Here is a 230,955-nt window from a genome sequence, read left to right on the forward strand (position 1 = left end):
TGCATTTTAACAGACTGAAAGTACTTAGGCTGTCTTTGATGTAAATGGTGCTACATCATTTCACAGTATTCTATAAAATGAATGCAGCTGCTGTTCCTTTCTAGATGTTTGTGTGGTTCATATTAATTTTTCCTGCCTTTATTTGGATTGTTTTATTTCTTAGTTGTACATATGAGACTTATTTGTCTGGAATAAGTAATCAAATAAACTTGCTTTGATAAATAGGTGGTGATTGAGTAATGTTATTTGGGAGCAACTCAAAAGTGCCAGAAGTCTTTCCTTATTTTTCAAATTGATAGCCAATTTGGTCATTTTCATTCAGACTCTTTTTGGTAGATAGTGTTATCCTTTCCCACTTAATACAAAAGCAAAGCTCAGAATCAATTTGCCTCACACAGAATCACCTATTAAACATTTAGCAGCAAGCAGTAACAGTTTGTACAATCTGCTCTGAATTCAAAGAAGTTTCAGCTTTCTGCCCTTTGGGGTGCTCTGACCACACTTTCATGAAAAGGTCACTTGAGCCATCTGTATCAAATAATGGAGGCAAAATTCTGTCATTCTTGTGGTCAGCATCAGGCAACCAGAGTCCTCTGTGCTAATAACTGAACAGAGGTGTGTGTAGCAATCAAACCTTAAATACTATACAGACAAGCATAGGTTACAGGGTACATTCTTGTAAGAACACAATGGCTAGTCACAGCTAGTCTACATCCTGGTACTGGATTCACAAATTTGAGCTTCAAGGTTACTAGCAAGCCACATATGTCACCAATGGGAACACAGTGGATACTTATTAAGCTACAATCTCCTGTATTGACTGAAGTACAGACAACAGGACTTCTAGTAGTCACTTGTGAAGTGAGGGTTTCCCAATTAAATTTCTGGTCAATCATCCCTGGACTGATTTTCTGATTGAAGCCACTTCCTATTCCTAGGATACAACTTATACAAATAGAATTGTCACACTGCTGAAATGTTTTAAAGTAAATTAACAAAACGGGTTACTTTGTTCAAATGTGTTACAGAATTAAGAACAAAATAGATTATATTGCTTTTAAAGCTCATATTCTTGAAACTATCAAACTTTATGATCCAACCAAACTGTTTTACGGAAGAGTCTTTAAAAACGACACACTGCCAAGTCCTTTCTTGCCAATCTTTGTTGACATATTTTACTTTTCTGAGCTGCATAGAGCCTCCCATGGTACCCTGGCTGGAGTGACTCACTCTATCTTCACAACACGTTACCTGTACCTTTTTAACATTTAAATTATTTTAATTTGTATAACTTTCAGTTTATCTGTTTCCCCTGAGAAGCCTATAGGTTTCAAAGTAGTGACATTCATCCAAGATTTCTTATGTAGTGAGTGTCCAGAAAATGTTGAAGAGGGAAACATGAGTCCTTGTTTCCTTGGGGTCTTTGATTTGTTTTATTTTCTTTTGTTTATAATTCAAATAGAATTGATTATCTTAAAGAGAGACCAATAAACTAAGGTTCAAGAAGGCAAACAAAACTTAGTGAAGATCCTAAAGATACCCTTTCCAAACTTTTCAACAGTAATCCTGCATAAGAAGTGCATCTTATACTGTTAAGTTAGCACATATATACATACTTGAATATGTGTATAGAAAGATGTATTATATATATGCACACATACAGTTAAAAGAAGTTCACAAAAACAATGTCTCCTTACTATGTGTGACACAGGTATTTTATTTTGTTTCAATATTTTAGATGGCAGTTGTGATTTCACAATCAGTCTTGAGTTGTTACTTACACTTTGAATTACACTGCATTAAAAGCTCTCTTCCTCAAAGTTCTTCTCAAACCTGCATCATCTTTCTTTTCTCTGTTCTGTAATGCAAATATTCTTAGCAAATAGTTCAGGAAAGGATAGTAGGATGAAAGATGAGAAAGAAGTAGATCAAGTACAGATATTCCCTTTTCCCAAGAAAAGATTCTGACCCAAAAAACATAACACTTTTGCATCAATCAATACAGCAAGAGTGTAAAAGTCAAAACACAGCAAAAAGCACAAATTGGGACCTTTGGATAGAATTTAATATTGGTCAGTTGACTTCAGCTGGCCAACAGATGGCATCAACTTTCAGAAAGGGGCCTGGGATTAAACAGAAGAATGACAGGGATAGCTTATTAACCAAGATTTATTCAATTGAGAGGCAGAAATCACTCATACAGAGAATTCTATTGTACACAGCTCTCTTAAGGCTCAATATGGCCAAGAAATGCAAGGATACAAGAGAAGTTCTAAGCCATAAGTATAAAAGTGTTTCACATTCACTGAGCATTTTCTAACGTGCCCTTTAAAACATCATGGAACTTAATCTTTATGATGACCCTATGAGGTAGCACTATTATTCGTATTTTACAAATGAGGAAATTGAGGCTTAGGGAGATTACATAACCAGCTCCAAATTGCATAACCATTAAGTGGCAGATTCCGGAAGTATGATTCAAAGTCCAAATGTTTAACCATATCTCTCAGTTAGGAAAGGACTTAGAGATATCCATCAAATCTCCACCACCCCATATCATCCCATGAGGTATGGACTTTCCAGGGTATGCTGGCCAGTTGCAACGATGGTCATTTGTTCCAAGATGAAGGGGGCACTGCAGAGAGCTTCATTCTATCCTGGTTCTGTCACTTAGATCTATGGAACTTTAACTGATGCTTAAACACCCTATGCTTATTTTCTCCCATCTTAAAACATTTGCCCTTTAAACCTTTAGGTAGCTGTCATGAAAATATCCCCCAAGACCAGCAGGACTCCAAATAGAGGAGACAGGTAATCTCTTAGGATTCCTTAGCCATCAGACCAGAAAGAAAGAGATCCAGAAGGAATATCACCAAGAAAAAATAAAATAAATACCTGATATGCTTAGGCACAGTGAGAAGATAACACTGCTGTCACAGAGCTTGAGAAAAATCAAGTAAATTTCTTAAATGGCACATTTTCATTTTAGAGAACTCCAAAAACCAAATAAAAAAAGATATGGGACAACAGTACATTACATGGCTCAGCTGTGAATTCACATAGTCTTACTAAATGTAGGTAGAGAATACTGAACTAGCCAAAAAATTTCTATTGAAAAGGATGTGAGAGTGAGGAAGACAGGACTTAAGAGGGTAAAATCCTCATCTTCAATAGCAATAAGTAGAAAATATCTAAAACTGACAAATCTAGTATAGTATAAGCACGTTATTTAGAAATATGTAACTAGGAGAAGGAAAGTCTTAAAATGTTGAAGATAGCTGCCTCTAGAGAAAAGAAATAAAAAATGAGGAAGAGGTAGAAAGGAGATGACCTTTTAAAAAAATAAAATGTGTAGAACGTTTTACTTTGAAACTAGTCTATCCACTATCTAACCAGCATGGGGTAGGTGAATGATGCTTTGAAGCAGCTAGACCTAGAGAGCTACTTCCTGTGGGACTCTGAGCAAGTTGCTCAGCCTCTTTGAGTTCTAGGTAACTCATCTGTAAAGTGGGACTATTGATATTTATTTCACAGGAGAAGCACAAGGAAGTGCAGTCAGACTTCCTGGCTGTATTCCAACTTGCCACTCGTTGACCAAGAGGACTCATAGAAGTTACTTACTTCTGTGCCTGTTTTCTCTTCTTAAAAAAAAAAAATGGTGATTATAATAACAGAACCTACATCAAAGAGTTGCTAGATGGATTGAAAGAGAGGTGATCCAAAATTTCTCAGCACATACTGCAGTTTAATAAATTGCTAAGGAATTATAGGTTACATGAAATTACTATATGTCATGCTCTATGCATGGCAATGACCCACAATGGACAAACCTCCTAAAAAAATACCCCACAAGAGTCAGGGAAGAAAGCCAATGTCTGTCTCCCCAGATAGACTGAAATAATAGATTCCCCACCTCCCAGGCAATGGTGTGGAGATACATGACCCTTGCCCTGCCTCCAAGTCCTTCTCAAAACATAATTCTCAGAACAGTTGTTTTATTTGGAGAAATGTGTAGGAATTATTAAATTCTTTTTTTTTAAGAGCCAAACTGGATTTATAGCACAAAAAGCCTGGAGTGGGGATTAAAAAAAAAAAAAAGTCACTTCTTACTTGGGATGTAGCTCAATGGTAGAATATATGCAAGGCCTTGGGTTCAATCTCCAGGACCAAAAAAGGAAAAAAAGAAAACGAAGTCACTCTAGTATTATGGAGTGCATAGGCTAGGATGGAGAAGAAACTCTGGGGAGGAGGTTTCTATAAGAGTTGGGTTAACAAAGGTGCCTAACATTGGGCAGATGCTACAAAAACTGAAAAGGAATGAATGGACCATTTGGAAGCAAAATTACCTGTGCAGTAAATTAATTTTAGAAAGAGGGATAGAAGGCAGAGTGAAGAATGGTTCCTAGGTTTGTGATCTGTAGACTAGGTAGATGAAAGAAGTGGGTTGTTAAGAGGAAGGTGGGAATCTAAAGTATCATACACTCACATCTTCTCCCCTCATTCATATGTATAGTGGACATTTTCTAAATGTTTTGCAAATTTTTAAGCAAAACACATCTACGTTCAGTATCCTCTTCCAATCGGATGAACATGTCAAGGCCTTCCTACATCAGTTGGAATGTGGGCTGTCATTCTGTGTGAGAAACAAAGACTAGGATTATTAGGACAAGGTTGGGGTTGGATGAAGTCTGTTTACTTGGTACTGGGAATTAAACCTAGTGACCCCCTACCATTTAGCTATATTCTTAACCCTTTTTAAATTGTTTATTTTGAGACAGGGTCTCCAGGCAGGCCTCCAACTTGGACTCCTCCTGCCTTGGCTTTCAGAGTAGCTGGGTTTACAGGCATATACCACGGTGCCAAAAGCAGAGAAAATTTAATTTTATAATCATGTACAAGATTAAGTTCCAGAAATAATTTAAGTTTAGAATTATGATGAAGACTTTGTTAAACGAGCTCATTTAATAAATACTGAGTACTTACTGTGTGTCAGATTTCTATTTTCCTGTCCTCACTTGTTGACCAAGAGGATTCATAGAAGTTACTTACTTCTGTGCCTGTTTTCTCTTCTTAAAAAAAATGGTGATTATAATAACAGAACCTACATCAAAGAGTTGCTAGATGGATTGAAAGAGAGGTGATCAATAAATTGCTGAGGAATTATATGTTACATGAAATACTATATGTCATGCTCTATGCATGGCGATGACCCACAATGGACAACCCTTCTCCTAAAAAAATACCCCACAAGAGTCAGGGAAGAAAGCCTCATTAAGGGGGGGGGGAGACAGACAATAAACGTGTATGATTTCAAGTAGTTAGAAGTATCAGAAAAAATAAAGAACGAGGGGATAGAGAGAAATGGGAAAGGTCAGGAGGTGGGCAGGATCCCTAAGCTATCCGAGGTTTTAAAGAAAGATCTCTTTAAAGAAAGATCCCTTTGACAGGTGATATATGAGCAGAAAGCTACAGTAAGGTAGAGGGCTATGCTGGTTTCCCATCCCGAGACATGGGTGAGAAGCAGCACGTAGAAGACAGGTTAACTCTGGGATGTCCACTAGATGTGTAAATGGAGCTGTTGAGGAGGCAGGGAGACCCTGGAGTTTAGAGAGAAGTTCGAGCTGGAATTTGGGAATTGCCAGGATCCCACTTCGACTTACTTTGATCAGAGCTCACCATTTTTCAGTGCTAGGGGATGGGAGTATGGAGATGACAGAGCTATAACGAACAGAGGTCCTCAGATCTTGTTCTACTCTGGGCACTTCGGCAAGCACTGAGAGGGTAGTGAGTTGGGATGCCGAGAGGGGAACATTCCAGAAGAGGCTACTGCAGCCCAAGAAGCCGGGGCCAGGAGGGGGCGGAAGTATTAAATTCTTATAAAGTTTCACTGAACTGTTCTTCTGTCCACTCAAAGATTACAACAGGTGAAGCCAAAATCAGAAAGTTTAATCAAGTCTGTCTTTGCCAGCCCAGGATTCACAGATGCCTTGGCCTAACAGATGCCCCACCAGGGTGTGACAGACACCCGACAGTGTAAACAGACATACTGATTTCATAGTCAAGTAGATCTGTAAAATGTCACACAAGGGAAGAGGACCACAGGAATAATCTAAAGCCACACCCACACAAGATGCACCTGTACCTCACTCCTCCCACCTCTCCTGGGCAAGACTAGCTAACCCATCCCAAGTCACTTCCTGCTAAGCTTCATAGCAGTTCAAAGAACTTCTAAGTGCAGGTTCTTTCCAAATAGATTGGTTTCTTGAAACTCACAAGAAGTCAAACACCAAAAAAGAGGGGATTTCTGAAAGCCACCCACTTGGATGGCAACTGGTACTTTCAAATATTAAGAAAAGAGAAAAAAAATCGACCTTGATTAGGCAGTATCTAATCTCCGTAAGCACAGGAAGTGAAGGCGATCATGTCTGATTTGCAGGAGGCCCTGAGGTTGCATGAAGCATCACTCCCCAGCAAGGCCCACTCACAGCCTGCAGAGACCGCCTGTTTTGCCTGCCTTCCAACTGAGCAACCCAGAGGGAAAGCACCATCAAATTCCCTATGAGCTCTGCAACCAATGAGCTGCATCAAAGTCACCAGGTGAGGGGAGGGGGAGAAGGAGGGAAGAAGTGAAGGAAGGATAAGATGGTTTGACAAGGTTCTATTGTTGGGGCCAGCAGTATGCGGTAGCCATAGATGTTTATCAAGTCCCTAACATCCATCAGGTATTGAGCTGGGAACCATAACCCAGACAGGAATCAAACACTCCCAACTCTGAAAGACTCTTGGACTGGTAGGAAATTGGCTAGCAAACATTGAGGTTATGCTGCACCATTGAGAGCACAGCAGAGGGACCCCTTAATTCTACCTTGGTCAGGAATGGTGCTGGGTATAATTAATAACCGTGGAACTGAATATTGGAGGACTGTTAGGAATTTAGGGGAGATGGAAGAACGGAAAGCAGTACAGAGAAAACATTCATTCAAAGCATGGAGACACTGGATTATTACAGTAGATCTGTGTGGAGTCTGAATGCACTTTGGAGAAAGGTGAAAGAGGATGAAAATGAGGCCAAGTCCTGCTTCCCATAGACCTTAGAAGGATCTCTAGGGGCAGGGAAGCGGTGAGGAGGCTCCTGAGAGAGGAAACCAAGGCAGCCTGAAGGAACATGTGCAGAGTTTTAGGAAGCAGAAAGATGGCATCTGCTGACAAAATGGATTAGGGACAAAGTGGAGGGCAGAGTATACCTTCCTTGGGTTGGAAGGTAGACTGTACCATCCTTCATCATCTCTGAGAACACCAGGGGAGTTTGGAAGAAGAGGGTCCTGACTTCAGATTCAGTGGTGTTGAATCAGAACAGCCTCAAGCCCACTCCACTGGGTGAGGGACAGTAGAACCTGTCCAGTGGTGATCTGGAGCCGGGAGAGCCTTTGTTGGAAGTCCAGGTTTCACAGTGAGGCAGTATCTTTACTGATGGTTGTTAGGGGTTGTTGGGGTTCCCAGCCCCAAGAGATGGGTTCTCAGGCAGGAGGGACATTCCCACGTCTCCACCACGCAGTACCCTAGCACAGAGGGCCAGTTATCTGATTAGTCCCTGGGGAGAAGGAACTGAGCATGTGCAGGCCCAGGGGTCTCTCTCATTAGATCCTAAAACCTTTTTTTAGCCACAGACTCAGTGGTCTTGTTGCATGAGATGGTCTACAAAGCAAGATTGCTTGGAGCAGACCCAAAGCACCACAGTCTCCAATCAGTTGTACTGTAATAAAGTAAATGTTTGAATGTACTATGACTCTAAAGATGCTGGAATATACAAGGAAAAATAAAACTCTTCACAACCAGAAAAAAAAAATGTTTTAATGTCTGTCTGGCAGTTCCTATGAATTCACATGAGAGAAGAGAGTGTAAATGTATCTTGAAATTCACCAACAAAAGTAATTTATGGTTTATCTGTATTCCCAGAAGGTGACGAGGCCTGTGGCTCTTCCTTTCCCCAGATGTTTCTGCAGGATGGAAACACAGACACTAGACATAGTCCCTGGGTAGGGGCTATGAAAGCTGCAAGAAAAGAGAGATTTGCCCCTGGCCCTGGGAAAGAGGAAATAGCAGCAGGTTCTTGAGGACTGGGATCTGTGTCCTGCTCTATATCATCTCACTGGGGAGGCGACAAGTCCTCAAAGAGGGCAGTTGATTGGCATAGTTAGGAAGGCTAGACCCCAGGGCCAGGAATATTCACCTTGCCCCAAATTCCTTTGCTGTAAAGCACAAGACCATTGGACTGATGGAACCATACACACAGAGCAGGGAACATCCAGCAGTTATTAATGAGAACCAAAGACTTTGCCTAGCAGGGCCTGCAGGAGAAGCTGACCTTGACACACACCTGGATGGGACAGGGAGGGGGTTAACTATTACTGCGATCATTTTCCTGCCAGGTCAGTAGAATAGGGGCTCAATGTCTGGTTGAAGTTGATTTAAAATAGGCCAAAAAAATATGTTATTTCCTTCACATCAAAGATTGAAGAATAAGATTCAGTGCTACACAGTTATAGAACGTAGAAGTGTTGAGAGTAGTGAAGGCAGAAAATCAGAGGGAGTGAAGCTAAGGAGTGAGGGCAAAACCTGAGCAATCTCAGATTTAGGGGTAAGTGAAGACATAGCTGAAGTCAGCAGAACAGGAGAGCTGAAGAGGAGTTAGCGCTACATGCTGTGGAGAGGGCTGGGGGTACAGCGTCCAATGGTAGAGTGCTGGACTAGCAAGTGTAGGGCTCTGGGTTGATCCTCAGTATGAAAGAAAAACTGCAACAGAGGTCACCTTAGAGAAAGATGGAGAGGCAGTCACATGACCTGGCATTTAGGAGGTCACTGATGACCTTAGCAGAGCTGTTCTGTGGAGGTGGAAGTGAATGTAGGGAATAAAGGTCACATTTTTTAAGAAGAGTAACAGGAGGGAGAATGGGAGACCAGAGGTCACAGATCAAGGTGGAGGGAAGGTTTGTTTTTAACTTGGGAGATTTCTGGACATGTTTTAAGGTTGAAGAAAGAACCAATGAAATGATGGTGGATATTTTATAGAGCTAGAGCCAAAAGATAGGAACATTTGCACATGTTGAGAAACTAGCCCTAAAGAGGAGGAGGAATAGGGAAAGGAGGAGAGAAGCTGGAGTAAGCAGTTTCCAAATGGCCCCAATGATCCCTGCTTCCTGGTATTCCTGCCCTTGTGTTAGTCCCATTAAGTGGAAGACAGACTTATTGACTCACTTCTTACAAACAGAATACTATACAAGTATGTCACTTCCGTTATTAGGTTATAAAAAGAGTGTGGTTTCTAGCCTGGGCACTTGTTCTCTTTTGGCTCACTCACCCTGGGGAAAGTCAGCTGCCATGTTCTAAAGCAGCCCCAGGTAAAGGCCCACATGAGTGATCTTAGAAAAGATGACTGCAGCTTCAGCCAGTAGCTTGATTGCAACTTGTGAGAGATGCTAAAGGAGAGGCACCCAATTAAACCACACCAAGAGTGTGGCCAGGCCTGTGGTAGGAAGATAATGAATGTTTGTTGTGCTGAGCCACAAATTTGGAGGGGAAATTCATTACGCAGCAATAGACAATAAGTAGACAAATTTGCATGCAGGAAAGGCAAACATTTGAGGTTGCACAGGTCCAAAAGCCTGCTACTTTCTGTGCTGAGAACAAGTTGAGAAGAGGAACGAACATTTAATATGGCCACAAGGGAAGATGGGAAAGAAAGGCGACTAATGACGCATCAAAGAATGGACCCAATTAAGACCGAGGACAACTTTTAAGGGCCCAACTGAAACTGGTAACAAAAAAATTTGAAACCACTGAAATAGGCAGTTGAGGGATTTTTGTCCAACTACCTGATTCAGGATTAGGAGCTTAAAGATGATAGGTTAGAAAGCCAAAGATCCTGGCAAGCGAGGGAGTGCGGTTAGGTCATGGATGGATGGGCAGGTAACAGCAGGCTCAGTAAAGCTGATGGGTTGATGTGATGGGCTCAAGAGTGAGAGGAACCAACCAAAAAGGAGCAGCCCTGGGTGACCAGACAGGTTGGGGTGTGCCCATGGGTACAGGATGTTAAAATGGGGTGCCCGTGTTAGTCAGCTTCCCGTCATGATAATGAAACACCTGAAATGTTCCCAGCAGAGATAAAGAGAAGAGACTTATTTGGGCTTACAGTTTGGGGGATTCCAAAGCATGATCCTTGGTCCTGTTGCTTTGGTCCTCTAGCAAGGCAGCATGTCGTGATAAGAGTGCGTGACAGAGCAGAGTCACTCACCTCATGACCAGTAAGCGGAAGTGAGCAGGGGACCAGCATCCTACAATCCCCTTGAAGGGCATGCTCAATGACCTCAGGCCCTTTCACGAGGTCCCGCCTCTCCAAAATTCCACCATTTCCCACTAGCAACACCCTGGGGACCAAGCCTTTAACACGTGGGCCTTTGGAGGACATTCAGGTCTCAACTAGAGCAATTCTCTTCACCAATCCCTCCAGTTGGAGCTCCGTCTTCCCATCACCATAAACATGCTTCAGCCACAAAGGATTCCTTTGGTTGTCTTCTCGTCACATCTGCCTGGTTGCCCTCCCTTCCACCTTCACTCCTGTCTGCCCTTCCATCTTTCCCCAATGCACTTTTCAATTCTCAAGCCTGAGCTCATGGTCTGCTTCCTTGGAGAGTCCTCACAAATGTCCCCTGACTGAATAACTATCTGTCCATTCCAAAGCTGGGTGTGCACCTGTTACAGGCTCGTATTTACCATACGTTATCATTAAGAAAACAGGGTCCTATGTTTTATTCACTGGAAGGTACATCCTTGGAGGGTAGAAGGCCTAGCCCAGCATTTTAGGTAGCTGATGTTTCCAACAGAGTGGCTGATTTGCTGTCAGTGCCCAGGGCCGAACCAGCTAAAGTAGTGAAATAATAAGGCTAAGATCCAAAGTTAGGTGACCAGACAAGTACATGAAGAATTCCAAAACAAAAAATTCAGTGGGAAGTACAAATTAAAACTACTTTAAGATTTCATCTCACTCTAGTCAGAATGGAAATTATCAAAAAATAGAAGCAATAATAAATGTTGGCAAGGCTGTGGGGGAAAAAGGTACAATCATACATTGCTGGTGGGACTGCAAATTAGTGCAACAATTATGGATAACAGTCTGGAGACTTCTCAGAAAACTTGGAATGGAACCACCATTAGACCCAGCTATCCTACTCCTTGGTTTATACCCAAAGGACTTAGAATCAGCATACTATGATGCAGCCACATGGATGTTTACAGCAGCTCGATTCACAAAAGCCAAACTATGGAACCAAACTAGACGCCCTTCAACACATGAATGGATAAAAACAATGTGGTATACATACACAATAAAATATTATTCAGCTTTAGAGAAGAATGAAATTATGGTATTTGCTGGTAAATGGATGGAGCTTAATAACATCATGCTAAGTGAAATAAGCCAAACCCCAAAAAATAAAGACCAAACATTTTCTCTGATATGTGGATGCTAATTCCCAATAAGGGAATGGGAGCTAGGGAAGAATAGATGTACTTTGGGTTAGACAGAGGGGAGTGAAGGGAGGGGAGGGAGTATAGGGGTAGAAAGACAGTAGAATTGATTGGACATTATTACCCTATGTGCATATATGATTATACGACCAGTGTGATTCTACATCATGTACAACTAGAAGAGTGATTAGTTGTATTCCATTTATGTATGATGTGTCAAAATGCATTCTACTGTCATGTATAACTAATTAGAACAAATAAAGAAAATTCAGTGGGGGGCGGGGGATATAGCTCAGTTGGTCAAGTGCTCACCTTGCATGCTCAGGCCCTAGGTTCAATACTTAGGACCACACACACACACACACACACAAAAAAAATTAGTGGGTGAGCACTTTGTCCATTCTGCATGGGTCAACCCACACAGTAACCATGCAAGGTAGATCTTCCTTAGCTTGGAAAACTAAGCCTGTAAGTGTCTACTTGGCCATGATGTGTGTCTGTATTCCTCCCAAGGTCTCATCCAGTCTCAAGACTCGATTCCATGAATATGCTGATGACTCCTATATTTCATCTCCAGCCCAGACGGTACCTTTACTGAACTCTAGAGACAACCCCACCTGCCTTTGAAGGGTCTTTAACAGACCCCTCAGACTTCACAAAGCAACAATAAACTCCTGATTCCAACCCAAAGCCTGTTACTCCCACCATAGTCTCAGTCCTGGTAAATGGAGACTCCATTCTACCAGTTAGGACTAAACTTTGATCCCTCTCTTCCACACTCACACTCGGCACTTCCTGCCAGCTCCACCATCAAGGGGTGTCTAAATTTAATCTCTTACTTCTGTGATTCCAGCTCCCGGGGAGGACCACCCATACCTCTCACCTGTTGTTGCAATGAGCTCCTTACTCGGCGGACCGCTTCCTCTCCTGCCCCCTTCAGTCTATTCTTTTTTTTTTCTTTTTTTTTTTATTGGTTGTTCACAACATTACAAAGCTCTTGACATATCATATTTCATACATTAGATTGAAGTGGGTTATGAACTCCCAATTTTACCCCAAATGCAGATTGCAGAATCACGTCGGTTACACATCCACAATTTTACATAATGCCCAATTAGTAATTGTTGTATTCTGCTACCTTTCCTATCCCCTACTATCCCCCCTCCCCTCCCCTCCCATCTTCTCTCTCTACCCCATCTACTGTAATTCATTTCTCTCCTTGTTTATTTTCCCATTCCCCTCACAACCTCTTATATGTAATTTTGTATAGCAATGAGGGTCTCCCTTCATTTCCATGCAGTTTCCCTTTTCTCTCCCTTTCCCTCCCATCTCATGTCTCTGTTTAATGTTAATCTTTTCTTCCTGCTCTTCCTCCCTGCTCTGTTCTTAGTTGCTCTCATTATATCAAAGAAGACATTTGGTATTTGTTTTTTAGGGATTGACTAGCTTCACTAAGCATAATCTGCTCTAGTGCCATCCATTTCTCTGCAAATTCTATGATTTTGTCATTTTTATTGCTGCATAGTACTCCATTGTGTATAGATGCCACATTTTTTTTATCCATTCATTTATTGAAGGGCATCTGGGTTGGTTCCACAGTCTAGCTATTGTGAATTGTGCTGCTATGAACATCGATGTGGCAGCATCCCTGTAGCATGCTCTTTTAAGGTCTTCAGGGAATAGTCCCAGAAGGGCAATAGCAGGGTCAAATGGTGGTTCCATTCCCAGCTTTCCCAGGAATCTCCAAACTGCTTTCCAAATTGGCCGCACCAATTTGCAGTCCCACCAGCAATGTACAAGAGTACCCTTTTCTCCACATCCTCGCCAGCACTTGTTGTTGTTTGACTTCATAGTGGCTGCCAATCTTACTGGAGTGAGATGGTATCTTAGGGTGGTTTTGATTTGCATTTCTCTGACTGCTAGAGATGGTGAACATTTTTTCATGTACTTGTTGATTGATTGTATGTCCTCCTCTGAGAAGTGTCTGTTCAGGTCCTTGGCCCATTTGTTGATTGGGTTATTTGTTATCTTATTGTCTAATTTTTTGAGTTCTTTGTATACTCTGGATATTAGGGCTCTATCTGAAGTGTGAGGAGTAAAAATTTGTTCCCAGGATGTAGGCTCCCTATTTACCTCTCTTATTGTTTCTCTTGCTGAGAAAAAACTTTTTAGTTTAAGTAAGTCCCATTTGTTGATTCTTGTTGTTAACTCTTGTGCTATGGGTGTCCTATTAAGGAATTTGGAGCCCGACCCCACAATATGTAGATAGGAGCCAACTTTTTCTTCTATCAGACGCAGAGTCTCTGATTTGATATCAAGCTCCTTGATCCATTTTGAGTTAACTTTTGTGCATGGCGAGAGAAAGGGATTCAGTTTCATTTTGTTGCATATGAATTTCCAGTTTTCCCAACACCATTTGTTGAAGATGCTATCCTTCCTCCATTGCATGCTTTTAGCCCCTTTATCAAATATAAGATAGTTGTAACTTTGTGGATTGGTCTCTGTGTCCTCTATTCTATACCATTGGTCCACCCGCCTGTTTTGGTAACAGTATCATGCTGTTTTTGTCACTATTGCTCTGTAATATAGTTTGAAATCTGGTATCGCTATACCGCCTGATTCACACTTCCTGCTTAGAATTGCTTTTGCTATTCTGGGTCTTTTATTTTTCCATATGAATTTCATGATTGCTTTATCTATTTCTACAAGAAATGCCATTGGGATTTTGATTGGCATTGCATTACTTCAGTCTATTCTTGACATGGCAGCCGAGATTCTTTGCAAATAGAAATCCTGTCATTTCACTCTTGTACTTAAAAGCATCCAGTAATGTCCCAGCTCAGAATAAAAGCATAAATCCTCACAATGGCTCACAGGCCCTGCACAACCCAGTCCCCCATCAGCCACTGCTCTGACTTCTAAATAGCTGTAGTGGACATCGTTCACCTATCACACAGCTCATCCATTTAGAATGTACATTGTGTAGTTCTTAACATATTCCCAGAGCTTTGCAGCCACAATCTCAGTAAATTGTGGCACATTGTCATCATTTCAGGAAAAAAAAAATGTATTCCAAAGTCAGTAGTCCCCAACTCCACCCACTCACCCAGCCCAAAGCAACCTACTTTCTGTCTCTACAGATTTGTCTGTTCTGGATATTTCACATAAACCTCTCTGACGGTATCTTCTGCTCCTAAAACCTGCTTCTTTGCACCTGTCCTCTGCCTCCCTCAGAGCCCCGAACACCTGTCCCACATTCTCCACTAGGGCCTGGGCTCTTGCCCCAAACCCACTTTCCCCAGATCTCTGAGTGGCCACACCATCTCCTTTGTGTTTTGGCTTAAATGTGCCATCTTCTGCGGAAAGCTTTCCGGGACCTCCACCCCAAACACCACCCCCCACCCTCCCCTTCCTCTTCCCCACACACCCTACTTAATTTGAAAAAGTATAATAAGTATATAGGCATATTGTTAGGCAGCACGAATCACAGTGTGTGATATGTTTCTCTTCTAATTTCAGTGGCCCCTTGCCTCTCATGAACTATCAGCTCCAGAGACAGAGGTTTGTTCACTTATTCTCTGTTGCTCCCTCCATGTCTCAAATAGAACCCAAAATATACTCTATAAATATTGTCAAATGAATGGCAGAAATAGGATTTGATCACATGTCTGTCAGGCTTCCAAACCATGCCCTTTATTACCATGCTTTCAGATCTTAGAGGATGAGAAAGATAAACAGGAGGTAAACATACAGAAGGTCCAAAGCCTCGGGTCGGTGACTTGGGTGCTGAGGGACCTGGCCCAGATCTTCCCTGCAGGTTGGGGATGCTCATGGCCTCAGCTGCTGGGCACGGTGGCAGCTGGAGCTCACACTGCCCTGGCTCCAGGACTTGTCCTAGGCTGAGAGCTGCCTCTCCCCACGCCAGTGCCCCATTCCAGGGCCACCTGCTTCCAAAGATCCTTGCAGGGGTCGTGGAAGCCATTCCTGCGCTCCCATTTCCAAGGGTCATCCTGACTCCAGAGCTCCTCGTGACACTGGCAGAAGCCTTGGTTGTGATGGCATCCCATCACATCATAAATGTATAGGTCTATTACTAGGTGGCACCAATCACCACGGGTCATTTATTTCTTCTCTGATCCCCCGTGTCCCCAGCACCACTCATGGAGTGCCAGCTTCAGGGGCAGGGGTTTAACCTCTCTGACTCGCCATTGTCCGCCCCGTGCCTTGAACAGAACAGAAAGAAGCCGTGGAGCCTGCTCCCCAAGGGCGTGTGCTCCCTGGAGAGCTCAGCCTGTGACTGTGGGAGCAACTTCTTCCAGGGCCTTCCAGGGAGGTCAATGGATCTCTGGGAAACAGGACAGAGAAGAAACAAGCCCGGCCTCTGGAAATCCACACGGACAATTAGATCATGGACCACCCACCGCTCATCGTGTCTCCTCACAGAATAACCTGGGAAGGAAGAGAATGGGGCATGCAGGGACCACAATCACCCCCATGCCCCAGGATCATTCCCTCCCGAAACCAGCTCTGTTTCTTGTCCAAGAGACCCGCCATGGGCTGTCTGTCTATGCTGTGACCTCACCCTGCTGAGTCAGACGCACAGCGACTCGTGAGTCATCAGAGCCTCAATCAAAATTTCCTCTGCACGGCACACCCCACCCCACACCCAGGACAGTGGTTATCTCCACTCCCCCTTCGGGAGCACAGGGAGGGGTGGGGGTGGGGGAGGACTGAGAAGAGGGAAATGAGCAAATCAAGAAATGACAGCCCCAAGGGGGCAGTAGTATCCCTACTTGAAGTCTAGAGAGGAACGGGCAAGACTATTAAGATCACAGTTGCCTGTCATTCTTTCAGTTGAGTAAGAAATTAGAAGGTGGTACCCTCCCTTGCTTGGGGACAGTTGGACAGCAGGTGTCGTTTGTCATTTGTAATAATAAAAGCGGATGCTCATGTAGGGAGACCGTGTGCCAAGCTCCATTCTGAGCCTTTGACATATATTTACTAATTTAATTCTCATAACAATACTAGGAGGCAGATACCATTATTATCACGGCCATTCTGCAGATGAGAAGACTAAGGCACAGAAGGCTAAAGAACAGGTATGAGACTTTACCCTGAAGAGAAGTAGTTTTGCAGGGTAACACCCTGCCCGTGTGTGCAATCCAGGGCTAAAGGCAGTGCCTGGGTCGCTTGGGGTCCCCTGCCCCTTGGCCCTTCTGCCACCCGGCCATCTCCCCATCAGGAGTGAGGAGAGGCCCACAAGGAGTGGGTGTTGCAGAGAGCATGGGTTAAGAGCACCACAGGGGCTTCTCTCCAAGCCCCTCTTCTTCCTGCCCGGGGTCCAGGGCTGTGCGTCTCCCCTGGCTCTGTTTCGTGGTCTCTGCTCTCTCTTTGGTTCATTCATTCTTTCCAGAGTTTTTACTTTCTTTCCATTTGTCACCAGGGAAGGCCTGCTGGGGCGGAAACAACGCACAGGAGCTGAAGAACAATGGGCGCGAGGTGCCCAGGAAGCCCTGAGTGCGGTGGCTGTCTTGTGGTTCCTGAGCTTCCTCCAGGCGAGATTTGATCTGCAGTGACGCCCAGCAGTTCATCACTTCCTACCTCGGCAGAAGCGCCAATGAAAGGCCCTTCTCTCCTAGGCCAGCTGGTCCCCGTGCTGACCAGAGCCAGGTCTCTGTAGACTCTGGTTATTTCCCTGCCCTTTCAGGGAGTTCTGTGCCTTACACCTGGGAGCCCCTGCCCTACCCACCCACACACACAGGAATCTAACCACTTGGGCTTCCCTGGGCATCTCTGGGTGCTGTTGCTCTTATTCTTCCTGATTTCCCCTCTGCCGTGGTTTGGGCATGGTTTGAGCCCCCCGTGAGTTCATGGGTTCAGTGTGGCGGTGTTAAGAGATGGTGGGACCTGTAAGAGATGGGACCTGGTAGGAGGTAATTAGGTCACTGAGGACACAGCTTCTGGAAGGGATCGATGTGATTTTCTTGGGACTCTGGCTAGTTTTCATGAGAGGGTTGTTGTAAAAGAGTGAGCCTGACCTGTGAAGTGCTCTCTGGCTTCTTGTCCTGCCATGATGCCATCTGCCATGCAGTGATGCAGCTGGCAGAGGCAGGAGGGTTGCTAGGGCCAGTAACATGTTTTTAGTCTCCCAAACTGTGAGCTAAATTATTTACAAAATATCCAGTCTTGGGCATTCTGTTATAGTATTGAAAAACAGACTAATACACCCTCCTTGACCAGAAAGCAAGATCATTCCTTTAGGTTAGATTTTGGAGATTGGAAAAGACCAGATTTAATTAAAAAAAAAAAAAAAAAAAATATATATATATATATATATATATATATATATATATATATTTCTTTTCTTTCTTTTTTTTTCATTATCTGCCCCTAAGGAGTCTTATTTGAAATGATTTTCCTAATCACCTGTTATGCTCGAATTCGGGACCCCTAAAAGACCACCAGAGACCAAGATCGATGTAAACAGCAAAGAGGTGTTTATTGCGAGCTAGCTCGGTCCTCCTCGCACACACACAGCAATTGGTGATGCTGAGAGGCCTGAGCCCAGGGTTTGCAGCAGTTTTACACATTCTTTGGAGAAGGCAGGGACCCCCACATACATCATAGCATCTCTTAGCAAATCATCACACACCGCAGGAAAATCAAATAACAACTCTAAAACATGATTAGCACATTCACTGGCGGGAACAAGTTGGGTAGGGGTGATTGGTTAGTACAAGAGGGGGATTCATTTGAACTGATTGGTTTAAGCCAAGAGGGGTGTTCATGCTGAACTACATGGTTTCCCAACATGTTATCCACCACCATAAACTACTGGGAGGGTCCTCTGGCATCCCAGGTATTTCCCTGTCTCATGCTGATTGGTGGCTGCTAGGGGGTTGCTATGGATCCCCACCTAGCCTGACTGAGTCAGGGACACTTGGCGCAGCAGATCTCTCCTGTTATTTGTAGATAAACCACTTAGCAGGGTGGGAATGTGCCTAGGAGTGCAAGGACAAAGGTCATGTCCCTTCCTTGGACAGGCTTTGCTCTGAGGTAGAGGCTGGTTTTTCACACCCCTTTCTGCATGGCATCACTATATGTCAACATTATCTGGATATCAGCACATCTGTGATATCTAAGTTTTACACACACACACACTAAGGAAATTATTTTCACCCCTTTGATGCAATATCACCCACTGAGAATATATGAGCTTCACTCTTCTCCCTTCGGGGTGGTGATTCCTGACACTTTGCCCCCAACACTGATTCTTGCTCAAGGTTATATGTCAGTCCCACTCACCTCTTATATTAGAACCTTGAGCCTGGAGCTATTTTCTTCCTAGGTAATTATCCAAGAGAAACAAATCCATATGACTAATGAAAGAATGTTATAAGAATGTTACAGTTTTCATAGCAACTTTATTCCTAATAGCCCCAAGCCAGAAATATCCTAAATGATCAGCAAGAGAGTAGATAAATAAATGGGGACATATTCAAAAAATTAATATTACCCTCAACAAAAAGGAAATAGCTACTGCCACCCATAACAACAGAGATAAATGGCAAAAACATAATCTGAGTGAAATAAAACAGATATAAGTCATATATATCAGTGATTCCATGTCTACAAAGTTCAAGAACAAGCAGAACTAGTTCATGGTAAGAGTCAGAATAGTACATACCTCAAAGAAAACTTAGAGGGAAATTTTTCTTCTCCATCTTGATTTGAGTGGTTGTTACATGGTTGTATAATCATGTTAAAACATGAGCTTATGTAAGAATTCTGTACACTCTACACTTAAAATCTATGTGTCTCACTATATAAATTATACCTTAAAAACGTAAACAGGTCCTTGACAGCTCCTTTTTAAAAACTCCAGCTGATTTCAGAGTGCCATACAGAAATGTATTTGTGATGTGGGGCCAGGACCCTGAATCTTATCCAAATTCACAGGCAATTCCAATGAAGTTATCCTGAAACTCCATCCAAAAACACATGGGCCAAGAGAGGGAGTTTCAACAGAATCTATTCACTTCCCCATTAGCTTCCTGGTCTGTGTTGCCATTACATAAACCTAAAATATTTGAAGTGAACCAAACAATGTTGCAAAATCTGTGAGGGACACAACGGAATTAGACCCCAGTGTACTACAAGCTTAAATCCAAGCAACGAGCCCCTAGGAATAAAAGTTGTGATGTCAGAAGCAAGAAACAGGAGAAGAAAAGGGTCTTTAGACTATTGGCTTTTTTTTTTAATTTTAATATTTATTTTTTAGTTTTTTTGGTGGACACAACATCTTTTTTTGTATGTGGTGCTGAGGATCGATCCCGGGCCGCACGCATGCCAGGCGAGCGCGCTACCACTTGAGCCACATCCCCAGCCCCGACTATTGGCTTTTTAATTGCTGAAACTGAGTGTTCTGACTCCAACCCACCCAATCAAGCACACATGATTTTTCCCTGTGCTGACCATGTAGTGGTGTCAGAGAATCACAGGCTCCAAATATGAGCTCCTCCTTGGATGTGCTATGTGACTTTGGGTAAGTTACATAACAACTCTGATAACCAGTTTCTCCTCCATATAATGGGAATAGCAGAACTTAACTTGCAGGGTAGTTATCAAGATTAAAAGAGAAAAGGTAATTAATGATCTTGGACAATGTCTAGGAAAGAAAGAAAATCTTTCCCCTCTACCCTCCTAAGTTCTATAAATTGGAATGACAGATCAACAAGAGGAAAACAAACAGAAGTCTATTGACCTGAGCATCCTGACTTCACAGGGAAGCAGTCACCCTGGGTAACTCAAGGGGGTGGTTACAACCTGGGTCCACATTGGAGTCTTAACAAAAGAAGTGACAAGAGGAATGAAAAGGACTTTGAACTCTTGGAGCAGCAAAGTGTGGAAAGTAAAATACTTGGGGCCCTGAGGAATGTGAGGGTTGGAGGGTGAGGCTTGTTTTTGACTCCCTCCAGTGTCCTCCTGGGCTGACCAGGGTCTAGTTGTCTCTGGTGATTAACTTCTGTGCTTCCTAGGAGAGAGGGGAGGAGCTCCTTCCCAAATCTGTGTCCTGTTACTAGGCAAATAGTGGGACTTGGACAGCTTTTTTTTGCATCTGCTTCTTCTCAGTTGTCTTCGGCTCAAAATAATCCTTACCCCATAAAATCCTTGGGCATATTTTGGGGTCACATTCTATGCTGCCCTTCATATGACTCGCACTCAGAAAGAGCTGGTGAAGGGTGGCTTTTGCCAGTCTTTCTGAAACTCTGAGTTTCTCTTTATACCAGCTTCAGCTCACATTCACAACATTAGGTCTTTAATGAAGCACCCTATTGTGCCAAACCTGTAGTGGGGGCCGAGGCTAGAGGACTGAAGGAGATGTAGACATTCACAGTGGACGGGGTGAGTAGAACAAACTGGGAGGTCAAAGATGGAGACAGAGTGTCAATTCCTCCAGTTTCAGGGGTACTAGGAAAGGCTTTCCAGGAATCTCCTGAGCTGAGTTTACCAGGATAAACAGAAGTTGCCAGAAAGACAAGTTACAAAGACAAAAAGACCTGGGCTGAGATCTACTGAGCAGACTTCTTGGGTTCTCTTTCACAGAGTGCATTCATTCAAAAGCAGCATCTTTAGCAGTGAGAGGTTGTCTGTGTGCCCGGCACTGGACCTGAGACTGTGAAGACCACGAGGATGATGGGCAGTCCTTTCTGTCAAGGGACTCCTCATCTGAATCAGGTCCTCCCTGAAGCACCAGGGTAGTAGAAAGCAAGAGATGGCAATTACACATTTATTTAGTCCCTGTCCTATGTTGCTAGTCCTCATAGGGGGAGGGATAAAGTTTTGGGTGCCTTTATTCTTTGTCTTTGGACCTGGTAACAATATCTGACCAAGAAGAAAACCAACTGGCAGTATTGACTAACCAAGTCTGACCACCATGGTCCCCCTCCATCAAGAGCATTCAAGAGGTTCTGACAAAAATCATGATAGATCCTAGGTGGGTTGGTAACAGCTGTCCCAGTCAAGTTCCAAAAGTCATCATATCACTTTGTCTTAAGTCTAATCTTTTTGAGAAAACTTGCAATGCTCCAATAAATTGGGTATCTTCTCTGGGACTGGGAGAGGTGGCCCATGCCCAGTAGCATGCTAATACATGTTGAGCCTAAGGGAGATATAGAAGGGCTTAAGCAGCCAGGGAAGGTGGAGAGTGAGGAGGTTGAGGGTGGGCCAGAACAAAGGAGCATGGAGAGGGTCTTCTAATGAGGTCAACTTCCTACTTAATGGACGTGCTCATGGACACAAGTGGGGAGACCCAATCAGACAAACCCTAAGCAGGGAATTCAATATGAAAACTAAAACAGATACATGGACAGAGGAGGCATCAATCAATAATAGTGAGGAGAACGTGGGCAGCGGAGGAGATAAGGAGAGGAGGAAATTCAGACATCATAAAAAGAATAAGCCAGCCAGGCGTGATGGCACAGGCCTATAATCCCAGCAGCTCTGGAGGCTGAAGCAAGAGGATTGTGAGTTCAAAACCAGCTTCAGCAAGAGCAAGGCACTGAGCAACTCAGTGAGACCCTGTCTCTAAATAAAATGCAAAAAACTAGGGCTGAGGATGTGGCTCAGTGGTTGAGTGCCCCTGAGTTTAATCCCCAATTAAAAAGAAGAAGAAGAAGAAGGAGAAGGAGAAGGAGAAGGAAAAGGAGAAGGAGAAGGAGAAGGAGAAGGAGAAGGAGAAGAAGGAGAAGAAGATTCCCCCACTGGACTCCCAGTTCTTCTGGGTCCCTTCATTTTGAACAAGTCTATCTCTGTCACTTTTGCAATAAACCCGCGGCTTGCTATCTCTGTCTTGTTCTTCAATTCTTTGCTAAACAGAGACAATGAATCCAGCACCTCTAGATGGTAACAAGCCTGTGCTGGAAACTCCTGATTTGTAGTGTTGGCTGATTCCTCAGCATAATGATTGAATGTGAAGTTGGGAGAGATGTTCTCAACCAGCTTTCACCAGAGGAAAGGAAAGTACTCATCACGCTCTACTTGGACCCTGAAAGATAACTTGCCAGAAAGGTCTGCAAATGCTACCTCATTGATAAATAAAACCATTTTCTTTTTTAATTTGTTCTTTTTAGTTATACATAACAGTAAAATGTATTTTGACATATTATACATACATGGAGTATAACTTCCCATTCTTGTGGTTGTACATGATGCAGAGTTACACTGATCGTGTATTCATTATATATGAACATAGGAAAGTTACGTCTCTGATTCATTTTACTGTCTTTCCTATTCCTATCCCCTATTCCTTCCCCCATTCCCCTCTGTCCAATCTGGTGAACCTCCACTCCTCCCTCCCTGCCCCCACCTATTGTGAGTCAGTATCCCCAAATCAGAGAGAACATTCAGCCTTTGTTTTGGGGGTGATTGGCTTATTTCACTTAACACGATAGTCTCCAGTTCCATCCATTTATTGGCAAATGTCATAATTTCATTCTTCTTTATGGCTGAGTAATAGTCCATTGTGTATATGTACCACATTTTCTTTATCCATTCATGTGTTGAAGGGTACCTAGGCTGGTTCCATAACTTGGTTACTGTGAATTGAGCTGCTATGAACATTGATGTGGCCCCATCACTATAGTATGCTGATTTTAAGTCCTTTGGGTATATACTAGGAGTGGGATAGCTGGGTCAAATGGTGGTTCCACCCCACCATTTGTTAAACAGGAAATGTTTAGCAAACATTTGAGGAATCTCCATACTGCTTTCCAAAGTGGTTGCACCAATTTGCAGTCCCATGGCAATGTATGACTGAACATTTCCCCCACATCCTTGCCAACACTAATTAATATCACAATTTTCTTAAAGACCAACTAGCTTTGTTTGAAACACATTTGGCAACCTGCCTTCAGAGCTAAGTCCAGGCCTCAGGGACCAGGTTCTATTCTTTAGATCAGGTCACCTTCCACACCAGGTCTCATCCTTTCTTTGACTGCTCCGCTCCTACCCATCCTGCCATTCTCAGCTGGAGCCACTTCCACCCTTCTTGGGTCAGGTCCCCTCATCATGTGCTCTCAAACCCCCACCCATCACAGTGACCTTCATCAGAGTGTGATGATTTAATGCCTGTGTGATTACAAACCCCCTATGGGCAGGGCAGTAATCCCTCTCTAGCACATGATGAAAATCTAGGATATCCTTCCCAGATAACAAAGTGCTCAATGTGAAGAAGTGACTAAACCAAAAGAGCACCAGAACAGGCAAGAGCCCAGGACCAACTATCAGTATCATCCATGAAGCTCTGCCTCTTCTACTTCAGGCAGACGGGACAACTGGTTGACCTCTGCCCCAAGTTTCAAAATTCATGGTTTGAGTACCAGTTTAGCCACAGGTTATCATTCAGTGGAGGAGGAAATTGCCCAGCTCTGATGAGAAGGCCCTCTAGCTATGAACCTCCAGTAGCTTTACATGGTGCATATTAACTAGATAAGATATATAATGAAATAGCGGCAAGGATGCTATCTTTAGTGGGAAAAAAAATGCACTTCTTCCTCAGGGCACATGGTTCAGAAGACAGCACTGGGGCAGAATCTCAGCCTTTACCAACGTTTCAGTGAGGCTTCTTTACAGAGCACAAACTGGAGAAGTGTTCGCGGCAGTTCTGCTGGCTCCTCCACCTTAGGAGCCAGCCTCGCCAAAATCTAGGGGCAGAGAGTTTCAGGCAGAAGCAAATAGCAGTGCAAAGTCTCTTAAGCAGGACTGAGCTCAGGCTTTCTCTGAGAAAGAGGAGGCCAGGATGGGGGGAACACAATGAAGGCAGGAAGAAGTGAGAGGGCAAGGGCTAAGTAAAGATATTTTATTTTATTCTGTTTTGTTTGCTGAATTGAATGGAAGCCATAAAATCAGATTAAACAAGTTTTGTTTTGTTTTCATTATATACTGATAATGAATGCATAATTGATCTCAAGGGAATTTAATAAAGTCATCCTCTATTTATATATAGGATTTGGGGGACCAAATTCTTTTCTAGAGCATGCAGGACCTGAACTTAATTGTATTATGGACTCTCCTTCCCCAATCTTTCCCTCTAGGTAAAATCAGGCTATAATAGTCATCACAGATGCCCTCACAAAGGTAGACACTTATTGTTATACCTACCTCCCTTCTCTTCTTTTGGAATGGTTCCTTTCCCTATTCCAAAAATGTGGTTTGAAATGGAAGCTGCCATATTCCTATAGACCTGGTCCTTGACCACAGACAGTACTGAGATGAAAACTTGACTCTAGATAGACCAGTCAGAAGATTTCCTCAGGATTTAAAAATATGAACCAGAGAAGCCTTAATAACTCCTTTCTGGTGCATTAACATGTTCAACATTTTTCTTTTGGAGGTGAGCACTTATTATAACACTGGGCTTGTGTATACGGGATGCAATGGTAAGAGAAAGAAAGAACACAGTCGCTGCTTTCACGAAGCTTAAAATCCAGTGAGGACAGATGTGAGCCAAAAGACAATGCAAATAAATGTAAAATGACAATAAGAACAGGTGCAACACAAGAGAGACTAGGGAATGCTTTGAGAACCCACAATGGGGGAATTAGCCTAGTGACGTAGGTCAAGGAGGGCTTCCCCAAGGAAGCAATGACTGAGCTGAGATCTAGGCATTGGGAATGGCACAGGAGAAGACCAAGTGGCAGGAGAGGGCAGGGTAAGTATTGGGAGAAAGAGGATCAATGTGACTGGATAAAGGGAGGAGGGTCGAGTGGGCTGGCACAAGACATGGATGGAGGTGTAGGAATGTCTGTTAGGAATTATATTTGGTCTCTAGTTCCATGTATGAATGGCTTCAATGAGATAGAAGTTTATAATTTCTCACCTAAGAGTTGTCTAGAAATAGTAAAATGTCACCTTTATCCTGAAGGTAAAATGGCTCCTTCTACCATTCTCAGCCATTTTAGTGGTAGTTTCCACCTTCAAGTTATCCTCATAGTCTCAAGATGATCATCATAGTACTAGTTATCACGTCCACATCCCAGGCAGATGCAAGGAGGCACAACGACAAAGATGAAAAATGTTCAGCTGAGTCCGCCATTTTGTAAAGGACTTTCCCCAGAAGCTCACCTTAATTTCCATTGCTTACCTCTCATGTCCATCCATGGCTGCAAGGGAAGCTGGGAAATGTAATCTCTTCAGCTGAGCTCTTTGCCACTTCTAACAACATGGGGGTTTGGGTACCAATAAATGGGAAAGGTTTAAATACCTTTGAAATACCCCAAGATAGATACCAGGTAGCCTTTTGGATACATAGGCCTAGAACTTGGAGAAATGTCCATGTTGGAGAATAAATTTGGGAAACCTCAAAGTAGAAGCAATGATTGAAGCTGGAGGCATGAGTGCGAACTCTGAGGCAGGGAGGAGAAGGGCCTAAGATGGAGCAGCAGGAGCTTTCACACTTGATGGCCAGGCATGGACAGGGCTGAGCCTGCCAAGGAGACAGAGAAGGAGAGGAATCCAATCGAGGAGATGCAAGGCTTGGGTACTGCCACCGAGGGGAGAGACTCTCTTTGCAGGGAGAGAAGGAACAGAGTTAGCCAGACAGATTGCAGAATGGGGAGCACTGAAGGGGCAGGTGGAATTCCCTGGTCCCTCATCCCCAGTACCCTGTCCTTCCTGTAACTGGGTTATTGAACCTTCTCTCTATCATATGAGCCTTCCAATAAATCCTCTCTTTTCTTTGATTCATCAAGTCTGCCTCTTTCAGTTTTACTAATATAGTCAACCCTCTGTACCCACATGGATCCATGGATGGATCCAACCACCACGAGTGCAAAATATTGGAGGAAATATTTGGTCCATAGCAAACACAAACAGACTTTCTCTTGTCATTCCTTAAACATTGCAAAGATTTACATAGTATTTACATTGTATTAGGATTATGAGAGGATGTGCATATTATCTGTAACTTCTGTGCCTTTTATGTAAGGAACTTCAGCATCCAGATTTTGGTATCTGAGGAGGTCCTGAAACCAAACCTCAATGGATACTGCATAGGCAAATTCAGTCTAGAGGAATGTGGAAAGTAACTCCCTCCATTGTGCCTTGTGAGAAGAGGAAGCAGCCTACTGATTATAGATAAACCTCAGTGGGGTTTTTTGCCCTTTTTTTTTCATTTGTTTCTTTCTAAAATTAATTAATTTGTTTTAATCTGTTATATATGATAGCAGAATGCATTTCAGTTCACAGTACATATATAGAGCATAATTTTTCATGTCTCTGGTTTTATACAAAGTAGAGTCACACCATTCGTGTCTTCATACATGTATCTAAGGCATTGATGTCCATCTATTCCACTATCTTTCCTACCTCCATGTCCCTGCCCTTCTTCTCCCGCCCCTTTGTTCTATCCAAAGTTCCTCCATTCTTCCCATATTCCCCTTGCCCATTATGGATCAGCATCCACTTATCAGAGAAAACATTTAGCCTTGGTCTTTTTGGGATTGGCTTACTTCGCTTAGCATGATATTCTCCAACTCCATTCATTTACCTGCAAATGCCATGGTTTTATTCTCTTTTAATGCTGAGTAATATTCCATTATACATATATACCACAGTTTTTTAATCTATTCATCTATTGAAGGACATCTACGTTGGTTCTACAATTTAGCTATTGTGAATTGAGCTGCTATAAACATTGATGTGGCTGTATCATTGTAGTATGCTGTTTTTAAGTCCTTTGGGTATGGGAGTAGAATAGCTGGGTCAAATGATGGTTCCATTCCAAGTTTTCTAAGGAATCTCCATACTGCTTTCCAGATTGGTTGTACCAATTTGCAGTCCCACTAGCAATGTAAGAGTGTGACTTTTCTCAGTTCTTTTTGGTCCTTTTGATGGACCTACTCTTGAGTAAGTTCTAAATGAAAACTCTCAAGGTTGGACCTTGTGTCTTCCCATTGTGTGGCTCTTAACAACAGGCTCCAGTTGTGTGAATGAATAAATATTTATGACATAAGAATCACCATGCCTGCTCCTTGACCCAGCTCATGAAGCTACTGGTTGTCAGGGTTGGGTTTCTTCAGTGTTCACCTCTCTCCCTTCTTTTCACCCTTTACTCAATCACTCTCTCAATGACCCCCAAGCCAAAAGCACCACATCAAGTCTTCTCTAGTCCCTGTGATATGGAGACCCAATGGCAACAGAAAAACAAACAAGGATAAAATCTCACTGCTATCTGCTTTGTTTCTGACCACAATATGTGCCTAAAGGGCAGGGACAGCCTATGTCCCAATGAGAAAAGTTTAGTCATCACATAAATGACATTCCTGAATTTTCAAGGTAATGAATCAACTAACTATCTATATAAAAATTCAACAAGCAGGAGTTGTAAGCTTTCTGTCCACTTTCTTGAGAGGAATCAAGTCTGGCTAAGTGGAAGAAGAAGTTTTAAATAGTATGGAAAGGACGATAAAAGTATTGTCCATTTTTTTGTTGGAGAGATGGGGGATAGTTGGGGCAGAGCGAGCTAACTGATAAACCATATCCAATTTCTGTACAACTCTGAGTTTCATAGGAACCAGTACAAACAAGGATGTAAAACACACACACCCTTGGATTTTTGGTACTCAAGGGACTCCCAGAACCAATACTCTGCAGATACTGAGAAATGACTATATTTTCAATCATCTCTAGATTATTTGCAATACTTTTTTTTTAAAGAGAGAGTGAGAGAGGAGAGAGAGAGAGAGAATTTTTTTAATATTTATTTTTTAGTTCTCGGCAGACACAACATCTTTGTTGGTATGTGGTGCTGAGGATCGAACCCGGGCCGCACGCATGCCAGGCGAGCGCGCTACCTCTTGAGCCACATCCCCAGCCCATATTTGCAATACTTAATACAATATAAATGCTATCTCTGTACTTGTTGTACTATATTGTTAAGGGAATGATGACAAGAAAATACATGTGTACATGGTTAATACAGATGCAATTTTTTCCAAATATTTTTGATCTGCAGTGGGTTGAATCCATGGATATTGAACACACAGATAAGGAGGACTTAGCATATCCAGTTGTGTGTATGTGTACGTGAGCACATGTGTATGTAGCCTCGAAACAATTAACTCCACCAATGTTGTACATAAACATGGAAATTAATTCTCTCTGTCCTCATCTGAGTCACCACAGAAAGTCTTGGAGACAAGCATTTTACCTCTAGCCAGTCTCAGCAGTTAATGCATTATTCTGGCTAACTATAATGAAATAGAAAAAATAAGCATTGGATTTGAGAAGGGTGACATCCAGTACTTCTCAAACTGAAACATTTTTATTCTAGGAAGAATTAGTTGTAAACAGATGTTCCACGTGGCTCATCGGCTCCAGGTGTGATCAAGCTGGTGGGTAATCATCCGTGAGAGATTTTATAGTCTTGAGAAATCGTAACACCGTGTTCCATGCTTGGGTGAACTGTCTGCACACCTGACCAATTTAAAGTCTTCACTTGCAAAGTTGATGGCATTAAAGTCTTTTTATCTCCCCCCCTTAAGGGATATGAAGTTGCTATTTGCTCTAAATCAGTCTCTGAATGAAACAAAACTCAGCTGCTCTGAATAAATCTCTGACTCCTTGAGTCAACTAGAGTCATTTTCATTGATGTCATTAGTAATTGGAAGGGGAAAAAAAAAACCTTCCAATAGATGACTTTTGAGAGCCTAAGCCACTTCTGATAGAAAATTAAGAGCCTGATGATTCATAACAAGCCTTCTAGGCAAGGAAAAAAGTACCTCGTAGTATATGACTAGGTGGTCTCTTACTTGTCCCACTTGGGAGGGGCATGGACTGGGCCCCTAACCCAGAATGTCTCCCTCCATCCCACCCTGCCAGTTAGGACAATCAAAACTGTTGCTCCTGCTCCCCTATTTAAATGGACTTATGGAGGGCAAGAGGTGGAGGAGGAGAGGCTTCCTTAGGTTGGCAATCCCGTTTAGATGTCCCACTAAACATTAACTCAGAGCCTCAATCTGTTCTTTTCTCCTGGGTCCTTCCAACTTCATTGTTGGGACAGAGATTTGAAAATTATCTCAAAGGCAGGATGGGGGGCAGTATTGCGTCAGGCATAGACGCTGGGTGGAGATGGATTCGGTTACATGGGCATGAAGTTCTCAGTGCCCAGCTCCCACCTCCGAAAAATGGGGCTAATAAAGGCACCCACTAGAGGCTGAGGAGATAGCTCAGTAGTAGAGCACTTTCCTAGCATACCCAGGGCACTGGGCTCAATCTCTAGTACTGCAAAACAACAATCATCAACAACAATAATGGCACCCACTTTATGCACTTAAAATATTCCCTATGATGGAAATCTTTCTCCAGTCTTCTCCTCTTCTGTTTTCTGATCCAGTGAGAATGAGCTTGTAAGTGCTTTAAAAATCTCTCCTATCTCTGTATCTAAAATGTGGTTGTCTCCTGGATGACCCCTCCCCCAGCATGATCCTCCCTTCTTCACCCACATGCCAGGTTTTACTTTTAGGTGATATTTTTTTTCAGTCCTTGACTGACATCTCCCCCCAAGTCTGGGGTAAGGGTCTATATAAATATTTCTACCACACCCTACATTTCTTTTATCCAGCTCCTATCATGTTGAGTTTCAGGTGCCAGATTAGACCATACATCCAGAGGACAGGTTTTGTAGGGACAAATGAGGCCAGGCACTGAAGATAGCAGGAAACAGTTTTATTTGGCTGCAGCCATGTTCAGAGGGCACAGCTTTTGCTGTAATCAATTGATCCCCTGAACCCCGAGTTCAGGGAGTTTCAGAATTTTATACCCAGCATGTAAGGGGAGGGGCTCAGAAGTTCACAGTCCGCAGAAGTTCACATAAAAGCAGCTTTTTCTTTCAGTGTTCTGGTAAGTTAACTCTTCAAGGAGAACATCTGAGAAAGGGAGGGCTTCTTCTCCCCTTTCTTTTCTCCCTCTGCTAGCTGTTACCACGGAGCCCAATTGGTAACTTCTCTTATCTTAGAAATGTAGACATCTCTATGACGCTCCAGCTCAACCAGAGGCCTTGTTTACACATTTCTACAAACTACTATGCTGGATATATATTTGTGAACAACAAGTAAGGGAGTGTCTAGCACCTGGGGTGCCAATTTCTTCCAGGCTAGCGGCAAGTAAAATAGGGCAACACAAAAATAGGAAGTTTAACTACATTGAACTCTTTTGTAGAGACTTTGCTAAGAGTCCTAAAATCAGCCATGGGGAAGATTTCTGGAGAAGCCCAGTTAAGATGTTTTTGTGGAGGAGGGGTCGCCACTACACAGGCGCCGTGTCTATCTTGTCCAAGGACCAAGCATACATTTTGATAAGTATTGTCGAATTAAGGAATGAATCAGTGGATATATAGAAGGATGCAAGTTAGGCATAAGCTTATTGGTTCCAACTTGTAGAAACTTACAGCCATTTCAGTACAGAGGGTATGAGAACAGAATTACCCACAGAAGGGATTTTTTTTTTCCTTCAAACATAGATTTAGACATGAGTATATCAATATGTAAAGCAATGAAGTGTAACTGATGTGATTCTGCAAGCTGTATACGGGGTAAAATGGGAGTTCATAACCCGCTTGAATCAAAATGTGAAATATGATATATCAAGAACTATGTAATGTTTTGAACAACCAACATTAAAAAAAATAAATTAAAAAAAAACATAGATTTAGGGTTCAGGTGTTATTTACTTGTCTTTTAAGAATTGATGGCGTTTAATGTCAACAGCTCAAAGACTACTTGTTTCATTTAGCTTTATCTCCACAGATGTAATAGTACTGTAGCAGGAAGTTTCTTTTTAGTATTTCTTTTTTAATTTTAGCAGAGGACAAACAGGAAGGAAAAACAGGAATTGAATCCCCTAGCATGTAGTCATGTGTTTCTGTTTCTCAGAGCTTTGGTTACAGTGAAGAGGTAAAATGACATTTAGATATGAAGCCAGTGACTTCGTATCTCAGTCCCTGGTGAAATAGGGTATTTCCATTTGGTATTCACTGCTCTAAATATGCCAATAGTGTGTCGTCATTCTGCTAAAGAGAGCTCCAACCCAAAGGAATTTCCCTGGGAGCCCTGGTTCAGCCATCTCCCTGGCCTGCTGGGGGTGTTTGTCTGGTTTTTGCCTTATTCTGAATGTGGATCAACACCATTACTCATACTCTTCAGGACACTTTCCCCGGCACAAGGGGAGGTAGACATGGTATCTATCCAGAGGGAGCAGGGGGTACCCAAGGGCATACAGACAAATCCCACTCAACAGCACAGTTAGGGTGGAAAACCAGACCATGTTCATGGAGTAGATGACTAGGCAGACCAAGGGTGAAGGAGAGAACGGAAGAGGTAACCAAGCAGAGACACTCTTTGGGCAAGTTAGCAGTGAAAGGAAAGTAGCAGATGAGACAGAAGAGTGTTGGCAAAGCAGGATGGAGGGAATACATTCATAGGAAGGAGCCAGTGGGGAAGACAGGCTGAGATATATGGTGGTGGTGGTAGGAGGGAAGTGTTCTTGCAGTGAGTGCAGCAGGAGACGGGAGGAAAATAAGGTCAAGATAGAGAAATCAGCTTTAGGTGGAAAGAAACTTCTCTTCCTCCAGGACAAAAGAGATTTCCAGGGAGAGGAGAGACGTGTAGCAAGCTCCTACTGGACACGGGCAATCCTGGGACAAAATGACCATGCTGTGACTTACAGAAAGTTTGAGCTGCCTTGTTTAAGCTCAGGTTTCATCATCTGCAAAACACTGTTATTGGTACTCCTCTTGCAGGTGACGCATATTTATGGTACCAACGTAGGGCTTGTGGCTGCTGCATAAATGATAATAACGATGATGATGATGATGATGATGATGATGACGACGACGACTCAGGAAAGCAGGAGGCAAGAGAAATAGGGAGAGAATGATTTAAAAGCTTGGGGGTGGGGCTGGGTGGTACTCTGTGGTAGAGCACTTGCTTACCTAGCACATGGGAGGCACTGGGTTGGATCCTCAGCACCACATAAAAATAAATAAATAAAATAAAGGCATGCTGTCCATCCACAACTACAAAAAATAAAAATAAAAAAATTTAAAGGCTTGGTGGAAGTGAGCCACCATGGGATTATGACTGAGATAATCAGGAGGCGCCTAGCAGAAAGGCCACGAGGTAGAAAAGGACCCACTAAGGTCAGAGGGCAGGAATTTGGGGCAGTGCATTGGTAACTCTAAGACCTTGGTAGGCCCCAGCAGCCTGGAGCGGGGATCCTAGCAGTCTGGAAGTGGGACCCCCATTTCCACCGACATTGCATGGGCATTCACACAGTCGAGGGAGATGGCTGATGGCTTTAGTTTTAGAGAAGCTGGTTTGTGGGTGGGTGGGCTCCACCAAGCAACACTCCAGGGTCTGAGATTCTAAGATTCCCTGTTTCTCACCAATCGGTGCCAGTCTGGTTTTCATTTTTGTTTTAGTTAGAGCCGTGGCCCTTCCAGCCTTGCAGTGTGTAGGGTGGGATGGGGGAGAGGGTGTCACTAATCAAGGAAGAGCCAGATACATGACAAACAATGGTTTGTAAGGAAGACCCAACTGCAATTCCTTTGAGCAGTCATCTTATGCTGTTTGCTGATATTTCATCTGAAAGCCTGAGTTGTCGGTTGACATACAGCAAAAGAGTGAGCTAGAACAGGCTTTCCCAGCCTCCGCGCTTAGACATTGGAGGCCTTATAATTTTTTCCTGTAAGGATCTGTCCTGTGGAGTGTGGAGGGTTTAGCTACACCCCTGACCTCTACCTACCAGATGCCAGCAGCAGCCCTTATTGCCTTCATCTAGTTGTGACTATCAAAAATGTGAACCTGATTCTTTGCTCGGTTTTCTTCCCTTACCTGAGCTTACCCTCCAAGAATACCATGTTGGATAACACCACAAATCAATAGCCAGCTCAATGGGAGTTTCTCTTGTCAACAACTGCTTGAGATACTGTCCCTCTTTCTTTTTCTCACAAGTCTTTTAGATGAAACCATACCACTTTCTGAGACTATGTAAAAGAAACCATCTCATCTTAATTTCCCAGGCTATATGGAAAATGAAATTGTTCTATCTATTAAAATAGCCTTTCTTCAAATTCTTGTGACTTACTAAAAATGACCATTAACATTTTCAGTTGGTTCCATTTTGGTTTTGGTCAGAGTTTCTTCTGAACTCAGTTTCACTGAGAACTTTGGTGACATTTATCCTTCACTTCCTTTTTTTTTCTGATGCCTTCTGGACTGAGGCTAAGGGATATGTCAGCCTTATGGGTACAATAGCTTCTCTTGTAGGATAGGATCAGTTGAGACCCAGTGGTTCCATTAATGGCCATAAGTCATACTTTCTTTTCCAGAGCACTCTGATATTAACTCTCATTGATGTTATCTGGCAGGTCCTGTTGTGGGCAGACAGAAACAAGGCCCCCGAGGCCAGCCAACAGCCAATGAGGTCCTTTCCTCCTCCCCAAAAGGCTTAGAGGAGGAATGACATCACTTACATATAAACCATGAGGATGATAATTATAATAATAATAATTCGAGTGTGTACCATGTTCCTACACTATTCTGCACACTTCACAAACATTAACTCACTAAGAACAGGGCCAAGTGTGATGTGGAATGACAGATCACAAGCAGTGTCATCTGAGGTCCTATGAACCACGGCTGTTAGGGGAACCACTAGGAAACCTTTAGGGAGCACAGGGCATTCAAATGGGGGCCCTTGGGATTGCTATGCTTTATATGTGCAGAGAGATTCTGAGTGATAGCACGTGTACTTACTTCTCAGTAGCTCTCATGGGTTTCAGGACATTGTACCCTGACACATGGCATTTTGGCATATTGAATAATTTAAGTGGAAAGAATTTGGGGGAAATGGCAGAAGCAGACAGGCCATAAGACCCTCATCGTGGGGTATCCTCCCTACATCCAGAGGAGTGGAGCATCCCTGTCTCTGGAGACACAGGGAAAAATTTGAACAAACTCCCTCAGTCTATAACTACTGGATTATATTCCCTTTATCCAATTACATTTCTCTAGGACTGTCCATTCTTCATCAAGCCTGGCATAAAATGTAACTGTTTCCTCAGGTGTTCATTTCCTTATAAAGGCTTCTGTGTCTGGTAAAACTTACATTAAATGAATCTGTGCCATCTCATTCATCTGTCTTTTGCTGTATAGGTGTCTACCATGAACGTAGAAATGGGTGAGAAGATAGCTTTCCTTTCCTGCAATCCCTTATATTCTCCCACAATAGTTGAGACTACTTATAATTTAAAAAATGCAGCTACCATAGACGGTTAAAACAAGAATGAGAAGATCATGCTAAGCAAAATAAGCCAATCCCAATAAACCAAAGGCTGAATGTTTTCTCTGACATTAATTCACGATAAGGAGGAGAGGGGTGGGAACTAGGGAAGAATAGGGTGACTTTGGATTAGGTAGAGGGGAGTGAAGGGAGGGGAGAGGGTATGGAGGTAAGAAGAATAACAGAATGAATCAGACATTATTACCCTAGGTATGTATATGACTACACGACTGGCGTGATTTTACATCACGTATAACCAGAAGAATGAGAAATTAGACTCCGTTTATGTATGATGGGTCAAAGTGAACTCTACTGTCATGTATAACTAATTAGAACAAATTTTAAGAAAACACATAGAAGAAGGGAGAGGTATAGGACAGAACCTAAACCAGGAATATTTTTTAGAATTGAGCTAAAATCTAAGTGTCCCAGCAACTTAGGTGTAATGAGTTTGGAAACTTCACTTTCCCTAAGAACAAAAAATCAGACACATGCGTTTGCTTTAAACTCTAAGAAAATTCTCAGGGTGTATCTTTCTCCAAAGGGATGATGAACAGCAGTACAATGGCTTCTTTGCTCTACCGCTGTGCTTTCCTGCAAGACAATTTGGGCCTGCATGCAGGTACCTCTGTAGACCACAGCAACGCACCAAAAATGTGACACTCCCTCATAGCACGCACACAGGGCTGGCAGCGGTAGAGCAAAGAAGCAATGTACTTTTTATTTTTAATTTTGAGACAGGATCTTACTAAGCTGTGCAGGCTGGCCTCAAAATTGTGATCCTCCTGTCTCAGCCTCCCAAATAGCTCCCAATAGTTAAAATTATTTTCCACAGGTACAGAAAGGTCTTTCATGTGTCTGTTTCTTACACTGAAATTATCATCTGTGGTGGCATTGCTGTGAGAAGCTGAGATGCCACCATCTAATAATGCACTTTCAGGTGCTCTGATTGATCATTACCAAGACTTTAAAGCCATGCTTTTTGAACTCCGAAGTGCACTTATATGACCTGGGGACTCTAATTTAGCTAATGTGGGGGGTGGGGGCTGAGCTTCTGCATTGTTCACAAGCTTGAGAGGCTAAGACTTCGAGCATTGGTTCTCTAACCAGAGCATGCATCTGACTTATGAGGAGGCCTTGTGATATCATGGATGGTCGGGCTCCGCCTCTGGAGTTCTTCATAGAGTCCTGCTTCATATAGTTGGGGCTCAAGAGTTCACATCTAAGAAGATCCCAGGTGACACTCTTGCTGCCAACCACCCTACCCTACCCACCAACCACATTTTAAGAACTACTGGCTTAGAACATCCCTCAAGAATATATGTAAGTGGTCCCCCGTGTTCTTTGCATGAAAGTTGCAGGGTGGGGAGCAGGAAATTCATGACAAAATCACCAAGAGGTGTCTTCTGAAGAAGTATTTTGTGAACTTAAATAAAAAGAGATCCATATGCATTAGATAATGAAGATAAGCATAGCTAACTTAAAAAATATAGTTGTAGATGAAGAGCATGCTTTTATTTTGTTTATTTCTCTGCAGTGCTAAGGATTGAACCCAGTGCCTCACAGGTGCTAGGCAAGTGCTCTGCCACTGAGCTACAGCCTCAATTCCATAGCTGACATTTTTGATACTTTCTCCATGCCCTGAACTGCAAATTTAACACACATTATCTTATCTGACATCTGGCCTGGGCAGCAGAGTTTGTGTTTGAAGTGTAGCTAAGGAGCCAGCCCTGTGTGCGTGCCATGAGGGAGTGTCACATTTTTGGTGCACTGCTGTGGTCTACAGAGGTACCTGCATGCAAGGCCAAATTGTCTTGCAGGAAACACCTTTAGATCTGGACAAGTAGTCGCCAGAGGCCAGAGTTCTGCTTCACAGAGCCTGTAGGAAACATCTGAAAGAATGTGAGGGCAGGTGTTAACTTTATCTGTCTCAACCGCAAAAAGTACCTGAATATAGAACAGAATTTATCAGCCCTGGTGCATTTCAGAAGCACCTGGATGCCTGAGACCTATCCACAGGGGGTGTGATTAATATGGTCTGGGGAGACACACAGGCATAGGCATTTTTAAAAGCTCACCAGATTGGGTTGAGAAATTCTAGCATGTTTGATTTGGGGCAAGATGAATCTGGGGGAAAGAATTTTTTTTTTTTTTTTAACAATACAAAACACCTATTCCCAGATTGGATCTCTCCAAATTAGTTCCCTGCTATTCTTTATGGTAGTGTTTTCAAATGTCCGTATGAATCAGAATCACGTGGAAGTCTGGTTAAAGCAGATCAATGGGCCCACCCCTAGAGTGTCTAAGCCAGCATCAGGGGTGGCCTGAGAATTTGCATTTCTAATGAATTCCCACTCAGACATCTCTGGCCCCTGGTGGTAGTTGCTTTGCCATTAACATCTGAACTGCAATGTAGAGAAGGAAGCCTGTGTTTCATATTTTTTACTTTGTATTACCTCCCCACTCCCCCACCCCGTGGAGGAAAAAAAAAAACTGAAAACATTAATAATGCAATAATAACCACAAAACAACTTTTTTCCAGTACAGTAGATACATATGTATACATATTTCCTTTCAGAAATTATAATAGTTATATGAAGAACATCTTTGGCACCTAGAAAAATATTTATACAATATTCAAGTATACAATAAATTATTTTTTTTATTATGTTGAGGTCGTCACTCTGCTTGGGACCTCATTTTGCTCTTAAACTTAACCTCTGACCTACTGTTGTCCTAAAGCCAGGAAAATACTACAGAAAAGCTCCGTGGAAACAGTTCTCGGAAAAGCTGCAGATGGTGATCACCTAAGATAGGCCAAGATAACCACATATCTGAAATTCCAGATGGCCCCCACCTAGGTGGGGTGACCAGTTTCTAAACTAGAAGCCCTCCAATTTGGCACGTACCCCCCTTGCGACATCCTCACGATTTAAACCAATCAATTTTAAGTGCATCAACCCCTTGAACTAACCAATAATACTTTCCAGATTCTTTCCCGCCACTTGATACACTAATCATGTTTTAGAGTTGTTATTTGATTTTCCCGCGGTGTGTGATGATTTGCTAAGAGATGCTATGATGTATGTGGGGGACCCTGCCTTCTCCAAAGAATGTATAAAACTGCTGCAAGTCAGAGAAATGCAAATCAAAAACACCCTAAGATACCATCTCACTCCAGTAAGATTGGCAGCCATTATGAAGTCAAACAACAACAAGTGCTGGCGAGGATGTGGGGAAAAGGGTACACTTGTACATTGCTGGTGGGACTGCAAATTGGTGAGGCCAATTTGGAAAGCAGTTTGGAGATTCCTGGGAAAGCTGGGAATGGAACCACCATTTGACCCAGCTATTGCCCTTCTCGGACTATTCCCTGAAGACCTTAAAAGAGTGTACTACAGGGATACTGCCACATCGATGTTCATAGCAGCACAATTCACAATAGCTAGACTGTGGAACCAACCCAGATGCCCTTCAATAGATGAATGGATAAAAAAATATGGCATTTATACACCATGGAATATTACACAGCACTAAAAAATGACAAAATCATGGAATTTGCAGGGAAATGGATGGCACTAGAGCAGATTATGCTAAGTGAAGCTAGCCAATACCTAAAAAACAAATGCCAAATGTCTTCTTTGATATAATGAGAGCAACTAAGAACAGAGCAGGGAGGAAGAGCAGGAGGAAAAGACTAACATTAAACAGAGACATGAGATGGGAGGGAAAGGGAGAGAAAAGGGAAATTGCATGGAAATGGAAGGAGACCCTCATTGTTATACAAAATTACATATAAGAGGATGTGAGGGGAAAGAGAAAAAAAACATGGGAGAGAAATGAATTACAGTAGATGGGGTAGAGAGAGAAGATGGGAGGGGAGGGGAGGGGCGATAGTAGAGGATAGGAAAGGCAGCAGAATACAACAGACACTAGTATGGCAATATGTAAAAACGTGGATGTGTAACTGATGTGATTCTGCAATCTGTATATGGGGGAAAAAATGGGAGTTCATAACCCACTTGAATCAAATGTATGAAATATGATATGTCAAGAGTTTTGTAATGTTTTGAACAATCAATAAAAAAATAAATAAATAAAAATTTAAGAAAAGAAAAAAAAAACTGCTGCAAACCCTGAGCTCAGGGCCTCTCAGCGTCACCTGTTGCTGTGTGTGCTCGAGGAGGACCGAGCTAGCTCGCAATAAACACCTCTTTGCTGTTTGCATCGATCTTGGTCTCTGGTGGTCTTTTGGGGGTCCTGAATTCGAGCATAACAGAGGATTGAACTTAGGGGTTCTTTACCACTTTATTTGTTTATGTATTACCAGGAATTGAACCCAGAGGCACTCAACCACTGAGCCATATCCCAGGTCCTTTTTATTTTTCACTTTGAGACAGGGTCTCGTTAAGTTGCCCAGACTCATCTCCAACTTGTGATTGATCCTCCTGCTGCATCAGCCCCCTGAGTTCTTAGGATTATAGGCACATACCACCATGCCTGACTTATACAATAAACTTTGCTTTGAGCAAAAAAATAAATAAAATAAAATAGAACAACTAAGGAGTTCTTTTGATAATATTAAATATTATGTAATTAAAATAGCTTTTAGAAAACTAGACCTATTAAAATCAACTTAAAGAGGCTATAGTCCTGTTAAAATACTATTGAGGTTAAATTCTAGAGGCATTATTTGGGTCAAGTCTCTGAAGTGTTGAAAGTATAGTATCTCGGGCAGGGATGTGGCTCAAGTGGTAGCGCGCTCGCCTGGCATGCGTGCAGCCCAGGCTCGATCCTCAGCACCACATACAAACAAAGATGTTGTGTCCGCCGGGAACTAAAAAATTAAAATTAAAAAATTCTCTCTCTCTCTAAAAAAAAAAATATTCTTCTACAAGTGTCCCCTATTCTTTAAAAAAAAGAAAAGAAAAAAGAAAGTATAGTATCTCTATCAAGCTACATAGCTTGGCCCATAAGTGTTTTCTGTTTATGAAATCAGAACAGTGATTGAGAAATACAAAAGATTCTTGGTGTTTATACCCCTTTTCCCAAGTGGGTTAAACAAAGTTTAAGAGTGGCATGTACTCAGAATTTGCACATGAGAAACAAAAGTTAGAAAACCAGCCCACACTACCTATCAGATGATGGCACAGCCATGGGATGTAGTTGTGCAGTGTGTGGACTAAAGAGTCATATGTTAAAAGGAAGACAGTAAAGAATTAAAATAACAACAACTGCCAGGCATGGTGGCACACACCAGTAATCCCAGCAACTCTAGAGCCTGAGGCAGGAGGATTGTAAATTCGAGGCCACTCTCAGCAATTTCTCAAGGCCCTGAGCAACTTCGTGAGACCCTGTCTCAAAATGAAAATTAAAAAGGGCTGGGGATGTGGCTTAGGGTGTTCAATCCCCAATACCAAACGCAACAATTAGGCCACTACGGTAAAACACACAAAGAAAACATTCACACAGGGCTGTAAAGGTTCGGCGAAACGTTGGAGGAAGAGACCACCAAGAGACTGACTCATGCAATTGCAGAAGCCCAGTGCGCTGGGGCTCCGGGCTCACTCAAGGAGGGAGAGCAGCCCAGAGCCCCAGGCAGGGGTTGAGCAGTGCTTAAGTACACTTTTTTGGGGACGGCGGGGACTTTGCATACATCAGAACAAATCATCATGAGGCGTGGGAAAATTGAACAACAATTCTTAAACTTGATTAGTACATTCATTGGCGGGAACAGGTCGGGCGGGGGTGATTGGTCACTCCTAAGCAGGGTACACATTTAAACTGATTGGTTTGGGCCTTGAATGCCTACGTGCCAAACTGTACTGGGTCCAGAGGGTCAGGGGGAATATTTACTGGGCAGTTCCGGGTATTGTCCTTACAGCTACAGGAATTCCAAGTTTTGGGTGTAGCAGAGGAACTTAACAATACCTGGTCCTTCACTTTTTAACTCAGGCCTTGCAGCTTAGAAACTTTACAATGCCCAGTCTTTTACACTTTAACTTCAATTTCTTTTACTCTTACAGGGCGAGGCAAATAAAAATTACTAAACGCTGCTGTAACCATTTTGATTAGTGAGCTTGAAATTAATCTCAGGAATTGCTCCTTAAAAAGAAGTTGTTACAGACAGTCCTTACAGGCTGGGAACTCCAGTGAAAAGTCTTTGATTGGTGTTCCCAGGAAAGAAATCTGTCCTCACACTCAAAAGTGTGAACACCTGGGTCATTTCTGCCCCTGGGCATTGGCCACAGGATCCTTGAGCCACCTTCTCTTCTCTCCAAAATACAGCCCTGCTCCCCCAGCACCCTGAGGCACATTCAGCAGGGTCCGTCCACACAGCCCTAGAGCCCCCCTCCTGGAGGGAAAGGTACCCACAGGAAGAGGGCAGTATTCTCAGTCCCAGCTGCCCTCCTGACAATGCCCAGACCAGGAGCCCTGTCCCAGGGATTGATCTGGACTGGAATCTAGGCAGCATTTTTATTTTTAATTGAAGTGAAATACATAACCTTAAAAAGTGCATAAATCATGTGCGTATCCCAGTGAATTATCACAAAATGCATATTTTAAAAATATTTGTATAACTATCATTGAGGTAAACACATTCACACCTGCTCTGCAACGGCTCTATCCCAGGCAAATTGACTCTAGTTTTGGGCAACCTGAAGAAAATACATGGGGCCGTAGAGAGCTCCAATATGCTTAATTCAATGGATGGTCAATTCACACAGCAGATGTTATGCTCGAATTCGGGACCCCCAAAAGACCACCAGAGACCAAGATCAATGTAAACAGCAAAGAGGTGTTTATTGCGAGCTAGCTCGGTCCTCCGCACACACACACAGCAACTGGTGACGCTGAGAGGCCTGAGCTCAGAGTTTGCAACAGCTTTATACATTCTTTGGAGAAGGCAGGGACCCCCACATACATCATAGCATCTCTTAGCAAATCATCACACACTGCAGGAAAATCAAATAACAACTCTAAAACATGATTAGCACATTCACTGGCGGGAACAAGTTGGGTAGGGGTGATTGGTCAGTACAAAAGGGGTATTCATTTGAATTGATTGGTTTAAGCCAAGAGGGATGTACGTGCTGAACTACATGGTTTCTCAACACGTTATCCACCACCATAAACTACTGGGAGGGTCCTCTGGCATCCCAGGTATTTCTCTGTCTCATGCTGATTGGTGGCTGCTAGGGGGTTGCTATGGATCCCCATCTAGCCTGACTGAGTCAGGGACACCTGGCGCAGCAGATCTCTCCTGTTATTTGTAGAAAAACCACTTAGCAGGGTGGGAATGTGCTTAGGAGTGCTCTGTGGGTCTTTTCAAGGACAAAGGTCATGTCCCTTCCTTGGACAGGCTTTGCTCTGAGGTAGAGGCTGGTTTTTCACAGAAAGTCCAGGTCAGTTTATACGCTAACCTGAAACAAAGACAGTAGTGTGCCAAGCATACCACAGGCTACATAAGATACACTGCTATTCCTGACCTACAGAAAACATCTCAGTCACTGATTCCCAGGTATCCAGGTAAGGGAACCTGACCAACTCCATTTTCCTTATGTTTCACCCCTTCAGGCTTCCTCCCTGTACAATCTACGTGACAGATGTCTTCTGCAAAGGTCCTTTGGTGAGGAGGGCACAGCCCTGCACCCATAATCCACAACAACAAGATCTCCTTGTGACACCATGGGTAACCTGTGAATGGCCCCACTGGGTACACATTTTCTGGCCAGGCCCTACAGATGGGACACAGATCTTCAAGGGCACTTTTGTAACAACAATAGGTGGAACAAGAGCAAATCACTAATACACAAGCTGCCCCCCACTCAAGATAAGCAAGGCCCACCTCCATGAGGCAGTCAGGGTCGCCCGCCATTCTTGTAGGGGCCTCCTGTTAAACACTCTACTTACTGAGTTTCAAGGGGTAGGGTTTGCAGCACCTGGCTTACATTATGGTTTCATTGGGGGTCAACCATGTTTCATGTTTGCAACCAAGTCCAGTTAGAGATTGTTGCTGGATCAGTTCACCATGCAGGCTATTTGCAACACTCAGCCACAGCTGAGTGCATACCCCACATGCACATGGATCGGCAACAGTGGCATATGTATTGACCAGCTGACCAGCACATTGGCCCACACACACCTAGGGGCAAAAAGATGAGGCAGTTACAGGTCTAACAAAGGCAAGTCCCATCCATCTGGGAGATGCGTGCCAGGTTTGAATCTCAGGGAAAGCACAGTTACTGCCTGAGGTGGTTTCCCTGAGCAGTGGTACCACACTCATTCATCTTGGGCCAGTCTCTCAGCAGGCTCTGTGTGTACCGCACCAGGGAACTCAAAATTTGTTAAAAGGAAATTACAAAAGTGCCCTTGAAGATCTGTGTCCCATCTGTAGGACCTGGCCAGGAAATGTGTACCCAGGGGGGCCATTCACAGGTTACCCATGGTGTCCCAAGTCTCCCCCATGGACTAATAGAATCACCCATTGGGGGTGTACTTTATTGTCCAGATCCATGTTCAAGCTACAGCTTCTCCTGATTGAATCCAGTGAGAGTGGGCTGCCTGGGAATTAAGTATAATTCCTGCTGCCCAGGCTTAAGTATAATGTCCTTTGTTGTATTGGGACTGCTGTGCAGTGCAGCAAAGTCTCCACAGGAGCTGGTCCCCCTCATTGGGGACACTCATTCAGAGTTCACACGACTGTCCTCAGATGCGGTGCCCGCCCCTTCATAGAAGTTGGGCTGACGAAGTCCTAAGTCCTTGCTTAAGCAGGCCACTCTCTCTATCATGCCTGCAGCCTGTGGGTGATATGGGACGTGCATCTTCCATTGAACCTGTCATGGAGTTGCTCATCACCGCACATCCTGACCTGTGGAATGCGTGCCTTGATCACTCTCTATTGTGATGGGCCTGACTGTACAAGGACATCAACCTTGTCAGGGCACAATTTGTCATGTGTTGATTTGTTGGCCATTGGGCCAGGCAAACAACAGGCCCTGGCCATATCAAAACACTGTCAAGGTGAACATGGCCCCCTCCGTCCTCTGTAAAGGGCTGAGGTAGCTGACCTGCCATCGTGTCCAGGGGAGGCATCCACACATCACCTGACCATCTGTGGCTCCAAGGCAGTGAGGATGAAGACACTCTGGAGTGCAAATCACACATGCATGGCAGGCACCCACCAGGACATGCCACATTGAAGGCAGACCCCACTGTTTTGACTATAATCCACATAGTTATCACATCTGCATGGTGTCCACCAAGCCACCAGGATGGTAGGAGACACCTGTTCCAGCTATTGCACCCTAACCAAAGCATCTGCTTCATCATTCTCTGTTCAGCGGGGCATGGCCAGTAACATGCCCTATAGTAACATCTTTTCCATGGTTTATGGCCCAAAATTCTTGCCACATGGCTTGACCCCACAGAGGCCAATGCCCTGCCATTCCACTTATCTACCTACCATGTGGTAATTCACAAGGTTAATCCCTTAAAGACAGCCCAGTTGTCCATGCAGATGGTCAAGGGCTCTGGCTCATGTAGCACTACCATCCTCGTGGTACATAACTCTTTGTCCACTGGTTCCTTATTTACATAGCTGCTCTGTCCCATCCCAGCTTTGGACAAGGGACTAATGGACAAAGCACTCCCTTGTTCCAAATACACCCCCGACTTTGCTAGGGTAGGTACCTGTTCTTAGGGCAATTGCCTAATCCTGCACCCATACCACCACAGGATGATTGATGCACACCAAGATTTCAGCGGTGCCTTCAATGGCCTCCTAGGCCATTAGAGTTACATACACAGCTGCAAACTGCTTCTCTATTGGATATTGAGGGCTTTTGCACCCTTCTAGGACTGTGATCAGAAACCTCTGCAGCCGCTTTATGCCGCTGCCAAAAGCCCCAGCCAAAACCCTTCTTGGGTTACATGCACATCTAATTCACAAGGTTGTGCAGGGTCAATAACATGTAGCATATGGGGTCTCTTGGCGCCTGAGATCTCTTGACAGTCCTGGGGTCTGTTGGCCCCTTTAAATTCCTCCATGGCATTGACTGTTTTGCCATTTCTGCTGTAAGAAGGGATGCTTATCTCACTATTTTAAAAGCACTACACATAATGTTATCCACCCCTAAATCTCCCAGGCATAACAACAAAGTGACCAGGGGTTCTCCTGGCCTCTGTCTAAATGGCTTTCCCAAGTCCACCAACTCCACTTGAACTAGTGGAACATGGTGAACTCCAGTCCTGGGCCAGCCCTACCAGCTGCCCTGCGAGAGCCAGCGGCTACTGTCGTTGCATTTTCTGAAGGACCATTTGTTGGGCTTGCAGGTGTCGATTCCCTTCCTCCTCCTCTTCTGACTCCATCAGCACTACAGTGAGACACAGGGTGCTTTCAAGGTACAGAGATCCTCCTCTAGTAACGTTCCAAGGCCTCTTCCTTATCTTGCAACTCCCTCACCTTAGCAGTCTCTCATAAAGCAGCATCAGTTTCTGCTCTAGGGGCTGTAAGAAACACCCACCCACAGTCCCAGGAGCCACACAGGTACCACACTTTGCTTTTCTTTTTTCTTTTCTTTTCTTTTTTTAAAAAATATTTTTGGTTGTAGATGGACACAATACCTTTACTTTATTTCTTTCTTATTTTATGTGGTGCTGAGTAACGAACCCAGTGCCTCACACATGCTATGCAAGCGCTGTACCACTGAGCTATGACCCCAGCACTGCACTATGTTTTTCTAAACCTTCTCCCACTTGGCACAACACCTTTTCCAAATTCATGGGCTTACCACCAACCCCTGCCCATTCCTGGGGAGGAGCCCAGGTGCCTGGGAGGCTCGCAATCTTATAGTATATACTCATGATTGGCAACTCCTCCATACCATACCAGGCTGCTGTGAATCCTGCCCCGTATGCCAACTGTTCTGCAATCTCTATCCCAGGCAGGTTGACTCAAAATTTGGGCAACCTGAAGAAAATATGTGGGGCCATAGGGAGATCCAACATGTCTTTATTCAGTCCCAGTCAATTCGTATTCTAAATTGAAAGAAAGCCTGCCTCATGCACATATCACAGGTTACGTGAGAGTGTGCATGCACTGCTTATTCCTGACCTACAAAAAACGTCTTAGTCATTGCTTCCCAGACATCATGGGTAAGGGAACCTGACCGACTCCATTTTCCTTACACACACACACACACACACACACACACACACACACACACACACACACAAAATGCCAGCAACCAAGAAACCTTCTTTTGACTTCTCTATGTCTACCCATTCCTTCTTCTCCACAGGTAATCTGTGTTCTGGGTTCTAGTACCTTAGGGTTTATGATTTTCCTGATTTGATATCTCGTGTTTTGATGAAAATCTTTTATGTCAGGTTTCTTTCACTGAATATGGTATTAGTGAGATTCAGCTATGTTGGCTGAATCTCCAGCATTGTAGCCATAGTTTGCCAATTTTCAATATTGTTCATTACATGGATATATCACAATTTATTTATTTATTGTTTTATTTTGTGGTGCTGATGATTGAGTCCAGGGAAGCATGCCAAGCATACCCTCCACCACTGAGCAACTTCCCAGCTCCTATTTCTCTATTCTGTTAATGGACATTTGAGTTATTTCCAGTTGAGTAATTACAAATGACACAAACATTTTTTGTGATGTCTTTTGGTGCACATGAGCATACATTCCTCTTGAGTATGAAATCTAGGAGTAGAATTACTGAATTTCAGGGTAGATGTTGGTTCAACTTTAATAGATGCTGCCAACTGCTTTCTGAAGCAACGTTGGTAAACTCTAGTTGTTCCACAACCTCATAGGAGAGCAGTATTTGCAAAAAGCTCCCTAAGACATTCTAATGTTGAGAACCACCAGTGCCACGATATGTCATACACTTTGAAAATGGTGCAAATTCTCACATGTGGCTGGAGTTCTGGATAGATGGGGCATACAGTGTGATGTTTTCACAACCATTAGCCCTGCATCTTCCCCCCCACACTGGACTTTTTCTATTAATTGACAAAGGCATTTATTTCTCCTATATTTAAAAAAAAAACAAAACTCTTTCAATCCTTCTTCCCCTTCCAGTTGGACCACAATTTCTCTCTTCTACTTTACAGTCAATGGCCTTCAAAGAATTGTTTCAAATTCTTCCATTTGTCTTCTTTTTTTCATTCTCCAGCCTTTCTATTGAGATTGCACCCTTACCACTTCACTAGCACACCTCTTCACGTGGTCAACGATGACTTTGACTTTGCTGAAGATGACAGTGAAGTTTCAGCCCTCCTCTTCCTTGCTCTATCTATCAGCACTGGACATAGTAACCCTCTCTTTGATTTGTCTTCCTGGCCTGGCTTCCAGGACTCCACAGTGTCCTTATTCTCCTCCTATCTCACTGCCTGGCCCTCTGGTCTTTTTTAATGTTCTCCTCTGCTCCCCAACCATAAACACTAGACTACTCCAGGACTCAGCCTTGGACCTCTCTTTTCCATCTACTATCATTTCTTCAAAAATATCATCTCTACCCTTTAAATACTGTCTGCTCATTGAAGACTTCCTGAGACTTATCTCCAGCCCTGACCTCTCCTCTGAGTTCCCAACGCATTCATCTGAAGACTTGTGGCCTTTCCACTGGGATGTCTACCAGGGATTTAGAATGTAAATTGCCATCACTGGATTCCTAATCTTTCCCCAAACCTGGACCCCTGAACTCTTCCTTTTCAGTTCATAGCGACACCCTTTTTCTGGTTGCTCAGGTGAAAAACCTTGATGTTCTATTTGACTTCTTTCTTTTTCTCATAATCTGCAACCAATTCATTAGCACATCTTTTTCTACTCTGTTTCCCAATATGTCCACAATCTCACCACTCCTCACCGTCTCAATCACTACTACCCTGGTTTTACATACTTTCTTGGCTTCCCAGGATTACTGCAGTATTCTCCCAACTGGTCTTGCCCTTGTCCTTCACAGTTTATTCTCAACACAGCAGCCAGAGTGATTCTATTAAAATGCACATCAGATCCTGTCATTCCTCTGCTGAAATCCTACAGTTGCTTCCCCTCTGCCCAAAATGAATCCAAGTCCTAACAAAAGACCTCCATGGTTCTGTTACCTCTGTTGACCGATGACGAGTCCTTGCTTCCCCAGTGTTGAAGTATAACACCAGAGAAGCACAGGTCAGAGTAGAAATTAGAAGTTTATTAAAGGACAGCAGAAAAGACTTCTCCCGGAGGAAGAAGGGGACCCAAGAGGTGGAATCCATGGAAGTGCGGTTGTTTCCCCTTTTTATAGTTCTTTCAGTGATGGAATGTAGGTGGGAAGGCCCGAGGGGTGGGACACAGGTGGGCCAAAGAAGTAATCTGGGCAGGAAGGACTTCATTAACACTTCTTTGGGATGGACTTTGGGCCTAGGGCTTTTCTTGGGACTTCATTAACATTTCAAGAGTTGCTCAACTTTTCCAGAAATTCATTCTCAACATGGCCTCCATTTTAGGTTTCACTCGATATTAGACCTGATTTACCTAACTACACTGACAACCTAATTTTAAATCTGGCTTCAGTTCCACACCCACCCACCTAGATTCTTTTGTCCTCACCTTCTTCAACTCTTCCCATGTTCATCCTGTTCTTGATTTAGTCACATTGGCCTATGTATTGATCCCTAAGTTTGTCAGGCATGCTCCTGCCTCTGGGCTTTTCATTTGTAGTCTGAATGCTACTCCCTAGTATCCAAGCCCCTTCTTCTCCCCATTCTTTATTTAAATGCCATCTTGGGGCGGGGAGAGGGGTTGTGGGGGGAGGCATTGGGGTTGAGACTCAGCAGTAGATCGCTCACCTATTACGTGCAAGGCCCCGGGTTCAATCCTCAGCACTTCATAAAAATAAATAAATAAAATAAATGTATTGTGTCCAACTACAACCAAAAAATATATTTTTTTAAAAAAAATTCCATCTTCTCTGATGACAGAGTGGCCTTCCCTGACCACTCTTTACTGTACCTTTATTTTCTCTTTAGCACTTTTCACCACCTAAATTCACACACACACACACACACACACACACACAAACATACACACTTCTGTACACACAATTGTTGTTGTTATTTATCTTGTTTATTGCTGTTTCCCCAGTGAAATGAACAGGGCATGAAAGCAAGGCTTTTTTTTGCAGTTGATTCCATTTTCTCCAGCACCTGAAGCAGTACTTGCTTATAATACAAGTTCAGGAAATGTTGGTTTATTGAATGAATTAGTCTTTCCTCACAAATTAAAAACAAAACAAACATCCTTGGAGAAAAGAAATCCTAGGGAAAATCCCCAAGAGCTCTTTGGACTGAGAGAAACACAATTTATCTGAAGAGGGAAATAGTTCTGGTTTTCCCCTTCATTTCTGAAAGTTCCATTTAACAAAGACCAGCCATGCCTGGGTCCAGTAATCCCTTCCTAATCCTTAATGCATCTTCATGAGAACACAGAAGAGGATGGCAAATAGAAACCTGGGAGAAAGGGTAAGGAAAGGGGAAAGAGAAGAAAAGACAAATGAAGGTCAAGAGTTCCTTAGAACAGTTATCAGCAGGAACCGGACTTGCCCTGGGTCTTTCCTGCCTCAGTTAGGTTCTGAAGCAGTTTTTCCACCTGTCTCTGTTCTCTGGTCCCTCCCAGCTTCATAATTTCTCATATTAAAAAATCCTTCTACCTGGTCGCTTATTTTAGGTTGTATCATAGCATCCCCACCAAAAATTTCCATCAGCCAATAACATGTCTCAAGAAAGAATACGCTATTTCCAGCTAGTGTAAATACCATGTTTCCCATCAAAAGTGGGAGAAGGTGGAGGGAGTACTGAGTACCACAGTGTCTGATAGTGAAGGGACAGTTTCTTTTCTTCATTTATATGCAGTAGTGACAATGGAATGACCAATCAGTTCTCTGGCCAGGACCAACTGGCAAGGCAGATGAGGCCGTCACTCATCTGGTGGTTTGAAGGTCACCAAAGACTCTGTGTCACCACTCACCAGCCCAATATTTGCTATGCTCCAATCAAGACTGCTCTTCCATGGGAATTTCCTAGAAATCGCCCACCAAAGCCCCAGATGTCCTTGTGGAAGGTAAAAAGTCTAATCCAAAATAGTTATTTCCACTTGCCAAGGTGAAGGTTCAGATGGTGGCCTACAAAATATGTGTCTGAATATTTAAATTTATAATCAAGCCAACAAACTTATAAAATACATTCTCCTCCCATGACAACCACCTGGAAGTCTGGGTTCAAATTGAGAATTCTCAAATTCCTTAGGCTTCTTTGCTAGAAATGGTGGCACCTGGAGAGCCATTTCCTGCCCACATCCAGCCTCCCTTCTCCTCTAACCTTGGTTCCCCCTGATCCACACACACCGTAGGGGCCTCCTGCACATGTATGTGGACACCCAGTCAACACCTCCAAAATGTACAGCTGCCTCTTTACCACCCTGGACTTCCAGGTGTACACACCAGGAACAGCGTCTGCCCTTAAGAGGACTGACATGGTGAACACTCCTCTAAGGAGCACTGGAGCTATTTGGGTCTCAGGATCCCAGAATATAATTATAAAGAATAGTATAAGCTCAAGATGAGGAGGGGGGGCACATTCCTTGGCCCTGAAGACCCCTCACTACACGGAGAAAGGCATGGCAAGAACAGAGACCTCTGAAGTTCAAGGCTCAGGCAAAGTTACCTCTGGGCTGGGCCTAGGGGCAGAGCTTGCCAGTTCTAGGGCATGAAACAGAGAGCAGAGAGGTATCAGAAGGGGAGAAGGAAGAAATGTGTGGACAGCATAGGATCATGACCCGGGGGAAGGGGCTCACAGCAGAAAGTCCCTAAGGAGATACACAAGAGTGGGTGAAAGGAAAGTTAGGAAAACAGGATTGGGAAAGGAGGTGAGTGAAAGTGAAAAGGTACTGAAAATAACCCTACTTGATAGCTAGATAGCTAATATCTCTCTCTCTCTCTCTCTCTCTCTCTCTCTCTCTCTCTCTGTGTGTGTGTGTGTGTGTGTGTGTGTGTGTGTGTCTGCACATATCTATCTAGATATTTCCCACTGCCCCCAGTGCTGGGGATTGAACCCAGGGCCTTGCATATGCTAGGCAGACACTCTACCACTGAGCTATATTCCCAAACTTTTTAAATTTAATTTTTAAACAGAATCTCACTAAGTTGCCCAGGCTGGTCTTAGAACTTGCAATCCTCCTATCTCAGCCTTCTGAGTAGCTAGGATTACAGGCATGCACCACTATGCCAAGCTTCCTTACGTGTTTTATTGCACAGGTATGATGCTATATTTTCAATTGAACAATTAATTCCTACTTACCAGTTTATGGTATATTTTGTCATCATTATTATATCTTTGAGTGGTAAAAGGTCACTCTTGTTTTATTTATGTATTTACTTTCTTCCATTTCCATTCCCCCATCTCACCCCCTCCCCATCTCCATGGGCAACAATTGTAACATATTATTATATATATAATTAGGAGCCATTATGATTGCCCTCCCTTCACTTCTAGATAGAGTAGCCCTGTCTGAACCAAGAGACCACTCCTGTGCATAGACCTATTATTTTTCTTTAAAGTGGTCATATGTTTACTATATTCAGTATAGGATATACTGGCTGGCTCTATCCTAGTCCTCACAGGAAGACTAGAACCACTTTTAAACTTCAAAAAGGCCCTCCCTATTAACCTTAGAATAGACTTTTGCAAAGATTACTCTGTCACTTCCTTTGGATCCCATACAAAGAAAGGGCCAAAATCTCATTAGAAATTATTTTATTCTATATGTAAGTTTCTGCCACATTTTGTTATATTGTCTTGAAGCTTATTTCATTCTATCATCATATTTTATCTACTAAAAATAGAGTTTGGGCCTGGCGCAGTGATGCATGCCTATAATCCCAGGGGCTCAGGAGACTAAAACAGGAGGACTGCGAGTTCGAAGCCAGCCTCAGCAAAGGCGAGGCGCTAAGCAACTCAGTGAGACCCTGTCTCTAAATAAAATACAAAATAGGGCTGGGAATGTTGTTCAGTGGTTGAGTGAGTTCACTCCCCAGTACCCCAAAAAACTATAATAATAATAGAGTTTGGCATAAATATTATGTGGTTGATGGAATAATATGTCCATACAATTTTTTTTTCTCAGACAACAGTCTTAAATTTCTGGCCACCACATGCATTGTAATTTTGATTTTCATATCTTCTCCTTCATATTGCAGTTATCTTTTAATCATTTCCTGATAATAAATCATTATATTTGTAATTTCAGTTACCTTTAAACACCAGAAAATGGGGAGAATTATACTAACTCTATGTTGAAGTAATTGACTCCTGTAGCCATCTGGATTCTGGCTGTTTGGTAAGGCTGTGTGTGTATGTGTTTAAAAAAATAATTTACATAGCTAAATTATCCTAAGGTCAATTTAAAATAAATTTTTAGCATCAATCCTGTTTTTTTTTCCTTCAGTAACACATTTAAATCCTAATGTAAAATGTGCTTTGGAAGTAATATAAGACTTTATTTTTGAAAATTTGATTAATATTGCAAGAAAACAAATAACCTCAAGAAAACAAATACTAAGGGATCTATGAGATACTTAGAAAAATTGCCCAACAATTTCTTCCTGGTTCATTTATTTTGGTTTTCCAGACAGGTGAGCTTACAATAAATGGTTTAGGAACTTGGAAGAGGGTGGTGTCAGCAGAGGGAAGTTTATCATTAAAAATTTTCTAGTGGTGATATTTTTATGATCTCGTAGTTGGAAGTTATTTTAAAAGGTGGGATATTATAAGTAAGAATTCAATCCATGGTTATAAAAACCGCCTGAAGACCAGCTCTTAGAGAAGATGGGCTCTGAGAATAGTGAGCGGAAAGAGACCACTAATTGGTCCAGGGAGACACTCTTCCATCCCGAGTCAGGGCTGCTGTTGCCATTGAAGTCACCTCACCACCAATCTAAAGGACGAGTTCTTAGGGAGCTAATGGATTGTCACTAAGGGAGGGTTAAGACCATTGGATTCTGGCCATTTTTACCAGGTTAGGACTTAAATACTTAGTCAGTTGGTGCTCAAATAATTAGGACCTGTCAAAAAATGCAGGAATACACGGAAATTTTTAAAGTGAAAAAGCACTGACATTGCTTCTGCCCTTAATAGCCTTGGAAGCTTTCTCTGAACTTGGAGCCAGGAGCCCTCGGTTTTGCAGATAACTGTAATCTACTCTCATTTAGCCCCTGTTTTGTGTGTCCAATCTTTCCCATTCAGGGCTGTGGTGAGTTCACACTGCATCTTTGTGCAGATGAGAGAAAGGTCTTTCAGACAGGTATTCATCCAAGGCACCTGGCCTACAGCACAGGTCCTTGGACACTTGTCCAAACAAAGTCTGCTTTCCTTCCCCATCAGTTTCCAAATAAGCATTAACTCCCTCATTCTTTAAAAACCATCTTCCAGGACACCACATGGACTTCCATCGACTACCCTAGAGCTCAGTTCCCCTTCCCACTCTTCAATGAGATCACCAGTGGTTCCAGGTGGCTACACCCTAGGAATGGTTTTTGTTCCTCGTATGGTGTGCCCACAGAAGAAACCCTGACCCTGCTGATCACTCTCTCCTTCAAATGGTGTTCCCCTGGCCTCTGTGACACTAGATACTCCTGGATCCTTCCTCCCACTCTCTTGCCTCTCTTCTCAGTTTCTTTGGCTAGGGCTTCCTCCTTGAAACCAAGTTTAATGCGAGCTTTCCTCAAATCTCAGTCCTGACTTTCCTCTTTCTTATTCTGGACTTTTCCATTGATCTCAAATGCTCTCCACACAGCCAGGGAAAATGGATTCTTCCATCCTTGCATCTATTCCAGGAGAGAATGGTTCGAGAGCACCTGCCCTGGTCATCTCTCCTTTCCTGGCTTACCACTCTTCTCCAAAGACCAAGTAAATGAGCCTGATGGGGGACATTGGGGGAGGCTGCACAGCTCTAGGGAGCCAAACTGGCCCACACGTGTGGACCAGACCAGACCCTGCCTCTGTTGAGGGGGCCTTCAACTGGGCTTGGGAGATTCAATTCAGAGAGGGAGGTATTTAAAAATCCAGGGGTGGCTGCAGACTCCCAGCTCCTTTCCAATTTCACTTTATCAGCAATGAAGTTGATATTTCGATCCCTATATTTCTCATTTTGTTTAAACTTAGTGGAGGGTAGATGGTTTGTATCTCTACCACCACCCTCAAAAACCCCTGGGGTTGTGGCTCAGCAGTAGAGTGCTCACCTAGCACATGCTAGGTGCTGGTTTGATCCTCAGCACCACATAAACATAAATAAATAAAATAAAGGTATTGTGTCCAACAACATCATATATATATATCTCCACCCATGGCCCACAAAACAGGCACAAGGACAGGGCTTAGGGACTCAAGATCTGCCAAGAAAAATATGTTTCAGGTACAGCTGGGGCAGGAGGTCCCTGCACTTTAATAAGCACAGGACTTCCAGGTGTCAACTTCTTTAGCATAGAGCATTTTTTCTTTTCTTTTTAAATTTGTTCTAATTAGTTATACACAACAGTAGAATGCATTTTGACCCATTGTATACAAATGGAGCACTTCTTCCTCTGGATGAACATGGTGTAGAGTCACACCAATAGTGTCATCATACATGTATATAGGGTAATAACGTCCATCTCATTCCACCATCCTTCCCAATTCCACACCCCCTATACTCCCTTCACTCCCCTCTGCACAATCCAAAGTTCCTTCATTCTTCCCCAGCCCACCCCCATTATGGATTAGTATCCACTTATCAGAGAAAACATTCAGCCTTTGGTTTTCTAGGTTTGGCTTAGTTCACTTAGCATGATATTCCCCAGCTCCATCCATTTACATGCAAATGCCATAATTTCATTTTTCTTTAAGCCTGAGTAATATTCTATTGTTTATATGTACCAAGTTTTCTTCATCCATTCATCTGTTGAATGGCATCTAGGTTGGTTCCATAGTTTAGCTATTGAACTAAAGCTGCTATAAACATTGATGTGCCTGCATCACTGTAGTATGCTGTTTTTAAGTCCTTTAAGTATAAACCCAGGAATGGGATAATTGGGTCTAATGGTGATTCCATTCCAAATTTTCTGAGGAATCTCCATACTGTTTTCCATTAGCATAGAACATTTTAATAAGACTGATGTCACAGGAGCGTGGCAAACCCACGCCTTTGCAACCTCAGTGTACTCAGGCCATACAGACTTTTGCAACTGATAAATCTAAGCAGGTACACCCAATATGGTGATACCCTTAAAACAGAATTTCTGTGAACAAGTTCTTTAAGTATTCGTGGTTGGGATCATTTTTTTTTTACTGTTCCCACCATGTTTCTCAGGCAGGAAAAGGTCAAAGGAAACTACACTTCATGTGGGTTAGAATGGTGGTTTTTCAAATCCTAACATGTATTATAATCACCTAGTGAGCCTATTAAAATATCTTGGGCTCCTACTTCTAAGTCAGTAGGTCTGGGTTAAAGCCTATGAATTTGAATTTCTAACAAGTCACCAGGTGATGCTGATGCTGTTGGTTTGAGGACCGTTTGAGAAAACTGGGTAAGAGTATACTAGCACGTGAGGTTCTAGCCTTAGGTGCATTAAGTCAACTGCCTCAAATTCTCTTCTTTATGCCATGATGAACTGTTTTAGGGCCAAGGAGAGACCCATGGTGGAATCAACCCCTGACTCCATATGACTTACTTACAGAGTCCTAGAGTCATGCTCAATCTCGACCACATAGATGCAAGTCCTCTCCTAGATTTGTTACTCAAATCAGGCCAAGGTTTTGATCAGAGACTCTTGATTTGGAGGCTCAGTCACAGAGGGTGGTAGATTTCTTTTTTTTTCTTTTTAGAGAGAGAGAGAGATTTTTTAATATTTATTTATTTAGTTAGTGAGTTTTCAGCAGACACAACATCTTTGTTGGTATGTGGTGCTGAGGATCAAACCCGGGCCGCATGCATGCCAGGCGAGCGCGCTACCGCTTGAGCCACATCCCCAGCCCAGTGGTAGATTTTTATCAGTGAACAGAAAGAGGAATAGGGACCCTCTCCCCCCTTTTGTGGTACTGGGAATTAAACCCAGAGCCTTGTGCATGCTAAGCAAGCACTCTACCAACTGAGCTATATCCCAAGCCAGAGACCTTTATTTTTATAGGTGGCAGGTCACCTTTTGGGACACAATGAAACTATTAGTAAAATTAAAGACTAAGAAGGATAAGAAAAGGCCTGTGCCAGGAATGTGCTGTCTCTAGGAATCAAGAGGAGCTGGATTGGTTTAGAAACTTTGAACTTGAAGATAGAATAAGAGCAAATAAAGATAGAAAGATAAATAAAGGAGCTGGGTGGGGATTGATAATGGGGGAAGGGAGGACAGCAAGGGAAACTTGGGTTCGGCCAGAGACACGTGCTGGTTGTTTGCAGCCAGTGTCTGTTCTGGTTGGCTAGCAGTGGGCCTTACCACCACTGCTGTGGGGAGAGAAGGGTTTCCTTGGGAGGAAGGTTTTGCTGTTATTGCTGTTGTTTTGTTGTGCTTCTTTCAGTGGTTGGGATCAAACCCAAGGTCTCATACATACTAGGAAAGTTCTCTACCACTGAGCTATACCTCTAGCTCCAGGAGAAAGCTTTTGATCCTGGAGGTCAAGCTAGGCCCATGTGAAAGGACTCGGCAGAAGAGAAGGGAGATGTGCTTGGAGCTGACCACTCTCAAAGAAGGTACTAGAAACTCATTTGTTGTCGTTATTACTAGATCAGAAAGGCTGAGTGAAGTCCAAAGGGCTCTAATAGAGGGAGGAGGAATTTCAGAGAAGAGACCGGAGTAATCTACACACCCTCTCCCCATGCAACCAAGGAGTGTATTTCCAGGAAGCTCTTGAGAAGTGCCCTCTTAAAAGGTCAGACAATAGGTTTAATTGGGGGGAATCACCCTTTAAAGACCATGACAGTTACACCAGGTAGTCACACAATCTCGACCTAATTTGAGGCAGGATGTCTGGAAAGATGAGCATGGAACAATTCTAGTATTACCAGTGAGTTTCTAGATGGCTCCATGATTACAGGTCAGAACACAGGCATGGCAGATGCCTTGAAGAAACATACCTGGCAAACTTGTGGAGGGGATATTTCAGGGAAGGCAAAGCTTTGAAATGGGCTACAGGTGACCAGGCAGGACAGTGATAGAATCCAGGCCTGGTTCAATATTAGCCCAATATGACAACATCATGCAGAAAAGAAAAAGGAATATAAAATTTCTTTCACCAGCCATGTGTTTTGTCAGGCTCAAAATTTTATTTCATGGTGTTCACTGTGGTGGACCCCACAAGATAGATTCTAAGGTGTTTATCAGAAAAGCAATCATCTTGGCTAGAAAGGGAAATAAAAAGAAAAACACTACTAGTTACAATTAACAGTGTGGATTGACATGGGATGAAGAAGGAAATGATAAACTCAAGAAGCAAGGTAAGCCAGGCACAGTGGCACTCGCCTGTAATCCCAGTAGCTCAGGAGGCTGAGCCAGAAGAATTGCTGTTCCAAAGCCAGCCTCAGCAAAAGTGAGGCCCTAAGCAACTCAGTGGGACCCTACCTCTAAATGAAATACAAAATAGGGCTGGGGAATGTGGCTCAGTGGTTGAGTGCACCTGAGTTCAATTCCCAGTGCCTAAAAATAAAAAAGAAGTAAGGTAAAATGTTAGAAACTTGGTTGAGTTTCCAGAAAAGAGAAGTGGAACAACAGGGGCAAATAGATGATCAGAAGCAGGTTCCACTTCCCTGATAAACACAGGACATTAAGGAAAACTCTAATGCCAAGGCAGAGAAAGGCATTGCCCCGTGGATGGGCACATGAAAAAGGTGTTGGTCCTCAAGAGGCTCCAGGGAAGAGCCTTAGAACCACCACCAAGACAAAGAGGTACTCGGGGGTCTTCCATGTGCCAGATAGTGTTCTAGGCACTGGGAATACAGCCATGAACAAACCAGAGGACTCTTCCCTAATGGAACATTATTCATTCTCCAGATTAAAGAACTGAGATAAATGCTTCAGGAGACAGATGTCACCAGCCTAAGAAATTCTAGGCAAAATATGATGTTTGCAGAGACCCAAAAGAGGCAATAAATGTTCAGAGATTTTTGCAAGTCACAACTTTGGCAGCTTGAAATCTTCCACCATGGGAATTGGCAAATGGTACAAATCATGACTAAAGGGAGCCAATTTACCAGCATACCAACTGCAATGGTGGTTCACAAGAGGAGGTGGGGATGTGTCCTTGACTTGACAGGGATATAGGGTGCTATGGTTTTGACTATGCCCCCGCAATTTTCAGGTGTTGAAAACTTAACCCCCAAAGTTATATGTTACTGGTACTTGAGAGATGGGACATTTAGGGGATAATTGGGTCATGAGGATTCTGCCCTCATGATTGAATTAACCCATTCATGGATTAATGGATGGATGAGTTATTACTGGAATGGTTTTGTTATAAAGGTGAGCTCCTCTGGCAAGCTTGTTCTGTCTCACCAAGTAATTCCCTGTGCCACCTTGCGACTCTGCCGAGTGTTCCCCCCCAGCAAGAAGGCCCTTATCAAAAGCAGCCCCTCAACTTTGGGATTTGCCAGCTGAAGAACTGTAAGATATAAATTTCTCTTTATAAATTGTACAGTCTGTGCTATTCAGTTATATAGCAATAGAAAACAGACTAAGAAATGGAAATTAAATGATTTTAAATATACAGAATAGAAAAGCAGGGAGTCTTCAGTAAGATCTGGAACACCATTGAAAATTTCTCACTTTTGCAAGAGAATAGGAGGATTTCAATTTCCAGGTGTGATATGGTAAACTTAGGCAATAATTAACCTCTTAATGAAAGACTTCTTCCAACACAGTATAAAGTTCATAGGTCAAGAACTGTGGAAAACCAACACAGATGATATCTATAAGATGTTTTCTTTTCTTTTCTTTCTTTCTTTCTTTCTTTCTTTCTTTCTTTCTTTCTTTCTTTTTTCTTTCTTTCTTTCTTTCTTTCTTTCTTTCTTTCTTTCTTTCTTTCTTTCTTTCTTTCTTTCTTTCTTTATTTATTTTTGTCTCCCCTCCTTCCTTCAGATACTGTGGGGCTTCTGCTAGGGTCATTAGCTGGTGCCAGCACAATATGTAACTTCTGAGATTTTGAGGACTTTATTTTGATTGGTAAATTGGATATTCATGTGATTTTTGTCTGTACACCAACTAACCTTCTGCCCACTCCTTAAGGGTCTTTGTGTGGGCTGGGGATGTGGCTCAAGCAGTAGCAGGCTCACCTGGCATGCACAGGGTGCTGGGTTCGATCCTCAGCACGAAATAAAATAAAATAAAGATGTTGTGTCCATCGAAAACTGAAGAATAAATATTTTTTAAAAAGAGTCTTTTTGTGAGGCAGATTGCCTCCTTTTATGGAAGCAAAAAATGTCACTCATTTTCCCAACTTCCCTTGCAGCCATGTGATCATGAGGCAGCCATGTGACCAAGGCTCAGCCAGTGAGATGCACCCACTGTGAGGAGTCAGTGATGGGCAGATAAGGCCCAAGGAGAACCTTTCATGATGGTGAGTCCACAGCTCGGGTCCCAACAGCAGTGTCTTCTCCAGCCTAATTTATAGGTCACACCACTCAAAGCCAGGGGTTCCAGTCTTCCCTGTAATTTCCCTCTTACCTAGTGGGCTATGCATAAATTCCTTCTTTGCTTAACTCAGTGGCTTCTGCAGCTCACAGTCTAGAATCAGGACTGACACAACTGGTTTAACTGCTGTGAGGAGCAGCAGATTTGCTTAAGCTTTTTAAGTTTCTTGGGTGTGAGGCTGGTGCTGGGATAATTATCCACGTCCTGTTAACCCTTTGGGCTCTAAAAGTAGAATACACAGGAGACTTTGGCTGCAATCACTGAAAGAACCTCACTTTTCCCAGGCACTGAGTGAAGACCCTAGATTGTGATTAATTAGGATGGGAGTTTGTGCAGGAGATAATGGTGTACTATAATGTCTGTGGTCTTTACCGTATAAAAGTAAGGGAATTTTTGGTTTGGGAAGAATTCCTCATTGGATAGGTAATACTGTATTTCACAACATCTAACATAGTACCCATAAGGGGAATAAAAGCTAACTAAACTTTGACAAGGTGATTTTCTTTGCCACCTAAAATGTTTATTTTATACTTAGTCAACAAGATTTTTTAGACTTAGTAGCAACAGATTTTCAATCACATGTTGATCTTCTACATCCATAAAAAGGAAAATATAAGCAAAACAACCTAAAATATTCTTAGAAGCTCTTTATATTAAAAATTCAAACATTCTGAATCATCTTTGCTTTCAAAATTGGAAAATTTTTTTATTGAATATCATTTTTCCTCATTAAGAGAGAGCTCACACAAGTCTATAACTACTCTGAATACAGATTTTTCTACACAAAACCTCAAGTTTGGATGGTATTCCCCAAAAGTATTTAATTTTTTAATGTGTTTTTTTAATACCTTTATTTTGTTTATTTATTTTTATGTGGTGCTGAGATCAAACCCAGTGCCTCACACGTGTGAGGCAAGCACTCTACCGCTGAGCCACAACCCCAGCCCCATTTGTTAAATTTTTTATTTTGAAATCATTTTAGAGGCAGATAAGTTGCAAAAAATAGTAGAGTTCTCTATCAATAGTTCTTTCTCAGGTAGCACTGAACTCAGAAGGGAAGGAGATTTATTCACTGATCCCTTTAAATCACAAATAGCTTCCCTTTATGTTCTTAATCCCTTTTTTAAAAATTGAGATATAATTCACCTACCATAAAATTTGCCCTTTTAAAGCAAAAAATTCAATGGTTTTTAGTGTATAAAGTTAAACAACCATCACTGCTACCTATCTCAGAACATTTCTATCACCCCCCCAAAGAAACCCTGTATCCAGTAGCTGCCACTCCCCCTTCCACTGCTCCTACTCCCCCAGCGCCTGCAACCACTAACTTATTTTCCGTGTCTATGACAAACTCACTTTTTAACTCAGAATGAACTGTATGAATCTCAAATAGTGTCATCCTTTGCATCACCCAGAGCACTGGTGACAAAGCATTTTATAACAGTGTTCTCTGCCTGTAGGGCTTTCTTCCATGTTGCTGATACCCATCGTGCCAGTTTTTATGCACATGCATGGACAATGACAATTCTGTCAGAACTGCAGCTTGGCTGAGGAGACTGGAATATGAATCCCAATTTCAAAAATCTACGTGTTAGAAACAATGGAACACTCTAATGAAAGGTTATTTGTGACATTTCAGTTTTATGGGCATCGTATCATTATCAAACATCATATCGTCATACATTTCTATATCATCTGATCCCATTGCATATCTTCTGATGAGCCAGTGGAATAATACAGTTGAGAAAATGTGAGCTTATGAAATAGAATAGTACTGAGTTTCCATTCCAGGGCACTGCAAACACTGATCATTTAGTTAAAGAATTGTTTGGTTACTATTTCAAGTCATCTTGGAGCAAAGGCTAATCTATCCAGTAGTAGTTGAAGGACGAACTCAAAGGAAGAGTTGATGTGAGGTGGAGGTGAGCTTCATACAGGTAGGAGCAAGGCAGCATCCTTACCTCAAAGATGCTCACTGCCAAGACAGCAGAACCACACCTCTTGCCCTCTCCTCCAACCCCTGCCCATCTTGGTTATTTTCTGGTGGCCCATTTTTCCACCCTTGTACCCTCGGATGAGTGCTGCCAATGCATTCCTTGGTTGATACAGTCCTCTGGCTTCTGATGGGTTTCGTCAATGGGAGGGAGTTCAGAAATGGAAAAAATGAGTAGGTAGGAAATTTATCCCCTGCCCTGCCGTACAGCCCACCTTCACGGGACTAGTGAGGGCCACAGTTTGGGCCCTGGATTCTTTCCTCTGCCTCTTCACTGTCAGGCACTGCCTCCGCCTCATCCACAGTTCTGGTAACAGCTCCCTCCCTTTGTTCCTACTGGAACCTCCCAGTACCTAGTTCCTGGATGCATTTACATCCCTTGTTGGTAGCTTTGACCTTGCCCACACCTCTGCAAATCATCCCTGTGCTAACCTCTCATCAACAATTACAGCTTTAACTGCACCTGTTTCCTGCTAGAATCCACCATCCTTCTGACAGGGGTGACTCACTGACAGCTTGGGTACCTTTCCCTCCTTCTCTGGACCAGTGTACTCTGGAGCAACACCCAGTTCTCCCTCCTACACTATGAACTCCGTTCTGAAATAAGCAGGGAGGTCTGAAATTTGGGGGCTAATAAGTGAAATTCAGGAAAAAAGATTGAAAAGCTCAACTTTGTCTACAGATCAAAGTCATATTCCACACATCCAGTTTACACAATAAAGAAGTTGAGATTTTGATCCCTTAAGGTCAGTATTTATTTTTCAATTGCCTTTGAACTCAGAAGGTAAGGAGATTTATTCACTGCTCCCTTCGAAACACAATAACCACCCTTAGATTTATATCTCCAGTTTTAGACAGCCCTCTTGCCATTTCGCTAGTTGCTCAGATTGAACATACTCATACCAAACTCATAATCTTCCTCTTTCTACTGCCAAACCTGGGGCTATTCCAGTGTTCCATATTTTGTTCCATGGTCCCACTCTCCACCCAGGTACTGATGGCAGAAACCTGAAAGCCATTCTTAACACTGTCTTCTTCACTCTTATATTCACGAATTTTCCAATACTGTAGATCTTGTCTAAGAAGAAGAGATCATTAATCTACTTACTTCTCTCCATTAGCATGGCTAAACCTTGTACCAGTCACCTTCAACGCTTGCCTGGACAATTGTTATAGCTTCAAGACGTATGGCTTCACCTCACTTTTGCCCTGCTCTCTAAATCATTTGTTACTTAGCATCCAAGACTTTTTATGTTCTGAAATCAAATCAGATCATGATATTCTCCTGCATAGAAGCAATTAGGGGTCCTGGTATTCTTAGGACAAATTCCCAATCTCACCATGGTTTAAAAGGTCCTACAAGATCTGACCCCAGCTTGTCCTTTCTACCTTATCAAGAACTAAACTGTAGGGGGCTAGGGATATAGCTCAGTTGGTAGAGAGCTTGCCTAGCATGCACAAGGCCCTGAGTTCAATCCCAACACCACCAAAAACAGAACTAAACTGTTGACACACATGGCATTCCAAATATATTGACCTTCTCTGTGTTCCTTGAAAATGCTTTGATCGGCTCCATCTCAGAACATTGAACATTTGGTTCCATCTGCCCAAAGTGATCCTTCAGGCCCCACAGCTCCAGTCCAGCCTCTTCACTCTGTCTTGTCTTGCCCAGGGCCCAGCCCAGTGTGGCTTCTTCCAATGTGAACATGACTCTATAATATAAAGCACTGCTTTGTTTTAAGTCACCCAGCTTGAGGTACTTTGTTACAGAAGCCCCATGGAAACCAACACATCAACCTTCAAGAATTTATTCCTTTTAGAGGTTGGCCAACTATGATCCATAGGCCAAATACAGCCTGCTATTTGTTTTATATGACCCATGAGCTAAGAATTTTTTTTTTAAGAAGGACATTTACAATCAATTTAATGATAGGGAATACTAACTTTGAATTTCAATTAAGCAAAATGTTATCTCCTAAAAAAAGAATTCCATTCTTCTCATGGGAAGACCTGTATTGTAAAAAAAAAATGGTACTCAATTATTATGGAGTATTTTTAATTCCATTAATTAACAGCGTGCAAAAATTTATTCTTTCTTGGTATATGAATACCTATACCTATATAATGAATGCAATTCTGACTTTTAATCAATGAAGCCTAAAATTTTGTCTATCTGACCTATTATAGGAAAAGTTTGCTGAAGTCTGCTTTAGAAGAATCTCAGCATCACATTCTCTTTTTTTACAAGGGAATTTCTAAGTATTGGTGAAAAGATCTTAATTATGATAAAGAGGCTTAAGTTTTATCTGTTTTCATCTTACTTACACTTTTTCCCCATGTTATTTCTTTTCTAACAGCTTTATTAAGCAAATTGTATGATACAGTGTTCACATTTCACATGATTTACCCCTTTAGAGTATGATGCAATGGTTTTTGTTTTGTTTTTATGGTACTGGGGATCAAACACACACATTCTTCCACTCTACCACCAGTCCTTGTAATTTTTTTTATTTTGAGACAGGGTCTCACTAAGTTGCCCAGGCTGTCCTGGAACTTGGATTTTCCTGTCTTGACCTACCAGTAGCTGGGGTTACAAGCATATGCCACCACACTTACCATGCATTGGTTCTTAATACAGGTTGTTTTGAACTTTGTATTTTTTTATATTGGGAATGTTTGCATATTCATAATGATATCTTGAGGATGGGACCAAAGTCTAAATGTGAAAATTCATTGTTTTATGTGTGTATTCTATACATTGCCTGAAGGTAATTTTATAAAATATTTTTACTGTCCCTCTGTTTTGACATGAGGCCAGGTGTGAAATTTTCACCTGTGGCAACAACCCAATGCTCAAAAGTTTCAGAATTTGGACCGTTTTGGATTTTGGATCTTCTTATTAGGGATGCTCAACCCATCTACTTGGTTTTGCAACCATTACTACAACCAATTTTAGAGGATTTTCAGCATTCCCTAAAGAAATCCTATACTCATGTTACTCATCAGTACCAATCCCTATGTAACCTCCAGTCCTAGGACACCTCTAATCTGCTTTCTGTCTTTGTTAATTTTTCCTACTCTGAACATTTCATATGCATTATCCATGTTACTATTTTGCATTTTGTTTTGTTGATCTTGAAATTTTTAAATATTTTTTTCAACACTTTAAAACAGAATAGAAAGAATTAATATGATAAGTGCAAGCCTTAGGAGCCTTTAACTTCTCTGACATCCATCTTTTCCATCCTAAAAATTTAGCCCACAGATATGGCCTGACTGGCTATGTTTCCCTTTCAGAAATGTTAAATGAATATTTAATATCCTAAGGCCAACAAACTGGTCCCCAGTTCATATAAGTCTTAAACCTCCCAGTTTGGGGCTTTTTGAATTTTGAGATATGACATGTCAGGGATCAGCCCAAATATCTGTTGTAGTTTGTTGGTAAAATAAAATAGGAAGAAGCAGTGGTTAAAAAAAATTATTCATACAAATTACCTCCGAGAAATAAGACATCACATTTGAACATTTAATTTTAACTAACATACTCTTTCAGGATCAAGATGTTTTAAAAACCATCCTTGGACTCACCAACTAATTATTTGCTTTTATTATTGTCAATGGCTCCTCTGACTGGAACCATCAATTCACCTTTCTTTGTCATAGTAATTAGGTATAATGGCTTCTAATGGGCCCTTAGTTTCTTACTCTACCTAATAAAGAATCACAGCATTTAAATCACCTCATCTATTTCTTCCAGTTAGCCATTGCTGCATAACAAACCACCCCAAAGCATACTGGATAAAAAGCAACAGTCCTTTAATGATCTCTTGTAATTTCTGTGGGTCAAGAATGCAGGAAGAGCTGTTGTGGATGTTTCTGGCTTACGATCTCTTAGTAGTTGCAGTCAGCCAGTGGCAGGAAATGGAAGAGAAGCACTGGGAAAGCATGGGATGACTAGGCAACTCCCTTTTCCCAGGTCTACATGGGTTAGTTGTGCTTCCTCACAGCATTGGGGTCTCAGGGTAATAATGCTTCTTACACAGTGGCTCAAGGCTCTAAAGCAGGGTCTAGACAACGAGGGAGAATCTGTACCACCTTTTATAACCTGGCCTCGAAAAATCGCATAGCATCACTTCTACCATGATCTATAGGTCAGTCACTATAGTTTGTCCTAAGTTCAAAGAGAGGAGCCACAGAATTCATCTAATCATGGGAGAACAGTCAAGGAATCTTCAGAAATGTTTTAAAACTGGGCAGATGGTATTCTTTGGTTTGTGTAATAATTACTCCAGTGAGAAATATTATTTACTTCCTTTGTTTTTTCTCTCTCTCATGATCCCCATTAAATGTTTACAAATGGAAGATTTCAGCTCAGAATATTGTTTAGTATTATATGTTCTGTAGCTAGACAATTTTTTGCAATAGGCTCAAATATTTCTGGCTGTTCTGCCTACTTCCTGTTTGGTTGACTGTTATTTCCTGTACTCTGTCAAGGGGCTTTGTCAAAGTTGTAAACTTCCATCATGACCTAAGCACTATGTCTTAGGTCTACCAGTTGTCTTGAGCAACAACAGGCATGAAGTAACAGTTAAATATAATACAGGAAGTGACTATTAAGATTTTATGGAGCACGCCTATAATCCCAGTGGCTTGGGAGGCTGAGACAGAAGGATTGCAAGTTCAAAGACAGCCTCAGCAAATACAAAATAATGCGAGGGATGCAGCTCAGTGGTTGAGTACCCCTGAGTTCAATCCCAAGTACCAAAAAAAAAAAAGAAAGAAAAGAAAAAGAAATTCTATGCCTTAATATTGATAGAATTAAATGGCCAGTTTATAATAACACATAGTGAAAGGGTAAAGTTTCTAAGCTGCAAAGCCTGAGTTAAAATGTAAAGGACTAGGTATTGTAAAGTCTCTGAACTGCACACAGAACCTGAAATTCCTGAGGCAGTTAAGACAATGCCCGGTACTGACCATTTAGTTGTTAAATAACCTGGACCCTGTGCAGTTTGGCACGTAGGCATTCAGGGCCCAAACCAATCAGTTTGAATGTATCCCCTCCTTAGGAATGACCTATCACCCCCGCCCGACCTGTTCCCGCCAATGAATGTGCTAATCATGTTTGAGAATTGTTGTTTGATTTTCCCGCCATGTATGGTGATTTGTTAAAGGAGACTGTGATGTATGTAAAGTCCCTGCCCTCCCCAAAAAAGTGTACTTAAGCACTGCTCAACCCCTGCTCAAGGCTCTTGGCCGCTCTCCCTTCTTGAGTGAGCCTGGAGCCCCAGTGCGCTGGATTGGATCCTCAATAAACCCCTTTTGCTGTTGCATGAGGCGGTCTCTTGGTGGTCTCTTCCTCCAACGTTTGCCTGACCCTTACAGTAGTGGACACCATTTTCCAAGAGTTCAGATCTCAATCAGTTCACCTTCTCATGGTAAACTGCTCTGGGTCATTGGTTGGACCACTGAAAACCCAGTCCCCAAGGTCTTATTTCCAAGTGGCTATAGGTCTGGATAGGAATTTTAGGGATAGTCCTGTTCTGTATCTCTTAAGTTGTTTTGGTATACATATAACAGGAACCTCACCTGGATTGAATCATATAGAAACATTTATTACCATAAAACAAGAAATCTCAGGTGAAATGGTCCCAGCTCAGCAGCTAACTTTGCCCATCAAAAAACTCAGATTCCTTCTAGATCTTTCTGCTCTGAAGTCATCAGCTCTAAGGTCATCACATGATCTTCAAATTGTGTCTACAGTTTACTTGTCACATGCAGACACAACAAAGTCCAATGAATTATTGGTTGTCTCTTTTTATGAGTGAGAAAAAAAAACTATCTTCCTCTGTGCTATTAGAATAAACTATCTGAGACAAGGTTTAAATATCTAAACAGAAATTAATTTTCTCCTAGTTATAGATGCCAGCTGGCATCTGGTGAGGGTCATCTTGTTCCATTTTCATATGGCAGAAGCTAAAAGGGCAACTTTAAGCCTTTTGAAAGTGCTTTAGTCCCATCCACGGAGAGTTCCACCCCCATGCTTAATCACCCTTTAAAGACCCCACCTCTTAACATTATCTTAACATTATTAAAATTAGGTTTCCAATACATGAAGCTTGGGGGACATATTCAAATCATAGAAAAAACCTATTCCAGAAGCTCTACAGTAAATTTCACTTCATGTTACATTGATCAGAACTGTCTCATTTGTCCATTCCCAAGCCAACTTCCAGCTCAAGAATGGGGTTAGCATAATTGACTTAGAGACATAAATGACATATGGCATTTATAGCAGGAAAAATTACTCAAACAAAATCAAGCTTCCGTAAGAAAAGAAAGAATAATAAGATATCTTGTAATACTTAAATTTACTCCAATGTAAAGGGAGAAATCCCTCAATTCTGGAATTCCTACATCACAGAATGTCGCCACAGTCAATACAACTGCCCAAAGAAGAAATCCAGAAGTTCTCTTTACGTTTTTCCCCAAGTACCTATTCCTCAACGCAACCCTCTAAATGTAAGTAATTATATCTTCTCTCCCCTTCATTATTGCAATTATTTTCCCTACTAGTCATCCTGTCTCTAGTCTTGCTCTTCTCCCAATACATGTTCCACGCTGTTGAGAGGGTGAACTTTCTTTAATGGATTATCAGGATGTTCTCCTTAGGGTCAGATCCTGGAAAAAAGGACTGAAGTATCACTATTACTGCTCTCCTTCGTCTAACATGAGTTAATTATATGGACAATAGTGATTTGTGGTTACAAAATGTCAAAGAGTTCTGGTGCAAGAAGCATTCAAGAGACAGATGGGACTTAGAGAGACCCTGTCTCAAAATAAAAATAAAAAGGGCTGGGGATGTGACTCAGTGGTTAAGCGACCCTGGGTTCAATCCCTGGTTCCAAAAAATGTATTCAAAATATACCTTATAATATGTAAGTATAATTTTATCATTTATACTATCACTTTAAACACAGCACTAACTTAAAAATAAATGTGCATATGTTTACCGTGAAAATGAAAATGTTTTGCCTGGAATATCCAAAATTAGGTTTAATATATTCTGAAGCTCAGAGTTTTTGATAGTTTGCTTTGAATATTATTCTTGGATGAAAGTTATGCTTGTCCTCAATTTCAGTTGTTCAATATCTAAATATAAGCCTTTCCTTTTTATGCAATAACAGAAAATCCAACCTTCTGCTCACTGTTTCTTATTTTTCCAATTTTTCTACTTCATGGTCACACAAAATCTTTAACCTGATTAGGACCCACAAACCTTGAAAGAATTCCCAGTTTCCTCACATATCCATTCGCCCGGCAACTTTCTTCCGTAGAGAGCTTAGTGTGAAATCCATGTGGCAACATTGCAAAAATACAAGATAACACATAGAGAAAAAAAGGGGGTCTATCAAATTTTATATAAACATGTATTCATGACTAGAGCTAAGTAAAATAGGCAATAAGTTACATGAGGATATACTCTAAATCATTACTGTTTGGTATTTTTGGCACGGGAGTAGGGGGTGAGGTCACTTTAGTTGACTCATTTTGACTTGCTTTCTCTGCTTTAATATTTTACCAGGATCAAGAAAGAACAGAAGAAATAAATCAAAGCCTACAGATGAAAAAAGTTCTGGAAGGGAACAGATACACCCACACTTAGGCATGCGTGTAGATGATATCTGTATTAGGTAAAAATATAGGTGACTTTTACATGTGTATTTTTAGGATTTAAATTTAAAATAAATAACAATATCAGCAAAAAAATAATTATTCTAAACAATATTAAAGAAGTTGGTAACTAGTTGGCCCAAGTCACTTTCATGATATTTAATCCATGATTTCAGTTCTCACCTTTGTATAATTGCTATTTCACCCTCTGCAGGAATAATCACGACTTTGGGCAGGAGTTAAGCCTATGTCTCTTATTTTCTGTTTTATTTTATTTTTTTGCAGGTTAGGGATCTAACTCAGAGTCTCCCACATGCTAGGCAAGTGCTCTCGCACTGAGCTACATCCCACCCATGCTTCTTTTAAATTCTTTGTTTTTCCTTAGTGGAAAATAATGCTGACACATTATCATTCAGATCAATAATGGTGCGATTCAATGTGTAATAATTTATATTTCATTAGACACCTACTATACCAGGGCACTATAATCACTCTAAGGAATTAAGAGTGGATAAGATATACCCAATGTATTTCCTTTAAAAAGCAAAAGTTTTAAAGCCAAGCCTGGTGGCACACACCTGTAATCCCAGCTATTCAGGAGGCTGCGGCAGAAGGATCACAAGTTCAAGGCCAGCCTGGGCAATTGAGCGAGACTATCTAAAAATAAAAACAAAATTTTTAAAAATGGCTGGGGATGTAGCTCATTGGTAGAGTGTCCCTGGTTCGATCACTAGTACCAGATATGTGGAGAGATAAAAACTTTGAATTTTACTGTTCCTACAGAGGTGTTGAGAATTTTGGGGAAAAGACCATGAGAGTCTTAAAATATATAGTCCTTTTCAATGACACCAAGCCTCATATGTTCTCTTTTTTATAAGTAAGATTACAATGACTATCTTCTGACAAAGGATTAATATCCAGAATATATAAAGAGCACAAAAAACTTTACATGAAAAAAATCAAGTAGCTCAATTAATAAATGATCTAAACAGACACTCCTCAAAAGAAGAAACATAAATGGCCAACAAATATGTGAAAAAATGTTCTACATAATTAGTAATTAGGGAAATGCAAATCAAAACTACACTGATATTTTACCTCACACCAGTCAGAATGGCAATCATCAAGAATGTAAATAATAATAAATGCTGGAGAGGAGGTAAAGAAATAGAAACACTTTTATACTGTTGGTGGGACTATACGACTATGGAAATCAGTTTGGAGGCTCCTCAAAAGAGTAGGCATGGAACCACCATATGACCCAGCTATACCACTTCTCAGTATTTACCCAGAAGAATTAAAGTCATCTTACTACAGTGATACAGGCATACCCATATTGAGCTGATACAGAAGGAATTCCTGTCAAGAAAATGGAACTATAGGGGCTGGAGATGTGGCTCAAGCGGTGGCGTGCTCACCTGGCATGCGTGTGGCCCGGGTTAGATCCTCAGCACCACATACAAATAAAGATGTTGTGTCCGCCAAATACTAAAAAATAAATATTAAAAAAATGGAACTATATAGACTAATCTCAAAAATTCATAAATAATTTGCAGTGTGGCCCCAAAGGCAGATCCTGTCAGCAATTTTATCTTTTCACCCTACCATCCAACATGAGCCTCTATTACAGCTCAATTCACAATAGCCAAACTATGGAACCAGCCTGGGTGTCCATCAACAAATGAATGGATAAAGAAAATGTGGTACATACACATGTGGAATTTTATTCAGCTATAAATAAAAATGAAATTTTAGCATTTGCAGGAAAATGGATAGAACTAGAGACCATTGTGTTAAGTGAAATAAGTCAAACTCAGAAAGAAGGTTAAGGTCTTATGTTTTCTCTAATGTGCGAAGCTACAGAGGAAAAAGGAAAACAAATGTGTGGGTAGATCTCCTAAAAATCAAAGGGAGATCAGTAGAAGGGATGAAGGGGTAAGGAGACAAGGAGAGAGGGGAAATGCTGGGGAGTGATACTGGCCAAATTATATTGTTATATTGTGAGCTTGTACAAATATGTAACAATAAATCCCATCAACCATAATGCACCAATAAAAATGTGGAAAGAAAAGATTACTACTGCTAGTTAGCTAACAAATAATTTTATATTGCTTTTTGTTATAGGTCATATTTTGAAAGGCAATTGTGAAATAGTGGAAACAGATCCAAGAATCTGGAAGTCTGGTTTCAAGTTCCACTCAGTAACTATCCGCATAGACATGGGCAAAGCGCCTAAAATCTTCAGTGCTTGTGTCCACAAGTGTGAAGTGAGAATGTGATTTACAGAGTTCTTTCCAACCTAAACCTTCAGCTATTTTCTTTTGACACGTATTAGAGACATCATATGACTTTAGGTAATAATGACTTTGTTACCACTTCTGAAAATGCTAATTCTAAATCTGAACAAGTAATTATTGGATCTCATGCTTGACTTTGTTACCACTTCTGAAAATGCTAATTCTAAATCTGAACAAGTAATTATTGGATCTCATGCTTGTGTCATACTTCCAAGAAGTGCTGTATATGCAAAACTAGGATATAATTCTATAGGGCCTGCTGATCATAAACATAAAAGAGAGAAGCTGTTTAAGAATGAATATTCTATGACTTCATTTTGAAGCTCTCATGTACTAAGATTTCATTTCTCTGGGAGTTCACTTACCCTACGTTTCAGTTCCTCATAAAGTGGGTGAGTGGGGCAGGTTTCTTTAGAGCTCTTCTTATTTTAGGGACTACCCCTTCCCCCTAGTTTGCTTTAAAAATGGCGGCATGCACACTCACATTGGATGGTAGGGTGAAAAGACAAAATTGTTGACAGGACCTGCCTTTGGGGCCATACTGCAAATTATTTATGAATTTTTGAAGTTAGTCTATAGAGTTCCATTTTCTTGACAGGAATTCCTTCTGTATCAGAGCATTTTGGTTTAGAAACGTGGAACTTGTCTTTGATTCCTGGTTCTCCTAAATCCAATTGGTCATCAAGGCCTGCAATATCTCTGTGATGTTTCTTGAATGTATTCCTTTCACTTTATTTTTACTTCATTTTCAGACTCCATATCCTGGTCTATTTGAGGCTCACATTTGTTTCACTGCAAAAACCTCTTAGTGGAAATTTTGAGTGGTTCTGGTCTCATTTTCCTTGAACAGCCTCCACTACAACTCTCCCTAGTTTAAGAACTTGCCATGTTTTTCTCCATTGACTATGAGATAAACCAAAATACTCCACCTGGCGTTCTGACCCCCTACTACCAAATTATTTTCCTTTATGTCTTATGAATATCCACATTAGTTAATTAATATTAGCTGCTATAACAAATGCAATGACTTAAAAAAAGACAGTAATTCACTTCTTAATCATCTGCATTCCAGGCCAATCTGTGCAGTCACTCAGGTTGCTTCCATCTTGTTTTGCAGCCATAAGCTCTAGGGTATTGTCCTCAACAGTAGAGTTGAATATGGATCAGGGACTGGGAGACAGAGTGCAGTTGAGCAACCATCTGTCAGGCTACAATTAATAAAAGAAAAGAAGAGAAGTGAGCTGGACCTGTCATATGCCCTCCACTTTGCTTGCCCTTGTCTCTCCAGCACTCATTTTTTAAGTTGTTGTAATTAGTTATACATGATGGTAGAATACATTTTGACACTGGAGTATAATTCCTCATTTGTCTGGTTGTACATGATGTAGAGTTACACAGGTTATATAATCATATATGCACATAGGGTAATAATGTTCAATTCATTCTACTATCATTCTTACCCCCATATCCCCTCCTCTCCCTTTACTCCCCTCTGTTTAATCCAAAATATCACTATTCTCCCACCACCCTTATTGTGAATTAGCTTCTGAATAACAGAGAAAACATCCTGTCTTTGGTTCTTTGGGATTAGTTTATTTTGCTTAGCATAATATTCTCCAGTTCCATCCATTTACTGACAAATTCCATACTTTTCTTCTTCCATAAGGCCAAGTAACATTCTATTATATATATATATATATATATATATATATATATATATATATATATATATCACAGTTTCTTTATCCATTCATCTGTTGAAGGGCACCTAGGCTGATTCCATGTTTAGCTATTGTGAATTGAGCTGATATAAACATTGATGTGGCTGCATGCGACAATCATTTTTTATTTCTCTCTTTCCTCTCCTTCTGTCCACTTAAACAAATGGCATCCATCATAAAGTATTACCTCCTTCAGCTAGCATTGCAGACATTTTCAAAGACTATTTCTGTGTGTTCAAGAAAGTGGAAATGGTTCCAAGAGTGTAGACAGACCTGAATTCCCATTCTTTTTTTTTTTTACTTTATTTTATTTAGTTATTTATTTTTATGTGGTGCTGAGGATTGAACCCAGTGCCTCACATATGCGAGGCACTCTATTTGGAGCCACAACCCCAGCCCTGAATTCCCATTCTTTATGAGGTATCCACCTTCCTTCTCTTACTTTTATCCTTTACATCTCTTAAATTCATGGAAGTAAATTTCAGAGATCTCAAACAATATTCATGTAGCAAGTAAGTAAACAGGACAGCAGGAATAGGGGTGGTAAATGGTACAAATCCAGTAGTGATGGTTGAGTCTGGCTACTGCAGTTATTTGTCCTGAGTGGTGGAGGGAACACAACAGCCAGTTGGTAATACTTATAGTACTCCAATTGTTACCAGAGTGTAATTCTGATAAAGCCTTTTTTTTTTTCATATAAGAAACTTGTGGCTTAAATTGATGTAAAATATCTGCATAAAACTGAGTAACAAAGTTAACCCAGATGAAGAATGCATGAAAGAGAGGTAATGTGGCAGTGTTTATCTATAATGCTTTGAGGCAGAGATACAATAAATCTGATGAAAACAATGAATTATTAGTGAAATGTAAGAATAACTATCTATACATGCTGAAATATTTAGGAGACAGTGTCCCAGTGTCTCCAACTAACTTTTAAATATATTTTTTAAAATCAGAGAGGTGAATTTGGTGGACAGAGAGTTGGAAAAATGACTAAGTGGGTGATAAGGTAAGTGTGACAAAATATTAATGGTAGAATGTAGTTGGTAGATACACAGATATTCCCAGCAAAATTCTTTCAATTTGGTTGAATATTTGAAAATGTTTATAATAAAACAGAAAAAGAAAACACTACTAATATCTTTTAGTGCTTTTCATGTATTGGGCACTTTGCATTTGCGGTCTCATTCTTGTTATCACAAGCTTGTGAAGTAAGTATTATTATTATTACTCCAAGTTTATATCTGGAGAGGACAGGTGACTTTCCTACAGTAATGTCCCATAGGTAATAATCTCAGCTGAGCTGAGATTGAAAGCCAGCTCTGTGTATTTGTAAAGCCCTTAGTTATGGGCCACAGGGATAATTCAACAGACTTTTTGTTCTACAACCTCCATTGAATATTATTCAAGACTCTCTTACTGTGCCTGACTATTTATTCAGAAACAACTTGCACAACAGGCTCAGTGGATAAACTACATATTCTGTGTGCATGCACACGTGCGCACACACAGACACACACACACACACACACACACACACACACAAAGAGCCTTTGATCAGACATCAAAGCTGTGCTTGGTTCTCAACCGGTAGTGAAAGATAGATGTCATCTGGTTGGGATATCATGAAGGGTACCATTTCCTCTCTGCTCTGCTGTCCATTTGGACTCATTAATAGGCTATGATTAACCTGGGGCTCCCTGTCACCTTCAACTACTTTCCTTAAACTCATTATTCACTATATTTTCTTTCTTTCTTTCTTTCTTTTTTGAGAGAGAGAGAGAGAGAGAGAGAGAGAGAGAGAGAGATTTTTAAAAATATTTATTTATTTTTTTAAATTATCGGTGGACACAACATCTTTGTTGGTATGTGGTGCTGAGGATTGAACCCGGGCCGCACACATGCCAGGCGAGCGCGCTACCGCTTGAGCCACATCCCCAGCCCAATTCACTATATTTTCTGACCCTCGTCTTTTACTCTTCATTATCCCAATTTCCACTTATGTTTTAAATTTTTCTTCTGTGTTGTGTAGTTATTAGAGTGGCAAAAATTTACTCAATAGTATCATTACAATTCTCAACTACTAATAGAATTTTTTTGCCCTTGTCCAAAAGTGACAGCAATAAAATGTACTGCAATACTGCTGCTATAATTTTTATGGGCTTAAAACATAAATATACTAAACAAATAGCTCTAAATATAAAACTTCTTAAAAGTAAATTGGTCTCTGCTGAGATTATTTAGTATGATAAGTTGAGAGTCATGGCTATAGTCTAGAGCAAAGCTTGTCAAGGTGAATTCTGAAGGATAGAACTCCTAGAGTAGTCAAAGAAAAAAATGTAGTGTTTTAGTCAACTTTTGTTTTGCTGTGACCAAAATAGCTGACAACAACAACTTAGAGGAGGAACAGTTTATGTGGGGCTCACAGTTTCAGAGGTCTCAGTCCATCGACTGCTGACTCCATTGCTCTGGACCCAAGGTAAGGCAGCACATCATGGGGGAACCGCATGCCAGAAGGAATTTGCTCAGCTGGTAGCAGCATAGAAGCAGAGAGAGTGGAGGGTGGGACAGAGGCCCCAAGGAAGATATACTCTTCTATGGCATGCCCCAGTGACCCACCTCCTACAGCCATGCCCATCTGTCTACAGTTACCACTCAGTCTATTCAAACTAGGATGGAATGATTAGGTTACAGTTCTCATAATCTAATCATTTTACTTTTGATTATTCCTGCAGTAACAGGAGGTTTGGGGGAACACCTCATATCCATTCTGTAAATGTAGATTCTAAGCCAGACCCCTACATCTAATTCAGAATTCCTGAAAGAGAGGCCAAGAAATCTGCATTCCCAAATTATCATTTAAGAACAACTGTTTCAAAACCAGATTATTTTGGAAATCTGTGACCACATTGGCTGGCACAATAATTTGGGGGCACCTCTAGCATTTACAGCTGGGATGGTGAGGGATACTAGATGTCCTGCAAGGGATAATTCAGGAGAGTCAAAAACTGCCCCATTCTCAAGATTTTCCCATTTCACTATTTCCATTCATCTAGGTAGAAAGCCTTTTATAATAATACAAGCCTGGAATAACACAACTTTCTTTTATACATAAACATAATATATTTTTGTGTATGGGTTTAATATAGACTGAATTTATCAGGAATGCAAATACTGTATTAAGTAAGGGAAGAAATTTTTTCAAAAAAAATTAAGAAAAAATCACAACTGACAGGTCACCAATACAACACAATAGTATCAGCCTGCAAATACATTACAGTTATTCTATATGTGGATGTAAACATCTGACAACTTCATTATGTCTTTTAATGTAGTCATGCCCAAGCATTTACATATTGAAGGCAATGTTGTCTTTTATAAATTGTTTTCTTTTTATTTCCTCTTTCTCCTCTTCCTCTTCTTCTTCTTCTTCTTCTTCTTTTTTTTAACCAGGAATTAAACCCAGGGGCATTCAATCACTGAGCCACATCTCTAGCCCTTTTTATTTTTTGAGACAGGCTCTCACTAAATTGCATAGGGCCTCACTAAGTTGCTGAGGCTGGCTTTGAACTCCTTGATCTTCTTGCCTCAGCCTCCCAAGCTGCTAGGATTACAGGCATGCACTACCACGCCCAGCTTTATTTCTTCTTGATATTGCTATTAGAGTATTATTTGTATTTATTAGAATATATATATATATATATGTATATATATATATAAACATATATATACATATATATATACACACATATATATGTAAGTTAGGTTACACTTGTGAATTTCACTTTAGGCTAGTAAATAATATTATGCACATGTTACAAAACAAGGGGTACAGAACTAATAAGGTAGAGAACCACTGCTTTTTAAATTATTATTATTATTACTTTTTACTTGTAGATAGGCACAATACCTTTATTTATTTTTATGTGGTGCTGAGAATTGAACCCAGTGCCTCACAGGTACTAGGCAAGAGCTTTAAACTACTGCTTTTGATACTGAGGAAAATTTAAACAAATAAATTTCTCATCTTTTCTTTTTTTTTTTTAGTATTGCAGCAATAAAGAAGTCACAATCCTTAATAAAACTAAAAACCTGGACTAGCAAATTGATGCTTCCTGGGTCTATATTCCCAGAAAAATATGAGAAATTGAGAGTAAGAGAGAAAAAGTAAAATTGCCCCAAGAGACTTTTGTTATTGAAAGAAGACATGCCTGTCATTAAACCTAATAGATGTTACAACAAAGTTTCAGAATAAAATTAAATATGATAATCCCCCCCAAAGCTCAGAAGAGCCATCCAAATGCAAGGTATACAGTATACCAGACACTGTAGATCAGACATGGTGGGACATTAATAAACTAACCAGCCCTAAAGAACAAAGGTATTGATCTCTTGTCAGGTTAAATCTTTCAACCAATATTGAGCATCCCAGCCACTGGGAACAAGAGTTCCCCTGCTTTCAAGGACTTAAGTAGTTTAATTTAGTAGGTGAGTGAGGCACAAGACCAGCTAGCACAATGCAGTGTGTTAAGCAAGATGATAGACAATTTGCTGACTGTTATTTTGCACAGAGAAGGAGCAGTCTACCTAGTCAGGGCAATCTATTAAGGCTTCCTGTAAATTGAGTAAGAATGAACCTAGGGAAGAAGTGTGCTTGTAGGAGATGGAAAAAATGTAGGTAGGGAGCTGCACCTCTAAGGGAGTGGCCCTAGTCTTAAAGATCTTTCCAAACTTTTAAAACATTATCTTAAAGTTCACAAGTCTTTGTACTAGTAGAGCTCAATTAAGTCTTAAATATATGTAAACCATGTCAAAAACAAAGCCAGACACTAGTTAAAATAGTAAAGACAGACTACTCAGTAACAACTATAGGAAAGAGCCCAGTGAAAGCTGAGCTCAACTTTGATTTATGCAGAGGTGACTAGGCATTTTAAATGGAGACTGAGGGAGTAGGGAGGGGGAAAAAGCAGTCAGGAGAGTAGAAATTTACAAATGTGGTTAGAGGAGTTGGTCAATGTGACTGGGCCAACTGGGTTTGTAGGGTCCTCCCCTCCTATATAGACTGGGTTGGGGGGGATGGGGGGGTACTGGGTCCTGTCTTTAGATGTTGGCAGGAACAAACTACTTTCTTCTGGTAGCCTTGGGCTTTCCTGGGAAGTGACTTAAGAGGCCCTAAGTCATTGTCCTAGAGATGTGGTATTGAGCTGTGAGAAACTATTCCAGCATTATTTGTGTCTCTTTGTGGAATGGGTGCAGTGTTGTATGTGTCTCTTAGTGGGATGGGCGCAGTGAAATCATTTGTGCTCAGAATCTGCAGTTGTTATAGGCCAAGGCTGAGGCATGGCTGAGAAGAGACCTTAGAGGAGCCTGACCATTTTGGTCAATGATAGTCTTTGTAACTTATCACCCAGATCAAGATATATAAAGAACATTTCCAGTAACTCAAGAGGCTGGTCTATTGAACAACAGATACTCAATATTCTGATCTATCTTACAGAATAAATGATATCTGGTTTTGAATTGATATAAGTGAACTCATGCAGTATATACTCTTTTGTATAGTTTTTTCACTTTACCTGTACAAAGACACACGTGTGGCAATAATATATTGTTATTGGGGAGAAATCCATTGTAGGAATTTAGCCATTCTATTGTTGATGAATATTTAGATGTTTCCAATTTAGGGACAATATGAATAAAGATGTCTTAAGTAGTCTTGTTCATATTTTGGCAGATATAAGCAATTATTTATATTAAACAAATACCCAAAAGTAGTATGCTGGGTCATAGGTGTGTATTTCAGTTTTAGTAAGTTGTGTCAATTTTCCCAGATTGTTGGTCCAAATGATACAACCACAAACAAATTTAAGAATTCCAGTTTTTCTACATCCTTACCAACACTCTATATTGTCCTTTTGAGTTTAGCCAACTCCCGATGGAATAGTAGCAATATCTCATTGTGGTTTTTATATACATTTCCCTGATAACTAGTAATGCTGAAATACTTTTTTAAATGCTTATTATTTGGCTAGTCCCCCTTGAAAAGTACCAGTTTGTCTTTTGCCTGTTTTAAAAAACTGGATTGTCCACATTTTTCTTACTGATCTATAGACATTCTTTATATATTCTGGATATGAGTGTACCAGTTGGGTCCTCTGGGAAGCAGATAACAGTATGAAGTTAACAGTGTAAGAATTTTATGGGGTAACACCTATGAAAGATAAAAGGTAAAGAAAGAAAGAATAGGCAGGGAAACTGTTAAGATGCAAGTCTGATACCCATGACAAGAAAGTTGGGGGAAAAGGAGAATTGAGTAGAAAGAGCATCAGACTGGAGTGCATCTCTGAGACAATCTTAGCCAGTCCAGTGGGGAGTTCTGACACAAACCTTGCACATAGAGAAGTCCTATGCGGACTGGAGATAGTGAGTCCTTTTGTCCCAGATGTGCTATAAGGAACTGTGTGGCTTTGCCTTGAAAGCTGAGGCAGGTCCTCTCTAGAAGAGATCTGAGCAGAGTACCACATGGATACTTCATAAAGTTCTTTATCAGATATATGTATTGTATTTTTCTCCCACTATGGGACTTGCCTTTTCATTATCTTAGGGGCATTTTTACCTAATTAAGTACAATTTTTCTTTCTTTCTTTCTTTTTTTTTTTTTTTTTGCATAATGTTCAAGAACTCTTTGCCTATCCCAAGGTATGTTTTCTTCTATAAGTTTTATTAGTTTACTTTCACATTTAGATTTATATGGTGTGAAGTTGGGGTCAGATTTCATTATTTTCCATATAGATATCAATTTTTTTCCAGAAATAGTTCTTTAAAATAGACATCTTCTTCCCCCACCCCCTTACTGCAGTGGAGACTGTTGTAAACAAGTGACTATATGTGTGTGGGCCTATTTCTGCAATCTCTAACTCAGCCCATCATTCTATTTGTATAACTTTGTACCAATACCACACAATCTCAATTTCTGTAGTTTTATAACATATTTGGATGTTGGCTTTATTCTTGGCTTTATTCTTCAATATTTCAGGGCTATTTGAGAACATTTGCATTTTTATATATACTTAATAATCACTCCTTGATATTTCATCAATAACACATTGTGATTTCAATTGGAATTCATTAGATCAACAAATCAGTTTGGGAAGAACTGACAATTTAATAATATTAAATCTTTTGATACACAAGCATGGCATGTCTCTGGGAAGGAACATTCTAGGAAAAGACAGAATGACAAGAAAAGACCTGCTTTTATAGGTACGAGGAGCTCTGAAGCAGTTCAGCAAGGGGTAAAGTGCAAAGTGTGGAGTGCAAGAGGAGGCTGAGGAAAGGCAGTGGCCAGATTTTGGGGAGTAGTTTGTAGTTCATGTGAAAGTGAACTGGGCGCAATTGATGGTTTTAAGGCGTAAGAGTGGTATGGCCTGTTAAGCATTCATAAAGATGACTCTAGAAGCAATAAGTCTTAATGATTTTTAAAGGGGACAAAACTGTAGATAGGCACAATAGTTAGGAGCCCATTCCAGTAATTTAGATGAATTATAATGAAGAGTTAACCAAGGGCAGTGGCAGTCAAATGAAGAAGAGAGCTGGGGTGTAGCTCAGTGGTAGAAGGGTACTTATTTGATTGGCAAGATCAACAGGATATAGTGGATATAGTGATTGGATGTTGTGGGGACTGTGAGAAAGAGAGTCAAAGATGGATCCCAAGTTTCTAGCCTGTGTCTGGATATATGGTGGTACAGAGATATTGAGAAGAATATTAAATGTGGGAGAGAAGATGTTATGTAGGTTAAGTATGGGATGCTTGGGATGTCCCACTAGAGGTGGCTAACAGACAACTAGACATATAAGTCTGAAGTCCTGTGAAAGATCCAAGCTAAATATGATCCTGCAATCATTGATAAAATAATGTGAATAGATGGGCTCATCCAGGAGGCTTAACAGATATTATGAATCTTTCCTGAACACTCTCATACTTAAATTTTATTAGATTATCTTCTTTTTAAGGATAGTATGGCCCATTGATATCCCTTGGCTAAAACCATATCAGAAATACTGTTTACTAGTCAACATTATGTGTAGGTCACAAATTTCATATAGGCAATCAGTATAGTTGGATAAACCTTCTAAAGTTCTACTCTCAGACCTTGTCTTCAGTTTTTCCTCTTCCTCAAACCTTCTATTCCCTCTTTATCATTTACTCTCAGGTGGACTTTACTTCACTAAAGAAAAACAAAATGACAACTGATCACCTCATCTATAGCATCAAATCCACCAGGCTTGCTCCATCCACTCTGCCTTCCTTCTTATTATTACTGAGACATCCCTATTCCAGTCTATGACCAACCCCACTGTCTCTGCTCTGAAGTCCTACCTTTCTCCCTCTTCACTTGTATACTTACTCCCTTCTCTCCATCATTAATTTCTCCTTCACCACAGAGTTAGATATGTTAGATATGCCTTACTATCACCCCTCTAAAAAATAAAAATTTTATGCAAGAAATTGCTAGTGTTCACTTATATCCATTTTTGTCTTTTTCTTGGTTGCACAGCTAAATCACATTTCTCAAATTATATTTCTCAGCCCCCCTTTGGAGGTCCTGTGAAAAACAGTCTGTGTTCAGAGGAATGTATTCCACCTTTAGGCCTGGTTCATACAAATCTCTTATTAGTGATCTACTCTTTCCTTTTGCAAGGCAGCTTGAAAGATGCTGGGGTCCCTGAGTCACTCCTGGAAGAAAACCATCTAGTTCACACTGGACTGTGAATTTACGTTAACCTGTTGCGATTGAGGTTCTTAGTGACAGCCCTTAGCATAATACAAATCCACATCCTCCTCCAGCTTTTGCCCCATTTCTCTGTTTCCTTTAACACTCTTGAAAAAGTTGTTTATACTCATCATTTCCATCCATTTTTTTTTTCTCTCAACCTGCTCCAATTCAGCTCTCATCCTCTCCCTTATACTCATGTGGTTCTTATCAAGGTCACTAATGACTTCCATTTTGCCAAATTCAAGGTCATGTTTTATACTCATCTTTTTCAATTTCATCTGAAAGTTCTCTCACCAAAATCTCACTGTATTTGACCTCCTTTTATCATCTCTTCACGAAAACACTAGTCCAAACCTTTACTTCTCTATGTCAGCAGCTTCCTAGCTGCTCTGTCTTTACTCCTGCCTTTAGTGAGCACATACTAACAGTTTAACACATCAACCAGAATAAACATATTGTACCCATACATCAATTACTCACTTAAAAATTTCTGACAGGGTTCCAATGTGCAACTGGAGTAAAATTCAATCCTGTGTACCATGCCCTATAAGGCCCTTCATGATCTGGCCCCTACTTCACTTTTCTATTTCATTCAGAATACTGTAGCCCTACTGCTTTCTTCCAGTCCCTCAGAAAGAGTGGTGCTTGTTGTTTCCCTCCATTGGCATGTTCTTTGCCTGCATCTTCCTGTGGAGGCCTCTTTCTTACTGCTTGGATCTCAGCTCAAGTGTCACCTCTTAAGTACATCTCTCTTCCTGACTTCTTACCCCCACCTCCTTATTTTCTTTATAGTAATAAAGTAACAAAATATTTTAATAATAGTATTTAAATTGGTCTTATTTGCTAATATACTTTATGTCTTTCATGTAGGACACAGCTACAGGAAGGCCATTTTTTTATCATGTTAATCTAGTGTATAGTTCCAACCTAGAAGGGCATCTGGCAAAGTAAATATTTGTTGAAGAAACACATCAAAGACTATAAGCCCTCAAGGAAAAATAACATGTGCCATTCTCCTCTATATAAACTGCAACGACCAGCTATCAGCTATAGAATAATAAACATTTTTTTCCCAGTCTAAACCCTAAAAAAATCTCTAGTAGTTTTAAGCCTTGGCTCTTGGCTCCAAGATGTAACTTCCTATTTTATTTCTTTTGGATAAAGACAATCAACATTATTTTAATGGATTATTATTAAGGATTGAGGTTTTCTTTTTTTGGTCTTTGCCATCTTTTTAGTGGATCAACTATGATGTGCACCACAATATGATTTAATACATATATGATTTATATACACAATATGATTTAATACAATATGATTTAAATGTACATTGTACATTTTTGTGGAGAGCTATTTGGGGAATGGCAAGATTTTATTTTTAATGATTTCTTCCAGGGAGTCCACCGGTTTGAGCCACTCATAAAGCAGGTTAATATTCCCCATTCCTTTCTTCTCCAAATAGTTATTTTTGGCACCACGGGGCCAGAGAAAAGGCGTGGAGACTTGGAATCAGATAACTTTGGGTTTAAACCGTTTTCCCTTTAACCAGCATTCTGAAGTACTTAATTTCTCCAAATCCTTATTAACTCGTTTACAAAATGAAGATATCAACACATACTAGACAAGGAAACAGGTGTTTATTAGCAAATGAAAGAAATAAAGTTATAATGGATCCTTTAATGCACTAAACGCTCGTTTCAGCGCCCCCTTCCTCATGGGTATCTGTCAAATCTCAAGATACAGTGTCCACTCACTGCGTAACGAGGAACTCGCAGTGCAGACCTTTTGAGTTTAAAAGGTTTTAGTACATAAAATACGTAGTTAACCAAGCCCTCAAAATGTAGATATAAAGAAGGAAAATCAGACTGCGGGGGTCCCCTATGCAAATACACGAATTACAAATGAACCTCGCCGACGGCCGCTTCCGCACTTCCCCTCGAGGGCACGCCGGGACGCCCGCGCTCCAACGCGCCCCGGCGCGGGGGTGGAGATTTGCATGTGCGAAATCGGGAAGAGGGGGAACCACCTATCGAAAACCCCGGGCCGTTCTCCACACCCCACCCCCCCAGCCAGGAGGCCGCCCGGCCCGCCTCCAGGTGCTCCCGGGCGACCGACCCTCTCGACGTCACCTCACCCTCCCACCAGCTCCTGAACTTTAAGCCACACTCCGAAGGACAACCCGGAGGAGGGGGATTTCTCGGGAGCCGGCGGCCTTCTCACGCTCAGAGCCGTCACCTCCGAGCTGCCGGAGCTCTTTATCGTCCCCGCACTCCCGCAGACCCCGCGCTCCAGCATCTGCACCGGGACCCAATCCCGCAACAATTCTAGGGGCGCGCGCGCGGGGGCGGGGAGCGCGCGGGGGCGGGGCCGGGGCGGGGAGCGGGCTGCTCAGAGCGGGTGCGCGCGCGCCAGCCTCAAGAACGCTCCGCCCCCCGCCCCCGGGAAAGGCGGTGGGGAGCGCTACGTCAGCCGCGGGAAATTCCCCTCCCTCCGGGCTGCCAGCCTCTTGGCCGGGCAGGCGCTCGGCTCTCGTCCCGCTCCGCCCCCAGCTCCTGTCTCCCGCTGGCTGGACGGGCGACAGTGGTGACCCTGAGCGCGAGAATTCAGGGGGTGGGAAGGTGTGAGCCGCAAGCCCAGGGGAGGGCGGGAAAGAGGAGGAGGCCCGGGGGTGGTCAGGGGGACTGGGGTCCCGACGGCAAAGGTCCCGCGGCCTCCTGACTTGACTGGCGGCTGTCTGGCTGACGGCCTCGGGCCCCGACGTTTGGAGCTGCCGGCCCGACTGCGCGGAGAGCGGAGCCATGGCCTCCGGTGAGTGCGCCCATCGCGGCCGGACGGGGAAGGAGCTCTTCTGCGGGGTGGTGCTGCCCTGGGATTCGGGATCTGTTTTGATGGCACATTCTGGCTTTGAAATCGCCTCATCTGGCAAATTGTCAGAAAAAGTTACCTGCTTGAAGGTTTGCGTGCGAAATCAAAGCCGTGCTGTGTAATCTGATGCTCTTGTAATAGCCGGAACTTTAGAAATTCCCAACAACTTGATTTGGGGATTAGGGAAGTAATTAAATAAGGGAGGACGAAGAGTTCTCGTATTTAAAGGTTGAGTTGTATTGAAATGGTGGTTTTGTATTTTTGGACGAGAATGAGGAAGCTTCAGATCTCGGGCGAACTCTCTCCCTGTTTAGATTAATTTCATCAAGTTCCAAGTTCTTGTGCTGACAGTTGTGTAAAATGTGGCGCTGCCGTAAGTTTCTTAGTGTTATTTTAACAGGTATTAAGTGGAAACAAAGTGGATGACTTTTACTGGGAACTCAAGCGCAGACTTTTCTAATTTACCGAGTAGAGACGTCGAGTTCCAAGTCCCCCTCTTGTTAGCAGCAACGGGGAAAGGATTTTGAAACTGTTTGTGCTTTAAAATAATGGCTAGGCATGAAAACAACGGTATCCCCTAATGTAAATATTTCTTTTCGTCTATAAATGGTTGGATTTGTTGCTTTTCAGGGAAACAAGTTAAGAAACAGCTTGCAGGGAAAGGGAGGAAGAGTTGTATAGATAGCCATGATGTAGGGCTGCCTGTAACTCAAAGCGGGTAAGTCAAGTAGACTAGGTTGGATCATTACCGGGATTTTGGCGGGGTGAGGGTGGGGGTGTTGCAGTTGCACTGCCCCAGCACCGGGTGCAGCGCAAGCAAAGCCAGAAGCCTAAAATGACACCTTAAGGCTGTAGTAGGAGGCTGAATGAAGAGGGTCTTGTTTGTTCTTGACCCGCATGCTTTCTACTGCCTCCTGTAGTGACCCTCGGTAGAAAGCTGATGTCTGGTAGAGAAGAGGAAGTAGAAAGCAAAAAGAACCTCTTTAAAGGGTTGAGCAGAACAATACCATAGCTACTGCTGTACGCTGAAAAGGAAATTGGGGTGTTTCACATGACATTTGATTTCAGTTTGTCTGTGGTTTTCGTGTGAGAAGACAAGTGTAGTTTAAAATATTTCAACTTTCCCTTTACTCACTTAAATGACCCCAGACTTTCAGAGAATCTTGAAAATATCAATTCAATAGATGTTTAGATTAAAAGTACAAGGATGCCATCAAATGTTTAGTTTATTGGTTATCAGGAAAGAGATGGTGTATGAAAGAACTAATGAATGGTGAGCATTTAAAGTAAAAAAGGTCCACTGTTGGCTATTTGACCAGACTGATCTTTCATATATGTAATACTTAAAACTTTTCTAAAATAGAAAAAAAAAACAATCGTTTCTACATAGAGTATTGTAAGACCTACCTGATTTTAAAATGTGATGCAGCTTAAACTTGTTTAATGACGCTATATTTTTGTTATGAGGACTGAGTCTCTAAATTGAAAGGGAAGTGTAAAGAAACTGAAAGTTCAAAGGTTTGGAAGTTGTAGGGTGGTTATCTTTTTTGGTCTTTTCTAAAAAGTTGCATTAAATGGAACTATTTAAAATACAACAAGTTATTTAAATTGTAATTCAGTTATTTGCAACTACTAGGTAAAAAAAAACAAAAAAAATGTTTAAAGAAGTCAGGTTATACTTTTTTTTTAAATCAGTTGTAAAGACCTTAAAGAGAGAAAAAGATTCATTAAATTATAAATTCCCATTCTGATTTGGAACTAATTTAGCTGAAAGAGTGACAGGAAAAAATTTGCTTAATGAGTTTATTATTTACTTTAGATTCTGTTTGTAGTAAGATAGTATTAAAAACCTCAAAAAGTATTTTTATTGATTACCAAGCATTTAAGACTGTTTCTTCATTTCTCACCGGATGTTATATGTAAATAGGTATGTGTAGTTGAAGAGATGATCCCTATAATGTAAAAGTAACATAAGAGCATAATCATCATCAAAATTATATAAATTATATAAATTATAAAAATTATATAAATGCTATGAGTAGCTGGTACTTTATATAATGATTCTAAATGTTGTAATATAAATTGACAGATTAGTTATTTAGGGTTTCATAACTTGGTCATTGTTTTTCATTGCCTCCCCCCTTTAAACAATACTCCTGATTCTAATTTCTTGACACAATTAATTAGAATAGGCAAAGTGAAAAAAATGTGTTCCCAAACCTATCAAAGCTGCATAGTTAAGTAGACATTACCTTTGTATATTTATAATTCTATTCTATTTAATGTAAGTATTTTATGTCTAAATTGGAAACTTTTCAGTAAAAAAAGCAAAATGTTCTCGTGTGGTATGTGACTATGTTTACTAATAATTAGTACTGTCTTTGGTTAAGTTGACTTAAAATTTAGATAATTTCTTTTTATGCACATTTTTCTGTAGTATGACTCTGCTATGTAACAGAATAGGAAGTACACAAAAAATTGTTTTTGTGAACCATAATACTTAACCACCTCTTTGTAGTATGAATTTCAAGAGAAATATTTTTCTCTTGAGTAAGGAGAAAAAAATGGATGTAAGTATATGGCAACTTACTCTTTAATAATAGAACTGGAAGTTAGGAATGGATAGCTAAAGCAAATGACTTTTTTAAGTAAAAGATTGCACACAAACATGAATGTTCTTTTAGAACTGTAACACATGAAAAAGAGATAACAGTGGTATAAAAATTGAAGTGATATATAATAAACATAAGGAGAATGAGTGAATGAAATGAATCATAAGTAGCAACATCTAGGGTATGTCCTATTGTTCTTTAATATAACAAGTCACTCAAATTTCTTTTGTTCCAATTCCCTCCCATTTGTGTTCTCTGTACATGATTGCATTTGTAGGCACATGACCCAAATATTATATAGGATAGATTTACACTAAAAAAATTATTTGTTTACTTGAAATTCATATTTAACTCACCCTCCTGTATTTTTAAGTCTAGAAATCTTAACAGATGATTTGGCCCTGCCATGTATTTTTTTTTTTTTTTTTTTATTTAAATACCTGTATAATCTGGGACAGATTTTAAACATTTCTCTACTTTTTCACCCGGTAGGTGAAAAGTTTTTCTCCCACCTCTATAGCAGTGGAATCTCTATTGCCAAAATCTATAATATCCTTTTTACCTTGTGGTGCATACATCAGTTGACTACTCATTTGAAAATTCCATTACCTGGATTCTTAAGGCCAATTCAATACAATCTGTTGTACTGAAGTAAACTTTGATAGATCTTATTGGAGGAAAAAAGAATAGATCCTATTTTCTTTTTTTCCACCATGAGTAGAGGTGATATTTGGAAAAGTATGCATTCTTAGCCCTTTTTGCTCCTTTGGGTGCCAGGCAAAATGTCATCCAGGAGCTCTATGAGAGAGAGAGGTACTCCAGTCACTTTCTTAACTGTGGTGTTTTGACACATTGGCATTTCCAATATTTGTGTATTGTACTGCAAGAAGTATGTTAAAATATTTATTTTGTAAATGGTTTATTTTTAAAACAAATTAGAGCAGTTGAAGGCTATCCCTTTGTCTTTTTCTCTTGCTTGCATTTTGAATAATCTGTTTTGATCAGGAGAGAAAAGGAGTTACAACTAGTTAGAATTGCTCTGCCTTATTTATCCAGGAAGCAGACCTGAACTTGGGATTGCTGCTTCAGATATATGCATCATTGTTTCTACTTCTTCAAGTTTTAGGGCTATGGTTCTTGAATTAGGAATGTGTTAAACTGGCTTGAAAGGCTCTTTCAGAAACAGCTTTACCCTTGAAGAGTTCTTCCTGTTGGGCTCTGAGATGGGGTCAGGGCATGTCCTATGTTTTGGAAAAGCTACTTAGGTGTTTCTGATGTACATCTCCAGTACAAACTTTGTTCTAAAGATTTTATTGACTCTTATACTTGCTTATACCAAGATGAATTATTTTATTAAACTACTTGCTTATACCAAGATGAATTATTTTATTAAACTAGAATATATTTATTTTAGATTTCAGGTATTTTTTTTTAAATGTGCTGAATCAGTTATTGTAATTTTACCCCTAGCTGCTTTTTATGTTTGTTGTTGCTTAAGTTTGGTATCCTGGAATCTGAGCTGTCACTGTAGCTAATGTCATTCATAATTTTTTTTCTCATTACTCTATATAATTTTGAACTTTATAGTTTTATCACCCGTAAAATGGGATAAGTTCTTTCTTTATGAAGATTAAAGTTAGGATCAAATATATACAAAGTGCTTTAAAATTATATTAAATGTAATTAATATTTTTCACTGTATACTTAATACTGATTCCTAATGCTAGCAATAAGATTTTAATGAGTGTGGAACTGGTTATGTAGCTTGGTGGTAGAGCTCTTGCCGTGCATGTGCAAGGCCCTAGATTCAATCCCCAACACCACTTAAAAAAAAAAAAAAAAAAAAAAAAGATTTTAGTGAATGTGTGTATTTCTGACAATTGGTAATCTATTTTTATCTTTTACTTCAATGTAATTTCTTTTTTTAATAAAAAACTAATACTTTATTGTGTGATTTTTATATAGCACTCTTTTTTTCCTTAGTGCAAATAAATCATAAATATATATTGCAAAAATTTGGGCTATATTTCAGATATTCTGGTCTGCATTAGCATTTTACAATACTGTTCAAAACATAGGGACAATCCTAATTTTACGCAGTATTGGTTAAAGAAAAATACAGTAATCAAATTGTTTAGAACTCATTTTGAAGACATTTCAGTGCTTTTCAAAACTGTAGTGACATTCAGTAATCTTAGTTAAGAGTACTCATTTTTCCCTACAATTCCCTGATTTATATTTTACCTTCTTCTACTCCATATGTGATTACATTTCAGCACTTTTTATCTGTGGGAAGAGTGGCATTTGCAAAACCGTCCTGAGGAAGGAAATAACTGTTGGCATTGTACTGATATATAATATAAATTATTTATAGCTAGGAAGTTTTAAAAATCACAGCCACAGATAAAGAAATCAGCATATGAATGGGTGTGAGGAAGTAGGAAGGTATGGCAGTTCTAGTACCTACAAAGCACTGCTTTTTTCATCATAGCAGAATCTAATGAAGATCTATTAATCATTAATATAGTCTTTTCATGTTTGAGTAACTTGCACAAACAAAATATCTTCAGATTTTAAATCATTCACCCAATAGATATTTACTTAATATTTGTATATAAGGCACTTATGAATAATGTAATTTCTGCCTTCAAGTATCTAAAAGAAATAAAGCAGGTAGCTTTATTTCAAGAACAAATAAAATGAATCCTCCCTGAATTAAAGTTATTTGGAATAATTATTATAAACAAAAGTACTATTTTTATTTACAGGAAGAGGAAATTATTTTCAGCTGGGGAGGTATAGAATATTACAAAAAATTTGGTTACTTGGTTGTTAGTGAAACTTTTTACCAATTAAGAACTTCCGTAATAGAGAAAGTAAACTTCAAGGACTTTTCAGTACACAATATTATATGATAACTAATATTGATGTCATTTTCAGCATTTTAAAAAACTTTTAAAAAGTATTCTATTTAATCTTTTCAACAATTGCTTTTCTGTACTTTTGTCTATAGACTTACTTCATTAACACACTAGAAGGTTTTTTAAAATGTCAATAAATCACTGCTTACTTTGCTCACAATGAGCCTAGAATTTTTATTTATACTCCTCCTCCTCCAAAGAAGTTAACAGCTTACTATCAATGATGTAATTCTGTATCAGTTTCCCACCAAGACACCTTAAAGTAGTGTGCAGGGATTTATTTGACCTTTAGTTCAACCACATAAATTATTTAAGATGTCACTGAAAAATACTGTTGATTTTAACTATTGAGAGGGAAATGTACTTCTTTTAGATATACCTACAAGAATGTATAAAGATAGGAAATATTCAAAATTGTAATGTGATTTTGAAATATACAACGACATAAATTGTGAAATACTCATTTGTATGCATGCCTTGTGGTTTTTCAGTAAAATTGAAAAAAGAGTTATGAACTTGATTGAGTTAGTTTTTCCTGGCCCTTTGTGTTTTGAATAAACAAATAGGTAGTAGCTTCAATACAAGAAGTCTGATTTAAGCTGAATAAAATTGAAGATAACAGTAATAACTTATTCAGTGACCCAAAGTAGAAATGTGGTGTCATCAATACTTCTTTTAAGTTTTCTTTTGATGCCTAATGCCTAGGCACCAAATACTGGCAGTTTTATCTTTTAAATGAACCTGGATTCCTATTATCACTGCCTTATTTTAGACACATACTCATCATTGCCCACATGACAGTAGTCTCCACTTATCCACAGTTTTGGTTTTGATAATTCAGTTACTTGTGGTCAGCCATAGTCCAAAAATAATAAGTGGAAATTTCCAGAAATAAGTATAAGTTTTCAATAACTATTGTTAGAATATATTGTTATATTTTTTATTATTGTTGTTAATCTCTTATTGTGCCTAATTTATAAATTAAACTTTAGCATATATAGGTATGTATGTATAGGACAAACATGGTATATATAAAGTTCAGCACTGTCTATAAAGTTTCAGGAACCCACTGCGGGGTCTTGGAACATATCCCCCATGGATAAGGGGAGAACTGTATTTTAATGGACTCTAAATTGATCACCTTGCTTTTTACTTTCAATCTGTCCAGTGCCACCAGAGTTCTTATTCTCGAATGCTATTCTGATCTTGTGATTTCCCTGCATAAAAATAATGATTCCTCATAACACATAAAATGAAATCTGTATTACTTTGTGTGCTCTGAGTTTTGGTTCTGTAAGAGTAGAAACATACTCTACTTCCATTGGTGATACCTAAATAAACTCTTCTATGGACACACTCTTCTTCCTTCTCCGTAGAATGCTTACCTTTTTTCTTTCCTCCGCTTTTCACCATGTCATATGTATAACAGTAAGAACTTTAACACATGTGATGTCTGATCCTCACAACAACACTATGAGGTAGTGCTGTTACGATTATCATTCCCATTTTACAGAGGAGACTAAGAGATTTTAATAACATTTCCAGGGACTTACTGTTAAAAAATGGCTAGGTGGGATTCAAAAGGCCTCTTCTTATACTTACCTAATAAGACTCACTGTTTTATCTTTTCTGAAATTGCTTGCATTCTAATAGGATAACCTCAGTGAAATGGATTTGTAATTGTGGGAATTTAGAAATCACTAAATGGATTGGGGGAGAGTTTTTTTTTTTTTCTTTTTTGAATGGAAGATGTCTTCATACCCCTGAAATGAAAACACATTGTTAATTACCCCTTTAAGCACAATTGAGTATCTTTATTGAACTTTTATTTCCATGATTTGGATAATAAGAAAGGGTAAAGATACATATGTTTTAAACAGCCTTATTAATGTATAATTAATGTATAACAAATTACACATTCTTAAAGTACACAATTTGGTAAGTTTTGACCTATGTGTACAACCTAAATCATCACCACAATCAAAATAATTAACATGTCCATCATCCCCTAAACTTTACCCCATTTTAGGCAACTAGTGATCTGCTTTCTTTCATTATAGTTTACTTAGTCTAGAGTTAGCTCTAAATGGACTTAAACCATATGTGCTCTTTTGGTCTGGCTTTGTTCACTCAGCATAATTATTTTAAGAGTCATTCATTAAGTATGTGAATCAGTAGCTTATCCTACAGATGCAATTTTGAATAATATTGCTATATAAAACAAATAGATGCAGTTTCTTTTCCTCCATAGTGTCTTATATTGTAGAAAAAGTTTAGATGGGACTGCTTTAAAATTCTTTTGAGCCTGAAGTCTCTTCTGGGGCTTGTTTTAGTATACAATGTGCAAGTCCTTTAACGTTCCAAACTTATTTTGCAAGAATTTAAATTATTTTCATTTTTAGGGAATGATCTTTTCACCTACTTCCAAGAATCCAGTGTTAAGCCAAACAGTTAAATATGTTTACTCTCTTGGGGAGTATAATGTACTGCTGAATACTATCTTCTTCATCATTCTGGGGCATCTTGGGGAAAACCCTTCTGCTTGATCTCATGGGGAAAGTGAATATTTATGAAGTGGTTATTTTAGAACTTGATATTATCATTAGCTGTGGATATTAAGCAATAAAGCATTAATTAATCAGTTGATGTATAACTTGTGTTAATACTACATATGAGCTCAATTTGAATGGGAACAAAAGATGTGTCTTCCAATCAATCTTGGATAATTACATTACAATCTTTTAATGTTGGGAGGGAGAATCTTTGTTTTAGTCTGCTGTTTAAAAAAAAAAAACCCAAATTGTTAGAAATCTATTATAATCCTATTGTAATCTCACTGAACCCTTCCCTTTTAAAATTTTCAGGTGGGTATAATCCATACATAAAGATAATTGAACAACCCAGGCAGAGGGGAATGCGTTTTAGGTACAAATGTGAAGGGCGATCAGCTGGCAGCATTCCAGGAGAGCACAGCACTGAGAACAATCGAACATTCCCATCTATCCAGGTAATAGATCCTTCTGTGTCTTTCTCATTTTTGGTTGATTGATATTTTAGCTATTGCAGTTATATTAAAGGCTCATTTTCTTTAATTACCTCCATAGTCTTTTTCCTTTTTTCCCTTTTAAATTAATCTGTATTAGATGGTAGGGACATTTCTTAATTATAATACAGTCTTCCCTGATGTAGATAATTACAGTTATTTGTATATTAATCTATGTAGAGAGAATCACAGTGCTAAGTGTACATTAGCAGCTTTTGGATTATGATCGCTTTCATGGAACACAAAGCATTTAATGAGGAAAAAGTATTATGTTCATGTAGAGGTGAGAAAAATTACTGTGTAGATGAAACATGAATTTGAGAACTGAATCAGAATTCTTCCTGTAATGTCTTAGTCTAGGGCTTATCAAAAAGGAGAAGAACATTTTTTTTCCTTTTTCCTTATCTTTATTGCCTGCATCTGATACTCTGCATCATTGGCATCATTTAAAATAGTACAATTTTTTAAAAATGGCTTTTTTCATATTAGCATAAGTTTCAAAACTAGTTTTTAATTGACAATGACTTTGATAAATATACCTGTTTATTTTTATTTTTTAGTTGCAGATATACAAATTTATTTATTTATTTAATTTTTAAAAAGATTTTTATCATTCACTATTTAATACTGTCCAAAGTATTAAAAGCAAAATCGTTCTTTAAAACATAGAAAATCAATAATAATGAATTTGACACAGAGAAGAAAATAATTCTGAAAACAGCCCAGTTTCTTATCAGAATACAAATTCCTAAATTCCAATTCCAGCAAGTATCATAAAATAGCTTAAAAATTCTAATGTGGGAAACAATCACCTCTTTGCCATAAAATACAGCTGCAGAAATGATTCTACAGTTCTTCTCATTTAAGACATAATGGGTGGGAAAGAATAAGAAACACAGAACATGGAACAGAGTTCAGCTTTTGCAGCTCATAAAGGACAATTTTGATTCAACCTCCCACAGCTTCGTTTGCAATGCTTTCAAGACATCTTCCATCTGTTTTAGAGACTTTTCTATTTCAACTCGGCTTTATTTGTATGTGGTGTCGAGGATCGAACTCAGTGCCTCACATGTGCTAGGCAAGCGTTCTACCACTGAGCCACAACCCCAGCCCCTGTACCAGTTTATTTTTGTAAATTATATTTCACTTACCTTTTAATTTTTTATCCTTTAAATGCCAATTTAAAAGCTTAATAGCAAGCTGGGCATAGTAGCACATGCTGTAGTCTCAGCTACTTGGGATACTGAGACAGGAGGATCACTTGAATCCTGAAGTTCAAGACCAGTCTGAGCAAAATAGCAGGATCTCATCTCAAAAAACAAAACAAAAAAACCTAATAGCAAAGTGAATTTTGAAAAGTGGTATTTAATTTTTTATCAACAGATAAAACAACAGATTCACTATTTTTGGGGAGGGTAGTACCAAGAATTGAACTCAGGGGCACTCAACCACTGAGCCACATCCCCAGCCCTATTTTGTATTCTATTTAGAGACAAGGTTTCACTGCGTAGCTTAGCTTAGCGCCTAGCTTTTGCTGAGTCTGGCTTTGAATTCGCAATTCTTCTGCCTCAGCCTCCTGAGCTGCTAGGATATCAGGCATGCACCACTGTGCCCAGCTTAATTCACTATTTTATAACTGCACTACTTACAGAGTTTATTCTGTTGAATTTAAAGAGAATTGTTAAATTATAGAATAAGGTAATGCCAACATTTTGTATTGAATTCCAAATTCCTATTTTCATTTATTTAACTAATACATAAAAACATAAAAATTATATATTTGAATGGCATACCATGTAATGTTTGATATATGTATGCACTATATAAACTTTAAATAATGTTAAACATACTTATCTCCTCAAACATTTACCATGTCTTTATGGTGAAATATTCAAACTCCTTTCTTCTAGCTTTTTTTTTTCTTGTTATGTGCTGATGATTGAACCCAGGGCCTTGTGCATGCAAGGCAAGCACTCTACTAACTGCTGAGCTGTATCCCTAGCCCTTTTCTAGCTTTTAAAATATATAGTACGTTATTGTTATATCTAATCACTATACTGTGCAATATTATACCAGAGTTTCTTGCTCCCATCTAACTGTAGCAACTTTCTAATTTTAAGTCACATTTTTGGTACAGTATGGATTTGGTTTATCCAAATCCTTTTATTTAAATGTTAAAGGTAAAACATAGTAAATTTTAAAAATTTTATTTTCTAATCCTTTGAGTCAATTTTTTCTTCTTCATAATTCTATTTATTCATTATGTCTCTAAAATATTTCTATGATCTGTATCCTTACCATTCCAGAAGGTCCTAAACGCTTTCCAGCTTGAGTTCTATCTACTGTAAACCTGTCCTAGAGTCTTGAGTGGTTACCTCTCTTCCACCCAGAAAGGCAACATATACTTCATGGTTTCTGTTTAAATTATATTTAAATTCAGATTTATAGATTTTAATGCCCTCTACCTGGTACGCCACTCAGTCTACTTAACTACCTTGCTCCCTAAGGGTATGCTGTTTTTTTTATTCCCTGCTCATTCGTGCAAATTTGCTAGCTTTGAAAGTAAACATTAGTTTCTCTCCATCTCATAGTGTCCTCCTGCCTCTCCCATGCTTACTCTCCTTTGTACTGGGAATGTTCCAGATTTGAGTGAGATTTCATCTTATTAAACTCAGCTTGATTTACTGCTTATTACACAGGGAACACTTGAGATTTGTTTATATTATTTTATATAACTGATTAACGGTTATTTTGTAAAATTAAATCTTGCATGTTAAGTAAAATTATATTTATGTGCTATTATTTTGAGTGTGGTTTAACTATATATTTTCAAGGGATATTTATGGTATGATAGTACATCTAAGATAAAGGATTTAGTGTTCTAACATTTTAGTTCTTCCTCATGCTCTGTGATAAAAATTAAAGTATAATATTACTTGTTTTAAAAAGAAATAAATAATCAGATGATATGATCAGTTGAAATTAGGGCAGAAAATAATATGTCCAGCAGCTGAGAGGTAAGTTCTTTCCTACTGGTATTCTCTGGAAAGTTTCATCTCTACTGCAGTTTCTGGTCAGTTGAACTTTATTTATTTAGAGCTAATTACATTATATAAATTGAACTGTCAATTTAGTAAATCAGTTCTTAATAAAATATATTTATGAATCATATATTTAATCCCCCCTTTTTCCAGATTATGAACTACTATGGAAAAGGAAAAGTAAGAATTACATTAGTTACAAAAAATGACCCCTATAAACCTCATCCTCATGATTTAGTTGGAAAAGACTGCAGAGATGGCTACTATGAAGCAGAATTTGGTCAAGAACGCAGGCCTTTATTGTAAGTACATAGTCACAAACATCTTTTTTTTTTTAATATATATATTTTTGTAATTGTAGATGGACAGAATGCCTTTATTTTAAAACAGAGTGGCAGGATCAAACCTAGTACCTATGCATGCTAGGCAAGCGCTCTGCCACTGAGCTACAGCCCCAGCTGATAGTCAAAAACATCTTTAGGAATAGGACAAGTATAGAATGTTCTGTTTCCTGTCCATGATCATCTGTTACTTTTTAGCAGAATAAATTAATGTCATACTATTTACTATGTGTATACTTAAATTTTCTTACTATTTGCGTTAGAACTACATTTTCATTCTTCATTAGAACACACAACACATCACATGATGGTTAGCATGAATACTTCTTTTTATCAGTAAAAGTAAAAACAAACTTTATGTTGTGATTTTCTTTCTCAGTTTGAACAATTCCTGAAATTTTTATTCTATTTTTTCATGTAGTTAACTTTTTTAAAAATGCTACATATGAGAAAATAAGTTGGAAAACTAGAATTTCCACCATGCGGCCAGCACAATGGTTTCATTAATGAGGTTCTTGGCATAAAAGTTAGCTAGCAGAGATAGAAATAAAACACACAGACTCAGTTACCTTTTTTCTATTGCGAGGTCCGAGAGGGCTCCCCTCTCTGGTTCCTACCTCTAACCACCCGGCAGGGCAGCAAGGATTACTCAGGGCTAGCAGGAGAGAGAGAGAGAGCACGCCAGGGAGTAGCCTTTTATTGGGGAACAAGAAATTCAGGGGAGAATTCCATCCAATGAAGGTTGAGGGGGGCCGCACTCCAAGGTCAGGGTCAGTGATTGGGCCCCCGGGGTCAGTGGTCAGTCACACCCCCACACGGACGGATTCTCTCATCAGGAGACGGCCGGGAAAGTTCCGACACAGCCAGAACGCCTCAGTCCCAAACCGGGAGTCGCCCAGTCACGTGTGAGAATGGCTCCCCACAAGAATTTATTAAGAAAGTGGCAGATTACAAAATTAACATACAACAAAAGTTCTAAGATAAAAAAATTATGTAATAAGTTCATATGTTGGTGAGGCTACCAGAAGATGAGCCTGTTTAGTAAGTTAGTATAAGTTAATGAAAGCTTTCTGATAGGCAATTTAACAGCTACATAGCAAAAGCCTAAAAACTATGAAAGCACCTTGAGCCAGCAATTCTACTTCTAGAAATTTATTCCCAGGAAACTATTAAGCATTTTCAGACATTTAATGATGTTTACTGTAACTTTGTAATGGCAAAAAGTTGTAAATAAGAAAGGATACAAGTTAAATAAAGTGGTACATTTACTTAGTGTACTTCTGAATAGTCATAAAACTAACATTGCAAATATGTCTGTTGATAAATAAAGAGATTCATAATAAGCTAGATAAATAAAATAGATTTTAAAACAAGATATGTTTTAAAACAAGATATGAAAAATAATCTTATTTTTGTTTAAAAAGTTTATACATATACATGGTAGTGTATATGCTAAGGTATTAATAGTGGTTGTTTTTGGATGGGTAGAATTGTGAGGTTTCTTTTTTCCTAACTTGTTCATTTTTGTAATGAGCATGTATTGCTCTTGGGGGAAAATGAAACTAATGACAACAGAAATATTAGTCAGTTTCCTTATATATTGATAATAACTATTCAGAAAATGCATCTTCTTATTAATAATAACAACACAAAACACAAAATGGTTGGTAATATACACTTTGCAAGAAATAAATCCTGTCTGTATTATTTGACTTCCCAATAGCATTTTGAACCTGACCTCTTCTGTCTGGAAATATTCTCTTTTCTTAATTTCTATGAGAACAAACGTATTTTACTTCCTTCTTTTCTGGCCATTCCTTCTTTCTTATTGTAGCAGTTAAATTTTTGGATTACTTCATTTATCCCAGTAATGACCTTTGTGGTTGCCCGGTCTTTATCCCCAATCCAGGATCCCATTAAGGATTACTCATTATATTTAGGATTATATTTAACATGAGAAACATAACATGTTTCATGAAACACTGGGCAAGAAATCTACAGAGTGATCCCTTCAGGACACATGTGATCTCAGTTTTTTCTATTCTTGGTGATATTAATTGGCATTCTATTGTAAAGAAAGGATCTTTCCTTCTTTCCCTTCCCCATTTAAAAAGTGTCACTGTCAACTTATATTCTTATAATCATGGTATTATAGACCATTAGTGGCATTATTTTGATTTTCAAATTGACCCAGATTTGATCAAAACAAACCTTTCATACTGTCTCCTATATCCTTTCAATATGTCCCCATGTTTCTTCATACACTTCTTCACTTTCTGATACAACTATGTGTTCAAGACTTGAACTTTTCTTGATTCAGACCTTGTATCATCATTTTTTCCCAAGGATCCCTAGTTCTTTTCACTAGGGAATGGTATTTAGTCTGATTGCTCTTAATGTTCTTTTAAATGTCTCAAAAAGACCCCTAATAGAATATGCCACAAACCATGATCTTAACCATGATCACAGTTCTTTTCCCTCAAAATTGTTCTCCTTTCACAGTACCTTGTCTTAGTGGTTTCTATAAAACCCCCAAACATAGACCCCTCACACGTGTGTGAATCATTAAGATACCTCCTAAATAGCTCTTGAATCGATCCATGTCACCTAGTGAACTCCCATGAAAACCATACTACCTCAACAGTTTTAAATTGGAGTTGCTGGGATAGCTTTAACCCTGGTGGTCTTACATCAGCTCTTTTTTTGATCTCCTCCCCTTAGTTTTCCTTCACTTTAGCCAGAGATATCTTTTAAAATACAAATTGAATATTTCCCTGCTTAAGACATTTTAATGGCTTTCTGTGGCTCTTGGAATAGGGAAAACATTCCTTCTGTGGCCTACCAGCCCCCATGGCCCACTTGTTCTAGCCTTCTGTTGGATTGTGCTTCCTCTGCCTGATCTCTATGCTTTCATCACAAAAGCCTTCCTTTAGTTTCTTCTGCTCACAAGGTTCTTCTGTAGGGGCCATTGCATGGAAGTCTCTTTCCTCTCCTCTTCCCTTAGTTCAGTTCTATTCATATTAAGAATAACTTCCTTACAGGGGGCCTGTGTCCACCCTGAATTGGTTGACTCTCCCATCATAGGCTTCCATAAATCATGTATATCTCCTTGTCATGATTTCAGTTTAGCATTTTTTTGTGTGATTATTTAATAGCTATCAGATTATCCAGAGTAGAGGTTAGCAGACTTTTTCTGTAAAAAGCTAGATAGTAAAGATTTTAGGCTTTGCAGGCTCTAGGGTCTGTGTTGCAATTACTGAACTCTGCTGTTTCAGCTTGAAATTCATGAGTACGACTGTTCTGTTATAAACTTAATTTACAAAACCAGGCAGTATGCTGGATATGGCCAGGAGTTATAGTTTGCCAACTCTTGTATGCAACTATAAACTCCATGAAGGGAGGATTGTATGTCCTCATTACTTTCCAGAATTTTTAAGGGATAGTGGGAACTTCAAAACTTGTTGAATGTGAATGAACAAATTAATAATTGATTCATATAATCTTTGTGATCTTTGGTTTCTGCGTATCAGAAATTTCCTTTTCTTATTCTTTTGCCATGCTGGGGATCAGACTCAGGGCCTTACACAAATGTAGAAAGTGCTCTACCACTGAGCTACACCCTCAACCTTCAGAATTTCAAAAATCCTCATTACTTCTAATATTCTTAGCAAACATTATTCAGATGAAACAAAATCATGTAGTATAAAAGTATGAAGAATTCTTAAAGATCTTTTGTCAATGAAAAATTAAGAATCAAACAAAAAATATTTCACAGTAAAGGACTACTTTTGAGGAAGAGGATTGTAATTATAGAATTTTAAGAAAGGATTGAGAATTCATGACTTATGTTTTAGTATTGGAAGTAGAGGAAGAAAATGCCAAAGATATTTTAAATTTTAACAATCAGAAGTCTGAATATGCAGAGCATGAACATGAGACAGTAGAAGCATGGGGAGAGAGAAAAACAAGGCAGCCTCTGGTTGCAAGTGTCATATGAAGTTTGAACAAATGGTAATGTTACTATAATTGAGTTTTGCTTCCTTATTCACACCCACCCAACTTTAATGATGTCATGGTTTTTCCATGCGGGAACAAGTATGACTGAGTGGTGGTGGGGGAGTTCCCCTGACCATCATCTGTACTACACATATGCAAATTAGTAATATTTGTAGCTATTGAGAAGTTTTCCATAAATGACATTTTGAAACTTTTGTTAAATATTGTTGTTAGTATTAAACCTCTTTCTAATAAAATACATTTTAATACTTTTTTTTTTCAATACTTTCTTACAGTAACATCATGTAATATGGCACAAAACATATTCTACTGCTATTGGTTGTGGAAGTAAAAAATCAGATCTCTGGCAGGGCTGCGAAGCCAGCATAAATGAATGGAGCTGATTGTGTTTAAGAGGACTAGTAGGCATTACAGCAAACTGTAGAGTTCTGCATCAATGGGGTCCCCGATGCTCAGCCCCTACCAGTTGTTTCTGTGCCGACTTACATTACCAAACCTCTAAAATATTAAAGAGAATTCAGAATTTCCAATGTTTATATGTAGTTACTTGATTTTAAATGTAGACAACATTCCTACATCTAAAACAAACACACTTGTGGACTTGAGGCTGTGGGCATCTTTTTATACCTTTTCCTTTATATGATCAAATACATAGATTTTACTGATTTGATCATGAATTTGGGAGGCAACATTTTGCTTTTTGGTGTTCCTTTCCCGTTAATCTGTGTCTACTTTGGTAAATTTGACATAGGCATATTGGTAAGGTATAATTATAATATATAAAAATGCTATAATTCTATATGTACATTTTTCTTGTAGCAGTTCTTTTAGAAATATAACACCACTTTTCAAAATTCTCCCACTTTTCGGCTGGGGATGTGGCTCAAGCGGTAGCGCGCTCGCCTGGCATGCGTGCGGCCCGGGTTCGATCCTCAGCACCACATACAAAACAAAGATGTTGTGTCTGCTGATAACTAAAAAATAAATATTAAAAATTCTCTCTCTCTCTCTCCCCATCTCTCACTCTCTCTTTAAAAAAAAAATTCTCCCATTTTTATCATAGCAATTAGAAATACAATTCATGCTTTAATATCTCCAGCCAACAAAATAATGTCTCCTCAGTGTGGGATATATGCTTGGTTTCTATAGTTTTTTTTTTTGTTGTTGTTAACTAGAATGCAGTTTTGAAAGTTTATTCTTTTCCTCCTAGTTTTCAAAATTTGGGTATCCGATGTGTTAAGAAAAAAGAAGTAAAGGAAGCCATTATTTCAAGAATAAGTTCAGGAATCAATCCTTTCAATGGTAAGTATCATTTCAATTATAAGTGGAGAATGTCATTTTTTTTCTGTAAGAAAACTGATTCTCTTTAAATGTGGCCTTCCTTATGCCACTCTTCCAACAGACAGTATACATGTTAGTAGGTAAGGTATTGGAGGTATAGTAGGGTTATAAGATATTGGAGTGCATTTAATTCATAAGCATAGACCACAGCAAAACTTATTCCCAAGCGTAGAAGTAGTAGTACATAAATGGGAAAATCCCACAAGACATTTTCATAGTATATTTGTTTATATTCCTACATATTTACTATTCAGTGGATTTTATTTAGATAGCATTTATTAAGCATTTAAACTTATAGCATTATCCTGTTGTGGCTCCTGGTACTTTTTAGCACTCTATATTGTTTGAATGGGTAAATGGGTTTTGAACTAGATATCGGTTTCTATAATAATGGTATTCTTCCTTCTAACATGTTCTGCAGCTACTTAAATAGGCATGTCAGGAATTGAATGACTATACAATTTATGATAAATAGATATATTTGTCATATTTAAGACATACCTATATTGTTGGTTTGTTTTTCCTGAATGTGTAAAAATAATTTAAAGGAAATAATGATAATTTAAGGAATGTGCTTACAGACAAGTACTATTTTTATGGACCATAGGATGTGCATCTCTTTTGTTGTTGTTTGTTTGTTTTTAATATTTTTTTTAGTTGTACATGGACACAATACCTTTATTTTATTTATTTATTTTTAGGTGTGCCAGGGATCAAACTCGCACATAATAGGCAAGTGCTCTACCACTGAGCCACAGCCCAGCCTGTGCATTTCTTTTTTTCTAGGTCTTAAATTTTCATACTGTTTAGTATAAAGGTGAAAGCAAAATCCCCCTACCTCTCTTTTTGTCTCATTTGCCAGAGAAGGCTACTATTAAGTTTATTGTATATTTTTTTAGAATTTCCTTTATACATGTATAGGCATAAACAGATGTACATTTTTATGTAAAGGGAGTCATTCTGTGCTTCATATTCTACTGCTTTAGTTTTTTCTACACAAGATTATATCTTAAACATCTTGTCAATACTTACAGATCTATTTTTTTTAACAGATTATTCTTTTGTTTGAATGGACTTTATTTGTTTACCTAGTAATTGTAATGAACTTCTAGGTTATTTTCATTTCACTTAGAAACTCCATCAAATAGGCACTTTGAGTTCTTGTGTGAATATTTCCTTAGCATAAAATTTTCAGAACTGGTAAATTTATGGGTCAAGAGTATGCTCACTTAAAGCTTCAATTCAATGTCAAATTAAAAAAACAGATTTTTAAATTAAAGAGGCCATTCAAGTCTAGATGCAGTATAAAACAGGGAGATTGTTAATAGCTGTCATGTATTAAGGCCTTTTTGTATGTCAGGGAATAAATGTCATGAGCTTTATGTACACTGTTTTATTGAATCATTAAAGCAACACTGCTTTATAGAAGAGAAAACTAAAGCTTTGGTCATATAACTGTCCCAAATCATGCAGAAATTTATCTGCTACTTCTGTGGAAGGTTTTCGTTTGTTTGTTGACAGTCCAGAACCAGGCATTATATTAACAACATTTGATAATGCTTAAGGTAATTCCTGTTATATAGTAAGTGCTTTACATATTTTACTTCATCTACTTCTTGTGACAACCTATGAGGTAGGTGTTATTCATCTCTCCTTTGTGTAAACAAGAAAATGGATGCATAGAAAAACTAATTTGCTCCAGGTCATATAAATTATGAGTGGTAAAGGCAAAATTTGAATATAGGTAGCCTGGCTCCAAGATTTATGGTCTAACAAGATTTGGAAAAGGAATAATCCTGCAGTTGGTCTTTCACAGTATTTATGTTTTCTGTTGTTTAGATTGTTTTTTGTTTATGTGGTGCTAGGGATCTAACCCAGGGCATTGCACATGATGGGCAAGTGCTCTACTTCTAAGCTATAGCCCCAGCTACTTTTTGTTTTAACATCCATTCTTTCCTCCAGCCCTTTTGCCACTTCCCTTGTTTAGGAACTCATCATTTCATAATTTGAGTTGTAGCAGTTTTCCCCCAATCAAATCACAGGTCTTTAGAATAATACTATGATATAAATCTTATAATGGCTTCTTATATAGTTTAAAAATTAAATGGCCCCTACATTCAAAGTCACCTACATAAAGCTCTGACATCTTTTCTATCTTCTCGTCAACTGCTTTTCTTCATGAACCCTTAACAATTCCAGAAAAACTATTTGTTTACTCACTTTGACCATCTCAGTCCAGCGTCTCCAGTCTTTTCACTGACATTGTAGGAATGTAAGCTTACATCGTTTTTAATCTTGACAGTTGTTGACAGCCTCTGAACTTGCATTCTCACTTTTATCCTTGATATCCCTCTAAACATCCAAAAGATCCTCCTAAAATCACTATGATCATTTCAGAACTCTTCTAATCATCCTTCAGTGCCACTTCTGCAGTGGTTTTCAACTTGAATATTCACAGGAATAGTACTTTTTAAAAATACAGATTCCATGGAATCATCATTTGACCCAGCTATCCCACTCCTCAGTTTATACACAAAGGACTTAAAAACAGCATACTACAGTGACACAGCCACATCAATGTTTATAGCAGCACAATTCACAAAAGCAGCACAATTCCACAATGTGGAACCAACCTAGATGCCCTTCAGTGGATGAATGAATAAAGAAACTGTGGTATATGTACACAATGGAATATTACTCAGCATTAAAAGAGAATAAAATCATGGCATTTGCAGGTAAATGGATGGAGTTGGAGAATATCATGCTAAGTGAAGTAAGCTAGTTCCAAAAAACCAAAGGCCAAATATTTTCTCTAATATGTAGATGCTGATCCATAATGGGGGTAGCGGGGAGCATAGGAGGAATGGAGGAACTTTATAGATAGGGCAAAGGAGAGGGAGCAGGGCAAAGGGGAAGGAGCAGAAAGGAGGTGGCATGGGGGTAGGAAAGATGGTGGAATGAGATGGACATCATTACCCTAGGTACATGTATGAAGACACAAATGGTATGACTCTACTTTGTGTACACCCAGAGACATGAAAAATTGTGCTGTAAATGTATACTATGAATTAAAATGCATTCTGCTGTCATGTATAACAAATTAGAATAAATAAATAAATTTTAAAAAACAAAATGTAGATTCAAGACCACATTTCTGGGTCTGGTGTGGGTCCTGGGAATCTGCATTTTAAAAGCACATTTAGTTCAATGTTTTCTTCTTTGTGATTCACAGTAAGAAAGAGATTTTATTTCTCTACTTTTATTTCTACAGTTTCATGCAAATTGATCCATGTAGTCTATGCTCTTTCTTGTCTGGTTCTTCTTGCTCAGCATGGTGTTTTTGAAATATATCCAAGTTGGGGCAAAAATCCATAGTTGGTTCCTTTTTATTGCTGAGCATTACTGCATTGCATGGTTATGCCATAGTTTATTTATCCATTCGTATAGATTTGTTTTTAAACTTGTCAGGAGCACCTAGCTACTCATTATGTGCGTGCGTGCGTGCGTGCGTGCGTGTGTGTGTGTGTGTGTGTGTGTGTATTGATTACTCATCTTTGAAACTGAGAGACAGTGAGATCTTGAACTCCAATTTTACAATGCTATAAAACTTGGTTTTGAAGAAGGAAACCTCTTATTGCCTCCTTAATTAAGATGCCAGAAAAGTGTGCTACTATAATACATGTGTTGGCATCACAGCATTTTGACTTTTTATTATACAATTGTGTTCTTATAGACTCAAATGTTAGAGTCTATAAGACTCTAGCTTGAGAATGATGATATTGAGACAAATTTAAATGTTGTGATAATTACTGAGACTGTATGAGTACAAATAAAACAGTATAAAACTGTTTTTATTAGTTATTGCCTATAGTACTAAGGAATTTGGTTAACTGTTTTTTCAAACAGTATTTTACATTTTAATATTTTATAAAATAAGAGTTAAAATATAAAATTTGTAAAATTTAATATATATATTTAAGCATTTAAAAACATAGCTGAATTGTTTATGATTTGTTATAGCTTATGGTATTCTTTGAAAATGCAGTAATTTTTTTTGTTGGAACTTGGTTTCTTTTCAAACATCAATATAAAAAACTGTTCTTACATTTTATTTTGTCATGAGTTTTTATTTTATTTTTTTCAGAACTGCAAAATTTTCCTACCGTAGGGTTTTTTTGTTTTTGAGCAAACTTAATTTACAAATGAAGTATTTTATAGAAACTAGCTATCTTATATCATTTGGTATCTTCTTGGCACTTCATCCCTAAAATGTAGATCTCAATTTTAGTAGATATTACTGTGTGTATGTCATTTTCATGTGGACTGTAAGTAAAATTTTCTAGTAGAGTTTAATTTTTAAAAGCATAAGCTCTGGAGTCAATGGCCTGGGTTCAGATTCCCACCCTACCAAAGTTTTCCTAGCTGTAAAACTTTGGACAAATAATTTTGTCTCTTTAAAATCAGCTCTCATCTGTAAAACTGGGGGAATAATTCCTGGAAGATTTAGAAGATAACTTAAACTAAACCAAATACAGATTTGTTGAATGAATATCTCTTCTCTGTTATGTATAACTTGCATCCATTTTAAAAAAATCAAATTGTTATTAATTTCATTTTGGGGTTCTATTCTAAGTGTCAGCTTACTAGAATAGTTACTTCCTAAAAAGGCTATAATTTATCAAATACTGTTAGATAGTGACTACTTGATAATAATAAAAGGCATTCTTGAGATTGGGTACATTCTGTTTTTGTTAGTACAGATTTGGTTGCTATTCAAGCTTATTGAATATAATGGATGGGGGATTTTAGCTCTGTGTGACTATTCTGCATTTTAAAAAATATGTTTATACTTGTTCAGTCCCTGAGCAACAGCTGCTTGATATTGAAGATTGTGATCTCAATGTGGTGAGACTGTGTTTTCAAGTTTTCCTCCCTGATGAACTTGGTAATTTGACAACTGCTCTTCCTCCTGTTGTCTCTAACCCAATTTATGACAACCGTAAGTGCTTTATTTCCTTGTATTTGTAGTCTTAGCTTGTTTTTTTTTTTAAAGACTAGTTTAATTATTAAAAATTTTTTGGTATTTGGGAAAACAGTATATTCATCATAAGAAAAATTCAAATACTATAAAATACACAAAGAGTAAATCTCCCGCAATTTTATCCTCCAAAGATAATCACTGTCCTCAAACACATATTTTACCAGTTTTTTCTTTATACCAACAAATATACCATCATCAGTCATATACACAATATAGTTTAAAAATATCATCACTGATCTTTCTAAAAACTTAATTTCTTTCGTAGTAATTTATCTTGAACCTCTTTTCCTCTTGGTTACATTATTCTTTCAATAACTGCATATTTCATGACATGCCTATATTGTAATTTTTTATCTTTATTATTTTTATGTGGTGCTGAGGATCGAACCTCACATGTGCGAGGCGTATGCTCTACCACTGAGCTACAGCCCTAGCCCCCTATATTGTAATTTTATTAAATCATTATCCTTTCATGGGACATTTGGGTTTTTCTTTCCTTCTCATAGTTTTCCTTTTGCCCTAACAAATTTAATTGTGATAAGTATCCTTATATGTGAATATCTTGTATAAATATTACTCTGGTGTAAATTTTCAGAAGTAGAATGTTGACAGATGCTAGAACAAAAGATACAGAAATTTATCATTTGAAAAGACTGTGATGCTGCCGTCAAATATTTTAGCTGCACACACAAAATATTTATTTACCAATGTTGTCTTATTATACCTGTTTTGCTTGTAGGTTAGTGAAACCTAGGGCTGTAAACGTAGATAATAGTATCCTTCTCATACAGAGCAGTGAATGTCAGCAAGAACTATTTAGTCATATTGTCCACATAAAAGAAAACATGGAAATTGTATTGCCCTAGGGACATGGATGAGATTTAAGATTAATCTAGCTGGCACAGTGGCACACACCTATAATCTTAGCAACTTAACAAGACTCTCAGCATCCAACAAGACTCTGTCTCAAGATAAAAAATAAAGGGGACTAGGGATATAGCTCAGTGGTAAAAGCACCTATGGGTTCAATGCCCAGTACCAGAAAAAAAAATTAATCTGGTAACAGTATGTAGGATATATTGGAAGAATCAGAATTTAGAAGCAGGGAGATTTATTTAGAGAAAATGTCATTGCCTAGAAATGAGTCATTTGGCTCTAAACCAGATTATTTAAAGCAGCTAAAAAGAAACACAATTCACAATAGCTAGTCTGTGGAACCAACCTAGATGCCCTTCAATAGATGAATAGATAAAAAAAAATGTGGCATTTATACACAATGGAGTATTACTCTGCACTAAAAAATGACAAAGTCATGGAATTTGCAGGGAAATGGATGGCATTAGAGCAGATTATGCTAAGTGAAGCTAGCCAATCCCTAAAAAACAAATGCCAAATGTCTTCTTTGATATAAGGAGAGCAACTAAGAACAGAGTAGGGAGGAAGAGCATTAAACAGGGACGAGAGGTGGGAGGGAAAGGGAGAGAGAAGGGTAATTGCAGGGAAATGGAAGGAGACCCTCATTGTTATACAAAATTACATTCAAGAGGAAGTGAGGGGAAAGGGGAAAAAAACAAGGGGGAGAAATGAATTACAGTAGATGGGGTAGAGAGAGAAGATAGGAGGGGAGGGGAGGGGAGGGGGGATAGTAGAGGATAGGAAAGGCAGCAGAATACAACATACACTAGTATGGCAATATGTAAAACAGTGGACGTGTAACCGATGTGACTCTGCAATCTGTATACAGGGTAAAAATGGGAGTTCATAACCCACTTGAATCAAATGTGTGAAATATGATATGTCAAGAACTATGTAATGTTTTGAACAACCAATAATAAAAATTTTAAAAAAAGGGACAGGTGTGAATGGTTAATGTATTTATTGTCATCTATCTGTACATACAAACTTTTATCTATTTTGTAAATGATTTCCCTCAAATCCTTCCCCTTACAACAGAATAATATGTAATATTAAGGTAGAGACACATTTTTAAAAAATCCTTTATATTTAGGTGCCCCAAATACTGCAGAATTAAGGATTTGTCGTGTAAACAAGAACTGTGGAAGTGTCAGGGGAGGAGATGAAATATTTCTACTTTGTGACAAAGTTCAGAAAGGTATTTACTTATTTTGTTTCATTGAATTCAGAATGTATTTTAAATTAATAGATAAAATTTACTTTGTTTTTTCATTGTTGTTATTCATTTGGTTTCTTATTAATTAGATGACATAGAAGTTCGTTTTGTGTTGAATGATTGGGAAGCAAAGGGTAACTTTTCACAAGCTGATGTACACCGTCAAGTAGCCATTGTTTTCAAGACTCCTCCATATTGTAAAGCTATAACAGAACCAGTAACAGTAAAAATGCAGCTGCGGAGACCCTCTGACCAGGAAGTTAGTGAATCTATGGATTTTAGGTATCTGCCAGATGAAAAAGGTATGATACTTTGGTGTGATATTGCTTTATATATGTCTTAATGTTGATCCTGCTACATGGTAAGATACATTTAGTCATTATATATATTCATAATTTATATGTTTTCTGAACGTTTTCATTTTTTCCTTATGCTCTTTGCATCTCTTTCTTAGGAAGGTTTGATTAATCTGAAATAATTTCAGATCATCTAAACTATTTATCAGCATTTCTGTTTTAGCCAGGCATGATGGTCCCCACCTACAATCCCAGTGACCGGGGAGGCTGAGGCAAGTTTGAACCCAGCCTCAACAATTTAAGTAACTTAGACCCTGTCTCAAGATATAAGAAAAATTGCTGGGGATATGGCTCAGTGGTAAAGTGCCCCTGATTTCAATCCCCTGTACACACACACAAACAAAAAAAAGGACTTGGGATGTAGCTCAGTGGTAAAGAGCCCATGGGTTGAAGCCCCAGTACCAAGACAAACAAATTATTTTTGATTTGGGAGTATCTATTTTTGTTCTTAGTATGCCCTTTTTATAGATGGAAAATTCACCACTTAGAAAGTGTTTGCTATTTTGATCCTTATCAGACCTTTCGTTAGTTGATATTGACTTACAGGTATTATAATGTACTTATTAAATCCAGATGTACATCTAGATGTAACAGATGTAAAATGTACGTCTATTTAAAGCTTTTTGTTTATTAATGGAGAGGAAATATAATTCCTTGATGATTCACCTACTTTCCTGGTTTCTTTTTAATCAGATACTTATGGCAATAAATCAAAGAAACAAAAAACAACTCTACTGTTCCAGAAACTATGGCAGGATTGTGGTAAGAATATTTTGTATGATTCATATTTAAATAGATCTTGTTATTTGCTTTATTCAGTTTTTCAAGTTTTAATTGATAAATTATTTTTCAAATTGCATTTAATAATGGAAAAACTTTATCATAGCAGTGAATTTTCCTGAGAGACCAAGATCTGGTCCGGTAGAGTCAATCGAAGAAGGAAGATTCATCAAAAAAGGTATTTTATCCCCTGTGGAGTATTCCTTGCACAATGTAGTGGAATTCCATTTTTAAGAATAAGCCTTACTTTGATATTTTCCTCTCCTATAAATTTTTTCAAGATTTCAACATTGGATAATTTAGTTCTGCTTCTGTAGATTGTGTTGGAAACTGATTATGTTTGAAAAACTATATTTTGTTTGTACAGTAGTAATTTTCCTAATTATAGTGTGTCATGGAAGAAATGGTTTAGATCTGGCTAGTCACCTTTCTTATAAGTAAAGTTTTATTGGAACATAGCCATGCTCAGTTGATGACTTATCATCTCTGGCTACCTCCCATTCTCCACCCTGCCAGTACTAAACATCAAACCCAGGGCCTCACATATGCCAGGCAAGTGATCTATCACTGAGATAACATCTCCAGCCGCAGTTGCCTTTTCTATTTTTTTTTTTAAACTACAACAGAAATTGGATGATTTTTAGCAGAGGTTATGTAGCTCACAAAGCATAAAATAAAATGCTATCTGGCCCTTTAGAGAAAAAAATTTGACAACTCCTTGGTTTATATAATTCAGCCAATGGTTAATTAGAATTTCTCTTATCTTTTTTTTAATATTTTTTAGTTGTAGTTGGACACAATACCTTTATTTTATTTATTTATTTTTATATGGTGCTGAGGATCAAACCCAGTGCCTTGCACGTGCTAGGTGAGCACTCTACTGCTGAGCCACAACCCCAGCTCCTTCTCTTACATCTTTTTAAAAAAAATTATTTATTTTTATTTATATATAACGGCGGAATGTATCACAATTCTTATTATATATACAGAGCTCAATTTTTCATATTTCTGGTTGTATACATAGTATACTTATATTAGCACCTTTCCTGGTTTAGCATATACAGCATTTATATAATACATAAATAAATACAGAATTTTTTTCTGACTGGGGATTTTGTAATACTTTAGGGTCACACCTTAATGTATCTTACAAGTTATATATAGTTTTCATCCATCCCTAATGAATGCTTTCTCTGTCCCTCCATTTTCTCCTAAAAGTGAGAGTATGAAATGATTTGGCTGTTTAATTCCTGTTAATTGAAATTCCAATATTTATCTTTCACTTTAAAAAAATACATGTATAAGGCCTCAAAAACTGGACTGAAATTATATATCCCAAAATAACTTTAAAATTCATCTTAAATCCATTTATTAAAGTTACATATTATAGAATTCAGTTTTGGACTTGTATAATAATTTTAGTGCTTTGAAAAACATTTTATTTAAAATGTTAAATCAGTTCTCTTGAAATTTGTCTTTAAGAATGTGTTTTTTAAATTTTAATTTTTGGAATAATGATTTTTATAACTTTGTTCATTTTAATTTTGTTAAATACATTTCCCTCCCCAGAATCAAACTTGTTTTCTCATGGTACAGTTTTGTCAGAAATGTCCAGATCTTCAGGAGTTTCTAGTCAAGGAGAATCCTACTATTCCTCATCTGTATCCATCTCCAGTGGATTGTCACATCATGCTTCAGCCATACCTTCAATGGTGCCTCAGCCTCCTTCAAGTTGGTCATCAATGGCCCATCCTACCTCACGTTCAGTCAATACAAATCCACTGAGTAGTTTTTCAACAGGGACACTTTCTGCTAATTCTCAAGGTATCTCATCATTCCTGGACATGTCTGTTGGTGATTTAAATGCTTCTAATGCTTGCATTTATAACAGTACTGATGACATAGGCAGAATGGAAACATCATCCATATCACCAGCTGACTTATATGGTATTTCTGATGCCAACATGCTGCCAAATTGCCCTGTGAATATGATGACAACCAGCAGCGATAGCATGGGGGAGACTGATAATCCAAGACTTGTGAGCATGAATCTTGAAAACCCCTCATGTAATTCAGTGTTAGATCCAAGAGACTTGAGACAGCTCCATCAGATGTCTTCTTCCAGTATGTCAGCAGGCACCAGTTCTAGTACTGTTTTTGTTTCACAATCAAATGCATTTGAGCGATCCGACTTCAGTTGTGCAGATAACAACCTGATAAATCAATCAGGACCATCAAATGGTACTAATCCGAACAATCATAATTTTGTTCAAAGTAGTCAGTATTCAAGCATTGGCACAATGCAAAATGAACAATTGAGTGACTCCTTTGCATATGATTTTTTTTAAGTTTATATTTCTTTTATGACATTATTAATGTATTCTTAAAAGAATTAACTAATATTTGCTTTCAAGCAAATATAAGGTAAAACCTGTAATGACTATGTCATTGGAAAAATATATTCTTGATTATTTTTGATGCCCATGGGTCAAAGTGACCCCTATGGGGTTTTCTGAGACTTCTTGGCATTTCTTAAATTTATATGTACATAAAAACTTCTTTAAAATGTTAAATTGGAGAAGGCAGTTGAAGTAAGCTTTCAAGGTATGGGAGGGTTTCTACCTTTTATAACATTTACATCCATATCTTTAAAGTGACTTTCAATTTTAGTTCTACACCCATACTTTCAAGAGGAAGAAGTTTCCTTGGATCTTGCATTTTTCCTTAGGTATCTTTATTCCTTGTGATCTCAATAACTTCCTGTTTAACAGCTTTATCTATAAATTAATTAAAACTCAAACTCAACATATCCAAACCTGAGTTCTTGATTTTCCCTCCCAGACTTGCTTCTCCTTCAGTCTTCCCCAACTCAGTAAATGGCAATGCCATGCTTCTGGTTGCTCAGGCCAAAACCTTGGAATCATCCTTATCTTCTACTGTTAGCACCCTATTTCTAGCTGTCCTCATTGCTTGCCTGGATTAAAGCTGTAGCCTCCCAAACTTTCCTTACATCCTTGTTCCCCTGTAGTCTGTTGTACATAAAGTATCTAGAGTAATTATTTTTAAAACAAGTCAAATCATATTTGTCTGCTCAAAACCGTCCAGTGGTTTCCCATCTCAGAGAAGGGGTCCTAGTGCTTAAAATTAGCAGACCTATGCACCCTTTCCTAACCCATGTATTACCATTTCCCCCTCTTCATGCAGCTCCAAGCACTCTGACCTTAATTCTCCTCCTCAGAGTACCAGGTACATTCCTGCCTGATATACTTTGTACTTGGTATTACTCTGCCTTAAATGTTCTCTCATTGTCACTCTCTAACTACTGAGCACTTGTTTACTATTTGTTTTCTTTACTAGTACATAAGTTCCAGGAGGAGAGAAATTTTTGTATTTTGTTTACTGTTGAATCTCCAGTTTGTAGAACACTCTGCCTCACATTAAGAACTCTGTAATATTTATTGAACATTTAGTGTATTATTAGAACTTTTGGTTTTTGAAATAGCTTTTTTAATTACTAGATTTTTATAGTTTTTACATCTTGTTTGATGTTACATTGGGTTTTTATTAGAATCACTGAAGTCCAGTGTTAACAATGATATTCCAAATTGCTTAAAAGCAAAATAATTCCAATGGCAAAATGATGACAGAATTTGGCCATTAATCTCAATTGTGATGGAATTACCATGATGCTAAGTAATTAACGTATTAAAGATCTAGTTTATCTTATAGCTAGGACCTACCCTAAATATTGAACATATTCCCATCTGGAAAGAGGGTATCATTTCACTTGTACAAAGTACAACCAAACCTTAAATTTACATAAATTAATTCCATCAAAATAGGGTATGTGTGAATGACATATAAATAAAATTCTCAGTTGACTATTACTGGAAAATTGCCAGAAGAGCAAGATAAGATTAGAGTCAGAATAGTCCAGAAAGCAAAATAAAAAGATTAGAAACCCATAAATACAATTAATATTTCTCAAGTTTTGATTTTAAAAGAAAATATTTGTCATATGATATAAATTCAAAAATCATAAGCACATAATAGTAGAAGTAAAATTTCTTTTCTGTTCAGAATACGAACCCAAGGTATCTCCAGATGGTGATTGTTAAGTGGTGATTTTTTTAAAAAAATACAGTATCTTTTTTTTTGAGAGAGAGAGAGAATTTTAGTATTTATTTTTTAGTTTTTGGCGGACACAACATCTTTGTATGTGGTGCTGAGGATCGAACCCCGGCCGCATGCATACCAGGCGTGCGCACTACCGCTTGAGCCACATCCCTAGCCCAAAATACAGTATCTTAATGTACAGTATTTTAGTGTATTAATTAGCACTGATCGTTTTTTTTTAAAGAGAGTCAGAGAGGAGAGAGAGAGAGAGAGAATTTTTAATATTTATTTTTTTTAGTTCTCAGCGGACACAACATCTTTGTTTGTGGTGCTGAGGATCGAACCCGGGCCGCACGCATGCCAGGCGACGCGCTACCGCTTGAGCCACATCCCCAGCCCCTAGCACTGATCATTTTAAATACTTGACTGTTAGTTCAGTGAGTTTTAACCAAATAAGCATTGAGTTGTTTTGCAGCTTTTTCCATTATAAACTGAATTAGGGTACTGCCTGCCACATCTGTGTTTAGAGTATTCCAATTTTTCATTTTTTCAGGTGCTTTTTACTGATCATAGAATTTGTAATTTAAAATGCATTTGGCTACAAGTTTCTTCTACTAAATGTGTTTGTACTTTGACCTTAGTTTTGCGGAGAAGGTACTCTTCTTATCTAATCTCCATTTGTTACACTGGATCCCTCTTCCTCTCTACTTCCCATCCCATTTCCTGTATCCTCACATCACCATTTAGTTCTTTTCTTTGTATAAACATGGCAGGTGTCTTCTCCAGCCTAAAAATAAGGAACCCAAAAAACAAAATAGCAAAAACCTTTCCTACCACCCCGATATTCCTTCCCTCTTGATTTCAAAAGTGTTTGCCTTTCCATTTCCTCACTTCAGTCTTTCCTTGTGTATCAATTTGTCTTTAGCTCCTACTATTTTCTGTGATATTCTGGGAAATGTGACCAGAGACTAACCTCCTTGTCAAATCTAATGTCTTTTTATCAGTCATTACTCTGCATATCCTTTTTACAACTTACCTATTGACCATTCCTGCTATGGATACTCCTCTGGCATTTCTGTGGTGGACAGAATTTCTCTCTGAGGTCTGTTTTTTCCTTAGAGCCCCATCCCTAGTCTTTAGATGGTGCTGGTTTTTCCTCTGTGTAGTCGTCTTAGTGCCCACAGCTTCAGCTTTCGATAACTGCCTGAATGCCCTTATAAACTGGTGTCTCCTCTTGCATTCTCTGCTTTTCTTAATGGCATTACCATTTACCCAATCACAAAAGCAACATTATTTCTTTTCTCTCTTACACTCATATTTAATTGAGTTCCTTTGAATATGCTATTGATGCAATTGTTTTCAATTGTTAAAATGCTTTTGATTGTACAGAATGTTTACCTTTGTAATAACTTTGTATACACTGATTTTTTTCCTTCATAATAAAATGGAAAAAATTCTAAACCCTTGTTAAAATTTTGTCATTTGACTTTAAAAATATCATATTTTCTTAGTATTTATAGCATTTTCCGTACAGGGAAAGGTAATCTGGTTGCTTGGAAACTTTTGGCATTTTTATGAAATGCTCTAGCTAGATATTCTTGCATTTGTAACTATTCTTTGAAATTAGAATTTGGTAGAATACTAAGAGAGCTGTCTTCCTGGCTTGCAGATGGCTGCCTTCTCTGTTCTCACAAGTGGGGGCCAGGAAGGAGGAAAATAAGAGGAGGAGGTAGGGGAGGAACTGGGTCTCGATCAAAGTCTCTGGGACAGCTTTTTAAAAACTTTTTTAAAAACATTGACTTGAAATTTTTATCCTTTTACCAAAATTTCTCCAAACCCCACTGCTCCTAAGCCCAAGTAACCACTTCTATCCTCTGAGTTTTACCTTTTTCAGATCCCACATGTGAGTGAGATCATGTGTTATTTCCTTTTCTGTGCCTGACACATTCCATCTAATCTAAGTGTCTTCCAGGTTCATCCATGTTGTTATGAATGATAGGATTTCTACCTTTTCTGTGGCTGAATGCTCTTCCATTGTGTAGATGTATCACATTTTCTTTATTCATTGAGGTATACTGGATTCCTTTTACTGGCTGTTGTAAATGCTGCAATGAACACGGTAGTGTATATCTGTTTGAGTGCCTGCTTAGCATGTGAGAGGCTCTGAGTCCAATCACCAGCATTTAAAAAAAAAAAAAAGAAAGAAAAAGAAAAAAGGTAGCCACAAGTTCCACAGTGAGAGAAATAAATGAAAGGGAATGCCAACCAATAAATGTATAGTACAAGTAATGATGGAATTTGAAAATCAGTATTTGGCAATCAGTGTGGTAATTATTGATTCAATTGAAAATCTTCAATGGATGCTAAAACTGATGAGTGAAAATTTGATGATCTCTTTATAAGATACTTAATTACAAAGGGAAAAAAGTAACTATAAAAGTGAAAGTTTGGTGAACAATACCATAATCAATTGATCAAAGCCCAGCCATCAGTAACTGGATATATAAAAACTGTTTGACACCTTAGATAATATAAGAACAACATATCTCTTCTGTGATTTCTTATCAAAAAACATAATGTGAATCTTAAGAGGTAAATTCAAAATAAAACAGTCCACAAAATAACTGGCCTGAAGTCTTCAAAACTGTTGAAATAATGAATGTCAAGGAAAGAGACAGTATGATCACTTGAAAAATACCAGTGTGATAGTAATGCAGTCAACATTTATAGCAGCTCAATTCACAATAGCTACACTGTGGAACCAACCTAGATGCCCTTCAATAGATGAATGGATAAAGAAACTGTGATATATATACATAAAAGAATATTACTCAGCATTAAAAGAGAATAAAATCATGGCATTTGCAGGTAAATGGATGGAGTTGGAGAATATCATGCTAAGTAAGTATAAGCCAATCCCCAAAAACCAAAGGCCAAATGTTCTGATAAGTGGATGGTGATCCATAACAGGAGGGGTCCAGGGAGGGCATGGGAGCAGAAAAGATGGTGGAATGAGATGGACATCACTACCCTAGGTAAACTTATTACTGCACATCACTACCCTAGGTATATTTATTACTGCACATATGGTGTGATGCTACATCATTTACAACCAGAGAAATGAAAAGTTGTGCTACAACTGTGTACAATGAATCAAAATGTAATCTGCTGTCATATATACCTAATTAAAATAAATTAATTTAAAAAAATTTTAAATACTGGTGTGACAAATAGTGGCACTTGAATGGGGTCTTTGGATTAGACAATAGCAATCAGCAGTGTTAACTTCCTGATTTGGGTATTTGTATTGTGGTTAAGTATGTCTTTCTAGGAATTATATATCAATATATTTGAGTTTGAGAGGTGTAACTGGTTTAATGATTCAGGAAAGAAGGCCCTTTGTTCTGTTCTTGCTACTTTCCTGTAAGTTTCATAATAAAATGGGTAGCACCATTTTTAAAAATTCAGACATTTAATCTCACGTGTGTACTTAAAAATCAAAGAATAAAGCAACAAAAGAAAAGATCTGCTAAAGTAAAATTTTTTCTTTTATGAGGTGGAAATTTAGTTTCTGAATTTACTTCACTTAACTTGCAAATGTAACCAGTTATCTTACTTGAAAATTTTTCATTTTACGAATTCTATTTTTTCTTGACTCTTCCAGGTATTAAGAGTTGATGGTTTTCCTAAAATAAATCACAAACTATATATGGGAAAGAGATATCAAGAAGAACAAAGCCCCCTTTAAATGTTATTTAAAAGATTTCTAATTTAAATAAAATTTAAAGAATGAAATCATAACTAATTTTAAAATATTTTATATAGGCCAAGATGGAAACTATAATATTCTCATTACTTCATGTACCCAGTTCTGCCTTAACAGACCTACATTAATTTTTAACAACTTGCCTCAAAATTATATGAACACATGGAGTAAGTATTTACAGCTAATGTTTATTCTGCTTGAAATTTTGCAAATTTAAGAAACGGAAACCTTCTAATTTAAATTCGTTAAGAAGGCTCTTGATTCTTCCAAATTGCCAATCCACTGGATTCAAAACTGAACCAAAAGTAACTAGCAAAAGACTTTTCCCTAAATTTAAATCTTTTTGAAGTCAAATTTCCCCAGAAACTGAGAAACATCCACACAAATGTTTTTTTTTTTTTTTTTTTAATCAAAGTTTATTTCTGTGATCCTTTTCTCATTTTTTTGGCATTGAGAATAGTGAAACAATTTTTTACTATTATTCACATATGAGTAAATACATGGTTTCAAAGTGGTAGTCTTACTTTTTCATGTCAAAACCATTTTCCTGATATCTAAAGTGAATCTTGGTATCAATGAACTGTTTAGTATAGAGATAAGAAACAGTCATACTGTCCAAGTCAAGCTCAAATTGTTGAATCAGGTGATGGAAATTACACTTAAATCTGAAATTTTAATGAGCTTCCTTTCTGAAACTATTAATGAGCCATCCATTTTCTTTAGGTGTTTTAATATTTTTCCTCTGTATCATGTCTGATGATTAACTTATTAACAAATGATGATTATATGGGACTATATGATATATACTTGGGCCATTTTTTGGTAAGTTTCTTGATTTGGTACCTAAATTCCAAAAGTCAGTTCTTAAGGTTACATGAATTTAATTGGTACTCTCAGATGTCTCCTTCATAAAATAGGTGATAGATTAACAGGGTTTAATTATGAAAGACCCTAGGGACTAAGATACTTCAGTTCTAGTGTTGGATATCAAAGTAAAAATTTTAGATAAGTCATTTATTTAACTTTTATTCTTTGGTTTCCATAATTAAAAAATTAGAGGCAATATCCTATCTACCTTATTAAAATGTTTGAAATTGGATAATATATTGAAGAACTGTGAAATAGTATCAGTTTACCTTTAGTAATCTCAATTTTTCAAATTGTTAACCCTGGGATTGTAGTTATTAAAGGCACTTGTTTCTCTTTATTTAAAAGGTCTGTGAAAGTCTCTTACCATGGTGTGCCTCAGTTCCTAAAGTTTCACTTTCCTTCCACAGGGGACATGTACTAATAATTTTAGATTGTCAAAATAGTAATTTGAGGTCATTATGATTTGTCACAAATTACACCCAAAAGTACTTCCATTGATAATAGCTTGCTTGAGGCCTCCCAGGAAAAATATTAATGATGTCATATTTGCATTGATATCTTAGAATATTATAGGATACTATGCTGCATAAATCCAGTAGAACTTTTGTTCAGATAATTTAAAAATTTAGAACATGATTTTAAAGGTGACATGTCTCCTGCAGAAGAAATCTTGCTGAAAGAAATTACAGCTTCTTAAATTAACAGTTTTTCCTGTTTGTGCACCTCTCTGAATGAAAGAATTAGGAAGAAGAATGGTTTCACTGTTCATAGTTTCACTGGGGAGAGTGAGAGAGAGAATGAGAAAAGTCATAAGACATTCTTAGAACAACTGAACACAAAATATACACACAGATCCTGAGATGTTATAACAAATTTAAAAATAGATCAACATGATCCAAATGGTTTCCAAGACACCGTTATGGTGGGTAAACAGCCATTTTTACAGGGTATGTTGCATAGATGTCCACATCATGCCAAGAAAACCCTACTCTTTATCTCCAAATCTGAAAGCTAGTCATCCAGAGCAGGTGGCCAGTCAACGTCTACAGACTAAAAGACAGAAAACAAGTTATTACTACAGATACTACTTTTCTGATAAGCATTTGCCAGTAATAGTTTTAATATAATATAGAAGAAATAACATTTAAAAGAAAGAGCAATTGAATACCAAAGTCTACTCTGGGGATTCTTGGGTCCAACGTCTGTTTCTGAATTAACTGAATAGCAGTATTTGGTTACTTGGCTGGTTTATAATTGTACCTTTTGATGCATAAGACAAAAAATTTAAATTTAAAAATGTTTATGAGTGGGCTGGGGTTGTGGCTCAGCGATAGAGCACTCGCCTAGCACATGCAAGGCCCTGGGTTTGATCCTCAGCACCACATAAAAGTAAATAAATAAACATATTGTGCCCAACTACAACTAAAAAATAAATATTTTTTAAAAAGTTTATGAGTAAAGTAGCAAACAAATTCAAATCCAGGTGGTTACACTAGTTTTCCCTCGAAAAGTCTCAGCAACTTTTATTCTTCTGATCATATTCATTCTGCCACCTTACATTTAATAGAATCATGTGTAGCTGAACTTTGGGGCCACATTCTAAATAAGAAATGCATCATTAGGTGATTTTGTCATCATGCAAATATCAGAGAGTATATTTACTCAGACTAATACAGCTATGATGTCACTAAGTGATACAATCTATGGGACTACCATCATATTTGCTGGCAATCACTACTTAGGTCATTGTACTGCACTCAAGTACTTGTCTATAAACCTATAGCCTTGTTTGTAATTTAGCAACTAGATGTGAAATAAATAAATAGGAAAGATCACCTGGAACTAGGAAAAAATTAAGGATCTTTTTACTTCACCAGAACTTATTTCTTTCAAAATCCAATTCATCTCTATCAGCTTGCCTTCACTTTGCTCTTCTAGAACACCAACTCTGGCGTTATGGTAAGCAAAATATTTTGTCTCCACATAAACAATCACATTCCAGAAGTACAAAATACATCTTAATTACCCTAGAGGACCTATTTTTAAAAAAGGCTTTTTAAAAATCCATTATAACCATGTTTCTTTATTGACAAAGCTTAAAGTCTGAAGTGATTTACTGAAAATTTTTTCATTAATTTTTGAGTCACTTCATATTCCAGATTCTAAAAAATTATTAGAAAAGCCCAAATAACTATTGTGTTTTTCCAAATCTCAAAAAGACATTTTGATAGTGCTTCAGAATATAGCCATAGTTTTTCAAACTGAAAATTAAAGATCACTGATCACAATTGTGTGTGTTGAGGGCAGAGAAGGGTAGGAATGCTGTAGTGTTGAAAAAGCTTCATGGGTGATTCCAATAGGCACTCAGGGCTAAGAAACCTGGAGCTATGGCTCTTGACACTCTTCAGCTGTTCTAAGAACAGTTGGAATTTTCTTTAACAAATGTTGTCTTTCTTAAAATGACAGCCCCTTTAAAGAGGCTCCCTGCAATCCTGAAGGGTGTCTCTGGCTGGTGTGTAGGAGATCTATAGAATTTAATCTGAGAGCACTTGAGAGGATTGCTGTAAGGTAATAATGATCATTTGATTACCATGCCAGGCAATATACCCACTTTAAAAAAAATAACTTTGATTTTATTCTCAAATGCAAAATTCTAACCACTTCCTAGGATTTGGGGGGTGGGGTAGATGGGGTATGGTGGGAAATAAAGAGGGACACTAATCCTAATTAAATTTTCATCAAGGAGCACAACTTGTGGCTCAAGTTCTATTGATGCTCAAATGAAAAAGAAAACGTTTGTGAAGAATTTCCTGAAAAATCCATTCTTGTAATTATTTTAGAATTTAACCTTGTTTCAATTACTATAAGAGTAGAGAATCACCTCATAGGTGTCCCTTATAGAACCACTTTTGAACCACATCACAAGAATCCCTTAGAGAATTGTTTTTTTTTTAAGGGGGGGGGAGAGAGGGAGAGAGAATTTTTTTTAATATTAGTTATTGGCGGACACAACATCTTTGTTTGTATGTGGTGCTGAGGATCGAACCCGGGCCGCTCGCATGCCAGGCGAGTGCGCTACCACTTGAGCCACATCCCCAGCCCAGAGAATTGTTTTTGTTAGTAACCATTGGCTCATCCCATTTTCTATCCCTGTCCTAAATATAGTTTCCAAACACTCTGCCTTAAAGTCTTTATAAATGAAACTGGTATAGGAAATAAATCCTGAGTCCCTAAGGACATTTGAAGGTCACTTATAATTTTATTCTCTCGTTTAAGAGTTTAATCTCATGCCAAATGTAAAGCACAGTTAGTAAATTAACTATATATCACAAGGATCATATATAAGGCCTCATATTTATAAAAATTCATAAGATAGTCCCTTCTCTACTGTGAGGTTTTGCCACTTTCAAATAATTATGAATGTAAGAAGTGCTATTTGGTTTAATGCCAAAAGGCATAACTTTGGCTCAATTCGATTTGCAAATGTGCAAATGTTCCACAATAAAACGGTTTACCTCCACATCCAGCTCAAGAATGTCAGCAGTCACATTCATCAGAGAGCCAATGTTTGGCCTGGTTCTCCCAAAGTCTCCATGTACAAACTCTTTAATGTAGCTGGAGTCTGTTTAAGGAAAAAATGAGGATAGCCATGCAATATCAACTGGTAAGATTTCACAGGCGAAAAGGAAATAATAAAAGTAGAAATGTTGGGGCTGGGGATGTGGCTCAAGCGGTAGCGCGCTCGCCTGGCATGCGTGCGGCCTGGGTTTGATCCTCAGCACCACATACAAACAAAGATGTTGGGTAAATATTAAAAATATTCTCTCTCCCCCCCCCTCTCTCTCTTTAAAAAAAAAAAAAAAAAAGTAGAAATGTTACAAAGGAGAGGTCAGTCCTGGCTCTAACGTTAGATGTGTCTCTTAGGACAGTTGATTCCTACTGGCCTAGCAGCCAACATAAGTACCTGAGACCTGTGTTTACAACAAACTTAGCAGAAGTCATGACTTTCTTTTTTCTTTATAGCTCATCTCAAATTGCCAAGGTTTGAGAATGGATTTTTAAAATTAATTATAATTCAATGCTTTTTAAAAAATATTTTTCGGGGCTGGGGATGTAGCTCAAGCAGTAGTGTGCTCGCCTGGCATGCGCAGGTCCCTGGATTTGATCCTCAGCACTACATAAAAATAAAATAAAGATGTTGTGTCCACTGAAAACTAAAAAATAAATATTAAAAAAATTATCTCTCTTTCTCCCTCTCTCTCTTTAAAAAAATTTTTTTTTCTTTGCCAATATTTTGACTCCCACCTTCCTGGTCCCATTTTTCAATAATGGCAACTGGCATCTGCCCAGACAGTAGGTTCCACAGAATCACACATACAATGACCTCAATGATGGATTTTCTTGTAACATGATCCAGTTATGGCAATATGATAGAAGAGACAGTGAAAATACCTAATCTTGATAAAGATCCTTCATGAGAATTATGGAAGGCCTAGTTGTCTGCTAATATGGTTATTAGCAAAAGATTAAGTTTTGTTTTGTTTTTGTTTTAGAAATGACTTTGTATTTTTCCTTCATAAGTCTTTAAATTTGAAAGGCAATGACAAAATTCTGGAATTTGATCTTGGTAAGATTACATTAACATTCCTCACACAGGACTCTACAGTAGCCTTGAAAATATTTATCTTTGAAAGATACAAGTTTATATCAGTGGGTTCAGTAAAAACCCAGCATCATGCTGAGTTATAGAAAGCAGTATTTAGGGCAAACCATTTAATAGAATTTGAATAGGAAAAACACATTTATTCTTAGAAGATAAATAAATCAATACTATAACATGCTGATATTATGTCCTCATTTTCTCAAAGCTTATTCACTCTTCCTTCACTTGAGTGCTGACTCAAACATAAGACTTGTAATTATCTAGTGATTGCCATTTTCTTTCACTTTCTTCAAAAAATGCTATTTCTGATAGAAATAAGGAGATGACCAAAAAGCCCCAAAATAACCAGTTAAAAGATCGAGAGAGATTATATTCACAGCCAGAAGAACGACATTTAAAGCAAACAAACTAGCTTAGTATACTGAGCAATATATGTACACAGAGTATACACAAAATAAATTTAGTACGTGGATAGCCATATGGTATCTAAAGCTTTGCTAGTCTTTCTTGGCAATGCCTTAAATACACGTATGTGGCTGGTTCTAAAAATGTTTTAATAGGATAAGACATTAGTTTCTCCAAGACATTGCATTTCTCCTTGGTACCCAAAAACTAAAGCCAGAATTAGGTAGTAAGAATTTTTTTTTTTTTTAATCTGTGGTCAGAGGCAAAACTCAGTGATGAAATGTGTGTGTGCTAACTGTGTGAGAAGCTCTGGGTTCAATACCCAGAATCAAAACATAAATAAAATGTAAACACCTGTGATTTCTTTGAAATTCCATCCACAATAGGGAAATGTCCTCCAAACAACAAAGACACAAAGATCTACCCACTGCATCTACATAAATCATCCCTACATCCAAATTGTAAACTTTATAAGATATTTGGAATAGATAACCTATCCTTGATTTGGCCAAGTAAATCCAGATCACTCCTGGAGCAGAGGTGAGGAGGTTGGTAGGAAATGAGAAGCAGAGTAGTTAAAGCAGCAATATAGTCAAAGTGCTATTCGATATATTTGTTATATACATGTTATTACTTTTATACCAGTTAAAAGGTGTTTTATCACTTCATGCTATTGGATCACAAGGCTAGGACCACAAGAGCTCCCTGATACATGTGAATCAGCACCTCAGTTCTGATACAAAAACACATAAGTCAGATTAAGTTATAAAAAAAATGACCTGCCCTGGACTATGGAAATTTAAACTGAATTTCAACCTGTACTATTTATAACAGTCAAACTTTTAGGAGTCTGAAAATGGTGCTAAGTGCCAGCACAGCATTCCTGTCGACAAAGTTTATGTGGCTCAAATAAATGACATGTAATCTGAAATGCTTTGTTTTTGTTTTTTCACAAGACATGCAGAAAAAGAATATTTCTGTTGTTCTGGGCCAGCACCCAAATAAAGATCAATATGTGAAGTGTCACCTGGCATGATGGCACATGCCTGTTGTCCGAGCACTTTGAAGGGAGTCTAAGGCAGAAGGATTGCTTGAGTCCAGGAGTTCAAGACATGCCTGGGAAACATAATGAGATTCTGTCTCTTAAAAAAAAAAAAAAAAAAAGTAAAGTTGCACTACCACTTGTTTAATCATCTGGGACAAATGCTTGAAATGCTAAAAAGACCCCAAAATGGTCATGAATTCATTACTTGAAAAATATGTACAGACAGCAAATGAATCAATCAAAAGTATTTTCCAAGTATTTACCATGTGCTAACCACTATGTAATACACTGTAATTAACTGAAATATAAAACTAACATTGGACTGCTACCTCATAGTTTAAAATATCCTCTTGAGAAACAAATTTAATGGGGGGAAAACCCCTCAAACAAAAAAATAATGAATTTCTTCCCAATGTAATACTTTCCCTAATGCCTCCCAAACCAAGCTAAACCTATTTTCTAGGGCAGCATAAACTCTCATGGGGTTTTGGCTAGATTATTGCAATACACAGGTGAAAGGATACGTTCCAGCTTGAGTCTTCAGATAAAGGCGGAAATGATGTTCATCCACATAGTGTGTCTCCATAGAGTGGATGACACGAGTTCTCAAAGCCAAGGGTCTTCGGTGAAGGACCCGTAGAGGGGTTTTCTGTTCAATCTTTAGGTCCTAAAGGAAGACAACACAATCACAGTGAAGCCTGTCCTAGCAATTCCTTTGTTACCCACAGCTCACCACAGTTGTTTCTTTGGAGGATTCCATCTATCATTGTCAAGAGTAAGAGGTAATCAAAACTGGAAAAAATTATGTCCCTTTTAGGACATATGCAGCATGTGTCATATCCTAGTTCATAATTATTCATTTTCTGGGCCCAACAACCCTCACCATAAAAAAGACTTGGGGACTGGTAGAGCACTAGCCTAGCATGCATGAGGCCCTGGGTTCGATCCCCAGCATCACAACAAAACAAAAAAAGTGGGGTTTGGAAGTAAATGATCCTCCAGATCTCTTCTGCTCTGAAATTTAACAAACTGATAGGACCCTGGAGTTTTATCCTGCCTTTTACTTCAGTAGGGCTCTTCTATAGGACAATGTTGTTACAATAGTTTTCTTTTTCTTTCTTCTTCTTCTTCTTTTTTTTTTTTTTTTTTTGTTGTTGTTACTTTTTCTTTCCTCTCCCCTTCTCTTAATTTTATTTTTACAATTGTTTTCTAACCCAATCAAGCAAGTGAGGATTTCAGGTTGGGGTACAAAATGGTTGGTTGTAGAAGGCTGCAAATCAATGCACCTGTGTGTACGGGCAATGTGCATTCTTTAGGGAGAACCATATACAAATTTTCAGGGTTTTCTGTTTTGTTGGTTTGTTACACAAAAGGCTATAATTTGTAAGAGTTATCATTTAGTGTGACATTTCAATATAGTAATTACAAATAAATATGTACAACAGAACAAGTCCCTTAATATTTATTAGCCCACCTTGAGAAAAACAATATTTATGTCTATTTTTTTAAAAGAGAGAGAGAGAGAGAATTTTTAATATTTATTTTTTAGTTCTCGGCGGACACAACATCTTTGTTTGTATGTGGTGCTGAGGATTGAACCCCGGCTGCACGCATGCCAGACGAGCGCGCTACCGCTTGAGCCACATCCCCAGCTCCATATTTATGTCTATTAACAATTCAGACTTTTTAGAGACATAGGTTTACTTTTCTCATAATTAGTTCAAATTAGAGACTTTCCTTTATGTAAACATACAAATTAAGATGCAGATGTTAATACCATAAAAGGTCAACTAATTCCAAGTTTTAAAAATTTATTTATTTATTCTAATTTATTATACATGACACCAGAATGCATTTCAAAAGCACAATTTTTCATGTCTCTGTTTTTATCTTTTTTTCCAATATATGTTGTACACAAAGTAGAGTCATACCATTTATGTCTTCATACATATACTTAGTGTAATGGTGCCTATCTCATTTCACTATCTTTCCTACTCCCCGCCACCTCCCTTCCCCTTTCTCCCCTTTGCTCTATTTAAAGTTCCTCCATTCTTCCCATGCCTCCTCCCCACCATTCTGGATCAGCATCTATCCACATATCAGAGAAAACATTCTGCCTTTGGGTTTTTGGGATTGGCTTACTTCACTTAGCATGATATTCCCCAATTCCATCCATTTACCTGCAAATGCCATGATTTTATTCTCTTTTAATTTCATAGAAATAGAAAAAGCTGAGTAATATTTCATTGTGTACATATACCACAGTTTCCTTATCCATTCATCTATTGAAGCACATCTAGGTTGGTTCTACAATTAGCTATTGTGAACTGTGCTGCTATAAATATTGATGTGGCTGCATCACATAGTATGCTGTTTTTAAGTCCTTTGGATATAAACTGAGGAATGGGATAGCTGGTTCAAATGGTGGTTCCATTCCAAGTAATCTCCACACCGCTTTCCAGATTGGTTGCACCAATTTGCAGTCCCACCAACAATGTATGAGTGTGCCTTTTTCCCCAAAATCCTTGCCTTTGTTATTCAATAAGTGTATTGTATATCATCTTCTAAGGACTGTCTGTTTAGTTCCTTGGCCAATTTACTGATTGGGTTATTTGGGGGTTTTTTGGTGTTAAGATTTTTGAGTTCTGGGGCTGGGGTTGTGGCTCAGGGGTAGAACGCTCGCCTGGTGCATGTAAGGCCTTGGGTTCGATTCTTAGCACCACATAAAAATAAATAAATAAAAATAAAGGCATTGTGTACAACTAAAAGAAAAAAATATTTTAAAAAAAATTTTTGAGTTCTTTATATATCCTAGAGATTAGTGCTCTGATGTGAGTGTGGTAAAAATTTGCTCCCATTCTGTAGGCTCTCTATTTACCTCACTGATTGTTTCTTTTGCTGAGAAGAAGCTTTTTAGTTTGAATCCATCCCATTTATTGATTCTTGATTTTACTTCTTGAGCTATAGGAGTCTTATTAAGGAAGTCTTATTAAGGAAGCTATAGAAGTCTTATTAAGGGGCCTAATCTGACATGATGGAGATTTGGGCCCACTTTTTCTTCTATTAGGAACAGAGTCTCTGATTTAATTCCTAGGTCCTTGATCCACTTTCATTTTGATGCATATGGATTTCCAGTTTTCCCAGATACATTTGTTGAAGAGGCTATCTTTTTTTTTCCAATATATGTTTTTGGTGTCTTTGTCTAATATGAGATAACTATATTTATGTGGATTTGTCTCTAGTGTCCTCTATCCTGTACCATCAGTCTACAAGTCTATTTTGGTGCCAATACCAAGCTGATTTTGTTACTTTTGCTCTGTAGTATAGTTTAAGGTATGGTATAGCGATGCTATCTGCTTCACTCTTCTTACTAAGGATTGCTTTGGCTATTCTGGGTCTCTTATTTTTCTAGATGAATTTCATGATGCTTTTTCTATTTCTATGAGGAATGTCATTAGGATTTTGATTGGAATTGCATTAAATTTGTATAGTGTTTTTGGTAATGTGATCATTTTGACAATATTAATTCTACCAATCCAAGAACAAGGTGATCTTTCCATCTTCTAAGGTCTTCTTTAATTTCTTTCTTTAGCATTCTACAGTTTTCATTGTAGAGGTCTTTCACCTGTCTCATTAAGTTGATTCCCAAGTATTTCTTCCTTTTGTTTTTTTTTTTTTGAGGCTATTATAAATGGGGGTAGTTTTCCTAGTTTCTCTTTCAGAGGATTTGTCACTGATGTACAGCAATGCCTTTGATTTATGGGTGTTGATTTTATATCCTGCTACTTTGCTAAATTCATTTATTAGTTCTAGAAGTTTTCTGGTGGATTTTTTTTTTGATCCTCTATGAATAGAATCATGTCATCGGCACATAGTGATAGTTTGAGTTCTTCTTTTCCTATCTGTAATCCTTTAATTTCTTTCATCTAATTGCTCTGGCTAGAGTTTCAAGAACTAGGTTAATAGAAGTGGTGAAAGATGGCATCCCTGTCTTGTTCCAGTTTTTAGAGGAAATACTTTCAATTTTTCTCCATTTAGATTGATATTGGGGCTTAGCACCAATAAAGCTTTTACAATGTTGAGGTATGTTCCTGTTATAGCTAGTTTTTCTAATGTTTTAAACATGAAGGGGTGCTGTATTTTGTTGAATGCCTTTTCTGCATCTATAGAGATGATCATATGATTCTTATCTTTAAGTCTATTGATGTGATGAATTATATTTATTGATTTCCATATGTTGATCCAACCTTGCATCCCTGGGATGAACCCCACTTGTTCATGGTGCACTATCTTTTTTGTGTTTCTGTATTCAATTTGCCAGAATTTTATTGAGAGTTTTTGCATCTATGATCATTAGCGATATTGGTCTGAAGTTTTCTTGTTTTGATATGTCTTTGTCTGGTTTTGGAATCAGGGTGATATTGGCCTCATAGAATGAGTTTGAAACAATTTGAGGAATATTGGTATTAGTTCTCCTTTGAAGGTCTATAGAACTCAGCTGTATATCCATCTATCTTGGTCCTGAGCTTAGGCTTCTGATGGAATCTTCCTATTTCATTGCTTGAAATTGATCTGTTTAACTTGTGTATATCATCCTGATTCAGTTTGGCAAATCATATGACTCTAGAAATTTTTCAATGCTTTTGATGTTTTCTATTTTATTGGAGTACAAATTTTCAAAATAATTTCTAATTATCTTCTGTATTTCTGTAGTATCCATCGTGATATTTCCTTTTTCATCATGGATGTTAGTAATTAAGTTTTCTCTCTCCTTCTCTTCGTTAGCATGGCTAACGGTTTATCAATTTTTCTTATTTTTTCAAAGAATCAACTTTTTGTTTTGTCAATTTTTTCAATTATTTTTGTTTCAATTTCATTGATTTCAGCTCTGATTTTAATTATTTCCTGTCTTCTGCTGCTTTTGGTATTGATTTGTTCTTCTTTTTCTAGGGCTTTGAGATGTAATGTTAAGTCATTAATTTGTTGACTTTTTTTTCTTCTAAGGAATGAACTCTAGGCAATGAACTTTCCTCTTAGAACTGCTTACATAGTGTCCCAGATATTTCGATACGTTGTATCTGTGTTCTCATTCACCTCTAAAAATTCTTTAATCTCCTTCTTAACGTCTTCTGCAACCCATTGTTCATTCAGTAGCATATTTAGTGTCCAGGTTTTGGAGTGGATTTTATTTCTTATTTTATCGTTGATTTCTAATTTCATTCCATTATGATCTGACAGAATGCAGGGTAGTATCTCTACTTTTCTATATTTGCTAAGAGTTGCTTTGTGGCATAGCATATGGTATATTTTAGAGAATGATCCATGTGCTGCTGAGAAGTGTATTCACTCGTTGGATGAAATATTCTATATATGTCTGTTAAGTCTAAGTTATTGATAGTTATTGAGTTCTATAATTACTTTGTTCAGCTTTTGTTTGGAAGATCTATCCAGTGGTGAAAGAGGTGTATTAAAGTCACCCAGAATTATTGTGTTATGATATATTTGACTCTTAAACTTGAGAAGAGTTTGTTTGATGAACACAGATGCTCCATTATTTGGAGCATATATATTTATAATTGTTAAGTCTTGTTGATGTATGGTTCCTTAAGCAGTATGAAATGTCCTTATCCCTTTTGATTAACTTTGGCTTGAAGTCTATTGTAAGTGATATGAGGATGGAAACCCCATACTTGTTTTCACAGTCCATGTGAGTGGACTTGTATTTGCTTTCTTATATCATTCTTTTAATTCATAGAACATTTTAATTATGTACATCCTGAACTACTTCTCTGTTTTTTCCCAACCTTTCACCTTCAGTTTGTGGATGTCTTTTCCTATAAGATGAGTCTCTTGAAGGCAGCAAACTGTTGGGTCTTTTTTTTTTTTAATCCAATCTGCCAGTCTATGTCTTTTGATTGGTGAGTTTAAGGCATTACCATTCAAGGTTATTAGTGAGAAATAATTTGTATTCCCGGTCATATTTGTTTATTTTTGGTATTTAACTTGACTTGGTTTCTCCTTTGACTGGTTTTCCCTTCAGTGTAATACTTTCCTTTGCTGATTTTCATTATTATTTTTTATTTTCTCATCATAGAATATTTTGCCAAGGATGTACTCTAGTGCAGGCTTTTTAGTTGTAAATTCTTTTGACTTTTGTTTATCATGGAAGGTTTTTACTTCCTCATCCAATCTAAAGCTTAATTTTTCTGGATATAAGATTCTTGGTTGGTATCCATTTTCTTTCAGAGCTTGGTATATATTGTTGTAGATCTTCTGGTTTTCAGGGTCTGAGTTGAAAAATCTGCAGATATTCTAATTGGTTTCTCCCTGTATGTAATCTGATCCCTTTCTCTTGTGGCTTTTAAAATTTCTCTCCTTATTCTGTATTCTAGGCATTTTCATTGTAATGTGCCTTGGTGTGGATCTGTTGTGATTTTGTACATTTGGTATCCTATAAGCCTCCTGTATTTGATTTTCCAATTCATTCTTCATGTATGGAAAATTTTTCTGATATTGTTTCATTAGACAGACTGTTCATTCCTTTGGTTTTTAACTCTTTGCCTTCCTCTATCCCAATAATTCTTAAATTTGATCTTTTTATGTTATCCCATAATTTTTGAATGTTCTGCTCATGGTTTCTTATCTTCACTGTGTGGTCAACATTCTTTTCAAAATTATATATTTTGTCTTCATTGTCTGAGGTTCTGTCTTCTAATCTGGTGGTGGTTGTTTCTATTGAGTTTTTAATTAGTTTACTGTTTCTTTCATTTCAAAGATTTATTGTTTTTTTTTTTTCAGAACCTCTACCTCCTTATTGGAAGTAATAATCTTTTGCTTCCTTATTTGCTTATGTAGCTCTTTATCAAAATGATCTTTTGTTGCTTGTATTTGCTTTCTTATATCATTCTTTAATTCATAGAACATTTTAATTATGTACATCCTGAACTACTTCTCTGTAATTTCTTCTGTTGTTCTGGCCACGGATTTTAATAATGTAGTATCCTGATTCTTTCTTCCCTTGCTTTTTCATGTTGCTCATGTGTCTTCCCTTCTAGCACTGCAGATCTGAGGCTTTAATTTTTACACTATAGGCTTACAGTGAGTGACCCTGCAGGTTTACAATACTTCTCCTTTAAGGGGGAGAACAATATCAACAGATCCCAAAACAAACAATACACAACCTTAAATCAAATAGCTGCTATTAAGACGTTTGTGGTTTTGTCATAATATACAGAAATGGTGAGTTCAATTATTATCTACAATATAAACAGTAGGTTTGCAAAAGGATCTACAGTTTCTGATGGTGGGCAAACAGAGAACTGGGAGTGAGGTGTAGGATGACATGTTAAAGGGGTAGGAGGTGAGCATATAGTTATTAGATCTTAGAAAGTGTGAAAGAGGTATCTAAAGATGGTTAATAGCAGAAGAGAAAGTGATTTTGGAGAGACAAGTAAGTGGGAAGACAATAGAGAGAGTGCAAAAAACAAATATTAAGAAAAATAAAAATGTAAAAATAGGAGATAAAAGAATATACAACACAAATGTAATATACTATTCAGACATCCCAGTCCTCAGTAGCCTAATTCATGAAAAGTGCTTGGTTTCACAAGTGTTGGGGATGTGAGGACGGGAGAAGAGAGAGCAAGGAAAGAGAGGCTGGGATTGTGGCTCAGCAGTAGAGCGCTCGCCTAGCATAGGTGTGACCTGGGTTCAATTCTCAGCACCACATAAAAATAAAGGCATTGTGTTGTGTCCATCTACAAAAAAAAAAAAAAAAAAATTCTCTCTCTCTCTCTCAAAAACAAACTAAAACAATACTATTAAAAAAAAGAAAAGAGGAAAAAAATCTCAAAGGAAGATACAAGGATTGATTTTGTTGGAGATCAGTATCTTTCCTGCTTCCCTTCTCATCCAATAGCTGGGGTTGTCTGTTGTTTGCTGGTATCTCCACCCTCAGGATGGTGAAGTTTATTAGGGTGGGATGGTCTTGGGAGCGGAGTTCCTGGAGGTGGGGTATTGCACTTACCTAACCCGATGGGAGACTGCACCCCAAGGATCTCCTTTGGTGCCCACTCGTGTGATGTGGGCATCCAGTATTACCTCCTTATATCACCTGTAGACCTCACAATTCCTGGTCTCTCAACTCTATCTCACTCACCCGCTCCCTTTGTACTTCCCAATCAGGAACCTCTCTCTCCAGAGGTCTTGTGGGCTGTTCTCTGGGGACTGCACACTGGCTGCAGAGAGCTGTTTTGTATCAGGCAGTTCAGGACCAGCTGCATATCTGCAAACACTGTGCTGGGATAGTGGCTGCCAGGGAGAGGGAAACTGGAGACTACAGGTACCTTGATATTGCTTTTAAGCCCCAGCAGGTGTTCCAAGCTGGGAGTAGCCCCAACTAAAATGGCAACAAAGGTGTCCCAAGATGGAGGCGGCTGCTTTCAGTGATGGGGTGTCGAGTTGGGTAGTACTGGGTGGTAGCATTGGGCAGCTGTTCAGAAATGCAGTTCTGTGGCATGCAGTGTTGTGGTTGGCGCCTGTCTCCAGACCCTGTGTGGTGTCCCCAGGTGGAGGCTACTGCATATAGGGTACTATGGTAGTGGCTGCAGTGTCCCAAGATAGAGGCGACTATGGGAGCCCCACGTTGATAGACGGGGATCCACATGGGAGTAGCAGCTAGAGGTCCTGCATCTGGGTAGCAGCCAGGTGTCCTGTGTGGGAGCAGTAGCTGGGATTCGCAGGGATGCTGATGCCAGTGGTCCTGCTTGGGCACAGCAGCCACAGGTCCTGCGTGGACAAGTGACTGGGAGTACTGCGCTGACACTGAGGCCTAGAGACCTGCACAGCACAGCAGCTGTGATTCCTTACAGGAGCAGCTGTTGGGGGTCCTCTAATCACTTGCAGAGAAATAGTATTCCCACCACTTGAACCCCAGGTCACAGAGTGACAAAGAATGCAGACTCCCTCTAGCCTGCCATCTTGAATCCCCCTTCCCCCAACTAATTCCAAGTTTTAAAAGCAGATATTTGAGCCAGGCATGGTGGCACATGCCTATAATCCCAGTGGCTTGGGAGGCTGAGACAGGAGTTCAAAGCCAGCCTCAGCAATGGTGAAGCACTAAGAAACTCAGTAAGACCTGTTTCTAAATAAAATACAAAATAGGGATGGGGATGTGGCTCAGTGGTTGAGTCCTCTGAGTTTAATCCTCAGAACCACCCCACTCAAAAAAAGTAAATATTGGAATGAATGAAAATGTAGGTTCAGAAAAACATTCTCTGAGTTATCTTGTTGGAACAACTGCTCCAAATTTACATGATTAGTGTGGGCCTGAAGCCGTGCTAAAAAAAGAAAGGTTCCTGTCTGGCCTCCTCTCTATCAAGTTTTCTACCAAGAAAAAGCAAGCAAGTTCTGACAAAGACCACATTTAAAGGGTGTGAGCGCTTCTATCAGAGCAGTGAGTCAATGGTCCCTCCTAACACTGTGCATTTTAAGATTCTATAATTCTTTACTTTCAAGATTTTCGTTCTGATGAAATATTTCCATAAAGTTTGACTTTTCTCTAGTCAAAAGACGAAACAAGTAAAGGATAAGGCTGAAATGTTAACAAGTCTATAAAGATAGAGCCTCTGCTTCAGAGTACAGAAACATCTAGCCTTTAAATCAGCAACTATCTAATGAGTGCTCTTCTTCTCTACTTCCTTTAACTTTCCAGTCACTCCCAGTACTTTGGCCATGAGCCAGACAATCAAAACAACCAACAGAGCTGGTAGACCCACCACTCTTCCAACATAACATTCATATTAACACATGCTCAAGTGTCTCTTTGGGTCTGTTTTCAGTTGACAAAAGGAAAACACTTCACTTATTCTAATGTTGCACACCATTATCCCATGCTACTGAATTTTCAGAAACACGCACTTTTTTTCTTATAAGTTGCCCTTTAGAAAGGGGACACAGGGCTGGGGTTGTGGCTCAGCAGTAGAGCATTTGCTGAGCACTTGCCAGGCGCTAGGTTCGATCCTCAGCACCACATAAAATAAAGTAAATAATGAAGGTATTGTGTCCAACTACAAGAAAATATTAAAATAAATAAATAAAAGGGAGGAAGGGACACAGGCAGGGGAAATAGCTCAGTGCATTGGATGTAGCTAGAGCACTTGCCTAGCAAGCCCTGGGCTTGATTCCCAGCACTTAAAAAAAATTTAAATAAATAACTCAAAATAAAAAGAAGGGAAAAGTAGTAAATCTGATGTGACTTTTCTCAGAATGAGGAAGCACTTAGTGCTTATTATTTTTATGCCAATAGGAATATGTGAAAATCACAACAATGTTACTAGTCACATCAGTCTACTTGGGTGATAGACGATTAAAATAAAATCTTTCACCACTTAATCTGGACCTATAAAATCACTATCAACATTATTTCTGATTTAGCTACATTGCCCCACACTATGAATCCCCAGGGTCTTGTGCATGCCAGCCCTGAATCTATCTTTTTAAATGAATTTATTTTTCCCACAGCATTCTGAATGACTTGTATACATGTGAAGGAATACAAAAGTTTAGAACTGAGCATGATGGTGCACACCTATAATCCCAGTAACTTGGAAGGCTGAGGCAGGAGTATTAACAAGGTTTTTTGTTTGTTTGTTTTGTTTTGTTTTTGAGTACTGGGGATTGAACAAGGGCACTTGACCATTAAGCCACATCTCCAGCCCTATTTTATTTAGAGACAAGGTCTCATTGAGTTGCTTAGCATCTTACTTTTGCTGAAGATGGCTCTGAACTCACAATCCTCCTGCCTTAGCCTCCTGAGCCCCTGGGATTATAGGCGTGTGCCACCACGGCTGGCTGTATTACAAATTTAAAGCCAGTCTAAGCAACTTAGTGAGACCCTGCCTCAAAAAAGAAAAATGGCTGGGAATATGGCTCAGTGGTTTAAAAAACACACCACCACTGGGTTCAATCCCCCAGTCCCCCTCCCCCCAAAAAAGTTTAGAAATCTGTTTGGCAATCTTAAAAATAAAATATCTGTCTATAGTTAATATAGAACTACTATATTAGTAGTATATTAACTACTAACCTAAAGACCCTAGGTAGCAAGACCAAAAGCCAAAGGGACTTAGATACAGAATTATAGAACCTGAGAATTTGAGTGGCCATTATAGGTGATTCCAGAAGCCTATCCTCTCATTTTATGGATAAGCTTCTCTCAGTAAGTGAATGATACATGTTTTCAATAAAACCACTCACACTACAAACACTACTCTGCATTTCACTTTTTTTTTTTCATAATGTCATGGGTGCTTCTACAAGTCATAGATTCAGATGTACTTTTTTCCCAACATTTTTAGGCATGTATACACACATTTGTATCTTTTTTCCCAACATTTTTAGGCATGTATACACACATTAACTTAAATTAAATGGAAACAAGTTGGTTTTGTTCTTTAATGGCTACATAATATTCCAATTTATCCCACCACTTTCAGTTTTATTATTGCTGATTTTACCACTCTGAAAAAAATCAGTAAACCTCTTCATGCACATATCTTCATGTGCTGGAGTTTCATTTCTATAAAAGATTTGTCAGTAGAAGATGTGCTGGGTAGAAAACCAGTGTATTTTTAGTTTTTACAGTCATTTCCATGTTGCTTTCCAAAAAGGTTGAATACTTTACATTTTCACTAACAATATATACAATATTCTTCTCCTCAACCTACTGTTTCATGCTATTAGTTTAATGAGAATAAAGTGATGTCCTACTGTGACTTCATCCTGGAGACAGAACATCTTTCCAAATGATTCTTGGCATTTGGAGTTGCTCTTTTCTTTAGCTGCTCTTTCCTTCTATTTCCTTCTATTTTTTTTTTCATGATTAAGTTTAAATCCTGTTTATGGTATCTTTTACCATATAATTTATTTCCTGTGTAGTCATATATAGACAAACACACACATTTGTGTGTGCCCAAATCACAATGTACCATATTATCTTATACCTTTTTTCCCCTTAACACTTATCAGGAACATTGTCCTATGCTAATAAATATCTACCACATAATTTTTTATATTTGGAGAGTAATAGAGTAATAGTCCATTATACAAAAAAGCCATAGTATTAAACCAGTCTCCTTTAGCAGGTCATGTATATTGTTACAAACTACTGCCCATTTAAACAATGTCCTGATTTTTTTTGGGGGGGGTGCAGATACTGGGGATTGAACCCACAGGTGCTTTACCACTGGGCTACATCACTAGTCAATTTTATTTTTTATTTTGAGACAGGGTCTCAGTATTTCCCAGGCTGGCCTGAAATTTACAATCCTCTTACTTCAGCTGCCTGAGTTACTGGGATTACAGGAGTGTACAACTGCACCTGGTACTATATACTTCTTTGAGTCCATCTGTGCTCATTCCTTGCATTTGAAAGCCAATTATCTTCACAGGAAGAGATGGGAGAAGGTGGAAAGAAATATAAAAAAGAACAGGGAGACCCTCTATTAGTGACATGCCCTTGAAGTTTTGTGTCAAAATGTATGTGCTTCACATATAGCTATATCCCCAGTCCTCATGTACTTAATCTTAATTATTAGTTCTGCTAGATATTTTTATTTCATGTAATCAAATACAAATAATAGCATTATTGAGCATTTTCTACATGCTAGGTACAATTCTGAGTTTTATATGACTAAATTCATTTAATTATTTAACTAATTTTACAGATGAAGAAATTGAAGCATTAGCTTAAGTAACTTGTCCAAAATCACACTAAGAAATGCAGATCAGGGTTTCACCCAAGAGATCTGTCTTCTGAGCAGGGCTCTTAATCGCTAGCAACAATGTCTATCCAACAGGTTAGATGAAGTGCCAAGTCATTCAGATAGTAAGTGGATTCAAAGCCAGGATTTGAATCCAGGTCTCACAGACCCAAAAGCCCATGCTCTATGACTTTCTGGTTATAAATTAGAAGACAACAGACAGTATATAGACAGTAGAAAAACAAAAGAACAGAACACTTAAACTACCTTTATATCATTCAGGAATTCGATGTCTTTCTTCTGTATTACTTTATTTGTCCATATTAAGGCACTATAGGTCTTAGTCTTTTCTTCTTCACCTTCTTTCATATGTCCTATTGCCTCTCTGAACAAAAACAATAAAAGAAAGTTTGCCTGAATATATATTGTACACCCAAGCCTTGCCCTAAATTCCTCTTTTTAAAAATAGCTTTATTAAGATAGAATTTCTGTAAAATTCCCTTAGATTAATTGTACAAATTCAATGATTTTTAATATCTTTACAGAGTCGTGTGGCTACCACCACCTGCTAATTCTACAATGCAATCATCATCCCCCAAAAGAAATCACATACCCATTAGCAGGCACTTCCTATTCTTCCTCCATCTCAGCCCTAGAAAACCATTAATTGATTTTCTGTCCCATATAGAGTTCCCTATTCTGAACCTTTCATATAAAATGAAATCCTACAATATGTGGTGTTTGGTGACTACCTTCTTTCACTTCAAAGAGCTATCAAGGCAGCTATGCTTCAGCACGTGTCAGTCTTTCAATCCTTTTTACTACTTAATAATATTCCATTATATGACATACAGTAGTCCCCCTTTATCTATGATTTCCCTTTTTCGCAGTTTCAGGTAAATTTTGGGCTGAAAATAATAAATGGAAAAATCCCAGAAATAAACAATTCACATTTTAAATAACATATTACACTATAAAGTTATAATTGTCCATTTTATTATTAGTTGTTATTGTTAATCTCTATTGTGCCTAATGTAGAAATTAAATTTTATTAAAGGTATATCTGTATAGGACAAAAGTATATGTAGAGTTCTGAAACTATCCAATTTCAGACATTCCCTGGGGGTCTTGGACATACCCTCCATGGATAAGGCTAAGAGGAATATACTGTGTCACACAGTTTATCCACAGATATTTGGGTAATTTCTATTTATATGATTTTTAAAAAATGCTACTGTGAACATTCATATACATTGTGTGGATGTATGTTTTCATTCTTCTTGCATATATGATATCTAGTAGTAGAATTGCTGGGTCATGTGGTAACTGTTTAATCTTTTGAGAAACTGTCAAACTATTTTCCAAAGTGGGCACACTTACAATTCCACCAGCAATGTAGGCTATAGTTTTTCTATATTCTTGTCAACACTTGTTTTTTTTTTTTTGTTTTTGTTTTTTTGTTGTTGTTTTTTTAAATAGTCAATCTAGTGAGTGTAAAGTAGGATTTCATTGTGGTTTTGATTTGCATTTCCCTAATGACTAATGATATTGAGTATTTTTTAATTTTTCATTGACTATTCGTATATTCTTCTTGGAGAAAAGTCTACTTAACCATTTCTCCATTTTAAATTAGAGTACATTATATATTCTGGATATAATTCCTTTTTCAGACATATAATTCACAACAAAAACTTCCCTTTTGAAATCATCTCCAGTAAGCCTACCCTTACCTTGAGACAAGCTGCAAGTCACGTACTTGGATTTTGTTAGATGACTTATTAATTTTCTATAGTAGCAGAAAAAGAAAAACAATGAGCAACTCTAGTTCAGTTACAGAGTTACAGAAACATGACGATTTCCATGTCATGAAGTGGTTTACCTGCTGAAGTTCCTTAATTTCTTGTGAAGTGAAATGTACTCTATGAGGATTCACCAGCTCAATTGCAAAGGGCCTTCCTGGCAGCACACACCCGTCATGAAACAGAAACGTGTTGATGGAGTTAACATTTGGGCTAATGCAAGAGGGTTAGGAGGTGTGAAAAACAGGTTGAGCACTAGAGGACTGAAAGTTTAGTGACATGACTATATCTGGGGGAGGGAAAGAATGTGTGAAAAGAAGCAAGGGGCTTTTGAAGAGGTGAGGGCTGCTAAACTCCAGCAGAGGCATTATGTGAAAATGACTGCTTTCCCGAAGGTCCACAAACAAGGCTGTGTTAATCACAAAATAAAATTCAAACAACCACTAATTAAATTGGTTACTCTAGCATAATGTTTTCACATGCAGGAATGCTCAAGTATACCAAGCTGAAATTCACTCTCCCAGCCTAATCCACTAGGGAAATACAAAAGCTATGATTCCATGAGAGAAAAGGACTACAGATCAAAATTTGGGATTAATACTCATCATTTTTCTTGTAATTCAACAAGATAAAATGAAAAAAAAGGGAAAGTCTAAGATAGCAGAATTATTTTTTAAATGAAGATGATCATTTTGAAAACTACTGGTGATTCTGAAGCATTTTTACATGGAATAACTAATAATCAAATTTAGGGGAGAAAAAATCAGGTACCTTCTTTTTAATGCACATAAAAGTCCCTTACAACCTACAGATATGAAATAAGGATGGGCTCTGAAGAAATGATTCCTGTAAAGACATATATAATATAATTTACAAAGGCTGCTCCATAATCCACAAGGCTTCCCCCCTTGGAGAAGCTCTGGGTTCTGCCTACTTTGGTTCTGACTAAGTGACTATGGAAAGCCTGCTGTTTGGGAAGGCTGACCATAGGGAAGTTACTTTTAATCAGGTGATGCTGATGCAATCTTACCATTTCCTAATGTTCTCACATCTACATCTTCTCTTCCAGAGGATGAGAAATTAAAACCTTTGGAAAGCATATCAAGAAAAAAACATCAGAGACATAAAAACCCTGAGACATTCATTTCGAACCTCTAGTAGAAACCCAATTTAAGCTCCTGAACAGTGGTACTAGATAGTTATCATCCCATCTCTAACCCCAATCTCTGTTGAAAATAGTAATGATAATAACAAGCAACACTTATTGAGCACATTTAATATCATTATTAAATGCCAGGCACCGGGGTAAAAATCATGCACACATTATTATATTTAATCTTTATAACTTTATGAAGCAAGCAGTAAATAAATAAAAAGAACACCAAGCTTTAAAAATTCAGGTAATTTCCCCAAGTCACACAATTAAATTGCAGAGCTAGGTCAAAAACCCATGGGAAAGCCAAACACAGAGCACTATTTGAAGGAAGGCCCCACCACCTTCCTGGTGACCAGCTTATGGTAAAACTTCTATCATCTTTTTTTACTTTCCTTAAAATAAATACATTTATTTAAGAATTAAACTCTAAGAGGTGGCAAGGGGAGGTTCAACTCTTTAAAAAATTCATTTTATAATGAAACCTAGGCTGAAACCATGATAAAACTAGCATACATTCTTCGATTAAGTAGATCATTGTAGACTAAAAGCCATAAATACTGGATGGGGAAATGGTGCTTTTTTTTTTTAAGATAGAGAACTGATAAATTATTTAATAAGTTGCTACCAATTTGCTACCAGCACGGTAGCAAATACTACCATTGAGAAGGCATTATTCTAAATGCTTTGTACATGTTAACACTGTCATTATCATCATTTTACTTTGAGGAAGGTGAGACAGAGACATGATACTTAAGGTCCTATCATTCTAAGAATTACAGATCCATTGGCAGGGTTAAGTATGAAACAGGTAATCTGGCACCCATTTCTTAACCACCCAACAATAACTGCATCACCAAAGACATGGCCAGAGGAACTCAGACTTGTACTTAGGGGGACAGAAAGGACCAGTCATCTTTGACCAAGGACTAGGAAAGGTTGGGATGTTTAGTCAAAAAAGTGGTGAAGATGGGCTGGGGATGTGGCTCAAGCGGTAGCACGCTCGCCTGGCATGCGTGCGGCCCGGGTTCGATCCTCCAGCACCACATACCAACAAGGATGTTGTGTCCGCCGAGAACTAAAAAATAAATATTAAAAATTCTCTCTCTCTCTCCTCTCTCACTCTCTCTTTAAAAAAAAAAAAAAAGTGGTGAAGTTTAAGGTCTCTGAACATACAGGTTGAAGGCTAGGAGAACTTTATTCATTTAGTAAACAAATACCTTTAGAGTGCCTACAATGTGCAAGGCCCTGTGCTTGATGCAGAGAGATAAACACAGTCCTAGTTACTATTGGTGGAGGGATATGTACTATAATATGCAAAAGTAAGCATGGGATAGGATATGCACAGGAACATTATTACACTAAGAGCACAATTCTACTACATGTTATGAAAATTTGAATTTATTCCTCAATATTCCAGTCACTTTGGGGAGCACAAGATGAGGAAGAACAAGACTTCTAAGAAGAGTAGATACGGAAAGTAGGAGGGGAAGAAGAACTGTATCCCTTTATTTATTTATTTATTGGTTCTTTTTAGCTATACATAAGATTCATTTTGACATAATTACAAAAGCACGAAATATAATTTGTTCTAATTCAGTACTTAGTAGTTCTCCTTTCCTTCTCCTGCTCCATTCCCTCTACTCTACTGATCTTTCTGCTCTTTATATATATTTTTTAATTTATTGTATGTAGATACACATGATGGTAAGTTCACTGTGGTATATTCATATATGTACATAGGAAATTCAGGTCAGATTCATTCTACTGTCTTTCCCTATCCTATCCTTCCTCCCTTCCCCTTCATTCCACTTTGTTTACTCCATCGACCTTTCTTCTCTTTTTCTTTTATCCTCCCCACCTTAATTTGGATTACCTTCCACATATCAGAGAAAACATTATACCTTTGATTTCTTGGGACTGGCTTATTTCACTTAGCACGATAGTTTCCAGTTCCATCCATTTACCAGTAAATGTCATAAAGTCATTCTTCTTTATGGCTGAGTAATACTCAATTGTGTATATATACCACAATTTATCTATTCATCTGTTAATGGATACCAAATTGGCTCCCTAGCTTGGCTATTGTGAATTGTGCTGCTATAAACACTGATGTGGCTACATCACTATAGTATGCTGATTTTAAGTTCTTAATATATACCGAGGAGTGGGATAGCTGGGTCAGGTCATACATTGGTTCCATTCCTAGTTTTCTGAGGAATCTCCATACTGCTTTCCAGAGTGATTGCATTAATTTGCAGTCTCACCAACAATGTATGAGTGTACTTTTCTCCCACATCCTCACCAACATTTATTGTTACTTGTATTCTTGATAATTGCCATTCTAACTAGAGTGAGATGAAATCTCAGTATAGTTTTTAAAAAAATATTTTTTAAATAATGTTATTGGGGCTGGGGTTATAGCTCAGCGGTAGAGCACCTGCCTCACACACATGAGGCAAGATAGATAAATAAATAGGCAGATAAATAAATAAATAAAGATACTGTGTTCATCTTTAAAAAAAATCTTTAAAAAATAATGCTATTGTATTTTTTATGCCTTTATATTACTTATTTATTTTTATGTGGTGCAGAGGATCGAACCCAGTGCCTCACATGTGCTGAACAAGCACTCTACCACTGGGCCACAACCACAGCCCCTAGTATAGTTTTAATTTGCATTTCTCTAATTGCTAGAAATATTGAACATTTATTCATACATCTGTTGACCACTGTACTTCTTCTTTTGAGACGTTTCTCTTTAGTTCCTTTTCCATTTATTGATCGGGCTGTTTTTTGGTGTTACGTTTTGAGGGGTTTTGGTTTTTATTGGGGGGGTATATCCTGGATATTAATGCTCTGAGGAACAGGTGGCAAACATTTTTTACAATTCGGTAGGCCCTCTCTTCATGCTTGTTTTCTTTGCTGTGAAGAAGCTTTTTAATTTGATGCCATCTCACTTATTGATTTTTAATTTTACTTCTTGTATTTTAGGAGTTTTGTTAAAGATGTCAGTTCCTGAGCTGACATGCTGGATTGTTGGGCCTACATTTTCTTCTAGCAGTTGCAAGTTTTCTGGTCTAACTCTTAAGTCTCTGATCCACTTTGAGCTGACTTCTATGCAGGGTGAGTGATAAGGGTCTAGTTTCATTCTTCTACATATGGATAATCAATATTCCCAGCACCATTTGTTTAAATGGCTATCTTTTCTCCAACATATGATCTTGGCACTTTTGTCAAGTATCAGATAACTGTAATGTATGTGGGTTTGTCTCTATGTCTTCTATTTCATTGATCTTCATGCCTTTTTTGGTGCCAGTACTATGCTGTTTTTGTTACTATAGCTCTGTAGTATCATTTGAGGTCCAATATTGTGATCCCGCCTGCTTGACTTTTTTTACTAAGGATTGCTTTGGCTATTGTGAGTCTCATTTTTCCAAATAAATTTCATAACTGCTTTTTCTAGATCTGTGAACATAAGAATTGCATTGAATCTGTATAGTGCTTTTGGTAGTATGGTCATTTTGACAATATTCATTCTGTCTATCCAAGAACATGGGAGGTCTTTCCATCTTCTAAGGTCTTCTTCAATTTCTTTCTTTAGTGTTCTACAGTTTTCATTGTAGAGGTCCTTCACCTCTTCTGTTAGATTGCTTCATTTTCTTCTTAACGAATTAGAGCTAGAAGGGACAACTGTACCTTATCTAGATCATCTGCCTTCCTTCTCAAAGCACACTCTTCTTAAGATTTTTCAGAGAGAAAAACAGATATCTAGCTGGTTCCTGATAAAAAGGTCTTCTCCTCAGGCTAGGAGCCCCATTCTAAAAAGTTACATTCTAAAAAGTGACATAACTCATTGCCTGCAGTTTTTCCTGACATGTAACATGATTTCCTGTGATTGAAATCTTACTCCTTGTTCTCTTATCTAACCCCAGGGTGAAATCACAGGACTTCATGCTGCCTTTGACCTGACAGACTTGTTGAGACAAGGATAACATAAGCATAACAGGATCTGACTCATTCCACACACTCTGGGTACATTAATATTTAAGAAATTAAAACAATACACTGTCATGAAGTCCTTGTAAAATGGCTACTGTTGATCTATTTTCTCAAGGCCTCAACTTCATCCCAATATACTTTATAGGTTAATATAGAAGCCAGATATTTGCCAATGACAACTCTTGAACAAGCACTGGATATGGAAGCTGTGTTTTAATTTCCTCATATTCCCCAAAAGAAGCTAAGGCTACGGTATGCTGAGGCCAGGGGTTAACTGCATTCATTGAAAAGTAGTTTCATCTGTTTTGAGTTTCCCAGAAAGGAGCAGTGATTTTGAGAAGGAAGAGCCCTGGACATAACAATCCCTGTTCATGGGAAGCCCAGAGCCAAGAGGACCAGACCCGGTAATGATAAATAAAATTTAGAAATCTTTCCCGCCGCTCCCAAGAAATCTATTCATAAATAACAATGTGTTTAAAATAATAATATCATAACACTTACTCTCTGCTTTGAATACTGTCAGCAGATGATCTGAAATTAATTCTTCCACTGAAGATTCCAGCTTCCTTTCTCCATCAATTATCCAAGGAGTTTGTGGTAGATTCCTGGAATATTTATTGTATCTCCCTGCCAAAGAAATATCAGGTAGCCTCAATGGAACAGTGTGATGAACACAATAGGATAAAGAGAAGCAACAACTACTTACTGAGTGCCAATATTCTAGGTACTATGATGCAGAACAAGGCCTAGCCTTTAACTAATTCACTTGTTTTCCATGTATTGGGGAGCCAGCACACAGAAATGAAGATAATTAAAAATATTTAAAGTAACAATAGAATAGATGGCTAAAGACATGATATGAATGGTGTATTAAGTAAGTTTGAAAGGAATGCTCAATATATTTTATAATATGACTGGCTGATTGAACAAGTTATATAATATTATGGTATATACCAAGGATCATTAAGAAAATAAAAATTATTGCTTTTATATGTGACTAATAATACTTTCAAAGTAATAGTCACTGGTGACAACATATTCCAAAGAACTCAAATATAGGAAATTTTGAAATTTTTCTAAGTTAAAACAAAAAACAAAACACCCCAACAGACTATGACTCACTGTTTTATGAATAAAGCTATACTAAGCCGGTAGATTTTACTGCCCTAGGGCAGGCTAAGAGCAATTTCATTTCACCTATTACTATGAAGGAGCTATATCTGACTGACTTTCTCTTTTTCTCTCTTTCTTTCTTCCTTTTTTCACAGTACTGGAGATGTAACCCAGGGGTACTCTAACACTGAGCTACATCTGCAGTCCTTTCTATTTTTTATTTTGAGACAGGATCTCACTAAGTTGCCCAGGTAGGCCTTGAATTTGTGATCCTCCTGCCTTAGCCTCCTGAGTATGTGGGAATATAGGTGTGAATCACTGAAGCAGTTAAAACTGTCTGCTATCTAACTACTCGGGAAAGTCAATATAACAATTATTTTTTCAGGTGAAAGCCAAGTGTTTGGTCATTTCGACATAATAATATCATTTTTTCAAGTTTGCTTTCCATGTTATAAAATATCTTCAGTGCTATAGTCTTTGATCACTTTGGGTCTTCACATCTGTCTATATTTCTACCCACCTATGATGTAAACTACTAAAACCTGGAAAGTTGTCACTTCCATTTGGCATAACATTTGAAATAACAGCTCTCCTAAGGATTTTTTTAAACTATATTCCCTAAGGATCTTTAGGACAGCCTACAGAATCTAAAAAAAAGATTGGGTATTAGTGTTACATATCAAAAGAGTAAACTAACCAGAACATCATAACAACAATAAAAATAAAACAGAAAAGGAGTCAACTGAGTTGTTCAGAAAGGACAACAGTAGGTTGACGGTATACATATATTCTAGACAAAATATTTTACCAGCCACAAAAACAGCACCATGAGCACATTCAATTTCAAGAACAGTGCAAACAGCCTTTGGTGAGTTTGGAGGACAAGGAAACTGCCTGTAAAACAAAACAAATTTTACAGCTACTATTTTCCAGACATGATATTGAATTACAAAACTAAGATGAATCAGCATTGTCTGAGACACAAACAGAACCTGAGGTTCTCAAGGACTATACACCTCTCCCTAACTTTTAGTTTTGAAACAATAAAGTTATTTTAGGCCTCTGGAATAACACTTTTAATTTATGAGAGTGGCACTAAGTTTATGAGAGCTCTGATGCTACCTTTTATGCTCAGGAGGTCTCATTTTCCCAAATGAATTTCACAGCCTTGAGATTTGGGGATGGGGGAATCCATATCTATGAAGTGGAAGCCTCTCCAGGCTCTTCAATCATTTTGCTCTCCCTGTCACTTGCTGCTGGCTTACCTACATGATACTCAGTTCTTTGGGTAAAGCTAATATGCAGTAAGTGGTCCCACTTACGAAGTGCATCCCACCTGTGGGAAATAAGTCCCAACTGTCAGGGAGGGCGCTTGACCACTTTTCCTTTTGCTTTCTTCTCATTCCAAATAAGACCTTGGGAATTAGATTACGTGGGGGGGGGGGGTGTGGTTGACACAGTCCTCTTAGCTAAGAAACTTTAAACCTACTGAGGACAGACAGGAAAAAACAACATATAGCTTTATTCTCTATCCATCATCTAGAAATTTGCAAGTTCAAAACTGGAAACTACCTGTAAATAACTAGATATAGATTTAACCCCAAATGCATGGTTTGGAAATTTCCTGTGTATAAAGTAAAATTTACTCTCTAAAATTTAATAAAAATATTTTTCCATTCTGAGACTCTGTCAGAGATATAAAACCCTCCTTATAATATCATTGCTTGAAATTTATTCAAGTATCTTCTGGAAGAATAACCACAATAATATTTTATTTATAAATATACTGAGAATTATAATGTAAGGTTTATTGTATTTTAGCATATTTTAACAATTTATATTTTAGAAGAAGGCACTGATTTCCAAAGAGCTGGTTGACTTGCCTAAGATTTCAACTGGGGAAACAGAGTGGACTTGATTAAAATCAAGTTTCCTGACTTCCTAGCCAGTGCTATTCCCATTACAAGTAAGAAAATTCCCCAGTCTTCTCCCTCCTCTGGAGATGGGCCAAGCTAGGACATATAGGATTAGTTAAGTAATAGAAATGGCACTGGGCCTGAGGTCCACCCTCTGTTACCCAGTTGAAAACATAAGCAAGTCAATTCCTCTTCGGATCTCAATATCCTCTTCTAAAATATAAAGAAGTTAGACTTGACTCATAATTTAAATATTAGCTTAACAAACATTTACTGAACACCACTACATGCCAGTTACTATATCAGGAACTGGGAATATAAGGATGACTAAAATGCAGTCCTGGTCCCTGAAATACATCCAGTCTTGTCTTGGAGATAATCTGAATTATCTTTAACATTCCCTTTATTCTAAAATTCCATGATACTTCTACTTACTTGCGGAAATCCTCTTCTTTTATCTTATTCAAAGCTTTCATAACTGCCATTCTAGTGAATACCGACTATACGGGGTAAAAGGAAAATTAAAAGACATTTTATTACCTAGACAAAAAAAAAATCAGAGCTGAAACACAGAACACAGTTGGAGAAATTATGTCATTTTACACACATAAAGGGGAAAATACTTACTATTTTCAAGAAAATAAGTAAAACTTAAGCAGTCATAATGTCAGTTCTGAAACTGGTATACCTCTACTCTTTCTCTTCAATTTGATCTATTTCTGCACTACAAGGCAGACCAACAAAACATGTGTTTTTGATGGCATTATCTCACTCCTCTCAAAATATGGCATTCTTCAAATATAAAAATGACAACATTGTAGGAAATGTGCTTGATTTTTCCCCCCAAACCTCAATTCCATTTGTTAATCTCAAGGTATTGAATCAACATGGTAAAGCTCCAGGTGTGCCATGATATAAGAAAAGTAATGAGGGACTGGGGTTGTGGCTCAGTGGTAGAGCACTTGCCTACCATGTGTGAGGCATAGGGTTTGATCCTTAGCACTACATAAAAATAGACAAAGGTATTCTGACCATCTACAACTAAAAAAAAAAAAAAAAAAAATTTAGATTGTTTCCCCCTAAAAAAAGAAAAGTAAGGAGACAATGCTTTAGACTTAGTCTGCATTTCTAATTATTTCCATACACAGTATTTGACAAAAGTTATTAACTTCTTCCCCCAGTTCTAAATAAGCCAATTAGTAGTCAAATCAAGAAGAAAGACCCAGATATCTTTGAAAATAAACATATTCTTTTTAACAACTACTGAACAAAATGGATGTTAGTAAAATTGTAGGAATGCTTAACTATAAAATACCAGATAAGTAATGGGAGTATGAAAGATTGCCCCAACAGCATGTCATGCTATCTTATTCTGGCATAATATGAACTAAAAGAATATGATAACTAATTTGTTCACTGACATGAAAATCAGCTAACATTAGACAACAAAGGAGAGTCTGAATAAAATATCCTTTTTGCGAATGTGGCCTGAAATATCTACAAAGGTTGAGTATCTCTAATCTGAAAATCTAAATTCCAGGTTAGGGATGCCTAACCAGTAAAGTATACACAAATATCCTGAAATTCAAACAATTTCCAAATCTGAAACATTTATGAACTAAGCACTGTTGAATAAGGTACACTCAATCTGTATTAATTTATGACTATCCTAATAAATAAAATAACTTAGCTTGGATTAGATTTTTTTAAAACTAATTTCTGGAAAGTATGTATTAGACAAAAGTTTGGGACACTGCTGATACTTGCCATGGATTTTCCCTGATGGTGCAATTTGGTGGATTAAAAACTGAAAGCTGGTTAATAATAATATCATTGAAATACTGGTTCTAAATTTAAGGAACCAGTGGAACAACCCAGACGCAGGCACAAATATGGATATGTATGTGCAATGACTTCACAGATGAAGGCAAAGGTGCTAAGAATTGAAAAAACTAAATGTAGCAAATGAAAATATTTAAAGATTAATTTTGGCATAAGAGAGTTGCCACATTTCCAGTGCATTTTCATTTTATTGTTACCTTCATATTCAGCTCAAAAGAATCCTTACCTGCTTATTTTTGGCTGGCTTGAAACAGTCTGGGAAAATTTTACCTCTGAAATAAAATTCAAGTGAATATAAAAAGTTAATTAGTTTATTGGAGGTAGATATAAGTCAATTAAATATATTTTACACAACATGATTGCTAAACTCAAGATATCAGAAGTAGACAAAATTAATCTCTTACATGAGCTACCCTGGTTTACCTAGAAACCTTAAGTTAGAAGGCACACTTTTAATGTACTAAAATATGACAAGTTCTGAAATGTTAATTAGAAAGAGAAACATTACTATTTCAATGAAAACCAAAAGCATTAACAATTTTACAAAATTTGACACTGTCGTTTACATGGCAACTTACAGGAAGTGGCAATCCCCAACTGTTTCTGGGTGAGCAAAGACCACACTCACTTCAAACAAGCTCTAAAAATTATAAAGACAGTTTTAAAATGAGCAAAAGGAAACTAACATCTTACAACTTATGACTGGATATAGAAATTAACTCTCAAAGACTGGCTCAAACAAAGTGACAAGGAAAACTAGAAATATTACTACTACTCTCAAACCAGCTTGTTCACAGGGCAGCTGTAAAGGAAACTTTTAGATTGATTTTTGTTGTTTTTCTTTTTTTTTTTTTTTTTAACTTGTAAACCTCAGTCACTAGAGATATTACCAAGAAAGTTTTAAAGTAAAATCAAAACAAATTTGTGTAATTTTTTAGACAAATATAAAAATTAGGTACAAAGATGAATCGGAATTCAATCAGAATTCAGGGAACCAGAAAGAATAACTAAAAGAAACAACTTATTCTGTCAATACTATGATTAGAATTTTTAATAAGGCAAAACACATTTTATTTGCATCTCTAAAAATTCTGTATGAAGTATACATATATATGTATGTGGATATATATATATAGAGAGAGAGTGTGTGTGTATATATATATATATATATACATACATACATATATATGTGTGTGTGTGTTTGTGTGTGTGTGGTGCTGGGGATTGAACCCAAGGCCTTGTGCACGCAAGACAAGCACTCTACCAACGGAGCTATATCCCCAGCCCTTGTATGAAGCATATTTTAAGTGCTCAAATTTCTAATGGATTTGAGATAGATAAATCTTAATTTTTTTGTATTGTTACAAAAGTAACACCTACAAATTATAAAATAATCAAATACAGGATGGTTTTTCACTTCCAATCCACAGAAATAGAACTATTAACAATTTAATATGTTTCTAGACATATTTGTGAATATAAACATATATATGTACATTTTAAAATATTAAACATGCTTTTGGAAAATTGCTTTATTTAATCTTTTTTTCATAAACATTTTTGAATTTTAAGTGTCAGATATTTAAGTTATAGAAAATTAATCTAAAATTTAAAAAATGCTATATTCTTTTACATGCACATCTTGTACATAAAACAGCACAATTTCATATTCTATATACTTTTATCTCCACAGAGAATATATAAAATTTCACATTAAAAAAGATATAAATGTTATACTTTGTTACAATTTGTCTTTTTTACTGAGTTACAATTTCTTGTTTTTTATTTAGTTCTGTGTATTTACTGATTTCTATATGTACTAAGTTCATTGGATTGCTAATAAGCCTATTAGTTACTCTAGAATTACAATAATGAAAGAGCTTTTTTTGCTCCTTATCCAAATTTGCAAAATAAAATTAAAATGAACCACGTTTTCTATTAAAGAAAACTTCACTCAGTCTGACTCTATTAAAACATTATTACATCTTTTGTTTTCTATTTTCTGTTTTCACTGATTCAACATGTAAAAGTATTTGTGCTCCCAAACTGAAATTCGAGGTAAAAATATTTTGCATTCATGACTTCTCTTTATCTCATTTCCTCTTCATACTATTTATGGTTTTATTTTCTGTTCTCTCAGTATTCAGTTTAAAGGACAGTCATATGTGTTCTAACTAATAGAAGCATAAACAGTATATAATTTAGGATTTAAAAAAAAAAACTAGCTTTGTAAGATGGTTTTGTGATTTTATCTGAATATGGGTGTATCTGATATTCCAGGAATTTCCTTCAAGCAAAATGATGATGCAATAAAGCCATACTATTAAAATCTAATTTAAGATGAGCTAGGAATATGTTCTGTTTTCACATCCAGCAACCTATTGGGCTCTTCTCTGAAATTCAATATTCCAGAGATTGAAGCAGTCTTCTCTGAAATTATCAGAAAGGTGACAAAGGGCTCTCAATTCAAAAGCAGCCTCTGTCTCAAAATAAACAGAAGGAACTGAATGCCAACAAAGTGGGATAGATTGAGCCCAAGCTCACTATAGTTGAATCGGTACTGCCTGTATATTTGGAGACAATATTAGCCACAGATTAACCAAAATTAAATAAGTCTAGAGTTGACTCAGTACTTGTCAGTTATTTATATATTGCTTAATATCAGTAAATCTGCCCCCCTCCCATGAAACTATGAATACATCAGAGGAAAAGATTCATTTCTAACCTTTTAAGGTCAATTAAGGTACATATTACTTGTTATACTCATAAGTGTCTTGGATCACAAAGAACTCTTTAGGGAATAAAAACAAAAGAGGCTTTATCTTCAATGTATGACTGTTAGAAATCAACATTTTTAAAAGCTTGGAAATCCTTTACTTAACTATTTAAGCAGAAAATTCCTCTGGCTAATCCAAACCCTGCCACAGAATAAAGTAAAATAAAACCACAAATGAAATTAACAATGCTGATGACCCCGATACCTTTCCATCAATGGGAACACCCAGTTCCTCTGAAAACAGGGGGTATGTTATCCATTTGTAGGCTTCTTTTAGCTGAACTATATCATTTCTTCCCAGTGACAGACTCTGTTTTCTGAGAAATAAAAAATAATTCACTGACATCAAAAACTTCACTTTTTCTGTTAAAGGCAAGTATTTATATAATTATACTTACTATATTACACATTATATAGAAATCTGAGAATAAAGTGAACAAAAATTCCTTACCTCATGCAACTATATTCTAGTGAAATAAAGGAAGCAATTTTTAAAGCTTTATTGACAAAAGTACACTAATCTGTTTTTCTGGGCTGGAATTGCCAGATTCTAGGATTTATACATTCTGGAAAGGTAGAAAAGAGATGATTGTTTACTGCTCATATCCCTGTTTAAAAATACTTGCATCTAGCTAGGCATGGAGATTAACACTTGTGATCCCAGAGACTTGGGAAGTTGAGGCAGAAGGATTCCAATTTCTAGGCCAGCCTCAGCAATTTAGTGAGGCCCTAAGTGACTTAGCGAGACTCTGTCTCAAAATTTAAAAAAGGGACTGGGGATATGACTTAGTGATAAAGTACCCTGTGTTCAATCCTCAGTACTAAAACAAAAACAAAAACAAAAAAACTTGCATCTGTCTTGCTAAAAATGGGACTTAATTTTGGGAAATCAATGTAAAATCTCTCCTATTTTTCTTTGCTGCTGAAAATATTAAATCCTGAAGTATTAATGTTCTGAAATGCTCATCAATGTACTTCCAGATTCTTGTCTGAAAAAAAACTTCACATTCCCCCCAAATTGACTCATGAACCAATACACAGATTTTAGAAAGTCCCTATTATGAGATCTAGATTTAGTCTAAAATTGTGATAGAAAGAAACTGAGGTAAGAGGAAAGAAAAACATGGTGTGGTATTACTAAAACTGCTCTACTCTGTTGAGAACAGGGACAGTACAAACAAACTAACAAGTCCATATAATTCAAATAAGTAAAACTTCAAAACAGCCTGGCTATTTACAGGGCTGTTTTTAACAAAAGAGTTCCTCTGAACCATCCCTTTTAATGACTAATTTTCAGTGATAAAAATTAGATTTATATCCATTGCAATATCCATTGTATTTTAATTCTGTAAGAATAAAAGACATTACTAACTGCAGGTAGAAAACAAAAGTAATTTAGCTAATTGTTAAACTGAATTTATCAGGGTGGGGGAAGAATATAAAGACACCATCGTTCTCTAAAAATACAAATTAAAAAATAATCTATCTACTCATTCTGTATCTAGCAGAGATTCTAACTGGTTACAGAAATGTTTTAATATGCTTTGGGATTATAGTTTAAATACCCAGATAAGCCCTACGACAAATAATCAAATTACTCCTCTACATTCAAGGATTTATTCAAATATGAAGCTTCACAAACTGTTTCTAATTCTTTGTTCATCAAAAACATTCAGGCATTTAAAAGACTATCTTGATACTGTATCAACAGTTTAATGATATATACATAAACTAACATCACAGCTGAAAGTGTATAATTAATGTGTGTGGATACATTTTTAAGAATACAATGTAAAGGATAAAATATGTAACAAAAACACAAGAATGGAAACTATTTAAAAAATTATTTAGATTCCAATTATTTAAAGTGCAAAGGGTTGCAGTAATTTAAGTCAATCCTAAAAATGAGTTAAAACATTATTCATTACATATTTAAGAAAATTGTTTTTTAAATCCTTCACAATACTTTGAAATATATTTAGAGCATCTTAGTCCAGTGGAGAAAATTGTCTCAAATTTTAAAACTTAAAAGGGACTAAGTATGTAGCTCAGTGGTAGAGCCCTAGCCTAGAATGTATGAGACTCTGGGTTCAATCCCCAATATCATTAAAAAACACAAACAAACAAACCCACTCAGTTGGCAATCACATTCCAACTGGAACACAAGACTATTTACTTTGCTTACCAAGCTTAGTGTGAATATTCTTGTTTATTGAAGAAATATTAATGTTTGATTATATAGTACCACCCCAAGAAAGGAGTGTATTATATATTATATTTAGCACTGAATTTCCTCCCCAATATCCAAAAATTCTAAAACTCCAATACATTTGGTCTCTAAGAATTTCAAAAAAAGACTGTACAGGGCTGGGGCTATAGCTCAGTGGTGGAGTGCCTACCTTGCACGTGTGAGGCACTGGGTTTGTTCCTCAGCACCGTATAAAAATAAATAAAGATACTGTGTCTATCTACAACTACAAAAACTTTTTTTAAAAAGGCTGTACATTTATGTTTTCTATGAGTTAGCAGTGTATAAATTCATTCTGGCTTAGCTAGAATTTTACAATTTATCTTTTATGTCCTAGTTTTATAATTTATTTTCTAAGACCAACATAAAAGTTATTATTTTAATTTCCCAAATTACATAAGTGCCTAATACATATAAAATATGTATTTATGTATATACATTCACATTAATATACACATACAAAAAATAAACCTACTTTAATAGATTACTAATAGGCTATGCAAGTAAACTAACTAAATAAGGTTGATAAAATAAAAAATTGCTTCTTTGTGCCAATTTCCGAGAGAGAGAGAGAGAGAGAGAGAGAGAGAGAGAGAGAGAGAGAGAGAGAGAGAGAGACAGTAGCAGTAAAAGTATTTAAGAATTAGATAGCTTGTATTTAAATGGTGGTTAAAAACTCCCTACCTAAATTACTTACCCCATTTCCTGTTTTACCAGCAACCATGCAGCATGCTGTAGGCAATTTAGTCACACCCAGAAAGAAGAGAAAAGGGGAAAAGTTCAGTGAAATTAAGTTCCAATATCATTACTGAAGTGCTTAACTAATTTGCTAATGTAACTTCCCTTGTTAGGAGAGGAGTTGAGTTTAAAAATTTTGCAGTGACCTCAGTCTTGTTTAAAATCAGAAATGGGGTAAGATTTCTTTGCAGTGCTGAGCTGCTGTGGCCTATGAATTCAGGGGTATCCCCCTCCTTTTACATGTTTCTATTTTTCATTAATGAAGTATGAGTGATTTTTAACATGGGTAGATTACATTTTTTCTTAAAATACCTTATTATTTCATGGGAGAAAGCTCAAAGGGACTGAATACATAGTTCCCAAAACACAGAACTGAAGGTTCCAGTTTTTTTGTTTTTGTTTATTCAGTTAAGGAAAACATTTTTAACTCTATCTACTTCATGATATTCACTTATATGTTCAGGAGTTAAATGTAGTAAAGTCTGCAACTCACCAAGAAATACAACAAAAACTAAGATGGATTTATGGGTAGATAAATGGATGGCCAGATATATAATAAAGCAAATATATATATATATATATATATATATATATATATATATAAAAGTAACAATTGTAGAATCCAATTGGCCTTGGGATGTTTGTTAACAATTCTTTAAACTTTTCTATACATTTAAAAATTCTCATAATAAAGTGTTAGGCGAATGTTCTAGGAAGGATTAATAAAAAAACTGTTAAAAATGAAGATAACATTTATAACCACTGAAGTTATAAGGAGCAAATAAAATTCATGTAAAATGCTTTGCATAGTAAATATGTGCCACTGAGATTTCCCAGTTTTCCGTTAGATTCCCACAGCTTTCACTTCAGTAAAAGGTAATGACATGGCCTGCCCACAATGTATGGCATCTTGTGAACAAGTCAATAATATTAATACCATAGTCTCTGCTTTCACAGGTCACAAAAATGGCCAGTCATTAGCATTCACATTTACTTCACGACATGGCAATACACACACACACACACACACACACATACACACACACACACAAATACATATGTACAGCCCCTCTCCTTTTCAATAAACAGGTCTTCCCTCAAATGACTGGAAGAACACCAGACACTTCTAAAGACCTGTGATCATTGAAAATATGAGGTATATTAATACGTTCAGACTTGAGTCAAGGAGAATGAACTAATCACCAGCTAAGTAAGAACTCTTCCCAATGCCTGATTTATTGTTTTTACTCTGCATGCTACCTCAGCCTAATACCATTTAAAGTACTACAAGACCCCTTATTTCCTTCCATTTATTGAACCCCTATTTCAAAGTGTATGGGCATATACAACTCATAGATTACTAGGAATTAGAAAACCTAGTTTTATGCTCCACTTAATTTCTGGAATTCAATTTCCTAATATGTAAAATTATAGAGTTGGACTAAGATTATTAAAATTTAAACTTTTCTGAAGGGGCTGAATGTTATCATTAGTAGACATCAGTTAATATACTGCTTTATAGTAAATGCTATTGATAGGATTGTGAACCAGGCATGGTAGTGCACACCTGTAATCGCAGTGGCTCATGAGATTAAGGCAGGAGGATCAAAAGTTCAAAGCTAGCTTCAGTAATTTAGCAAGACCCTAAGTAACTTAGTAAGACCCTGTCTCTAAATACAAGATTTTTAAAAAGAGTTGGGGATATGGCTCAATGGTTAAGCATCCCTAGGTTCAAGCCCTGGCAAAAAGAGGGGGGAAGGAAGGAAGGAAGAAAGAAAGGAAGGAAGGACTGATAAGATTTTAAGATTTTTAAGATGATGGAAAAAAATAAATGGTCTCCAAAACTGAAATCATGTTGTCTCACACTTCCTCCAGCCTCATACTTTAAGAGATCAATAAACAATTATTCCTTCATCTATTCAGGGATATTAATAATTCCTTGGCAGGAATATTGTGAGAATTCAATGAAATCATGAATAGAAGTTACCAAAGATTCCTATCATGTACTTATTAAATGGTAACTATTATTGTTATTAAAATGAAAACTCATCTCTAATTTGTAAATATAACTCTTTTACCCCTTAAAATATTTATAGAATTAGGTCTCATTCCTTCATATCCCCAAACTGCTATAGATAGTTCTAGAATCTCTCTCATCAATGAAATCTACAGAGAACCATCTGTTTCTTTCTGAAGGTATATCAGATTCCTCTGTTCTTTTTAATAACCTTTTTGTCTCTTCTTTTGAGACAAATTTTGTTCTCTACACTCCCTTTCCAGGTGATGACAAGTGTGCAATGTATCCTGCCATCCTCTGATTATAAAGTAGGGCAGAACTGGAGGTTGCCAAGGGAAACCATATAACCATGTGTAATGTGAAATTAAATCAAACGTCTTTAGTACCTGAGACTTGCTAAAGGGTTTTTCCTTCCTAATCCTCTGCAGGCTCCCTGCTCAAGCACGCCAGCAGGTTGGACAGAACTAATCACACAGCAGGGGCTAGAAGGCTGAATCCCAAAGAAGTCAGTATTGCCCAATTATAGAATTTTTACCACATGCTAAAAATGCCCTGGACATGCTTCTTTTAAGGAAAAAGAAGTACATTTCTCCCTTTCAGGTCACAAAGATAATCTTAATAAATGTTCTATTCCTTAGTCAGTGGGGAAAAAATCCATTCTCTAGAGTAAGCAATTAAATTCTTTCTCCCCAATAGAACCAAATGGCATTAAAGTTATCAAGTTTAATCAAACTGATACCAGAGGCAGTATGTCACTGCCTGAAAATTCAGGAACTACACAATTTAATCCTGGAATCCAACTTTATGCAAGAATTCTAGGTAAGTCCTAAATGGAGCAGTTGAATGACCATCTGCTAAAGTGCTTGTGTGTGCTCTGGTAAAACACACACATATGCGTGTACATGCAACATTCTATGCCCAGGAATGGCACTTGAGTTTAGAGTTCTGTGCTGAGGTTTATCTAGCACCAAACAGAATGGATGACAGTGAGACCAGGGATTGAGGTTGATTTAAGCACAGTTGGCGGGAAGGAAGGACAGATGGGGAAGCATTAAAAAAGGCATGCTGGGGAAATATAATTCAGTAAAGTTGAAGTTTAATATATGAACATGTGTGCAAAATTGAGGGAAAGGTTCAATGATTAGAGATGTAACTGGAACAGTCAGAATGTTTTGAGTATCACACAAGGGCATGAACCCAAAGACAGAAACCATGCCACACGAAGTGCGATATCTGGGCTGGGGATGTAGCTCTACTACTGTAGAATATCTGCCTAATATGTAGGAAGCCCTAAGTTCAATACCCAGCACCATACCACAAAGCAAAGCCACATTTATGTATATATAAAGTCCTGTAGTAGCACAGAGAAAAGTATATTTGATCCTTGAATCTTCTATAATTCATCAAGACACAATAGAGCCATTTTCATACTATTGTTTTTCTTACGTGGTAGTTTAAGAGGAAAATAAAGAATTACTTATACCAAAACATTTTTTATACATGGTAAAATATTGTAGGAGAGTCATGTGTTCCAGAAAAAATGAAGAGGATAAGAAGAGTTCACTTTTCACATTTTTATTACCTATTTGAACCTTATAAACACATCTGAGTCAGTAATTCCTGATAAAGGGAAACCAACACTTGATCAAAAGGTAAATTCTGCCCTTTTATATATAATCTCTTGCAAGGTGGCTTATCTCTTTAGGCCTTGGTTTCTCAACCATAAGATGAAGGGATTCAATATTTAAATATTTGGGGGGTACCTCCTATGTGGCGAAATCTTTACTGAGAATAAAGAGATGAAAGGCCAGTCTCAGACCATGAGCAAACCCATGAACTAAGAGGGAAAATTTATAATAAGCACTAATAATATTAGTAATAACATCCATGAAAATAATTAAAATACAAAGTAGTGGGAGCTATGACAGGGATACAGTTGAGGGAACATGGAAAGGAATCTTAGTTTTTAGTCTTGTAGGGAAAAGAAATGACACTTATTCTGAGCTTTGAAGGATCAATTGCTCAGAATTAACTGGGGAAAATATATTCCAAATAAAAAATTCCTAAAATGCAAAGGTCAGAGAATGCTAGGAAGGTTCTGGGAACTAACTACAAAAAGCTAAGGATGGGGCTGGGGATGTGGCTCAAGCGGTAGTGCGCTTGCCTGCCATGAGTGTGGCCTGGGTTCAATCCTCAGAGCCACATACAAATAAAGATATTGTGTCTGCCAAAAACTAAAAATAAATATTAAAATTCTCTCTCTCTCTCTCAAAAAAATTAATTAAAAAAAAAGCTAAGGATGTGTGACTGGATAATGCAAAGAAAGAAGCAGGAATGCAGATTATAAAAACATCAAACCCATATTAAGAAGTTTAGATTTTATACTTAAGGCATTATGGTGCTTAGGATTTTAATCAATGGAGTGGCACAAACCTATTTTGTCTTCAGGAATGTTCACTCTGGTTGAGAATTTGAGGAGGAGGATGGGAACTAAGGAATGAAGACACTTGATAAATAAAGCAGTGATTCAAGCAAGAAGTAGTACGTTGTGGCAAAGTGGGCACAGTGGCATGTCTGTTATTCCGGTTATCAGAGAAGCTAAGGCTCCAGGATAGATGTCTTCAGGAATGTTCACTCTGGTTGAGAATTTGAGGAGGAGGATGGGAACTAAGGAATGAAGACACTTGATAAAGTAAAGCAGTGATTCAAGCAAGAAGTAGTACGTTGTGGCAAAGTGGGCACAGTGGCATGTCTGTTATTCCGGTTATCAGAGAAGCTAAGGCTCCAGGATAGATGAAACAAAACAGACATGCTTCAGTCTTGACTTTCAGTGTCATAGGATAATGAGTAATAACCTAACAACTGAATTTCAGGTAGCTCTAGAGCTAATCCAACAGTGAGGCAAAAATTTCTCAATTAACATCTATATTTCCCCCTTAAGTCTGATTTTAAAAAACCAGTACCTTCACTGAACATTCATAGTATCCAGACCTTTGTACAATGAAGTCTCAGCCTAGGAGTGCCTCTGAATTGCTGCCTGGGGCACAATATAGATTTCAAGAAATCCAGTGCAACAATCATAGAATGAGGCTGGCCTATAACAACAACTTCCTTGGAGAAACCCCGATTCTTCATGCCTAGGGATACAGAACTCTATGACTTTCATTCAGATTTATCATCAGAAGTCCACTAACTCACACATGCAAAGCACTAGGCCTATCGATAAAAATCAGCCACAAGAATGATCCCAAGAACCAAGTTTATAGGCCAATGTTTCCATACAAGTTGCAGTTATGCTCATAAACACAAACATAATATGTACTTTACAATAAATATGTAAAAACAAAATGCAGTCACATATGTAGGTATATATGCAAATGCATATAAATAATGGTCAGTAGAATATTCTATATTAAAAAGTTTGAAGAACTTTTTAGAAGATGAATCCATGAACCTTCAAATAAATTAAATTGTTATATCTAGATCAGTAGTTCTTCAATAGTTTAGTAAAGGAACTGTTATGTTCTTTAAAAATTTTGATATAAGAATGGGGAGTTATATTCCATGAATGTATAATATGTCAAAATACATTCTATTATCATGTATAACTAAAAAAGAACAAATTTTTTAAAATATTAATTAAAAATTTTTTCAGGACCCCAAATACCTTTTATTTACACCAGTTACAGCTATCAATATTTAACATATTCACAAAATAAAAACAATCAAATTTGAAAATACAACAAAACTTTAAGAAACATCTTTGTTGTTAAATTTTTCTGAGTACATAAAGATGGTAAATCTCACAATCCATTCCATAAGGTTTACATGATCTAATTGCATAATTCAATACTCAAACCAAACATGTATATGTAATGAATATCCTAAGCAAAATATTAACAAGTCAAATTTTAAATTTAATTAAAATGAGACTGAAACAGATTTATTTCAGGAAAACAACAAAAGTTCAACACATGGAAAATTATTAATTTACTTGACTACAAAATAGTTCAAAAGAGAAAATGATTACAAATGTCCATTTCTGATTTAAAATACACACATACGCACAAAACTAGGAATCCAAGCAAATTTCCTTAAACAGTAAAAAGATATCTATTAAAAAGAACTTAACAATATACTCAGAATATATGTGTGTGATGCATATAAAATATAAAATAGAAAAGATAAAATTATCACTACTTACAAATAAGGTAACTGTATATCCAGAAAATTGGCTAACCTTAATAACACAGACTAGTCAGTTATAAGATAAATAGTAAGCACACACACATTCATATTGCTTTCCTACAGGAAATTAAAAAATTGAAAACATATACCTACACACAGAAATAAATATACAAAAATTGAGACCTAAACAAAGAATGGAAGAAACATGGAGAAATTTATTTCTAAATGAAAAGCTCCATAAAAATTAGAAATTATATTTGTTGAATGACCATATACAAAGGTAAACAACGAGTGACAGGCTAGAAGAAATAACACAAAAGATTAACAACCATTATGTCCAAAGAGCTCTTGCTAATTAATTTTAAAAGTCAGATGAAAAGATAAAATTGATAAAAAATCTAATCATTATTAAACAAAGATATAAAACTTCACCCAAAAATCAAACAAATGCAAATTAAAATAAGATAACTTTTGCAGATAGATTAGAATATTTAAGAGTATGATAATTCCCTCTTTGGCAAAAGTATGGGGTTGCAATACACTGTTTTAAACTTGTACCACCTTTTGGGAGGGCAATTTGTGAACATCTATCACAAATTGAAATGCATATTCCATTAAATTCAGCATTTCCAATCATGAGGATTTATTGAACAAAAATATAGATATATTAGCTCTATATACAAAAATGTTCATTGCAAATTTCACTTGTAATAAAAACTGAAGGTGATATAACTACTCATCAATTGGTTACATGAATTAAGAAAACATGATTTAGCTATCATGTGAGTTCTGTTAAGTTCAAACATTGAAGAGTGTCCATCACATGTTGTTTCAAGAAAAAAAGTTTTTAGAACATGTATGACCCATCAAAACCCAAACCATGTGCAGTACACGTTATGTATCTGTTTAATTGTACACCATCAAAAGGCCTAGAACAAGATACAGTAAAATGTTACTCAAGAAAATGAGACCTAAGAAAAAGGTAGAGAAAGAAACTAGTTTTAACTTTATGTTACACTTTTAAGTTATTTGGTTTTGGTTCAATCAGTATGTACTACTTTTATAATCTAAAAAAGAAAAAATTTAATGTAATCTTGTTAATCTTTTCCAGAAATTTAATAATTATTTTATGAACTCATTACCAATCATCTAAGTTATCTTTTGTATAGCAGTAAGTTTCCTAAAATGAATTACATGTCAAATTATCAATTTACTAAACCAGAAATTAAAAATAACACTAGATTATAAAATGTTTAAGTGTTATATAGTATATTTGCTTGTATGATATTAGAATTTTTAAAATTAAATTTTATTTATTTATCTATTTATTTATTTATTTTGGTGCTAGGGATTGAACCCAAGGGCACTCAACAACTGAGCCACATCCCCAGCCCTTTTCATATTTTATTTCTGAGACAGGGTCTTGCTAAGTTGTTTAGAGTCTAAGTTGCTGAGGCTGGCTTTGAACTTGTTATCCTCATACTTCAGCCTCCCAAACCCCTGGGGTTTATTTTATTTTAAAACACATTATATTTCTTTTTTTTGGTACTGGGGATTGAACTGCAGGGCACTTTACCACTGAGATACACCCCCAATTCTTTTTTATATTTTGAGACAGGGTCTCACTAAGTTGCTGAGGGCCTTGTTAAGTAGCTGAGGCTGGCCTGGAACTTCGAAATCCTCCTGCCTCAGCCTCCTGAGCTGCTGGGATTATAGGTGTGAGCCACTGTGTACAGCCAAATATACTGTATTTCTAGGAAACTTGCTTCACTATTACTTGACTCATAGCAATGAGAGAGAATGAGAGAGAGAAAGAGAAAGAGAAATAGTATAGTTTCCATCTTTGAACTGAGAATAAATTTTTATTTTAGAAAAAAAATGTAGGCTTTTTGAGATCTAATATTTCTATGGGGAACTTGTGCTAAAAATATTTCTTGTTTTTTTTTCTCTTCCTCTTTATTCTTCAGTGCCTTGTTTGGATGGAGCCACAACTAGGATATTAACTCTAGATTGTGTCTACAATCCTATAGAAATATGCCAGAGGATTAGAACACCTGTTGCAGGAGAAACCAGACTTTTGCAATAAAAATGTTATTTGTGCTTTTATTTGCATCAAGGAAACCAAATGAAAATCCATTAATTCAGAATATGTAATGTTTCAAGTAAGAATTGAGGGACCTTACCTTTACTTTTTATTATTAATACATATTAATGGAGTTCAATGTGATATTTCCATATATGCATTAGTGTGCATTGATCAAATTCAACCTCCTTTTTTTATCTCCTACCCCAAAAACCCTTTCAAAGAAATTTATCTTTCTTGAGCAAATGTTTCCTTCATAGATAGAATAATCACACAAACCAGACTTTTAGGGGCAATGTTTTAAAGATATACAAAAACAGTTTTAAAGGACTCTCAAGTACATTTAAAAAGACTACATAATTAATATGCTAATTACAAATTTGGTTTTAACTATTCATTAAAAGATATCCCTAAGGATTCTTTCAAGCTACAATTTGAAAGAAGAATATGTTGACCTAGTTTAAAATTACTGCATGTATTTGAAGGCAAAAAAGCGGATGGAAATTAAAAATATCATACATTTTATTTCAACTCAAAGATAACAGTTACCAATTATTTGAATATAAACTTCATTTCCCATAACTGCAGTAGCTTACTTTGTTGTTTGGGTTTTTTTTTTCTTTGTTGTTGTTTTTTGTGTTTGGGGTTTTTCTTTTTTTTTGGGGGGGGGTACTATGGATTGAACCCAGGGGCACTTTACCATTAAGCCACTTCCCCAGCCCTTTTTACTTTTTATTTTGAGACAGGGTCTCACTAAGTTGATTAGGGCCTCACCAAGTTGCTGAGGCTGGCTTTGAACTTGTGATCCTGTCTCAGCCTCCCGAGTGCTGGTATTACAGGTGTGCACCACATACCCAGCTGTAATAGCCAACTTTAGAGGCAGTGTGATGATAGAATGAATGTTTTCTACACTAAAATGCATACCACTCCCACTATATCTTGATCTTATTTTTAAAGAAAGTCCTCCAAATTAGTGAATTTTATTATAATGTGAGAATAGGTTATGTCAAACTACTGATATTTTAGTCTTTCCAAATTTAATAAGGCAATGTACTAAAAACTTCAAACAAAATCTTTCCAATATAAATGATAAATTTTCTAGTCTGTTAAGGTTTAGTGTGCCTTTCTTTCCAGGAACTTGCCTAAATAATATCAGAACCAGGAAGTCATAAACTATCTTGGAAAAGCATGTGATTCCCAAACAGAAAATAACCAAGCTTAAGTTCTGTTTCCTACTTTAGCAGCAAGTGATTTGGGGCAAATTAATTGCCCTCTTGGTACTTGCTTCCTCTTCTATAAAACAGGGAGGATGAGGATTCTTGTTTGATTGAAGGTTATAAATGAAACTGTCTACAAAAATGTTAATTGTTACAGGGACATAGCCACATCAATGTTAACAGCAGCACAATTCACAATAGCTAAACTATGCACCTTCAATAGGTGAATGGATTAAAAAACGTGGCATATGTATATGTGTGTGGGTGTGTGTGTGTGTGTGTGTGTACACACACACACAATGGAATATTACTCAACAATAAAAGAGAATAAAATCATGGCATTTTCAGGTTAATGGATGGAGTTAGAGAAGATAATACTAAGTGTGCTCTGTATGTGTAATAAGAATTGTAATGCATTTTGCTGTTGTATATAAATTTAAAAAAAGAATCAAGGTGAAATAAAGACATCTTCAGATAGAAAAATATGTTAATTGTTTTTATAATACAGGTCTCCTGACTAATAATTCAAAATTAAATCAAGCTGCTTCTTGAAGCACATTAAATTTTAACAAGGGGATTTCCCTAAGGTTTGTCCCTAACCAAACCTTCAGTTCTAGTTTTAGTCTAAAACTTTAGGGAAGATGATATTTATTAAATTTTGACATGAGTCTGAGAATGGAACAGCATCTGCAGTGGGCTAGTTTCCAGCTATGAATGCTTGTTAGCAGGTGCACAAGACATAAAGGCAAATGACAAAAGCAAGTCTAACCACACCCTCAACAACAAAATACAATAAGACATTAAGAAAGGTAGAAACGTAGGGGCCATGAACCTTAAATTTGGTCTAGTTAACATCTACCCATATCTTAATTGGAAACCTTGATGTAATATTTTGAAGGGAAAAAAAGGAAGGGAAGGGAGGGAAGGAAGAGAAAGAAAATGAGAGAAAGTGAGAGAGAGAAGGAAGAAGAAAAAGAAAGAAAGAAAAAACCCCACAGATTCCTAAGAATAATTTGGTGAAGACCTGTCTAAAGGCAAGGTCTAAAGACAGAACTCTGGTGTGTGGAAATTTTAAGTACATTTCTGGAGAATGGAAATATGATGAGCTATTCATACATCACTACTAATTCTGTACAATATGATATAAAAGTGGAAAAGTGACCCTTTTTTGGGCTCAAAAAAAGTAAGGTAAAATAACTAAACAAAAATTTCAAAAGGCCTAGACTCATAGGATGTCAAAAGTGATTAAATTAAATAATTAGTAGTAAAATATTTTTATATCTTTCTCTTCCATCCAGCACTCCTCCATTACATAACCTTAAAAGTTGTAAATATTCTAAGGGTCATGACTGGTGTAAATTCCATCAACTCCCAAAAAGAATACAAACTCTAAATAAATTTTTCACATTTTCTCTTCATATTGCTAAAATAGTTAATTTCTAATATAAAAACTAGAGTCATCTCCTGTAAATAGAGAATAGAATAGTGCTTGCCAGAGTTGAGGAAGATAGAGGGAAGAGGAGATGGAAAGAGTGGTCAGTGGGTAGTAAGTTATAGTTAGGAAGAATAAATTTTAATGTTCCATTGCACAAAAGGATGAATAACAGTAATATATATTTCAAAACAGCTAGGAGGATTTAAAATATTTTTACCAGAAAAAAATGATAAAAGTTTGAGGTGATATATATGCTAACTACACTGATTTGCTCATTACACATGTATACATGTAATCAAAACATCACATTCTGCCTGATAAATATGTACAATTATGTGTCAATTGAAAATAAACTGAAAAAAGAAAACAGCACCAAATTGAGTGTTTATGAGTTTAAAACCTAGGTTGAAGGCTGGGGTTGTGGCTCAGTGGTAGAGCACCTGCCTAGCATGTGTGAGGCACTGGGTTCAATTCTCAGCACCACATAAAAATAAATAAATAAATAAATAAAGTAAAGGTCTATCAACAATTAAAAAAAAAAACAAAAAACAAGGTTGACAGATTTCTAGTAGGACTGATATAGTACAAGAAAGTATTTCTAACCTCACAAATAAAAGAAACAAGACTTTGTAATTTGTTTTAATTAAGTAAATAAAAATAATGTAATTATAAATAAATATTAAAATGAGACAAATGCAAAATATTATGTACTAGAAGTAAACAAATATATTTGGACCTCTTGGTGAAGAGAGATAATCAAACTCAAGTGTGCACTTTTGCTAATCCTCTAAAGCATGAGTGAAGAGATTTTTTAGAAGTGCCTAAAATCCAAGGGGATGATGGGAACAGGGAAAGTGTAGGAAAGAACAACAATTTGAAAACTGAATAGCAGATGAAAAATGGTAAAGGGCTTCAAAATTCTAAATTGACAGCAGGGAGACATACTTCACAATCAGCAAAAGTTTAAGCAATAAATAATGCCAAGGAATTCTGGAAATCGGGTGGGGGGAATAATAAGCAAGAGTGACTGAAAATCTGTTTTCAAAAAAGGCAGATCTTCAGATCACCTATCCTACTCCATATACTTAAGGGAAAGTCCCTCCCCCCTCCTCCCTCAGTACTAGGGATTGAATCCAGGACTCTAAGCAAGTTAGGCAAGAGCTCTAACACTGAGATACAGCCCATTCCGAGAGCCTCTCTTTACCCTAGTGAAAGACCATAGCTTTATTTTCTGGAGATGGCAAAGTGAGGGTCTTTTGATTAAGAGTCATGTAATAGTTAACTGAGTAAACAGAGACACAAAGATGATGACATATATCCACAATCCCTCTCTATACCCAGTTTCTATACCCTGGGCAGATCTCTGGATGCAAGATGATTGCATCTTCTATGAGGAATGTCACCTGCTCAAGAGGAAAGACCCAAAAATAATGATATGGAAGAAAGATTACTCACTGTTCAGTAAAATTCACAGTCAATTATCCTTATTTACCCAATTGTATCTTATTTTATATTCTTAAATCTGACCAGTAAACCAGGGATGAGCAGGCAACTGAGGAAAGCCTCCAACACAGAAGAAGCATAACAAATAAACTAAAAAAAAAATAAGCAACTTTAAGAAACTAGAGATAAGGGGCTGGGATTTTGGCTTGGAGGTAGCACACTTGCCTAGCATGTGTGAGGCACTGAGTTGAATTCTCAGCACCATATACAAATAAATAAAATAAAGGTTCATCGACAACTAAAAAATATTTTAAAAAAACACTAGAAACAAGAAAAATTTTCAATCACAGCAACATATACAAATTTCTCAGACAGATAAACAAAATATGTATATTAAACCAGAATACAATCCTATTTTTCTAAAACACACATATCTAAAATGGGAAAACAGAAAAAGATCTTGGAAATTAATTAAATTAATTGTTATATATAAAAAGCTCGACAAAAATGTTGGAAAACAAAGAAATTTTGTTACTAGTAGGCCAATCTTCCAGTTTAGGACAATGAGAAAATTTAGACAATTAAGTCTGCTTGAGCCAGGTGTGGTGGCACAACTATAATCCCAGCAGCAAGGAGGTTGAGGCAGCCTCAGCGAAAGCGAGGCACTAAGTAACTCATTGAGATCTTGTCTCTACATAAAATACAAAATAGAGCTGGGGATGTGGTTGAGTGCCTTGAGTTCAATCCCTGGTACTGGGAAAAAAAGGCACCAGAAAATTAAGGCAGCGAAGAATAACAAGGCCAAAATCCCTAAGAAGGATACCAGAGATGAACCAGGCATTTTGAGCAGCCTTTCCCCAAGGAGCACTTGTCAATCAAGAGAAGGTAACTGAGCACTTCAAGATGATCAAAAATTAAGAGAGTCTACAAACAAAAGGGGGCAATCCTGATAAACTCTACACTTTCACTTAAACCAGAAAGATTATAATCTAGAAGTAAGGGTAAATAGGAAATATAACAGCCATTAAAAATGCTGAAGATCAGTTTCAAATCACTGCAATCTCTGTAATTAGATTAGATTAATGAGATTCAGAATTGCTAATGCCCCTAGCCAGAACCTAGAAGAAAATAAAAAACTTCTCTGGAGAACTTTAATCTAGGCTCCGGAAGATTATTTTCATGCTCAGTGTCCCACCATTTTTAAAAATAAGGTAAATAAGGAGATAAGAGGTAATTTTTAAATAAGCAATAGAAACAAATTCACAGGTAATCTAGAGAATGAAGTTATTTGGTACAAACTGTTGAGAGCCATAGCCAAGTCAGGGTGGCACCTGGCATTTTGCCAGAGGGAGTGGTTGAGAGGTGAGCCATTGAGATGATGATAGTTAAGTTAAGCTGTGTATTCAGTTGTATATAGACCTTTGCTGTCGAGCAATAGGGTGGCTCCTGCTGCCTCAGGTGCCCGCTAGCTACTTTGGAGTTCTCCTGGAGTTGAGTCCTCAAGGGGTTCCGAGAGAGAGTGCTCGGGGCCCAGTAGAGGGTGAGAGTGTTCCCGGGGAACATGTGTGGAGTGCCGGTGAGAGTTCGGGAATAAAGAGTTGCTGTTTGAACCTACAAGTGCTTCGTGTGGCGGCTCAATTATTTGTGCCCAGCCAGACTGCGGCAACAAACTTTAAAATTTAAGCAATGCTAAATATATACAGGAAAAATAACAGAATATTGAACACTTTGGCAGAGAACTATTAATGGAAACTGCATAAATCAAACAAATGAAAAAACTAAACAACTGCAGCCAGGTGTGGTAGCGCACACCTGTAACCCCAATAACTCAGGAGGCTGAGGCAGAAGGATCACAAGTTCAAGGCCAGCCTCAGCAACTTTGTGAGGCCCTAAGCAACTCAGCAAGACCCTGTCTAAAAAAAAAAAAAAAAAAAAAGGGTTGGGAATGTAGCTCAGTGGTAAAGTCCCCAGGGTTCAATCCCCAGTACCAAAAACAAAACAAAACAATTGTGATTAAAAACACAGTACACAAGGAATGATACTGGCCAAAGTATACTCTTGTATTGTGTACATGTATAATATGTAAAAACAGATTCCCACCATTATATATAATTATAATGCACATACACACAAAAATCACAACTCAGTACTTAGGATTAATAGCATATTATATACAGCTGAAAAGATAATCAATGAACTGGAAGATAGGTTAAAGATAATACACAGCACGATGCATAGTATCAAAAGGATGACATATGAGGGGAGAGGAAGGAAAGAAAAGGAAGAATCATAGTAGATTCAGTGGAAGGCCTAAGATGTGTAATTAAAATTTCAGAAGGTGAGAAAAGACAGAATAGATGAGAAACATATTTGAAGATGCAATAAGTGAAAATTTTCTAAAACTGGGGAAATTGAAGCAGAGTTGAGAAATCTTATGAATTCAAGCAGTATAAATATAAAGAAAACATACTTAGTTACCTCAGGATAAAGTTGCTCAAAAATAAAAACAAAGAGATCTCAAATATAGCAAGAGAAAAAGGGCAGCTTATCTTCAAAGGAGACAAACACCAATTTCTCAACAACCAAAAAATAAAACAAAATTAAGTGCTGAAAAAAAGTATCAAATTAGATCATTATTATCTAATGAAAATATTCTTTAAGAATAAAGATAAAGCTGAGTGATTCACACTTATATCTCAGCAACTGAGGTAGCTGAAGCAGGAGGATTAAAAATTTGAGGTCAACCTGGGCAACTTAGCAAGACCCTGTCTTAAAATAGAAACAATAAGGCAGCGCTGGGGTTGTAGCTCAGTGGTAGAACACTTGCCTAGCATATGTGAGGCACTGAGTTTGATCAAACTCGGTGCCTCACATATGCTAGGCAAGTGTTTATAAAAATAAATAAAATAGAGGTATTATGTTGTCTATCTACAAATAAACATACTTATAAAAAATAAAAACAATTAAGCAGTGGAATGTAGTGCAGTGGGATGTAGCTCACTGGTAGACCAACCCTGGGTTCAATCCCCACTACCACACACACATACACACACAAAAAGAATAAAAATGAAATTAAGAGATTTTTCACAAATGATAACTGAGAGAATATCCTGTCAGCAGGGAAAGAAAGAAAGAAAGAAAGGAAGGAAGGAAGGAAGGAAGGAAGGAAGGAAGGAAGGAAGGAAGGAGAAAATATATTTATCACATAGAAGAAAATAATCCCAGATGACAGCTAAAATGAAGGATGATATGCTGGATAAATATATGGGTAAATATAAATGAATACTGACTGAATGTATAGAATACTGTCAGCATAAATAATAATAATGTCATATTGAATTTAAATATGTATAAAATTAAAATACACACAATGGCATATAAATAAAGAAGGCATAAATAGAGTGTAAGTATGCTGGGATGCCTTCATTCTCTGGGAAAGGTAAACGTACCAATTTAATCAGACATTAAATCAAGGGTAATTACTAAAGGAAAAAAATTTAAATGCATAATTTCTAAGCTAATGATGGGTGGGGTGAGATGAAATTAAACACAAACAATGTAAAAGAATGCTCATTATGTACAATTCTACTCAATATTGTACTGGAATTCTTAGTAATTGCAATAAGGCAAGAGAAAGAAATAAATGATATAAAGACTGAGGAATCAAAAGGCATTGTGCACAGACCATATGATCTTAAATTTCATGGGGATAAAGGAGACTTCCATAAAGTCAGACCATTAAAAAGTAAATGAAATATCAGCTGCTTCATGCCATCTAAGAAACAAGATTATTTTTTTTAATTTTTTTTTAATATCTATTTATTTTAATTCTCGGCGGACACAACATCTTTGTTTGTATGTGGTGCTGAGGATCGAACCCGGGCCGCACGCATGCCAGGCGAGCGCGCTACCGCTTGAGCCACATCCCCAGCCCTAAGAAACAAGATTACAGATCAAACCCAGGTAAGTTAACAGCCTAGAACCATAAAACAACAATCAGAACAACAAAACATATTCTAGATTTGCTAAATATATTATATGAGATCAACCAAAAATTACTAGGCATGCAAACAAATAGGAGAATAACTCATTTTCAAGAAACATCAAAGAAACTAATTTTGGGTCCAAAAATTCAATTTAGCAGACAGAGGTGCAAAACAGCTATAAACAAACAAAAATAACAAAAAATACTTGAAAACAGCCAGAAAAAACATGTTACATAAAGGAGAACAACAATACAATTAATAAGTTTCACATCGGAAGAAAACAAAGACAATAGATATTGCAACAACATATTCAAAGGATCAAAAAAATTGTCAACCTAAGATTCTATATCCAGTGAAATTATATATAAAATTGAAAAAAAAATAAAGATATTTCAAAGAAGCAAAAACTGAGATAATTTATTACCACCATCAGATCTAGCTTTTAAAAAACCGTTTTTCTTCAGACTAAAGGGAAGCAATGCCAGGTGACACGTAGGATCTATAGGAAAGAATGAAAGAGTACTAGAAATAGTAAAATTTGGGGTAAAAACAAGGGACATATATATTATTTTCTTCTCTTTAAAATAGGCTTAGGACTTTTTAGAGCAAATATTACAACACTGTTATTATATATTATTATAACATACAAATACAACATATAACAATAATTATTATACTAAGGGAAGTAAAAAAAAATATTCCAAGGTTATTATATTTTACCTGATTTACAATAAAGATGCTTATTATAGTTCTTGAAGCAGGAATTAGTAAATTTTTTTTTCTGTAAAGGTCAAAATAGTATATACATCTTAGGCTTTGTAGGTCAGAAGGTCTTTATCACAGCTACTCAAATTTGCTATTTTAGTGCAAAAAAAGAAAAAAGTCTCAAGTAAACAGATCTAAATTCCCATATTAAGAAAATTTTTAAAAAGAGAAAATTAAAGCCAAAATAAAAAGAAGGAAGGAAATAATAAAGAATAGAAATCAATGAAATACAGGAAAAAAAAAAAAAACACATCCAAGGTAAATCAGAGAAACCAAATGCTGGTTCTTTGAAAAGACTGTAAGTAACATTGCTAAACCTTCAGCTAGACTGATCACAAAAAAAAAAGACACAAATTAACAGTATCAGAGATTAAGATATAAAACATAATTAAATGAAAAACTCCACATCAGTAAATTTGACAACTTTGATGAAATAAATTCCTTAAAAGGCACAAATTAGCAAAATTGACACAAGAAGCAATAGAAAATTTGAATAACCCAACATCAACCTCAAGAAATTGAAATTGTAATTTAAAATATGATCATGTAAAAAAGTCTAAGGAATCTACAAGTGCTGTATCATAAAAATACATTTAGTAAGACTATAGATTGTTTATAAAAATCAACTATATTTCTATAGATGAGCAATGAAAAATTGGGAAATAAAATACAATTCTATTTACAATAGCACTCAAAACATGCAATTCTTAGCTTAACAAAATAGGTGTGAGACCTATACCATGAAAACTATAAGCCATTACTGTAAGAAATTTAAGAAAATAAAAATAAGTGAAGAAATGTACCTCAGTTATGGAGTGGAAAATACAATTATTGTCAAAATATTAATCCTTTTCAAATTGAATTATAAAAATTCAGTGTAATTCCAGTCAAATTTTAAGCAAGTTTATTTTGTTTTAGAAATTGATAAGCTGATTCTAAAATGTATATGAAGATATAAAGGACCTAAAATAGCCAAGAAGAATTTTGAAAGAATAAAGTTCAAAGACTTATGCTTCCTGTTTTGGGGACTTATTATGATGCTACAGTAATTAAGATGATGTAGCATTTATATTAAAAAATGGGTAAATAGGGCTGGGGATGTGGCTCAAGCGGTAGCGCGCTCGCCTGGCATGCGTGCAGCCCGGGTTCAATCCTCAACACCACATACAAACAAAGATGTTGTGTCCACCAAAAACTAAAAAATAAATATTAAAAAAATTCTCTCTCTCTCTCTCTTTCTCTCCCTCTCTCTTTAAAAAAAATTATTAAAAAAATTGGTAAATATGTTAATGCAAAAGCATAGGGAGTATAGACAAATATACATGCATATAGTCCATTTATTAACATTTTATTTAAAACTGTTTAATTTTGACATGATTTTATAAATAATAATTCAGAGGAACTACGGATGAACTACTACATAAATGAATTTACTAAGGTTGCTAGATACAAAGCATTATTTTCTAAAATAATTACATTTTGATACATAATCAATAGATAGAAAATGAAATTTTAAAGAGATACAATATACAACAGCATAAACACCTACAAATTCTTAGAAATGAACCAGATGAATAATGACAATTTCTTAAGTAAAAACTTATGAACAAAAAAAATCAGTAAAGATTCAAATAAGGAATATATCATGTTTCATAGATAGAAATATTCAATGCTGTAAAGATGTCAGATTTCTTTAAGTTGATCAATAAATCTAAAGCAATCCAAATCAAAAATTTCATTGCTTTTTAAAATGCAAATTGACAAACTAAAATGTATAAATCAAAGGTAAACTTGAAGAACAACAAAGACAGTTCTTGTACTGATATCAAGACTTAGTATAAAGCTATAGTGATTAAGACAGTAGCATAAGTAATTAAGGAAAATTAGCAACTCATGAAAAAGAAGAGTCTATAATAAGACCAACACTGACACTAATTTTTCTTCTTCCTGAATCCACCTCTGTTCATCTCCACCTCTAAATGTTCATCTCTTTCCTGACTCATTTTCCTTTAACATAGACTTTATTAGTCTTAATCCTCTACTAATGTAATCTCCTAAAGAGAAAGAAACAAATCTATTATTCTTTATAGATAGTAAATGCTAACTGCCTTTATAATTTCACTCACAGAAAGGAGGCCCTGTAGAGAACTTTTTAGATGTGATCCAACTCCCACATCTTATTAGAAAGCAAACTTCAACACAGAAAGATGGAGAGACTTGGTAGACCACAAATAGAATAAAATATCTAATTAATTAACCAGAGGAACCAAGGAATCAAATCTAGAATCTAGGTAAGAAAAATTCTGAGTCAGGAAATTATTTTCTTCTTCTTCTTCTTTTTTTTTTTTTTTTTTTTTTTGTCTTTTTTTTTGGTACTGGGGATTGAAGTCAAGGTGTGCTTTACCACTAAGCTACATCCCCGACCTTTGTATTTTTTTACTTTAAGACAGGGTCTAAGTTGCCAGCAAACTTGTTATCTTCCTACCTCAGCCTCCTGAGTCACAAAAAAATGGAATTCTATACATCAATAAAAGGAATTACTGATAGAGGCTGGATGCAGTTGTGGCTCAGAGGTAAAGTACTCACCTAGCACGTGTGAGGCACTTGGTTGGATCCTCAGTTGGATCCACAAATAAATAAATAAATAGATAAATAAATGTGTTGTGTCCAGCTACAATAAAAAAAAAAACCTGGAAAAAAAGGAATTACTGATATACATAACAACATAAATGGATTTTTAAGTCATGCTGTGTGAAAGAAGACAGAAAAGGATATGAAATGTATAATTCTACTTGCATGAAATTCCATAAAAACACAGACTAATCTATAATAACTGATAACAGATTAGCAGTCTGCTAGTCTAGGAGTGGGAAAACTGTGGGAGGCACAATAAATGTTTGAAGGTAATAAAATCTTCTATTATTTTTAAATTAAACTTGTCACACATATTAATTATACAAGTTGCAGGGAGTGGTAGTGCACACCTGTAATTCCAGCAACTCAGGAACCCAAAGCAGGAGGATTATAAATTCAAGGTCAGACTCAGCAACTTAGGGAGGCTCTAAGCAATTCAGCAAGACCCTATCTCAAAAATAAAAAGGCCCAGTGGTTAAGCACCCTTGAGTTCAAACTCACCCCCCAAACTGTATAAATTAATAGGTTTCACTGCAGCATTTCCACACATGCATATATCAAGCTAAATAAATCATGATATATATCACATATACCATGTTCCTCCTCCTTCTACCCTTCCCCTCCACACTTCCCCCTGGTGCCCTTTCCAGATCCTAATAGTTCCTTTTCTAAATATTCTATATCTTGATCATAGTAAGGGTTATTTGGGCATTAAGTGTTCATCAAAACTCAATACAAACCTTGAAATGATACAGTTGATAAATTGTGACTTATGAAGTTAAAATACAATGAGATACTAAAATTAAGAAGACTATCAATATTAAGAGTCAGTGATGATGTCAAAATAGCTACAACTCTCATACATAGCCAATGGGAATATAAACTGGTCCAATCACTGGAAAACACTTTGGCATAATCAAATGAAGTTGAAGAATTATATTCCTTAGGACTCAGCAATTCTACTCTTAAGCATAAAAGCTAGGTAAGCTCAAGTACATGTGTACTAGGATGCAACTTATAAGAATGCCTATGGCTTTCCTGTTGAAAGGATGGTTCCATTTTTATATAAAGTTCAAATCAGGCCCATCTAAATTCTAGTCTTGGAAGTAAAGATAACAATTACCTATGAGAAGGAAGAAGTTTTCTGTTAATGAGTATAAAAATTAAAACTTATTTAAAAGAAAATGAAAGTATTTCTATTCTAGGATAGATTCCAACTTCAAGGATTCACATTATATTATCTGTGTTTTCTTTTTTAAGAAAGTTAACTAAAATGTAAGAAAAATGAAGGATTAAACAAAAATACTTTACCTAAATGTCCAACAAACTAACCAAGAAGTAGAGTGAATCACAAACTCACCAAAAAGAAATGTTTGTCAGCTAATGGAATATTGTTTATTTGAACATTCATAGTGAGAGTTATTAAAAGCTCTTCAAAAAATGTATATGGTGCATCTTATTTGCAAAATTATCTGGGTTAAATCATAAATACAATTTATTCAACAGAAGTTTCCTGTATATATATCTGCATTAAGAAAACTCTTTTGGAACCAATTCAGCATTCATACCTGGTTACTGATTTCCTCCCTAGAGCTTAATTGTACATGCCTATTTCTTTGGTAGACAAATGGTTTCTGTGATGCTTTCAGAAATAAGAAAGTCTCACCCAAACACTGACTCATGACTTCTAATATCAATTTCTAATGACTATATACCAAATGAATATGAGATAATCAATACACATCATAATATCCTAGTTTTCACAGAAAGTTTAGCTCCTGGATATGAACTCAATTCTAAATATAAGCCATTTAATTTTACGATTCTCTATGCAAGAATAAAAGGGCTATCCTTGCTGACAGTTCTGCATCTATTTCATTGTTCCATTTCCTTTTGTATGCTTCATGACCACATTTAAATAAAAATCATTTTATTTTTCCCCACTCAAACTAGTTCCCCTCACATTTTCTTGGTTACTCTCAGTAACACATTAACAATCACTTCAGAGATTAAACTGAGATTTACACCAGAAAAAAAGAATCAAGAGTTTCAACCAGACCCCATATTTCAACAGGTATTTATTCGTAGCTTGTAAATTATGATTTAATGAAAACAATATGGCTCTTTCATTTGCCACATACAGAAATATATATAATTTTTTTAAAAATAAAAACTGTCCTCTTCCTTCTGCCAATACCTGCTCTGAGTGCTCTTGCTGTAGTTGCAGAGACTGCCATACTACCAGTTATCTCTCATTAATTGTTGAACAAAAGCTATAAGCAGAAAAAGGAAGGGAATAATCCAACATGAAAATATGTTGATGTGCTTATTACATAAACCAAACATTTCTCAACACACCTTTGTCATCAATAGATAGGTCATTGAGACATGACATCAGCAAAGATTCTTCAGACCTAAAAAACACTATAAATCATCTAAGGAATATACACTTTCTTCTCAACTGCTCATGAAACTTTCTCCAAAATAGACTATATGTTAGGCCACAAAGCAAATCTTAGCAAATATAAAATTTTTTTTATGTAATTCCTTGCATCTTATCTCATAACGGACTGAAACTAGAAATCAACAGCGAGAAAACCTATGTAAATACATGGACACTGAACAATGCACTTTTGAATGATGAATGAGCCACAGAAGAAATCAAGGTAGAAATTTAAAAATTTTTAGGAGCAAATAAGAATAGAGATACAACATATCAGAATCTCTGAGACACTATGAAGAAGAAAGTATATAGCTATGAATTGCTACATTAAAAATCAGAAAGATCCCAGTGGCTGGAGAGGCTGAGGCAGGAGGATTTTGAGTTCAGCAATGGTGAGGCACTAAGCAACTCAGTGACACCCAATCTCTAAATAAAATATAAAATAGAACCAGGGATGTGGATCAGCAGTTGAGTGCCCCTTCGTTCAATCCTCAGAATTCCACCCCCCCCAAAAAAAAATCAGAAAGAGACCAAATAAGCAACCTAATCATGCAGCTCAAGACCCTAGAAAAACACAAGTAAACCAATTCCAAAATAAGTAGAAGGAAGGAAATAATTAAGAACCAAAATGAAATAAATAAAGAATTAAATAGATAGATAGATAGATGATCAATATAACAAAGAGTTACACTGAGAATCGCTTAACCAAACTAACCAAAAGAGAGGGAAGACCTAAATTAATAAAATTAGAGATGAAAAAGGAGATACCACCATAGATTTCACTGAAATCCAGAGGTTCACTAGGAATTCCTTTGAAAACTTATATTCCAATAAATTAGAAAATCTTGAAGAAATGAGTAAATTTATGGACACAAATGACCTACCAAAATTCAACCAAGAGGTGGACTCGGGCTGTGGCTCAGCAGTAACACACTTGCCTGGCATGTGTGAGGCACTGGGTTCAATTCTCAGCACCACATATGAATAAATAAAATAAAGGTTTATCAACAACTAAAAATATATTTAAAAAAAATTCAACCAAGAGGTCTAAACAGACCAATAACAATGAGATTGAAAACCCTTAAAACAAAGAAAAGCCTAGGACCAGATGAATTCTGAGCTGAATTCCACTAGATCTTTAAAGAAGAATTAATCCTATATATATATATATATATATATATATATCCATATATATTAAAATATAATATATATTTTTCTATTCATAAATAATTAATCCACAAAAAGGCAGGAAAACAACTCCATTCACATAGTTTCAAAAATAAATAAAATACTGAGGAATAAATATACCCAAGAAGGTAAAAGACCCCTACAATGAAAATTATAGAATAAATTGAAAAAGACATTAGAGAATGCAAGGACCTACCATGTACAAAGATATGCAAAATTATTGTTAAACTTCCTCTGTAGAATTCCTAAAGCTCAGGAAATAATGCCAAGAATTAATAAATGGGATAACATCAAATTAAAAAGCTTCTACTCGGCAATGGAAACAATTAAGAGCCTGAACAGAGAACATAGATTCAGAGTGGGTGAAAATCTTTGCCAGCTATTCTTCCATCAGGATTAATATCCAAAATATATTTTAAAAACTCAAAAAAACTTAACACAAAGTCAAACAAATAGCCCAATCAACAAATGAGCATCTAAACAAATATTTCTATTGGTCAACAGACACATGAAAAAAAAAAGTTCAATATCTTTAGCAATGATGGAAATGCAAAACAAAAAAACTATGCTAAGATTTCTTCTTATTCTAGTTAGAATGACAATCATCAAGAAAATAAATAGTAACAAACACTGGCAAAGAAAAAGGAACTCATAGACTGATGGTATGATTTTAAATTACTATAACCATTATGGAAATCAGCATGGAGATTCCTCAAAAGACTCCAAAGGGAACCACCATGACCTTTTACCACTCCTTAATATTTATCCAAAAGAATTAAAGTCAGCATACAATAGCAATACATACATACCCATGTTTACAGCAGTGCAATTCACAAATTATGGAACCAGCCAAGGTGCCCATCAACAGATAAATAGATAAAGAGAATGTGGCATATATACACAATGGAGTTTTATTCAATTATTAAAAAAAATGTCATTAGCAGGAAAATGGATACAACATGAGAGGAAGACAGAATCGGAAAGTTAAGGGTCATATGTTTTCTCTCACATGTGGAAGCTAGAGGGAGAAAAAAAAGAATCTCATGAAAACAGAAGGGATGCACACAGAGAACGGGGACCAGGGAGAGGAGGAAGAAAGAAAGGAAAAAGGGAGGTTCTGGGAAATTAAAAGGATCAAATTATGCCATACACTGGTACGAATATATCACAATAAATTCCAGTATTATATATAATTATAATGCAGCAATACATTTTTAAATTTTATTATTTATTTTTTAGTTATGAGTGGACACAACATCTTTGTTTGTATGTGGTGCTGAGGATCAAACCCGGGCCAAAGCATGCCAGGCGAGCGTGCTACCACTTGAGCCACATCCCCAACCCCAGCAATACATTTTTAAATAAATAATTTTTAAAAAGAATCCATGGAGGGCTGGGGATGTGGCTCAGCGGTGGCGCGCTCGCCTGGCATGCGTGCGGCCCGGGTTCGATCCTCAGCACCACATACCAACAAAGATGTTGTGTCCGCCGAGAACTAAGAAATAAATATTAAAAATTCTCTCTCTCTCTCTCTCTCTCTCCTCTCTCACTCTCTCTTTAAAAAAAAAAAAAAAAAGAATCCATGGAGTAGGAAAGATAATGCCCATGAAGCCAAGGTAGTTACATAAACAAAATACAGATGGAGAGATGGTACAGTTTAAAAAAAAAAAAAAAAAGGAACAGGAAGGCATACTTAAATTCCAATAAATGTGACACACTGGGCAAATCCCACAGCATCTATGAACTTTGGTTTCCTGGTCTTCAACAGGAGATGAATGAAATGATTAGACGAAGTGGTTCCTCTACATGAGGATTAAAAACATTTACCCACGTGTATCTTTTCAATCCACAGGTACCAGGGACCCATTAAACTTTCAGAAATTAAAAAGGGGTCAAGTTAAACATAAAAGTTAGGAATTTCCAGACTCTCCCTCAGGCATTCTTGCTAGGTATGAATGGCTTTACACTCAAAGTGGTGACCTAACTAGGGCTCCAAGAAGTCATAACCATGTGGATATCATCATTTTTTAAATAAGTGCCATAAAAAAGGTAGGGAGCCATCTTCTACATGATCACCAGAGTCTCCTAAAGATCTGTGATTTCCTGGTTCTAATAATGCAGACTTTCATGCACTGATACAGTCACCGGGCAAGCTCCTGGAGTTACTACTTTTCATAAAGAAGAAAGGCTTGGATTGCTGCATGGACACACTCATGTCCTGTGAAGCGTTTTAAAAGTTGCAGCTTGTGTGCTTAAAACATACCAAGATTACTATCCACACTGGACTTACTTATGTAGAATCTATTGAAAGATCCTTAAAGGAGCAGAGATAGTAATTTCTATAATTATGCATGTTTTTCGGTGCTTCATTCAACAATCTTGGAAAAATGCTTTGCATGGATAAATGGGCCATATAAAAATTAAAGTAAGTTCTAGACAAATAATCCAACCAAACATAGAGGTATAAATTCTGAAAACTCCTTAGTAACTAGCTCAGAAAAGGCTTATACAATGAAAAGAATGTGGATTGGTCTTAAATGGCAAGTGAGAGCCACAGACTTAAGAAGGGTGCCTATCAAGCAAAATAAAAATTGAGGATCCAAGGATATGGAGAAAAAACACACATACCAAATCAAAGCGTTGGGTTAATGAATGAAGACAGGTAGCTCAGTCTTCATAAAACATAAACTCAAATGTGTTGCTCTATTTCTAGTCAAATTCTGATCAATGGAATAAAAACAGAAAAAAGTCCTTTAGAAAAAATAAGTCCATCAATTTATAACAGGACAAATTTTACTGGAATATTCAATTAAGAAAAAAAAATCTAAAATTAATGGCTGTAAATTCAAGAGATCTCTAAGTACATGCAAAATTTTGCATATGTATATTCTTAGGACAAGCAAATTCATCACTTTATTCAGATTCTAAATGAGATCAATGATCCCAAACTGGTTAAGAACCTACAGATTTAATCCAAGTTTTTTGAGTACTCATTCGTCAGAAATTTTAAAGATAATTTCTTAAGTAAAAAATGTTACCACAAGGGTTGGGGTTGTGGCTCAGCAGTAGAGCACTCGTCTACACGTGCAAGGCCCTGGGTTCGATCCTCAGCATCACATAAAAATAAATAAAATAAAGGTATTGTGTCCAACTACTTCTAAAAAATAAATATTTTTTTTAAAAAGGTTACAACAGAAATAATACTATTTATATTCTTAGCTACTTTTCTAGGGCTTTGTATAATTTGTAGTACTTAGTGCAAAACATGGATATATAAAATTATAATAAATGAAAGAAGAAAAGTTTGGATTTGACAACTAAAACTCCAACCATATCATATTGCATACTGAGAAGCAGGGTGTTTCATATAAGCAACATCTAAGAGACAGTACATCCATTTAAAGTCATTAGTCTGAGCAAAATATTTCCCACAGGCTACCCATGAAAGGCCAATAAACCAAACTGATAGTACAATATTGCCCTCTACTGGATTTAACTAGTAAGAATTAAGTCTCTAAAGCATTTCCCACAAATGTGAATTTAGCCTAATATTGGCATAAGTCTGTGACATTCATTCTATAGTAATTTTTGTGTTGTGCTATGATGTAGAAGTTTAGGGAAATCAACCATGAGTACACAAGGTAACAAAAAAAATTATAGATTTTTTCTACATAGGATTTTGGAGTTCAAAAAACTTAACATATATCTCTACAGAATAGTTTCTGTATAATTCCTTATAAATAAAAATTATTTCCCTCTCGATTCTATCCCAACAAAGAAAGAGAGAATTTATTGGGGGAAGGGGTGCTGGGAATTGATCTCAATGGCACTCAACAACTGAGCCACATCTCTAGCCCTATTTTGTATTTTCTTTGGAGACAGGGTCTCACCAAGTTGTTAAATGTTTTGCTTTTGCTGAGGCTGGCTTTGAACTCTCAATCCTCCTCCCTCAGCCTCCTGAACCACTAGGATTACAGGTGTGCACACCGCGGAAAGAGGGATTTTAAGGAAATCTACTCCTCTACTCATCCTTGTTTCTCTCTCCTTTTAATCTCCATTTGATAATGTTCAGCAACATTTCACTCTTATCATACATCTTAACGTAGGTATATAACTTCTTGCCATATCATATATTACAGCTTTCCTTCTCACAAATATGGGCCTTATAAAGACTTATCCTTCCACTGTCACATTCAAAAAGTTAGCTCAAACCCAGAAAGTTACCATGACAGTCATGAGATATCTGCTTTTTCTCCATTATAATTTCAACTTTATCATTTAAATTTTGTGTGCCATTATAAACTTTGGAGACTAAGCATGAGGTCCGGATACTTTCCACACTGTTGTATTCTGTGACCTCTAAATACTGCCTCTGTTTATTTTGCTTACCATGGCTTACTTGCTGTCTTATAGTGTTTCATCAAATAATTGGCTTATTTTTCTCCTCTTAAGCAGTTTTCAGTTTAAAGCTGTCCTGACCACATCGCTTATTCCTGAGAAAACACTTTGAGGAGATGTACTCTAAATCTCCTTCCATATTCTTCCAAACTCAGTGAAAAAATGATAATTACACTAACTGCTGTCTTTTTCCTTAAACTTTTAAATTAATGTTTAAATGAAGATAAATAAAAACTATGGCTTATAATCAGAAATAGGATTGTTAAGAGTTTTATATTTTAAAAATATTTTACTTGGGGCTGGGGATGTGGCTCAAGCGGTAGTGCGCTCGCCTGGCATGTGTGCGGCCAAGGTTCAGTCCTCAGCACCACATACAAAGATGTTACGTCCACCAAAAACTAAAAAAAAAAAAAAAATTAAAAAATTCTCTCTCTCTCTCTCTCACTCTCTCTTTAAAAAATAAAAATAAAAAAAATATTTTACTTGAGGTCACTCCTTTCCTTGATCCTTCTGTAAGCAGAAATAAAATAAATACCACCATATTGATAAAATATTTGCTTTCAAATCAATATATCAGTGATCATAATTTAGTTCTTAGAAATGGAAAAAAATTAAATCTTTAAATTGACTCAATTGTATATTCCACACTGAATGATGAGATAACCGCACCAATCAATTTCATGTATATTGACATGTTTATTCTATATAGACAAGCAAGTTCTAAGTTAAAATATTTAAAAGATCTAAGCTCAAAGCCATAATATAGAATAAAGCACTAAAGAAGTCACAGAATTCATATTCAAAATGCAAGACTATTCTGAGGACATGAATAATTAAATTGGGATATGTAAAAAATAGTTTAAAAAGCCAGGAGCTCGGGAAACTGGGGCAGAAAGATGGAAAGTTCAAAGCCAGTCTCAGTAAAAGCAAGGTGCTTAGCAGCTCAGTGAGATCCTGTCTCTAAATAAAAATACAAAATAGGGCTGGGATGGGGCTCAGTGGTTGAGTGCACCTGAGTTCAATTCCCAGTACTCAAAAAATATATATATATTTTAAAGAGTAATTTATTTTAAGTCTGGCTTGCACAGCATATCTGAACTCCAAAGAAGTATAAAAGATGGCAAGAGAAGAAAATAACAGCCAGGCCAGGTGGTGCATGCCCATAATTCCAGTGGCTCAGGAGTCTAAGGCAGGAGGATCAAGAGTTCAAAGCCAGTGAGACCCTGTCTCTAAATAAAATACAAAGTAGGGCCAGGGATATAGCTCAGGGGTTGAGTGCCCCTGAGTTTAATCCCTGATACAACCCAAAAAATCCAGTAACAACATATTATAATAAAAGAAAATTCAAAATGAACCATGAAACATAATTTTCTGAAGAAATATGAGACACAAAAGAGTACATTGCATTTAAAGCCTTATACTTCGAAATAATGGTTATTCTTAAACCAATAGATAAAATGTTACCTAGGAACAGAAATGAAAACACTTCACACAAAGTTATAGAAACATATTAATTCTCCAATAAATGGAACAGTCAGGTTTCTGCTAAACAGTTTATTGGCTAAAATCAGTTACAAAAAGTAAGCAGAATAATTCTGTTTTTTAAGGACAGCATCTTCTATTTTTTTTAATATTTATTTTTTAATTGTAGTTGGACACAATACCTTTATTTTAATATGGTGCTGAGGATTGAACCCAGGGCGTCTCATGCCCTAAGCAAGCACTCTACTGCTGAGCCACAACCCCAGCCCAGCATCATCTTCTATTTTTAATATGAAATATAAATACCTCACAAGTATTTGATAAATATTAAATTAATATTGTTCAAATGATAAATGGATAACCATGATTTTCATGTAGAAATATAAACCTTAAGAAGTTTATATTTTGTACTAAAATACATAACCACATATGGAAAATATACTTCATATTCCTATTTTTGTTATGCAAACACTGCAACTTTTGTGAGTCACTTTGCTTTTGGAAGTCTGTCTCTCTCTACCAAAATTGGACCTGAGTTGTCTATCACTGAGAAATACTTTAACGACTGGCAAGAAAATAATTCTGTTTATAAACCTCAGGAAATCGTCATCAACCCCTTTGTTCTTCCATTTGCTAAGTTATCTTGTCATCAAGATATACTACTTAAAATTATTCTCTTCTTTCTCACTTCCCAGCTCTTATCATTCTATCCATCCTAAATAAGTCTTAATTTAATCTTTGGCCTTTTTGTGACTAACAAACATGCTCAAAGAAAGTGATATAGTATAAGATGTAATATTTTGGTGACACTTTGGGATTCTTAGGGAAAGACACTTCAAAAATATAAATGGGTATGTTTAGAAACTCATTACAGAAATCTTTACACAATATTTAATAGTATTAACAAAGACAGGTTTTTTGCTAACAAAGAAAAAAGTTTACATATGAAGCTATTTTTCTCCTTTTTATCAATGATTATATGAGGTGCTACCTTTTTATATTTTTAGACTCCAAAGAATAAGAAAATTCATCATAATTGAAATGACCCTTACCCTAAGAATATTATAACATTCGTATATCTACCTTAAAGAATCTCTGGAGTCCAGGGTCAAATGTCTTTCTCTATTTTGCCTCACACAAACTTAATGCTCAATAAATATTTATTATTGAATAAGGATCTTTAAAAATATAAAGCACCGGGGCTGTGTGTGTAGCTCTGTGATAGAGCATGTGCTTAGCATGCATAAGGCCCTGGGTTCTATCCTCAGCTTTAAAAAAAAAAAAAAAAAGCAGTCTTGGCATTAATAAACTAAATTAAATCAATAAATTCTTTTTTATTTATCTACTCAACAAGTATAAAATCTTTTAATCATTCAAGAAGTACACAAAATTTGTTAAACATAATAGGGTAAGGAATATTTTCACATTCCTATTTTAAGAAATTCCTAGCATGCATTTTACGTGTAGTTTTATGTATGAAAAAGAACTTACCTCTCTTACAGAGAGCTGTGGTGGAAAGGAGACTGAAAATACCAAGTTTGTGAATTCAAACCCAGAGGCCTCAACCTTTTGACACACCTAAAAAAGTATTACATTTATGTAAATTCCCAAGAATGGCTAAAAATTTTGAACTTCATAACATGAATTTCTAGTCCAGGAAAAGACACTGCAAAACTTCAAAACTCACACTTTGGGGCTGGGGATTTAGGCTGAGTGGTAGAGGACCTTGCCTAGCATGCACCAGGGCCTGGTTAAATGCTTAGCACCACAAAAGAAAACATACATCTCTTTCTCTCTTTCTCTCTCTCTCTCTCTCTCTCTCTCTCTCTCACACACACACACACACACACACACACACACACACACACACAGGGAAACTCTTATAAACCTTCTGAAATTAAATATTGGCTATCACCCTGAAGATAAGTGTCATAAAGTACCAAAACAGCCAGGAGTGACACCTGCAGAACAATCCAATGAATGTCAAAATAGTTTTCTGTTAGGTCATCTCATAATTTTAAAATATTTTCAAATAAAATAAAGCCAACTATAGTGCTCTTGACAGCAAGAAACAAAAGGCAGGGCTGGGGATGTGGCTTAAGGGGTAGCGCGCTTGCCTGGCATGCGTGCGGCCCGGGTTCGATCCTCAGCACCACATACAAAGATGTTGTGTCAGCCAAAAACTAAAAAATAAATATTAAAAAAAAATTCTCTCTCTCTCTCTCTCTCTCTCTTAAAAAAAAAAAAAAGAAACAAAAGGCAACCCCACATCCAGTAATTAATCATTTTCAAGGCTGTAACACTTGTTTTTTCTAGGTAATGTTAGCTATGACTAAGAAAGAACTTTTCTCCAACTCCTGAGCGATGTTAAAAGCAATGGAAAACAAAATGCTATATTTTTCTTCAATTGAATATCACTAATGACTGAAAATAAGGATATAAATTCCATTAATTTTCAAATATGTTGATACAAAGGAATGTCAGAATAACAGGCTTTTCTTTTTCTATTTTAATACCAGGAATTGAACCCAGGATGCTTACCCACTGAGCCACATCCTCAGCTCTTTTTATTATTTTGAGATAGGGTCTCACTAAGTAGCTTAGGGCTTGGCTAAGTTGCTGAGGCTGGCTTTGAACTTGCAATTTTCCTGCCTCAGCCTCCCAAAAGACAAGGGATTACAGGCCTACACCAGCAAGTATAGTAGCTCTTCAAAAAAAAATTTTTTTTAAATATTTTACTGGTTCATTCATGTGAAACAAGTTAAAATGAATAGCACCATTCCTTTCCATACAAGAATTCTAAGCTTAGGGGCTGGGGTTGTGGCTCAGTGGTAGCGCACTCGCCTAGCACATTCGAGGCACTGGGTTCAATCCTCAGCACCACATAACAATAAATAAAATAAAGATATTGTGTCCAACTAAAAAAAAAAAAAAAAAAAAAAAGAATTTAAGCCTTAAAACTGAAAATCTACATAATTATCCCTATAATAAGAAACAAATTATTTACCTTTTTAATGAACTCTTTCTCACAGAATTCTTGAAGAATTCCTAGGCAAACATTGCATACATTTACATTTAAATTTGAGTTTGGGGAAGCAATGCTCCCATCTTCAATAACAGAGATCTTGCTCTCCCCATTTTGACTCAGATTATCAATCCCATCTTCCAGTTCTTGAAGCCGAATTTTCTTGAGAGGTGGGTTTGGAACTTCCAAAATTAATTCATCTTTTTCAGCTTTCAGAAATTTCTGTATATCATTAAGCAACTCCTGAAAAGTAAATAAAATAAAATAAAGGAATGACCCTTTTATGATGTCCTTAAGGAGTTCTGGATAAGATGAAGCAAGAAAACATAAGTAAAAATTATAGCAGATCAAGTTATATAGATCAAATTATAGCAGTGTACATAGATTGTACACTGTTGATTTACATCAATTCTAGAGCAATCATTTTATTAACCAGCATTGGCTTTCTAGGGAATTTAAGAGAAACTTATATATAATTTATATATTTATATGGGTAAATATCAAGAGTCCCATATATCAGTTAACCTAAAACCCTAAATCTTAGGCAAAAAGGCTCCATTAACAAATTTACTAATTTGATCAGTAGTTCTTTCTTGTAAGAGTATTCACAGTAAAAACAAACTTGAATTCTAATTATTAATATTATATAAAAATACAAACAGAGCTGGGGATGTAGCTGAGTGGTAGAGTACCTCCTCAGCATGTAGAAGGCCCTAGGTTTGAATACCAACATTTCATCTTCAAATAAAAAGAAGAAAATACAAAGTGAGTTTCCATCTTCCATAATCTCACAAACATGAAAAGTACAATATTTGTTTAATATGAAATTTTATCATTTAGACATAGAAGTCTATTAATTAAAAAAAAAAAAGAAGAACAATTTTGAGACAATTTACTAACAAAGGACAGAGATGCTGGCAGTGCTGAAATTAGGCACCATAATTTCAAACCATATGTAAACATTAATTGAAAGAAACCCTCTCTATATTCTGGTCTGCTTAATTTCGTGTATTAGAATGTAAAAACTAGCATTCCTTTTAAAATATTCTCATACTTCAGATAGTCTACTCATGCAAATAGTCAGAGAATGTTTACTATTTCTTCATTAGGTTTTATTATTTAGTTGTTGAAGAAATATCTCTCTGAAATTCATTCAGATTACACTACTGACTCTAAAGGGAAAAATCTTTCAAATTAATTAATTTCATTGCAACATTAGTTATTCTATTTCAACATGGAAATACTCATATATACAGTACACATAAGTATATTATGACCCACAAAAATGTTTATTACTTACTATCTGTAATGTCAGCATAACACAGTACATGTATATGTACACAGACCTATATACCTATGAATGTAACAAATCAAAATTTAAAAACACTTAAAAATAGTTTTTAAATGTTTTGTATATTTATTTACATAAAATGATATGAGCAAAAGTTGGCAACACTTAGTATCTTCATATAATATACATTGTGAATCTTATGACATGTATAATGTGTCTGAAAAAAATGTATACAGAAGGTTACCCAAAACCAGTCACCTTGTATATAAATGAATATATACATATATATTGATCATCACAGAATATGTGCCACTTTCAGTTTTCAAAGTTTTTTCACATACTTTATTAGATATTGTCCCTTAATATCCTGTGAGGTAGATGTTATCATCATTCCCATTTACAGAAGAGTAAAGTGAAGCTGGAAAGCAGTGGAACTGGGATTCAAATCCATTTCTTCTAGCTCCAAATCCTAGGCTTTGGACTCTGACAGACTGTTCAAATCCTAGCTTGCTCACTTAATAGCTGTGTAACTTTGGATAGGTTGTTTAACCTCTCTGTGCCTCAGTTTCTTCATCTGAAAATAGAGACAATCATAGTATGTACTTACCTAATAAGTTATTACTGGGATTACATAAGAACTTGATATATAGTAATGCTAAGTGAATAATGAGCATTATATTTTCTAAAATAATAGGAACAACAAATTATAGAAGAAAAATGAAGGTGATTGTTAATTGCTGGACAGGTTTTTAAATTTTAAGAAACTGAGGATGTATGTATATGAGTGTGTGTGTATATTTACACACATACTGTTACTATCTCTGAAAAGAATGTCAAAATATATTCGTCAAACATATTTCACAAACATATTTTATGTGAAAGTATCCCATTAAATGACAAAGTTCTGCTTATTACCATAAATGTCAAAGATCTCTACACATTACTTTTGCTGTAATTAATAGAATAATGATGACAACAAGCATTTACTTCTATAGTGTTCGAATATAGTCATACACCATACAATGTTTCCATCAACAAAGGATTGCATATACAAATGATTGTCCCTGAAGACTGTGTTGCCTAGTGATATCATAGCCATCTTAGTTTGTAAGAGTATACTCTAAATATTTGTACAAGCACAAAATCACCTAAGGTCACATCTCTCAGAATGCATCCCCTTTGTTAGGCAATATAAGATTTCAGCTATTTAGAAATATGACTGGAAATATAGATAAAAGGTAAAAAAAAAAAAAAATGCTTCCACTTAAGAGAAGTCTGAACTACAATCCTTTCATGTCACATCTTACTAATACCTGGTGAGAAGCAATATTTTGTAATATTATATTGAGATAACTTTTAGGAAAGGTGTACATAAACACTCAGTGTACCAGAGTATTCCTCCACAAAGATCCCTCTACATTAAATGTTACATAATCACTCAAGAAGCAATTCCTAGGGAACAAAAATTCCTATAATTGCTTAAGAAAAAAATCCTAGACTAATTTTTAAGGTAATGACAAGTCCAAAATTATAATTATCAGTCATTGTTTTATTAGCAAATTTTTATTTAATGAAGAATTATAGATACTTTCCCTCAAAGGTATCAGCATTCCTTTTAAAATACAGAAAATCTTTCTTATCTTAAAAAAAATGGAAATACCTCATATGAATGTTTGTATGGTGCATGAAAATCCACACCACAGAATCTGAAGATACATCTTGGACAGGTGCCAGTACTGAACAACAACTGAGCCACATGCTTATTTTCCTCAGTCAGTGGAAACATGCTGAATTATAACTGGAAAGAAAGAAAAGAAAAAATAATGAGCAGTTTCAGTATTTTACTGTCACAGACAAGTATGCTATCACCCTTAGAAATTAAAACTATTTTTTATATGTTTTATGCTCTCCCTTTTCATTATATGTAAATTCTAAAATACTAACTTGAAGGAAATTTGTAAGATGGCAAGAAGCCCAATGTGATGGCTCTTGCCTAGTCCCAGCTACTGTAAAGGCTGAAAAAAGGAGGATCCGTTGAGTTCGTGAGTTCAAGGCCAGCCTGGGAAATATAGCAAGACCCCATGAAAAAAAAAAAAAAAGGATAAAATATGTTTCTAATTGTCAAGAAATTTGGGTTAGCATTCTGGATTATGATAAAGTGTGTCATTATAAGCACGTCAATCAAAAAAAACTAAGAATAACTGTTTCCCTTTTTTTTTTTTTTTTTTTTTACTGGTTCTAGGGATTGAACTCAGGTCCTGGTGCATGCTAGGCAAGCACTCTACCACTGAGCTACATGCCCCACCACCACCACTCTTTTTATTTTGAGACAAAGTATCACCAAGTTACCAAGGCTAGCCTCTGACTTTAGATCCTCTTGCCTCAGCCTCCTGAGTCGCTGGGATTACAGGCATGTACCACTCAGTACTATTTGAGAACAAAGTAGCTAATTCATTAAACTTTTAAATTAAAAATGAGTTTGCTAGGAAAAAATTCAGATCAGTCTACATTATATATATATATTTGGCTAGCCTTAATGATAGTTTAGCAATCAAGTATTAAGACAAATTGATCAGGATGTCCAAAAACATCAACTTTATTTTGATGCTATAACAGCTAAATGTCAACTAGTGGTCAGCAAAATGAAAACAAATTCCTCCTTTCATCCATGAGTAAAACCTCCAACAAAAATAAATCTCAAAAAATATTTGAGAGTAATTATTTGCCTAAACTGTTGCCAATTTTTGCAACATGAATAAACTCATAAACTACATAAAGAATGGGGAAAAAATCTAATATAAACCTCTTGTTGCAAGGAAGGCAGGGTACCAAAAATTCAAAATTACCTAATCACTGTATGTTTGGTAAAAATAAATATGATTAGTAAATCAGACTATATCACTTTTAAAATGATGAACTAGTTAGCAGGGCATGGTCACACACACCTGTAATCTCAGGGATTTGGGAGGCCGAGGTAGGAAGATCCCAAGTTTGAAGCCAGCCTCAGCAATTTAGCAAGACTGTCTCAAAATAAAAATAATAATAAAAAGAACCTAGATTGCAGCTCAGTAGTAAAGCACCCCTGGATTCAATCCACATACAGTATTGGGGATTGAACGCAGGGCTTTGTACATACCATGCAAGTGCTCTACCACTGCGCTATATTCCCAGCCCATGAACTAGTGATATTTTATGATATAATGAATTTATGGCAATGTGAAATGGTATAATTACGGTCATTTAGATAAGACCACAGTACCTTTCGATTTGTATAATTTTGTAGGTCAAATAAACTTGATAAAAATATGTAGGAGAATGAAGTACTTACCAACAGCATACCATGGAGATACAAGACTTATAATTAGTGTGCTTTACAACCCTTTAAAACTCACTACTTACTTACAAGTTTCTAAATGTTTGTGGCTACTATCAAGAGAAGTTGATTCTTAACTTAAAATAACAAGGGAAACAGTTATATAATTCTGAAGCTCTCTTCACTATAAAAAGCAGTTCAGCAGCCACATTACAAAAAACAGATTGCTTCTGTATAGGTTCTAACTCATGAATGTGTGAGTTATCAGGAAGAAGACAAGCTTGTCTGGACACATGATTGAAAACTTTCAGACATCAGGACTGGTAAATACTTATTCAGGGTTACCTAAGTAAATCTGAGCTCCAGGGTACTTTTAAGAAAGTACTTCAAATGTGGGGAGAACAGCCTCTTAAAAAAATGAAACTGTGGGGGTTGGGGTTGTGGCTCAAATGGTAGAGTACTGGCCTCGCATGTATGAGGCACTGGGTTGGAGGCACTGGGTTCAATCCTCAGCACCACATAAAAACAAATAAAATAAAGATATTGTATCCACCTAAAAATAAAAATCAAATTTAAAAAAAAGAAACTGTGTAGTTAAATCAATATTCTTTACAAGGATCAGAATCCCTTACCCCAGCCCACTGAGTCTGTTTGATGCTAAGAAGGGACTGGGATTCTGTGAGGGCCTGAATATAAACATTTAAAGTGCATCCCTCGGGCTACCCTCACAGAGAAATTGTTTCTGTCTAACCCATTATTTTTTTTCTCCTCTTTTCCATTAAAATAATAAATTCAAAAAGAGAAACAAATACATTTTCTTCAATAGGTGCTTTATAAAGACACGACCTACTGAAGCTTTTCTTGGGCACTCACATAGCTACATTCAGATTTTTTCTCTCTCCTCTTGGCTCAAAGACTAAATGTTATTTCTCCAATAAGTTCACTTAGAATAAAGGTATCATGCTGTCAGCAAATGACACACTACGATCACCTGGCTCTAGAAGTTCCCAAACCTGTTTAGAATTACAAAACCTCCTGTCCTGAATAATTTGAAGTCTAAAAACGCTCAAGAAAAAAACTCGAGTATATGTTAATAATTAAGCTATGATTTACAAACCTCTTAACACCATTCTCATCTAGCAATATTTAGCGACTTCTGGAGCCCATTAAAAGAAGGAAATATGCCTTAAATTTGGTTATTTCTTCTTAATATAATGAAATGATAGGATTTCACAAGACATCAGTGGTGCTATATTAGATTATCTTTGAAAACAAGCCCGGAAGAAAGCGTCTCACGCTGAAAGTTTTCCAGTATTAGTTGCAGTTGTTAGGATTCTTGCTTTTTGTTTACCTATTTGTTTTACAGGGAAAGGGAAAGGGAGGGGGGAACCCCCTCTGGAACAAGTTGCAACAGAACCGCCTCCCACGTGTCAGAATCCCTTCTCCACCAGCCAACCATAACCAGACCAGTCTCTAATTTAATAAAGAGGAACGACTTTCTTCTCATCTCTTGGACGATTACAAAAACCTTTTACCGAACAGGAGGGAAGGAACAGGGTATGAGAAAACCTACTAAAATGATCAGACCTGTCTTACACCGCGAGATCTTTTAAAATTAGCTTCCACACACACGAATGTCACTCCTCGATGGTGTGGGGATGCGGATTTCTAGGGAAGGAGGTGCTGAAGACTTCAGTGAGCAGCAGACAAACTCAGCTATGGACTCTAACTTGGGATGCTGGAAATTTCACCCCCACGGTCCTGGAGTCTGTTTTGGCCAAGTAAGCCCTTACCCTCTTCGCTCAGGTCCAAGAAACTTCGCATTCACCCTTCCCAATAAAGCCACTCCAGCGGTAGGGAAACGAGCCCTTCTAGGGACACCTCTCTAGCACGGGGTCCGCAGCCCCTCACCTCAGACCTCCCCGCCTTACCTTCTCCCAAGATCCCGGAGCCTAATATTTAACCCCTTCCGGCCCTCAGAGGGAACCGGGAAGACTAAAGACAACGCACCTATTGCGCTTTAGCAATTCTGTTCCCCGAGGAAACCAGAGCTTTAGAACGAAAGTACCAGGCCTCTCTGGAGAAGAATGAGTGAACTTCTCCCCCGTTTGTTAATAGGGAAATCTGCAACACTGCTGGCTTACAGCCTCACACCCTGCCTCCCTCACTACTGTAAAAGTGCGTGGGACAACACATCCAGCGGGAGAGGCCCAGTCCCAGAGAAGCTTTCGTGGGACTTTGCATCTAGAACAGTGTAGCCGCTACCAGAAATATCGATGAACACTTACTCCTCAATTTTAGAACAGAAACTCTTTCTAGGGTAAACAAGAAGATGGTGTTTCTTCCGATGAATTAGTGGTATCCTCCTGCCCTCTAGTCGCACCTGGCGAAGTACCACGAGCCTGCTCTGACTTGCAGGAGTGGGCGGGGCGGAGAGTTCGGCTTTCTGCCTATAATGCCTGACGCTCGAGGTGCTGGTGTACCCGGGCCTGCACAGTCCCGCTGCCGAGCGGGAGCTGAGCGGAGGCGGAGAGATGGCGTCTCAGCCTCCCCCTCCCCCGAAACCCTGGGAGACCCGCCGAATTCCAGGAGCTGGGCCGGGACCGGGACCCGGCCCCACTTTCCAGTGAGTGTGGGACTCTTTCGGGATCGAGCTTGGTGGGCCGGAGCGAGGATTGGGCTGGCGGCAGTTGAGGCCGTTATTAGGGGGAGATACCTCCCCCCGCCTTCTCCCGGCCTCCTACTTTGGGAGGGCAGAGGGGTAGAGTTAGGACCGGGGCGCCTCCGGAGAGGGTTTCGAGGTCTGACAGCTGTTTCCTATCCGACAGCAATGTTTTCCGTAGAGCTCTTCGGCGTCTCGCTGGGTGCCGTAGCTTGTAAGAAAAGGGGGCGGCTTCCTGCCTTTTTGTTTTTGCAGGACGGGGCAATACTGCTTGACCCCCTTTAAAGCGTCAGACTTTGGTACTGTAGCAGTTGAGAGCCGCGTTTGCGCAGCCCCCGCATCGATAGAGAGCAAAAGTCATTAGTGAAAAGCTATTTACAACCTCAGGAGAAGTTGGTGAAAGCCCAAAAGGTCACTTTTACGCAACTGGAATCCAACTTGGCGTTCTTTTCCAGCGTAACTCAGCTAATGTTTCGAACTGAGATTTGGAGACAGACTCTAAAGCAGGAATTCTAAATCTGTGGATGGTCTGGGAGTGGCCTTTCTGTACAGAAAGGTATTTTTCTAGGGCCTATAGGTTTTTGTTTTGTTTTTAGTCAACACCAAATCGGTCTGCAACTTTTAAAAGGTTGAAACATACAGAATTAGAAGTTTCACGATCATATTTTTTTTTCTGCTGGATAAATGGACATCTTAATTCGAGTGGCGTGATTCCTGTATACTCTTGTAGGTTGTCCTAACTCATACAAATCCCTAATGTATTGAAATGTATTTATTCTGTGTTCTGAAATCTTGTAATCTTTTATTTACACTCTGAAGTGCTTGAATACAATAACTACTTAATGATAGATGCATAACAAGTAATAGCTTTAATTATTTCTGTTAAGTAAGGTCAACACTTTTACCATCTTTTTAATGAGTGATTCTTTTTTCTCATTTAGACTGCTTGTTGGAAGATACAGGTTTCATTTTTGCATGTTAAGGTTCTGTTGATATAAAATTAACGATTTCCCCTTTTTCTTTAATATGAAATGTTTTAAAAAACACAGACTGGTCAGGTGTAAGGTAATGCTTGTGTATTCACCACCCAGCCTTGAGAAGTGATAATATTTGCCAGATTTTTTAAAATATTTTTTTAGTTGTAGATGGACACAATACCTTTATTTTATTTGTTTATTTTATGTGGTGCTTCAGGCAGCCACAACCCCAGCCCTACCAGATCTTTTAAAAATAAAAGATAAACTATGCCATTCTTCTTTTCAATAGTAACTATTGTCTCTATTTTGTGTTTAGTGTATCGGAAAATGTTTTTAAACTTTAGTACTTAGGTTCATTTTATTTCATATATATGTGTACATATTATCATCTAAAGCTTAAAAACATACTAAGCAGTAATATTTTTTAAAATATTTTTTTAATGAATGTATTTTTTCATTTTATTTTTTATGTTGTCTTTGTTTATCAGTTTGTGAGAGTACATCATTGTGTTTTGCTAATCTTTCAGTCTGTGGCTTGTCTTTATATTTGTGCTTACTTTTGTACAGATTTTTAATTTTAATATAGCCCAAATTGTCATATTGTTTGTGTTTTGTCATAAATAAACCACTTCTACCTAGATTAGGAAACTTTTCTCTATATTTTCTTTGAAACGTTCTGATTTTCACATTCTGATCTTTAATCCACCTAGAACTGGCTTTGATGTACAGAAATCAGTGTAAAGTACGAAATCTGTTTTTTTTTTCCTATGTGCATAACTAATCACCCCAGCATTATTTACTGGATATATTCCATCTTAGTTTATAATGCCATCTGTCTCATACCAGGTTTTCTTAAATGTGTAGTTCTTTGGGGGAAACTATCTTACTTGTTCTAGTGATCTATTTGTTCTTTTGCTAGCACTACACTGCCCTAATTAGAGCTTCATACACGCACATACACACCAGGCTCCTGGTCTTAAGTCATTCTCCTTCCTCAGACTCCCAAGTAGCTGGGACTACCTGTGTGCCCTGCTGCAACTAACTAGTTTTGATATGTATTTATGTCAAGAGGCTCCACACATTGCTGTTCTTCAAAATTGCCTTAATTACACTTACTCTTCATGAAAAGACTTACTGGAAGTTTTCTTGAATTTGTACATCAAATAAGTCTCTCCTTTATTGTGTGTGTAAGGTACAGTTGGTGAGAATTTTGTTCTTTTTTTTTTTTGCCTTCATTAATTATCATAAAGATCTCCATGATGCCCTTTCTCTTATATTTTATTCCTAGATTTTATATGTGTGTATATATGTTGTTGTTGTAATGTGATCTTTTCTTTTATACTTTCCATTTGGTTATTAACTAGTGTGTCAGAATACTAAATTTTTTTTCTTTTTTTTTTGGTATTGGGGATTGAACCCAGGGGCACTTTACACTAAGCTACATCCCCAGCCCTTTTTATTTATTATATTTTATAAATATATACACAGGATCTTTCTAAGTTGCTGAGGCTGGCCTTGAACTTTCAATACTCCTGCCTCAACCTCTCAAGTCACAGGGATTACAGGCATGTACCACCAAGCCCAGCTTGATATTTTTTCAGTATAAATATGAATAATGTCAAAACTCTTTAATTCGTTTTAATGGTTTGGTTGAAATTGTCTCATTCCATATAAATGATTCTGGTATTTACAGCTAAACCAAGAGTTAGCCAGCATTGTTGTATTGGTACTGACTTCCATTGGAATGGTTACATTTTGTTTTTGATAGATCCCTGTCTAAATTCTCACTACCTTACTCAGATTTTTTTTTAATATTTATTTTTTTGTAGTTTGTACACAATAACTTATTTATTTTTATGTGGTGCTGAGGATCAAACCCAGGGCCTTGCACATGCGAGGCGAGCACTCTACCGCTGAGCCATTACTCCAGCCCCACTCAGATTTTTATTATGAAGAGTATTAAATTTTATGAATGCTTTTCTGTATCTGTTAAGATTATATGCATTTTTAAAATATAAAAATATTGCTTACTGTACTAACTTTCTAAAACTGAATTATCTTGCATTTTTGGATGAATTCTGATTAGTTGTTGTTTTATATGCAGTCCTGAATTCTGTTATTTTAAGACTTTTGTATATATGTTTCTAGGTGAAATTGAAATATTCTTTCTTTGTACTACTCTGGTTTCATTTCAGAATTTTACAGCCTGAGAAATGTATTCCTAATTTGTCATTTTTTTTTATAGATAGATTATCTTCCCCATTGTAGCTTTTAAGATTTTATATGCTAACTCTGACGTTATTATGCTGTATTGGGTAATAATATATAGACATATTTTTTCCTCCTCTACAGTGTTTAATCTTATTCATGTTTTTCTTTAATTCAGGAAAATTCTCATGAGTTATATCTTTAAATATTGTTTGGGCACAGTTTTTCCCCCATTTATTCTCCCATTAGACACTTATATCAGAAATAGTTTCTGCTAAAAGTAACAATGTCTTACTGTGCTTTGAACAATTAAAGACACTTACTGTTTGGCTAGCAAGAAGCATAGAGATCTGCTGTCTCAACATTGTCACCAAGGGAACTGAACTTTTCCTGGCTTCCTTCTTTTCTGTCTGCTTTTTCTTGCTTCTTTAAAAAGAACCCAGCTCCCCCACCCCACCCCCAGCAGCTTTCAAGATTTTCTGTTTTGGGTTTTCAATTATACTTTATTGGGTTTCGGTATGGTTTCTCTTTGTATTATTCTGAGTGGTATTTGTAGGGATGCTTAAATCTGACTTTGATATTTTTCATTAATTTGAGAGAAGTTTCACCCATTGTCCCTTCAAATATTGCTTCTGTCTATTCTCTCTTTACTCCTTTAAATCAAATTACATATATATATACCCTGTATTTCTTGATATACCTTGTAGGCTATTAAGCTAGTCACTGAATTCATGTTTCAGAGGGGTTTTTTGTTTGAGTTAGGTTTGGTTTTGAGGAGTGTTGTGTGTGTGTGTATGTATATATAGTGTTTAGTTTTAGATCCGTTTGATCTGGCTTTATGGTTTCTATGCTGAAAAATCCCAATACTGTCAATTTTTTTTTATTAAACAGTTGTTTAAAGTCTCTAATAACTCCATTTTCTAGATCCCCTATAGAGCTCTTTGTATTATCTGATATTGCTCTTCTAAAAAAAACATAATTTTATCATAATGTAGGCCCAATTATTTTTTAATGGGAGATGGATGTCACATATAGATGGTTTTAAGTCATTTGAGGACTAGTAATAGTGTCTTCCTTCAGAGATTTTTATTTTTGACCAAAATGGCTAGTCACTAGCAATCTAGGTTTAATTTAATCCAATTAGGATTGAGCTGATTTGAAACTGGTTTTCTTACCAAGGCTAGTTTATTTTCTGTTAGCCTTTTCACCCTTACTCCTAGCATATAGCCCTTTAAGGTCCCAGTCTGAAGTGTGAGAGTACTGTAGCCCTCCTCTTTAAGAGTTCTAAACTCTAGTTTATCCTCTTAACCCAGGGATTCTACCTAACACTGCCCAGTTTCTCACCCTGTCAGCCATCTTCCTGAATTAGCCTTGGTCCCTGGAGAAACATCTCAAAATGTTGTTCTTTCTGGGTTTTTTCTTGTGGATCTTGACTGTAAAACTCCTCAGTGCCTGTTCACTAACACTTTACACACACATTTTTCTATCTTTTTCCTAGCTTTTCTACTTTTTTTTTTTTTTTCAGTTGTAGGGTTAGTCTAATTACCTAGACTACCATTACTTCAAGTGAAATTCCCAAATTCTATAATTCTACTCTACTCCTTACAACTTTGTTTTTATAGCAACTAAACTTTTTTCTTGTTTCGTAGTTGCAAGATAGCTGCTGTTGCTGTGGGCATCATGTTTTAAGATTTCTAATAGATTTTTTTTCATTATTAAGATGCTTTTAATTCATATGAGTTTTTTCACAGATGATATTGCTTGCAGTGTTTATCTCTGTGATATTTTTAAACATATCTAGAATCTTTGCTGAACTGTTAGTTTTTCCTTGAATGAATTTTTATTCTTGTTGATTTTTGTTGGCCTGATTTCTTGATTTTTTTAATCTCTTCATGTCTGTAGCATTTTTGATAAGCTCATTTTGAGTAGAATTTTAGAGTTCTGTTTTTTCTCTTTCTTCACATTTCCCTCTCTTGTCTAAATTTCTTGTTCCATCTACCTGTTCCATTAGCACCCACCCCCATAAAAATCTCAGGTTTGAAAACAGTGGATTAGATTAAGAGTTAATAGTAGTTAACATGTTTCATATTCTCACTTGAGGATGTATCAGAGTCACTCTTTCTTAGGTCCATAACTTTGTAAAAATTTTAAACCGTTGGCAGCAAATTTTATGACCTCTTTTTAGAAATGAAGGTGACATGTCTTATCTCCCAAGCCTCAGACAGTAAACTAGTTCCACTTGAGTGGAGTGTTTTCCTTTTTTATTATTTCCTAGTAACTGGAATTCTGTCACTGATTCCAGACCCAGAACTGAGTAGGCCTGTTGCTTTATCCTTTTTTCCTATATGCATTTCTGTTGTGTTTCTGTTTCATAGATACATTTATCTTGTATTAAATCTAGATATGTCTGTTTTTCTATTTTCTTTATTATGGCTTCTAGTTTGGAGCAAAACTGTTAATTAAAGTCTGAATATACTGTTTGGCGTCCACTGATCTTTTTTAAGTTTTGCTCCATTTTTTAAATGTTGGATTCAGTAAAAGAAAAAAAAGTTAAGAGTTCTATTAGTTTGTTTACAGTATCTTTCAAGGCTGTTAATACATTAGCCTGGACTAGAAAATTACCATTTTGGAGTTACACATATATTATTTACTTAGGCAAAAATCATGAGTGGATGCTAAACCATCAGATGAACAATTGTTGGGGAATAGGATATTTGTGTGGAACCAAAGTATCATCCCATAGATTATATACTAATTAGAAAAGGAAAAATGTATTTTCATGGGAAAAGTTGATAGTTATCACCTTAAGCAGACAATCAAACTTAGTCTCACAAAGAGGCAATTTGGCATTATGTGCCTCCTAATATGGTATAATATGAAGTAAACGTCACCCATGAATTATTCTTGCCAAAAATTTTGAACTTGATTGTAATCAAACCCTTGGGTACAACCTTAGTCTAATAGAAATTATAGAGGATAGAGGTACATGTTAACATTTTTGAGGAAACACAAATCTAGAATGGTAGGACATTCTAGGAAAAAAACTGGGTAGACTTCAAAAAAGTTAGGGACATTCTAAAAAAAATATTCTAGTTTACAAGAGAATGAGAAGATAAAACCAAATACAGTGCATAAACTTTAACTGAATTTTTGTTCATAAAAATAGTAAGAGACATTTCAATTCTTGCAGTTCAATAATAAAATAATAAGGCAAAAATAAAAAGGCTAATTTAGGCCAGGTGCACTGGCAATTACCTGTGGCTTGGGAGGCTGAGGCAAGAGGATCTCAAGGCCAAAGCCAGCCTCAGCAATTTAGTAGACCCTAAACAACTTAGTGAGACCCTGTCTCAAAATAAAAAGGGCTGGAGATGTACTCAAGTGGGTAAGCACCCCTGGGTTCAATCCTCAGTACCAAATATAAAAAATAAAAAGGTTAATTTAAAATTGGGGGAAAAAATTGGGCAAAGTGTCTGAGTAGATACTATTCGATATTATTTTTCCAAGTAAGATTTTTAAATGGCCAGTAAACAGCTGAGCACAGTGGTGTATGCCTGTAATCCCAACTGCTTGGGAGGTTAAGATGGAAGGATCTTGAGTTTGAGGCTAGCCTTGGCAACATGGTAAGACTCCTTCTTGATAAATAAAAAATAAAATAGTCAATAAACCCTGAAAAAGTGCTCAGCACCATTAGCTATCAGAGAAATGCAATCAAAACCACAGTGAGATACCATTTCTCACCCACTAGAATGGCAGTAATAATAAAAATAATAATAATAAAAAGTTTGGGCAAGGATAGATGGAATCATCATATACTGTAAAACAGTGCAGTTTCTTGGGAACATAATCTGGCAGATCTTCCAAAGATTAAACACAGTGTTTACTGTAGGACCCAGAAATTTACTCCCAAGTATATGTACCCAAGTTGTATGAGAACATGTGTCCATACAAATCTCATATATAAATGAACAGAGTGTCATTATTCATTACAGTACAAATGTCCATCAACTCATGGATAATTATAATTTGGAAATAAAGAATAATGAGGTATATATTGAATATAATTTGGAAATAAAAAATAATGAGGTACAGATTGAATATCCCAAATATATAGTTGAAAATAATGCAAAATCCAACTTTTTGAGTGCCAACATGATGCCACAAGTAGAAAATTCCACACTTCCTCATATGATTGGTCACAGTCAAAATGCGGGTGCATTTGAAAGGTGTATAAAGTGCATATGAAACTTAAGTGAATTTCATGTTCATACCTTAATCCCATCCCAAAGAAATCTCATTACATGTAGCAAATATTCCAAACTCCTCTGGTAAGGGATACTCAACTTGAAACTGATATAGGCTTTAATGTGATTGAAGCTTGGGAACATGGTAAGTGAAAAAAGCCATTCACAAAATACTACATGATACGTGGGTCCATTTACCATAGATCCTCATTATTTGTAGATCCCATATTTGCAACTTGTCCTAATCAGTGAAATTTATTTGTAAAGCCCACATTAATACTCTCAACACTCTGACAATCATTTGTCAACATGCTTAGAGCAGAGAAAGACCGGAGTTATCATTCAAATGAAGTGAAACAAAGCATCTTTCCAGTTCTTATTTCAACCCTCATGGTGTAAACAGGTGTCCATTTCACAGTCTGCTTAGTATGGGTTTTTCTTATTTTTTATGGTGATTTCACTGTTTAAAGTGCCCCAGAAGCAAAGTGCTGTTTAGTGTTCAAAGCACAAGAATACTGTGATATGCTAATGAAGAAATTACATGTGTTAAGAAAGCTTCATTCAGGCATGAGTTTACAGGTATTGGTTATGAGTTCTTAATGAGTTGACAGTATACATTAAGATGCCTTTAAATAGAATATTTTGATTGGTTGATAAAAATGTGACCTGAAATTTTCTGTAACCCCAAACTTTTGTTTCTCCTAGAAGTAGTGATTTGGTATTGACTAATTCTGAAAAACTTTATAGATGTCAGTACCTTAAATAACAAGAATCAACTACATATGAAATAACCAGAATAGACAAGTTAATATAGACAGACAGTAGATTAGTCATTACCAAAGATAGGAGATGGGGTAGGAAATGGGGAATGACTGCTAATGAACACAGAATTTCTTTTTAATGTAATGAAAATGTTCCAGAAGTAAATATGATAGTATATTCACAGTGGTGTGCAACTAAAAACCATTGGACTTTATGCTTTAGAATTTTATGATAAGTGAATTTAATCTCAAAGCTCTTTATTATAAATAAAGACATTTGGAAGAAATGGATAAATTTTGACTGTAATTGGATAATAGATGATATAAAATTATTGTTAATGTGTGTGATATAAAACTATGGTTAATTTTCAATGACAGGATGGTAATAGTATGGTTTTGTATAAAATGTCTTTCTTTATTAAGAAATGTTTGTTGAGGTATTGGGAAATGTATCAAGTCTCGAATTTCAAATGATTCCAGAATTTGTTTAAGACAAGAATGAGAGAGAAGTAAATATGGCAAAATCATAGAACTACATATAAAATGTGTGTATGTATTCTTTAAAATTTTTAAATAAGAAGTTGAGTGGAGAAGACTTTGAACACTCGGCATTGAAAACATATCATTTGTTCTTCTAAGTCATAGACCTGCTTAGTGTTATTGTGCTGGTTATAAGAGAAAACAAGAATGTACCATGAATACTAAATGCACTTATTATGCTATAAAAAGAACATTAAAACCAGGAAAAAGCAAGAGAAAAGCGCTTTTTTTCCTTATTGAATGTTTAATTTTAATTTCCTATTATTTTTAAATAAGATATTTATTGAAAATTATGAAACAGTACAAGACTATGTGAGAAAAAAATCTATATCAATCGTCTATGTGATATGTGCATTAAGTATTTCTAATGAGAAAACCCACCATAATTTTTGTCAGTGTCTATTATATCCTAATCAGATAATATATAATATTTAGAATGAAACACATTTGGAGGAAGAGAACATCATCCAGAACCTAAAATTATTGCTATAATTCTTCACATACATCTGACAGACAAGCAAAATAGAGCCTCACACACAAAGACATTAGATTACATAAATGGAAAGAAAAACCAGATTCATAATGATTCTAAATAATGGGATTACTATACAGACTTTAAAGTAAATATGTTTAATATATTAAAGACAATGAAAAGAAAGGATCTTAGGAGAGAATTAGAAGTTATTAAACAGAAAAGGATATTCTAGAACAAAAAAAAATAAACAAAATTAAAATTCAAAATTAAACTTACTGGGTTTGACAACAGATTAGATACTATTATAGAGAAAATTAGTAACATCGAACACTGCTACTGCTGCTTCATATGTGTTCTGTGCTACTGAGTCTGTGGACTTGCTGCTGTTTCCCAAAGGACATACTAGCAGTTCACAATAAGATATGAAACTTGTTTCAGAATGTAGCTTTAACATCAAGCCCTCTATTTAGTTCAACTAGCATTTTTTTTTTTAAAGAGAGAGTGAGAGAGGAGAGAGAGAGAGAGAGAGAGAGAGAGAGAGAGAGAGAGAGAGAGAGAGAGAGAGAATTTTCCAACATTTATTTTCTAGTTCTCGGCGGACACAACATCTTTGTTGGTATGTGGTGCTGAGGATCGAACCCGGGCCGCACGCATGCCAGGCGACGCGCTACCGCTTGAGCCACATCCCCAGCCCTCAACTAGCATTTTCTTAATAGCAAAACTATCTATGAAGAAAGGATTTGTTGATTTACATTTTGTTGTAAACTCTTTATCTTATTGAAGATTGACCCTGGAAGTAACAATGGACTAGAGTATAGTTGGAAAGAGAATGTCTAGAATGAAGCACAAAGAGACAAAAGAATGGAAACAGAGAAAGGAAGGAAAGAGATTTGGGGTATTAGTGAAGGTATAATTTAGAAAAAATAAAAGTATTTTTATAACTACTAAAGCAGTTTTTCTCACAGTATATGGATTGCCAATCATTACTTTTATGAAACACACCAAAAAATAGCACTGTTAAATTATTTAAACAATCTTATTTTCCATATTTTTCTCATTATAGATTCACACAACTGGTTCACAAACTTAAAACTGGTCTACAGACTACAGTTTGAATGGCATGGTACTAAAAGAATTGAATTCATGATTTAAATCTTTCCCACAAAGAAAATTGTAAATTTAGAAGACTTCACTGATGAAGTTTACAAACTTTTCTGCAATATTAAAAAAGGAAATATTTAACTCCCCAACTTTTTTATTTTTTTAATATTTATTTTTTAGTTGTAGGTGGACACAATATCTTTATTTCATTTTTTTAATTTGGTGCTGAGGTTTGAACCCAGTGCCTCTCATGTGCTAGGCAAGCCCTCTACCACTGAGCCACACACCAGCTCCCAACTCTTTTTTTTTTTTTTTTAAGAAGCCAGTATAACCCTAATACCCAAATTGTACAAAAACATTACAACAAAAGAAAATTATAGGATATTGGACTTCAAGCCAAAATTAATCAGAACAGACAAAAAAAGATTACTCTATACTGAGAAAGAGAACAATTCAACAAGAAGATATAACAGTAGTCTTTATGTCCCAAACGTTGGCGGACCTAATCACATAAAAAAGACACTACTTGAATTAAAGACCCAGATAGACCCCAAGGCAGTAATACTGTGTAATTTCAACACACCTTTCACTAATAAATAGAACATGCAGACATATTATTCAGTACAGAGTTAGATATTAAGACCTAAAAATTACTATGAATCAAATTGACTTAATAGACATCTATAGAATATTTCATCTTAATAACAGCTGAAAACACTTTCTTCTCAGCTGCTCGTGGAACTTTCTCCAAAATAGATCATATTTTAGGCCACAAAGCAAGTTTTAGAAAATATTTTTAAAATGTTATAATCCCTTGCATCTTATCTAATCATAATGCAATGAAATTAGAAATAAATACCAGGAAAAAACGTGCAGAAATCTTGAAAACATAGAGATTGAACAGTATCCTTTTGGATGAATGATGAATGGGTGATAGAAGAAATCAGGGAAGAGATTATAAATTCTTCACATCAAAGAAGAATAGTGATAAAACATACCAGAATCCCTGGCACTCATGAAGGCACTTCTGAGAGGATAATTTATAGCTATGAGTGCATATATGAGAAAATTAGAAATATGTCAAATAAACAACCTAATGACAAATCTCAAGGTCATTGAAAAACAAGCACAAACCAATTGCAAAACCAGTTAAAGGAAGGAAATATCTAAGGTCAGAGCCAGAATCAATGAAATAGAGGATTAAAAAAAGTATGCAAAGGAGCAGTGAAACAAAGAGTTGGTTCTTTGGAAAGATAAATAAAATTAATAAGCCCTTGACCAAAAGAAAAAAGACCAAAATTAATAAAATTAGAAATGAAAAAGGAGAAATCACCACAAACATACAGAAATCCAGAGGATCATTAGGAACTAGTTTGAAAACTTACACTCCAGTTAATTGGAAAGCCTACACGAAATGGATACATTTCTAGACGTGTATAACCTTGCCAAAATTGAATCAAGAGGACATTGAAAGCCTAAACAGACCAATAACTAGCAGTGAGATAGAAATAGTAATAAATAGCTTCCAAAATACAAGAGCCCAGGACCAGATGAATTCTCAGTATAATTCTACAGATTTTAACTAAGAATTAATTCCAATTTTTCTTGAATTATTCCATGAACTAGAAAGGGATGGAATACTTCCAGTATTACCCTTATACCAAACTACATAAGGACACATAAAAGAAAACTACCGACAATATCCCTCATGAACTTAGATGCAAGAATTCTTAATAAATATTAATTAGCAAATCTTATTCAACAAATAATGATTGTACATCATGATCATGTTAGTTTTATCCCAAGGATGCAAGAATGGTTTAACATATAAAAATCAATAAATGTAATTCACCATATAAATAGAATCACCATCATCTTAATGGTACAGAGAAAGCCTTTGACAAAATTCAATTCCCATTCATGATTTTAAAAATCGGAAACTAGGGATGAAAGTAACTTATTTCAACATCATAAAGGCTAGATACAACATACCTACATTGAATATCATACTAAATGGGAAAAAAACTGAAAGAATTTCCTTTAAAATTTGGAACAAGATAAGGATATCCACTCTCACCACTCCTATTCAATATAGTATAAGAAATACTAGCCAGAGCAAATTAGACAAAAGAAGCAAATTTTAAGAAACAAATAAAAATGGGAAAGGAGGAAGTCAAATTATCACTATTTGCAGATGAATCTCTACTTAAAGGAACTAAAAAGTTCCATCAGAAGACTGCTAGAGTTAAATCAGCAAAGTGGCAGATTACAAAATTAACATACAAAACTTGTTAGCTTCCCTAAATAATAAGGAATCTGCTGAGAAAGAAATCAGGAAAATAATCCCATTTACAGTAGCCTCAAAAAATAAATAAAATACCCAGAAATAAATTTAACCAAGTGAAACATCTCTATAATGAAAACTATAGTACATTGAAGAAAGAAATTGAAGACAACACAAGAAGATGGAAAGACTTCCTCTGTTCATGAACAGGCAGAATTAATATTGCTAAAATGGACACATTACCAAAAACAATAAACAGATTAAATGCAGTCCCCATCAAAATGCCAATGATATTCTTCACAGAACTTGGAAAAAGTCCTAACATTTATTTGGAAGAATAAAAGAATCCTAGCCAAAGCAGTTCTCAGCCAATAAAACAATGCTGGAAGCTATCACAATATCTGATTTCAAATTTCACTACAGAGCTATACTAACAAAAAACTGCATGGCACTGGCATAAAAACAGACACTGGTTCAGAATAAAAGACATAGACAAATGCACATATCTACAGGCATTTGATCTTTCACAAAGGTGCCAAAGGCCTTTTAAACAAATAACACTAGAAAAACTGGTTATCCCTATGTAGAAGAATGAGATTTGATTCTTATCTCTCACCCTGCACAATAGTTATTAACTCAAAGTGGACCAGGGACCTCAGAATTAGGCCATAACCATGCAGCTGCTGGAGAAAACATAGTGTCAACACCCTAACATAAGGGCAGGCAATGACTTTCTCAGACCACTAAAGCTGAGGAAATAATTTTAAGAGTTAAGAAGTAGATTGGCATAAAATTTAAAAGTTTCTGCACAGCAAAGGAAACAAGAATGTGAAGAGAGAACTTACAAAATGGGAGAAAATCCTGCTAGCTACTATTCTAAAGAATTAGTAAACTATAGCAATACATGCGTATCCAAGTGTATAGCAACACAATTCACAATAGCCAAACTATGGAATGAGCCTCTGTGTCTGTCCAGGTCCAAACAAAGTCCAGCAATACAGTGTGGCCCATTTGGTTTTACTTCACGAACATAGGGTGCCTTTTACATTTGTATAGTAATGTAATATACCATGTTAGGAGAATAAAAGCTAAACATCACATAGTCATCTTGAGAGATGCTGGGAAATCATCTCATTAAATCGTTAAATGATTTCCCAGCATCTCTCAAGATGACTGTGGTCATCCTTATACAAAATACATGTATGAAGATTTGAATTTGGGACCAACATACCTTATAAACAAACAGAGATATTAAAATTTGTGGTATATATGTGTATTAAGAATTGTAATACAAAAAAGAGTACATGTATAATGGCAAAAAAATAGTGTTCATTCATAGTAAAAAAAACAAATAGCAATAGAAAACTACTAAATTTCTTTTTAAAAAAACTACAACAGACATCATAATTTATGGTAAGATTGAAAACTCTCCCTTTGAAGTCAGAATGAAACAAGGATGTAAGTCAAACCTGTAAAATTGAAAGCCAGGTACAGTGGTGCATGCCTAAACTCCAAGCTACTTGGGAGGCTAAAACAGGAAAATTGCAAGTTTGAGGCCAACCTGAGTAACCCAGCCAAGCCCCTGTCTCAAAATAAAATAAAGGAGCCTAGAGATGTATATGTAGCTCTGTGGTAGAAACTTGCCTGTCATGCACTAAGCCAGGCAACCCCCAGTACAAAAATAAATAGATAGATAGATAGGCAGACACATGTATATATATATAATAAAAAAGGAAATTATAAATCTATCATTATTCATATGTGATGTGACTTCAAATATTCTAGAAAATATAAAAGGATCCAAAACAAAGGTGCTAGATACAAGGACCATATATTTGAAAATTCATTTTTCTATAGAACAGCAACTAAATGATTTTAGAAAGATACCATTTATATCAGCATCAAAAAAGCAAATATTTAGAAACAAATCTTTAAAAACTTTTACATAGTAAACACTAAAATATTATTGAGACTTAAAGTTATTTTTAAAACATTGAGAAACATCTTTAAAAGACTTCAGTAATATAGTTTTCATTATATTTGTGGTTGAAACATTTAATATTATAATGATGTTGAATTCATCTCAGATTAACCTGTTGATTCCATATAATCTCAAACAGCATCTCAATAGGCTTTTGTGGGAGGGATGTAGAACTTGAAGCTCTGATTGTAAAATTTATATGGAAGTGCAAAGGCTCAAATGACCAAAACAATTCTGGAGATGAACAATGTGGGAGACGTTCTTTTATTGGATATTAAAACCTATTATTAAGAGCTGGGATTATGGCTCAGCGGGAGAGCACTCGTGCGAGGACCTGAGTTCGATCCTCAGCACCACATAAAAATAATAAAGATATTGTGTCCAACTACAACTAAAAAATAAATATATTTTAAAACCTATTATTAAACTATAATAGTTAAGATAGTATCATTTTGGTACAAGGATGGACAAATATTTGCTTGTAACTAATCTTAAGAAATGGGTAAGAGTCTTAAGAAGGCACAGATTGAAGATAATAATGTCAGAATAACTGAACAGGAAAATAAAGTTTGGTCAGCCTCTTTTAAATTTGTTTTGGCAATGAGATTCTTAGCATCTGGCTATTAGAGACTAATCCTTAAATTTGTCCCCCTACTTTACATTCCAAGACTATCAATGGACAACCTATAGCCACAAATAGTACCAAATCCTATACATACCTATGATAAAGTTAAATTTATAAATTAAGGACAGTAAGGGCTTAACAATAAATAATAATTAGAAGAGGAATTTTAACAATATATTGTAATGTGAATGTGGTCTCTTTCTTTGTTTCTCAAAATATTGTACTACTGATCACCATTGACTGCTGATAACTGAAAGTATAGACAGCAAAATCACAGATAAAGGGTAACTACTCCCTAAAACATCCTCACATAGAATCTGTCATAACACTGCGTATTAAACAAATATATGGAAGATGTTTAATAGTTACTTTGAATCTAATTTATTGTGTGCTTAAGTAACTGTTTTCAATAATTCTTGGTTTTAGATCTGCTGACTTGGGTCCTGCTTTATTGACAAGACCTGGACAACCAACACTTACCAGAGTGCCCCCACCTATTCTTCCAAGGCCATCACAGCAGACAGGAAGCAGCAGTGTGAACACTTTCAGACCTGCATACAGTTCATTTTCGTCTGGATATGGCACCTATGGAAATTCATTTTATGGAAGCTATAGTCCTTATAGTTATGGATATAATGGGTTGGGCTATAACCGCCTCCGTGTAGATGATCTTCCACCCAGTAGATTTGTTCAGCAAGCTGAAGAAAGCAGCAGAGGTGCATTTCAGTCCATTGAAAGTATTGTACATGCCTTTGCCTCTGTCAGTATGATGATGGATGCTACTTTTTCAGCTGTCTATAACAGTTTTAGGGCTGTATTGGATGTAGCAAATCACTTCTCCCGATTAAAAATACACTTTACAAAGGTTTTTTCAGCTTTTGCATTAGTTAGGACTATAAGATATCTTTATAGACGGTTACAGTGGATGATGGGTTTAAGAAGAGGCTCTGAGAATGAGGACCTGTGGGCAGAAAGTGAAGGAACTGTGGCTTGTCTTGGTGCGGAGGACCAAGCAGCTAACTCAGCAAAATCTTGGCCAATATTTTTGTTTTTTGCTGTTATCCTCGGAGGTCCTTATCTCATCTGGAAACTTTTATCTACCCACAGTGATGAAGTAACAGGTAAGAATAAGGGAACAGATTCAGACAACCATATAATTTAGATTTGTTAAATTAACATTCTTTTTATTCATTTGTATTTACTTTTTGATCTAGTTATTTTCCATTAAGAACTTCAAAATTAGAAAAGGAATGTCACAAAGACAAATTTGCCGATTTAGTATTAGTTCAGTTTAACATACATTTCCTAAATACTATTTACAAGGAACTGAACTTGGTACTGTGGAAGATACAAAAGATGCATAGGGCATAATCCCTATTTTTCTAAAACTTTTTGGGAGGGAAGTGATTAAGATACATATACAGTAACTGGGGTTGTGGCTCAGTGGTAGAGCTCGCCTTGCACGTGACAGGCCCTGGGTTCAATCCTCGGTACCACATAAATAAATAAAATAGAGATATTGTGTTCAAATACAACTAAAAATTTTTTTTCAAAAAGATACATATACAGGTAATTATAATGAGACAAAGTGTAGTAGGGATTAGGACAGTTAAGGAGAAACATAAAGTTTCTCAAGCCTCTTTTTATATGCAGCATACATAGGTATTTTCTGTATTATAATCTCATTATTTCAAAAATCCAAAAGTAAGACTTAGTCTCATTTTACAAGTGGCAAAACTGAGGTTCAGAGAAATGACCTGTCCAAGGTCACATCTTTAATAAGGCAGAACCAGAAACAAAATCCAAGCTGCTTGACTATTAAGTCCATGTTCTATGAACTGTTACAAAGTGCTAGAAAAGTGAAGCTAATATTTTTGGCCCTGCTATCTAGGAAGAAATGGCATTTGCCTTAGGTTTTTGAAAGATAGATAACATTTCATCCGTTAGTAAGGAAAGGGGGAATGGGGATCAGCAGATATAGCTCAGTGAGAGAATGCATGCCTAGCTTGCATGAGGCCCTGGATTCAATCCCCATTACCACACACACACAAAATAGGTGGGGTTAAAATACTGTCAAAGCAGATGGAACAGCTTGTAAAAGGCACATAGGCAGAAAATAAGAGATTTGTTATGCAGCTGTCGTATATTAGCTGTCCTATTCATCCTTGAATAGAAGGATGCTAAGAAATAAGGTTGAGAAATTATGTTGAAGCTTAATAGTGGAAGATCTTACTTCATTGGGGGTTTATTGGTAGTTTTTTGTTTCTTTGTTTTTTGTTTTATTTTGTTGGTTGAAGTCTAAACTGAGCAACTTACAGCAAAGCCGTGTCTCAAAATAAAAAATAAAAGAAGGGCTGGGGATGTGGTTTAGTGGAAGAGCACTTGCCTGGCATTTTCAAGGCTCTGGATTCAATCCCAGTGCCACTAAAAAATAAAAGATGAATTTTTGAAAAATCCTGCCCTTGTGGCAATCTAATGATAGGAGACAGTAAACAAATAAAATTTATAGTAAACTGGAAGGTAATAAGTGCTATAGGAAAAAATAATAATTATAAAGCAGGCAAGAATATTTGGGAGTATCAGGAGGAAGAAGAGGGGTTACATTGCTACATATAGTCAGAAGAGGGTTCCCTGAAGGAGGTGAGGGAATAAGTCCTACAGCTATTTGAGAGAAAAGCGTTTGAGGCATAGTGAGCAGCAAAATTGCAAAGGTATTTAAGTGACAGTGTGCCTGGCCCATCAGGTGAACAGTAAGGTCAGCATAGTGGCAACAAAATGAGAGTCGGAAGAGGCAAGGGGGGAAGAATACAGGGGTTGGACTTAATGAGTTTGATGTGTCAATGGAGCATTTAAGTGGAACTTGAGAAAGTTTCAGAGAGCAGTTTAAAAGGCAGGATAGGATCTTAGGAAAGAAGTAAAAAATAAGATATATGAGTCATGTACATAGAAGTGATAGAAGAAGGGCTGGAGTTGTGGCTCAGTGGTAGAGCGCTCACCTAGTACATGTGAGGAACTGGGTTCCATCCTCAGTACCACATAAAAATAAATTTAAAAATAAAGATACAATATCTTTGTGTACAACTAAAAAATAAATATTTGAAAAAAAAGAAATGATAGAAGAAATAGTAAGTGGGTTATATTACAATGGTAAAGAAATAGGAAAGAAGAGAAGATGTTTTAGTGAGCTTTTTTGCTATTGTGACAAAGATACCTGACAAGAACAATTTTAGAGGAGGAAAAGTTTATTTGGTGCCCATGTCCACAGGTGGTCAGCTCCATAGCTCTGGGCCAAAGAAGAGACAACACATCATGGCAGAAGAGTGTGGTGGAGGAAAGCAGCTCAGGATATGTTACCAGGAAACAGCTTTCCTCACAAGGACAAAACATAAACTAAAGCCATGCCCCCAATGACCTACTTCCTCTAGCCATACCCTTGCCCGCCTGCAGTTACCACCCAGTTAATCCTTATCAGTGGATTAATGAATTGATGAAGTTAAGGCTCTTATAACCCAAACATTTCACCTTTTAATCCTTTTGCCTTGTCTCACATATGAGCTTTTGGGAGACACCTCATACCTAAACCATAACTGAGGGTAAGATGGAAATCACCAAGAACAAAATTAGAACCATGTTATTGCTGCATTATAAAACCAAAAGTGGAAGGAGAAAGTTTTAAGATCAGGAAGAAAGATCATGAATGATATCAAGTGCTATAATAAGAATAAGAACTGAAAAAAGATCATTAGATTTGGTAGTTGGAGGACATCAAGCTCCAGCAGGTAGTTTTGGTAGAGTGGAAAAAAAGGAAACTTTTTTTTATTTTATATATATGTATAGATAGATAGGGTTTTTTTCTTTAGTTGTCAGTGGACCTTTATTTTATGCAATGCTGAGAATCGGACTCAGTGCCTCAAACTTGCTAGGCCCAAGATGGAAACTTTTGAAGGGCGGAAGGGGTAAATAAACTCGGCAGGCATGATGGTCCAAACCTGTAATCCCGATGGCTCAGGAGGCTGAAACAGGAGGATCGTAAATTCAAAGCCAGCCTCAGCAAAAGTGAGGCACTAAGCAACTCAGTAAGACCCTTTCTCTAAAATACAAAATAGGACTAGAGATGTGGCTCAGTGGTTGAGTGCCCCTGAGTTCAATCCCCAGTACCCAAAATAAATAAATAAATAAACTCAAATTTTAAAAGGAAAGATGAACAGTGAATAGAAGAGAAGAATAGTTTGTCAATGTAGTTATTTTCAGCTTTTTGTTTTGTCTTTTAGGAATTTAAAGTTAGATCTGAAGTATGTTTTTAGGGTAAAAGAAGTCAGTAGAGAAGGAATGATTAGAGATCAGGAAGAGACAAAGGATGAAAAAGCCTTTTATAGGAGGTAGAAGAGAATATGATCTAGATCTAAGGAAACAGGTAAAAAGCAGGGGCAAAAGAAGGGGAAATGGGTCATGATACAAAGAGATTTTTGTAAATGAAATGGAGGAAACTTGGGTCCTATGACTTTGCCTACTTAGAAGAGGGGTCTGCAAATTATGGCCTATGGACCAAATCTTGCCTGCTCCTGTTTTTGTATATCACATAAGAATTTTTTTATATTTTTTCAATAATTGGAAGAAATTTAAAGAAATATTTTTAAATCGAAAAATTTCTGATTTGACAATGATTTGAAATTCAAATCTTAGCACATATTGAGTAAAGTTTTATCGTTAACAGCCATACTCATTGTATATATTGTTATGGCTGCTTTTTGTGTTAGATTTGTTAAATTAACATTCTTTTTATTCATTTGTATTTACTTTTTTTTTTTTTAAAGAATTTTTTTTAATATTTATTTCTTAGTTCTCGGCGGACACAACATCTTTGTTGGTATGTGGTGCTGAGGATCGAACCCAGGCCGCACGCATGCCAGGCGAGCGCGCTACCGCTTGAGCCACATCCCCAGCCCTGTATTTACTTTTTGATCTAGTTATTTTCTAGTTATATGAGCAGAGTTGAGTAGTTTTCACAGAGACCATCTGTGATACTCTCATTGCTTCATATTCTTTTCTGTATATTACAGATCTTCCTAATTAGTTACAACTTGATAGCATGTAGAGTGCCACATATATTGTTACAACACAAAATTTTTTCACAAGTGCTTACTTGACACATAAGAAAAGTAGATTTTGATGTCATATGTATATATGGATTATTTTGTTATTGAATTAGATGGTAAAGCACTACTTATTATGCAGTGACACTCTAGCTTTTTAAAATAAACATAATGTACATCATTACCAGACTGAGCACTATTCACAAAATCAATACTCAGAAACAGTAGCAACTTTACAAATAGAAATCTGTTATCATAGCAAATTTCCTTACCCTCCCCCACAAAAAAGGAAAAGGAAAATGAGGCTACAATTAAAATAACTTTCTGAAAAGTTCATTTGTTAGCCAATCAGGGAAAGCTGTTTACTGATGGTGATTGCAACTTCCAAAAAATATGTCCAGAAAAAGTTAACGTTAAAGACTTACTAGCTTTCAGTAGGAACAACTTCTTGAAGAGTTAATAGCATTTGGAACAGCGTAGCCAACTTAAAGCAAATGAAGGACTGAGGCTATAGCTCAGTAGTAGAGTATGCGCTTAGCATGTACAAGGCCCTGGGTCTAATCCCCAGCACTTAGAAAACAAGAAAGTGCAAGTTATTGAATGTTTTTCCTTAACTTGTAATGACCGGATAGATGCTGATAGTGCTGAATTTTTTGTTATTTTGTTTTTCTTGTTTGTTTGTTTGTTTGTTTGTTTGTTTTGAGGAATATGGATGAATTTGAAGTGACTTAGCCTCAGTGAATATTATGTGGTGTAACTACAGGCAAAAATTGTTGAATTGAAACACTAATTCAACTGAGGTGGAATCTACTAAGATGTATTGCACCTGATGGTGTGAAAATATAGGTGGAGCAGAAGGCAGATTAGTTGGACAAAATTTATAGCAGGGATATTGCAGAAAATATTTGAACTTATCAGGTATTATTGAATAAATAGTATCAAGTTAAAATTTATTTACTTTTATGATATAACTATTATTAGTTATGTAAATTTTTCATATGGAGAAACTGAAGATTCTGACTTTACCTACTATACAGCAGTTCAGGGGCTTAACAGGGGTTGTTTTATTTACTTATTTTTTAATTGAGGCCAAGGTTGAAATTTTCCTAAACAAAACCATCCTCAGTCACCATTATTAAACATAAATGGCTTTAACAATAAACTTTTGCTATTAACTTATAATATTCTTAATGAATTAAACATAAACCATAAAATAGAATAGTACCTGTGTGTAAAAACTTACACTGGAGTAAAGTTATTTTGATAATGCTCACATTATTTGAATTACAAATAATGTCACTGCTTTATACATCTCCCAGACTGTCAGAAATTAAAATAAGAAGTGATATCTCAATTCCCACACAAATTTGCAGCAGATAGATTTTCCAAACTCAAACTACAATGCCAGAAGTAACTTTTAGACTTCCAATGCAAAGAAAAATTCCATATTTAGGAATCCATTTAACTGTGTAATTGAGGAGCTTGCACTTAGTCTTTATTCAAAAGTGATTAATCTGCAATGTAATGACTTGGTAAAAGGCAAAATCAAGGGAAGAATTTGACAGAATTATATTCTAGACTATTAATCTCCCAAATAATACATATGTTTAATTAAAACCACATGCTCATGAATGAATTGGTTTCAGGATTTGGCAGAACCTATTGTGTGAAAAGACACTGACAAAGGTGAAATGCCTAAAATCTCATTTAATTTAGCATTAACAAATGAATATTGCAGTCTAGTCCAAATGAAGCAAAATACTACCCTCACCCCAAAATATTCCATCTGTCTTAGTAGTAGAATTATATTACCCCCTTCCAAAAAGAAAGAAAACTCATTATTACAATTTTGGATTTCATCACAACATTCTGTATTTCCTTTTGGCCTGCAAAATCTAAAATACTTAAAGCAAGGGGGCTAGAATTTTCAGCTTAACAAAAAGGATAAAGTTCATAAGAAATAGCCTAGTGAATACACTGTTTACTTAACATAGCATTCACTATAAAATTTATTTGGGAATGAAAGACTTTTTTCTTGGTAAATGAATTTATGCAATTTATATTTATGCAATTATAAGCCATAGACAGTAAAAGATCTACATTTTCCTTTTGCATGTTTTACTAACTTAAATTCTTAATTTGGCTTATAGACAACATCAACTGGGCAAATGGTGAGGATGACCATGTAGTTGCTAGAGCAGAATATGATTTTGCTGCTGTATCCGAAGAAGAAATTTCTTTCCGTGCTGGTGATATGCTAAACTTAGCTCTCAAAGGTAACAAATCATGAATGAATTGGAATCACATCTGAATTTTTAGTATTTATAAATATAGTATTAGAAACAACAACAAAGGATCTTGTTCATGTTAGTTAATTTTGAGGTAGCTACTGGAATTTCTCTTTTGTATCATTTTTTCACCTTTCAAATCTGAAGAAGTCAGGAGAAATGCCCCACCACTCTGTTCCAATAATATTTCATTGACATGGTTTTTTGTAAACTCAAAACGCTTGAATTACAAATTCTTTTGATCCCCACACAACAGTATGAATTAAGGACTAAATGTAGCAAATCCAGTAAGCCAAAGGAATTATTTAATATCTTTTAAAGGTCTCTGTCTGTCCTTTGGCTTTCATTATTTGAATAGTGTTTAATTCAGAAACTCCATCATGAGTTGGGCGTGGTGGTGCATGCCTACAATCTCAGCCACTCGGGAGGCTAAGCCAAAGGATCACAAATTCAAGGCCAACCAGCACAACTTATCAAGACCCTGTCTCAAAACTTTTTAATAAAAAGAGCAGGGTTCTAGTTTAGTGGTAGAGTGCTTGCATAGAATGTATAAGACATTGGGATCAATCCCCAGTACCACAAAAAAAGGAAAAAGAAACTCTACCATGAGTATCCTAAGAATTATCATTATAAAGTATTTGAGAACCTCAGCAAGAAATTCATACATATCTCAGATTTATTTTTGGACCAGGTCACTAATAGTTTTTAATGACTTCAGACAAAGTGATCTTTTCCTTCACTTTTCTTCAGGAAGAACAACCAGGATTTTTGTGAATTTATTTCTTAAAAATGTGTGTGTTTGGGGCTGGGGTTGTGGCTCAGCAGTAGAGCGCTCGCCTAGCACATATGAGGCACTGTGTTCGATCCTCAGTACCACATAAAAATTAATAAATAAAGGTATTGGGTACAACTACAACTAAAAAATTTTTTTCAAAAAAAAAATGTGTTTGTGGGGACTTCACGATTATTACAGAAAGTCACCTTTTGTTATCCTAACCCTATTTTACAAGTGAGGAAACATTGAATGAGTTAATTGTCCAGTACAGAAAGCTAAAATTTGGTAGAGCTGAACTATGAGTCTGAGTTTGTCAGACTTCAGAGCCTATGCTTTTAACCACTCTGGCTAACTTTTCCATATATATTATATAATAAGTATATATTAAGGGAAACTTTCTTTGCCGCTTACTAAAACTAAGTAAGTCACTCTTTACATGGGAAAAAAAATACCTTCAATGTTCAAATTTTTCCCATCTTTAAAATTAATTTTCACTATCTTCAGGATTAGTTATCACAATCACATGGAATGAGTTTATATTTGGGCCAAAAGTTACATAAGGAAAACTGACTGCATAAAATTGTATGTGTCTTTAAAAACCAGTGTTGTTGGCATGTCCCTGAATTACTAGCTACTCAGGAGACTGAAGCAGGAGGGTCACTTGGTCACTTGAGACTAGAAGTTTAGGACCAGCCTGGCCAACATAGTGCGATCCTATCTCTTTAAAAGAGAGAAAGTATACATTTACTTTCTAATCTTGCCCCTAATTTACCCAAATGAGTAAAAGAATTAGATAGTTCTTAGATTCAAATTTAATAAAAAAGACACTGATGTTTTTAGATTTTTGAGAGAACTGAATCTACTTACACTATAAGTGGACCTGCTGAGGTTAACTTTTACTGTTTTATTCTTCAAGTCAAAAAGAAATAGTAGAAAATTTAAAAATACAAAATATAGGAATGGACTTAAAGTGAGGCATAGTGATGTGTGCCTGTAGGCCCTGTCGGAAACCTAAGGCAAGAGGATTGCTTGAGCCTGAAGTTTGAGGCCAGCCTAGGTAACATAGTGAGACCCTGTCTTGGGGAAGAAAAAAAAATCCTGAACTGTTAAGCCTACTCAGCATTTGATTTTGAATATACATGCATGTACTGTTTGTTCAAATGTTATTTATAAAATTGCAATATAGATTTTACTTAATATTTACCATTAATATTGTTGGATATCCAAAGTATAATTACAAAATTGTCTTTTTTCCATCAGAACAACAACCCAAAGTGCGTGGTTGGCTTCTGGCTAGTCTTGATGGTCAAACAACAGGACTTATACCTGCGAATTATGTCAAAATTCTTGGTAAAAGAAGAGGTAGAAAAACGGTGGAATCAAGTAAAATTTCTAAGCAGCAACAATCTTTTACCAACCCAACACTAATTAAAGGAGCCACGGCTGCCGATTCTTTGGATGAACAGGAAGCTGCCTTTGAATCTGTTTTTGTTGAAACTAATAAGATTCCGAGTGCACCTGATTCCACAGGGAAAAGTGGAGATAAACAAGATCTTTGATATCTTTCATATTTGAGTGCAGTTGAACAATACTTTGGAATTCTTTTTAAAATTATTTCTTACAAAAAATTAATCTACAATTGAAGGAAAATATTTGTTATTATCTATTCCAGGTGTTTTGCTGCTAGAATTATTAAAGTTCTATGTATTTTACACTAGTTGGTCGAGTGACCTGGTTATACTTTACAATTTATTGGACCATGAGGTGGGCTTTTAAGATTATGGAAAGCTTGTCATTTTCATCATATTTAAATCCTAAATTTATTTGAAAAATAAGACTGATGAATTATAGAATGCATGGTTTACAACATAAGGGATCATTAGTGCTTCTAAAAGTTCTAGATTAATTGAAATCTTTAGAAATTGGGTGATAACAAATATGAAAACAGACAAAAAGGCTAATGGTTTATACTCTTAGTAAATTGAATAATAAAAATTTTCTGATCTGTGTTTTATCCAGTGTTAGGTTTACTTTATGTAGTAGTATGTTTTTACCCACAGTTGACGTTATCTTTTCTTGTATTTATAAAAATTCAACTTGAAAAGGTCATTAGAAGCTTAATGAAGGAAATGGTTCTACAATGATAGAGTATAATTCTTATCTTTGCAATACAACTAGTTTTCATTCTGGATAAATCAGAATATATGAAAGATTTACATTTTTCTCCAACAAAGACTCAAGTCTTTTGCGTTTGTACTTAATGATATGATCAGTTCTAATAGTAATGATTTTTAATCTTTTCATATAGTCTCTGCTTCTACCTAGTGCAGAAATTTCATATTCTGGATGTTCATTAACACTGAAAATGTGTCATATTGACTATGCATTTCTTTTAGATTTAGTTTTTACTCCTGAAACTATAAATAAAATATTCATTTGCCATTTAGGATGTAATAGTACTATTTGTTTGTTTTATGCTTAATAATGATCTTAAACAAGTTTTAGTATACTGAATATTTCCCCATAAAATTGGAAAATTCATACACTTGCTGTGATCATACTACAGATTAATACTATCAGGAATATAGGTATGCAAGAATACATTTATAAATATTGTCAAGAACAATTTTTATAAAAATTGTGATTTAGTATTTTTATCTTTCTTATAGATTTGTTTTTTCAAATAAGTAACTCAAGAATAGTTCAGATTAAACTATATCTATATACCCAGAATACAACTTTGCTAACAGCTTCTTAGGAAGCCCTTTTTTGAAATGACATAAACATATTATTTAAAATGGAAATCTTTACCCTGTGCGGAAAAAAATAAGTACATGTAGTAAAATTTATTATCTTATACCTATTTTTCTAATATATACATATTAGCCCTCAAATTAAAAAGGTAAAAGTTTCTCATTGTTTTTCATTTGTTTTACAATTAAAGGTTCTTCTTTGAATTGTTAGAGACTTAATTTATGGAAATTTTGTTCTTGAAGCACATTTTTAATAAAACAAATTATTAACATTTGGTCTTGAATGCTAGAAATAAATAAATGTTTTGTCAGCATTATTTAGGTTAGAAAAGTTGAGTTATTAAGATAATATTTGTGACAGCTATTAAAGATGTATAAGGAAAGGAGTATAGTACAAAATGAAAGAAAACAATTTCACCTTTCTTTGCTTAAGTATGCTAAATTACAGCAGGTGATATCTAACTTCTAACTTTAACAGTTCTCTTTCTATTAAAACTCTAGAAGAGTGCTACTTTATAGAAACCAAATTTTAAGTTAAATAAATCATAAGTCATAGTAAGGAAACAATTTTCTAATTTATCTGATGATATTTTATTTATTCGAGAAAGAAAAAAGTAACAAGGACTATAAATTTTCATGACATTTAGGTATTTGATTTAGTCAGTGTAGCAATTAAACATTAACTTGAAGAGAGCTATCCTTATTTGGTGCTTTCTTTAATGGAAAAAAGAACAAATTGCAGTTAAATCTTTATTTTTATAGACTGTGAACTTTTACTAGAGAAATAAAAATATATTAAGCTTGATTGACTTTTTAAAAGATAAGCTCTAGCTGGGCACGGTGGCCCAAGCCTGTAATCCTAGCAGTTCAGGAGGCTGAAGCAGGAGGATTGTGAGTTCAAAGCCAGCCTCAGATGCATACATATTTAACTAAAATTACATCTAATTAAAAACTAAAAGTAGATAATAACTTTGCCCAAAATGTAATTTTAAATTACTTTTTTAATACCAGAATAGCCTAGCTTAGAAAAACACAGTGGTATATTTGTTCAACACAAGAAATTTTGTTTTCTCAGTATTGCCTTGAAATGTCCTTTCATATTATGTAATTTTTAATTTTTTCTTATCAGAGAAGATTAACTGTTTTAAGGTCAAGGAACTCATGAATCCTGTGGGGTATGAACTATGTTATGCCCTATAATAATGTTTGATCTAACTTAAGTCTTAAAATTGAGTTTCTGCTTGGGTAAAATAAGTGTTGAAGGACCTCAGGTGCTCAGAATTGAGTCATTTTTTATCATACTCTTCATTAGCCTTTCTGTACTAGACATGTTGTTTTATTTTACCTTAATAGTTTTTATCCTCCGCCTACAATTCTATGCTCTCATTCCATACTATATTTAGCATTTTTCTTTCAAAACATCTTCAATATTTTGGATGTATTTTCTTGAAAAGCTACATAATAATCCTTATGTTTTTAAATTTTATGTAAATGAAACTATGGTATAAATTTGATTCTATAACTCATAAAATAGTAGATTTTCAAAACCTATTCATGTTACTTATATTTAACATGCTTCTAACTAGTATACATTATTGTATTGTGTTTACATGTTATAACTCAAGTACTTAAGTTGTTCCTATCTGTTTGCACATCTGCAGACTTATACATGAGTTCCTATGAGCCTGCCCTGTAGTTTCTTTGGTATACATATATGGTATATATTTGAGTATATGAATATTTAATTTCACTAAGTACTTCTGGATTATCCTTAGGAATGGTTGTACCAGTTTTCCTTCTACCAGCAAGACATAAGGCTTTATTTTCTCTACATCTTCAGCAGCACTTGATACTGTGATTTTTCGCTAATCTGATGTGTATGATAATACTTTTTCTTAATATGCATTATCTGATTACTCAGGGTAAATTATGCTTTTTAATCATTCTGAGTTTCCATTATATGCATTGCCTATACTTAGAATTTGTCCACTTTCTATTAGGTTTTTCTCCTTCTTGCTGACTACAATATAAAAAATTATATATATACATATATATCCTCAGTATTATTCCCTGTCAGATTGAGATGATGGAAATACCTTATTCTTTTGTTAATTCTCATTTTTTTAGTATCTTTCATGAAACAGAAATCCCCAATTATTTGTGTTTTTTAGATCTTGTTTTTCTGTTTATAGTTTACCTTGTACCTTTAGGTCTTTAATTGTAATTATTTTTCCCTATAGTATGAGATGCAAATTCAGTTTTTTCTACATCTATTCATTAGGGGGAAAGGAATTAACAAAACCCCTTCTCTCTCCCTCTCTCTGAAAAAATTGTCTTTCATACCACTGTTTCCTTGGAAATCTACTGGGTTAAAATAAATATGGAATATAAGCAGTTTACCAGCAACATTTTAGCTCTAAAAAGAAAAGGAGGGGCTGGGGTTGTGGCTCAGTGGTCGAGCACTTGCCTCGCACGTGTGAGGCATTGGGTTCGATCCTCAGCACCACATAAAAATAAATATATTGTGTCCATCTACAACTAAAAAGTAAGTTATAACTCTGCTGAGTTTATTCCTTATAGCAGAGACTTGGAACATATCTGCAAGGATTTTTACAAGGCAGTGTTTCCTGCTGCATAGGAGGCTTATTCCCATGTAGTAAGATACTCTTCTCTACATGCTTTTGTTTCGTGTGCTATATCCTTCCAGCTTTAAGTATCCTTGGTAAAAATTATATTGTTTTGGATCTTTCAGCATGTGAGTCTCTTCTGAGTATGCTGAACAGAATTGCAGTCAATTTTCCCAAAAACAAAACTATTCTACTGGTATATGTCAGTTCCTTTCCCAGGCCAACATTGTCTTAATATTAACTTTGTAAGATTTCTTCCTATCAAATGGGTGAATAACTTTTGTCTTATTCTGTTAAAAATAGATATTTATTATCCATATAAATTTTAGTATCATTTTATTAAGTTACCTAAAATAAACTGCTGAAGTTTTTATTAGAGTCAGGTTTAATTCATAGATTAATATAGACAGAATTGGCATATTTACAAGATAAAATCATCCCATTCGTGAATGTAAATCTCTCTATTTATTCATAGTATCCCGTTTTATTTATTTGGCTAATTAATTGTTATCACCATCAAAATAATATCCTATTACTCTAGTGCAGAGAAGTAGATTATACATAATATACTGATCTCATGTTTACAGTTTTGATGAATACTGAGTTTCTAATATTGATTTTCTTGAGTTGTCTTTCTATATGCAAATAATGATAGTTTTTCTCATCCTCTTTGGTTTTCATTCTTTTCATTCCCTTTTATTGATATGCCTCAATTGTAAGTCTGTATTTCACAGCTGTGGTAGCAGCATTTTTTTCATATTTCTGCTTCAGAGTCTAAAGTTGCTGTATTAAATGTGATACTTGCTATGAGTTTTATGCTAGTTGGATTTTATTAGAAATTCCTTTTGATTGCTACTTTAAATCATTTGTCTAGATCATCTGTTTTTTTACCTTTAGTAATAGTAATTAATGATGAAAGAAATTTATGTTCTGACATTGAGTCATTCTTGCATTCTTTATACAATTTCTTCAGTGAAATAATTTGATTTATTAAAAAGTACACATAAATGAGTAGCATGGAGAAACCTGGCTGTATTAAGGAAAGACAGTATTGCCACTATTTGATGAAGTATCCTTAGAGAAATTAACCTGAATAGAGGAACTGGGTCATAGTCTGGCTTCATTTTCTCAAGAAATTTATTAATGCCTTTTCTGTGGAAGTCACTGGGAAAGGCCCTCAGCAAACCTTGGGAAACAGGGTTATCCATGATTAGTGTATTTTAAAAGATACACTAGCTGCTGAAACTGGATATCTGCCTATAACAAAGTTAGGGAGTGCAGGCCACTTAGGGTTTTCCACTTTTAAGCCCTCTGCAGCTCTCAGGAGTAAATCAAAGCAGAACACTTGTGGGTTCTCAAACGCTCTAAGGAGCAATGTTTGAAGGAAAGAAGGACTTCATTAGCACACGGTTCAGAAAACCAAATATTGATAGAAATCTAGGCCAGGCTCACCCAAGCATCATCAGATTAAAATATGTGACAACAGAAGGTAGCATGTTGAAGATAGCTTTCAGTATGTTTTGTATCATTTGTACACTTAAGAACTGGTTGCTCTTTGATGCACAACTGTTATGCTGGGTTCTCACTTCATTTTCTTGAGGTTCTCTGATCTTTCTTGTTTTCATACCCACATTTACCTCTTTGATTTAGTTGGAGACAGAGTACATTTTCTAAAAGTTCCTGAGAAAGGCTTTCATGGAAGGTAAAGTTTGAGACATTTTTGCAGTATTGGGGATTGAACCCAGGGCCTCGTGCATGCCAGGCAAGTGTTCTACCACTGAGTCACTTCCCCAGAAAAAGTTTAAGACCTATATGCCTGAAATGTCTATAATTCTTTCAATTTGAATAGAAATTTGAGTACAGAATTCCAAGTTGACATGTTTTTCTTTAAAATTTTCAATGGATTTCTTTGTTGTCTTCTGGCTTATAGCTGAGAAATCAATCTGTCTGAAGCCATTCTAATTCTTGATTTTTTTGTGTGGGACCTATTTTGTTTGTTTCTATTTTTCCTTCTCTCTGGAAGCTTGTAGGATCTTGTTTGACTTTAAGCATTTGTAAATTTTATAATGTCCCTTGGTATGGATATATTTCAATACATTGTGAAGAGTATGTAATAAGTCCATTCAGTTTAGAAATTTGTATCCTTCAGTTCTGAAAATTTCTTGATATGAATCTTTCCCCCTCTTAAAGACTTTTTTAATAGCATCTTTTGCTAGTCTAACAGAATCAATCTGAGGATATTAATGACTGAATTATTTTGTTTTGAAGTTTCCATTTTCCTAAGTCTGTCTGTCTGTCTGTCTGTCTCTCTCTCTCTCTCTCTCTCTCTCTCTCTCTCTCTCTCTCTCTGTCTCTCTCTCTCTGTCTCTCTGTGTGTGTGTGTGTGTGTGTGTGTGTGTGTGTGTGTGTGATCAATCTTTGTTTTTCATGATAGAGGCTGTCCTTGTTTTTATGGTGATTGTTTGTTGCTTGCTTACACTTAAGAGATTGAAAAGTTAGTTGAACGCTTCGAGAAGACAGGTGGGACTTGCTGGCAGTGAACTTTGTTAGTGTTAAATCTAGTTCATAGGGGCTGTTATAAGGTTTGCTAATATTTCCCTGAATTCATGTATGCAACCTCGGGTAGAGGTGGCCCATCAAACATACATAATGACTAGGAAAACAGACCAAAAATATCCTTTAGTGTAGGTCAGGAGATCCAATGAGAGTACAGAGGGACTGAAAAACCTAATGTTATAGTTTCTTCTTCCAAATATACCAACTCACTCTTCTAAGAAACAGAAAGGGAAGGAAGGAAGTAGAAAGCAGCAGCACAAATGATATTCTAGGGAAATAACTGCCATAAGGAAACATGGAATAGAAAATTATGTTATATTGAAGAGTCTGTTAGCTTTTCAATTTGCCTTTTATAATTGCTTATTTTTTGTCTCTAACAACTTTTTGTTAAAAAGTTCTACTTATTGGTATAGTTTCCCATCAATTATTTTATCAATTATTACTTCATATACTTTTGCATTAATCATATTTTTAATATTTTATTAGTTGTTGATGGACGTTTATGAATTTATATGTGGTGCTGAGGATCAAACCCAGTGCCTCACACATGCTAGGCAAGTGCTATACCACTGAGCCACAACCCCAACCTCCTAATCATATGTTTTAGTCAGCTTTTTCCCTGCTATGACCAAAAAGACCTGACAAGCACAATATTGCAAAGGAAAAGTTTATTTGGGGCTCGTGGTTTCAAAGATCTCAGTATATAAATGTCTGACTCCATTCTCAGGGCCTAAGGTAAGGCAGAACATCATGGCAGAAATGTGAGGCAGAGGAAAGCAGCTGGGGACATGGCGCCAGGAAGCAGAGAGCGCTCCACTTACCAAGAACAAAATATATACCCCAAAGGCTCATCCCCATGATGCATCTCCTCCAGCCACACTTAACTCCCAACAGTTACTACCCAGTTAATCCCTATTAGGGGAATAATGTAATGATGAGGTCAAAACTCTCTTAACCTAATGAATTGACCTCTAAACTTTCTTGCGTTGTCTCACACATGAGCTTTTGGGAGACACCTCATCTAAACCATAACATTTCTGCCCCTGGCCCCCAAAGCTCATGCCCATCTCATAATGCAAAATACATCTGGCCCCCATAATATACATTTTCAAGTGTCCCTATAGTCTCAGCAATACAAGTCCAATGTCTCCTCTGAGACTCAAGGCAAATTCTTAGTGTTACCTACTGTAAAAATAAGAAGCAAGTTACATATTTTCAATATTTAAAGATACAGACTAAATATTATCATTCCACAAGGGAGAAACAGGAGCACAGAAAGAAGGGATGGGACCAAAATAAGACCAAAATCGAGCTGTGTAGAACAAGTCCTTTATTTCCACATTCAACATCTAGGGCACATGGCATCGTGATATTCTCTCCAAAGGACTTGTATAGCTCTTATGATCTTGCTTGTTGCAGCCCACATGGCCTCTCTGTTGGCTTATTTCTGCTGAATTCCTACAGCCTTCCTCGGCAGATGTTCCATAGTATTGGCCTCTCTTAATCTCAGGAGTCTCCGTTGCAACTTTGGCTTCTCATATATTCATGCATCACCCTCTTAGGGCAGCCTGCAGGGACTAGTACCCTGCTGCACTTGGCCTGGCCTCTAAGGTCTTCCTTTGAAATCTTGGTGGGAACCTCTATGACTCCCTAACTCCAGCATCCTGCAGTCCTGCAGAATGTGGTTGACTCCAAGGTCTGCCACCATCTCCAGCAGTAGCAAGCCCCAAGGAACCATGACTGCAACAGTTTCTAAGTACCTAGGTGGCTAAACATAGTGAACCAATTCCTAGGTCCTCCTTTGCAAGCCAGGTGCTTCCCTGATCTCTTCTCAAAGGAGTTTGTAGTGTTACAAGCTTGAGCCTGCCAATTCCTGAGATATCTTTTTTTTTTTAAAGAGAAAGAGAGAATTTTAATATTTTTTTAGTTTTTGGCGGACACAATTGTGGGAAGCCATTCTCACACGTGATCGGGTGCCTCCCGTTGAGGGTCTGAGGCACTTTGGCATAAGTCGAAGTTTTTCCCGGCCCTCTCCTGATGAGAGAGCCCATCCGTGTGGGGGTGTGCCTGACCACTGACCCCGGGGACCCAATCGCTGACCCTGACCTTGGAGTGCAGCCCCCCCTCAACCTTCATTGGATGGAATTCTCCCCTGAATCTCTGGTTCCCTAATAAAAGGCTACTCCCCGGCGTGCTCGCTCGCTCTCTCCTGCTAGCCCTGAGTAATCCTTGCTGCCCTGCTGGGCGGCTAGAGGAGCGAACCAGAGAGGGGAGCCGTCTTGGACCTAGCAATAGAATTAAGGTAATTGAGTCTTGTGTTTTTATTTCGATCTCGTCTAACTAACTTTATGCCTAGAACCTCATTAATGAAACCACTGCGCAGGCCGCGTGGTAGACACAATATCTTTGTATGTGGTGCTGAGGATAGAACCCAGGCCGCACTCATGCCAGGTGAGCGCGCTACCGCTTGAGCCACATCCCCAGCCCCTCCTGAGATATCTTAAGACCATTTTTCCTATTGTTTCTTGGTAAAGTATCTAATGTTTCTTTAGTGGCTATTATGTCTTAACAACCACAACTTCCTTAGCCCCAGTGTTACAGTTTTCTGGCCAAACTGCAAGGTTTTGTTTGTTTTGGTACCAGGACTCTTATCCACTAAGCCACATCCCTGGCGGGTTTTTTTTAATATTTTATTTAGAAAGTCTCCTTAAGTTGCTGAGACTAACTTTGAACTCGCAATCCTCCTGCCTCAGCCTCCAGAGCTACTGGGATTACAGATATACACCACCATGCCCAGCTCAAATCTTTCTGCTCTGCTTTCTGCCTCTAACAATCACAATAAATTTAGATAAAAGTTGCCAGCAATATCCATGCCACCATCTGAATGTTGTGCTGCCTTGAAATTTCCTCTGCCAGATTAAGGCATCTACAGAATTTGGCTTCACAGAAAGTCTTTAAATTTGGCTTCACAGAAAGTCTCAGGCAATAGGAAAGTATAGACAACTAATTAGCCAGAACATAATATGAATGACCTCTAGTGCAATTTCCAATAGAGCCCTCCTTATCCTCTGAAACCTCATAAGCCCAGTCTTTACTGTCCATAGTCCTATTAGCATTCTTATCTTCTGAACTCCACCATTAAATTTTACTTATAACATTCTAGTGCTTTTCTAGTGCATCATTAAACTTTCCAAAATTCCTTCCACAAATTCCACAAAGCTTCTAAACCACATGGTTAGGTTAGTCACAGCAACAGCCCCACTCCTAGTACTAATTTTTTTTTTTTATTTTGTGAACAAAGGAACTGATAAGAACAATGTCACAGAGGAAATGTTTATTTGGCACTCACCATTTAGAGTTCTTAGTCCACAGATAACTGACTCCATTCCTCAGGGCCTAAAGTGAGGCAGAACACTCATGGCAGAAGAGTGTGGCAGAGGAAAGCAGCTGGGGATGTGGCACCAGGAAGCAAAGAGAAATTTCCACTCACCAAGAACAAAATATGTACCCCAAAGGCTCATCCCCCATGACATACCTCTTCCAGCCACATCCTACCTGCCTACAGTTACCACCCAGTTAATCACTACTAGAGGACTAATGCACTGTTTAGACTAAGGCTTTCATAACCCAATCATTTTGCCTTTAAACTTTCTTATATATGTCTCACACATGAGCTTTTGGAGAACACCTAAAACATATCTAAACCATAACATCATACTTTTTTTTTTCAGTACTGAGTATTAAAGCAAGAGCCCAGTATGTGCTTGGCAAGCACTCTACCACTGATCTAGATCCCCAACTTTTTAAATTTTTTTTGTTTGTTTCTTTTTACCCATTCTTTAGTATTTACCTTATTCTAAATAATATCCTTATTCTGCTAAATTTCTTGATTTATCAATTTTAGATATTATCAGTCAACACACTCCCCTACAGGAAGACCTTGACTACCACCCCACATCCTCTTACCTCATCTTCCTAATACACTATTTCAACTTTCAAGTTAGTAAAAGTGTTTCATTGTGATCATGTAAATACTGTTTCGTCCTTCTCTTGTTCATTTATTATAAAGCATTCTGGTTTTCCTTGCATTGAAATTGCCCTGTTTTTATTTTTTCATTTGCCAAGTTTCTACATATTGTACATGGCTGTAAAGAATGGTACCTGATGTGGTCTTAGTTGTTAAAATCACTCTTAGATGTGATTTCATCTGTTCTTCTAAATTAATTATCTCCCACCATTTGCTTTCTGATTTCTAAAAGTCTCATTTTTTAATATTTATTTTTTAGTTATAGGTGGACACAATATCCTTATTCTACCTCTTTGTGGTGCTGAGGATCGAACCCGTTGCCTCACGCATGGTAGGCAAGTGCTC

The 230,955-nt window shown here is 36.9% G+C and overlaps 3 protein-coding genes across 4 annotated transcripts; 2 read left to right on the plus strand and 1 right to left on the minus strand.

Annotated features, from left to right (window-relative positions):
- The first annotated feature begins 84,781 nt into the window (after nt 1-84,781).
- Rel (REL proto-oncogene, NF-kB subunit) lies at nt 84,782-112,866 on the plus strand. The gene is made up of 10 exons (XM_026387246.2): nt 84,782-84,837; nt 93,292-93,434; nt 96,665-96,813; nt 102,080-102,171; nt 107,069-107,209; nt 109,260-109,364; nt 109,472-109,684; nt 110,432-110,500; nt 110,625-110,696; nt 112,088-112,866. The coding sequence occupies exons 1-10, from the start codon at nt 84,828-84,830 to the stop codon at nt 112,864-112,866; spliced, it is 1,773 nt and encodes a 590-aa protein (XP_026243031.1). The 5' UTR covers nt 84,782-84,827.
- A 5,962-nt stretch (nt 112,867-118,828) lies between these two features.
- Pus10 (pseudouridine synthase 10) lies at nt 118,829-194,946 on the minus strand. Of its 2 annotated transcripts, none has more exons than XM_026387172.2 (18): nt 194,647-194,946; nt 190,984-191,121; nt 188,015-188,275; nt 186,499-186,585; nt 155,688-155,722; nt 152,948-153,059; nt 150,545-150,606; nt 150,193-150,238; nt 148,560-148,624; nt 147,017-147,102; nt 145,597-145,722; nt 140,971-141,027; nt 140,021-140,097; nt 139,872-139,927; nt 138,409-138,526; nt 125,908-126,050; nt 122,786-122,885; nt 118,829-120,320 (listed from the first exon to the last, which is right to left on the minus strand). In XM_026387172.2, exons 2-18 carry the CDS (start codon nt 191,107-191,109, stop codon nt 120,282-120,284), a joined length of 1,596 nt encoding a protein of 531 aa, XP_026242957.1. In that variant the 5' UTR covers nt 191,110-191,121; nt 194,647-194,946; the 3' UTR covers nt 118,829-120,281. The 2 variants fall into 2 exon arrangements, with proteins under 2 accessions (XP_026242957.1, XP_026242956.1); XM_026387171.2 differs by having other exon boundaries at nt 194,568-194,946.
- A 161-nt stretch (nt 194,947-195,107) lies between these two features.
- On the plus strand, nt 195,108-221,321 carry Pex13 (peroxisomal biogenesis factor 13). The gene is made up of 4 exons (XM_026387173.2): nt 195,108-195,262; nt 210,918-211,612; nt 217,735-217,860; nt 219,908-221,321. The coding sequence occupies exons 1-4, from the start codon at nt 195,171-195,173 to the stop codon at nt 220,204-220,206; spliced, it is 1,212 nt and encodes a 403-aa protein (XP_026242958.1). The 5' UTR covers nt 195,108-195,170; the 3' UTR covers nt 220,207-221,321.
- Nucleotides 221,322-230,955: the final 9,634 nt, after the last annotated feature.

Source organism: Urocitellus parryii, chromosome 12, assembly GCF_045843805.1.
Source record: "Urocitellus parryii isolate mUroPar1 chromosome 12, mUroPar1.hap1, whole genome shotgun sequence".
NCBI classification, from domain to species: domain Eukaryota; kingdom Metazoa; phylum Chordata; class Mammalia; order Rodentia; family Sciuridae; genus Urocitellus; species Urocitellus parryii.

Coding starts and splice junctions, on each gene's coding strand:
- Pus10 (XM_026387172.2), bottom strand. CDS start 191,109: ATGTTTCCACTGACTGAGGAAAATAAGCATGTGGCTCAGTTGTTGTTC. Junction 140,098..140,970: donor TGTGAGAACATTAGGAAATG/GTAAGATTGCAT, acceptor GTGTGCTGCCAG/GAAGGCCCTTTGCAATTGAG. Junction 120,321..122,785: donor TTCTTGAGCTGGATGTGGAG/GTAAACCGTTTT, acceptor TCTGTCTTTTAG/TCTGTAGACGTTGACTGGCC.
- Rel (XM_026387246.2), top strand. Junction 109,685..110,431: donor GTATCTGCCAGATGAAAAAG/GTATGATACTTT, acceptor CTTTTTAATCAG/ATACTTATGGCAATAAATCA. Junction 110,501..110,624: donor GAAACTATGGCAGGATTGTG/GTAAGAATATTT, acceptor ACTTTATCATAG/CAGTGAATTTTCCTGAGAGA.
- Pex13 (XM_026387173.2), top strand. CDS start 195,171: ATGGCGTCTCAGCCTCCCCCTCCCCCGAAACCCTGGGAGACCCGCCGA. Junction 195,263..210,917: donor GGACCCGGCCCCACTTTCCA/GTGAGTGTGGGA, acceptor TCTTGGTTTTAG/ATCTGCTGACTTGGGTCCTG. Junction 217,861..219,907: donor GCTAAACTTAGCTCTCAAAG/GTAACAAATCAT, acceptor TTTTTCCATCAG/AACAACAACCCAAAGTGCGT.